This window comes from Paramisgurnus dabryanus, chromosome 10 (genome assembly GCF_030506205.2).
Source record: "Paramisgurnus dabryanus chromosome 10, PD_genome_1.1, whole genome shotgun sequence".
Taxonomy (NCBI): Eukaryota; Metazoa; Chordata; class Actinopteri; order Cypriniformes; family Cobitidae; genus Paramisgurnus; species Paramisgurnus dabryanus.
In genome coordinates this window covers 4,675,912-4,961,285 of record NC_133346.1, presented here as the reverse complement: position 1 = coordinate 4,961,285, position 285,374 = coordinate 4,675,912, and the positions used below count along the sequence as shown (strand labels likewise).

Genomic DNA, 285,374 nt, shown 5'->3' with positions numbered 1-285,374 from the left:
TCTATGGCATCACAGTGAAGAACCTTTTAAGCACCTTTACATTAAAAAGTTGTGTAAAATTGATACATTAATTATCTGGCGGAGAAGTAAAATAGATATGTTTTATCTGGGGTATCAGGAGGAGACAATCTTACAAATAAAATCTTTTTTTACAGCGATGCCATAAAGAATCATTTTGGTTCCACTTCCAGTTTCTAAAAGAACCATTTCAGCACCTTTATCCACTACAAAAACATCATCTGAACTATGTTTACAACAAAAAAGATTCTTAGAAATTGATCATTAGAAATTGATAAGTAAAATAACTGACAGGCAGGTTAATGTCCTTGAAGCACATGGGAAACTAATATTTAATCATATGTTATCATATCTGATCATAATATATCATCAGTAGGTAGTTAGAAATTGACAAGTAAAATAATTGACAGGCAGGTTAATGTCCTGAAGCCCATGGGAAACTAATATTTAATCATATGTTATCTTTTCTGATTACAATATATCATCAGTAGGCCCTTCTCTTCTGTTCTGCAAGCAGGTCATAACTGTTCAATCATTCATCTCATTTCAGTGAGCAAATAATGAAGAGGTGTGGTCGTGAACTAGGAACTGTAACACGATTCAGTCCACACAGGACTACACCCACTGAAGCTGGCAGAAACAAAAGTCCGAGACAGTCTCACATAGGCTACCTTGCGCGTCCACTAACTCATCGTGTGAACGAGTGTTGATCTCGTGAATCCAGCCACTCAGCAGGTAAGAAAAATAAACTTACAGTTATACATCTTTCGCGCTTTGATCAACCGCGCTTCCGTAACGAAACTCTGCAGCAACTTATTTGCCAATGAAACAGATTTTACACTTTACGAGACGTAAAGCACAGCAAAAGTTAACATGTATTATGTTTAAACAGGTTACAGTTAGTTTCTTTGAAAGTTTTAAGGAGTGTCCAACTTTGTTTCGCTGCGGACACAGGTCGATGTATGACATCAACGTACCGCGAGAGAACTAGCTCGGAGCCTAGCCTTCGAATCGCTCTCGCGGTGTTTTGATGTCACAGACGTTCGATCTGCGCAGTACTGTAGACAAATACACATTTTTTATTTCACTTTTATTTTGGTTCCAAAGTTATTACGTAAGAACTCACTCATATGAGTTTGTGAACATGACATATAATCTTTTGTTTTAAAGAAGACACAATGAGCCAGAAAGTGTTTTGCATGGCAAACAAACTAGACCGCGCTGTTTTGCAAATACCCCGCATTTAGTTGAGCTTCCATCTGTATGAAGTGAACAAACATTATATGCTTAATATTAAAAAGAGCCTAATCTTTTTAACATGAAAATGTAAAATATATACATTTATAGTATAAACACTAGGCAAATATAGGACATATGTTGTATGTGAATGATAAATTATTAAAAGACCTCCATATGGGACCATGTCAATGTAAGAATACTATGAAATGCAACACTAAGCAAAAGGCTTGTAATTACCAGTTAAGCCCATTCTCCTAAATGAGCTCAATTGTAAAATGGTAACCATTTTGCTAATGGCATTATTTATTTAACGGTGTCTTGCCCTGTTATTAGGTCAAGCGCTGTCCTACTTGTATTTCAGTAAAACAATGCATCGATTCATTTAAAACAAAATGTAACGGGGAAACATCGGACCATGTCTGATTACCACCTTTTAGGTTGACTTTTCTGTTGCAGTGGTGCCGCAACATTTGTGTGTGTAAATGTCATTGCATTATATACTAAATATAAAAAAAAAAACATTTTTTAATGTTTGTAGTTTTTACAGGAAACCATTAACGTGACCCTAGGTTATTGCAGGAGAGCCACATATAATATGATTTTTTTCTTTCTTCAGCATTTACATCTCTCCATCACCTGATCCTTTATTACGATGGCAGCGGTAAGATCTTTATTTTCATTGGAAAGAGTTTGGTTAGACAATGTCAAAATATGTCTGATATTATATCTCCCATGTGGTCAATTCAGAAACTTCTTTATTTTACTACTTATAATTTTCATGAGCTATCATCCATCCAACATACTGACAGAATATGCAAACAACTAGCAAATGCAAGGGCAATTTAATTGTATCCGTTTACATTGACTTCAGTAAAGCTGGTTTATTCCTCATTTTCCTAAAGTTGTTTATCTATTTTTTGCTGTAGTTGGGTAACCGTGGAACTGTGACCGAGGCATCAGGCTTCAATGCAGATGAAGATGCCCAGAAAATTTATAATTCAATGAAGGGAGCTGGTGAGTAATTAAACATAATTATTAACACTACTTAAACCAAAATAAAAAATATTTATTGGCGGATATCTGGATGCAAACCCCAGCTTATTTTTTTTGTTTGCCTAATGGCATAGCAATAGCAGCCCAACCCATAAACCTCACATCCTTGCATAAGATTTCTGCCCCTTTTGAATAAATGACAACCATGGGATCTTCAGTGATGTGCGGTGCTATTTAAATGACTTCTAAACCCTTCCTATTTAAATGTCTTGGCATTCAGACCACACTAGATCGCATCTGCATTTTAACTGACATGTGTGAGTCAGCTGGACTTTTCCAATACAAATTAGAGGTTGACATTGGTGCATCAGAAAATGTCTTTGCTCATCATAGGGAAACCTATAAGCAGCCTATAAGTGCTACAGCTTTACTAGTGTAATGAACTTCAGCTTATACATGTCTGAAATGCAGATGTGGTACTATTAAGCGCTGACTTGCACGAAGGGTGGTATGAGTCAACTCCATGTGATTTTGGTTTAGGTGTAATTGTACACATGCCATTTAATGAATGAAACTTGCATGCTATTGTGTAATCAAGCATGTGATTTTCTTCTTAAAGGGACAGTTCACCCAAAAATGTTCTTAAAGGGACAGTTCACCCAAAAATGACAATCATCTGTCATCATTTTCTTGCTCTTGCGTTGTTACAAACCTCTATTAATATCTTTGTTCTGCTGAACACAAAGGAAGATATTTTGTATGGAAATCAATGGTGCTTTTGTTTCCTGCTTCATTGCAAATATTTTCCTTTGTGTTCAGCAGAACAAAGAAAGTAATAGTGGTTTGTAACAACATGAACGAGTAAATAATGACAGATTTTTTCATTTTTGGGTGAACTATCTTTTTAAATGCATGTTGTCTAATATTTACCTTTAAAAGATTTAAAGGAAAATTTGTTTTCACATTACCATACAGTGAAATCATACAGTGACTAGAGTCACAAAAAATGCAAAAATATAAACATAATTTGTAAGCTATTTTTCTGAATTCTGTAATGTATTCTTAAGTCATACAATACATCGGTATTCAATACTATACAAGTATATAAAGTATTATAATCTATTTAGGAGGACAATAAAATTGCAATAAGATCATATTTTACCCCATATACTGTATGTTTAATAATTTTTCACATATTCTGTACTTTCTTATTTTTTCATGTAAAGCTGCAACAATGCAACGTTGTAAAAAAGCGTTATATAAATAAATTTGACTTGACATTTGCATGAGAAACTTGAACTTCGGTCGTATGGCTTTAGAAGACATATGGACCGCATGTTCACAGTGTATACTTTGCATGCATTCAATTTAGCAATAGGGATGCACCGAAACTACATTTCTTTACGATACCGATATTTTATTACCCATACCAATAGATGCTGCTTTTTACATTTTTTTTCCCAAATGTTTATATCATGAAATTTGCAAAGTGCAAAGCATACAAACTGTAATTGTCATTGTCACCCAATTCAAAATAATCACAGCATGAGTTTTAATGGATTTTTCTGTCTGTATTGATTGATAAGATATAATCTGCCCTTATCATCAACTGTTTTTAAACAATCGGCCAATGTCCGATAGTAGGAAAACAGGCTTTGATCTGCTAATACCACTTATATATCAGTGCATCCCTAATAGTAATTATTTTATCCAAAAAATGAATTTCTTTCAGGCACCAACGAGGCGACTATCATTGAGATTGTGGCTCATCGCACTATTGCGCAAAGGCAGAAAATCAAGGAGGCTTTCAAACGTACCATTGGAAAGGTAACATACAATTTAACATCTCATTATTAACAGCTCAGTAATCTCATGTTGGAAAATAGGGAAGCCTGTATGTTCTTATCTTTGCGCAAGTTTCTAAAGGTTGGCAACTATCAGGTTTATGTACTTAAAACATGTGGTTCACAAACGAGATTAGATAACATTGTTGACAACTCTGTATATTGACAGTTATGGACAAAGCAGAGCATGTTTCACCGATAACAGATGCCGTCGACCAGCTCCAATCATTAACCTGTCATGTAAATGCACACAATGAGGGACAGATAGTTTGGAGGTCTTATCTCATAGACTTCCCTACTGTTATCATAAACTAGGACGTGTTAAAGGAAGCTGTGCTTTGTGTATCTGGCAAGCAGCATTGATTTTATTATGTTTCCCTTTGGGTCACAGTCTATTAATCCGTAAACCATCTTTATACAGTAACATAGTAACCATAAGCCATGTAAATGAGACTAGACTGCCAATAAAAGTCACGGTCGGGTCTTGCCTGCATGCATGGAAAGTTTATCGACTCCAATGCTGTGTGAGAAAAAATGAGTCATTGTGGAGAGTCAAGGTCTGGCCAGCACACATGACGGTCTGTAAATTGCAGGCCTCACCCAACTCTCTCTGTACAGTTATATCTGAATTTAGAGCATTTTAACAAATCACTGATGTCAAAATGGAAGACAATTCTTCATTTCTAAATTTGTATTTGAGAAATGTTTTCATGTACAGTGCTTCACAAATTTATAAGAGCACCTGTCTGTTTTTCTCCAAGATCGTCCAGCATTGTGAAGTGCTTTAATATGGACTCTATCCTTTTCGAAAAGTTCATGATGTTTCGCCATATTAAAGAGGAGTAAATAATGTCAAAATTAATTTAGACTTTTATACCCAAATTTAAGGCAACACATGCAACTATCTCAGAAGAGAGTGTAACATTCAACCATTAAAACGTATTTCTCTATTATATTTTAATTTAGATGCCCAATTAGGGATGCTAAACAATTAATCGCGATTAATCGTTAGCAGAATAAAAGTTTTTGTTTACATCACATATGTGTGTAAACTGTGTATAATAAATATGTATATATATAAATATGAACACATTCATGTATAATTTTAAGAAAAAAAAATGTATATATTAATTATTTATATTTATATATAATATAAATTATACATAAATATACAAATGTATATACACATGTAAACATTTCTAAAACATATACATGCATGTGTGTACATTTATTTATACAAATTTATTATACACAGTTCACACACATATATGATGTAAACAAAAACTTTTATTCTGCTAACGATTAATCGCGATTAATTGTTTAGCATCCCTATGCCCAATATAATAAATATACTTTATAATAAAGTGTTTTACTATTTTTTCTGCCTTAAACTCTGCGGACCCTGTACCAGGTCCAAAATGACGTATTATGACTTTATATAAAATATTCCTTTAATATTTAAAGGTCATATATTTCATAGTTTTCAAATATGACAAACATGGGCAAGTCTTATATCAAAAGCTCTCACTCTCAGGAATAAGGTTGAATAATGAAGTAAGAAATTGTCTTTTGTAAACGTACGTGAAACTTGAGCCTGAGCTGCCTCAGATAGCACAAATATTGCATTTATTCCACTGTATGTGGTTATGGGGACAATTCAAATGTTTTTAGGTGAAAATTGAATACAAAAAGGGTGTTATTTCTCCCTTCAGTTTAAATAGAATAACTTTTGCACAGATTATGATAGAGAAAAAATTAATTTTCCCTATTTAAGCTGACATGTAAACTATCTGCAGGTTGCTGGAGCACTCAGGGCCAGAGTTATACACTTTCAAATACATACTTTAGAAAAAAATATCAAATAGCGCCTTTTTTTGTGTTTATTAGAGCACTGACAACGCATGCAACCATGTTTAGCACTTTCAACAGTGTTTCATGTAATTTGAAAGGGGTTCCTGTAAAATATGACCAAACTTTTGTATGTACACCTCTGCATGTGGGTATGGAGAGCTTTTAAAATTGGGTAGGCCAAATCCAGTCGGAAATCCCCAAAATTGTAAATTCAAAATTTGTGGATAACAACAATATATTTTAGCATGTAAATACTATTATGACTAAAGAGCTTATACATACTACTGATGCATTAACCATTGCAGAAACATAAAAGATGATTTCTATACTTTTAGTTTAGGGCAGCTGTGGTACAAACTTTACATTGGGTGCTAATAAATTAGCACTGTAAGTTAAATTTTTAAAAAGCTCAAACTCTTATCCTCATGAATGTTTTTTCTTTTAGGATCTGCTCGATGAATTGAAGTCAGAGCTCACTGGAAACTTTGAGAAGGTTGTGGTTGGTCTGATGATGCCTGCGCCAGTGTACGATGCCTATGAACTGAGAAATGCCATCAAGGTTAGTGAGGACAAGCTTTTTAGCTTGAAATGGGTTTGATTCCCTCAGATCACACATGCACACTTAGGACAGATGTGTTATTTTGGAACAAAGCCTTTAGTTTGTCGCTCTAAACTAACACTGGTTGTTAAATGGATTAACACATCCATTCTAAGAGTGTAGTGATAAACTGCTAACCTTGAATGCACTATGAGTGACTTCGGATAAATTATGCACGTAGGGGTGTTAAAGCACAATCTTTTACCTTTCCAGAGATTAAATTGAAAATGAAGTATCCCATTTTTTTACCACTAATAACAGTAATTACTAAAATAATAGTTTTTGTAGAAAATTGCTGCCCTAGGGTTATTAAACAGATGGTTTCTGACACACGTTTGCTCTTAGGTTTTTATGCCCTGAAAGCTTACTTTGTGTATTATTAGCCTAAGGACCATTATTTCGTTATGCTGGAGTGATTCTTCTTTGTCTTTAGGGTGCAGGAACAGAAGAAGCGTGTCTTATTGACATCTTGGCTTCCAGAAGCAATTCTGAGATTAAAGAAATCATCGCTACTTACAAGAAAGGTACATGCTGCAAAAAATCAGGGCCCGTATACTTAAAGCTTCTTAGGGCGCACTCACACTGTCCAAACCAAATTGCGCTCGGGCGCGTTTGACCCCCAAAGCCTGGTTTGTTTGACTAGTGTGATCGCTCTGTTCCGCGCCCGGGCGCGGATTGGTTATTCGCGCCACGGCCGGGTTGCAGAGGTGGGCCGGAGCGCGGTTCACTTGGGCTCAGGCGCGGAAGGCTGTGGTGTGAGCGCAATCGCGCCTGAGCGCGATTCAAAAGGTGAAGACGTCAGCTGCGCGACCACTCACCTTCATCTGCCTCCGTAAAAACCTTTTGATCCGCGCAGCGGGGTTACGTGAATGTCTGAGCTGCGCACGTGAAAGATGAACTAAGCAATATGATGACATGTGAGAGGGCTGTCTGTAATCGCGCACTAAACGACTCCGAATGAAAAACACAGACTTATCATTACGGTGGGTTCCAGTGTTAAGAGAGAGCTTTACTTCCTGCTTTTTTCAAAACAATCGCATCTTAATGACGAAAGCGCGCCCGGACTCGGATCGATAAGAAAGAGATTATAAGTACAGTGTGAGTGCGTGCATCTGGGGGAGTAGGGAGGGGTGACAATCGCGCTGGGGCTTGGCTTGGTTTGGTTTGGTTTGGTTTGGATAATGTGAGTGCGTCCTTAGAATCAGAAAGCAACTCTGAGCAGGGAAAATACAAACACTTTTATTTTAGTGATGAGATAAGGCTGAACCACGTTGCTATGACAAACTGTGATTGGTTGGTTGTCCAAGAAAGAAGGAAAGAGTTTTTTTAAGTATAGGGTATATATACTTTTTCTCTCTTTTTTCGCGTTTTGTTACCTTTCCCTGTTGGAAAGAAACCCTTAAGCCTCATTAAAGTCCTTGTCGATACTCCAAACAATTTTAAGGGTTCAGAGATGCTTTCTGAATTACTTTTCTCTTTCATTTTAAGGGAAAACAGCCACATATCTAAGAAGTTTTTCATGAAAACGGGCCTGGGATTCTTCTTGTTTTCCATTATAAATATCAACATATAAAAAAACACCATTTACTTTGGAAGAAAAATTATTTAATGTATTGTCTTTGGAGCTGGTCTTTTACATATTTTTTATATATATTGCGAGTATAAATCTGGAAATTTAAATTTTTTTTTTTTGTTCAAAAACATAACAATAACCCCTTAGGTTTGCCATTAGGGTAAGAAAAAATCATGCAATACTTAATTTGGGATATAATTCTGAATTATTGTTATTATTCTTTTTATTATTACACAACTTTGCTACTGTAGTATATTTGTTAATGGCATTTAGATATGCATTAAATATGCTAAAAATACTTATCAGAGACATGTTTTGATGTGTTAAAGGGCATAACAAGTGTAATAAAGAAGTGCAATACAGTATAAGCTGATTTTTTGAAGGAACAGCACTTGTGCATAGTTAAACATTGTCTAAATATACACTTCTTATTTTTTCCCTCATATTTGCTGATAACATCATTACAGATTATGACAAAAGTCTTGAGGACGACGTCTGCGGAGACACTTCTGGAATGTTCCAGAGGGTCTTGGTCTCATTACTTTCGGTAAATAAACAAAAAATGTCTCTTTAGTTTAACCTATTTCCTCTCTCCTATTATTTGCGGCCCTGTCTTTGAAATCCAGGTTAAAATCACAAAGTCTAATAATGAGGTTACGAGCATTTCAGTCTTTGACATGATCTTACTCCGTCAATATTAAAGATATTAAGGTTATATACTTTCACAGTATGCTCTCTATGTAGGGTGATTTAATGTACAAAACAGTAAATTACAAGAAATTACTTTAGCTGTTTTTTTTTTACAAGACAGGTTCACAAATGTAAAGATGTGTTTCTTGCTGCTAATGTTTGCTATGCAAACCTTTGCCACCCGCACCATCCGGCCTCTGCAGGTGTTTCCCTCCCCATAGTTGAGCCTCTGAGATTTGATCTGTTTTTTATCTGCTTTGTTTATAGGCTGGCCGTGACGAAAGCTTAAAGGTGGATGATGCCCTGGTTGCCCAGGATGCAAAGGTGAGGATTTCTGTCATGGGCGTGGTTTTAATTTTGAGATGATTTTGGTGGATGTATGTACAGTAGTCGATCCTACGTGCAGTTTAGCAACTTGTTCTAACTAGTTTTGACAGGCAGAAAGCGTCCAAATAGTTTTAGTGTGATTTTGAATGTTATTATTTATTATTTCAGCATTTTAACACAAAAAAAGTGTTTTAAGTATATGCCTTTTATAAAGCATTTATTTTTACTGCTTATCATGAATGTAACTTAATATGATTAGTTTATCATTAATGTAACTTTTTGTTTATTTTTATATTTTCAGTTGATATTTTGTATACAGTTGGGTCCAAAAGTCTGAGACTATAAGTGAAAATATTTCTATTACAAATAATTCCAATTATATCATTAACATAACGTTTATGGAGAAAAGTAATAAGTTGTATTCAAATCCCAAAATATATTAACACCGTCTTTATCCCCTTTTTTGTTTTTTAAGAGATAGTTTACCCAAAAATGAAAATTCTGTCATCATTTAGAAAGAAATTATGAGGAATGTTACCAAACTGATCAAAGGCTCCATTGACCACTATAGTACTTTTTTCCTACTATGGAGGTCAATGGGGCCTCTGATCAGTTTAGTAACATTATTCAAAATATCTTCCCGAGTGTTCATGAGAACACAGAAATGAATACAGGTTTGTAACAACATGAGATTGAGTAAATGATGACATAATTTTCATTTTTGGGTAAACTTTCCCTTTAAAGACAGTATGTACTTTAGCTTGCATAGACAGATTTTTGTAGATAATACACAACGATCCATGTTATTCCAATGTGATTTCAAAATGTGTGCTTATACAAAGGAAATAACATGGTTAATGAAAGTAATTTGCTTACATTTGATTGAGATATTATTTATAAATATACAGTAAATATTCCTATAATAATTTGAATATTATCTGTTTTGTTTTTTTACATTTTCACTAAAATCTCGAAACTTTTTAATTTTCTCCAGATTTAAATGAAGAAATTATGAATGTGGTCTCAGCTGTTTATGAATTATTAACAGTATATAGAAAGATATTTGTTTATTTTATTATTCATTAACCAACAGGACATCTTTGAGGCAGGCGAGGCACGCTGGGGAACAGATGAAGTCAAGTTTCTCACTGTGCTTTGCGTGAGGAGCAGAAATCATCTCATTCAAGGTATCTGTGACCCATTTGCGATGTTAAAACAAAGCCCCTTTATCCCAGTCATGTGTTACTGTATCAGCACATTACATTAGGAAAAAACAGCTTAGGGTGAAAAATGACTTGAACAATGTATTATAGACTCAATATCTCCACCTTGTGGTGACTGGATGTAAATTATTATTTTTTGTTTAAAAGCTCAAACATGCATTTTAGTCTGGGGCTAGGATACGCCCTGTCTGAGAGACCACACCATAAAGTTTTATTTTGTAAATACATGCAAGCATTCCGATATATTATAACATCTGATAACTAGCAGAAGAAAACAACTCGCTAACAAAATGATCCGAAACAATACAGTACAGTTCTTATTTCCTTCTTGTGGTGGTGACTGAATGTAAATGTTTTAACTAGGGCATACTACGAATAGTTAAAGTAGGTTATTAGTGGATATAAAATGCAAAATAAGTTTTAATTTCCGGCATGCAATGCGGTTAGGTCAAACATTTGTAGCATACTGCTGTTTGAATATGTTGCAAATTTTTCTCACACACTTTTTTTTACAAATTTATAGTACACAAGCATTTCTAAATGTACACTTACTCTGTTTTTAGTGTTTAAAGATTATCAGAAGATTTCAGGACGGGACATTGAAGACAGCATAAAGCGAGAGATGTCTGGGTCCCTGGAGGATGTCTTTTTGGCAATAGGTAAGCATATATGCTTTTTAATCCAGGTTATTTAAATGCTCTACCCTTCATTAAGTGTGCATTAGCCTAATCACATATAACACTTGGTTGTGTGCTTTACAGTGAAATGCCTGAAAAACAAGCCTGCATTTTTTGCTGAAAGACTCTACAAGTCAATGAAGGTAAAACGGTGTTCCTGTAGCGTAGATGGTATAGCATTTTGCAAACAGCACAAAGATCACACTGCAAATAATTTTTTCAAGAAAAAAGTATCTTAGTATTTTTTGTCTTGTTTTCAGTAAAAATATCTAAAAAAATTCTTAAAATAAGATGTTTTTTCTTGATGAGCAAAACAACCCAAGAAAATAAGTCTAGTTTTTAGAACAAAAATAATAAATTTAAGTGATGTTGTGCATAAAAATCTGCTAATGGGTAAGCAAATATTTCTTGAATTTTTCTTGAATTTAGTGTTTAAGAACTTTTTTTGCTTGTTTTATACTCAAAATCACTTAAATTTGATATTTTTGGTCTAAAAACTAAACTTATTTTCTTTGGTCGTTTTGCTTTATCAAGAAAAAGCATCTTAATTTAAGAATGTTTAGATATTTTTACTGAAAACAAGACAAAAATACTAGGATACTTTTTTTCTTGAAAATAATGTTTGATCCCCAGGAACATGCATATCAAAATAAAAAAAGTATTAAAATAAATGCACTAAATGCACTTTGAATAAAATAAATAAGCACTTGAACTCATTTAATTTGTATTTTGGCTTCCCGCAGGGTTTAGGTACCACAGACAGCGTGTTGATCAGGATCATGGTGTCTCGCGCAGAGATTGACATGCTGGACATTAAGGCCGAGTTTCTTAGGATGTATGGAAAAACCCTGCAGTCCTTTATAAAGGTGACATCATAATTGTATTAATTTCTTAACGCTTGCAGCATCCATGGTTATATTTGTGGTGTGAACTGGTTAATCTATAAACTAGTTAATCGATGCACAAGTTAATCTAGATACCAGAGTAAATGGATAACATGCAAACTTCACACAGAAAGACTTCTTGACCCTGCGAAGGCTCGAACCGGAGACCTTCTTGCTGTGAGGCAACAGCGCTTGCAAACTTTCATTTGACAGAGGACATTGAACTAAATGTTAAAATTAGATTTAAAAAATTAATCTAATTAATTAGAGGCTTTGTAATGAATTAATCGAAATTAATCACATTTTAATCACATATAAAAATTTGACCTGAGAACATTGAGAAGTTTTTTTTCACATGGATTTTTAGTATACCATGAATAATGACTGAATGCATAAGCTTAAGCAACAAAATATTGTTTATTTTTGTTCAACCAAGTCGTTGTACTCTGAGTCGGGCTAACGTCCACGCTAGCTGCTATATGTTTTGCATTGAGATGATACTTGAGGCTCGATGTGCTGCGGTGATATGTAAATTCCTTGTTGCATAGCTTACACACAACCATGCTCTTATCGACGCTTCCATCCGTTCGTTTTTATTAAAAAAATTACCATCCACGGGGCCAACCAAAGCGATCTCATCAGCTTCTTCGTTCATGTTCACTGTGGATTGTTGTTGTCTGAAGTCATGAACGCTAGTTGGTGCTCCAGTATAATCGGTCCGCCGAAACTCATCCAATGAAAAATGTTACGCGTGAAAAATAAGTGTGATTAAAATGCGTTATAAATGTATAACGCGTTATTTTTTGTGTAATTAATTAATCTTAATTAACGCGTTAAATTCACGGCCCTAGTTAAAAGCTTTTAGCAACATATTTTACAAATACTTTGAAATAGGAATGCATAACGATTAATCGCGATTAATCTATAGCAGAATAAAAGTGTGAACTGTGTATAATAATTATGTATATATAAATATGCACACATGCATGTATGAAGTCATGAACGCTAGTTGGTGCTCCAGTATAATCGGTCCGCCGAAACTCATCCAATGAAAAATGTTACGCGTGAAAAATAAGTGTGATTAAAATGCGTTAAAAATGTATAACGCGTTATTTTTTGTGTAATTAATTAATCTTAATTAACGGGTTAAATTCACGGCCCTAGTTAAAAGCTTTTAGCAACATATTTTACAAATACTTTGAAATAGGAATGCATAACGATTAATCGCGATTAATCTATAGCAGAATAAAAGTGTGAACTGTGTATAATAATTATGTATATATAAATATGCACACATGCATGTATACTTTTAAGAAAAATAATTATATTTATATATTAAGTATTTATATATAATATAAATTATACATAAATATACAAATGTATATACACATGTAAACATTTCTTAAATATATGTGCATGTGTGTGCAGTTCACACAAATATATGATCTAAACAAAAACTTTTATTCTGCTATAAATTAATCGCGATTAATCGTTATGCATCCCTATTTTAATCGTTATGCATCCCTATCCCTAAATATTTTTAATTCTTTAATCCATGACCAATTTTTATTTGTAAATATCTACAGTACTTCATCTAGGTTTCGTTTGTATGATTGTTAATACGGTTATATATAAAAAATCCTTCCAATATAACTGAATGGAAGCAATTTTTAATTTTATATATATATATATATATATATATATATATATATATATATATATATATATATATATTTTTTTTTTTTGCCAGTTTTTGCCTTTATTTAACACTGAGTTCTAGAGAGGACAGGAAAGTACAGGGAGGAGAGAAGGGTATGGGATCGGCAAATGACCACGTGCCGGGAATCGAACTTGGGTCGCCGAAAGTGCAAAAACATCACATGTCGGAGCGCTGCCCACTACACCATCGGCTCCGACATAATGTCTGAAGATTTTATTAAAAATAAAATTATTATCGAAGCTCCTGGTGTAGTGAGCAGTGCCCCAAACAGACGTGCTTTCGGCGACCCAAGTTCGGTCCGTTCCACCTGCACTTTCCTTCGCTACTGTATATTGTCTGTCAATTAAAGGGGTCATAACATAAAAATGTTAGCATTGCCACTTTGTAGGTTTGAGCAAAAATGTGTCGTTTTGGGTGTGTTTTTTAAAATGCAAATGAGCGGATGAAGTGCAAACACTGATCACAATGATGGTGGTTTGTTGTAATTCAAACTCAATTGTGCTGTCAAGTCCTTCTTTTCTCTCTCTTTCTCTCTGCACTAAATAGCAGTGCAGTGGTTGGATAGTGCAGATTAAGGGGGCGGTATTATTCTAATAAGATATCCTTATGACATCATAATGAAATCCAAATTTCAAGGACCTATTTTTGCTCACACCTACAAAGTGGCAATGCTAACATTTTCATGCCATGGCCCCTTTAAAGTTGAAAAAGTACTGTGATCAGTACTAATGTTTATATGTTTTTGGTTTGATTTGTAGGGGGACACATCGGGCGATTACCGTAAGATCCTGTTGGAGCTGTGCGGTGGGGAAAAGTAGGGAGCTGCGAAGCGCTTACTGAAGGCCAACAGCATTTCAAACACATTCCCTGTTATAAACGACAATTAAAACCTAATAGTAATGTTCTGTTTGTTTATTGCCTTTTAAATGTATGAGTCATTTATAAATTGGCATGTTGAAGTTTATAATAATAAAAAGGCCCATGTTGAGTCTATTGACGTTTTAGTGTCTCATTGAAAATCTCTAAGCTGATTGAGGTCCATTTGTTTGATTACTCACAATAGAATTTGTTGAATGTACAATATGTTTTTTGAGGTTTGATTATAGTAATTGCTTATGGCTGTGAGCAGAGTAGTCTCTGGTTTCAAAAGCTAGTTGTCTAAATATAAAGTAGCACACTATTAGAAACTTGTCCTTTATGAAAATGATGGAAAAACTGCCATATACAGAACCGAGTTATGCTGCACTTAAACCACTAAGTGGCGTCGTGCTCATACTGCACAGAAACACTTTTGCACTCTCTATAAACGCAGTACAAAACAGGCCAGCTTTCTGTATTTTTCTCTGCATTGGGAAGAAAATGAGAGATGGTGTAATAGTCAGAAAGTGTTTGGCTAATTTTGCACTGCTAAAGTGTGTAAGTAGTTTTAAAGGGACAGTTCACCCAAAAATTTAAATTCTGTCATTGTTTAATTTCTTTCATGTTGTTAGAAACCTGTAAACATTTCTTTGTTCTGATGAACACAAAGGAAGATATTTTGAGGGATGTTTGTAACCAAACCGCTCAGATGCCCCATTGACTTCCATAGTAGGAAAAAAGAATACTATGGAAGTGAATGGAGCTCATGATCGGTTTGGGTACAAACATTCCTCAAAAATTCTTCCAAGAACATCAATACATGCTCTGTCAACTCCAGACTTGGCCCTGTTCAATTTAAGATTATCCGTCGACTCCTTTATACAAAAACAAAGTTATAAAGAATTTTTCCAGATGTTTCCGCACTTTGTGATAAATGCCAGACTGACGTAGCCACCCCCCTACATAGTTATATTCTTGGTCCTAAGTTAACCCCTTTTTGGACTGATGTTTTAGAAATGCTGTCCGATATTTTCTATAATGTCTTCCTGATTCACTTCTGGTGGTATATCTGCTAAGGTCATATTACTTCAAAAAGGTCAAGAACAGTTACTTTCCTTACTCAGAGATAAAGTTAGAAGTGACCAAACACATCAACGTTTTTCCTATTTAAGACGAGTAGTTATACGAGGAAGTTTGGTGGTACAAAATAAAACGTAGCGCTTTTCTAAGCGGATTTAAAAGAGGAACTATATTGTATGGCGTAATAGCACTTTTGGGAGTACTTCGACTCGCCTGAAAAGTCCGCTCCCCTTCTTACTCTCATAATGGGAGAGGGAGGGTGTTACTGTGCCGAGTCGAAGTACTCCCAAAAGTGCTATTACGCCATAAAATATAGTTACTCTTTTAAATCCGCTTAGAAAAGCGCTATGTTTTATTTTGTACCACCAAACTTGCTCGTATAACTACTCGTCTTAAATAGGAAAAACGTTGATGTGTTTGGTCACTTCTAACTTTATCTCTAAATGGCAGCATTGAATGAATGGGGCTAAGCTAAATGCTATCGTAGCGTCGCAGCGCGCTCCAGCGCTTACGTGCACACACACAGATGATAGAGGGATGATTCAACAGTTCTTAGTTAAGGTAATAACATATTTTAATATTGAAAATGAGTAGACTATTCCTTTAAGGCTCGCACTCCGTCCGCTTTAAATAAAGTAGTGCCATTGTATTGCTTTTATTTAAATGAATTATCATATTTATTTAAATTCATTTTTAAAAGAGAGAGACAGAGAACTAAAAGAGAAGAACCCGAGGGAGAGAGAGAGATGCGTGCGCGAGTTACCTGTGGCTGTGTGCGTCTCTTCTTTAAAGTCCATCCTCTCGTTGCTTAAGCATATAGCTAACTTAATGATTCTTTAATTGATTTATTAAAATAATTTATGAATGACAGCCAACACTGACAGTGACAAGGCAATCTTTATTTGAACTAATAATTTATTTAAATGAATTATGTAAAGTGTGAAATAAAACCGACGTCTCTAACCACTATTACTATATAAGGACACATTAGATTTATTGAAATGGATTATATTAAATGAAAACAAAAATCAAACAGTTGGAAATTTCGAAGCGATGTTTTAAAAGAGATAGACAGAGAACTGAAAGAGAAGGACGAGAGAGAGACTCACTGTAAAGAGAGATGCTCTCTCGCTCTCTCTCTCTCTCTCGCCCCTCTCTCGCTCTCTCTGCAAGTGTAACTGTGTTACTATGGTTACCAATGTTTATAGTAGCGGATTAATTTCTAACTTTAATCAAACTGACTGGAACTACCTGTGCGTTAAACGGTTTTAATGCACACCTTCCAGCTAATCAGAATCGAGTATTTAAACAGACCATGGTATAAAGTGTTTTAAGGAACACTGCAAAAAATTATTTTCAAGAAACAAAATCTTAGTATTTTTGTCTTGTTTTCAGTAAAAATATCAAAACATTCTTAAATTAAGATGCTTTTTCTTGATGAGCAAAACGACCCAAGAAAATAAGTCTGGTTTTTTAGACCAAAAATATCAAATCTAAGTGAATTTGTGCATAAAACAAGCGAAAAATCTGCCAATGGGGTAAGCAAAAAAATCTTGAACATTTTTCTTAAACACTAAATTCAAGAAAAATGTGCTTACCCCATTGGCAGATTTTTTTTGCTTGTTTTATGCACAAAATCACTTAAATTTGGGTCGTTTTGCTCATCAAGAAAATGCATCTTAATTTTATATTTTTTTTATATTTTTTACTGAAAACGAGACAAAAATACAAGACATTTTTTTCTTAAAAACAATTTTTTGCAGTGAAGGCAGGATATCTGGAGCTACAAAAATGTTAGGTATGTGGAAAATAATGTGTTTTTCCTTTTTGAACACATTGCATTATACCAAATACACAAAAACATTGTTTAAAGCAATAAAATATGTGCTTTTTAAACACAAAAACATATTTGTGTCAGAACAAGAATGTTTATATGGTCTGGAACAATATTTTTGGGTGAAATATCCCTTAAACATAACATATGGACAATTCCAGCATTATGGATGTGACTTTTGCAGTTAAGACTTGTAATATAATTTCTCAGAGAATGCATTTATTAACAAAATATTACTTTTAAAGGTCTTGGTCTCATCTCGCAATCGACTTTCGCTCTCGTCTCGGTCTCAGATGAGGAGGACTCTGAATTTTATTTCAAGACCGGTCAAGACCAAAACTGATGCCATATCACAAAATTATTTTTTATCATTCCTGGTTTTTACGGTGCCAATTAATTATTATAATTTTTTTTAATCAACTTTTCTCATGGTATATACGTACACACACATACGAGAAGTGCCTAATCATATGCATATTCCACATTTTATTATAAGTGTTTTAATGCAGTGACTTGCACTGGTCTTTTTCTTGACTTGGTCTCTGCGTGTCTTGGTCTTGGTCTTGACCCTTAAAAGTCTTGGTCTTGTCTAGGTCTCGGCCTGTCTTGGTCATGACTTGGTCTCAGTTTAGGTGGTCTTGAAAAATATCAACCTATGCTCATGTTTTCTTTATTTTAGATGAGGGAAACATTGAACAAAAATTACAAGTTTTTGGGAGACATCATAGTTCTGTGAATTAAAATGCTTTATCCGTATTTTGTTTGAGCAGCTTACAGCATTCTGGAAATGCTGAAATGAATGTTACACATCGGTGATGACAGAAAGCACTTTCAGTCTAACAATGGCCTACAGCATAAATACGCATCACTGGAGGCCATGAAGTTTTTTTTTTTGCCATAGTTATGTCTTTTTTCCTCATGCTTGTCAATTTGTTTGAAAGTTTATACTATTTTTATTCACATTAAAAAGGGAGCCTGACAAACAGAACCATAAAACATCTCTGTCTCCTTTCCCCTAAGGCCAGAGATTGTCAATGTCAACATGACCTGCCTATGAGACATTACACAAGCTAAAAGCATGGGGTAAACAGCAAACGCTGTTTCCCGAAATCTCTCAACACACTATCGTTGCAAGTTGGTATCGTGTGCATTTATCGCAAACAAAACCAAATCGAATGCATCAGCACAGGAAACAAGCTGGTTTCAGGAAGAGATCGTACAAAGTGAGATTCTGCCTTTACTGTGGTTTAATAAAGGTCAACTCACACGGAAATAAATCCATCAAGCTTTGAAACACTCAAGATGTAGTAAACTATTACCATACATCACACATTTACAATAATTGTAAAGACCTATTTACTAAACATTTCCCTAGCTGTCACTAAGGTGGCATCCAAAAAGTACACCTTTGCACCTAAACAGTTTATGTTAGTACCTCAGAGGTACATATTGGTGCCAAAAATGCTTTTAGCACCTCAATACATGTTGGCACCAATGTATGCATATATGTAACTAAATGGTACATATTAAGACTATTTTAAAGGGCACTGCCCCATCTTGGGCCCATTTTTTCTGATTGTGTAAATCTGCTTTTTATAAAGCTAAAAGTGAGCTCTTATACACAACACGTCTCTTTATAGTGCATTAAAAAAATACACACCCAACTCATCCGGCTAGAAAATATCTCAATGATATTTAAATTGCTGATAGAGATGCATCTTATTTTTTGCTTCCAAATTTCATTTGGTCTGGAGATATAAGTCATATCTTTATCTTTTGCTGTCATATCCATGTTTAATCCTGGTTACATAAGAAATACAAGTTAGTCTTTAACAAAGACCAGAAGATGAGCTCAGGTTCAAGTTGACTAAAACCACAGGAAGTTGATATGGGAAGCTGTAAGGTGCCCACCACAGACCACATTATATCCTGCGTCTATCTGAACACTCTGTTCTGTTCTCATATACTTATAAGCGTGGGAAAGTACAATCAATCAAACGGTGCACAAAGGAATCAAAGCACAAAGGCACGATAATGAAAGATAGGAGTCTGTGACATAAAGGTGGTGCAACGGGTATAAATCACAAAAGATGATTTGAGAGAGAGGAAGTCACTTACGGGTAAGCTTGCTAAAATGACTTTATTACATCATAAAGGTGCCTACTGTATTGATAACACATTAAGCATATAATGACATTTCCTAAAGTGTACGCAGTAGTATTTTTGTTAAGTTACATCACAGCAGACTGTATGAATTTGTGACCTTAAAACAACTTAATATATGCAAAACAATACACAAAATGCTCCTTAGCTATCACTGGGGTGCATGGTACCCTTTTAAAAAGTAGGGATGAGCGAGGTTATGACAATAACACAGGGCCGAGCAATCTGTGCTCTTGGTCTTTTTCTTTTCCGGTCAGAAGATGATCTCCGTTGATTTTGCAAAAAATTTTTATATGTTTGGTTAAGTTATTGAGTAAAGAATGTTTTGGAGGCATGAAAGTAAATTTCTTCATCTTATGTTTTATTCCGGTTTGGGTGTGTAAGTCAACAAATCCAACCTTATATTATTTTAATCACTGTCTTGTTACCTAAAACATGACACCAAACATGTCAACAACTCCTAGTAACTGATATTTGGGATAGAAAACATTTTTACGTAGTGTTACAACTAAGCCTCAGGTATACAATGATAATGAAATTAAAACAATGTAAATACTATAAATCAAAATGATAACTGTTAAATCTATTTATATGCATTGATGCATAATACAAGGATAGATGAAGAATCACGGATGGATAGATATCCACACATTCATCTATTATAGGCAGATATATATCCACCCTTAGTATAGTAGACAGAATTTTATTGAATTATTTGTGTTTATTACAGGTGTTACAACAAACCCTCTGTTTGTTATTATTAACCCCACCTATGGGGTAAGTTGTATGTTTGCACTCCTGTCACTTTTGGGTGTAATTGTACGATATGTGTTTGTTGATTATATAAAAAAATTATTAATCTAACAAAAAATCTTTCTAAAAAATTTCAAGATAGAGCCAAAGTCAAAAAGCGTTAGGTTGTGCCCCGCTCTCCCCTATCTTTTGCACCTAAACAGTTATATATTGATCATTTATTGATGTATATTGGTGTAACGTACTTATATCTGTACTTAAATGACACACATTATGACTTTTTTAAAGGGTACTACCACAGTGACAGATTGGGGCCAACTATTTTGTCTGACAGTGCACATTGTTTCAAAGGAGGTTTTATAGACTACAGCTGTGAAGAATTAAGGTGTTTTGATGAACAAGTGTAAGCGTTACTCATATTCACGTGTTTTAAGTTAGTAAAAACATACAAAAGATGATATAATACAATGACAAACACTTCTCCTGCCCACCAACAGCTCCTCCTCCTACTATGTGAAAATAAAGTCTTGCTCGGCCAGTTGCTTCAAAGTCTTCCCTGAATGACATCTCAAATTTGGAAATGTACTTTCCGTCCATGTTGCTCCTTTCGAGGACATTGATCAGGCATGCAAAGAATTACTGAACTCTCTCGCTGCAGTTTCAGATTGACCCCGACCTGGGATTTTCCACAAAGCATGAGCACCTGCGGCTTCCCGGCGTCCAGTGCACACCCCGTGCTTGTGTTTGCTCTTGCGCTGGTGATCTTCCTCACAGTGATGGGAAACCTGCTGGTCATCGTGGCCATCGCTCGCACACCTCAGCTGCACACCACCACTAACGTCTTCATCGTTTCTATGGCCTGTGCAGACCTCATCATGGGTTGTGTGGTCCAGCCCTTGGGCGTCAGCATGGTGGTAACCAAGAAATGGCTTTTGGGAACAACGGTTTGCGACCTGTGGACATCTGTGGACGTTTTCTGCGTCACAGCGAGCATCGAGACGCTTTGCGCCATCGCCGTGGAGCGTTACGTCGCGGTGACGCAGCCCCTCAAGCATCAGGTTCTTCTGAACAAACGTAGGGCGGGCTACATCGTGTGCTTGGTGTGGATGGTGTCGTCTCTAATTTCCTTCGTACCAATCATGAACCATAATTCTCGTGCATTGAACAATAACACAAGGATACGTTATGAGGACCCATATTGCTGTGATGTCATTACGGACCCAACCTATGCCATCTGCTCCTCGGTAGTGTCGTTTTACGTGCCCCTGGTTATCATGGTCTTCGTGTATGGGAAGGTGTTTGCCATTGCGACCAGACAGCTGAAGCAAATCGATAAGGACAGACAGCGCTTTCTCAGCGAATGTGTGGACGACTCTGATAAACAGAATAAAAGCGAAGAGTCTTCTGAAAGTCCACCTCCTGTGGAAATAAAAAGTCGGAGATACAGCCGCAATCCGATGAGGCACCTTGTTCTGGAACATAAGGCGCTCAAGACACTGGGGATTATAATGGGCATCTTCATCCTTTGCTGGCTACCCTTCTTCCTCTTCAACATCATCAGAGTCTTCGAACCTGAGGTTCCACCATGGGACGTGTTCATCTTTTTGAACTGGATGGGATACGCAAACTCAGGCCTGAACCCGATCATCTACTGCCACAGTCCAGAGTACCGTACAGCCTTTCGAAATCTTCTGAGAGGCAAAAAAATCAAACCGTTGAATCTCAACGGCATTCAAAAACACCTACAGACGTTGACCACGTACATCCAGACCAGCAGCTCTGTGAGAAAGGATTGCTTAGGTCATGAAAACCCAGCTGTGGAACAGAACGGAAACACGTGTGCCAGTTTAAAAGACAACGTGTTTGAGGCTATAGATGCTGATCAAGAAACATTTCAAACCTGACATGGATCAGTGCGAAGGTAAGAGGAAATTTTTTTAAATTTTAAAACAATGAAAGTCAGATTTAAAAATAAAGAAACCGAACCACAATTTAGGGAGGCGCTGTGACCCATGTGACTGCCACATTTGGGTTGTATTCAGGTCCAAGTACTCACAAGACACCCAAGTTTGAATGTGATTCAATTCATCTTATGTGCACTTAGAGGATTTTGCTGAAAAATCATTGTGGCGTTTAACGGATTCTGCCAAAATAATATTTCTGAATGGCCTGAGGCCGGGATTAAGCAGATTTGAAGCAAAGGTATTTGACGAACGTATAATACGTGCCGAGAGCATTTGATTGATATCATCATCTCATTTTTGATGAACGAAAGGCATTTTGTGGCTTTTGCATTTGAGTTCTTTATACACTGTCAGAAAAAAGTACAAAATTGTACCTTTTTTGTCACTGGGGTGGTACCCTGAAATGTTCCTTTTTGTACCTTTATGGTTATACAAAACACTGAAATTGGGTCAAATTATACCCTAAGGACCTATTGTGTGCCTTTAAGGAGTAAATGAACTTGCTTTTCCAAACGTATAACGGCAGAAAACAGGGTTCAGGGTACAAAAAATTCATCCATTCTTCTCAGAAGTAATCCACACGGCTCCAATGGGTTAATAAAGGTCTTTTGCAGGTTACTAATGTGATTTTGTAAAATAAATCCATATTTTAAACTTTATAAACTATATACGGTAACAATGCTATCTTGGACTTGTGTGATTCATGAGAGTGAACGCTCACTACGATAAAACGCTCTCCTGAATCGCGTCCAAAATCACATCGATTACCCGCAGAAAACCCTTATTAACCCTTGGAGGATGGATGAACTTTTTGGGGTTTAAAATCAGAAGTTGTTCCCTGTTTTTTACCATTATAAAGCTTGGAAAGATAACTCCAAATGTGTTCATCTGAAAGATGAGGAAATATGTATCTTGGATTGCTTAAGAGTAGCCTAAATCATAGGGGAATTTTGATATTTGTCTGGAGTATTCCTTAAAGGTAATATACCCAAAAAGGTAAACATTGTATTATGTTTTGTATACCTATGAAGTTATAAAACGAAACCTTAAGGTACCGCCCCAGCTATAAAAACTGTACTTTTTTCTGATAGTGTATACTGTATGGTTTTATTGTCTGGAGAGATTCCCATGCAAAACCGCAATCTAAACTTCTCATTTCCCTTTTTGAACACAACCAACCATTAACTTCATCTTGAATGAACAAACTAAAAAAAACTCTTGTTTAAGGAAATAAGACCTATGTATCTCTAAAAACCAACATGGTCACATTCAATCTGCTTTGAATTCAGATGCAGAAAACATTAGCTTTAGGAAACAAAACCAGCAGGTCTTTTGTGCAGCTGAATCACACTATGACACAATGTTTCTGGAGTGCAGGGTGATGATTATGCAAACTAGAACTTAAACTCACCTCCCTATTCCAGCAGGTAACCCGAGAGCCAACCTTGACAATTAAGCACTCAAAATATTACAACAGGCCTTCATTATCTCAAGAGTTTCTCCACTTTGCATTTCATTTGGGTCTTGATTGAGGTGAAAATAATCAGTGTGAGATTAAAACCTCTTGTGTGGTGTATAAAAATTGCAAAGTGCCCTGTGTGCCACAGATTCCAGATTAATATCATGCAGAAAGCTGCCACAAACCCAAGCTTGAATTGGACAAAATATTTTACACTGCTGCTAAAAAAATTTGTCTTGTTAATTAAAGTGCTATTTCTTAATGAGCTAAACAAAGAAAAAAAGGCTAGTTTTTAGACAAAAAAAAAATACAATTTAAGTGAATGAGTGCTTAAAACCAGCAAAAATATCTGCCAATGGGGTGAGAATTTTTTTTCTTGAATTAACTTATTTAAAGATTTGTTTTCTCACCCCATTAGCAAATATTTTTGCTTGTTTTAAGCATTCATTCACTTAAATTTTATATTTTTGTTTAAAAAACTAGACTTATTGTCTTAGGTAATTTTGCTCGTCAAAAAAATCTTCATTTAAGAATTTTCTGATATTTTTACTGAAAACAAGACAAAAATACTAAGAAAGTCATTTTTGCAGTGCACTGCGAAAAATGACTTTCAAGATAAATTTTACTTAGTATTTTTGTCTTGTTTTCAGTTAAAATATCAAGCAAAAAAATCTGCCAATGGCGTAAGCAAATTTCTCTTGAATTTAGTGTTTTAAAAAAGTTCCAAATTTTTAGCTTACCCCATTGGCAGTTTCTTTGCTTGTTTTATGCACAAAATCACTTAAATTTGATATTTTGGTCTAAGAACTAGACTTATTTTCTTGAGTCGTTTTGCTCATTAAGAAAAAGCATCTTAATTTAAGAATTTTTAGATATTTTTACTGAAAACAAGACAAAAATACTGAGTAAAATTTTTGACTTTCTTTCTTAGTATTTTTCTCTTGTTTTAAGCACAAATATTAAAAAATTCTCAAGTCAAGATGCATTTTCTTTATGAGCAAATAACCTAAGAAAATAAGTCTAGTTTTAAGACAAAAAATATCAAATTTAAGTGAATTTGTAGATTAAACGAGCAAAAAAATCTGCCAATGGGGTAAGCAAAAAAAATCTTGAACTTTTTTCTTAAACACTCAATTCAAGAAAAGTATTTGCTTACAACATTGGCAGATTTTTTTGCTTGTTTTATCCACAAATCCACTTAAATTTGATACATTTTGTCTAAAAACTAGATTTATTTTCTTGGGTCATTTTGCTCATCAAGAAAAAACATCTTAATTTAAGAATTTTTAGATATTTTTACTGAAAACAAGACAAAAATACTAAGTAAAATTTTTCTTGAAAGTCATTTTTTGCAGTGTGTTAAGTAATGTCAGATACTCAGAACTGATTATTACACTGCAAAAAATTACTTTCTTACTTAGTATTTTTCTCTTGTTTTAAGCACAAATATAAAAAAATTATCACGTCAAGATGCATTTTCTTTATGAGCAAATAACCTAAGAAATTAAGTCTAGTTTTAAGACAAAAATTATCAAATTTAAGTGAATTTGTGGATTAAACAAGCAAAAAAATCTGCCAATGGGGTAAGCAAAAAATCTTGAACTTTTTTCTTAAACACTAAATTTAAGAAAAATTCAAGAAACATTTGCTTACCCCTTTGGCAGATTTTTTTGCTTGTTTTATCCACAAATTCACTTAAATTTTATACATTTGTCTAAAAACTAGATTTATTTTCTTGGGTCATTTTGCTAATAAAAAAAAAAAATCTTGATTTAAGAATTTTATGATATTTGTACTGAAAACAAGACCAAAATACTAAGTGAGAAAGTCATTTTTTAAAGTGTAGTTTTAAATCAATTCAGTGTCTGAAATATGCTTGGGGATCTTTTTTTAGCGTAATAAGCACAGAGATCTATCAGTTTATTTTTGGTAGTGCGACACCAAGAGTCCCTGAGCTCATCCTGATGACGAGGAGCGTACTGGATACTCTTTAAAACCTTATTTCCAAGCTCATGTTAGTATGCTTTTATCTAAATCTTTGACCATTCCAAGTTAAACAAACTGGATATTTGCCTTTTTTGGGGTAAGAAGGTAAGAAGTTATTTGTCAGGGTGTTGCAAGGGATGCTTGTCTACTGTCCCAAGCCAAAAACTGTGCATTGGGTCTCTCCTTCAGTGCAGGTTTCTGTTTCATCCAAATCATACGTCTTTATAAATTCAATTATATAAGTAACAGCACATCTTCACTCAACGTGCCAAAGGATTTCAAATGTAAACGTATTTACTTGCAACTATCAGCAATAACTTTACGAACCTTAACAAACGCATGCAATCAATTATTACAAAGGGATAATAAATGACATGCAGATTATTATTGGCCTGGTCTTCATCATCTTCTGTTGGAAGGGATTAGATAACATTCATGCATCCAGCAGAAAATTATGATTAAACGGGACAGCTTAAAACACCACAGAAACAAACACATCTGAGAAATGTTATACGCAAATCCCTGTGATGTCAGTTATTTTGCACATGAGCAGAAAAGTAATGTTTTTCTTGTAAACAAAACACTGTACATACAGATTGTTCTTTCAAAAGTCTAATGAGTTCCTAATTATTTTTTTCCCACAGGGTGGCTGATGATGGGAAACAGCTCCCATGTTTATCAACGGATCTTAACTGTACCCTAACATACGAGTGTTTTTCAGGGGACCAAAGTGAAACCAGCATTCGATTCGGGCTATGTGCAGAGTCGAGAAACAAACCAGATTGTTCAAGAGAACAGAAGTAAAGAAGAACAACAGGAATTGTGTTCGTTCTTCCCATCATAGCACTGCGTTTACCTTCAGTCTTAGATCATCGCTGCAACTTTCATTGTCATGGAGAAAACCTTTTCCACAGACTGAAATAAAAAATAGAGTCAAAGAAGGAATAAATGTATACACTTTAATATATTTATACAAAAATGTATGTTACACATTTTCAGACCTTTATTCACTGCGTAGAGTCATCTTAATCCAGCACAATGTTGAAGCTGATGGGCTATGAGAAGAAACAGTACATTAAGTCAATAAAAACACACAATCAAACTTATTTTTACTTGCTGGCTGTATTTTCACTTTTTTGTAACTTCAATGTAATGTCATCGCAAAGGACATGATTCATTTTAATTGGTCTGTTCTGGATGTCACCATCATTGTCATGTCGAATGCACAGAGTCGACCAGACTATAAAACGCATTAGTTTGATGAAACTCGACTGCACAGTTATTCAAATGATGAGAGATGCGTCATTAGCGGCAGTCTCTTAAAGGTCACAACATCATGTGATGATTCTGGTCCTCTGATGGCTGTTGCTTTATTAAATCTTTGTATTTCTGAAATAAGAATTTATAAATCATATCAAAGTTTGAAATTATATAAAAGCTGGATTTGAATCAATCAAAACATTTAATTGACTCAAATAAAGTTTGACCCTGTCTGTAAAAGTTATCAGCCGCCACTTGGAATATAGGTCTTCAATTTAAAAGAGAAAATACTCAGCAATGGTGTTGAATGATAAATTTGCACCTGGTTTGTCTTAAAGCACATATAAACAACAACAACAAAAGTAAGTATTGATACAAGCATTAGCAAACAGATTTCAGTGAATCTTCAATGAATATGCACATAAATAAATGCAAGAAAGGAAACAACCAGATTTTCCTGAATAAACATTTACATTTTGATGAATGCTGTTGACATAAGAAAAGCCAAAACCAAGCATTAATCAAAAGCAAGGCATCAAGACATATGCTACTACTAACATCATAGATTAGCAGCATACCTGACATGACTGCGGTTAAATAGGCCAAGGGTTATATAAAGGCAAAATAAAAACAGCATAACAGATAAATCCATTTAATTCCTGTCCAAAATGCAATGAACAGCCACAGAAATGGCAACTACATGTATTAATTATTCGTTTAGAAAATTTGATATCAACTTACACAAAAAATATCATGTTTACAGTCACAGTAGTTCAAATGTTTTTTTTTTTTCAATTTTGTTTTAAAGCTGCAAAGTTATATTTATATTATATTTCCCCTACAATTCACCCTGATCAAGAAAATTACAAATCATTATTATAAGCTTACCATTGTGAATCAAAGGAGACAGATTTTGTGAATTTACTCAACAATGTAGTAGCGTACACTATAAAAAACATAATTTTGTCAAATCAACATTATATTTTATGCTACTTTTAACTTTTAAAATTAAGTTAAACAATTTCAACTTGTTTTTATAAGTTATGTGAACTATTCACAGGTCAAAACTTAAAACTCAAAAAAATCAAGTTGCTTTAACTTCATTCTGCAATTTTTTTTACAATTTTGTTAGCAGTTTGCAGTTTAGCTACCTGATGCAACTATAGTGCAATTTCCCAAATACTGCTTATAAATTCGACATAAAACAAAGTCTTAGAGATCTTCTGCATTTCTTTGTCTCCTTTCAACATTTGCAGATAGAGTACAGAGTCTTGTTTTTTAAAAGACTTTTCTGGAAACTGTACATGTGCTTTGCTCTCTCATACTCTCTCTCTCACACACACTCTCTCTCTCTTTCTTTGTATAAATTTTTATATTCTGTATGTAGTCGAGAGCTGAAAGCCTGTATGTTTTTGATTGCCTATAGAGAACAACCAGCCTGGCCATTCAGGCAAAATGTTCCCTCATCAGCACATATAATGGCTCCTTTAATTCACCGACTCCTAATCTCTGATGCAAGGACGCGTAGGGTTGCCTGCACCCACATACAGAAGTACCAGGTATTTTTTAAAGAAAATAACATGTAGCCATTTTTACAGAGACAAAATAACAAATGGATCAGACGATGAATAGTCTAAGAGAAAAAATGAGGACAAATTAATACCATGTACAAATTATAATCATCATCGTTGTTTTTCTTTGCATGAAACAAAAGATAAAAAGATGAAATATAAAGTTTCACCACGAAGCCCATGTAAATCAATAATTTCCACATGTAAGTTTAATAAATTCATGGTATATTAATGCCCCCTTCAGGTTGTAATACTACTGATCAGCTGTCTTAACTTTATTCTGATTGGTCAATCATAAAATTATGCCTGCATCTCAATTTGTCTATGCCCTATGTGTGTTTTTTTATGAGAAATATGCACTGAAAAAATGCAACATGAAGTTAAAACAAAAGTCAATGTCAAAAGTTTGAAAGTCAATTCATACTTTTAAGTTTTGACTTGTGAAAAATTTACCTTATTTAACTTATAAAATCAAGTTGCCCTAAGACCAAAATGGGTATTGGTTTTATGGACAACTTTTATGAATGATTTTAATCCACTTCAAACGTTGACTATGTTGATTTGACCAATATGCTGCATTTTTTTTTTTTTTTTTGCAGTGCAGCAATCAATTTTACTTTTAAAGACGTCTAATAGCTATCCAAACACAGCCCGGACATCTAGGCTAATACAAGGCAAAATTAAGCTGTCAATGAAAATTTAATAGATGTCTAAATAAAATAAATAAAACCAAACACCTTGTAATCTCTGTTTACTTTGCTTACATGATGGAATATCATACATCTCACAATTTATTTTGGCAAAACGACACGTAACCAAATTCATATTCATTTTGGCTAGAAGTGCGTTATTCATAGCCAGACTATATTTGGTCATTAGTTAACCTAGATGGTGAAATGACGACAATTGCTTGCTGGGAACAATGCTAACTGATCAACACAAGCCAGTGATCAACAGTCTATCAGATTGATGCTGATTTGCATCATTGAAAGCGGATGAGACCTGCCACATTTGCACCACTTCACAGGGAGCATAATGTGTTATCATGGGCAAAAACAATCAACACACCATGTCCCCATCTCAAATTTTATGTCTGCTGGATTTTGTGGTTCATAAAAGTAGGCTACGTAAACACACACCTACATCAATTTGACCATTATGCTGCTTGACAGTGAAAGTAGTATGGCTTTAATAAACATTACATATTCCTGAGCTCATCCTGGTCTCAAAGTAATAGCACAATATTAGCTTGCAGTGTGAATATTTGTTATCCAGAGGACATTGCTCCAATTCTCATGTGCACCACGATTTAATGAAACGGTAGACGATGCAGGATTATGTTGTCAATATTTCTCCAACATATTAAACTTTCATAAACTCCAATGAATAATAACATGAAAACGGAGAACAAATCTGTATTGTCTACATAAGAAATTATTTCCTGGATGTACCAGCCTCGTCCATTAACATCTTCCATTCCTGTCACAAACAGCTTAAAGTACAATCATCTATGAGTCAGAACCAGAAAGCGACTGATCCTAGAACATTTTGCCATTCACGAGCACTTACTGAACTCTGATGTATGTTAAATACTGAAATAAAAAGGAATCTAAAAGCGTGCACGAACGCACGTACACCCCACTAATGCTCATTATGACATGTAGATCTTGTCAAGCACATGGGTGTGTTGGATTTCATGCACACCACTATGGTACTAAGACAGCAAAAATCCACCCTCACAGATGAAACCCTCCAAAGAAACGCTCAATGATGAATCTCTTTCTATTGTACATTCTTTTCGAGCATGATTCATAACACGTACGCTTAATAAAACTCATGTGCTATTCAGAAACGAGACAGTCACCACATTCATTTCATTCAAGAATGCCATCATTTCCCATAGCAACGTGCAAATGGCTCTTCACAGGTTATTATTAAAATGATTTTCCGTAATCCCTGGAGATGTTTTTTAAACACATTTTTATTAGACTCATTTAATATTTTCTATATCCTGTAATCCTAGAAAGACCTTTAATTCAATTCTCCAATGTTAAGAGAAAAGCTGGGATACAGAGAACAAATCTCAGAATAAAAGAAATGCAGATGCATCTGGGAGAAGTATATGAACAATAAAACAAAATATAAACAAAAACAAATGATACTTGCTAGGTGAACCTGCTTTTGTGCACGTACACGCTCAAAGTGAAGATATCTGAAAGCTCTGGTATGGCCAAAAAAAGAGCTAAATTGATGGGGCTTGTAATGACGGGAAATGAAAAAGTACACTTTAACAGAAAGACACAATTTCTAATGTTCAAAATGATACACCCCACTTCAAAATCTACAAAAACAGAAAATAATACGTCATGTTTCACAGGGAAAAATAGGTGCTTATACGAAGCAGAATATTCACATCTGCTGTTACCAGACAGGCAGTTGTTTAACAGCAGAACTGCAATTGCCTTCATCGAATGAAAGCCACTGGAACTGGATCAAATAAATCTTAATTAAAGGGCGCAGTCAAATTTATTCAATAACAATGATAAATGTCAATTAGTTTATTCTCTCAAATATTTGTAAGGCGGAAAAGTCACCCACCTCCCCGGGCTCCCTGGTATATCAGCCCAGAATGTCTATCATACTGTAAAAGGTGAAATATAACAGCTAAAGCATATGCAAGTCTGCCTATGTGAATTAAAAGGAGATGATATCATATTGTTGTAAATGAGGGGCAAGCAGAAGCTCCTTATGCAAATACAATGGCAACTGTATAAGGGACACATATAGCGTAGCACTGCAGGGAAGAAGCATGACTATTATGGAAATACATCTCGACATATTGCATTACTGTAAATGAAACTTAATCAACCCTAACCAGAGGTATATAGAGTATTACTGGACAGCCTGTCCTTCACTGGGAGCAGGTTTGAAAAGCATAATTTAAATATTTGCAACTTGTATTATTCATTTGAAAAAGGAAATAGACAAAAGCCATAACGACAATTTCTTAAACATAGAAAAAAATCAGTAAGCACAGCAGTGACAAATATTATGGTAACTGCATAACAGTGACAAATATGCAAAAATATTAATAGCATGTGTGTGTCATATAAACAAATCATAAAAGAGACCATGAATCAGAATAAGAATCAAGAGAACGTAATAGGCAATTTGGTACAAAGATACATGTCTTAAATAAAATAATACTACGCCTAACATAAAATGGAAAATGTGCCTCTGTTGTGAATGTGATAAAAGCAGTAAGAGGGTTGTTGATGATTCAGACTCACTTGCAAATGTAAATGCTCGTCCCTTGCATTATTCTGACAATGTGCAGAACAATTTGCTAGTAATTAAATTTACAATAACAAGACTCGCTGATGATGTCATGACCATAATGATTCCCCCTCAAGACAAAAGTTTCGATATGCAAAAAGCCAATTAAATAGCCAACTGTAATGCACAGGGCTATTAAAAGTTTTTTCTTATCAGTTGTTTTGTTTATGTGTTTCAATATTTGTGACCCTGTAAAACCCACCCAACGTTATTGTTTGTAAACATTCTGTGAAAATATAACTTTGAGATCTTTAATATTGGCTGTGTAAGGTCATGCATGCCAATAATTGGTTCATTATAACAAATGGGCTAATGTTTGGTGATTTTTATGCTACTTAAGTTAACCTCGGGCAATGAAAGTAATATTATCTAAAACTATTTAGTACAAAATTAGGGACAATAAATTGCCTTGATATGACCTCTAGGCCGCTATGTTTTTCAAATGTCTTGGGAGACACTCAAAGACACCCAAAAATTGCTTGACCAGATATCTTTCCTGTGTATATATTATATTTACATTTTAATAAAGCAAGAATTTTTCGCGTTTGAGTCTAATCTAATAAACGTGCAGGCACACAAGCATTGGTTACTGAATCTTAAGCTAACGGCGCCGCCATATTAGTGAGGGAAAAACTTCCTCTAAAAAGTGAATTAGCGAAACAAAATGTTTTTGTACTTCACGTAGCTAGATCGTAAACCTAAATGGGTTGAGAAATATAAATGTTATTATGCTTTCATCCGGAAAAATCCCTAGCTCCTCGCCGAAATGTGTTCCTGCCCTGCCCAATATGGCGGCGCGGCTGACACGCGGCAACCGACCAAAGTTTTTTTTACGTCTACAAGCATGTAGATGGACACAATTTGGACCAGCTGAACTCAAACTTTGATTTCTTTTTAAACAACGTCAACAAACCTTTCCATCTCAAAAAAAACATAGAGTTAACTTCAAACTCACAGTTTCCTATTTATCCAGTATTAGTCAATTTAAAAACAAAAGTGAAATAGATAAAAAAAAAACGCTCTTTGTAAACTGACCTCACATCAACCCTATCGACACATGACGGGACTATGAAAGATGAAGTACCAGGATGAGATGAATTGCAGCGCATGCCCCTCATATTCTTTACAAAACAAGGTGACAGTAGCTCGAGTGTGGACGTGAGCGAGGGACAATGGTGAAACTACAGCACATTCAGTCTCGCACTGATTTGTGCGGTTGTTTTGCTTGTTTTTCACAGAGAGGAAAGCGAGCGCAATGCTGCCCGTGCGCGCTCCCGACGGGCTGTGTGGAGAGGAGACGGCGGCGCGCGCACCTCGCACAGTGCATCGAGCATTTGGACTTAGAAGCAGGAATATTTCTCTGAGGTAAAAAGCTGTTTTACTTTATCTGCAAAATATGTATAAAAAAAATTCTGCAAGTTTTGTAGTGTTTGTTTTGCAGCAAAATGTTACATTACAAAAAATACTTCTGAGTAATTGCGATACTGATATTTTGTTGTCACATGTTTTATATGTTGCATTTAAAATTGTTAACATTATCTTTTCCATTGTTTCTTACTGACATAAATCGTTTCTTTTAATGCTTCTTTTAATGTTCAATGTAATGAGAAAACCCAGGCTAATAGCGCGCTTAATGGCGCGAATAAATAGTTAGTGGTTATAAATTGTTTTAATTCATGGGACTTAACGGGCTTGGAGATCCTCAATTGCTTCTTGATGCCAAGAGTTTATTGTACGTGTCCACACATATATTAAAATTCAAAACATATCCTGAGTAAATGAAAACGTGGCAATTATATCATGTATGGATATTTATGAATACTATAGTACAGTGCATATATGTTTTGAAACATAATCAAATGTTAATAAATGTATATTTAACTTATAAATGTCTTATTTCTACCTCAAACAGACTTAGGGGAGTTAAAGTTCATTCATTCATTCATTCATTCATTCATTCATTCATTCATTCATTCAGATATGGCTAAGGAGCAAGAACTTGCATTATTTACATTAAATGTTATTAAGGGTCACATCAAAGTGATAAAGGCATCTATGCTTTACAAGGTAAAGGAAAATAGATTACATAAAAAAAGAGATTTTATTAAATGAAAATACATGCTTTATTGAATAAAGAAATACAATAAACATCAGTCATTAATGTTCTTATCTGTAGAATTATATATATATATATATATATGTATATATATATATATATATATATATATATATATATATATATATATATATATATATATATATATACACACATATATATATACACACATATATATATATATATATATATATATATATATATATATATATATATATATATATATATATATATATATATATATATAGTTTGTACATTTTCTACCATATATATATATATATATATATATATAATATTTATAATTAGTAATATGTTGCTAATAAGTTGACATTTTTGCAGCATTTTCGTCAAATCAACATAATTTGTTATGGTCAACTTATCACAGGTCAAAACTTAAAATTTCTTAATAATTTCTTGCGAATGTTCTTAATATTTTGAGTTTTTGCCAAACTCAGATTTCAGTTTTTAAAATAGTTGTATCTCTGCTTAATTTTGTCATATCCTAGCAAACCATACATTAATGGAAAGCTTATTCAATTTTAAAAAAGACCCTTCAGGCTGGTTTTGTGGTCCAGGGTCACATATGTGAAATTGGTGCATTTGAGAAACTTGCACTATGCAACTTGGATTGTGAATGGAGAAGTTTGTTTATCAGCCCTATACTGTGTTGTTGGTCCAGAGGTTAATTTACCATGACGGGTAGATAGTGGATAGATTTATGGTGTTGTAGGACTCAGCCGGAGCATAAAGAACATAATTACTCCATCACATCACTGTATAGATCTTTAAGGCTACGCTATAGCCACTAAAACTGTTTTGCAATGCAATTAAGTTAATTTAAATTAGACATATGGCTCAAAAATACATAAATCCCATCCTCTAGGAGGTATAAAGTGAGTGAGGTCTTAAGAAAGTTGAGTGAAGAATTAATGATGAATATTTAATAAATCTGCTATAAATAATTGTACTGTACTTTCTTATAAATTTGTCAGATCAGTCATTTTTTAATTAATTCCAAAAATTGTTAAAATTCACAAAGTTCTGAAGGAAATTTCACCTTAGAAAGTCCATTTTATGAACAAACTGTGAAATTATACATTTTTAAAATCAAACTTACAAAGATTACAATACAAATTCCAATTGACAAAATGCGAAATGACTGTCAGGTTGAATGCAAATGTCATTTTTAACATCATTTAAGTGCAGCTACATTCACATCCTGCCATTCATCACTTCCTTCCTCTAAAAGTGAAGGACCATTAACTAAAGAATGGTACATGCTGCTGTGTTTTAAAATGCTTGCATGCTGCAATAAGATGGTTTAAACGTTTCAACAGTACAAAACAGTATTAAGTGCAGGTCACTTACATGTAGAAAAGGGAAAAAACATTTGAATTCAAAATATATACTTAAGGGATACTTACGCAGGTTTTTTAGAGAGTATTTAGACTTAAATTTGCTTACCTATTAAACAGAAATTATGTATAAACTCATTTCTCAGTCCCCTTTAAGATAAAAAAATGTAAGTAAACTGTGCAAGCTTTATAAATACGAATATTTGTGCTACCATATAAGTCTAAGGTGACATTGGAGTAAAAAAAACTAAAGTTTAGTTCATGTGCTCACGTGAAACTTCTGCGTGCTCACGTGGAACTTTCATGTGCTCACGTGAAACCTTCATGTGCAGATTTTTTTTTTAAAGTTACGTTTTGCATGCCCTCGCGAAAGTTTCACGTGCGCACGCGATAGTTTCACGTGCGCACGCGGTAGTTTCACGTGCGCACGCGGTAGTTTCACGTGCGCACGCAAAACTAAACTTTATTTAATTTTTGCTCATGTCTTCTTAGGGGCTCTGTATTTTTGGACCGTGGTATTGATAGTTTTTCAATAAAAATAAAAATAATAATAAATAAGCTGTCAATTATAATGCAAGTTAAAGTCGGCTATCAAACACTAATGTAGTCTCCATCCAGGAAGTCAGTTGTTTAGTAACAATCTTGTGGTTTTTCCAGCAGGGGGAGACTTTGGAGAAGTTGCATCTAGAGAATGGAGAGTTCTGGTTGGCTGGGTGAAACCGAGCCTCCTGAAGGCCACGTCTACGAAGTGATGGTGGTCCAAAACACCACGGCCCCTCACAATCACCCATTTGCAGACGTAGCTCTGCTGCAGACCTTCAAACCACTCATAATACCCTGCTACGTTCTCGTGGTGCTGGTGGGCGTCTTCGGCAACTACCTTCTGATCTACGTCATCTGCCGCACGAGAAAGATGCATAACGTCACCAACTTCTTCATCGGCAACCTGGCCTTTTCGGACATGCTGATGTGCGTGACCTGCGTCCCCTTTACGCTGGCCTACGCCTTCAGTCCACACGGCTGGCGGTTCGGGCGTTTCATGTGCTACCTGGTGTACCTGATCCAGCCGGTCACCGTATACGTGTCGGTTTTCACTCTAACGGCCATCGCCGTGGACAGGTGAGCATAACCATCCAACTTTGCTAATGATCTCTCGAGTGGCTCATCAGATGCTGTGCTTATACACGCCAGCCTAGTGTGGTTAAAGTGGCACTGGTCACTTGAGATGAAAAGACCCTCTGGAGCTCAGAATATAAATAGAAATGTTGTTCTTTTGATAAAGGTCCACGGATGTCTGCTTTGTGCGAGCGTTTGTTTTATATTGGAGGATTTTGAAGGTCATTAAAGGTATGATGAGGAAGGTGAGGGTGTTAGTTAAAGAAAAGTGTCACTGTTGACATCATTTCCTATAGTGCTTTGATGTTTGCTAACAATAGCAGTCCGACTGATTTCTTGCATTTGCATCTCACTGAATTTCACAAAGCCATAGATGTGAATGGAAACTTTTTCTTAACCAACATTTTTCACATATAAGAAGGTTAGAAGTCATGTCAGGGATCTAGATGTGTTTTTTACTCCTTATTTCAAATTGTTAAAGTAGGGTGACCATACGTGCCATTCTTCCCGGACGCATCCCGTCCAGGATTTCGGTGCGTCTTCCGGAAGTCGTATTTGTTGACCGCATACTGTACGCCATTCAGTTAAAAACATAAGATATACAATCGTCGTTTCATTCTTACCTTAAAATGTAACGGTTGCTTTTCTGTAATAATTATAATAATCCTCAATGACGTATGCGGTCGACAAATACGACTTCCGGAAGACGAACACAAAATCCTGGACGGGATGCGTCCGGGAAGAATGGCACGTATGGTCCCCTAAAGGCCAGGAAATCTTAGAAGTGCATAGCGTACAAACGGCAATTCTGCTGTCATTGTTGCCCAATTCAATCCCACAACGTAAGTTTTGATGCGTTTTTCTGACGCTTTTTTGCCAGGATATAATGTGCCTGATCATTAGGTGTTTTTAAAAAATAAGCTGATGTCCGACAGTGAAAAAACATGCTTTTATCTGACTGCCTATACCGATTATAGTCAGATAAACTGATGCATCCTTGGTTATTTTATTTTAAAACTTTAAAACAAAAATAAAGTTATTAAGAAACACAATAAGGAACCATGCAAATGACAATGGGGTATTTGTGGGTGAAAATGTGTAAAAAAAACTTTTGTTTTCAAAAAGCTTTTATTTGCTTTATGCTAAATTAATATTTGTCCTTTGATGTTAGGTTAAAATGTGGCGCTGATGTGTTGTCATGAGAGACATTCATCTGTGTTTGATGTCTGAAAATCTGCAGAATTTCACAGAAATATGAAAGTTGGCTTTGATTTATGTTATCAGTGCCCAGGTATAATAACAACCGTCAACCGCCCAAGTATATCTGGCATCAAATTTTGTTCTTCTGTGATAATGACACTCTTTGATAATGACATTTTGCATGCAACCACGTTGTGTCTCTCAAGGAGTTTGTTGTGTGTTCGTGTGCTTTCTGTTTCTCGAAGAATTCCAATACTAGCTCCAGAATTGGGTGTTTGTCTGTAACATGTATCCTTCCTTGTTTCTGAATTTGAGCTGAGTTGTATGCATTAGAGGTCTTCACTGAGTCACGTAAGATTCTGGGTCTATATTTTAAATGGTCAGAAGGAGTTGGGTCAGTTTGAGTTTAATTACTCCGGGTGCCAGGCCTGAACCCGAGTCGATCGGAGAACGGCCGTGATCAGAGTCAGTCAGCTATAACGGCCCTTGTGAATTTTAAAGTGCGCCTCCGGCGATAACAACTGGCACTTTTGAAAGTCATGACCACGCGCTGCACTTTCTTTCTAGCTTTTTTATAATATTATTATTGATGAACCATCTTTCATCTTTCTAAACTGTTTGCTCAGAGAGCACAAAGACGCTGCAAAAAATGACTTTCTTACTTTTTTGTCTTGTTTTCAGTAAAAATAACAGATTTTTTTAATTTAGATATATTTTCTTGATGACCTAAGAAAATAAGTTTAGTTTTTAGACAAAAGATTTAAACTTTAAGTAAATTAGTGCTTAAAACAAGCAAAAAATTATTGAAAGAAGTTTTTCATAAACACTTAATTCAAGAACATTTTTCTTAATCCATTGATAGATTTTTTTGCTTGTTTTAAGCACATTTGCATACATTTTAGATTTTTTGTCTTAAAACTACACTTATTTTGGTCATTTTGTCCATCAAGAAAAGACACCTAATTTAAGAATTTTTCGATATTTTTACTGATAACAAGACAAAATACTAAGTAAGAAAGTCATTTTTTGCAGTGTGCACTGCAAAAAATTATTTCCAAGAAAAAAATTATTAGTATTTTTGTCTTGTTTTCGGTAAAAATATCTAAAAATTCTTAAATTAAGATGCTTTTTCTTGATGAGCAAAATGACCCAAGAAAATAAGTCTAGTTTTTAGACCAAAAATATCAAATTTAAGTGATTTTGTGCATAAAACAAGCAAAAAAAATCTGTCAATGGGGTAAGCAAATTTTTCTTGAATTTTTCTTGAATTTAGTGTTTTAGATTTTTTTTGCTTGTTTTATGCATTTGATATTTTTGGTCTAAAAACTAGACTTATTTGCTTGGGTCGTTTTGCTCATCAAGAAAAAGAATCTTAATTTAAGAATTTTTTGATATTTTTACTGAAAACAAGACAAAAATACTAAGAATTTTTTTCTTGAAAATAATTTTTTGCAGTGTGGTAGCAATGTCAAGCCCACACTGCAAAAAATGACTTTCGTACTTAGCATTTTTGTCTTGTTTTAAGCACAAATATCTAAAAATTCTCAAGTCAAGATGCATTTTCTTAATGATTAAAATAACCCAAGAAAAAAAGTCTAGTTTTAAGACAAAAAATAACAAATTTAAGTGAATTTGTGCATAAAACAAGCAAAAAAAAATCTGTCAATGAGGTAAGCAAAAAATCTTGAAAATTTTTCTTAAACTCTAAATTCAAGAAAAATTCAAGAAAATGTTTTTTCTTGTTTTATTCACAAATTCACTTACATTTGATACATTTTGTCTAAAGAATTTTTAGATATTTGTACTGAAAACAAGACAAAAATGCTAAGTACGAAAGTCATTTTTTGCAATGTAAAGTATTTTTGTGGTGCTTCGACAAAGCGTGCCAGCTTTTTCATGAAATAAATATAAATGTTCTAGAAATCAAAGTATTGTGTACTGTCACACATTACTAGTTTTTTTTTTGTCACACGTATAGTAAACCATCTTGTGTCAGTGGGTAATGATTGCCTTTTTTCAACTGGAAACACTGGTTATAATAAGTATAGCACTGGATCATGTGAACTGTCAGAACTGTCATCTCCATGATGATGCCATAGAAGAACCATTTTGGTTCTCCAAAGAACCTTACAGTCAGCTTACAGTTCTTACAAAAGAACCATTTCTTTGTGCATGCATCACTAACAGATGGCAAATTCTCCCATTTCTGCAGGTACTATGCCACGGTGCACCCTTTGAAGAAGCGCATCTCAATGCAGGCTTGTGCCTATGTGCTGTCTGGCATCTGGCTGCTGTCTTGCGTGCTGGTAGCACCCGCCGTGGCCCACACCTATCACGTAGAGTTCAGAGAGGAAGGCCTTACCATCTGTGAGGAGTTTTGGTTGGGCCAGGAGACCCAGCGACTGATCTACGCCTACAGCACACTGCTCCTCACCTACATCCTCCCTCTGTCCGCCGTCTGCGTCTCTTACCTGTGCATCTCCGTCAAGCTACGCAACTGCGTGGCCCCCGGACACCGCACGCGAGATCAGGCCGAAGCCCAGCGTGCTCGCAAGCGCAAGATCTTCAGGCTGGTGGCTCTGGTAGTGGCGGCGTTTGGAGTCTGCTGGCTGCCCATCCACGTGTTCAACGTGCTGCGCGACATCGATATCCACCTCATCGACAAGCGTCACTTCTTGGTGATCCAGCTGTTGTGCCACCTGTGCGCAATGAGTTCGTCCTGCTGCAACCCATTCCTGTACGCTTGGCTGCACGACCGTTTTCGATCCGAACTGCGCAAGATGTTCACCTGTCATCGTCGCATCGGCATATCTGCCAACCAATGCGCGACAGCCAGCGTGGTACTGTGAACTTTAGAGAGAAGCATTTAATATTTATGAAGGATCCACAAAATGTAAATAATGGATGGATTCAAGCTTACACAAATATGTGGCACATTATCATTATTATGAAGTTATTCACAAGCATTTTTCCTGTATATCTCAATGAAAATCATACTTTTTGCTCATGGGCACAGACATTTTGGCAGCAAAATACTATACGGCATCAACCAGAAGGGGCTTTCTAGCTAGTGCTAACTCCCATGGGCTGTGCTCAGTACTTCCTAATGGTAGGAAGTAATATATGTTAAGAAAATAAGGTTAGATTTACTTTAGGTTGATTGAAGTGGATGTTTAAGCTGTGACCCTGGACCACAAAACCAATCAAAAGAAAGTTTTAAAAAATTGAAGTTTTTGCATAATCTGAATAAATAAGCTTTCCATTGATGTATGGTTTGTTAGGATAGATACATATTTGAAAATCTGGAATCTGAGGGTGCAAAATATCCAAATATTGATAAAATCACCTTTAAAGTTGTTCAAAAAAAGTCTTTAGCAACACATATTACTAATGATAAATCTTTTTTTTAGGAAATTTACAAAATATTTTAATGGAACATGATCTTTAGTTCCTAATCATTTTTATCATAAAAAAATATCGATAATTGACCCATACAACACTGAAAAAATGATTCATTCAATTTACTTAATTTTTTAAGGTAAGTGGTTGCAATCAATTTATTTAAGCTACATTTAAACAAAAGGTTTTTTTTTTAATGTAGCTTAAATAAATTGATTGCGACCACTTACCTTAAAGAAATTGAGTAAATTGAATGAAAAAGTTTTTCAGTGAATGTATTGTTGGCTATTGCTACAAATATACCTGTGCAATTTTTGACTTTTGGTTTTGTGGTCCAATGCTTTTTCATTCTCAAACTTCTTTATTCTTTTGACATAAATCACCTGACATAATTTCATGGACGACAGCAATATGAATGTGCAATGCAATATTATAATCACTGAAATATGATCAAAAAGTGTGCGATGTAGAAAGCGAAGAGGACATTACAAGACTTGAAAATGTGCAGACACTGAAATTGTACGGACTCAGACTCATCTGGGCTTTAAAGAGAACATTTAATCTCATCAAAAAAAGGGAAAGATATCGCAAAGATCTATTTAAACTGCTGCATGCTATTTAACAAAAAATAAAGTCTGTTATGACATGGTGTGTTTTCTATTTTGTAACTTATGTTTACAGTTTAGCATTAAAGAGCACCTATTTCATTGCTAAAAAACAATGTTATTTTGTGTATTTGGTATAATACAATGTGTTCGGTGGTCTACTAATACACAATTACACACCAAAGGAAATCTAAAATTGTGAATCGGACCATTGATGCTCTTTAAATTTACTCACACCTATGGTGTGTGTATTAGTACGTTAATGATATGCAAAAAGTACAAATTCCAAAGTAAACAATGACGCGAGTTATAATTTCCAACGTAAATCTCTTTTCTTGGACTACAACAAATACAACAATTGTAGGCAAGAGTTAACCTCCTCGGCCTGTTGATGTGGACACGGTGGTCATTATCATAATAGTCAAATGTTAATTTTTTTTACCAATGAATGAAGTTCCCTTCTGCAAAGTCTAAGGTTTGCTTTTAGGTGATACTTTATGATGTAATGACATTCATACATTGCAAGTGTAAGATACAGCAGACATTATATTTGAAGAAAGATTTATTCAAAGCAGGTTCGGATAAAAACACGACAGAAAAATAAGCTCTCATTATTGGGACGTTAAATTGGATTGTCAATGTCACATACCTGCTGAACAACCTTGCAATGTGTTTCAATAGCTTCAAGTAACGACCGAAATGAAAAGGGTGCATACTAATGATGACATCACAATGTTAGGGACTTGGTGTTATGAAAATCGAAGCTTGGGAAATAAACACAAGAACAATGTGAACAGGAAAACAAATGCAAATAAAATATATCTACACTGGGAATTTAGTTGCAGCAGTTGAGACAAATAAAATGTGACAATCGATTTGAGTAATGCATGCTTTTAAACCTCAGGATCAAACTAAGAAAATAAATAACTGCCTGAAAAACTTTTTTAATAGTAAATCTAAATCACATATCCAACTTTAAATAACTTGTTTTAATAAAAAAATATATATATATTAGTAAAAAAAAGATCTGAATCAAATACAACGGGTGTTTATTAACATATTAACAAAACTTGTGTGAATGCATTAAGTGCCATAACCCTTTTTAATGGTCTTCAAAAAAAATTAAAGTCATCAACAACATACAGCTTTAGTTTGCCATTTATACATAGCTACGCCTCCTTCAGCTCCTTCTGAGCCTTTAAATACAGTTTAATCTCATCCTTTGAGCGAATGTAAGATTCGATCTCGCTGTCGGATATGTCCTCATCTCCAGTCACTTCCAGCTGCGGCACGTCCTCCCTCTGCCGTTTGCGACTCTTCACACAGGGAGGTAAAAACAAGTGCCTTTTACCCCAGTGGGTTGCTGGAAGTTCACAGTCCGAGTTCTCTTTCCCGGGAAAAATCTCGCACTCAACCTTCACCTGATCAGAGCTTACGTGCCCGGGATCCGTAACCGGGTTTGAATCAGTTTTAAGTTTTCCTGATGGCTCAGTGCAGAGGTCTTGTGTAGTTTGGGCCTCCGAGAGCTCATTTTGCAGCTGTTGCTCGTAGTGCCAAACCGCCCTCAGGAGGAGCGCCTGACGATTCTTCAAGATGTCGTCCACCAGCTTGGCCACAGTGCTGGGCTCCACACTCTCCCCCCTTAGCCAGGGCAGCTCTCGCCCCAATTTGCACAACACGTCCCGGAGTTCGTTCACCCGCTTCAGGACCGTCTCTTTGCTTCTGCGCCATGACTGTTCGGGCGCTTTTCCAATCTTGCAGAACACGTTGAAAGCGTATTTCATGCGGGCCTATGAAAGATTCATAAACAGGAATATTAAATGATTCTTCTGGTGATATAAACCCTTGATGTGTCCTTCTCATGTGTCCCAAAATGGATTCATGTCATCACATCACGTTATTTTTGGACATCTTCAGTTGAACCACAAACATGATAATAAAGATGTGTCCATGATAAGTCAAGATGAGCAATATCCCAATATTGAGGGGTTTATTAGGCACCTTGTGATGCATAGTTTAGTTAATGATGCAATTTATTAGGGATTATTACAGACTGTAAATGCATACACTGCAAAAAATTATTTTCAAGAAAAAAAATTCTTAGTATTTTTGTCTTGTTTTCAGTAAAAATATCTAAACATTCTTAAATTAAGATGCTTTTTCTTCATGAGCAAAACGACCCAAGAAAATAAGTCTAGTTTTTAGACCAAAAATATCAAATTTAAGTGATTTTGTGCATAAAACAAGCAAAAAAAATCTGCCAATGGGGTAAGCAAATTTGTCTCGAAATTTTCTTGAATTTATTGTTTAAGAAAAATGTTCAAGATGTTTTTGCTTACCCCATTGGCAGATTTTTTTTACACAAAATCACTTAAATTTGATATTTTTGGTCTAAAAACTAGGCTTATTTTCTTGGGCCGTTTTGCTCATCAGGAAAAAGCATCTTAAATTTAAGAATTTTTTAATATTTTTACTGAAAACAAGACAAAAATACTAAGATTTTTGTTCTTGAAAATTATTTTTTGCAGTGTAAAATGGAAAGTGTTCCTGTAGCTTAGTACAGCATTGCTTAAGCAGCACAAAAAAGTTGTGGGTTCAATTTTAGGGAACACGTAATATGAGAAAATCTATCACTTGTAACGCACTGCAAGTTGCTTTGGATATAAGCATCTGCCACCTGCATGAATGTAAATTTTTAAGTATTTATTCATATAAATATTCATACTGTGAATAAAGATCACATGCATGTCGCTCATTCCTGCACATTTGTTTATTACCACAAATGTAAGCGTGCTTATCTAATTAAAAATGCTAACTTGTCAGTCAAGACATCAAGGCAAATCCAAGTTTACATAACATCCTGTTTAATGCAATGTCTCCATCTGATCAAAAGTATAAAATGCTGTATGATGGAGTGGAGGGAGCTCAGTTAATTCATTTAAGTTGTTTTCATTTTTTATCAACTGATTTTATCTGATTTGGCAAATAAACATTGGAGTTATTAAATTAGCTATTTCTAAAGCTAACCTGAATTACTTCAAGATCATCAGATGTGACATAATGGGGCTTTGGAAATCATTTTCAAAACTGCATTGTCTTTAAAATGCATTCACAATGCCAGTGATTAGACATGGAGTCATTGTTATACCGCTTAAAATATATTATAGTATATCAATTATATATACATATCATGAAAATCTGACTTTATCTGACCATGTTTAAGTGCTATAATTGGGTCCCCAGTGCTTCTATCAACCTAGAAAATGTGATAAAGATCAACCCGGTAACTTAGTTTTGGTAAACCATTCTCTGCAAGCATGTGAAAAATAGGTCATTAAATTTGGCTCCCATTGTGATGTCAGAAGGGGATAATACCACCCCTTGATCTGCACGATCCAACCACGACACTGCCATTTAGTGCAGAGATCAGCTCATTTGAATTTAAAAGGAAACACCCAAAAACGTGCTCACACATACAAAGTGGCAATTTTAACATGCTATAATAAATTATCTATATGGTTTTTTGAGCTAAAACTTTACATGCGTACTCTGGGGACACCAAAGATTTATTTTACATCTTAAAAAAGTATTATGAAATATCCCCTTTAAAATTGATAAGTTGGCATGTCCTTTGCCATTTATAACTCCAATAATTATTTGTTATTTACATTATATTATTTAGTTTTGTTTAGGATATTATTTTCTATTATTATGTTATGATGTTTTTTACTTTAGGATGTTTAGAATTTACCATGCAGCTGGTTCACAGAAAGTTATAAAACATTTAAAAACTTCAATGTAAAATCTATTAATCAACCATTATGATTTTATAATGATCAAACATGATCAATGATATACAGTGGTGGCAAAAATTATAAAAACACCAGACAGATCTGAAAATATTGACATTTTTTGCCTCCAAAACATTATTTATAAACAGCACAACAAATATCACTTTTAACTTAATATTTGGTATGATGGCTCTAGTCTATGGATTATAGAGCATAATGATAACTTTGTAGATAAAGTGGTGGCCATCATACAGGGATTTAGGTCATTTTCCTTACTGGCCCCCTCAAAGTCCGGACTTCAACCTCATCGAGCAAATTTAGCGTGAGATAAGTTTTTTTGTAAAGAACATTCTGTAAAAATATAACCTTGATATCTGTAATATTGACTGAGTAAGGTCATGTCTAAGACTGAAATCAAACTTTGATATTCCTAATCTCATAATTAGAGTTCAAAAATGTCCTGTTTAACAAATTATTATCAACGGCCATGTCACTTACCATAGGCTTTAGAGACTGCCAGGCCACGTACACTGCTGCCATAAGGAGGGGCAGAGGTTGCCGTCCAGTCACTATCCAGACTTCTGCAGCCAATTCAATTAATGCAGATGTTCTGTCCACCAATCGCTGGGGAGTTTCAGCGAACACCTCATCCACCTGTGTAGGACCCAGCTTGAACCTAAAAAATCCAGGGATGTCATGTTAAAACAAGTTAACTCTTACTAATACGCAATTTAACAAAACACAAGCATGGAACACAAAAAGAGATGTTTGGGAGAATATTCACACTTAATGCACATTTTTGCTTATTGTATAAAAATATGCAATGAAAGTGAATGGTGACCAATGGTCTCTGTTAAACAATCTGCATTGTGACAAGACAAGGATGAGTAATTATTAATGACAAAATGTTGAGACCAAATGAGACATACTCGTAACAGAAGCTTTCCACCAGATCTATGATGCCTTTGGTTGGGGCTTCGATGTTCAGACTCTTGGTAAATTCTTGATAAACTGCACCCAGTAAATTTGTGGTCGCCCCTAATAGGTTGCTAATGGTTCCCATAGCAACAGGCCAGTTGCTCTGCCTACAGACGAACAGTATGCAGCATCCTCCCAAGATCTCCTTCTTCTCCAAGGTCACATGAAGGAAGTTGGAGTGGTTGTAAGCACGCTCAAAGAGACTAACCGCTTCAGATTCCATGTCTCTGGATAATCTCAGAATACGACAAAGGGCACGGACACGCGAGAAGCCTAAGAAAGAAAAAACATTTCCATTTTATCCAAAGTGATTCAGCACATGCATTCCCAGAGTATTGAACCCATGACATGGGTGTTGGTAGCACCAGGCTGGGCAACTGGAGAATTAATACATACTAAGCAAGGTTACTAGTAAACATGTCAACTTCTTGTCTTTACCTGCTATTAGATTTCTGCATGGAGTCTTAATCGCCTCCGTGGTAGCATGAAAGGGCACAGCTAAACAAAAGAGGAAAAAAGCAGATTTGAAATGCGAAACGATGCGAGTTAGGATGAGGCGAAACTGATATGCATTGTGACGGGTTACCTCTACTCTGGGTCTCATCGCTAAGTGTGGTGGTCAGATGTCCCTCTTCAATCACAGACCCACAGTCCTCACATACCCATTGTATCTGAGAGTACAGGTCATCCTGTATAACATTAGATGAGCCACACTCCTTACAGCTGCTCGGCATATCTATAAAAACAACCACACACAAACAGCAATCCACCATCAGGTCCTTGAATGATTTAACAGCGGATAGTGGCGCATAATAAACAGCTTGGTCAATACAAACCAAACGAGAAACTGAATGTATCATTCAGCTTCTCGAGGTCTCACCGTGAGATGCATTTTAAACAGTTTAAAAGAGTTGTGGGCTCTTATTGGCTGCTTTTCTACATTATTCAGTTTACATCAAAAAATTTTTTAGTTTTGTAATGAAAGAAAACAACGCGTTCCATCAACTATATGTCTGCAAAAACTAATTTAAAGCACGTAACGGTAAATATCTGTACTATCACTATCTATACAGCAAGTGTCCACATAAATAAAAAACTGCTTGTTGTTATTAAAAAGTTGGAGATTCTGCGGACTTACTAGTGGCGCTTGCTGTCAATTAGTCGAAAGAAAGTTGTTAATTTTGCGTTATTTCTGCACCAACGGATGAAAGTAGCTCGTGCTCATCTCTCCTCACGTCAACCATACGTTTGTTTATAAAGCGGTGCCGGTTGCGCTTTCTGATGACGTCATCGCTTCAGATGCGAACAAGGCTGGCAATAAAAGTTTTGTGATGGAAAAATACAAAATTAAAGAATAAAATATAATGATATAGTTACAATAAAATTGTTTTAAACATTGTACAGTTTAAAAATAAAATGTTAAACAATAAAAATACGCATACAAATGGTGAGCTGCTACTTGATTTGCCATTGTTGTATTTTTTATAGACTTGGTGTCTCGAAATAAAAATATTCTTCTTTGAATAAATAAAAATGAAAATTGTACTCGCAGGAATAGTTGTTTGTAGCAGGAATTAAATGTATAATTATAATTTATGCCTTGTAAACCTAATGTTGTAAATCTAAGGCAGTGGTCTCCAACAGGTTGCCCGCCAAAGCGCACTATAGCCTCAATTTTAATATTTATTTATTATATATTTTTTTATATTAGCTTGGCTCTTTTATGTATGTTAAACTTTTTAGCAAAATAAAATCAACAAGTAAAACAAAAAGTTTTGGAGATCCTTGATCTAAGGATTTATAAAATAAAAGAAACTATGGATCTTAGTAGAAACAACCTTGTAAAAAACAGCATAATGAGTTTATTTATTGACTAGACCATTTTACAGCCCACGAATTCAAATAGCCTGCGCGCGCATTTTGGCAACGGAAGTGGTTTTATTTCCCATTGGTTCTAACGTGTTAGCAACTCGGTCTCAAAGTTTATCAAAACGGTTTCCCAGCATCAAAATGTCTGGTTGTTGCGTTTGGTTCCACTAATATAATATATATATGTATCTGGCCACTTTATATTTGTCCATCTGCTAACGTCTTTTATCCACTCCACTATAGTACACGGATCTGGTAGCTGTTTTAAAAAAAATTAATTAAGTCAACTTTATAACATAACTTTTTCTATCTGTGTTGCTTCACTGCTGATTCTTGCCATGTTTTTTATCCTTGCAATACATAACTTACCCTTTGGCCTTGGGTGAGACCATGAAGATGGTTGTCTACTTATCAAAATCTATTATATGTACATACTGATAAAATGTATTTCCATAGCCTAATCATTAAAACATAACATGTGTTTTCTGTATTTATTTATTCTTCACGCCATTCCAGCATCTGTGGCTATATTCATGGCAAGAACTGGTTAATCCATACTTAAGTGGGTCCACACAAGTTAATGGACTTGTAAACCACAGTAAACCCATGCGGACACAGCGAAAACATGCAAACTTCACACAGGTGGCCACCTGAACTACCCGGGGTAACCTGTGTTTTAACATATGCAGAGACACAATAACATAATGCTGCAATTTGCAACGCCACATCAGTGAAACTCTTTATTTCAAAGACAGAGAATAATAAATCCTTTAGGTTATATGAAACAGACATGGATGGTGAGGATGATAATCAAATTATATTTACAGATGAAAACCATTTTTAAGGACAATTAGTCGAAAGTCCTTTTAAAGTGCTTCATCAGAGTTCAACATAATGAACATTAGCGTATCAATACAATGTTTGGTCACAATGATAATATAGCTCTGATAAAAAAATACTTTGCATAGAGAAAGTGCTATGTTTAAGTGATGGCTTTTAGCACAAAACATAGACCAAATCAAAAACTTCCTGAAAGAAATTATATATCATACACATATATAGTGCAGCGTAGTACAAAAAACAGTCACTATGGTCTTTTTAAACCAGAGGGAAGTCACATCAACTCATCAATATATACTGTGAGACATCATAAATCAGAAATACATCAACCTGATCTTCAGCTTAGTAGTGTAAGCCACTGGCTTTAGTGTAATGCCTTTGCTCAGAGAACCAACATGTTTTTACTGTCACCCCATATTTGTGATTACAGCATGGCTATACACAAGCCAAAAACTTTAAACAGATTTCTTCATTAAACTCAATGACATTAAGATGCTGGGATTCTCCTCAATGACACGGACGAGAAGATTGTCTATATACTGCTCCAGTTCCATGATCTTAGTGTCTTTCTGAGAAAGCTGGTCCTTCTGCCTTTCCAATAAGTTCACGAGTTCCTCATGGGTGAGCTGGGAGTAGGATCCTGTCCCTTTAGCATCTGGGGCCTAAAGAAAAGTCAAGTCGTTTCTTAATGATTTTATACAATGACAAAAAATATGCATGCACAAACATGCGAAGAATACTAACAAATGTTTACATGATCTATTATAGTCTTCTCATTTTAGGTAACGCCTTCATGTTTTATTCTTACGAACATGAAAATCACACAACGATGCATGGGTATTTCTTTTTCCATGCATTTTAAAAGGATATGGTTTGTGTAGGAGGACAATAACAAAAAACTAAATGAATAAATCTCACATTACCTTCATAGAGACCTGCGCTCCCTCAGCAATTTTAGCAGATGCGAAATTGTCTTTGAAATCTGGCTGGTTGTCAATGGTGCTCAAGGGTTTAACTGCATGGGCCCTGAAAAGACAAGGAGAGATTTTAAGACCTCAAGACAGACCTACGATTGCAGGGGTGGAATACATAACAGTCCATCGGAGGATTTTTGCATCATTTTGACAAATCAATTTTTTTAAAGAAAGGCAGACGCACACTTCCCTTAGGGGATTTTTGGGCAGCAATGAAACACTGGAGGGAATTGTTGTAATATATATGGAAAAATGAAAACCTTTTAGGCAGTTATTTCTAAAAGTTAAACTGCTGGTGTACGTGTAATACAAGTTTAAATCACTGAAAGCCTTTTATTCCAGACAAAACGTCACATGACTGAGTAATTCAAAACATTGAGTAACATTGTATTGCATTCCTGATGATTACTCAATGGAACCAAATGTTAAAAACCTGAAACGTTGAGTTACCTCAGCTTATTTTGATAGTTTGGTTGTTCTATTTGACAAAGTTGCAATTGTACTTGCTGACAAGTCCCAACCTTTATAACTGTGTTTAGCAATTTTAGAAATGTATAACTTCGTTCCTACAGTCTGTTGACAACTAAACAAGTAATAATAACTACTAAATCCATTGATGGAAACGCATTAGCCACAATATGTAGTTTTTTAATACCAGAGGTCGCTATATAGTTGCATGCATTCGGCATTTCCACGTTTGTGCTCTCGTGTAGTCATTGTTTTTACAACTGTGAACTGAGATAAGCGCAGATATTAAGTCACCAAAAGGGTGACAAGGAACAAGCCATTTTTTAAAACAGGAACTTCTCTGGATTTACTGATTGTTGGGAACTCTTGGGATAATTTAATAACACAACTTCATTAAATATAATTAAACGGTTTAAGTGTTACTTTGGATATTTTATTATAAAAAGCTTACATATTGTGGCTTTGAATATTTTCATTACTTCAAAAACTCACTACACGTAATACTCATTTCAAGCTGTGGAGGCCGCCATCATTTTTTGCACAAATGCACTTTGGGTCGATGATGTGTAACAATAATCACAAAATATTACTACACTCACCTAAAGGATTATTAGGAACACCTGTTCAATTTCTCATTAATGCAATTATCTGATCAACCAATCACATGACAGTTGCTTCAATGCATAGGGGTATGGTCCTGGTCACGACAATATCCTGAACTCCAAACTGAAAGTGAGAATGGGAAAGGTGATTTAAGCAATTTTGAGCCTGGCATGGTTGTTGGTGCCAGACGGACCGGTCTGAGTATTTCAAAATCTGCGCAGTTACTGGGATTTTCTAGGGTTTACAAAGAAAAACATCCAGTATGCAGCAGTCCTGTCGGCAAAAAATGCCTTGTTGATGCTAGAGGTCAGAGGAGAATGGGCCGACTGATTTAAGCTGATAGAAGAGCAACTTTGACTAAAATAACCACTCGTTACAACAGAGGTATGCAGCAAAGCATTTATGAAGCCACAACACGCACAACCTTGAGGCGAATGGGCTACAACACCAGAAGACCCCACCAGGTACCACTCATCTCCATCACAAATAGGAAAAAGAGGCTACAATTTGCACAGGCTCACCAAAATTGGACAGTTGAAGACTGTAAAAATTTTGCCTGGTCTGATGAGTCTCGATTTCTGTTGAGACATTCAGATTTGGCGTAAACAGAATGAGAACATTCCAGAGATCCATCATGCCTTGTTACCACTGTGCAGGCTGGTGGTGGTGGTGTAATGGTGTGGGGGATGTTTTCTTGGCACACTTTAGGCCCCTTAGTGCCAACTGGGCATCATTTAAATTCCACAGCCTACCTGAGCATTGTTTCTGACCATGTCCATCTCTTTATGACCACCATGTACCCATCCTCTGATGGCCACTTCCAGCAAGATAATACACCATGTCACAAAGCTCGAATCATTTCAAATTGGTTTCTTGAACATGACAATGAGTTCACTGTACTTAATGGCCCCCACAGTCACCAGATCTCAACCCAATAGAGCATCTTTGGGATGTGGTGGAACGGAAACTTCGTGCCTTGGATGTGCATCCCACAAATCTCCATCAACTGCAAGATGCTATCCTATCAATATGGGCCAACATTTCTAAAGAACGCTTTCAGCACCTTGTTGAATCAATGTCATGTAGAATTAATGCAGTTCTGAAGGCAGAAGGGGGTCAAACACTGTAGTAGTATGGTGTTCCTAACAATCGTTTAGGTGAGTGTATAGTAAATACTATTTTATCTACTATAGTTTTTCATGTGATATGTTTTACTCCCCTTCCCACTTTCTTACCTCTCAGATCGTCTTTTTGATCATGTGTTTTTTGCATTATCATTTATGATACTCTTCAGTCTGAAAGCTGCATTTTCCAGATTTTGGACCTTGTTTATTGCAACCTTTTGACATTATGCATTGTGATGTAAACAAAAATGGCGGCCTCCATGTAAAAATATTTTTTCAAAGTTAAAATTAAAACTACGACATTTGTGCTGTTTTTAATTTCACATATATATAGCCAATCCCTGTGTGTGTTTATACTCGGGGTATTCTTTAAGGTACTCTATGTCTGCGGTTCTGGAAGTTCTGGGATATAGCTCACCTGCTGGGTTTGAATCCCAAGTCACCTGTTCTCTTTGGTTCACCTGCATTATTCAGCTCAGCAACTGGCTGAGCATCAGTAGGAGACTCTTTTGCTTGTACCAAAGTCTTGTTCACTGACCCCAAACCTGCGGATTTCTGTTCACCAGCCAACGCTAATTTAGCAGGAGGCAAAGGAGCCCGACTTTTCTTTTTGGAAACTTCCAACATGCCAGCACCTTCCAGCGACACATTTTCTGTATACCGCGAATCATTTGCACTCCATGAATCTTCTGGTCCACTTTCTCGTGAAGAAAGGCTTTCAGCGAAGGCAAAATGCACAGGTTTTGAAACGGGCTCCTTAGATACAAGAAGATCATAATGGTTGCCACCTGACTGGTTTAAAGACTCATCTAGTTGATCCAAGGTTGACCGGTCTTTGTTCAGTACTTCACTCCTGTTCTTGGAGAAATCTGGTGGTAAAGGTGCTGGTCTCTTTTCTTGTCGTAAACTAAAGACATCAGGTTCTTCACTGTCTTCAGGTGTTTTTTTCAAAGTTTGTGTGGCTCCAGAAATTGATGCATTTGCAAGGAATCTTGGAAGTTCTGGTTTTCCCAACTGTGTCTTGGTTTGGGGAGGTATCGGCGCACGCAGTTTCTTCTCTATACTTTCAGTGCTATCTCCAGGATTGAAGATGTTTTCTGTGTTGCCAGAGTCATCCAAGAACGGGTTGGTATTTGGCACCGTTGCTTGTGAAAAGAAGGTTCCAGAAAGAGAAGAACTAAAGAAGCAGGATAATGAAACGGAAATTAAAGTTGATCAAACACATCTGCTAAATATCTACTCTAAAAGGTGTTGGTAAGCACATTGCAGATACTTTAAAGTCCACATAAAAACAAAATGGAGTCCCATTTATGGTACTTTCTCGCTACATTTTCCTTACATCAAGTTTGTTGCTCAAATATAATTAATAACCTTAAATAACGTTGAGGGTCTCGAATAAAAAACTTGCCAACTTTTAAAAGCTGCCCTGGCTATCTATAAATCTTACTGTCAGGTCTCATGTCTCCTCCACATTTTACACCAATACCACAAAGTCTAAATGCATGAGTCAGAGAGAAAGATCTGCTGGATCGGCTTTTTGTAGGAAAACACATTTCCTCGGCTTCCTCTGTCATATACCAGAGTGAACTTAACACAATGAGGGTTAAAGACTTTGTGAATAACAGTCAGCATTATTACAGCTTAACAGTAATAAACAGATAAGACCATGACAGGAAAGACTGTTTATTATTATCTGGATATGTCGCTATGTTAAAGGTTATTTCATTTAGCAGTTGTGATGATCATCTTCAGAAAGTATGATAGAAAAAGAGAAAAGTACGCAAGTATGCCACATACTCCAGCAGTGTTGGAAAACCTTTGACACGTACAAACACGAGCTCATCCTTACCCACACACATATTTTAAGATCCTGTATATTTGCCATCAGGACAGTGTTAATGGGATGATCATGATGGAGTGTTATGAACCTAATGCACAATCAGACGTACATTTTACTGGGAAAGCTATTTTGAATGGTTCAGAATGATTCAGAATATCCAAGTGAAATTATTAAAGTTAAGTACTATGCAAGCATTAGCGTTATGAAGGACATAATAAGCTGCAGGGAAGTAGTTAGAGTAAGCCGTGAGTCTCTGCGAAGCTCCAAACATCATGAAAGAGGATTGTTTTTGTCTGGTAATGAGAACGCTAAAATGCTTACAAGTGGATGATATTGCTGTCAAGTACCCAAAGAGTGCCTACCCGTACGGAAATTAACCAGTTAAACAAAAAATGTGTTTACTATACATACACTGTCAGAGGAAATGGTCAAAAATGACCCGTAGCTGTCACTGGGGCAGTGCCCTTTAAAAAGGTCCTAATATGTACCTCTGAGGTACTAATATGACTTTTTAGGTGCAAAGGTGTACTACTGCTTTAGTGACAACTAGGGACCATTTTTTTTCTCTGAATGTGTAGTAATACCATGGTTTTGCAAATTGAGAGTCAATACGCCAAAAATTATGGTTATTTGCATAAAGGTATATTTTATGTAATGAACCTTTGTTTATTGAGACATAAATTGACTGTCATTGACCCAAACAGGCATGACACATTAGTTAAAGGAATATTCCACTTTCATTAAAAAAATCCTGATAATTTACACAAACCCCAAGTCATCCAAGATTATGTCTTTCTTTGTTTAGTCGAGAAGAAATAAATATTTTTGAGGAATACATTCCAGGATTTTTCTCAATTTAATAAAATTTCTTGGACCCCAACAAGTTTCACTGCAGCTTCAAAGGGCTCCAAATGATCCCAAATGAGGCACAAGGGTCTTATCTAGCGAAACGATCGTCATTTTCGTCAAGAAAAATAATAAGCACTTTTAAACCACAACTTCTCGTCTTGCACTAGCCGTGTGAGGCGCAAGCGCAACCTTACGTACTCACGTCAAAAGGTCACGCGTCACGTGTAAAACGCATATATGCTGACCATTTTAAACAATAAACTGACACAAAGACATTCATTTGTATTTTTCCACATACAACAATGTCAGAATGGTCCTTGTTCTCCATACTTGTAAACACTTGAGCGGTAGTTTCGCATCATGCGTGACCTTTCGACCTGATTACGCAATACGTAAGGTCGCACTGGCGCATCACAAGGCTAGTGCAAGACAAGAAGTTGTGGTTTAAATAAAAAAAATTTGTCAACAATTACAATTGTTTTGCTAGTTAAAGCAACACTATGTAGTTTTTTTTACCTTTAAATAATGTCTCTAAAATTATTTCAGTGATAGAACAACTTTTAACTGGACAAATTGTACTGTTGCTGCAACCTGAGCAGCCTCCTAGCTGCTACAAGCACACTCTGAAAGCGGCGGTGGAGGGTAGAGCACACTGCGCCGCCCTTCCCCCTGCTTGCAGAAGAGTGTCTGATACCTGGCACTGTTGCGCTTTTCAACCACATGGGGGAGCTGTAAGTCATTTTTACATGGAAACTACATAGTGTTGCTTTAAGACCATTATGCCTCGGTTGGGATCGTTTAGAGCCGTTCGAAGCTGCGTTGAAACTGTTGAGGTTTCATAAAGTCTATTGAATAGGCTTTATGCCCAGCTGCACTACTTCCTGAACTTCAGCCAGCTCCTTGTTTCCTGTCTGCCATTATTGGACAAACTTATTAATCCAGGTGTGCCTGACCTCAGTAGTCACAACAACAAAAATCAGACACACCTGGATTAATCAGTTTGTCCAATAATGGCAGACAGGAAACAAGGAGCTGGCTGAAGTTCAGGAAGTAGTGCAGCTGGGCATAAAGCCTATTGAGAAAAATCCTAAAATGTTTTCTTAAAAAAAAAAAAAAAAAAAACTTAATTTCTTCTCGACTGAACAAAGAAAGACATTTTGGATGAGATGGGGGTGAGTAAATTATCGGGATTTTTAAATGAAAGTGGAGTATTCCTTTAATGAAAAAAATAATAATGTTATCATTCTAGCTATTGATCACAACAAGCACAAAGTCACTTTTCCAGTCCCCTGGTTTTTACAGCTCTCCATGATGTGCTAGGTACATTGCCCATTATACAAATGAAAGGTTTAGCAATTTTATTTTAATGATTTCTCAATATTACGATCTCACCACCTTTACTGCTGCATATCAAACATTCAATATTTTCCTTTTGGCTGTAATTTCACACTCAGAGACAAATGACTGTTATTAAATGCCTGGTTGGTTCAGTGTGTCTTTATAAGCAATGTCAATGAGTCACATTCATCACAAGCATACGAACCTCCTGAAACCAATACGCTTTATTACATTTAATCTATGAAAAATGGTTGTGAGGCTCAATGTAAATGAAGGTGTGTGTGTATATATATTTAGGTGAGCTACTGACCTTGGCCTGACCGCAGATACTTTGGCTGATGCTTTTGACTGCTCGAACGGACTGGTGGAGATTTCATCCAATAAGAGGGACTCTTCCAAGGGATTGGCAAATTGTGAGGGAATCGTGTCAGCTTTCTCCGTTTTTGTCCCCGTATTCATTCGAGCACTCCTTGGTTTCACGTCAGGCCGCCTCTCGATGGCGTTCATCTGTTCTTTTTCTTTCTTCTGTTTTTCCATTTCATCTTTTTCTTGTCTGATTCTCTCTTGCTCTGCTTTCAACTTTCTCTCTTCTTCTCTTCTCATCCTTTCCTTTAATGCCTTTTCCGTTTTCTCAAGCTCCATCTTTTCTTTTTCCAGCCGTACCCTTTCTCGCTCTTTCAGTTCTTTTTCTTCTGTCATTCTTCTCTCTTCTTCCTCCTTCCTTTTCCTGTTTTCCTCTGCTTCCATTTTTTCCTTCCGGAGTCTTTCCTCTTCTTCAGCATGTCGTCTTTCTGCCTCAATCCTTTTGGTGTCTTCATCTTTCTTCATGCTTTCCGTCTCAAGCTTTGTTCTCCCCTCTTCCTCCATTTTTCTCCTCCTCTCCTCCTTGATCCTCTTTTCTTCCTCCTCCCGCCTAACTTTTTCCTGCTCTCGCTTTATTTTGGCCATTTCCTCCTCCTCTTCAATTCTTCTCTGTTCCTCCCTCTCAATCCGTTTCCTCTCCTCTTCCCTTTCTATTCTTTTCCTCTCCTCCTCTCTCTCAATCCGTTTCCTCTCCTCCTCCAGTTTCTCTAGCCTCTCCTCCTCCTCCTCCTCTCTCTCAATCCGTTTCCTCTCCTCCTCCCTCTCAATCCGTTTCCTCTCCTCCTCTCTCTCAATCCGTTTCCTCTCCTCCTCCAGTTTCTCTAGCCTCCTCTTCTCCTCCTCTCTCTCAATCCGTTTCCTTTCCTTCTCTCTCTCAATCCTTTTCTTCTCCTCCTCCATTTTCTCTAGCCTCCTCTCCTTCTCCTCCTCCTCTCTCTCAATCAGTTTCCTCTCCTCCTCCCTCTCAATCCGTTTCTTCGCCTCCTCCCTCTCAATCCTTTTCCTCTCCTCCTCCATTTTCTCTAGCCTCCTCTTCTCCTCCTCTCTCTCAACGCGTTTCCTCTCCTCCTCTCTCTCAATCCATTTCCTCTCTTCTTCTCTTTCAAACCTCTTCCTCTCCTCCTCCTTTCTCATTTCTTCTCTCCTGAACTGCTCTCTCTCTTCCTCTTCAATCCGTCTCCTCTTTTCCTCCTCCAGCCGTTTCTTTGCCTCCTGTTCCCTTTTCATCTGTTCCTCTTGTCTTCTTTGCATCTCTTCCATGGCATTATCCTCCGGTTCCGTTTCCACGGAGGTGGTGGAGATCTTCCTGTCGTGACCTCGCCGTAGATCCTCCATGGATCCGTGGCCGGAGCTGTTGAGACTGAAGGTGGAACCGGCCCGGGACTCTCTGGTCTCTTCTGCGTAGACGTGACTGCCGTTGACGCACAGATTGCTCTGCGTCAAGCCCTGTCCTAAGGAGCCGGCGCCTTGGGAAACTTTACTGTCTGAACTTCCATTGCGCTTGTGCTTAAATAATTTGAATTTCTTCTTGCCTTGAACAAAAAAAAGGACACAAAATTATTGCAGTACTGAAACTTTTAAAGTATTAAATAGGATTGCAGTAGTATACATTTTTAGATTGATAACAATAACTATTTTTAGTTTATGGCAAATAACTGATGTGAATCTAATTATTTATTATTGATTTGATAAAATATTATTGAATAATGCATTTTTTATTTTAATTCCAAAATAAATGTACAGTAAAATAGACCATATCAGTTTCCATAATATTAAACGATACAGACATTAAAATGATAGAAACAGATGATGATGTAATACCTTCAGAAGAGTCAACGTTTAAGCCAGACGACCTGCTCAAACTGATGGCTGAATCTTTTTCAGGAAGTGTGGGAAGTGTGGACATGGATTGAGACATGTTACGTTGCAAAACCTTCGGTGCAAAGAGGGATTTCAGTTTGCTCTTCTTTTTGATTCCGGGTGTGGCGTCAGCCTCCTCCTCTCCCTCGCTGTCAGTCACTATCTGGCCAACCGAAGGCACGATGGCGGAGGCAGAATCCGACATACCGTCCTTCTTTTTTCCTTTCAGCTTGTCTTTTATCTTGCCGAGTCGTGACCGTGACTTGTCAATCCCGGAGAGGTCGAACATGCTGGCCGTCATGTTGTTCTTCATGAACTGGATGTCTAGAAGCACCTCACCCCTGTCTTTGTCGGGTTTTCCCGTCTTGCCCATCAGTTTGAACCATCTGTTGAAGAAAATAGCAAAGTTTGTTTAGTTTCAAGGATTTTCATTTCCTGCAGCAACTCCCTCATCAAAGAAGAGAGCTAGCAGCAAGATTGACATTAAAGATATGACGTTTCACAGAAAGGGATTGTGCTGTCTTGTAGTTGCACTGTAAAAATAAATTCTTCAATAATTTTCTTAAATAAATTTTTTTTTAGTTACTGTATAATCTTATTTTTGGATATTATTATTATTATACGTTTCTTTTTTATTAACAGAGGAGCTTAAAACCAGCCATGTAGTAAAATATTCTGCTGCTGCAGTCATCAACTCGGCGCAACGCTGCGGCGCAACGCTGCGGCGCAACGCTGCGGCGCAACGCTGCGGCGCAACGCTGCGGCGCAACGCTGCGGCGCAACGCTGCGGCGCAACGCTGCGGCGCAACGCTGCGGCGCAACGCTGCGGCGCAACGCTGCGGCGCAACGCTGCGGCGCAACGCTGCGGCGCAACGCTGCGGCGCAACGCTGCGGCGCAACGCTACGGCATAAATTACAAAATTATGTGTAAAGTTGCGTAACATAATGTTGGTGTAAAGTTAGTGTAAACAAATACATGTACATGTTCCACACAAAATAACACAAAACAACAAAACACAGTACCTAAATTATATTATTTAGTAACTAAATAAGAGTAAAATACTCTAGCCTTTTCACAATCATTCAGTTCCAAAGAAGCAGAGAATAAATAACTACATAATACTATTGCCGTACAGCTGCTTTATTGGTTTTCGAGTTTAGCTGAAGTTTTTATTACTCAGACCAAACATGCAGACACAGGCAAAAATGAGCGAATCCCAAAGTCCATGTAAATACTTTCACGTGATTGTTCACATTCCTGAACAGCCATAAACTAGAAAGGCACACAGTGGTTCAATAACAGAGACGGTTTTGTCATAACTCCAGGATAGCAGTGAAGGACGATGATAACAAGGTTATCTTTCTCTCTTTAGAGAGACATTTGTCGAACATACAAGTCCTTCTGAAACCAAAAACACCTAAAGCTATGTAATAAAAGGCCATTTTAGCTATGAAGAAAGACTCATTTTCCTTGAAAATGTTTTATGGGAACGAATGACTATAGCTTTTGAGCTACATGCCTGTAGGAACAAAACACAACTCATTACAAAAACAAAGAGGAACACCACAAGGTCTGTACAACACAAGGTTTGCGTAATTACATGCAGGCTTCATTTTATAAAAAATAAATGAACACGCAGTTACATACAGCCGTGAGAATACAAAAAAAACTATTTCACAAACACTTCAAAATGCCAGACAGCAAACAACACACGGCTGGCAGATTAAGGTCAAATGTAGAGTTTGAAAGGAAAATGAAATTCCCTAAAACTCAACAACACTTCAAATGCTTCTTCAAAACAGAGCGCTTATCATTGCTGTGTGCAGCCATGAAAAGTATTGTGACATATTCTGCCTGACATTTCTCTTATTTTCTATTATAAGCTGTCCAGATGGCAGCAAGTGAATATGCACAAATGTACCTCACACTTCAGACACTATACGGCCTCGTTTCAATACAAAAACCGATATGTATGTTTTATTCTCCAAACAGCTTCCTCGCCATCATCAGCACCTGCTGCTTTAGTCCTACGGTAACAAAATGAGTACTTTACTGTTCACTGAGTAAATAAAGCAACATTAATACCATGGAGAAAATGACGGGTGTGTTTGGCTAAACAGAAAATGACTCAAGAGCTAAAAATAACAACTCACTCTGGGATTATTACTGTAAACGATCCCTGCCGCCCCTACTACTCATTACACCGTAACATTAACCCTGTTTCTTAGCACCATTGACAAACCATTGTACATCCGCGTCAGAGAAAAACTTATTCGTGCTTATTCATAGTCTGGTGACATGCTCATGCATTTGTTTTGACTTGTTGCAAACTGTTTGCTTAAAATAATCTTTCAAGGTTGAGTTTGGATTTATTTACCTACACACTTACCTAGTATAGAGTGCATATTTTAATTTAAGTGGGACAAATCTGACTTTTTCCACATTTAAGTGCTATAATTGGAATCCCAATGCGTCTTTCAACCTAGAAAATGTGAAAAAGATCAACCCAGTAACTTAGTTTTGGTAAACCAATCTCTGCAAGCATGTGATAAAATAGGTAATTGAAATTTGGCTCCCCTTGTGATGTCAGAAGGGGACCTTATTATAATAATACCGCCCCTTAATCTGCACTATCCAACCACGGCACTGCCATTTAGTGCAGAGAGAGAAAAAAATTACTGACAGCACAGATCATCGTTTGCATATCATCAGCTCATTTGCATTTAAAAGGAAACACCCAAAAATGTGCACATTTTTGCTCAGAAGTACAAAGTGGCAATTTTAACATGTAATAATATATTATATATATGGTATTTTGAGCTAAAACTTCACATATGTACTCTGGGTACATCAAAGATTTATTTTACATCTTAAAAAATTCTTGTGAAATGTCCACTTTAAAAAGTTGATTTACTGTTTTTTTTCTTCATAATTTCTGTGAAAAATAACATTGAATACTGACAGAGTAGGGTCATGTTAAAGATTTTGCCTTGCCTTGCCTATTTAATTAAAAAATATATATATTTCTCCCTTTTTAGGCCTGAAAATATATTTTTAAACATAATTCGGTGCATAAAACTGAAGGGACTAAAGTTTAGGGCGTTTAAAGAAGTGTAAAGACATGAGCTACAACAAACAAACCCATAAATAGCAGAAGTTGTTAAACCACATTTCCTTAATGCGAATTACATGCGCGCATTTAACACCACTTTTGTTAATAAAAGGTCATCAGCACCTCACGCCCATACGAACACATTGTTGCAAATGCAATAAGGTCCTGGTGTGATGTCATTCAGTTAATTCCCCATAAGCCACGGCTATAAGAAAGAATAATTAGAGAAGTTGTTTGACAGAAGTTACAACACCTCCACAGGGCGTTGCCTGTGTGTTTGAGAAGTAAAAATATATTAAACACAGTTTTAGACAAACGCATCAGCTGTGACCGGAAGTGGAGGCAGTGTTAGATGAATCACCATTGGATCATTTATTGTTTCACTTCCTGTGTGTGCCAGTACACTGATAAGACTGTTGTGTGACAGGACCGTCTTATCAAAGGCCAGCGCATAGGCCGCGTTCATTTGCTCCGAGGTGATAGTGTTTCACTTCACTGGTGCTTTTAAGATATTCAACAAATCCGGTTTAATCCTCTGGAGAGGTTTTGAAGAAGTGGCATTAAAACAACTATTAGTTTAGCCCTTTGGCACATTATCTGCTACACAATGTTGCATTCCAAACCGTTTGTTTGATTTGTTCTAAAATATATCAGAACAAGTTAATGAACTCATATTTGGCCACTTATTACTCGCGTACCCATTTTATGGTGCTAAACTTCTGCAAGAGGGTACAACAAGTCTGCCAGAACAACAATTACCGATAATACACTGCAAAATCCTCAGCCAATGAGATGAAAGTCTGTATTGGTTTTATTAATCTGTTACTTTTATGCAACAATTTTATGTTGGCTGAACAAATAAGTTTTAAGTAAAGCTGACAAGACACACTTTTTTGTTGAATGAACTAGATTAAATTAAGTTCACATTGTTAAATAGATTATTTTTTTTTTAATTTTTCACAACATAAAAGAATAAAGTAAAAATTTTTTGAGTGTGTAGAAAGTTTAAACTATGCAAATTTGGTAATATGCAGGGGTGCACATAACTTTTTCCTCAAAGGAGTACCTGGAGATGTTGCTTGGTACTAGGGGTGTCCTCGACTAAGGATTTACATATTCGAATCAGAATTTTCGAATCTTTCCATAGTCGACCGATAGTCGAATCATATCTATGTTTGTATGCATGGGTTGGGAGGGGGCCAGACCAGGTACAAATTGGTAACTTTTATTTTCTTTCACAAGCAGCACACATAAACAACTTTCTGATGAAGTGACCAAAACTGTCTTTCAAGTGATGAACGAAGACAAAACTGACGATGCATTTATATATTTATTTTTTTAAGGTAAAATATATAAGGCAACATTTGTTTATTTATTCCTCATAACATTTTAAAGCCACGATCTACAGAACATCACACAAAAATACATTTTGATAACTAAACCTAAAAAAATAACAAAGGTAATTCTGCCTTGGAAACCTCGGCTAATTCAGTGTTTTTATTTATTTTGGAGATATAGCGCGTCAAAGCAGTCATGACCAAAAAAAAAACCCGACAAATGAGAAATGACAAATAATTTGTGATTGTGACTGTAAATGATAAAAACTAATCTTTATTTACAAATTATTAAACGTTAATTTATAACATGAAAAACACTGAAATTAATGATTTTATAGAAACTACGCGTTATTATTTAGCACAGAAATACCTGCTTGCTTGCTCTGACTTTGATCATCTCTGTATTCACTTTAGATACAGAAAAACCGGATGATATTATTTATTTCAGGAATCTCTTTGCTATCATTTAAAAGTGAACACCAACCATAATATTAAATCACAAGAAAGACATTCGTGTCAGGCAGAAATAGGTTCGGTGCAGATAGTTTCCGTTTCATCACCGAAATTTAAAAAAACGGCTTACTTGTTATGTAGTTTAACTTTTGACAAGATAACCAAAATGTATGATAAATACATTTTAAAAACTTATACCCGTCGAAAAACATCCGTTTTTTAAGGTTTAGTTTGATGAACTCCTAAATATGAGACGCAGAGCACCTAGCCCGGTCGGCTAAATTACATGCGCAAGCATGGCCAGCACGCAATAGCGCAACATTGATACAACGAAAAGCTATCCAAAATGTATAGACTTAAATTAGATCAAAATTTATGTTTATAATAGATACATTTTTTAAATAAAATAAGGTCAGAAGTAATAAAGTGCAGAACAAATATGCAAAATGCCTCAAGTGCACAGAAATGTAGAAACAAAGAGGCAATGGTTTATTAACGAAGAAACCTCCGTGTAGCCCGGTCACAGGGTTGTTGGATTTATTAAGGCATTTTAAAAATATTTATTGAAAGCTGTTACTTCACATATTATTTGCAGCATTATCATAATATGCTGTATATTAATATATTGTGAGAAAGCTGTTATATGTGAAATCAGATAATGTGTGCACCCATATACGGCCAAAATTGAATGATCCTCATTTCATAACACATCTGCGACGATTCGACTGTAAGATTGGTAGTCGAATCAGGCTTCTCCTATCGATGCATCGAATCTTCGACTATTCGGGGTCACCCCTACTTGGTACTAAACTAAAATGTTGGCAACTATGAATATCCGATCTGTCTGCTTACATTGCGGACCAAATGCATGTATCAGATTTATATTCGAATATTTATATATGAATGAATCCTGAAATCTATGCATTTTTTCCTGTTTACACGTCCGTAGGTCATATGCGATCTGTGACACTTGAGACAAAAAATCAGAAATTAAGTCACTTCAAACAGGCGAAGTAATGTTGAAGTTTTATGTTTTGTTACAGAAATAAAGCTATATAATCTTGTAAAATTACTTTGTCTGTGTCTATTGCATATTGCGACATTTTACATCCTATGTGGTTTAAGCTGTTCCGGGTAAGTATGTCTACCTTGACTTGTTTTGCCAAGTGTTTAGTGTAAACACTGATATCTGATATACGAGTTGCTTTTAAAAGTTGATTTAAGCAGGTCATCAAAATGGATACAGGCAACAAATGAATGTGAATCAAGATTTGCAGTTTAACTTGTTTAACAGTTTAACTTAGTTTGCCTTCGAGACGCCTCTTTTGGTGATGATCATACAAGTGTTTTGTCTTTATTTTCAAAATTATCACTATCGGTCTAAACATTTCTCAGATGATAGCCGAACTTCGAAAGCCAATTTCACACAAATGGTACATTCTATGCAAAAAGAATTTTCACCAAAACATCTACACCAAAGCTGCCATACCAATGATTATCAGTTAGAAAACAATGATACTTCTCAGTTGCAGTCAAATGACATCTAGCAAATATTAATCCCCCCCATGCACAAAAAGAGCAGAAACCTCTGTATTTGCCTTTAGTATCTTTTAGGCACATCCACTAAAATGCTACCATGGTGCATGAGTGTATGAGACTAAGAGTGACATAAATGTGTTTTCTTGACCTTTGAAGTTGGAAACGGCTGTCAAGCTTTGACCAAGTTATGAAACAGTAGAAAGAAACACTGAGCTATCAGAAGCTTCGTGACACCGTCACAACCTGTCAGAACTCAAACAGACCTTAAAGAAATGAATGAAGACATTCAATCTAACAAAATACAGATTTTAACCATTAAACAGAATGTAAATTTGGGTATAAACAGGTGTGCACATAACATGGTAGTGCGACACAGTATGGATTTTGTACATACAGTGGGGAATATTATTTGACACATCAGCATTTTTATCCGTAAGAGGATTTCTAAGTGGGCTATAGACACAAAATTTCCACCAAATGTAGCCATCAAGCCAAATGAATTCATACAAAGAAATCAGAACATTTAAGTATACAAGTTGAGTCATAATAAATAAAGTGAAATGACACAGGGAATAAGTATTGAACACACGCCTTTGTTGGTGATTACAGCTTCTAGACACCTCTTGTATGGAGAGACTAGTTGTCTGCATTGCTCAGGAGTGATTCTGGCCCATTCTTCCACCCAAATGGTCTTTAAATCTTGAAGGTTCCTTGGGCCTCTTTTATTAACTTTGAAGAATGCTGATGTGTCAAATACTTATTTTCCCCACTGTACATGAACAATGGTAATACAATAGTACCTCTGGAAGCAAATACCATGGTTTGTAAATATCCTTGCACATTCATGGTATAACCACCAAACAATGTTACTTTACAATAGCAACACAATCCTGGAATGGTTTTTTTACAGACTTACAAAGTGACAAAGCATTTTATGATACAAAACAAGTGTGACAACACAATAAAGATTGACATTCTTACACACACACCCTGAGAGATCAACCTTCACATCTCCAAGACCAGAGATCTGGTTACTAACATAATCTAGGTCTACTTTCATATGAGAATCAGCTTACTCTTAGCAAGCACTGTTTGTTTCCAGCGGCTCTAAACCAGGACAACAACACAGCCCACGTGATCAGGGGACAAGATATGACTTTGTATCATGCATTTGTTATTGCACCAGACATCCATCATATGGTCGCAAGAAATGTCTCATCTGAACCCAACAAAATGTGATGATGTACGATCTCAGCTGCTTTGTTAATTAAAATACTGCTTCTATCCCAAGTCACCTGAACTAAAGTTTTGGATCAAAACAACTGTTGGGCAAATAGCCAATGGGGCTGCGTCTGTGCATGAGATTGAATTAGATCTCGTAGTAAAAATGAGCAGGAGGGCTGTAATTAAAAGATCTGAGCATTAGCATGCAAACAATGCAGTCATTCAGGGTGCAGGTGTAGCAAACACAAACTCTTCAAAACAGAACTTGAAGACTGGTAACAAATTTGTTGGTCAAGTTGGTTTCTGTGGAAGTCACATTTATACACGTTACAATGACGACTAGAGGAGAACTGATTTATTAATGAGCTCGCTGCATAATGCACAGCATGCGACTCAATATATAGTAGACCAAGACGACTAACCATCTTAGTTAAACAGATTTTCCCTTGGGCCTTGCCAACCTACTGCATGAACAGATACTCTGAACAAATAAAACCAAAAGGGCATTTTAGTTTATTCAGTGAATCTTATTATATTAAATACGCACAACAAGCAAGCTTTATACTCCCAGTACAGCATACAGTGGCTGACTCATTCATGAAGCTCTGCTATGTCTCAAAACTTGCCAAGGTCTGGTTTACTATTACCAAGCGCATTGGTCAAATTTAAAAGCCAGCTCATTATTTCCACATCAGGAAGGCTTGATGCCATCTTGCACAAGTGTCCTTGAGAAATAGCCTACCAAACACTGGTAACAGACTGAGAAATGTTTAACGTACCTGAGAAGGACTTAGTTTTGAAATTTTGTTTTGCAAAGAAACCTCACATGACTGAAGAAAGTATACACACAAAGTATGGGGACCCTTAAGCCATACACATATTGTAGTCATGGTATATAACTACAGTATATAAAAAATATAGGTGGCGTCTTCCCTTTTCTGCCTCTTCCCTTTTTTGGGATGTTTACTTCATCATTTTTAGGATGATATCAGCTTATAGTGTAACCATAGTAGTTCATCAACTATGGACATAACTATAAACAATATATCTATACATACAAACATAACATTATCTAATTTAATTTATTATAATGCAATAGCATGCACACTTAAAGGTATAGTTCACCAAAAAATTATAATTCTGTCATGAGCCCCATTCAATTCCAAAGTATTATTTTTCCTACTATGGAAGTGAATGGGGCTCATGATCGATTTGGTTACAAACATTCCTCAAAATATCTTCCTTCGTGTTCATCAGAACAAAGAAATGTATACAGGTTTGTAACAATATGAGGGTGAGAAAATGATGAAAGAATTTTCGTTTTTTTGTGAACTATCCCTTTAACTGCCCAAATAAAAAGGGGACCCATATTTATATTTTCTATGAGAATAGGCCTTGTGGGTATTATTAGCCAAGAAATAAGTATTAAATTATTACACATCAATTTTTATAGCCTATAAACGTATGTGTGTGTATTTACACATCACACAAAAATTGCTGGGTTACTTTATACAATTCTACTTTAACCTTTAAAATGTACATATTTAACCCATGGATTACACATACATACTGTGTAAAGTCACGTGCACTTACTCAGTTTTATTACGTGATTTGTTGTCGTAGAGGTCCAGCAGGTTAACGATCGCCAGCCCGAGCACTTTATCAGCCCCTATCAGCGCCCGGTGCATGACGCTCACCTGTAAGGTGCATCGGTCCACGTTACCGGGGTGAAAAAGCGGCAGGTCAAAGGCGGCCTCCTCTTTCCACACCGGCGCGACGCTCTTCTCGGACACCGACGTTGAAAACTTTTCTTTGGCCACCTGCATGATGGCGTACGCGTCGTTCGTGCCATTTTTCCCCTTGATCCGTAAACCCCTCGCCTGGAGTACCGTTACCTGAACGCTGGTGGGATACCACTGCTGGCTTTGCTCTGATAAAGACATTTCAGGACGAATCCAACAGAATTCTGTTGGGACTCACGCTGAACAAGACGCGCAAGTCGCGCTGTCACACGAAGTTACAACGTTAAAAAGTCCGTTACTGTTGCGCTGGAAAAGTTTCACCTTGTCCAGTAAAGCAAGCAACAAGTGCGCGTCATCACAGATGCCACGCCCACAGGTCGTTTTACTTGTAGGACCGGGCATGTGGGCGTGGCGTTGGCGTGACGCAACGAAAACCAGTTGTATTAACTAATTATGATGAACTTTACTTATTTTTCTTCTTAAATCTATAAACATGATAATAATTAAAACAATTTTATTGTTTTATATGTTTGGTTTCGACAATTATGGACAAAACTTGTGAATTATGTATTATTTATCACCATAAATGTGAATTTCTTTAGATCCTTGCAGTATATCTTTATTTTATATACAATTTTATGTATTCTTTTTTGTAACTTTATTGTGTTGGGTCATTTTTTATTCATAACTCAAAAATGCATCTGTCCCAATGTCAAGAGTTTTTTAAACCATTAAACCAAATTTAGTATTGTTCCAACGTTGTGTTTGTATAGTTTATATATATATAGATGACGAACTGACTTTGGCATTTGGACACAGTAATATTCCTTTCTCGTATAGACAGGTATAATTATAATGGCTAGGTGTAGACATATGAGAACGTACAAGTCTGTGATAACAATTATAATAAATTGTTAGGCTGGCATCACAATGAATAGAATAAGTGGAGGGTCTTGTAATTCAGCTTTTAATTGTTTGAAAAAGCTTAACCCAAAAGCGTTTTTGAAAAGATAGCATTGAAAAAGTCATTTTTAGACTTGTAAAATTAAGGCAAGCTACTAAAACAATTTCTTCAACCAGATAATTATTTTTATTACCACACCTATACTTCAAAGCAAAGAATGATCATGTTTTTTTTTTGCCCTCTCACAATCACAAGGCACTATATATAGTACCCAAAAACAATGACACCATCATAAATTAGTAATAAATCTTTAAACTTTTAATCATAGATGTGGTGTCACAGCCATCTTCATGCATGCATTGTCACCATGGTGTGCTTGTATTGTTCCTGAAACCCGTCGATCAAGGCTTTCATATTTTAGCATGGGAGTGGAAGTCAACAGGGCACATCCCTTTATAAACTCTCTTTCAATGTGTCCCTTTATGTCATGAATGTAGGTTAGGCTAAGGTGAACTGATGCCACAACAGAAAAGAGGGCAACAGAACATAAATGGAAAAGTTAAGCAACTGTGGCTATATGCAATTATGGCTGCATACATCACCAAGTCTTATTTCAAAATATTAACAATCATAAAGTTGACTATTATTCTTAGTTAATCGTAAATTGTTGTAATTGTTGTGATAACGTATGCAGCCAGCAGCTTTGAGTTAAGGGCCTGCAGGTAGTCAATATATAACATATTAGTAGCCTAAATTATAGGAAAGTACTGCCCCCTTATGGTGAACTTGAGTAATTAAATGCACATACTGGAATAGATTTATGCTGAAATCTGCATATTGTGACACATAAGATTTAGCTTATCCAGCAGAGCAATTTAATCCTCTCCAGTTCATTTCACATGCGTTTCAACTTTGTGGTTACCATCATTTATCAAAATCTTTATTTTTAATAACCTTAACTACATGATGGTGAGTAAACGATGAATGTTCTTCATTTATTTCCCTTGGTGAAGAAGGGATTCATTTTATTCATATTTAACTGAATCACAAGAGGGCAGCAAATACTTAAAAAGCTTAAACATGAACAATTTTCTTGTGCATGAAATAAATTGGTTGTAGGGAATCAATGCAAGCTTGTTGTAGTTACAGATCTTTTTATGTTATTTTGGATATAAATATGCATCAATTTTATTTATTCTTTGCAGTTTTTTTGAGTTAAAATTGGATCATGGCTTTTGGAAGTACGATCTCTTAAAAGCTTGAGAATTTAGTAACCTTTCTGTACTTCTGTGGATTGGACTGTAGTTTCTTTCCTGTGAGACTCTTAAAAAGCAGATACAAATCCTGAAGTAAGAACAATGGGAAACATGTGTGTGATGTCCTTTGAAGGCATCACAGGGTCTGGTCCATCCTCTTGGTACTGACCTATTGTTTTCTATGTTGGCTTTGGAAATGATACCAGGATGTTTGAAGTTATATTCTCACAGTTTATGTGCATACAACTTCAAAAAAGTTGGTTTCATTTCAGCAAGCCTGTGGGGTCAAAATTACAGCAGTAGTTTACCCAAACTATCTTCACTCACTGTTGTTTTCTCCTTCAATGTCTTTCTTTGTTTTTAAGAACCCTAATGCAGATTTTTTTTAAGTGTTGTTCTAGTTTTCTGGTTAGGGTGGGCATGGCTAGTGTTGCCTGTTCAAGTTTTAAAAGGACCCAAAAGGGTTAAAAAAATAACTCCACTTGATTTGTGTCGTATATTTTTACAGTCCTGAAGGCATACAAAAGGGTTTGGTGGGAAACAAACTAAAATATAATGCATTATTTAATTAAAGTCGTCTCTATTTCACTGGGTTCCCACACCTTAGCTAACTTCAAATTCAAGGACCTTTCAAGGACTTTCCAGGTCTAATACCCTCAAATTCAAGGACTAAATGTGGGGACACATTTCAAGTGAGAGCAAGGGTACATCGTGTTATCTTTTAAGATATATTGTTACAGTTCCCTTTAGAGGGAACTCACGCTGAGTCACTGCGGTGACACTTTGGGGACGCCTCCAGAGGTAAGTGCGTCTGAATGTGGATGTCAAATTCAACCTATCTGCAATATTGCCAAAGATGGCATTACAGAGACGTAGGAAGTATGGCAAGGGAGAAGCAGCATCTCGTTCCCTTCTCAGGGAACAACAGTTACATACGTAACCCGAGACGTTTTCATGTGTGAAACACAACTATGCAAAAAAGCATTTTGGTATGAATCAACATTCGCATACAGAAGATATAAGCATTTAAAGCGAACAGTTTAGCACGTATAGAATTTTTATGATATTATTCGACACTATACAGGGAATAACATGGATTTTTTCCAGAAAACGGCATAAAATAGATTCAAGCACTTTCAATGACCTGTATCCATGTGTGTAGATTTTCAAAAACTTCCCAGGGCCTTGAATCCCCCCCCCCCAGATTCACAAACTTTCACGAATTTCAAGGACGCGTGGAAACCCTGATTTCAGTAAACAATCTCTATGTCTGAACTATTTTCATAGGTGTGATTGGCAAAGGACAAAAAAGCAGGAAAATATATGGCACACCTACCATGACGTGGCGACATATATACGCATGCACTCACGCACACGCACACACACACACACACACACACACACACACACACACACACACACACACTATAAAATGAAATACAGTTGAAATATAATTTGAGCTCAAAATTGATTGATCTGAGTGGCCAATCGTCAATCTGCGTGGGCAAGTGCCACCCTGACCATTATGTAGCCTTGCCACTGTTTCAGACTGAACAAAATCAGTCACTTTGTGCATTTAAAGGTAAATATATCAGTGTGGTGCATTTTAAGAGTAAAAATAAGTAACTAGATCTATGAGGATTTTTATGTTTTTGTAAATAAATGTGTGCCCTTTTAGTAAAATCTTTGGTTGCAAATGGTAATAATAATAAGGCACACAAGCCACATACACAACTTGATAAATGAGATTTGTCATTGGTCAAAACATGTTTATTGTTTATAGAATAATTAGTGGGGGCATTTAATACAGATTAATTATTGATTACAACACGCTGAATTTAAAGTGGATACTGTAACACTAAAGTTATTCAAATGTTGTGACTTTCTGGAAAGGCAGTCAAGTGCATTTGTCTTTTGCATAGTTCTTTTGGCACAGTTGAGCTACGCGTTTCACACACACAGACGCACGCACACGGGCAAACCAGATCCATGAATGGATGGAATTGTTTGTCATTATATTATTCTGTAATCGCAAGATTCACAAACCATTAAGAGGAGCAAATACAGGCGTGTGTTCGTCAGGATGACGTTGGATCTGATTCGTGTATATGCGTGCGTTAACGTAAGTGATTACAGAATAATAATGCAAGCAAACGTTTTGACACAAACGCAACTTTATATTGATATTGCGAGACAGCATTTCACCTCGACGAGAAATCTGATATTTACATTACTGGCGTAGCTTGATTTGAAACGGACAGTTTTGTCAAAGCAGCAAACACCTGGCAGGTTCTCTTAATTTTGCTGTTTGTCTCTGCCTATTCCTTCTATCCAAGCCCAGCGCCACTGATTTAAGTCCTTTATATATAAGGTCGTCTTACCTAGGCTAGGCTTCATTTACTTAATCTTCATCCTGCTGACAACTTGTTGTGACTTTTCCGCAGCCGCGCGGCATCTGCAGCTGGATCTCAGCCACACATCACAGACCCCTCCCCATTCTACCTCTGATTGGCTAGTTTGTTAGTTTGGTTGAGAGTGAAAGATGTGTTTCTCTCATTCTATTTGTAGGCGAACGCATGATTTTTTTTTAATTCGCAGCCAACACCACACGCCGGTGATCCGACTGCAAGCTTTTTGGTGAGCTCTGCTTTCGATCGTGACAAATAAATAAACTACTTGCGGAGTGATATGAGGTCATTTATAACGGTGCCTTGCAACCCCCCCCCCCCCCCACATACACACAAAAAAATTGGATTTGCATGATTCACGAAAGCCTCATTTTCAGGTCGGAAAAGCCGGAATTCCGGATTTATCCGGAAGAATCACACCCCTGTATTTTTTAAGATGTTTAAAGTGTCTTCAGGACACTTAAAACACATGTTGAGTGGAGTTATTTATATAACACCTTTGGGTCCTTTTGAAGCTTGACTGTCTCAGGCACCATCCACACCCATAGTAACCAGAAAACTAACAACGTTTAAAAAAAATCTGGGTTTTGAAGAACAAAGAAAGACATTGGGGGTTCAACAAACACGATCGTAAGTAAATAAAGACAAAGTTTTCATTATTGAGTGAACTATCCATCCCTTTAACTTACGAGCAAAGGACTAGTCAGTTAAGTGCATGAATGATTAACTGGTTTCTCAAACAAACATATACAGCCAGAATGCACTGTAAGTCGCTCTGGATAAAAACAACGACATAATAGTTAAATCTCAACACACATTTTTGGTTTTGAGGCTACTTTTTATGATCCACAACAATTGTGACCATTAATCTCCAGAATAAGAGAGATTATTAACAAAAAAACCTATAGCTTCAATATTGAAAATATTAGACGCCCCAATATTCAGCATTCACATAAAGGGATTTAAGAAACAACTTAAAAAGAACAATGACGGTTTATTAAAAAAAACACAGCACATATGAGAGGCTGCCATGAGAATGTGAACGCTGAGCAGCTAAACACTTAACACATGATTCTTCAGACTAACAATACTAAAGCTCTACGCACATAGGGTCCTCTTTTACTTCCAATTTTTTTATAAGCTTAAATAAATCACTTCAAACCCCTCCAATCTTTCTCCTCAGGGGAATCATGCATTACAGTAAAAGAGCACAAATATTCAAAACGGTAACAGACTGTGAAGAAAGCGAAAACCAAAAGTACGTCATGTGTAACTGTCACTCCAAACTGAAATGGGTCTTGGATTTAATGCCACTGAGATGATCGTGCAATAACGCAAAAAGCTCCTGAGGCGCAGCGGTGAGCCGAGGATCTGGCAACACACTTCGTCCCGCCGGCTCATGCTTCTTTAGTTCTGTTATACAGTTCGGTTTAGGAAGCCAGTGTAGGGACTGCAGAGGTTTCGTCTCTCAGTGCGAGCGCTGATTTAAAGTCAAGTGTGCAGCTGAGATCCTTTCAGGAGCTGCTGCCATCTTCACCATTGCCCACCAAAACCTTACTGTAAAGTTTCTGTTGCTCCTCTTTATAAACTTCTTTGACTTTCCCTCGTTTCAGACCACCATCCCTGAAACAAAACACACAAAATATTTAGGCCAAATGGTATTTCAACTTTAAAAAAAAATAGTATTAAGTAAATTGTGTTCTTGAAGACTTAAAGGATTAGTAAATTTTCCTAAAAAAATCCAGATAATTTACTCCATGTCATCCAAAATGTTGATGTCTGTCTTTGTTCAGTCGAGAAGAAATTATGTTTTTTGAGGAAAACAATCCAGGATTTTTCTAATTTTAACGGACTTTAATGGACCCCAACACTTAACAGTTTTAATGTAGTTTAAAATTGCAGTTTTAAAGGACTCTAAACGATCCCAAACGAGGCATAAGGGTCTTATCTAGGGAAACGATTGTTATTTTTTGCAAGAAAAATAAAAAATATGCACTTTTAAACCACAACTTCTCATCTTCCTCCAGCTGTGTGAAGAGCCAGCGCGACCTCACGTACTTGCGTAATGACATCGATAGGTCATGTGTTATATATATTAAACGCACATTTGCAGAGCATTTTAAACAATAAACTGACATAGAGACATGAATTAGTATCATTCGACATACAACAACGTCGGAACGGTTATCTTGCGTCACACTTGTAAACACTGGGGCGTAGTTTCGATACGTCATCCGTGACCTCTTGACGTGATGACATATTACGTGAGGTCGCGCTGTTGCGTCACAGGACTGGAGGAAGACGAGCAGTTGTGGTTTAAAAGTGCATATTTTTTATTTTCTTGCCAAAAAAGACAATCGTTTTGTTAGATATGACCCTTATGCCTCGTTTGGGATCGTTTAGAGTCCTTTAAGGTAGGTTTCACATTTGGTGCGATTGCCTGGTACGAACCATAGTTCGAGTGCTCCCCCCTCCCCATGCCCCCCATGGACTGTGTTCACATATTATTTTTGAATCCGAACCGCGGTACGCTTGCATCATCAAGCTGCAGCCGGCGCGTTCTCATGTTGCTTGGCAACCGCTGTAAATGAGAAGATGACAAGCGTGATTGACGAACTGCAAGCAGAGAGATGATTTCTGAATGCCTCCGCAAAAATTGACGTCGGCGGACAGCCCGTTGTCATCGAAACGACTTTAGTATGTTTGGGGCAGACAGACGCAAGTGCGTTTCTGTATTATTTCTTTGAAAACAAAAACGGTTTAAAGGTTTAAAAAAATAAGAAAAAAAGTCAAGCAAGCATTTTATGCATTTTGTTGTCAAGGTAAGTGCACGCACACAAACAAACACGTCTGTTTTGGTGGGACATTCCATATAATACGTAATTTACAGCGGTTCACTTCCGCGATTTGGTATGATTGCGCTCACATCAGCAGCGAACCGTTCTGGAGTTCACATGAACCGGACCCCAGACCACCCTTTTTAAGCGGACTCGAGTACGTTTCGCGGGTGCGCACCCGAGTTCGGAAGACAGCGTTCACATCATCCAAATGTACCGCACTCTGATGTCAATCGAACCCGGGTGCGCACCAAAAGTGCTAATGTGAAAACGCCCTAAAACTGCAATTATAAACTGCATTAAAACTGTTAAGTGTTGGGGTCCATTAAAATGAGAAAAATCCTAGAATGTTTTCCTTAAAAAACGTAATTTCTTCTTGACTGAACAAAGAAATCCAACATTTTGGATGACATCCAGATAATTTACTCACCACCATTTAAAAAAAAAAATGGACTAATCCTTTAAGCTCTATCACTGCTGTGTGTTTTTACAGGACCTCACCATAACAAGTCTGCCAGGCCTCCCTTTCTAGCAATAGCAGCTTTTACCCTGTTGGCAAACTGCACTGCGTCCTCCCCTTCCTAAATATACGAAAATAAGACATTAGGATTTCAGGTTTGATTCATATGATGATGATTATTATTATTATTATTATTATATGATTTTATTAACCAATGCTACCAAATGGAACAGCACAAATCATTCGCTGTTTTCACAACACTCCCTCAGGCCAATTTAATGGTGTCTGAATGACAAGGATGTCACTTTTGGCGACAAAAATGTAGAAACTAATTAAGGGACAACTTTAAGTTTAATAAAAATAAAACTTAACAACTAACCATGCGGCTCATTGGTGGAAGGTACCAGACGCTGCACACAATGCCCCAGCTGCTCATCATGTGAAGAAGATAGTTCACCATCCCAAACTTACTGCTGTTCCAGAACGCATCACCAAACCTTGGGTCATACTGCCCAAACATCAAAATCAGATGATCAAATTAGCCAATCACAGCAAATACATCCCAAACTGACAATATTTGAAGAGGAAAATTTTTTTTTTTATACTTTTTTTTACCTTTATGGCCACAGGGTAAACCGTGCAGCCGACCTCAAAGCTTCCCTTCTTAAACATCATGACTGACGTGTTGTTAATGCAGGTTCCTTAGGAAACAACAAACATCTTATTTTTTTCTGGATATATCATAACTCAACCATGAATTTGGCAAAACCTCTGCTTTTAACACTGACCCTCTGGGAATATGAGGATAGGGAGCTTGCTTTTGTCGGCGACATGGTCACTTAACCTAAAAAAAAGATACGAGGTCAAAATGCAAACATATCACAGTCGCTACCATCAATAAAACACCAGAAATGCTTATAGCAACCAGCAGGATGCATGCGATGTACATGCCTACCGTTTAGCTACTAAATGTCTGTCTTTGACTTCAGACCTCTCGAACCAAATATGCGGACAGGCCTTCACCATCGCCCTCTGAATGACTCCCATGAGACCACCGTGAACCTGACCCACCTGATGCACACAGACACAAACAGATCTAATACATATTTCACCATAAACATCAATACAAAATCACAATAAAACATCACGCTACCATAGCATAGCATCCATCACTGGCCAGAATGATAACGTCGATAGGAGACGTGTGATTTGCCACGCAGATTCCTCCATTTTTCGGTTTATTCTCTCTAGAAAGTAAACAAATTTAGTGTAGAATGGCATTATTTAGAGAATAATGATGGTTACGCAGCAAGGTTTACAGCAGGTGTTTGTGTGCAAATACCTGTCGTGGTAGGTGATGATGGCAGTTAGGGCTCGCACACATATGCGGTAACACATCAAATTAACCTTATCACTCAGATAACTCTTCAACCTGCCATTAGAGAACACAAATCACTTCACTAAAAACAAACAGGCTACTTTTAAATGTTATTACTTACTAAAAAAAAGCCCAACCAAGGTCTCTCGGATATCTCAAATTATGCTATAAGATTTGTGCATAACATTTTAAAGAGTATCAAGAGGCATACCTTCCATTTGGTAACAAGCCAACAATTGACGTCAGAACCACAAGTAAGCCGACACCAGTGAAAGCAAGCGTGACCCTGTAAGGAGCCAAGGATTAAAAGCTGAACAAAATCTAATCATGATACATCTCAGCTAAACAACTGAACTGTAGTATATCTGTAAAAGATTAAACAGCTTATGCAAATGAATGTAAATTATAAGCAAAGCAACATAAAGTAATGCATGTGCTTCTTTGACAGTATTTTTTAAATAATATCCAAGTCTATAGTTTGCAATGTATGGTACATTGCAATGGTTTTAAGTGTCCATTATCCTTAAGCACCCTAGCAAATTATTAGGACCCTAATCTGGAAGTGTTTGTACAGCTGCGCCCATCGTCTTACCTGAGTGGCAGCAGAAACCCATAACGGATGAGCACCCCAACCCCCCAGAGCACCGTGAGTCTGGTGCTGATGTGTTGTAAGTTGTAGTTGCTGCGGGTCAGCAGGTTCCAGGACTCCAGCTCCTCTGCAGAGAAGCGCTTGGTCACCTCGTCGTCCACGATGCTCTCCACGCCTTTCCGGCAGAAATAGAAGATGTCAGACATGTCAAACTCGGGCTCTGGGCCTCCACCACCGCGCCTGATTTCCTGAATCTCCTGCTCGAGGGACACTGGCTCTTTAGCGATGATGCCTGAGAGGGAAAAAGAAAGAGAAAAACTCAATTTCTTTGATGCTTGAGAGGTGATGTTGCTGGTAACTCATGTGATTGATCTTTTTAAGTGACTAACCATTGCTGTTGGGTTTGTAGAGATGCTGATTCTTCTCTTTCGCTCCTCTCTCCATCCTTAAGGTCGCCCACTGAAAGCAGAAGTGGAATTTATTGAGAAACTGTAACTTTATAGGCGATGCCACAGTGATATCATAATATTTGAGCATTGTAAAATCACAGTAAAATTTCTTAGCATAAATACTATAATGCAAATAAACAGAAATAGAGCAATAGGCCTAAAGAAATAGTTTCCTGTTGGTGTGTAGATCAGTGGTAGAGCATTGCGTCAGCAATGCAAAAGTTAATGGGTTCATCAGTATGCCTTGTAATGTACTGTAAAGGGGCGTACACACCAAACGCCAATTCAACAACTTAAGTAGATTACATACAAGGTCAATGCAAAGACACGAACAGACGCAAACTGGCATGGGGCGATGCAAATGATGGAAAATGGGGCAACGCAATTGCCGTGAAAACACAAGATATTTAAACGCGACTTTGTGCAACTTGAAAATATTCAACGCAAATGAAAAATTTGCATGACATGAAGTTAAATCCCACGAGTAATCTAGAGCGAGGAACACAATGCTTCGCGTTTGGTGTGTATGCAGCATAAATCACTTTGGATAAATGCATATATGTAAATAATCTGCTGAAATTATGACTACCCAACACCTAAGTGCTTCGTCACTTCAGTTTTTCTTCTTGTGGAGTGGTTGGACATACGCTGATTTACTTTAGCCAATGGTGCGGAGCGCACTGAAAAACTATGTCAGATGAACCTTTAAAACCTGCCTGATGGCCAACTGCTGGCTTGGTGTGAACCTAGCTTAACAGAGACAACTACCCTAGTCAACATTTGAAGTGGATAAAAAATGTTCAGAGTTATCCTAAGACAAGAGGTGTTGTTCAAGTTTTAAAGACAACTTTTATAAAAGGTTTTGATGTTGACATGTAAGCCATCGGTTAATCTGAGCCATGTAAACATTCAAAGTATCTTTTTAAACCAAGTTATCTCGTGGCTATAATTTGTTTGAAATCGCATTACGTGACATATCCCATCAATGTCAGGCTGATCCGAGTCCCCGAGAGGACATCTAATGTACCCTGTGGAAAAGGCAAAGCGAGAACAGCCATTGGGAGCAAATTCCACCGAGACACAAACAACAGTACGGAAAACACTGCCGTTGATCCGTGATCCTCACTGGGATCTGGTGCACAGCCAGAGTCTCCGAAATATAAATTATATTCACACATAGTTCAATAAGCTTTATAAAGAAGTGAACTATCAGTACTGATGTCCTTTTTGGATGCGTCTTGTTTTAAAGCATTTATTTTCATTCATTTGGTTAACCCATTTTGCAATGCATTTGTAGAAACATTAAACAGGTGTTTTTAAAAACATTTTGAAGTGAACATTTTAATCTATAATGACATTACTTTCACTACAAATCTTATTTATAAAACACAGACTCACTGTAGTATTGTGCATCTGCGTAATGTAGTTAGGTATATTATATAACCTAACTACATTATCAGTGGTGTATAAAGACCTTTAAAATTAACTGTATTGTTTTTATTACCTTTCAATGAGCCGTTTTTATCTACATACAACGCATGTCCACCCAAGCCACCATTTCGCACCACCATGTTTCTACGGTAGGCCTATATGGACAAACTGATCTATATAGCGTGTTTTGTTTTGTCACTGTCATCTCAGATGATGACGTGTTTGTCCTGTGATGGCTACCTTAGCTTTTCTATGCGTTTCGAAATGGAGGGGTGTACTGTAAACTGGGCAATTGGTTGCAATTCACAATCTCACTGCTAGATGTCGTTAAAAATCTATGCAGTGGACCTTTAAGTAACTTTGGATAATAAATGATTAAAGGTAAATATATCTGTGCACTAAACATTTTACTAAGCTGCTCTTCTCTATGAATTTCCCTTTGGGAATCATTACAGTGGATTTGCCCAAGCAAAAAGAGCAGCCGAACGCAGCGTGTAAAGCCGGCCGTGTGCTCTGCGAAAGTAAAAAATGACTCTCCCGAAGGCACTGATGATGCTCTGACTCAGAGGGATAGAGATGCTGCGGTCAGGAGGGGCGAACAGTTGAGCTGCTGTCAGATTGGATCAAATTCTACTCTTCTGGGTCACATGACTGTATATTCTGGAAGAGTTAGTCACTGGAAAATAGCCATCTGGAGTTTCCCTGGGAGTTTGCAGAGGGTCGGGATAAGAATGACTCCAATGGTCCAGATGAATGAGAGATGACGGAAACCGTATGAAATCATCAAATACAGGTCCCTTTCATGACAGTGAGGTCTGAGATCTAAAATTTATTTAGGTTGCTTGAGTGAATCGAAAGCAAGTAGCAAAACACAAAGCTGTCAAGGAGCCAAAAGCTCCCGTGAATGACCGTACTGATACGTGGAGTTAAAGCAGTTTTAAACACACCTTTAAAGTTTAAACCTGATATTCAAGTTCGATTATTTATAGTGACTGAGGTGTCACAAATAAACAATTTGATTGACAGCAAATTCAAACTCACCTCAAAAAGCTTCAGTAGTGACTTCATATAGAGTCTTCGGATCCCGAAGGAAACCCCTAGGATGGCTGGAACGATGATGAAGACTAACAGAAGAGTAAACCAAAGCGTAAAGGAGATGCCCAGGAGCATACAGATCAAGCCGTCGAATGGGAAGAGGTAGGACTCCATCTTGACCGTGATCCTGCAGGTGCGTACGAATTCAAAGAGTGTAACAAGACTACCTAAATATAACCTGGACTCTACAGAGCCTCAGTTTCAGAAGCCTACGCTGAAACAGTGCCTTCATGGGCACATGAAAAATAAGCATTTATGCCAGGAATAATGTGAAAGAGCCATCGAGTTAACACTTTATAATGTTACTGAGTGTAAACAAGACATGGTAGGAAATTTAAATTTCTGAGTTTATAGTGTCTCAATTTCCAATCAGTCCTGGCACTTCTGATGAAACAATGTTTAAGCTTCTGAAGCAACTGCAGTGCACATGATCCCAGGCCATCTCTGATACATCTAGAAAGAGAAGAAAGATACAAAACACATCCAGATCCCATCAACTGTGAGTGAACATCAATAATTTGCATCAAATATTACTCGCTTAATGAATAGATGAATTGACACGTGCTTTTGCAATGTTGGAGCGAACGTCTACTCTAAACCATAATATTATATATAGTTACGTCAATAACATGGTCATCAAATAACGCGAAAGAACATACAATTGCCCCATTGAGCACCAGCTACACAGCTAAATGTCCTAAATATTACACAATAAATGCAGTACTTCAACCTAGCTTTTAAAATAAATAAAGAAATATCATAAACGAGTCAGAAATTGAAAATATTTAGTTTGCAGGAGACCGTATTTGCTATTTAAATGTAACAAGTTCAATGAAAGAAGGGTAATGTGCTAATCAACCATTTCATTTAAAGACGTAATTTAAGCGTAAATCGTCGTTATGTGTATAAAATCCGGTGTCTACACTCACATATTCCCCGCCGACGACGTTTGAATGCTAACCTTTCATGTCCGAAAACCATATTTTTTATATTTAGCCATCGTAAGAGCAGCTGTTGTTGTTATTCAACAAGTTTAGAGAATCGGCAGCGCGACACTCCTTTCGCGACATCCGCTTCCGGTGGGCTCGGCTGCTTCGCCATTGGCTAAGGAGCGTAAGTTCCGCCTCCTTTTCCACGTGTTTTCACGGCGGTGCCTGATCAGCTAAAGTTGGTCTTTTTTAATAGTGATTTTTTTTTAAATCAATTTTCTATATTTTTTGCAAATCAGCATAATAACTTTTATTATTATTCATATAAAAACTATTTACAATTTAACGAATTTATTAACGAATTGTCCAAGGCTTAAAAAAAAACAAAGCGAACGAGGTAATTTTATTGTATTTATTGTAATTATTTATTGTAAATAAACATGGGAATAAACAACCACATATGCTACCCTCGTTTTTATTTTAAGTTGTATTGTTTTGTAAGGACGTTTTCCTCTAAGTGTCTGATAAAAGGAAAATGCATACATACTGTACCTGTCTGACTGCAAAACCAACTGTGACCAGACGCTGGTGCTGAAACCCTACAGATGAATATATACAGGTAAAATAACCCGGTACAATGGCTGTGTAACCTGCTCAATATTTTGTAAATAAAAATTAACATACAGCAGTGTGTAGAAAAAAGATAAACGAAATGATTTTAATGCCCTCTCAGGTTAGATTAAACCATCAAAATATAAGGTGTATGGTACAAAAGAGAACAAGGAACTAATGGACAAAATAATTAGACAAAAAGGCATACCACAGCAAATTAGAGAACATATGTATTTAAATATAAAAATATGCATAGATAAATAAAAAACTTACAATACATTGACTAAAATTTTATCTGTTATCACTTTTGGCCACTACTGCATATTTATAAGGTATAATATTGATTACTGACATTTAAATTAAATAAATGTTAATATTTATGTACCAATATAATCAAAATCTGTGTTTGTGATATTGTAATGATGCTTGAATGAAGATAAAAGCAAGAAGTTTTTTAGTTAGACAACACCGTTTTTAATGAAATCTGCAATGTACAAAAAGTTGTTTTGGCATGCAAAAAATAACTCAGGTTAGACAAATTTCAATTCACACAAAAGGATATAAAAAAAACCTAGTGCCCACATCCTTCATATCTCTCTCTTTCTCTCTCTCTCTCTCTCTCTTACACACACACGCACACACTCAAAGAGAAATAAAAAATACGCTCATTTGACTGTTAACTTACTCAAGCATTTTAAATACAGCACATGACAAAACTACACAAAACCAAAAGTATGCAAGTATGCTACTTGTCTCAACTCGAGTGTGTTAACTTTTTGCATCAGTAATAGCTTTCATGCAGGACAGTGTGCAAACAAGGGCAATTAAATACTCTTAATAAATATTCATTTTTATGGCAAGAGTCTCCCTTAAAATATGTCCACACGTATTTAATTGTACGGCAGTGCATAGGTCCGATATATTGTACAATATATAGCATATGATCAATAGCAAAGTTTTTCCAGCATTTCCCAGTTATAACTTTCATTGTGCATTAATATATAAAATAAAATCTTTGTGAGAAATAATTTTATATTTCATAGACCACTATAAAACAGCCAGAGTCTCGTAAAGGGAAACTATACACTCTCACAATGATATTTTACAATTGTTAAATATGAAAGAGCAATGTTATTGCAATATCTGTATCACTTTACTTTTATTAAGTAGATGTGACTAAGAGAGAATAAAAAACATAAACTGGATATATTGATGTTTTTAAACTGAGAAGATCAATCAGTGTTTCGACTGCAAGCCAAATGTTGCTATTTAAGCACTGATATTAGGTCAGTTTTGCATAAGACCCCATTGTGATTATTCTGCTAACTGTGTTATTCAAATAGAGATCAGAGATCACAGCATCCGAGTTATCCCAATCCTGCTGTTGAGGTCAAAGTTCATCTTCCAGAAGTTCCTCTTGTGAAGCTTCTTTTGTTCCATCCTATATTTTTTTCAGAAAGCAGGAAGTCCAGTTTTTGCTGTCCATCCACATTTGTCTAGCGAGACATCATTCGCACAAATTCTAAGATAAGAAAGATCAAATGTTGTTTTAGCTGGTTTGGCTTCAGGCCACATATACTACATCTGACATTGTATCAGATTTGTGCATTTTTACTTGATTAGTTTTGTTCATGGTTACTAAGGATCAGACATTTGATACAACATGTCCATATTGCCTAAGGCCTAATTTGGCAAGCTTCTTTGTGGCTAACATTACTCTACATTTAACTATGCATGGCATCATCCATGCAACATGACGTTACATGCCGATGAGTGCTACTGCTTTTTAACTTTAGAAAAAAATACATGTACTGTTGACCTCAGTTGAGTCAAAGCATGAGCTCAAAATACAGCAAGAGGACGTTTGACTGTCACACCCACAGCCATCACAGTGTTCCCCGGGAATAATCGAGGGAGCTATTTTTGTCCTTCCCGTTTTATGCTCTTTTTTGTGCATGGTTAATCTCAGAGGTGAAATAATCTCTTGGTTAAGAGATAATCTGGTTGACAGCTCTTTTAACGTTATAGTGATGAGATTCAATAACAACTGAACTGTGCGATGAAGCGGCATAAAACTCATGTGCTGAAGCAACACAAAGGGATGTACAAGGATCAAAATAAATCCCAAAAGGAGAGTTTGGAGTTTCTTGCACCATAATCATTTCTCTCAGACCATTACATCTTTTTCACACGAACAATAAATGTATTGCTGCGGTCGAAGAGTGGATGTATTTTCGGGTGTAGAGGATGTTTCCACTCCTTAAAATTCTTTAGTGTTAGGCTTTACGGCTAATCATATCTTCTTAAAACAGTGTACATATTGTAAAAACAAAAATGGTGTAAGACAAATAATTTAAAAGTATTTTTTGTTACTGATCCTTTAAGAATTATAATTTTATTTAGTCTAATTTTGATTTATTTTGTCATCTATCAGGCTAAATTTTCTGAATATGTATATGCACTGCAAAAAAATGATTTTCAAGAAAAACATTTCTTAGTATTTTGTCTTGTTTTCAGTAAAAATATCTAAAAAGTCTTAAATTAAGATGTTTTAACAAAAAGAAAATAAGTATAGTTTTCAGACCAAAAATTTTAGTGATTTTGTGCATAAAACAAGCAAAAAAAAATCTGCCAATGGGGTAAGCAAAAAAATCTAGAAAATTTTTCTTAAACACTCCAAACAAAAAAATTCAAGAAAATTCAAGAAAAATTTGCTTACCCCATTGGCAGATTGTTTTGCTTGTTTTATGCACAAAATCACTTAAATTTGATATTTTTGGTCCAAAAACTACACTGTAAAAAAATTCCGTAGAAATTGCAGCTGGGTTGCCGGTAATTTACCGTAGATTTACATTTATGTTATTTACTGGCAAGAGTTTGTTCAAAGTTAAATGAACATTAAACATTTACAAGTCTTTGTCTTTACAGAGTAAAACTAAAAAAACAGCATCAAGCAAAACATTCTGGGAAACAAAATCTGAAGCAAAAAACAGAAAAAGGTTGATGATGATTTCTGGTTCCTAGAATGCTTTGCATGAGGCTGTTATTGTATAGTTTTATTCTGTAAAGATAAAGACTTGTTAATATTTAAAATTTATTTAACTTTGAACAGTAAATAACATAAATGTAAATCTACGGTAAATTACCGGCAACCCAGCTGCAATAACATTGTAATTTCTACGGATTTTTTTTACAGTGTAGACTTATTTTCCTGGGTTGTTTTGCTCATCAAGAAAAAGCATCTTAATTTAAGAATTTTTAGATACGTTTACTGAAAACAAGACAAAAATACAAAGAAAATATTTTCTTGAAAATAATTTTTTGCAGTGTGTGAATGCACCGGTTGACTAAAGGGCATTTTGAATACTACTGTATGTCTATGGTGTGCCATTTTTATTCCAAATGAGTAAGCTATGTCTCCTTAAAGTACTTTTTAGATGATACATAAATACATTTGATTACTAAATAATATCAAAAATATTGGATGTAACAAGACTGAGCACTGCGATGCTCAAAATGGCCGATCTGGCGATTGAAGTCTCGCCTTACAGTTTAAAGAACCAAGATGTTTAAGCGCAATTTGAGCTTAAGACACAAAAGTTATGTTTTGTGATTTTAAAAGTTATATTTTGTGATTTTAGAGATAGTGGCGCAACTTCCTATCTAATCCAACCTTGATGACTTTGAACCAGTCATAATGGCGTTTCCCCCAGATGGCATGAATTGATTCATTACATGCTTGTTTGCCCACCAGTACAGTGACAGCACCACTAGGGTTAAATTAGAATTACTAATGAGTGCCAAATCAACACACCTTCAAAGTCAACATGTCCGTCTCCATTCAAATCAATGTCTCGAAGAATGTCCTCTAAATCTCTGTGGCCCACCTGCAGGTGAAAGAATCAATAGGAGGATGAAAGAAAGACTTGATGACATCAACAAAGCTTTCAGATGCCCAATGCATAGTCAGTAACATCACCTGCTGCCCAAGCAGTTTCTTCATGGCCTCCCTTAGTTCTGCCGTGCTGATCTGGCCGTCTCCGTTGGTATCAAACTGAGAGTCAGTGAGTAAAATAATTGTGTTAGCAGAGGTTTCAAATGTTGGTTGTATTTATAGTAAACTGAACTCTGAGCATCATATTGCCACTTTTCTTGCTTCAGTGTATAGGCCATTGTTGGTATAAATCACGTGAAAGGACCTTAACTGTGTAGCTATTGGATTAATGCATGTTGCTGCCATAATAATGGGCCATTTTTGTGATTTTTTTCATGATTTTTCTTGTTATGTGAATGTTGACTAATGACTTATTTACATTATTCAGTAGAGCAGTGTTTCCCAACCCTGGTCCTCGAGGACCCCCTCCCAGAAGTTTTTAGATGTCTCCTTATTTAACACACCTGATTTAACTTATCAGCTTGTTGGGAAGACATGTTTACCATTTTGAAAGGAGGCTGATAAGTTGAACCAGGTGTTTTAAATAAGGAGACATCTAAAACTTTCTGGTATGGGGTCCTCGAGGACCAGGATTGGGAAGCACTGCAGTAGATCATGACTTGGCAACCCTCACCTCTTTGAATGCGTCTCTCAGCTCTTTCACTCCGATCATATCTGCCGTCTCAGCCAAAAGTTTTGGTCCCATCAGCTCCACAAAATCTTCAAAGTCCACATGTCCTCCCACTGTAAGGTATAAGACATTAGTCTATGTTACAAAACCTAGTGAGCTGTCTACATAGAAGACATGTTGATTTTAAAGTCCAAGTAAAGTACGATATTAAATGTGTTTTCAGTTTGTGACACCACACAGACAAATTTGAATGATAAAAAACCCAAATAAATAAAATCAAAATCTTTGAAAAACAGTCAGGATTTTTGTCCTCAAATGCTGGGATATGACAGCTGTTGGCGCTGAAACCACGCCCACTCACAGGAAGCTGCCATCTCTCTCAACTTTCAAATACCGCCGTGATTTCAGCAACCAGCCACCTCAGCTTTAACCACATCCCACCTCTTTACTCATTTTCAGTTATACTCGAGTGATGTGCAGTGACGCCCTGCCAAGATGGCGACGACAGGCATTCCCTACTATTGGCTTCAAAAAAGCTCTTCACAAACCTATGTGTGATGTCACAGACACTATGTCCATATTTTTTACAGTCTATGTTCTAAATGTAAATATAAGGACCTTTTTAAATTGTACTGCCCCAGTTATAGATTGGACTTTTTTTCTGACAGTGTATAACATTGTTAGCTTAGGTAATACCAAACTCAAAAATCAATTCTATAAGGTTGAGTCTTATTGAGGCTGTTTACACTTGGCATTAACATGCGTTTTCATCGATCGGATCACAAGTGGACGAGAGAGACACATTACGTTTACACCTGGTATTTAAATCCGTCTCTTTTGTCCACTTTCGACTGCATCTGTCCTGAATACTGTGAGGGGGTGGTCTGTGAGACGGTGGGCGAGTCTCTCTGCTGTCATTCAAACCCGAGCGGGAGTAATTATGAGTTTATATGGACGCAAACTAATATTATGTCGGAGTCCACTGCTTGTTTAGCAAGTATACATGCTGCATAGTGTTTTGTACGTTTATATGTTGGAGCTTTCTCTGAATTTTCAGCGCAATTGATGAAATAGGATCGCGCAACTTTCACACGCTTTCAAAACGAAACTACGGAGATCAGCCGCTTTAGTTGTATCAATGAAAGGCTAAAAATAGCGCTGTTCACCGTATGTTTACGCCAGAAGTCAAAAAAGACGTAAAACTTGTGTTTAATACCTCAGATTAGATAAATGGGCGGAAAGAAGGCGGTCGCTTGTGTGTCTGTTCGAACGCATTCAATCACATATGCGTTCCGCAACTCCAAAGCGATCCGATCGAAAGTGGTTTCGACTACCTCTGGATGTGGTTGAAAGTGGTCGAAAGTGGACGAGCTCAAAACGTTTTGAACACCGTTTACACCTGGCATTAACGTCGTCCACTTGTGATCCGATCGACGAAAACGCATGTTAATGCCAAGTGTAAACAGCCTCTTTGAGTCACTATGTAGACCCTTTCAAATCATTCACTTATATGGTTCCATTTTAGTTAAAGCAACACTATGTAGTTTTTTTACCTTTAAATAATGTCTCTAAAATTATTTCAGTGATAGAACAACTTTTAACTGGACAAACTGTACTGTTGCTGCAACCTGAGCAACCTCCTAGCTGCTACAAGCACACTCTGAAAGTGGAAGAGGAGGGTAGAGCACACAGCCCTGCCCCTTCCCCTGCCTGCAGAAGAGTGTCTGATACCAGGCTCTGTTGCGCTTTTCGACCACATGGGGGAGCTGTAAGTCATTTTTACATGGAAACTACATAGTGTTGCTTTAAATGTGTAGATAGTAGACAGATCTGACTTTAAAGATGTTGAAATCATAGACTTCTCACAGAAGCATTGGTTGTTGCTCACAATTCATATTTATCTGTTGGCTCAGTTCAATGAGTTCCATCTCGGTAGGCATGTATCCCATAGTTCTCATGCAGTTCCCCAGGTCCTTGCAGCCAATAAAGCCATCTTTGTCTTTATCAAACTCTTTGAAGGCTTCTCGTAACTCTGTGAAGATGAAAAGCAAGATGGGATGATAGAGAAAGAGTGGAGAAAATTGAAAGATTTTTTATAACTGTTTCACACGTGGACTCTGCTTTAAACACTTATAAATGAAATTGTCTGCCAAATGCATAAATGCAACATCAGTCTAATCACAAACTGTAAATCTATTTATAAGCATAGCAAAGTGGAAGAGATCATCTTTATTTTTAAGTCCTAGACCCAACAATACATGTAATTCAATTAGGTCTGATGGTGGGTAAAAATCGCTAAAATGGAAACAGAAGAGCAGTGATAAAGCTTTAAGGCCGCGGTATACTTTTTTTCCGCGTCCGCGTCCAGCTCGCGCGCGCACGCGTCCGCGCAGCTTTTCGAGTATACTCCCCGCGGCTACACGCGGATGGCGGCGTTCGACACTATACGCAATACAAATGATTTCTTATTCAAATTATTAGTCTAACAGGCTGTCAGGGCAGCACTGATTTGGCGACATTTACAGTACATTAAAACATTATGGTAGGTGAAGAAAAGTAACTCATCCACCATTGCAAACACAGTTTAGAACAAACAACAAGACAACAAAGAACAGGAATCAAACAAACATGCTGCAGAGCTTTCTGTTCTTTGAAGAAGTAAAAGTTAAAGAAGATAAACCATAGTGTGTGTGCAAATGCTGTCTGTTTCCTTTGTATAATTGTTTGTAGTGGAATGCACTGTCTAAATATTTTCACGCGCATGCGCTGTTGTACGCGGACTGTACGCGCACTGTCCGCACTGTCCGCGCGGTCTCAAATTTTGGGCTGCACGCGGACGGTCCGCGCGGCCGGCCGCGGACCCTCTCGATGACGAAAATGACGTCATGCGGACGGCGCGCATACGCGGACGTCCCTAGTATACTTTCGGCTTTAGTCTATCCACCTTATTTAACAATACTTACCATCCATTTCCTCTGGTCTCAGCTCTCTGTTCTGCAAAAAATACAGAAACAAAATAATCAAAAACAAGTAACCACCAATGTTGTTTATTTTGCTGATGTCATTAGAGTTTGTTTTCCTCCACCCACAAACACAGTCAATGAATTCAATGCACCATATTGACCTCGAGAAAGGAAGCAAGCTGTTACAACATTAGCAATAGATCTGTATTACAATGACTCATGTAAACCCATACACTCAATTAGTCTCTAAAGGATGTAGATGTAATTAAATTTGATCTTCTCATTTGAATTAAGTCATTAGGAGCAGCACACACAAACTGAGGATTGATCTCTCACAACCAGCTCAACCTGTTTCTTTGATCCCAGAATTCCCCACACATCCCTAAACGCGAGCGTGCATCTCTGAACAATCTCCGATGTTCTGCGGAAGAATTCGGTCATGTGATCCTGAGCCAAACCTCCCTGCTGAGGCTTATAAATGCAGATTCACGCAATTGTGTACCAACCCAAATCACGTAGCGCTGTGTGCTTTATGACCAACAATGTCTTGTTTGAATAGAACAGACCTGCTCAAGGTTAAAATTTATATGGATATGTCCTATAAACACCATACTGTCAGGTCCCCAGCTGTCAATGGGGTGGTACCCTTTCAAAAGCACCCTGTTGCATGTAAAGAGTGCATATTAGTAGCCGTACATTGCAAAAATATTTGTTTGTTAACTTAAAAACGAAGTTACCTGGTTGCCCTAAAAATATTAGTGATTTGTTGTGTCAACTAATATTTTTAAGTTGAATTAACTCAATTTTGAAATGTCCTCATACGAGATGTTTGTAGGATCAAACGTGTTTACATGCATACATGTGCGTGTGTCCAGACTTACGTACAGCCTGACGGCTCTCAGCGAAGCCCTTGCGGAGAAAGATGCACGCAGGCCCCAGAACATTGTGCATGTAAGTGGAGTTCTGTGCCAAAGCCGCCAGGGTCTCTCCAGATGTGACCCTCTCATCACATGACTGTACTGCTTTGTAGCTGCGCTTGCGGTCCTGAACACAGCCACCGTGTTCCCACAGCGGTCATGGTTGGAGAGGGAGCATGGGGTAAAGACACAATTAGAAACTGCAAGGATCGTCCGTCAAACATGCAGTATTGGTTGGGATTTGTGTCTTGTCAGTCATGTCAACAGTCAGGGCAAATGGTTGGTTCAAAACTCATCGAAACCTGAACGATCTCAAGAAAAGTCGTGTCACGCAAAATTTAATCAATTTATTCGTGTCCATGGCATGAAATTCAGCTTTTTTATGTGCCTTGAGCACAAATGTATTTTTTGTGTCATTTTATGTATTGTTTTCTCATTTATTTTTCCTATTTTTTTAATTATTGTCGCTTGGGGTTAGATTTGGGGTTTGGGTTAGAATGTACTTTTATGTATTGGTTACATGTTTTTCTTCCGCTTTTAAAACTATCCTCGCCTGGAGTTGGGGTTAGGATGTCTAAAAATGTAACAGAAATTGATTCTAACCCCAACCCCAAGTGACAATGGTAAGTAAATAGGGAAAAAAACAATGAGAAAACAATACATACAATTATGCGAAAAAGAAAGTTGTGTCATGGACAAGAAAAGCTATTTATAGAAATTCATCACAAAAAAGACACTCGTGCTCAAGGCATGGAAAAAAGCTGAATTTCGTGCCATGGACACAAATAAACGGATCAAATTTTGCGTTACTTAAACATGACTTTCCGTGAGATCAGTCTGAACTTGAATCAGATTAGAAAACACTAAAGCTAAGCTAAAGCACAATTTGTCAGGCTAATATAAATTCTTAATGTGATTTATGTTTCTAAATCTATGTTTTTCCTGGAAAAACATTTTCATAAACCAGATTTTGTGGCTAAGAGGCTTGTATTGTTTACATGTTTACTCTCACCCATTTTCGTAAGCTGAACTGAATTCAATCCCACTACAAAAAAATACAGATATGTACCCTTAATCCGATTTAAATTTACATGTACACTCCAAACAAAACGTATGCGCATGCATACAATAAGGGTTGCCAGATCTGCATAACAAAACCAGCACAATGGGTATTCAAAACCGCTATTTGTGTTAATTAATGCATGGGACTTCATGGGGGGGACCCTTGGGGGTCCTCCAAATATTGTTTGAATTCTAAATAATTTGTGGGAAAATTAAATTGTGCATCAAAATAAAAAGGAAAACTTAGAATAACGTTCCCAGTTTAAAACTAATTTAGTAAAAATTAAAATGTTATATAGTATGTTATAGCAGTATTTTAACATCTTTGTAATGTAAGTTTCATAACAAAATATTTAATTGCATTTGATAAATGCAGTACTGGGGGGGTCCATGTGCCTCCTCTCTATCCATTAAGGGTCCTCTGAATTAAAGCATTTGATCTTGTGATCAAACAGTTAAAAATTTTAGTGTAAATGATGACTATTATTCATTTTTTGTTTATGTTAGCTCATAATGCAAACTTATCTATACAATATTTCTACATTTAAAGTAAAAGAATGAATGATATAAAATAATTGTTCATTGTTATTTCATGGTAACTATTGTTTTAGTCATGTTAACATATAAAACCTTTTGAAAAGTGTTATTCATCCTTTCCCTCTCATATTTTCATGGTAAGATGCTACTGTACATTCAACTTCGAATAGCAAAATTGCACCATTAAGACGATGATCATTTGACAGTATCATGACTTACAAAGGATGTGGATACAGGACTACATGTCCTACTTCGGAATCTCGGCGTGCCAGATTTTCCCTTCTATTCTCTCTTCCCTCGCAGCAACTGACAGAACCTTTAAGATCAGATATCACTCAAACTGAATAATTCATTCGTTTTTTACACTCGCGGCACGCTGCCGCGGTGTCATCGCGTTTGATTGCTGCCGTAAAAGAACGCTGGGCTTAAAATGTTTTAGGAAGCAAATCCAAGTGGTTCTCTCCCTACGGCTTCATCCCTGTCGTATTTGTACAAATGAAACTCGTCGATCATCAGGATGTACGGAAGATAGGAGAAATGATACGACAGCAGATCTTCCAGTAACCAAGAAGGGAAGTGTGCTTGGACGAGCTTTTTTTGGGACGAGAACAAAAACCAGTCGACCAGCACAATATAATGACCAATTAGCCCATGGAGGTGAAGAGCATACACAACAACATACAGACACACACACACACACACACACACACACACACACACATATACACGCACACAGAATAATTAAAGTAAGGCCCATGGGTTAATTAAAGTAGGGAACGACGTCATCTCATAAATCTAAATAAAGAAACATCTCAACTCTCTTGACGCTTGTTTGAAAACGGTTATGAAACTACAAACCAACCATAAACATTTATATTCGTTTGCAGCGATCAACTATGAGGTTCACATTCTTTTAAAAATGAATGCACCATTTCAATTTCTTTTACATTGATTCAGATCTTGATCAATGTTCATGAACAATGGTTGCATCTGAAATTGCCTACTTTCATACCATACTATATAAGCGAAAATCAGGTTTCTTTCAATGAGGCGTTTCTAAATCTGCTTGTCATAAACAAATGAGTACCATCCACGCCAGTAACTGACGAGAGAAGGATGACGTGAACTTCACTGCTTCGTTATCATTGGTAGTCGCTCACGAAATTCGCTCGACATTTGCATAAAGTTAAGTTATGCTCATGCGGTCGCCAACGGTCACTTTAGCTCGTGCCGCCTGAAGTTGCCCGGTTTCCATTGAAATGAATGAGATCGGGTTGCCGATACTGCTTGTCGCTGTCTGTCTGAATGGGGCATTAGTGTTTTAATTTCAATCTTTTATAACTCCAACTTTATTAAGAAGCTCATAAAATATAAATCTCCATTTCACCCAAAATGTCACTTATACCTTTCTTGTTCTCACGCATCGATTTCAAAGTACTACTGTCAAGAGTTTTAAGTGTGACACGATGGACACTTAAAGGAGGGGGGGGGGGGGTAAAGCTATTAAATGCATTCTTTTGGCTTATTAACACTAGCTTTGTCCCAATTCGAAGGCTGGATCATTCGAAGGACGCGTGCTCCGAGGGTTCGAAGGCCGCTTTCTTTGTGAAGTCCAAGAAAAGAACTGAAATCAGACGGTCTAGCCTTCGGAGGAGTTGCTTCAACTGCTGTACGCACCCACCCATTTCTGACTTATTAAAATAAATATGGAACCAGAAAAATATGTATTTTATTTGACAAAATTTGACACGTTGAGGTACATTAAACTAACCAACAGTTTATTAAATTAATCAACATTAGTAATATGCCCAAAATACCAAGAATAATTAATACAAAACATAACTTATCAGTGGCGGCTCGTGACTGCTCACCTGAGGGGCGCAAATTCAAAATATGTGTTCGAAGTGTCATGTGTGTTGCTCGTGTTTTCAAAATATAGGTGTGTTCGACATCGGCTGTGGGTGGGTGTAACCGATCGACGAGATTAGCCGGGTGCAGGCGGGGAGGAGCTGAAAACGGAGACGTGAAGTCGGACGCGCTGTGGTTCCCGTAGTTTGCGGCATTTACGTCAAGCATGGCTGATCACGTGCGGTTGCTTGCTTAATAGCATTAAACATGATTTGTAAGATGTAAACTACATAAAAAGTGAATTATACTGTTTTGAATGTCTGTGTATGAGCATGAGTGGAACTGAAGAGGCTTACAGCATCTGTTTTTACAAGAATAAAGTTCAACATAAGCATATATTATTTAAATACCAATGTAGTGGGGTCTTAGTTTTTTATCCATTTTATTTTGATGAAGATGACACAATATAATATCGTGACTACATGAAAAGAGCTTTAACTGTTATAATAATACAGATTTGTGAGCATTTGTGGAACTGAGGGCGAGCAAATAAACTCGAAATACACGTGATTGTTGTTGATGTGCTGAATCCGACCAATCGTGAAACAGCTGTGTCGTCATAACAGCCCGTGCAGCTCCTCTTCGCGAACTGCGCTGGCTAACTCAGGCGGCTGATCTCGAACCGCTCTCGCGGTACTTAAAAACCATATGACACAGTCACGTGCCTGCAGCGCCAGCTTAAGTCGGACAAAATTACTAACCGGAATGCACTGCTTCAAGTCAGCCGCCGATCGGTCTGCGCAGCGCCGCATGAAGTCGAACACACCTATCGTGTTTGTTGCATCATGTGAACCATTCATCGCGTGTTTTGTCAAAATAAGTGCCTGCTGCACAAGCGTCCAAACCAAAACAACACAAAATAAATGCAAGACCTTAACAGTAAACTCTGATTACGTATGAGATTATGCGAGTATCTGGCAAACGCAAGCATCTCTTTTATCATAAACCCTTTTGCAGGCGCATCTGCACTTATTCTGACAAGACACGTGATGCACATAGGATCACTCGACACGCAGAACACATATTTTGAAATTATGAACCGGCTACATACAAGTTGTGACGAACTTCGCCCTCGGAAAAGGTCACTGTAACGGCCGCCACTGTAACTTATAACACTACAATACTGACTTTTTCTGCTAAATACACACTTTTATTTAACGAAGGTTTTAAATTTTTATTTAAAAGTATCCAGCCTTTATATTCAGTCATTAAAGACGCGCAATGAATCTCGGGATAGCCTAGGTTGTGAAGCATCCATTCGTTCTATCCTTCGTAGCCCGGAGAAAGAAGGCCGCATTCTGAGGTCGCATTTTAAGTAGCCTTCGAATTGGGACGGCCTTACTAGGGTTCAGTCGCGCTGCTGTGATGCACTCGATCTTAGAATGCAGCCTTCAGAGTTCGCAGCCTTCGAATTGGGACAGAGCTAGTGTTAGGTTTGGATTCCTCATGATAAACATAGGCAAAGTGTCAAAAAAGCAGTTGGACGTATGACGTAATATTTTTGTGACGAATGCACTTCGCCAGGGTTCGTACAGGTTTCGGAAAGTTTATTTGGAACCTGAAAGATTCATATGTAACAATCTTGCTTGTTTTGTGTGTGTTGCGTTTTTGTGACTTGCTCTGCCTGCAGTACGCCCCGAGGGGGTCGGGTTTATTCGGAAAGAATCTGTAAAGCTGGTCTGTCCCTTATAAATCTGATAAAACTAAAGACTCTTGGGATATATAAAGGATGTAATACTATTCTATAGGTACTCAAGATTAATATGAGATAAGCAGAAACAGCATGTGTTATGTGAGCTTCAACTATCCCCGTGAGGCCACGTGAGCTGAGGACCCACCAAGAAGTGAATAGAAGAAAAATACTGAAAAACCGGGCAGCTAGAAATATAGCAAGAAATATTTCTTGAGATTTAATTGTATTTGTTAAAAAAGGCATACGTGATGTATTTATACTGCACCCACGCATATTATACATACGTATACTGTTCTTCATTTATTTTAGTATGTTCTGTCTTAGTATGCGATTTGGGACACAGTGAATGAGTGTTCTTCATTATTTTCTCATTGTCCCTACACAAGATGAATGTTTATGAGAGATGAATGCAAATATTTGACAAGTTAGTAACTCAACCTACTACATTTTTCCGTGTTGAATATCACATTTCTCTCTGCAATACATCAGATTATGGAAGTAAAATGGGTTATAAACGCTGCAAAGATTTCATGTTGGCTTGTCTCGTATTATCAAAGCATCCGACCCTCATGGCTTGTTCTCCATTATATCTCCACTTTTCCCTATCTTCCGTTCATCCTATCCTGTCTTACCACATGCCAGCAAAGTAATCTGTATCCAGCTGGTATTAAAGATTGAGGACACGAGCAAATACTATCAATGGCTGTCTAATTTGGCTTTATGAGCTGGAGATCATTAAATGCAAAGTCTGATCTTCCATCGTGGTACAGTTGGCCAAACCAGTGCATTCTTAAACCTGCTCGTATGGTGCATGCATTTATTTATCTGAGTGCAAACACGTGCAGTGCATCTGCCCTCTATTTACACATGACCTTCACGCTCCATCTGTTGCCAGGGTTGCCAACTCGTATATTCTTCTTCCAAAGAAACCTGTGCCATTGTGCACACCAGCAGAGAAGCAGGTGCCCAGTGTCTGATATTTCTAATTATAACTCATCTTTATGCATTCACGTATGAAATGCACTTTATTTAAAAATAAAGGTGTCAAAATGGTTCTTTGGAGTGTTGCAATTTGAAAAACCATTTAGCTTTGTATAGTCTGCAAGATCTTTTACCACTACAAAAACTTTTTGTGCAGGTTCTGTTAATGTTAAGGGTTCATTATGGTACCATACACTCTTAAAGGTGCAGTGTGTAATTTTTACAACAATCTCTTGATATAAATGCAAAATAATTTACAAAACTATATTATCAGGGGTGTTTAAAGACCTTTAATAATGAACCCTTTTGTTTATATTACCTTAAAATGAGACATTTTTATCTACATACTGAGGGTCCCCTTACATGGAAGTCGCCATTTTGTGCGGCCATGTTTCTACAGAAGCCCTTAATGGACAAATTTTTTTACGAAGCTGTCTCCGAAAATGGCATGTTTGTCTGGTGGCGGCTACCGTAGCTTCTCTATGCATTTTAAAAGCAAGAGGTGAGCAGTTAACTGAGCCATTGGTTGCAATTCGCAACCTCATCATTAGATGCCACTAAAATTTACACACTGCACCTTTAAAGGGACACTCCACTTTTTTTGAAAATATGCTAATTTTCCAGCTCCCCTAGAGTTAAACATCTGATTTTTACCGTTTTGGAATCCATTCAGCCGATCTCCGGTTCTGGCGCTAGCACTTTTAGCATAGCTTAATAGCATATCCATTGAATCTGATTAGACCACTAGCATCGCACTTAAAATGAACCAAAGAGTTTCGATATTAGAAAATCGCAGCTTTTAATTTTCAGCCGGTCTAAGAACACGATGTAACTACAGAAGAATCACGTTTTAAATAGGAACAATATCAAAACTCTTTGGTTATTTTTTGCGCGATGCTAATGGTCTAATCAGATTCCAAAGGATTCCAAAACGGTAAGAATCAAATGTTTAACTCTAGGGGAGCTGGAAAATGAGCATTTTTTAAAAAAAAGTGGAGTGTCCCTTTAAAAAAAAGGTGTTTAACAATGCCATAGAAGAAACTTTTCTGTCTAAATGGTTCTTCCTTGCTAAAAACCAGCATGGCCCATCATGGGAATTATGCTGGTCTATGCTGGTGGTCACCAGCATACCAGCAATAAAACACAACACATGCTGGTCCTGCTGTTATGACCAGCATGGGATGCTGGTGCTAATGCTGGTTTGGTGCTGGTTTAGCTGGTGTCCACTAGCAAACCAGCACAAAAACACAACATATGCTGGTCTTGCTGGTTTGCTGGTTTTTTCAGCAGGGTTTAAAGCACCTTTAACATCTGAGGAACCTTTTCTGGAGCACAAAATGTTCTGTACGGTGGGAGAAAAGGTTCTTTAGATTATAAAAATGTATAAAGATATGGTTTATTAAAAAAAACCTTTGACTAAATGGTTCTTTGAGGAACCAAAAAAAGGCATCGCAGTGAAGAACCGTTTAAGCACCTCTTATTCTTATTTTTTAGAATGTACATCCCATGACTTATACACAACTTTGAGAAGTTTTGGGAGACCGCAATCTAAAGACGGACTTAATATACTATAATACTTAATAAACTTTTTTGCTGCGTAATGTGATTTTAAGGTGGTTCTAATGCTTGTAATGCAGCATGAGCTTGCATATCATTAAACATATAATGAATTTGCTAACAGGTCCAGCAATACTTTCAAGGTCGAAGATGGCACAGCAACCAATGCCCAAAATTCCAAGATACCTTCCCAAAGCATTGCGACTTTCTAGACTTGTGCTGGCAGGCTGCAGATCGGCTCCGCTGCGTTACGGCTCCGCACTCCGCCGTCCGCCAATTCCCACCAGTTCCGAATTTGTTGCAGAGCGACTGCGTGCTGAAGTGACAAGGACCCATGAGGTCTCGCAAATTTACGTGATGATCGCGCGATATCTAGTTCTGTCCCCGCCCATTATGACGTTAAATTATGACGTTTTGCTGGACCAGCCCAGATCATGACACGAGATCTCGCGAATTCAGGTATGATCACGCGATATAGTCATGGCTCCGCCCTGAGTAGCTGTCCGGCATCCATCAAAAATAGAAACTCTGCGTATTTGTTCCGGAGGGCTGCGGATGGCCAGAGCTGTGACGGATTCGGGCCGCAGTCAGTGGAAATACACACATTGACTTGAATGGAAACCGATTGACTCTGCCGCCGTTCCGCATCGGATCCGCAGCCGGTGGAAATCCAGCGTTAAAGGAATAGTTTACCCCAAAATGAAAATTCTGTGATCATTTCTCTCATGTGGTTACCAAACCGATTATGAGCCTCATTCACTTCTATAGTAAGAATAAAGAATACTATGGTAGTGAATGGGGCTCATGAATGGGTTTGGTTACAAACATTCCTCCAAATATCTTCCTTCGTGTTCATTAGAAAAAATACATTTATACAGATTTGTAACAACATGAGAGTGAGTCAATTATGACCAAATTTGAATTTTTGGGTGAACTATCCCTTTAAGTATTTAACATATCATTAAAGTTTCTTAGTTTAGGTGTTTTCTAACAAATATCACACTAATGTGATATTATATAAAATATAAAACACGATTGTCAGTCAGTCCCGTGTCTATTCCCTAAAATGATCATGATGATAGCCCTGTACAATAGTATGCTCAATATAATTCAAATGATTATGAATTTTAGTCAAACTCATCTCAGTCCAAGTCTGGGTCCACACATGCATGCACTAACAGGGTTATTAAGTTTACAGCTAGCAAAAAGCGCATCTTACCTTCTTAGAGAAATTCTTGAGTGGCGATTTAACACAGTTGCCCATCATAAAGTCCCTTGTGCTAAATTTGCGACTGTAAAAGTCAGAGCGGCCGCATGCACGTGTGTGTAGCGCTGCATGCGTGTGTGTGCATCCACATGTCTCCATGCATGGATTACAGCTGGTGAGATGAGGTCTGCAGGCTTATCTTCTAGGAAAGATGGATGGGTTTGGGGGAGAAAGTAGATGATCCAGGGGTGATGATGCAGGAAGTCAAGGTGACATGCGGGGAGGAGAGAAAGAAAAAGTGGAAAGAGGGATTCGAATAAAGAGGCATATGAAGGGCTGCTGTAAGAGAAAAGCCAAGATTGCTGGTTCACTTGCTTTCTCTCTCTCTCTCTCTGTCTCTCACCCTCCCTTTATTTCCCCCCATCCCTCCCAATTCACTCTCGTTTTACTCATTACCTCTCACTCTCTCTCTCTCTCTCTTTCTCTCTCAGCTGCTCAGTTTTCAAACCGTCCATCCAAACAAGGCAAAAACAGACAAAGAGGCTCGTGCAGACGAGCATATCACCTTCCCTCGAGCAAGATGCTAGAGACATTAATCCGCACACGCATGCCGGAGCGTTTGCGCACACAGTCGACTGCACACATACGGTTGTGGGGCTGTTGAGCTAAAAATATCACATGAACACACATGCTTGGTTTACAGTCATGTCGACTAGATACTGTATGATGGGCAGTGTTGAAATCAAGATGGCTAAAGCACTAAAGGTGCCTGTGCAAAGGTGAGATGGGGACACACCGGGTTTGGATTCCCTAGGGATGCCAAATCGCAACTCAATGTCCGGTCACTGCAGGATGTACGGGGAAAACAAGAAGGCCTTGCCAGAATTCACCTGCTGAGCTGACACTCGTCCACAATGTCTGTTTGATAAATCAACACCATTATTTTTACTTACATTTTTTACTGGAAAGAAAAATTACTTTTTATGGGATCTCTTTAATATCTTATATGTGACCCTGGACCATAAAACCAGTCATAGGACGCACTGGTATTTGTAGCAATAGCCAACAATACATTGTATGGGTCAAAATTAAAAATGTTTATGCCAAAAGTCATGCTCCATGAAGATATTTTGTAAATTGCCCATTGTAAATATATAAAAATTTATTTATCATTAGTAATATGTGTGTTGCTATTGACTTCATTTGTACAACTTTAAAGGCGATTTCTCAATATTCAGATTTTTTTCCACCCTCAGATTCCAGATTATAAAATCTGAAAAATATTGTGCTATCCTAACAAACCATACATCAATGCAAAGCTTATTTATTCAGCTTTCTGACAATGCATACACTGTAAAAAAAATCCGTAGAAATTGCAGCTGGGTTGCCGGTAATTTACCGTAGATTTAACTTTGTTATTTACTGGCAACATTTTGTTCAAAGTTAAATTAACATTTAACATTTACAAGTCTTTGTCTTTACAGAGTAAAACTAAAAAAAACAGCATCAAGCAAAACGCTCTGGGAAACAAAATCTGAAGCAAAAAACAGAAAAAGGTTGATGATGATTTCTGGTTCCCAGAATGCTTTGCATGAGGCTGTTATTGTATAGTTTTATTCTTCAAAGATAAAGACTTGTTAATATTTAAAATTTATTTAACTTTGAACAAACTCTTGCCAGTAAATAACATAAATGTAAATCTACGGTAAATTGCCGGCAACCCAGCTGCAATAACATTGTAATTTCTACGGAATGTTTTTACAGTTTACATATCAATTTAAAAAAATATTCTTATGGTTTGGTGGTCCAGGGTCACACATGTTTTTATTGTACACTAATAAGACTTCATGAAAAATTTCTGTCTGTGAAATCCAGGCTGAAGTCTCATAATCTAATTTTAAAATTTGAAGCATTAAAGTTTAAACTGCAAAGGTCATAGGTTATACCTTGAATTCAGTCATCTTGGATAAAAAAAGTCTGACAAATGTGTAAATGTTAAAGGTGTAAAAGAGCAACCTTCTGAGTCTGTCAATATCTATGTTATTGTTGCAAAGGGACGGAACGTTTTCAGTAAATTTACGGAAACTTTTCATGGGAAACATAATCTGGGGAATTTTGGAAATATTCCAAATTGGAAACTTAAAAAAGGAATGTATGGAAATGTACAGGAATTTACGGGAATTATTTGTCATAAGCACATATGCATGCATGCATACAAATTTGAAAGAATCCTTATTACACTCATCAAGCCGAGAAAAGTTTCCAGCCTTGAAATTCCTGGAATTTTGCAACCCTAGTTATCAAACATTTAACTTTCCTTTCATAATTCTCTGCTGATATTTTTGGGCTACTTATGCATGCTCTCTCTCTCTCTCTCTCTCTCTCTCTCTCTCTCTCTCTCTCTCTCTCTCTCTCTCTCTCTCTCTCTCTCTCTCTCTCTCTCTTTCTCTCCTCTCTCTGTTGGTGACAATGATTCACCCCAATGAAGTCGTCCTCTGCACCGGAGGCTCATTGTGAACTTCAGAACACATCAGAAATCAGAACGAGGCGCCGTCCTTTTTCATAATGTCTACAAGCACTAGTAGCACACATGCGCATATCACACGCTCACATGTGGCCGTGCATGCTCATACAGGCTGCATTGTAGCGGTGTGATGCAAACACATACCTTATAACCATTCATGCATGAATATGCACAAATCACCTGTGTAAGATTTTGGTTATCTTTCCATTACTGTCATGCCTACGGGACTGTTCTGGGTTAAATAAACAGCTAGGTGTCTGTGGTTCATCAGAACCCGATTATCTGGTCTAACAGTATCAGTATGTTTATGATATGTCATTGAGCATATTTTTCATTTAGCAGAGCTGCGCACGTTGAGGTGTTGATCTGAGTGATCGGAGAATCTTTAGGTTGTGACAGTTTCCATGTCATCTTGATAACTTACACTATTATTGTATTACTGAATTAAGGTCGTCTCCATCCTGTCAACAACAAGCTTTCTTCCAAGCTCCGCCCTCAGGACTTTCAGCCAACCTGAAGGCGTAATATTATTGACATTACGAGAAATGATACCAAGTATTATGCCAGATTCTTTATTTTTGTGGTTCATACAGTTCAGAGCCTAAGGCTGTTACAGACTATGATCTCAATGCATTCCTGTAGCTCAGTTGGTCATTGCAAGCGATGCAAAACTTTGGGTTTAATTCTCAGGAAACACACATACTAAGTTGGTTTGGATGCATGTGCAAGGTGCATAAATGTAAATGTAAAAATGTAAGAAGTTACAGATAAACAGTTGCTTACCACATGACCTCATTAGATTGCATGGGAGTGGATTCAGTTCATTTTTAATTATGGGCTACATGAATGTGAGTAAATCTAATGACTGATCTTTTTTTGGGTTTACTATTTATTCCACTTCTAAAGCACATGAAATGCATTTTCTTATCCACTTGATAGACGATTATAAGTGACTTACAGTGTGTTTAAGGCATGCATTATATCAGCATGTATATACTGTATTTTCTGGAAATGCATTTCACACAAATGGATAATTCTTACACCAGGGTTAATATAAACTTCGTATTTTTAATGAAGATGTCAGGTCTGAGATAATCCTGTTGGACACGGCCAGAGGCGACCGGTTAAAGTAGAGCATGAACATGTAGAGATGTTCACATCCGTTTCTATTGCACTGCCACTATTTGAGCTTTCTACATCTTTTATAATGTTCCTATAGCGACGCCAAGGTCATGGGAAACGCATGAATTGATCAAACGTATAGGGCATTATAGGCACTGCAAATACCTTGGGATAAAAGTGTCTGCTAAATGTAAATGCACACACTGTTTGACAACTATAACGAAAATAAATGGGTTATGAACCCTGCTGAAATAATAAATGGAAACTATCACAGACATTTTAACTGGTTTCCATTAAAATACCAATAGGAACCATTAGCTTTTACCTTTTAAATTCCTTTTTGTAGTGTGTTTTGGGACATATTCCAGTAGAAATAAACATTTCCCTTAAAATATTAATTCGCCGCCTTGCATAAAAAATAAAGTAACTCTTCGGAAGTGTTGTTCTTTACCCCGTGTGCACCTTTCACTTCTCTCTGGTTTCACTTTGGCTTTCTCTCCGTTCGACCCTTCACACTCACCTGCTGTTCCTGAGCGTCAAGTGCTCGGCTCAGGTAGCAGCAGGCGTCTCCAATAGCACTGTGTTTTGTTGCTAAATACACACGGACACGTCTCGCTAAAGTCAATCAAAAATGACCCTGTTTACTTCCTTAAAGGTGCATTGTGTAACTTTTAGTACACTGTAAAAAACACTTATTTTTTTGTTGAATCAACTCGGTTTTACAAGTCATTTCAACTTACTTTTATTTAGCTTGACTAGAGATGAGTTGTTATAACTACAGGTGAGTTGTTATAACTTATAAAATTAAGTTAACTCATCTCTGTTGACATGATTTGTAAATCTGAGTTGATTTAACAAAAAATGTTAAGGCAGAAAAGTATTTTTTACAGTGTAGGATCTCTTGACAGAAATGCAATATAATATGCATACTATATTATCAGTGGTGTATAAAGACCTTACATAAAGAACTGTGCCGTTTTTTTGTCTAAATACAACGCAGGTCCCCTTACATAGTCGCCGTCATGTTTGTACAGTAGCCCTAAATGAACAAACAGACCGCATTTCATCTCTACATTGTGTTTGTCCTGTGGCGGCTATCGTATGCGTTTCAAAATTAAGGGGTGAGCTGTGGTTCTGGCTAGAGGGGAGACAGCTACGGCAAAATCTTGCAAGGTATTAAGTTAAGTTTGGGGAAAGGATTAGGATGAAAAACGCAGATAGAATACAGCTACGTCCTAAATCCTGAGTTTAGGATTAGGTTTAGGGGTAGGATTATGATGAAAAACAGTGCTTATTTGGCGAGATTAGGCTGTAGCTGTATCCCTTCTAGGCACAACCGTGAGCTGTGGCCTGAGCTGTTGGTTGCAATTTGTAATCTCACCGCTGGATGCTGCTAAAAAAAACACGCTGCTCTTTTAATGCCTGTTTTTAGTGTAAAAAAATTAGAAAAATGTCTTTGTAATCTTTTATTACAATCTACAAACTTGTCCCACCGTCTTTTGCCAGTGACATCACCAAGTCCTTTTATGCATCAGGCCCACCCCAGATGCCTTTTATTGATTGAGGTAAAACATGAAAATTTTAATATGAACTAAAATTTTCTTATTCATTCTAACCACGATTAACTAATTAACTAATAAGCAAGGAATAATTGACGACGGGCCATTAAAATATAAGAAAATGATGGTAATGCAGCACGACGCAAAGAGGAGGTTGTGCCTTTTTTAATTCAAAGGATCGGAGTCAATTATTCTGCTTATACCATGGTACCACAGACATTGCTCTGTTTAAGACATTTGACAAGTTAGGTGTATGGTTATCGAAAAATAATGCATACCCATGGAACATTTCTCAACCAATCAGAATACAGCATTCAAAAAGCCCGTGGTATAATGTAAAAGTTAATAAATATCTTCCTGTAATTTTATTCATTAGGCCTATATGACCCAGTATTTTTTTGTGATTTCTTGTTTTCAACATAATCATCCTACATAGAACATTCTGTGCTTATATAACCTTTAATATTGTCTGAGTAAGACCATGTCAATGAAGCGATCAATCACTGAGCGATAACATTTTCCCAGATGTGCCGAGAAAGGAATTTCAAGGTTCTGTCTTCCTCTACTTTCCACCGACTGCGAAAGGCTTCAAAATCCTGCATTTCCTCTCCCCAGCAATCCACGGGCGAATAAAAAACCCATTTGCTTCTATAAATAGCACGGGACTTTGAGAGGTATTGAATCAGAAAATGACGTTGAATTTACGATTACGACAGAGCTTGTATTGCTTATTCACATATCCTCACTTGCTCATCGCCTTTACTGGCCTCGTCTGCTTTCCGCTCTCCCTCACGTTCTCATTCTCCCCCCCTCAGACCCTTGCAAGGTCGGCCTGACCCAAGTGGGCTAGAGGAGGGGCAGAATGTTCCGGAAAAGCCAAAAGAATGAGCCATAAAAGCAAAGCTAAAATGGTACTGCATCACCTGCCTGAATGTTGCGTCTTTCTTACATAACACACCATGATCTGTTATACTTCATACCTCTTCCTATATATCCTCTGTTTCCAGAAGGATGCAAGGTTGGAGAGTCAACAAAGACTAACAGACCATCATTTTGAGGAATAACCCCAGTATATAAGCTTTAGCCCTACGCTACTGACCTCAGATTAGCTCGGGTTTACTCGAGACGTGCAGTAGGGCTGTGACGGTCATTATATAACCGTGAGACCGACAGTTATAGTTGAACACCGTCATTAGAACTGTATAACCGGCAAAACCGTGTTATTAAAATATTTTAAAAAAATATATCATAAAGAATGTTTAAATACTAATTAAAAACAATTGTTAACAGTCTGTGTTATACGCCCCACCATGTTCTCACGCAGTGAAAAATACAGAGCGGAGCAGACACTGACAACGCGCTGACATACAGGACAGACCAGGTTACTTTTCGGTTACTCTTGAGATTAAACATATTAAACAAAGTCTCACCTTTCAAATCATCTCTTCCTTCTAGTTAATTTTTAGCATCAAATAAACATGAATGACCATAAGAAGGAATGTTGTTTTAACCGCGGAAAGGCGTCAGTACACTCCGCTTTTCAAGTACAAATCCTCCCATGCTAATCTACTAACTCTCCTGAAAGCACATTCACTGCTTGTCTTGCTGTTAATTTTAAATAAACGTAGAGCAAGTAGCTAATCAGTGTCTTGTTTATTCAAACGGCGTTTACTTCGCAAGCGTGAGCCCTGAACACTGCGTACTGTATGTGGAGAGCGTTTGTCGCGCGAGGCCCATTGTCGGCTGCGTTTGCAGCGCATACTGTGCAGTTTAATAACAGTATAAAAATCTGAAGTTCATATTACTTTACTTTAAATGCATTTATGAGCAAAACCTCTTCAAGACGCTTTTTAATCCACATTCTGGTCCATGTAATGACAGATATAGACACAATTAAATCTGTTTCTCTGAAGATTATCAAAATAGATGAGAGAGGATTCATTTATGCTGAGCAGAGAGTGACAGCGCAGTCTTCTGTCAACAGTGTTTTTTTTTTAAATATTTCATTGCTTTCTGTTAAATTGCATAAAGTCATTACTGTTTAAAACACCTGGCATCACATTCATGATTTTATGGTAAAATTACACTTTCGCGTCAATCCACAAGCATTTAAACGAGCAAAACGCCCCCCACAGACGGTTATGTTATGAACCGTCACATTTGACTCACGTCACAACCGTCATCACCAATTCTGAAACCGGCACACCCCTAACGTGCAGCCCCTGCTGGCAGATGAAGGGCATCTATCTAAAATCTCCTCATCACACTCTTCTTCCTCTCATTCACTGTCAAACAAAAATGGTCAAAAAAGGTGTTAATGGCGCAGTACCTTTTAAAAGCTCCTAATATTAACTATTTAACTTAGTACAGATATGTATACATTTCGTACCAGTATGTACCTCTGAGGTACTAATATGAACTCTTTACATGTAGGTGCAACGGTGCTTCACTGTAATTCACTGTGAAAATGTTAATGCAACAGTGGTTATTTTGATATACGCAGCACATTTAATGGCATAATTCATTGTTGTTAAAGATAAACCAGGTCAAGTTATGTCAGGGATGGGATATTAATCTCTTCAGCCTCGAGAGATGGTGTAAGACTGGGAGCAGATGGAAGGACTTCTGCGACACACAGCGGCTAAAAGCAATGTCACAAGGAAATCGACAGAAAAAGATGCAGACACAAAATAGCTTTGAATGATGCAAAGCTTAATAATAAAATGTCAGAAAATTAAGTGAACGAATTCTGAGAACTAATGGACCACATAACCAGTCATAAGTCGCATGTGTATATTTAATAGCCAATAATACATTGTATGGGTCAAAATTATACATTTTAAGATCATGTTAATAAAGATATTTTATACATTTCCTAGCGTAAATATATATAAAAAAATGTATTAATCATTAGTTAAATGTGTTGCTAAGGACTTCATTTTGACAACTTTAAAGGTGATTTTCTCAATAGACGGTTTCATCGGACGCACGTGCGGTGACGCAATTACGCGTCTGGTCCGAACTTTACTTCCGGTGTCTGTTAAGTTGCTAAAACTGAACTCTTAAACAAATACCTCGTCATAAATAACAAATGTTTTGGTTTCCTAGGTAATCTATGTGTTGTTTATTTTGCTTTTTATATAAATAAACTACTTCTAAATTACTTTGTTATTTATTCTTATAGCGGAGTTTACCGGAAGTTATGTGTTGACCACAAAAGCCGCTTGTTTGTGTTGTTACTGCTGAAACTGTCTATATTTAGATTTTTTTAGATAGCCAAATATTAAGTCCTTTCCAAAAAAAACATACATCAAAATGCTTATTTATTCAGTTTTCAGATTATGTCTAAACCTAAATTTTAAAAAAAATTACTCTTATGACTGGTTTTGTGGTCCAGGGTCACAACTGGAGTACAATGCAAAAATCCAATCTTTAAAGAATTTCCATGTTAAAGGGTATAATTAAATATTTTTATAATATAACAAAATCCAATCTTTAAAGAATTTCCATGTTAAAGGGTATAATTAAATATTTTTATAATATAACAATATCTTAGTATTTTGCATTCATTTAAAAAAAAACAGCATGATAATATATTACAGAAATGTACCAAAATCTATTATACAATAAAAATGTATATAATGTAAATTAAAAAAGGTTTTAAGTTTATATTTGTTATTGCAAAATTAAAAGTAAGCAATGTAAGCCTATTTTAGAGCTGAGTATTATTAAATCTTGCAAACCGTTTCTACACTCCTAGACATAAGCTGTCACTGGGGTTGTACTCTTTCAAAAAGTACAACTTTGTTCCTAAAAACTTCATATTAGTACGTAAAAAAGGTGCATATATTAGTGCCAAAGGTATACATGTATCTGTACCTAAATGGTACATATTAGGAGATTTTAAAGGGTACAGCGACCCCAGTGACAGCTTTTGTCCCTTTGTTTCTGAAAAATGTATTTAGCATCAAAAGGGTTCTGCTATTGTCACAACCCAAAAACTCAAATAGCTTTTAAGATCCATTGTGTAGTGCAGGACTACCAGCTTGATCTCAGGAGAATTCGTATTTTACAAAGTTAATCATGCAAAAAAGTACAATTCTCATAAAAAAACATCAACGAAACCCAACTTCTATCCCCACACCTAATCCCAACCTCACATTGGTCAAGGCAAATCGTACAAAAACTTATGAATGTGGTTGTATGAATCAATACGAATTAGCCAACTCGTAAAATATGTACAAATTTTTGTGAGATAGCATTGCGACTACAGAGATAAAGTCCAATGCACTGAACCAATTCAGCATGAAATAAGTAGTTTGCGTAGATTGAACTCAATGTAATTACATTTTACGCATTGGGATTACAGCAGGCAATCTATTCATTTCTTCAGTGCGACTGAATCCATGACTTTTGGGTTGCTTATGCAGTGCTCTACCAACTACAGAAACAGTCAGAAAACCCTTATTAAGTATTTCATTTATTTTTTTTAAATACTGATTTATATGTAAAATGACACTTATCCATCAATTAAACACAAATGATTTTAAAACTCATATGGATAGCAGATGTTTTCAGATAAACAGATCAATCTCAGCAGTAACACGCTACGCTTGAATCCTCTCTACTGTTTCAAACCCCACGTGTCAGGTATCTAATGGATTTGAGTTTTTTTTTCACTACAGCACAAAAAGACAGCTCTCCTCTTTTCTCTAATCAGGTCTTGAGCTGCTATATTTAGCGCCTGCTGGCGTAGAATAATTTCTGTAGGGATTGCACGCGGGATGCGATGTTACATAAGGAAATATGAAACCCAGCATTTGAGGAATATCAATACACTGAGGAGAAAATAGACATGTCTGCACTATAAATAAAGCAATGTTTCTGCTCGCGTAAGATGGAGGGTTTTCGCATTGTTTGTGTCACGTCTGAACATCCCTTCAAGAAATGTGCTGCTTTCCAGTTTCTTGCACAGGTCTACATTGAAGAGTTGTGGCAAAATGTCTATGTGACATTTACAAGCCGGAGACTAATGATGTCTGGAAGGTTCATAAAACCCAGCCAAAGTACAAAAAAAAAAACAATACTCTATGACAAGAATAATGTAAGTTTAACTTAATAATGACTGATTGAACTGACATTCATTTTTATACATTTAATAAAAAAAAACTGCAAATGTGAGTTATAGCTATGCACCCTTTGGGGACATAATAAGCAAAAGCATTACCTAAACCTATGGAGACTGATAAAACCTTCCGGTAAAAACATCCTTAAAGGCAAAAATGATTCATGAATTAGAAAAATATGACAAATTCTCCCTCTGAGAGAATCATTCAAGGTGAAAATGATTCATAATTTTTATTTTTCATAAAAGTTGCACACTCGCAAAGCTTTATTCAAAAGCTACCTCACTGATAATAAGGATTCAAGGTCTTTGACTAATAAATAAAGATTTTCAAAATAAACCTTGTTATTTAATGAATATTTGCAGCTAGGAAAGGAAGTGTGTGGGATGTTTTCTATTCTTTTCTTTACATGGATCTGCCAGAACAGGTGTGTGAAAGGTGCTTATTTTTTGCTTTCAATCCTGCTAAAAGTCTTCTTTTAGGTGTCAATCTCTAATCTGTAATTGAAAATAAAACAGATATGGTATCTACTCAATTTTATATAAATGCAGTGGCGGCCGGTGACTTCTTTTTTCGAGGGCGCTCGATGCAAGGTCGTCACAACATGTATGTAGCCCGTCATGTGTGTGTTCCTTTTTTCAAAATATGTGTTCTGAGCGTCGAGTGATCCTATGTGCATCACGTGTCTTGTCAAAATAAGTGCCTGCTGCAGACGCGTCTAAAGCGTTTGCCAGATACTCGCATAATCTCATGCGTAATCAGAGTTTACTGTTAAAGGAATAGTCTACTCATTTTCAATATTAAACTATGTTATTACCTTAACTAAGAAGAGTTGATACATCCCTCTATCATCTTAGTGCGTGCACGTAAGCACTGAGGCGCTCTGCGACACTTCGATAGCATTTAGCTTAGCCCCATTCATTCAATGGTATCAAACAGAGATAAAGTTAGAAGTGACCAAACACATCAACGTTTTTCCTATTTAAGGCGAGTAGTTATACGAGCAAGTTTGGTGGTACAAAATAAAACGTAGCGCTTTTCTAAGCGGATTTAAAAGAGGAACTATATTTTATGGCGGAATAGCATTTTTGGGAGTACTTCGACTCGCCTGAAAAATCCGCTCCCCTTCTCCCTCTCATAATGGAAGAGGGAGGGTGTTACTGCGCCGAGTCGAAGTACTCCCAAAAGTGCTGTTCCCCCATACAATATAGTTCCTCTTTTAAATCCGCTTAGAAAAGCGCTACGTTTTATTTTGTACCACCAAACTTGCTCGTATAACTACTCATCTTAAATAGGAAAAACGTTGATGTGTTTGGTCACTTCTTTTTTTTTTTTTTTTTTTTTTTATATTTTATTTATAACCGTTTTTCATATAAACATAAAACAGATGAAAGAATATGGAATGTATACAAAGACATACTATACACAAAGAAAAACAAAAAACAAAAAAAAGGAGAACCACCCCCCACCCCCCACAAACAGGCACCAGATATAATAAACACCTTAAACAAAGACATACGTAATCAAACAAAACAGAGTGAAAAAATACATCCAATTACATTAATGCTCAAACAAATTCAATTCTTAAAAAGATACCCGAGGAAGGGACCCCAGATTTTTTCAAATTTTTTAGAAGCATCGACCCTGGAAAAGCGTATCTTTTCAAGCTTAAGTGTTTGGTCACTTCTAACTTTATCTCTGTTTGATACCATTGAATGAATGGGGCTAAGCTAAATGCTATTGAAGTGTCGCAGCGCGCCCCAGCGCTTACGTGCACGCACACAGATGATAGAGGGATGTATCAACTCTTCTTAGTTAAGGTAATAACATAGTTTAATATTGAAAATGAGTAGACTTTTCATTTAAGGGAGTGTCTTGCGTGTATTTTGTGAACGTAAGCGTCTCTTTTATCATAAATGGTTTTGACGCATAAAACAAATGATGCACCCCTCGGATGAGCCGCACTGTATAAATGTGACCCTGAACAACAAAACCAGGCATATGGCACACGGGTATATTTGTAGCAAAAGTCAAAAATACTTTGTATGGGTCAAAATAATTTATTTTTCTTTTATGCCAAAAATCAGGGTAAAGATCATGCTCCATGAAGAATTTCTGTAGAAATTACAGTATTATTGGCAGCTGTTTGCCAGTAACTTACTGTAGATGTAAATGTATGTTATTTACTGGCAACAGTTTGTTCAAAGTTAAATGAATATTAAACATTAACAAGACTTTATCTTTAAAGAATAAAACTAAAATAATTCCATCATGCAAAGCATTCTGGGAACTAAAATCTGAAGGAAAAAACATTTCTGGTTTCCAGAATGCTTTGCATGTGGCTGTTATTTCATAGTTTTATTCTGTAAAGACAAAGACCTGTAAATCTTTAATGTTCATTTAACTTTAAACAATCTTTTGCCAGTAAATAACATACATTTAAATCTACAATAAGTTACTTGCAAACAGCTGCATAACTACAGCAAATTTTTTACTCTAAGTAAATATCCTACGGTAAATATATCAAAACTTTTTTTTGTGCACGGGACTTTATTTGGACAACTTTGCATTTTTTTGCACCCTCAGATTCCAGATTTTCATATAGTGGTATCTTGGCCAAATATTGTCCTAACAACCATACATCAATGGAAAGCTTATATATTTAGATGATGTATAAATCTCAATAAAAAAATTGACCCCTTATGGGTCACAAATGTGTTTCTGTAGAGTAATACAGTGAAAAATACAGTGTAATATACTGTCAAAAACTGAATTTGAAGGTTAATATTTTCCTGCAAGGATATAAAGTGAAGACCGTGATAAAATTCCACTTCTTTAAGGAAAATATGAACATCTTAGGTTATCTATCGCATTGTAACCAACCACAGTGTTTCAAATTGTCAAAATGATGTAAAATCAACCACAATTTGACCCCTCATTATCTCTGAATCGACAGTCTGCCTGAGTCTGACACTGAAGAACCTGTTCACTTTCTTCATCAAAGCCCTGATGCATAATTCAGTTTTATCATCAAAAGCTGACCACTGAGAGATCATATCCCCAAAGACGTGTGCTCTCCAGTTACCTTTTCAGTAGGTCCTTTATGCACAAAAAGTTTGGCAAGTATTATACATCATGATGCATAAATAATGAGGCAGTTTTAGGTTGTTTCATTTAATAGCTTGAATACTTGAGAACATTTACTACGAATGAATCATTTATCTGACACATTTAATCAAAGTGACTTTTATTACACTCATTACAAAAATCCCTTAACAGGATTTAAATAAAATAAAGATGCTTGACGATGCCATAAGAACAGAAAGGTTCTTCAGATGTTTGAGGTTCTTTACGGGACCAATTAGCCGAAGTTGGTTCTTATGTCTCATAAGAGTGTATTTCTATTTATTTCTATTAACAACCTGTTAAGGGTCCACTTACTTAAAAATGTGAGTTTAAGCAAAGCATGACCTCTACTTTGTAGTTTGATTGTGTTTAAAAGACAGCTGGTCCCAAATCATGTCTTCAATCAGGAAAGTTACAAAGGTGTAAGTCACTTTAGAAAAATGCAACAATTCAGATAAATGACTAATTAGTAGTTAACACGTCCTACCTGTCCAAACACGGATTTGATTATAGGATGGAGGTCTGCATCAAGGGCGCCGCTGTACGCGCTCCCCCTCGCTCGCGCGCTGTCTGACTGAAGTGGTCCTGATGTTGCAGCTGGATGATTGGATGAGAGACTTTGATTCGAGCCGGTCCGATGTTTGTCCTTGGATTCGAAGAACAACGCAGCTTCATCTGAGCGAGATGGAGTCGGTGAAGGCGTCCTGGATTTCCCGTGGACCGGGAGGTCAATCGTATGGTGCCTTGAAGGTTTGCGATGTTCTTTGCTGTGCCGATCCGGTCCACCATGCTGATAATATCCATCCTGGATCTGATTCTGGATCCTCTCTCCTCTCCTTCCACCTCCACCTTCGTTTCGGGTTTGTTTTGGTTGGCACAGGGGTCTCCGGGCGGTGGCATCGCACGCTTCGGTCCAACATGAATCCTCGATGTGGCGATGGTCAGCGCGGTTCCCGGGTTTCCGGTGCTTCGGTGGTGCCGTGGTTTTGATTAGTGATGTGGTGGATTCGCTTTTTGGAAACGAGGAACTCATGTTGTCCTCTCCAAAATCGCAAAACTCACAAAGTTTTGAAGTCGCGCGGCTAATCGGAGGCTGAATATATTTGCACAGGTGGAAATCGCGCGCTTTAAAGTCTTTGGGGCGCGCGCTAAAGCATCACACAGGTTGGGTCCCTCGTGACGCGGGATGTTAACGACCCCATTGAATGCGCTCTATCAAAATTCAACAATGATAGGAGAATCTCTCTCTCTCTCTCTCTCTCTCTCTCTCTCTCTCTCTCTCTCTCTCTCTCTCTCTCTCTCTCTCTCTCTCTCTCTCTCTCTCTCTCTCTCTCTCTCTCTCTCTCCTTACCCAAAACTAAAAGTTACATCAAAGTGCCTCAAAATTTCACAAAGCAGTTGAAGAATATATATAAAGGATGTCCCCACATAATAAAATACGTTAGTATACTTAAATTTTTACTATAGTAAAATGTATTGTAGCATTAGCAGTAGTACTCTGTACTGCAAATATTTTGTAGTGTTAATGATAATTGATATACTGCATACTTTAATAGTTAAGGTTTTAAAACACTATAGTAGCCAATCAAGAAACTTAAGTGTAGTAAATAGTATAGACTACGGTTTTTTCATGTTGGTAAAAATATCCATGTAGAAATAGGTGAACTGAAAAAACCTGTTTGTATTTTAATCATAAAGATTTAAAAAATAGTATAAAACCATAAACATCCACAGAAATCTTTGAAATTGCATGGTTAAAAATTTAAGATGCATTTTGTGACAACATGGCCCATTGCTTTGCATATGCATTTAACTGACTATAAAAAAAGAAATAAAGATTTTAATCACACTTTCAAATTGCATTATGACTTTCATATTAAGCTTTGGGCACTACTAAAACACCAATATTAGTGGGAGATGTTCTTCAAACCAAAAAATAAAGTCCAGAAAACTTCAAGTCACTCTTTAAGTGACAACTTGAAATCTCTATGATTGGTGTACGCACAAAACAGCTTACCACAGTTCTTTTTGACAGACATGCGGTGCGGTCAAACAAAATTTTTGATGGACATTGCAGTCAAAATGAATGAGACCAGTCTTCATCAGACATCTTTCAAGCTGTTTTCAATGGCGCTGATGTAAGTCAGGACAGAACCGTGCATACATAATAGACATAATGGACACTGATTGGCTAAAAGGAAGCGAGATGTTTCTTGGTCAAACGGGACCATCTTGAAATCCCATCTGGTTGTTTGCGTTCATTCGGTCCTGGAGCAGCTGCATAGAGAGTGAAAACGCTTATGTGCGTTATGTCACTATATGAACTCAATTAAAAGAGTTAACATTCCCAAAGTGTGTGTGTATGTGATTGAAATGATTTGCTCCGCACAATCTCCAGAGAGTTTCAACTGACATCTGTGTCTCCATCTCACTCGCTCCAGGGAAACATGCAATCTTTCGCTTCACCTCACCATCTTCTGCCCAGACTGCATCCCATACTTTCTTCCACTTTGATTGACATGTCTCCTCTGATCTCACCTTACTTTAACACTGCTCAATGCATAACACACTAATCCAGGTTTGAGTTCTTTTTGAGTCCTCTCTCAACTTTTTAACAGAAATGACAATATTTTGTATTTTTAAGAGATATGCCCTCCTCTCGCTCTGCACCAGGGGACATTAAAGCCCCAGGGTTCAGTCTGGCCCATTTGCATTCATGGGAGTGAAGGAGAAAGTATGTTCCTCACACTCCAATAAACAGGAAAACAGGCATCGCTTCATAAACTAAATGATCAAAAAATTACCTGAACATGCAGGTGCTTGATGCACTGTTAGAAAAAAAATTTAAAATATGTACCCCAGCTGGGGCGGTCCTAATATGTATACAGATATGTATGCATTTCAGTCTTTAATCTTGCATATATGACCTGCATGTATATGACGGTAGGCAGCTCTGGCAAGCCCGTAGTGATGCAAGATTGTAGTTTTTAGTGCAAGTGCTTTCCTTTCAACTTCCCACAGCATCATACAACCCAAAACAATTTCCACTCAGTCACATTTAGTTTAATATTCCAATCAGCCTTTCTCATCTTACGATCTGTGATGTCTCAATTTCCTCAGCTCAGATCTTTTTTCAGATATTGGCTTTTAAAATACCTGTATGTTTACTTCCATCTAAGCATTCTTGAGAAACCACTTAAGGGCTTTAACCTGAGACATTATACCCTATAGTCAGGCTGACCTCAGTTGTATTTGTGTTTCCTTTTAGGTGAGGTGTCACTAGTCAACTTTCTGACCGCGTCTCGCCCTCCTGGTTAATTCTCATCTATTGGCACCATTTGCTGCATCTGAAACATTCATCAGATGGGTTAATAATTTATCAGGTGCCAGCCTGAGGCTCAGGAGGTTTTGATGGTTTGAACGCTGTACACTTTTGGATTTGCATAAACACAGCAGCGCCACAAAAAGTTCAGCCAAATATGAAGACATCATTAGCCAAATAGCCTCATAGAGGGCCAACTTAATGCTTGAGTAATTACTTTTATAAACCAATGGGTGCATTTTAGTATAAAACATTCATGCCATCGTCATAATTATATAAATAATTTATATACACACAGTATTTTGCAAAAGTCTTAGGGCACCACCATCTTATTGTTTTAGCAAAGTCTACATGACCATGCATATTTATTTTTCAACCAATAGGGGCATTAGATTAGAATTAAAATGTATAAATAAATAAAATGTATTAATTCATTAATTTCTTGTTAAAATATATATAGATATTTAAGCAGAGCTGAGCTCAGATGCTTTGCTTGTGAATTCTTCTGTCAACTTCTGCTCGTCGCATTGAGATTGCAGTTCATTTTATAATACTTGTTGTTTACTTCTTGTTGTTTTCTTTATTCTGTATCCCAACCCCGTAGGCTGACTCAATGAAATGAAGATTCTTTTGGAAACCATTCACGCCTGAGTGGAGACGAGAGATGTGCACTTATGTGTTTTTTTAATTTGACTGATTCCCTCCGGCACATTTAAACCTTACGCCAGAAAACTTCACTGAACATCACATGCATGTGCTACCTTATGAGATGAACGTGACTTTAGAAGATGCGAATGAATACATTAGTGCATGTCTATTTAAAGATAATAAAAATGACATAACAAATGCAACAACAAAAAATGCATAATGTGTTCTGAAGGAACGTGAGGTGGGGGTTTTGTATGACGGGGGACCAAATAATTAAAAAGTCTATTTATGGAAACACAAAGACCTTTGTCTTCCAGCCAGTATTTTCACTTCTGAAACCTCCCTGTGGATTCACATTTTCAATTAATCCATTTGGATTTAATGCGATAGCTGTAAGATCCAAATGAGTTAAAGGGTTCACAGAAAAATAAAAATTCTGTCTTCTTTTACTCATCTTCAGGTTGTTCCAAACCTGTATTAATTAATTTGTTCTTCTGAAGATATAACCAAACAGATTTGGGGCACCATTCACGTCCAAAGTATTCTTTGTCCTACTGTGGAGGTCAATAGTGGCCCAGATCTGCCTTGTTACAAACATTCTTCAAAATATCTTTATTTATGTTCAGCATAACAAAGAAATTAATACAGGTTTGTAACAACCTAACAGATTTTTTACTTTTTTAAGTGAACTATCCCTTTAACTAACCCTGCATAATTTGGCCTCAAAAATGACCTTTCTGAAATCAATAATTAAGTTATTTTTTTGTGCTAATTTGGTGGTAATGTTTCTAGGCTTAGTGATTCAGAAAATCATTTAACAGAAAATATAAAACAACTCAGGCAATGCATTGAACATCATGAATGAATGTGAGTTTGGAGCAGATGGGTTCTTTCTCATATGAAAAGTTTTACCTGAGGGCGGACTCTCAGATGAAGGTGAGGTCGATTTATTTACAGCGAGGATGAACTAGGCCATGTTGCTTTTTAAAGAGCACATGTGGTACATACGGCTTGACCTGTGTGTGTCTGTGTGAGTCTGAAGGAGAACAAGAAAAACAAGGGATGGAGAGGAGAGAGATATCAGATTTTCATCAATCCCATATCAGTGTGTTAAACAGGCATCAGTTTACACTCAGGCTATTAAGGAGCAAATTCTCTCATGGTTAAAACATTAGAGCAAATGATGTTACTTGAAATCTGATACCATTGACCGGCTAGTGGACCTCTGTTCGGCTGATTCACCTGCTTCATAAAAAAGAATTAACATTTGTTTAGGTACAAAAAGCATATTTATTTACTCATTTCTTGTTTTTTTTTATTTTATATATTGATTGGCTTGCTGTATACAGTTCTTTGGTTTATTTAAAGGTGTAGCGTAGGATTTTCTCAAATTTTAGAAAAGAACCGCCTTCTCCACTTTTTTAAAAAAATGCAATTGCGCAACACTCCTGATTGACAACTATGAGGACCAATGGTCTTGATGATCCACCCGGAAAAAGAAATTCCTCCGCAATACCTTTAAGTATTGCCCTATACACTCACCTAAAGGATTATTAGAAACACCATACTAATACTGTGTTTGACCCCCTTTATCCTTCAGAACTGCCTTAATTCTACATAGCATTGATTCAACAAGGTGCTGAAAGAATTCTTTAAAAATGTTGGCCCATATTGATAGGATAGCATCTTGCAGTTGATGGAGATTTGTGGGATGCACATCCATGGCACGATGCTCCCGTTTCACCACATCCCAAAGATGCAATATTTGGTTGAGATCTGGTGACTGTGGAGGCCATTTTAGTACAGTAAACTCATTGTCATGTTTAAGAAACCAATTTGAAATGATTCGAGCTTTGTGACATGGTGCATTATCCTGCTGGAAGTAGCAATCAGAGGATGGGTACATGGTGGTTATAAAGGGATGGACATGGTCAGAAACAATGCTCAGGTAGGCCGTGGCATTTAAAAGATGCCCAATTGGCACTAAGGGGCCTAAAGTGTGCCAAGAAAACATCCCCCACACCATTACACCACCACCACCAGGCTGCACAGTGGTAATTTACGCCAAATTCTGACTCTACCATCTGAATGACTTAACAGAAATCGAGACTCATCAGACCAGGCAACATTTTTACAGTCTTCAACTGTCCAATTTTGTTGAGCTTGTGCCAATTTTAGCCTCTTTTTCCTATTTGTAGTGGAGATGAGTGGTACCCGGTGGGGTCTTCTGCTGTTGTAGCCCATCCGCCTGAAGGTTGTGCGTGTTGTGGCTTCACAAATGCTTTGCTGCATACCTCGGTTGTAACGAGTGGTTATTTCAGTCAAAGTTGCTCATCTTTCAGCTTGAATCAGTCGACTCATTCTCCTCTGACCTCTAGCATCAACAAGGCATTTTTGCCCACAGGACTGCCGCATACTGGATGTTTTTCTCTTTTCACACCATTCTTTGTAAACCCTATGGTTGTGTGTGGAAGTCCCCGTAACTGAGCAGGCTCGTCTGGCACCAACAACCATGCCATGCTCAAAATGGCTTAAATCACCGTTCTTTCCCATTCTGACATTCAGTTTGGAGTTCAGGAGATTGTCTTGACCAGGACCACACCCCTAAGTGCATTGAAGCAACTGCCATGTGATTGGTTGATTAGATAATTGCATTAATGGAAATTGAACAGGTGTTCTTAATAATCCTTTAGGTGAGTGTATGTGTCAGAAATTTCTGATGTGAACTTAATGGCTACAGTTTTGATAATGATGATTGTAAATGAACATGGCTGCACTTGTTTAATTTTAACAGTATGAAGTCACTCATTTGTTTATGTCAAATATTGATTGGACAGAATTCACATTTACACCTTTTTGTAAAAAACGTTACACACATTGTGATATTGAATAAATTATATACAGTACAGTACAAATAACAAAACTAGAAAATTTCACTGTATAATCACTGTATAAAAAATCAGATGTCCCAGTCTGTCAGGCAGATTTGTATCCACATCAAAAAATACATCTTTCCTCGCAACATATAGTTAATAATCACTCTGTCTTATACAGTGATCAAACACTTCACACATTCATTCCCCTTCAGCTATTTATTTCCACATTTATACAACTCTACAAAAATAACTAATTTCTAAATGTTTGTAAGACTATTTAACAGAAACCAGTATAATGTATTTTGATAAAAATTACACAAGCAATTGAAAATGTAGCAAACAGCAGACAATTGTACATAATCATCTGCATGATTGTATCAAAGCATTTGCAATTTGTCCAAAACAATGAGAATTTGCTTTTATGTTGTGCACAACTGACTTTAAAATTAATTTCTGATCTGAGAAATGATCCAGAGCAACTGAGAAAAACATGAATAGTGTATTTTAAAAGTCCTTGCATCTGGCTCACTACTGTCCTCTACTGTTATTAAATGGAGGTGTTTCATTGTGTCCATTGATTCCTCAAGATGCTGCTTACTAGATTATAAAGTTTCTTTATTAGACTGTATATCTGTGCCAAAGAGGATGTTTTCTGGCAGCTCAAAATTATTTCAGGATCACTTTCAGATTTAATGAACAGACGCATAAAGTTAAATTCCAGCCCCTCCAGCTCTCTTTCATTCTCACTGAGCTATGAGATTGTCTGACATGAGATGTGTCAGGGCTTGCGTTTGGTTTATAACATCAAACATGGATTGGTTCGTGTGCTATTCCTTCCTGTACAAACTAATCAATGATTAATGTAAACCCTGTAATGCTTGATTTAAAAAACAACAACTAGGTTTTCCCAGATATCCAAGGACAGTTGTATCAGACTGATAGATCAAAGCAAACCAAACCATGCAGTTGAAAACACAATTAGACTATGCAACTGTTAAATTTTGGGGAAATCGCTGGTTGCGAAATATTTAATCCTTGTAAAAATCGGTAGTTAGTTTGATTTGGCAGCAGATCTTGGTTTCACTTTGCAAAAATAACTTATCACTTCATCAGAACTGGCTATGCAGAAAATCACTCATCATCAGACGACACTCCATCATGTTTCGCATTCTAATAAACTTCGCCAAAATTTGCAAAACTGTTTTTGGGGGCTTTCCAGGTGTCACTGTAAATGAAATATCGGCCAATAATCAGCATCGGTTGATAATTTATTTTTTTTGTTTAAAAACAGCCAATAGTCATAAGACTATAGAGAACAAGAAAATGCAATGAATTTGAGCTCTGTATGTAGAAAATGTAAAGAAAAATAGTTTAATGTCCAATATTAATGGTCATTATATGAATGAATAACATTCAGAAAATGGAATCTTCAGAATTTAGTTATGAAAAGTTAATATAACCAGCAAACTATCGGTATCGTCATTGGTATTGGCAGATATTAATCTGAATAATCGGCTATCGGTATCAATGGAAAATTTGAATATCGGTGCGTATATTTACATATTCGATGAATGTGTTGTGTATAAGTAACATATAATTGAAAACTAGCCTGTTCATAAAGAACACACTTTACCTTATAAAGCATTTTAAGTAAGCAAATAGCAAGTAAGCAAATTCATTAAAATGTCACAGTTATCTTGCCTTTCTTATATGAGATTAAACAGTAAGCTCATGCAGTTGCTCTTTTTGAGAAATGCTAAAACATGTTGGGAAGTTTGTGTGACCTTTAATAATCAGGGAATGTTGGGAAAGCAGCTGTTGGTTGCTTGACAGAGGATGTCAAGTTCGCATGTTCTTCTTCTCAACATTAACCTTACATGTCATTGACTCTTTAATGACAAAAAGCACAAATCCTTCAATGCACTTTTAATGTATTTGAACTTTTATTGTACTTTAATGATCACCATTTCCTGATAAAATCTGACCCAACAAACATTACATAACATAAAAAATGTATGTTTCAGTTAAAAATAAGTAAAAAATACTGTGCATTTTATAAAATAAATATAGTGCAGATAATTTTCTCTCAAAAGAATATATAATGAAATACAATGCTTTACATAAACGTTCCTCAAAAGTCCTCTGAAAAATGTGAAAATCAAGAGATTTTAGCAAAACTCTCAATTTTCTCTCAATTTAATCACATTATCTAATAGAAGTTTGACATATTGACAGTAATTCAAAAAATTTTATTTAAGTTAAGTTGATATTTTAGAAAAATATGCGGAAACGATTCTTTTTCCAGGTAACCCAAAATTGCAAGCTTACAATCATTATTCTAGGTTTTTAAACATTTCACATAACTACAGACTTTAGAGTATAGTATATAAATTATGATGTTAAAGTAATTTAAGATGATGTATCGTTGCTGTTTAATCTAATTTATTTATTTTCAGGTTTATAACAGAGCAGTTTTAAATACAATTCAGGTTACACGTGTAATTAAGTAGGCTAGTCATTATTATTTAACGTTAAACATTATTATTAAACGGATAGTTCTAATTCTTTAAATTCTGATTGGATAATCCGTGTTTTAGCTGTCCTGTAATATTTGCATAATTAATGAGCTAAAATGCTTGGTAATCATCCTTGAAACATCCTAGATTTGTGTTATTTGACAGGAAATGTATTATTTGATAGAAGTTTATGAATCTTAATAATAATTTAAAGGTCTATAAAATGATGTTATTCCATTTCTAGTGGGTTTGTTGCGGCGCGTGCTCGTGGCTTACCGCGCTAATGATCTAACACCTCACCTTTTCTCTGTACATACGTGTATTGAAAGTCAAGTAAGCGTATAAAAGGCATTCACTTCACTTGTATATTTCAGTGTAAAAAACACTTTCACTCTGCCGCGCGACTTCTCCGCCCATCGCACTCAGCTTGTCTCTCAGGCGCGCGTCCGTTTCATTCTACCTGAACGCGCTGAACGCACACAGCATGGCTAAATCTCAGTCCAGACGCTGCTGTCTGTGCATACTCGCTTTTGTGTTTATTGCTGTTGTTATCTGCATCTGCATCCTTCTGGCCACCAAACAAAGATGCGACGAGTTTACCCATGCTGCCGTTTCTGCGGACTCGAAGATGTGCTCTGATATCGGCAGGTAAGATTTTAAATGATCATCTTAATGTTTTACATACAGTATGTGTGGTGCATTAAGCATATGCTTTTAAAGTCTAACTGAATAAAAGTATTTAATGCCATACAGTTAAAGTACAGATCAAATACATATTTTATTTTTGTGATGGAGATGTGCTTTGTTTTGGCTTAACTTTTAACTAAAGATAGTTATAGCTATGCTATAAGGATTTCATATAATGGGCAACAATGAATTTGTTGGAGATAATCAGTTTAAGAGATTAGATAGGCTACTAATACAGCCTTGTCCAGATCCTGCACAGGTGTAGACTTGACCATGACAAATAAAACTTTATTTTGAATCCAAGAACTCACATGCGAATCTGATCTTAAATACGTTTTGATCTGAAGACTTGAAAAAGCGTATTCATAAATGCTTAAAAAATTAGTTTTGTAAACAAATATGTCTCTGCCTTAAGTCATAAACATTACAAGTATGCCTTGCATAACCAGGAAACAGTTTTGATTTTGTCCTGGACACACAATGTTTCGGTTAAATTCTGTGAAGACTCGAACCCTGGCTGAGTTTTTTTTCCTTTTGAATACCACTAAATAATCCATCAAGAACCAAACCACTGCCGGCTGCCAAGCTTGCCAATCCAAAATGACAAGGTTTCAAAACAAGACAAACCAGCTGCACAAAGCCCCACAGAGATGTCAAGCTCTTGGCACATTTTCTGTGTTTTCATCCACGTTTCCTGATTTTGTGCCAAGCTTACAGAGCATTTCCTTGTCTCGATGTGTGAAGTCTTTATGACCACATTTCAAAGAACTTTGCTTTGGTATTGTGTCTGCATGGGGTCATGCTTCGACCTACGCTACAAGGATACAGAGGAGGTTAGTTACAGTTGCTTGGCATATCCCGTATGAGAGAGGCAATTAATGGAATGAAGGGGGCATTTGAGAGTCGAATTCCCACGAGCTGTTGAAGAATACAGCATTTAAATGTAAAATAAAAAGGGATATTATTTAGTCTCAGTCACTCAAGTCTAATACACTGGCATGACCTGTGTGGGTCATAAACGGTAACAAACAAAGCATCTGTTCTGTGTCTGAAAGAAATAAGGACTCTGGGATGACTCCTGATGTTTTCTTAGAAAAAAGCTGTACTTTTATCTGTGTCCAACTTTCAAGAGATTGGTTTTCACGACTAACAGTGAAGTCATCACATCATGGCATCATCTTTTTGGAGTAACATGAAGGTAAATTTCTTGCTTAAAGGCACAATGATAAAGTTTCTTCTATACTGATCTATACTTCTATATAAATATCTATACTGATATTCATACAGTAGTTCCACAAACTATATACTGATATTTTATGATGTTTAAAATGCTGTCATATTTAAAAGCAAGCCTAAAATAAGTTAAATAAATGCAAATCTTCTCTCTGCTAATGCAGAGGATTCAGAATCTGTCCCATTTACTATAAATCTATAACCAGATATCCATCTATGCAGTGAGACAAATAAAAACAATTTTTAAGCCATAGTCGCTTAGAGTTTGGGTTAGAATTGTTGGTTTTTTAAGCCGTAGGAGGACACAGGAACATGTCTATGTACTTATAGAGATGTTACTTATACAGTTCAATTTATAATCCACTTGCACATGTTGCATATGAGAAACAATTTAGAAGAAATCATTCAATTTCCAATAAAGGCTTTTAGGTTTTACTCTTTACGGGACATGCTTGACTCAGTGTTGTGAAAGGACCATTACACTTGAATCTCCAAATCAAATCCAGATTGAACTCAGAACACATAACAGTAGATAATAGACTGACTAAGCGTCCGTTAAAATGCTTTTAAAGACTACGCATTAATGATACATAATAACACATCATCATCATGTGATTAATGTACAAGACTGTATCACATTACAGTAATAACATCACCTTTTGTTACATGCTATCTTATTTTTCAGATGTTCTGTCTTTCTTGTCTTCCTTCGCTGACTTTGAAAGATCTTATTTCGAGATCTTATATCAGACATCTGATCTCATCCGTTATCAAAAAAAAAACTTTTCAGGCTGCTGCATACGCAGACACTGGTCTTGACTCATGCGGTGACAGAGAGCACAAACACACCAGAAAAAAATGTAATGACTGCGCAGGATTTGCTCTGTTGTGAGCTGTCGAACTTGAGTTCATTGAGCTTTGGGGTATTACGATAAATCTGGTTCAGACTTGCCTCAAGGGTCTCATTTGTCAAACACATAGAAAACACACTGACACAAACACATAGCAAAAAACTTCAGGAAATGTCAGACATATCTCAAAGCTCTGTGTTATTCAGGATATCTGTGCGGTCTTTAAATGTTCAACCATATAGGACAGTCAGGGTTCTCCAACCTTTTTATAAGCAAGGGCTACCACAATGGATAAAACAATCTGGAGGGCTACTTTTTTGAAATTACAACTTTTTTGATTTTATTTTACTTGTTGATAAAAGAGTCAAAGCTAATATTATAAATATTGTCATGACTACTGGGTGATCGATGGCTGTGTGATCTGTGTGTGTGTGTGTTGTTTACCTGTGGTGCCGGTTCCTCGTGTGTTCACTAACTCCGCCCCCTTGTTTTGGTAATTGTTCACCGGTGGTGTCTCGTTTACCTTTTCCTTTATATTGCACGTAGTCCTGTCCTTTGTTGCGCGCTCATTGTTTTATCACAGTCCTGCTGCCTGCCTTGTCTTGTCAGTCGCTCTCTGTCTTCTCCTTTGTTACCCCAGGTTTGGTTTCGGCGTTCGGGGACACGTCTTCACCCGGACCGCTCGCTTGTGGAGCATTGGATTATACTGACTTTGTTTGTCTCTCGATACAGCTGGTTCGCTTCGTTTCTAGGCGGTATACCAGCTGTCTCCCTCTCTCCGGTTTGCGTCATCACCCGTGAGTGGAGTTCACCCATTTTACCTTGTGGATTATATTGACTCTAACGACTGTTGTTTCTCGGAACCGCTGGTTCGCTTCGTTTTTAGGCGGTGACCAGTGGTTTCCGGGTGGTCCTTCTACATCTGGATTACACAGTAGTGTTTCCTTCGGAGTGAGTCAACGGGTGTACGCCGTGTGTGGATCTACCAGTGACTTGCTCTCCTGTTTTCTATTTTTTTCTAAATAAACTATTTAACTTGCACTTGACTCTGAGTCCGTTTCCTGACAGATGAGCGCGCCAAAAATGGAGTCAGCAAGTTTAGAGAGTCTGGAGGTGCAGACCGCCCTTCACCAGCAGGGGGCGGCCATCGACCAACATTCGTCGTTATTGTCTGCTGCTGCCAGAGATTTCAGCATCCTGTCTGAGCAACTGAAAGAGCTCAGCAATCGCTTGGACCAAGTGACTCCTCGCCATGAAGCCTCAACCTCATCCGGAGGAGCCGCTTCATTTGAACGGGAGCCACACACGGCTACACCCCCCACCTACAATGGCGATCCCAACACCTGCAGACCCTTTTTACAGCAGTGCTCTCTCGTCTTCGCGCTCCAGCCCCGTTGATTTTCTTCATCCACTTCCAAGGTGGCCTATGTCCTGACTTTACTCACTGGAAGGGCGAGAGACTGGGGTATGGCCGCCTGGGGGGCTAAAGCTCCTTTTACTTTTTCATTTGAGGCTCTCGAGGAGGAGATGTTAAAACTGTTTGACCGCTCACTCAAGGGAGACATGGCAGCGGCTGAGTTGGTGAGATTACGGCAACGTAATGACTCTGTGACAGATTTTGCCATACGATTCAAGACGCTCGCTATTTGCTGCAACTGGAATGACGCGGCATTAAGAGCACAGTTCCTCGAGGGTCTCACGCCAGGTATTCAAGACGAGATTGCACTGAGGGAGCCACCCACGTCCCTGGAAGCTGCCATCGATCTGGCTCTGAGGGTCGAGTCTCGCCATCGGCAGAAAGATCTGCGTCGCTCATTTCGCCAGCTGATGTCAGAACCAGGGGAGATCGCTTCAGAGACGCCCTCCGAGGAGCCTATGCAGCTGGGCAAGTTCCGGATTTCTGCTGGAGAGAGAAATCGTCGGCTGTCTAATGGCCTCTGTTTGTATTGTGGCAAGCCGGGGCATCTGGCAGCTACATGTCCGGTAAAAAGCTCACGCCCGCCGATGAACCTGGGAGTCTCGGTGGGCGCATCGTCATTTAAACCTCCCGTTAACAGCACTACTCTACCTGTCATTATTAACTCTTTCCCGTCACAGGCGTTGCTGGATTCCGGTGCGGAGGCGTGTCTTTTGGATGCTGGGTTGGCCAAGTCCTGGGGTATTCCATTCATCCCTCTCTCCTCTCCTTTGTCTGCCTGGACATTGAAGGGCCAGCATATGGCTGTGATCACGCACCGCACACCCCCTGTGAGTTTGTTTGTTTCTGGCAATCATCGTGAGGAAATTGAATTTTACATCCTAGAGGATTCACAATCGCCAGTCATTTTAGGTCATGACTGGCTATCCAAACATAATCCTCACGTTGATTGGCAGAACAATGTTGTGTTATCTTGGAAGTCTTCGTGTTATGTTTCTTGTCTTGGTCCTGCTCCTTCTCTTGTCTCTTGTTCTGTCTCGCAGGTTCCGGCTATCGATCTCTCAGGGGTCCCGACGGAGTACTCGGATCTGTATCAGGTTTTCAGTAAGTCCCGGGCTACTTCCCTGCCTCCTCATCGGTCGTATGATTGCGAGATCAAACTACTTCCCAACACTTCTCCGCCTAAGGGTCGTATATTTTCCCTAGCTAAACCAGAAAGAGAGGCTATGGATAAATACATTAATGACGCTCTTAAAGCCGGTCTCATTCGCCGCTCCTCGTCTCCAGCTGGTGCTGGATTTTTCTTTGTAAAGAAGAAAGACGGGTCTCTTCGTCCGTGCATTGATTATCGAGGGCTGAATGACATTACTGTTAAGAATAAGTACCCCTTGCCATTAATGTCATCAGCATTCGAGTTATTACAGGGAGCGCGCGTATTTACCAAGCTAGATCTGCGCAACGCTTATCACTTGGTACGTATTAGAGAGGGCGATGAGTGGAAGACAGCCTTTAACACACCCTCAGGACACTGGGAATATTCCGTTCTGCCGTTCGGTCTTTGTAACGCTCCAGCTGTCTTCCAGACCATGGTCAATGAAGTGCTGGGTGACATGATTAACAGATTTGTCTTTGTGTATCTCGATGACATTCTCATCTTTTCTCCCTCCATGCAGATACACACTCAGCACGTTCGCATGGTTTTACAACGGCTATTAGAGAATCAGCTATTCGTTAAGGCGGAGAAGTGCGAGTTCCACAGAAAGTCGGTTTCGTTTCTGGGTTTTGTCATTGCCGAGGGAGAAATTCGTCCCGATCCCGCTAAGGTTAAAACGGTTGCCGATTGGCCAGTACCCGACACTCGGAAGGAGCTTCAGCGATTTCTGGGGTTCGCCAATTTTTATCGGCGTTTCATCAGAAATTTTGGTCAGATCGCTAAGCCTCTCACTGCTCTCACTTCACCTAATGTATGTTTCCGTTGGAATAGAGAGGCTCAGGAGGCCTTTGATGTGTTAAAATCCCGGTTCATCTCTGCGCCTGTCCTCTCTATTCCCGATCCGGCTAAACAATTTATAGTGGAAGTGGATGCATCTGATGTCGGGGTAGGCGCCGTTTTATCACAGCGATCGTCTATTGATGGGAAAGTACATCCGTGTGCTTTTTTCTCTCACCGGTTAAACCCAGCAGAACGTAATTACGACATAGGGAATCGGGAGCTGTTGGCGGTTAGACTCGCTTTGGGTGAATGGCGTCACTGGTTGGAGGGAACCTCGGAGCCCTTTCTGGTCTGGACGGATCATAAGAATCTTGAATATATCCGTTCGGCCAGAAGACTAACATCTAGGCAGGCTCGTTGGGCACTTTTCTTTGATCGTTTCAACTTCACCCTCTCGTACCGGCCTGGCTCGAAAAATACCAAACCTGATGCTCTCTCCCGTCTGTTCGAAAAGTCCGATTCGGAGAGGACGGAGACCATTCTCCCGGAGGGGAGGGTGGTCGGCGCCCTTGTATGGGGAATCGAACAGCGGGTGAGAGAGGCCGGCCGGGAGGGGGAAGTTCCGGAGGGGTGTCCAGCGGGTCGCCTATGGGTTCCTGAGCGGTTACGTTCCGATGTCATCCGGTGGGGTCACGAATCCAAATTTGTCGGCCATCCAGGTATTCGGAGAACGTTGGCTGCCGTCCGTCAGCGTTTTTGGTGGCCTTCTATGTCCATTGACGTCAGACAGTTTGTACTAGCCTGTTCGGTTTGTGCTCGTAATAAAGCATCTAATTTACCACCCGCTGGTCTGCTTAAATCTTTGCCCGTGCCCTCCCGCCCCTGGTCTCATATAGCCCTTGATTTTGTCACCGGCTTACCCGCATCTAATGGTAACACTGTTGTTCTAACTGTGGTGGATCGTTTTTCGAAGGCGGTTCATTTCATTCCCCTGCCCAAGCTACCTTCTGCAAAAGAGATGGCTCAGGTTTTGATTAATCACGTTTTTCGGTTACATGGTATTCCGACTGACGTAGTGTCAGATAGGGGTCCTCAGTTCATCTCTCGTTTTTGGCAGGAGTTTTGTAGACAAATTGGCTCCACGGCCAGCTTGTCTTCTGGTTATCACCCGCAGACCAATGGGCAATGCGAACGGGCTAATCAGGATCTCGGTAGAACGCTCCGCTGTCTGTCGTCACAATATCCGAATTCCTGGTGCGATCAGCTCCCGTGGGTTGAGTATTCTCATAATTCTCTTCCCGTTACGTCTACCAATTTGTCCCCGTTTGAACTTTCCATCGGTTATCAACCTCCCCTGTTTCCATCACAGGAGCCCGAGGCAGCGGTTCCGTCTGCGTTAGCTTTCGTACGCAGGTGCAGACGCACCTGGAGGAGAGCTAAGACACTATTATTATCTAACTCCAGACGAACCAAAGCTGCAGCTGATCGTCATCGGCGACCTCCACCCCGTTACGTTTGTGGTCAAAAGGTATGGCTTTCTACCAAGGATCTGTCTCTCCGTGAGCCTTCTCGTAAGCTGGCTCCGAGATTCATTGGGCCATACAGTATTTCTAAGGTCATTAATCCGGTGACGATAAAGCTTAAGTTACCCCTTTCTCTTGGTCGGGTTCACCCTGTTTTTCATGTATCCAAGGTTAAACCTGTGATGTTTGCTCGCTATAACCCCCCTGTCTCTGCCCCTAACCCCCCCGCCCCTCGTCTAGTGGATGGTGCCCCTGTCTACACTGTTAAGAGGTTACTAGACTCCCGCCGCAGGGGCAGAGGATTTCAGTATTTAGTGGATTGGGAAGGATACGGTCCTGATGAGAGGAGCTGGGTTCCGGGTCGGGATTTGCTGGATCCTGGGCTGATCGAGGACCTCCGTCGGCGACAGGGTGAGTCCCCCGGTCCGTCTGGTGCCGGTCGTGGAGGGGGGGCTACTGTCATGACTACTGGGTGATCGATGGCTGTGTGATCTGTGTGTGTGTGTGTTGTTTACCTGTGGTGCCGGTTCCTCGTGTGTTCACTAACTCCGCCCCCTTGTTTCGGTAATTGTTCACCGGTGGTGTCTCGTTTACCTTTTCCTTTATATTGCACGTAGTCCTGTCCTTTGTTGCGCGCTCATTGTTTTATCACAGTCCTGCTGCCTGCCTTGTCTTGTCAGTCGCTCTCTGTCTTCTCCTTTGTTACCCCAGGTTTGGTTTCGGCGTTCGGGGACGCGTCTTCACCCGGACCGCTCGCTTGTGGAGCATTGGATTATACTGACTTTGTTTGTCTCTCGATACAGCTGGTTCGCTTCGTTTCTAGGCGGTATACCAGCTGTCTCCCTCTCTCCGGTTTGCGTCATCACCCGTGAGTGGAGTTCACCCATTTTACCTTGTGGATTATATTGACTCTAACGACTGTTGTTTCTCGGAACCGCTGGTTCGCTTCGTTTTTAGGCGGTGACCAGTGGTTTCCGGGTGGTCCTTCTACATCTGGATTACACAGTAGTGTTTCCTTCGGAGTGAGTCAACGGGTGTACGCCGTGTGTGGATCTACCAGTGACTTGCTCTCCTGTTTTCTATTTTTTTCTAAATAAACTATTTAACTTGCACTTGACTCTGAGTCCGTTTCCTGACAAATATGTAATAAATAAATATTAAAATTAAGTTTATTAATAGATTGTGCTTTGGCGGACAACTCCCACGCTCTGTGTGGGCACCATGTTGGAGACCACTGATATAAGACATACATAAGCATATACACTCACCTAAAGGATTATTAGGAACACCTGTTCAATTTCTCATTAATGCAATTATCTAATCAACCAATAACATGGCAGTTGCTTCAATGCATTTAGGGGTGTAGTTTTGGTCAAGACAATCTCCTGAACTCCAAACTGAATGTCAGAATGGAAAAGAAAGGTGATTTAAGCAATTTTGAGCGCGGCATGGTTGTTGGTGCCAGACAGGCCGGTCTAAGTATTTCACAGTCTGATCAGTTACTGGGATTTTCACGCACAACCATTTCTAGGGTTTACAAAGAAAGGTGTGAAAAGGGTAAAACACCCAGTATGCAACAGTCCTGTGCGCAAAAAATGCCTTGTTGATGCTAGAGGTCAGAGGAGAATGGGCCGACTGATTCAAGCTGATAGAAGAGCAACTTTGACTGAAATAACCACTCGTTACAACCGAGGTATGCAGCAAAGCATTTGTGAAGCCACAACACGCACAACCTTTAGGCGGATGGGCTAAAACAGCAGAAGACCCCAATGGGTACCATTCATCTCCACTACAAATAAGTAAAAGAGGCTACAATTTGCACAGCTCACCAAAATTGGACAGTTGAAGACTGGAAAAATGTTGCCTGGTCTGATGAGTCTCGATTTTTTGTTGTTTAATAGTCAGACTATTAAAATAACTGAAACCGGAAGTAAAGTTCGGACCAGACGCGTCACCGCATGTGCGTTCAATGAAACGGTCTATACTGTATTTGTCCAGTATCATAATGAAAACGCATCAAAACTTTTCACAGTGGGAATTCTCACCTTCAGGCAGTGAGAATAAAGGAAAAAACACAGATTACTTGGCCCTGTTTAACGTAATGTAATGTATAAGGTTTTTTGTTACAATTAACCATGCTTTGGCTTTTCACCTTTATATATTCTGTTTACAGGGATATGCTGCTTCAAGGAGGCTCAGCAGTCGATGCGGCCATTGCTGCTCTTCTCTGTACTGGATTGGTTAACCCACAGAGCATGGGTTTGGGAGGGGGGGCCATCTTTACCATTATGGACAAAACCGGTATGTGGTTTTACTGGGCTCTCCTGATTTTGCCAAGTGGTTGATGTCCTCAACATTTCAATCAACCAATCAGATTTCAGAAATAAGTTTACAGTTTGTTTTAAGTTTAAGCTTACAACCGGTTTTTTATTTAAAAAAATGTTGTCCTTGGGTCAACACAATATGTTGCCCTGAGGACATCTCTCACTTGGCAAAATCAGTTCGAGCGGTTTTACTGTAGCAGCCTTCTGAATAGAATATATATTGAAAACACATGTTTAACATTTACTGTAAGAAAAAAATGTCACTGGTGCAGATTTTGCTACCAATATGTACCTCTGTGGTGCGTCAGTCAAATATTTGCTTCCTCATCCAATCAAAACTTTTTGGCTTGTTTACTGAGGAGCGGCAGATATAGGCTATTTGCATATTTATACATTTGCATTAATTAGCTTACTTCTTATGCTCTCATGTTCATTCAGTTCAGACCATTATAATCTGTTCTTATTCTACAGCATTTTTGCTTGCTTGGTTTCTCTTGTGGTTTCGTGGAGAACTCGTTTGACATGATAGTTTATATTCTGAAGCATTTGGCAAAACCCCAGAACATGAGCTTTACTGGTTCCCACTGAAAATATCTTCTTTCTTTTTAAGGCAAGGTGCAAGTCATCAGCTCACGAGAGACGGTCCCAAAACGTTTCAGAGCGGATTTTCTGAAGGACTGTCCGAAGTCTATGACCTTTATCACTGGTAAATGAAATCAGGGTACATTGCCCTTCAGGGATTTGGTATGACCAAACCTTAAATGATTTATTATTCCTATATATGGTATTTTGGGTTTCATTTGGGTTACATTTCTAATAGTACTACAGGGTATTATTTTCATGGAATAAAATGCGAGCAAGATATAGAAAGTACAAAATGACATTGTGCGTAGGAGAGGGGAATTTTCATTTGGGGGGTATGTACTGTATACAATGGACCTGCTTTGCTTGTTTTATTTTCTTGAATTCACTTCCTTGGGTAGGCTCGGATGTCAAACTGTACTTATTCTACTGCCAGATATATTTGACAAGAATGCATACCTAGTTTGTAAAAACAAACTATTGTGTAGTTGTTTCCCATGCTATTCATGCATAAGATTGCATCTATTTATAATTCATTTGTATTTATTTTTTTTAATGATATGAAAGAGATTGGTTTCTTTCCAAAGTCAATACGTTATGTAAGAGCTAAAAAACATGTTTACTTCATGGTTTTATTTAATAAGCTTCCAAAGAAAGCTTTCAAATCAGAAATAAATGCTCCTATATAGGCCATTTCACACTGATTCCATCAGACGCACCTGTTGGCAGATTTTGGATCAAAGTAAATGAGACTCCAGAATGTTTGGTTTTGTTGGAGTTGTTTGTTGTTGGACCAGTGTGAATTGGCCTTTTTCAGCTGAGTGGTAGATTATTGCATTTGCAGCGCATGGATTCACATTTTGGACCGGTTTGAACCCAGAGATACGTTTTTCTTAACAGTAACCGCACAGGGGTGCATTTCCCGAACTCTGTGAACTGAACTGATTTTGTCAGATGAGAGAGACATGCTAAATGTGTCTCCAAAGTTAAGAAACCACTTATATAGTTGATGATGTCACATGGGAGTACTAATTAATCTGTTCAAATCGATTTAAAGTCACGTTATTCCATAATGCACATTGCGTCGGAAGACAGATTTTGTTATTTCTGTTGTTTTATTTCAAGATATTTAATTCATGCGCAAGTTTCCACTTACGTCACTCTCCTAGTGATTCCCCAGGGTCCTAAAGTCCCCAGGGTCCTAAATCGTCTGTAGAAATGCGCACTTTACAAAAACAATGCTTTATTTCTGTTTACAAACTAAAAGACATAAAATGGACTTTGTCTATATTTAGCAAGACGGATATTAAATGCACTTCATGTTGCTTGCTTATTTTACATTTCACAAAGCCTTTTAAAGATGTCAAATAAATCTTTGGTGTCCCAGATTGCGTATGTGAAGTGCATCTCAAAATACCACAGAGATAATTTATTATAAAATGTTTAAATGTGCCACTTTGTATGTTTGTCCTTTAAAATGCAAATGAGATGATCTCTGCACTAAATGGCAGTGCGTGGTTGTATTGTACAGATTAAGGGGCGGTATCCCCTTCTGACATCACTAGGGGAGTCAAATTTCAATTATCTATTTTTTCACATGCTTGCAGAGAATGGTTTACCAAAACTAAGTTACTGGGTTGATCTTTATCACATTTTCTAGGTTGATAGAAGCACCGGGGACCCAATTATAGCACTTATACATGGAAAAACTCAGATTTTCATGATATGTTTTCTTTAAATAACAAAGAACTGTGCTTCTAACCACAGCTCGACAGCTGTAGTTATAACCACACAAGTTTGTGATGCAATTTGCGAATGTCCGCTGGAACGATGGTTTTGGGAAAGACTTGAATCATTGAACTGTGGTGAAACAACAGAATTTGCGACTGTGATGCTTTTGGGAAACGCACTTCAGATTGTTCCCATATAAAAGCAAAACACTATGGAAGTCAATGGGTACCATTAACTGTGTGCTTATTATCATTTATCAAAATCATTTCTTCTGTGTTCAATAGAAAAAAGAAACTCATACAGGTTTCAAACCATGTAAGTGTTGGATAAATACATTTTTATTTCAGTATGTTCCTTGAAATATCTCATTATTTGTCTCATAGGAAGTCAATGGATAGGTGTACCAGGAGAACTGCGTGGTTATGAATATGCACACAAGCTGTATGGACAGCTGCCCTGGGACAAACTCTTTGAGCCCACCATCAAGCTGGCACGAGAGGGCATCCGTATGCCAGAATACCTCGGCAAATTTCTGCAGGCTGATATGGTGAAACGATTGATTCAAAACAGTGGACTCTGGTACTTTATCTTCTCAATCAGACACATTAATAACAGACTGCTTTTTACTTGATGACTGACAACTCAATGGGATAGTTTATTTAAAGACACATGTATGATAAACCTTGTAGAGCAATCCGGATGACTGATGCCAAAGAAGTAGGTTATTATTTTGCCTCGGGCAAACCACAGGAAAACAAGAGCTCTGTCATTGTTGTGAAAGATACATAAGAGATCATGAACTTTGATATCATTTCTCCTGTTTTTTAGCTTTTAAACAAATACATAAAGGGTCATCTGTACAGTATCATTACTACATTTTACACTTTAACGCTTTCTAAAGAGAGCATAAAGAGTCCGGGTCAAACCACAATGTGAAAAAAATGCATTACATTTTTATAAAATATTTGTTGCATTTTTTATATTGTAATTTATTTGTAGATTTATTTATTTTTATATTTACTATTAATAATAATATTTATCCCCATTAACTGTATAAAAAAATCTAAAATGTCTAAAAATAATATATATTCGGTACATTTCATAATTTTTTCTTCGCCATTCTTGTGAAGCTGTTTTGAAGCAATGATGAATGTGACTTGACTTGAAAAAAACTAAAATTTTAATAGTCCTCCAAAAGACTTATGGCATAATAATAATGACATATTTTCCTTTCGTTTGAATATTGCATATTCACTTCTGCTATTCATACGGTTGGTTTATGTCAATGAAAAGCTGTACTGCATGTTTCTCTTACCCCGAAGTTATTTTTCTAGCTAATTCGTCTATACATGTTTTGTAGTGATTTGTTCTGTCACAAGAACAAGACTGTTTTTGGCCCAGGAGATGTCTTGAGGTTCCCTAAGCTGGCGGAAAGCATGGAAATTATCGCCAAAAATGGAGCTGATGCCTTCTACTCGGGACAAATTGCCAAGGATTTAATCGACGATGTAAAAGCTGCAGGTGCTTAATGTCTGCATGCAAACAATTTACAGTTACAACAGATTATTTTTGGCAGCTCTGTTTGTTTATACACAATACATTTGTTTTTAAGGCGGAACATTATCACTAGAAGATCTGAAAGATTTCGAGGTCAGAGTAACCGACGCGTGGTCTGTCCAGCTGGGGGAATACAAGATGCACTTCCCTCCTCCACCAGCAGGAGGCGCAATACTCAGCTTTATCCTTCAGCTGATGCTCGGTAGGTCTGCTGGAAGGCTTAAATCAAAATTAACTAAGTATGAATAACTGAAACAGCTGTTACGCATTAATATTTAGTATCCGTTTGTTTGTCCTAAGGGTTCGGGCTCTCGCCAGCCTCCATCGAGGGAGACCAGAAATTCGTGACTCTTCATCGCTACCTCGAGGCGGCCAAATTTGCACACGGACAAAAGCGCAACTTTGGAGACCCATACTTCACCTCCAGAGATGTAAGGCGCCTGAAGCATTAGCAGTGATGTGTTTCTTCTGTTCTTTCGTGGTTAATGTAAACATTACACAACGCCAAAGTTTTCCCTTTGTTGGCTGCTGTTATGTTGACTATTTTTGGCTTTGCAAAGCATATATCCGGGGGCAGTCGTAGGGTTGAGTAAGGGGTCATATATGTCATTTCTTCCGAAGGCCACACAAATGCCAGTGATTCATTTTCTAAATATAAACAACAAGAGATTAAGAATAATAATAAACTATTTCACATCTGGCATAACAAGATAAGGACAGACTAAATTATGTTTGATTGTGCGTAAATGCTTGTTTTAAAATTGTGACAAAGACGTTTTAGTTGTTTAGAGTTTTAAAACTTGATATGGCATCTTTAAAATGTGCAAGTAGCTAAAATGTATTCCTGATGCTGGCCTGGTAGAGCATTATTAGCAACGCAAAGGTCATGGTTTCGATCCATAGACTTATATGGACATGTCCGTGACGTCACCCATTGGAGCCTGACGTCACCATCTTTGCAGCGGATAACCGAAAATGGGTAAACAGGAAAAAAAAAAAAAAAAATTTGGGTAAACAGGTGGGATCCCAGCAAACACAGAACGTTCCCCTAACGTTAGTTTTAGGTTATTTTTGGGGAACTAAATAATAATGTTCTGGGAACGTTATTTTTAGGTTTTATTTTTTCAACCATAAAATAACGTTCCCATAACGTTGCAGGGTGGTTATATTAAAATAATCTAAAAATAACTTATACAGAACGTTCTCTAATGGTTATTTTTTGGTTATTTTTGTTACCATAAAATAACGTTCCCATGACATTGCATGGTGGTTATTTTTAAATAACCTAAAAAAAATGTATACAGAACGTTCTCTAATGGTTATTTTTGGGGGGTTTTCTGTTACCATAAAATAACGTTCCCATAACAATGCAGGGTGGCTATTTTTAAATAACCTAAAAATAACTTATAAAGAACGTTCTCTAATGTTTATTTTTTTGGGTTATTTTTGTAACCATAAAATAACGTTTTTTCATAACGTTGCAGGTTGATTATTTTTAAATAACCTAAAAATAACTTATACAGAACGTTCTAGGTTTTATTTTTTGCAACCATAAAATAACGTTCCCATAACGTTGCAGGGTGGTCATTTTAAAATAACCTAAAAATTACTTTCGTATACAGAACGTTCTCTAATGGTTATTTTTTTTGGGTTTTCTGTTACCATAAAATAACGTTCCCATAACGTTGCAGGGTGGCTATTTTTAAATAACCTAAAAATAACTTATACAGAACGTTCTCTAATGTTTATTTTTTTGGTTATTTTTGTAACCATAAAATAACGTTCCCATAACGTTGCAGGGTGGTCATTTTAAAATAACCTAAAAATAACTTTCGTATACAGAACGTTCTCTAATGGTTATTTTTTTGTTTTTTTGTAACCATAAAATAACGTTCCCATAACGTTGCAGGGTGGTTATTTTGAAAATAACCTAAAAATAACGTTCTATTTCAGTAAAGAAAACTTTCCTGGCTAACCAAAAACAAACCTTAAAAAAATAACGTTATGGCAACCAAAAAGGAAAAAGTTTTGAAACCACACGCAGCTAGCTCGATCTTGCAACAGCAGCGGCAGTTCACCTGTCACTCAAGTGGCCACGCCCTTAATTATGCAGAAATGTAAGGTGTAACGGGTGTTGCTTTGATGAAAGCGAGTGAGAAGGAGAATCCATTTGCAAAAGGTGTTTATTAGAAAAATCCCAAAAAGGGCCAGCAAACATATCCATAAAGGGTGATCCAAAAACGTAATCCAAATCAGGCACAAGGTCAAGGCAGGCAGAGTTCAATCAAAAATCCAAGTAAACAGGCACGGGTCAAATACAGGCAGAATACAGATAACATAACAGATACAGAGTACAGGGAAACAGGTTGGTTGGGCTAAGCATTAATCAGCTAGGAACAGGTGAACAGGAAGTGACTTATATACAAAACAGACAGGAAGTGTGAACTGAAACATGGCATGATGAATATCAAAATAAAAGTCAGAACAGAGCAGAGTATCAAAATAAAAGTCCAAAATACAAAAATACACAGAACACAGAACAAAACCATTACAGAACCCCCCCTCTAAAGGGCGACTCCCGGAGCCCAACATACAGATAACAAAGTCCAAATGGAGGGTGGGCGGGCGGGCCAGGACCTCTTGGCAAGGCAGGGCAGTTCAGGAGAGGTCCTGGGTCATGAGGCCAGGATGGTCCAGGGTCGTGGGGCCAGCATGGTCCCGGATCATGGGGCCAGCATGGTCCCGGATCATGGGGCAGGTGTGGGCCCGGGTCATGGGGCAGGTGTGGGCCCGGGTCATGGGGCAGGTGTGGGCCCGGGTCATGGGGCAGGTGTGGGCCCGGGTCATGGGGCAGGTGTGGGCCCGGGTCATGGGGCAGGTGTGGGCCCGGGTCATGGGGCAGGTGTGGGCCCGGGTCATGGGGCAGGTGTGGGCCCGGGTCATGGGGCAGGTGTGGGCCCGGGTCATGGGGCAGGCTGGGACCTGGGTCATGGGGCAGGCTGGGACCTGGGTCATGGGGCAGGCTGGGACCTGGGTCATGGGGCAGGCTGGGACCTGGGTCATGGGGCAGGCTGGGACCTGGGTCATGGGGCAGGCTGGGACCTGGGTCATGGGGCAGGCTGGGACCTGGGTCATGGGGCAGGCTGGGACCTGGGTCATGGGGTAGGAATAGACCCAGATCACAAGGAAAGGGAGGATCAGAGTACACTTCGGCCTCCGCCTCGGTGTCCTCTGCCTCCCTCCTGTGTCCGGGTACTACCCCCCCCCAAAAAAAACTTGGAAGAGCTTCCACAGACCAGGGTGACGATATTCCAGATGGTGGAGCCGACGAATCAGACGAGCCAGGTGAGCCAAGTGAATCAGATGAACCAGATAAACCGGGTGAGTCAGACGGGACATGTGAATCAGGCAGGACAGCTGAATCAGATGAGTCAGACGGAACAGGTGAATCAGGCAGAACAGACGAATCTGATGAATCAGGTGGGTCAGACGAATCATGTGAATCAGGTGAGGCAGATGAATCAGATGGGACAGGTGAATCAGGTAAGCCAGATGAACCAGACGGGACAGACGAATCAGAGGAGTCGGGCAGATCGGAGGAGTCGGGCAGATCGGAGGAGTCGGGCAGATCGGAGGAGTCGGGCAGATCGGAGGAGTCGGGCAGATCGGAGGAGTCGGGCAGATCGGAGGAGTCGGGCAGATCGGAGGAGTCGGGCAGATCGGAGGAGTCGGGCAGATCGGAGGAGTCGGGCAGATCGAAGGAGTCGGGCAGATCGGAGGAGTCGGGCAGATCGGATGAGACGGGCAGCTCGGATGAGACGGGCAGCTCGGATGAGACGGGCAGCTCGGATGAGACGGGCAGCTCGGATGAGACGGGCAGATCAGAATCAGGGTCTTGAGGAACCTCGGGAACAAACAAACAGAAGGCAGACCAAACGCACCACAGGGCCATGGCAAATTCAAGAATGTCACAGTCAATGAGGCATACCTCTGTGGCGGTTGTTTCAGGTAGGGCGGCCATCTTGATGATAGGTTCAGGGTGAACAATAGCCCTCATCAGTGCAGGTGTGGTGGTGACGATGGCCCTCTCAATCACAGGTGCTGGGATGACAGTAGCTCTCTCAAAAACAGGTGCAGAAATTGTGGTTGCTCTCACATAGACAGGTGCAGGTGCAGAGATAGGCAGGGTGGCGGCCATTTTGGGATTAGGCAGGATGGCGGCCATTTTGTCAACAGGCATGGTGGCGGCCATTTTAGTAACAGGCATGGTGGCGGCCATTTTAGGAACAGACATAGACAAAACAGGCATAACAGGGCTTGGCGTGTTGTGAATATTCACTGGAGGTGCATCCCCAACACCCACAGTGAATGGTGAACCACACAACAAAAGAGCGTGATCGATATACATCTCAATGGTCCAGTGTGGTGTATGGAGCGGCATGGAACGGGCAATGTCTCGATCTAGTCCACAATAAAAAATGTCTTTCAGAAAAGAATCTTTGAAGTTTACCTGATATGATAGTTCACAGAAATCCTCTACATAGTTCTCAATGGGGCGGTGGTTCTGGCGGAGACAAACAAGTTGATCTGCTGGAGTCATGGTGCTGGTGGGAATTTTCAAACCTCTGCTGGATTCCGGTTTAGGCTGATTAACCTGTAACGGGTGTTGCTTTGATGAAAGCGAGTGAGAAGGAGAATCCATTTGCAAAAGGTGTTTATTAGAAAAATCCCAAAAAGGGCCAGCAAACATATCCATAAAGGGTGATCCAAAAACGTAATCCAAATCAGGCACAAGGTCAAGGCAGGCAGAGTTCAATCAAAAATCCAAGTAAACAGGCACGGGTCAAATACAGGCAGAATACAGATAACATAACAGATACAGAGTACAGGGAAACAGGTTGGTTGGGCTAAGCATTAATCAGCTAGGAACAGGTGAACAGGAAGTGACTTATATACAAAACAGACAGGAAGTGTGAACTGAAACATGGCATGATGAATATCAAAATAAAAGTCAGAACAGAGCAGAGTATCAAAATAAAAGTCCAAAATACAAAAATACACAGAACACAGAACAAAACCATTACATAAGGCTTAATATAATTTAAGCGGATGAGATACACAAAACACACGGCACAGGACCAACATGCAAGCGACCCTTTATTAAAAAAAGTGATTTTTGGGGAGCAGTTTTGCCTTTAGTTGACAGACAGTTAGTTAAGGAGAGGACAAGAAGGTACATGGTAGAGGGGGTACGCGACCGAGAAAAGCTCCCCCCTGCCAGATTATGCCCCCCTTCATTGAAACTGCTGCCTGATTTGATAATCCTAACCTCATACCTAATCTTTACCCAAACAAACCATAGTAGGAAATGAGAGGGGGCATAATATGCCAGGGGTGCTTTTTTAGGCATTTTACAATGAACTGGAAATGTAACAGTTTGTGAAAGCACACCTGTGCCATATGTCGAAGCACTGACATGGCTCTGACTAGCAAATCTTATTCTGCAGCTATGCATTTTCTTTGTGTCCTTTCAATGTAGATGACATACATAACAAACAAGATGTTCATAGACAGAATCAGGGCATTGATCGATGATGGCACCACGCACAACGCTTCCTACTACAACATCACCCCATCTGTGGACCGCTTTGGCACGACTCATGTTTCAGTGATAGCAGCAGATGGCACTGCTGTGTCAGTCACCAGCACCATCAACCAACTGTGAGGAAAAACTCAAGCAACTCCTGTTAACCATAATCTGTCTGATAACATATTTGTACATATTTGTACATATTTTTAATCATTGTTTTTCCAGGTTTGGATCATCTATTTATTCTCCTAAAACGGGTATCATCCTCAACAATGAACTAGCTGACTTCTGTGACAAAACTGATTCTATCATGCCAGGTAAAAATCTGTAACTATAAATAAATCTACTTTTTTATTTGTTTAAGCATTTAGCAGATGCTTTCAGCCAAGGCGAAACAGAGTGATTCGTCTTAGTGAGACAATACTATAAGTGCTATTAATACAAAGTTACTCTGATATAATATAAAATAGTCACCTTTACATTTAACACATTCTGACTTTCGTATTAACTTATCTCTGCAAGTTTTTTTTCTCCATAGATGAGCAGCCTCCTTCCCATATGGCTCCAGCCATCCTTCAGTCTTCATCTCAACAGAAGACACTTGTGATTGGTGGATCTGGAGGAAGTTTGATCACTTCAGCCATGGCCCTGGTCAGCTGAAGTTCACTTTTTTTCTACTGTATAGCTACTTTATCAGTTGGCAGGGCATCGTGTTAGCACCACGCACAAAGGTTATGGGTTTAATCCCAGCGAACACATGCACTGATAAAAAATTTATAGGTTGAATGCACAGTAAAGCATCTGCTTAATGCATAAAATGTAAATGCAATGTATGTATTGCCACCTATGCTGCAAACCATTTTGGGTTAAACCACTGATCTATATGACTGGATTGGGCATGATGCCACAATTGTGATGCCACCGCGCCACCATATTGGTATGCCCAAACATTCTATTAATTAATAAATAATCATGCTTTGTACCATATGTGCATGCAATAATTTGCTGATTACCTGGTGACAAGTTACCTAAACTTATTCAGAGAAATAACACTGACCGTGTTGCTTAATGTCAAAAAACTTTATTTATACAGAATACAGCAGACAGACTCACCTTAACGTTTTTCATAAATCCCTCATCCTGTCTGATTAAAACATAAACATTGCAAATAACACTAGAAGTAACAATTAATTTACGTATACATATCCTAAAAATTGATCTTGTGTGACTGATACGCTGTAAACCAGGTGAATTTATATCATGATTTTGAATGCAAGTCAATGACGCCCTCTGTCGGTTGGGCATACCAAGATGGCCGCTCGAACTTTGCGCTGGCTTCACCTCGCGCCGTTACGTTAAGTGTTCTATGCGCAATCTAGTAATTTATATAGATCAGTGGGATAAACACATTTTTCATCTAAATTTTGTTTAAAGGGATAGTTCACCCCAAAATGAAAATTCTGTCATCATTTACTTACCCATATGTTGTTACAAACCTGTGTAAATGACTCTGTTCTGCTAATCACAAATGAAGATATTTGCATATATTAATCAAGCAGGAAACAGAAGCACCATTGACTTCCATAGTAGGAAAAAATGCTATGGAAGTCAATGACGTTGTTTGGGTACAAACATTCGTTAATATCCTCCTTTGTGTTCAGCAGAACAAAGAAATTTGAACATGAGAAAATTTTCATTTTTGGGTGAATTATCCCATAAAAAAAGATTAAATATAAAATAATTTATAATTACTTACATTCTGGGTTATTTTTGATCTTGTGTGTATGTATGGCATCTAAAAATGTTAAAGGATTAGTCAATTTTCTTAAAAAAATCCAGATAATTTACTTACCACCATGTCATCCAAAATGTTGATGTCTTTTTTTGTTCAGTCGAGAAGAAATTATGTTTTTTGAGGAAAACATTCCAGGATTTTTCTCATTTTAATGGACTTTAATGGACCCCAACACTTAACAGTTTTAATGCAGTTTAAAATTGCAGTTTCAAAGGACTCTAAACGATCCCAAATGAGGCATAAGGGTCTTATCTAGTGAAACGATTGTCATTTTTGGCAAGAAAAATAAAAAATATGCACTTTCAAACCACAACTTCTCGTCTTTCTCCGGTCCTGTGACGCGCCAGCGCAACCTCACATAATACGTCATCACGTCAAGAGGTCACGGATGACTTATGCGAAACTACACCCCTTTTTTAAAGTTTTAAAGTTTATTGTTTAAAATGCTCCGCAAATGTGCGTTTCATATATGTAACCTTTACGTGACCTTTCGATGTCATTACGCAATTACGTGAGGTCACGCTGGTGCGTCACAGGACCGGAGGAAGACGAGAAGTTGTGTTTTAAAAGTGCATTTTATTTTTTTTGCCAGAAATTACAATTGTTTCTCTAGATAAGACCCTTATGCCTTGTTTGGGATCGTTTAAAGTCCTTTGAAACTGCAATTTTAAACTGCATTAAAACTGTTAAGTGTTGGGGTCCATTAAAATGAGAAAAATCCTGGAATGTTTTCCTCAAAAAACATAATTTCTTCCCGACTGAACAAAGAAAGACATCAACATTTTGGATGACATGGTGGTGAGTAAATTTTTTTAAGAAAATTGACTAATCCTTTAAGAAAACAAACAAACAGGAAAGCAAGTAAATACACTTGGCAGGAAAGCAAACTGTAATGTTTGCAACAGAAATTTGAGCCTCATGTTTTTCGTTAAAGCACTTACATAGCTGTCTTGGTACAAAAATGTTTATTTGAGCTCTAAAATGATGTAAATTCTCCTTTTGAGGACAGTAGTTGTGTTTGGTATTCATATATTCACTCTGGGATGCATTAGCTTTACTGTCTGTGATAGTCAAGAGCATGCAAGAGTTGCAGTACACAGACAATAGGTTGAAAATAACCCAGCATATTCCTCATAGACTCATTTTAATGAAAGTTTCTCTCTCCCCCCTCTCTCTTTTTCAGTCCATTATGAACCACCTGTGGTTTGGTATGAGTCTAAACGAATCTATTGCTGCCAAAATAGTATCTGTGAATTCTCTAAACACCATCAGCTTTGAGCGTGGATACGACAAGGTTAGTTCTTCAGTATTTAGACTTTTCTAGCCAAACGTTCATCACAAATACCAGTTACATAAACCCATGTTTTTACTGTGACCTGCATACTGATTGTAATTGCTCATTCCTTGCCCTTGTCTACTTTCAAAACACTGATTATAATCATCATGTGTAAGGTAATCAATTCAATTATTTAATTTTGCTACTCAGTCGGCTTTGGATGCAATGAAGGCTTTAGGACACAATGTGGTGCCCAATCCGTACTTCTTTAATGTGGTCAACGGCATCTCAAAAGATGGACAATGCATCAGCGCTGTGTCTGACGCCAGGAAGAACGGCAGGGCAGCGGGATATTGACCTATCGGCTGCTGATCTGGTGTCAGTTGTTGAAGCAGAAAGTCTTTGATCCCTTTAAGTGACACCTGTGCCAGGGTTGTGCATCCTTTTGAGGACGTTTTATAACACTGCAGTAAGATTTGAGAGTGTGATGTTTTTTATATTTTATATGTTGGGGCTAGTTGTCATATGGGAAAGGCTTAGTATCTAGCCTATAAGGTTTAAAAATCTAAAGTTCAATTTAATATTTGTGTATTTTTTCACTTTTGTTTGTGTTTTTGCTGTTTCAACTTGGCTTTAAAGACTGTAATAGGCTATTTTTTACTCCAGTAGTTTATAATTCCAGTATAATGCCCTATGCCATTATTGGAGCATGCTATCAGAAAAGGGCAACATTTTCAATATGAACTACATCTTTTTTGTGCAATAACAATAGAAATGGTCAGTAGGTGCCTATTGATATATATGTCCTCCTACCTTAGTGGTGGAGCATTGCGTAAGCAGCGCAAAAGGTCATGGTTTGAGTCCAGAGGACACACATACTGATAAAAAATGTATACTTTGCAATGTACTGTAAGTCTCTTTGGATAAAAGCCTTATGCGTAAATGCCAAATGCATAAATGTATAAAAAAGTCAGAGAAAATATGTTCTGTGACAACTAGCCCCGGTCTCTATACTTTGTTTTTAAACTTTGTTCAAAGAATTATGCAACACTGTATACTTTGACAGCTAATTTCATTGAATTAACGCTAAACGTACAATATTTTAAAAAGACAGATATCTCCCTACAAAATCCTTACTGTATACCGTTACTGTACATGTAGGGAGATGCTGTTTTATTCATGTCACAATGTGAATGTTACAAAGTGAATGTAACCGTACAATTACTAAATCATTGTAGCATATATTTTTTTACTTCATGTGTTCATATGCATTTTTTTTGTATTTTCATACCGATGTTTTTTATTTTTCTACTTTTTTATAGGCTGTGTGAATCTTTGTTGATGATTTATTTCTACTGTAATTGTTTTTTAAAGACATACATGTAGATATCTGTCACTATCAGTGTAATATGTTACCTAATCAGACATAACGTTAATGATGTCATGATGCACCAGGGGACCACCCAATAGCACATCACACTATCTCCATTAAATCGCACTTATAAGTGTATTTTCTTTTCTTATGTCACATTTTAATAAAACATTTTTAATGCCTTGGAAAGCAGTTGATCTTTTCATTGACCCATAAACTTTAATTAAGATGGTGGATTATTCTTGAAGTAATTTATATAACCCCTCTCTGTCCAACAGGCTCAAGTTGAAATGAGACTATGCATAAATCATGAAGACAGAAATGTGATTAAATGAAAACAGTTTTATGTGACTCCAGAGAGCCGAATGCAAAAGGCTTTCCCTCCAAGCGTATATGCATTATTAAAACATGCAAATGCTGCTGTTTCGCATACCTCCCATACTGTATACCCAAAGGAATACATTCACAATATGCCTATACGTTAATCCTGACAGTGTGAATAAGACTCTACTTATTTCACAATCACCATAAAGAACCACTTCACCTGATCATTTAGCACTTTTTTACAGTACGTAATCGCTTTGTGGGCCCCTGCTGCCATACAATTATTAACAGATGAATATGCAATCTTGAACTGTATAGTCTCAAACTGAGACTAAAAGTCTCGACAGTACTGGTGGTGCTGTTGTACCGACAGGAGCCATGTGACACGACTTTATTGTCAACCCCTATGGGAGATCTGAGAATCATAAGAACCTGACCTTTTCCAATAGCAGCATGAACCCAACAGCTCTTAAAACCACCTGATGGGTGAACTGAAAAGCACAAGAAAATGCTTAAATATCGGCAAACGAAGAGGCGAGGAGTGCGCTCAAACGATGTCTGCACTGGGTGATTCTCGTGAAATTAGACTTATAAGGTGTCATGAAACATTTTGATAAAAAAAGTTAATGCAAAGAGTATCAAAATAAGAAACATACAGTTACAAACATCTCTTCATGTACTATTTTGCACATGATTTCAAACGAATGTTGTTGTTTTTTCCACATTTAAGGGGAAAATTTTCATAACCGCAACGTGTCCATGACTGGATTTGGGTTCTTTGACATGGAAATATTTATAATTAAAAAATGAAAAGCTTCAGTGCATGTTATAATATAAACATTTACAGTAAAGAAACATGTGGTATTTGGGGATTATTGGTAAATGTAGAGACAATAATAAGGAATATAAATGTGTCCAAGAAAAAGTTTCTCATCCTCCGCAACAATTTTTCTATCATTTTTTAAGCCCTCAAGGAACTAACATTAAAAAAAAAAAAAATAGTTGGAAGGGACATAATTGACTGTGACACTCAAGATGGCTACTAGGTAAGCAGTTCTTATTTTTTCTCTTCAGATAAAAATTGAAATATTGTTTGTCACAAACAATAGTTGTACCTAGACAACTTTTTAGTTCTCATTACCGAAACATAAGTTTTTAAATGCATATATTTAATGTATTATCATGTTGGGGTAATGATAATTTATGAATGATAATCTAAAAAAAATTAATAATTTTATAGGAAATATGTTTTAAATCCTCTAAAAATAATGGTTATAGTAAGTTCTGACCTTAATCTTACATGTGCAAAAAAAAACGGATTTCGTCATTTAGATTTTGCCTGTTTTGTGAGGTAGATAGCAAGTCTTATTACAATAATACTGCCCCATAATCTGCACTATCCAACCACAGCACTGACATTTAGTGCAGAGAGAAAGAGAGAGAGAAAAAAATGTCAAGTTTCAATTTCAGAAAAATCACCATTATGCATTTTAAAGGACACACCCAAAAACGGCAGATTTTTGCACCTACAAAGTGGCAATTTTAACATGCTATAATAAATAATCTGTTGGGTATTTTGATTTAAAACTTAACGTTTGCAATCTAGGTACATCAAAGTCTTATTTTACATCTTTATAAAAATCTCATAATATGACCCCTTTAACATGTGTTTTTGTCCATCTCCTGGAAATGTAAGCATAAATGATGCTGATGTTCAGCTGTTGTGTCCCTGGTAGGGCGTCATACTCGTGGGACATTAAAATGAGTATTTAAACTTTAGCATGATTAAAACTTGCTCCCCTGAGAAGCTTCAGCTTAGTCCTGTAAAAGCTTCACTGGCCTGGATGCAAATCTTAGTGTGGATAAAAGACCAGCTTTAAACTTAACAATCACTTGTCAAATAAATTTATTTTTAGAAATAAATAGCCTACCACTCCATGGTAACATGATATGGATCTTAAATTCAGGACGAGGTGATTTAATCAAAAGATTAAACGGTTTTCTTTGTGCGTGTATTTGTCAGCCAGTATTTGAAATTGAATTTTCACTGAATGCAGAACGAGCAAGGATCAATGTTAAGAGAAAAATGGTGGTGGAGTCATGAATGGAGATTTTGATCTGCCAGAGGCGACTCTGAGGCTTGTTGGATCTCTAATGAAGGCACTGGGTTGTTTCCGAGCAGCTCTGGGGAAAATGTCCTTAGGTATTAAGTCTTTTGCCTGAAGCTGGACTGGAAATCCGGATCGATGAGTCGGATGCAGTGTTCAGTACCCAGCCGCGTAGCCTCCCTTGCGTGGGTCTGACTTGGCACGAAGTCCATCACTATATCGCACTATAGCCTGAACCACAGAGACCGTGGACTTTAACACTTCTGTAAAGTGGTTCTTCTGCGCAAGACCCTCCAACACTGCCTGTATGTTAAGATTAAGTAAGTTGTGATGAATCAAACCACAAATGTATGGAGAACTAAAGACCATGAAGAAAACTATCATTTGACGTCTACATACAATGCTCAACCCACCTTGTTAAAGTCAGGCTCTCCCTGTGTGGTGTTAGGACTGAGCTGATTGTGAATCCTCGGCTCCACTACTGATTTTTCAAGGTCGTAATCAAAAAACAAGGAGTTTAGGATCACCTGCACGAAGGACACCCGCTATGCGTGAGTCAATAGAGTCAAACAATAATACAGAGAAATAATGGAGTATCTTTATCACCTGGGCTACTGCCGTAGTGATCCTTGTTCCACCAGAGCCTCCGACCACCATCTTAACTTTGTTGTTTTTATCCAGCAGTATGGCAGGACACATAGAAGACATCGGTCTTTTATCTAAGCAAAAGCATGACACTATTAATTAAACACATCATTATAATATCCTCCAAGGTTCATGGGTATTAGTTATAGTTCAAAATGGTTTACACTGCATTCACATTATACATTTAGAGCCCTATTTTAACAATCTAAGCCCAGGCCTAAAGCGCACGGCGCACAGTCTAAAAGGGTGTGTCCGAATCCACTATTGCTAGTTTAAAATGGTGTTTGCGCCTGGCACACAGTCTAAAAGGCTAGTTCCTATATCTTTTTCCTACACTGTAAAAAATCCAACTTTAAAATGTTCATTCAACAAAGAACATTAAGTAACTTGAACAAAGATTTCTTTGTTGAAGGGCGTCAGTTGATTATTTTGTGTTCACTGAATGAAAAGAGCATAATCATTCAGCTAACAAATATTATTTTGTTGACTGGACTTAGATGTAAAAGTTTTTGTCCAATTCGTTCACCCAACTTGCCAAACTGAGTAATCTGAACAAGCAATAAAAAAAAAAACAATGGTCGGAATGGTTCCCAGCATGCATTGTGACATGTTCACTTCTTTGGTTAATATTTACTAAAAAAGATGACTGGTTTAATGTTTGCTGGCTTTATTTATGTTGTTATGTTGTTAATGTTAGTTATATGTTGTATTTAGAGTAATGTTTAAAGATTTATGTTTATTCATCGTTACCATGATTGAGAAGTGTGTGTTCAGTGTAGAGGGCAGCACAATGAGTTAGCGTACATCATTGTTGCCTCACAGCAAAAAGGTCTCTGGTTTAAGTCAGACAAAGACTTTGTTTATGAGACCTTTCTGTGTACACTCCCACAGTCCAAAACATGTAGATTAGTTAAATTTGGATATACTAAATTACTCTTTACCCAACTTAGTCACTAGTTGAGTAAACATAGAAATTTGCTTATTACCTAATCAGTTTAAGTTGGTTCAACTTGGTGACATTACTCCGTAAATTGAGTTAGGTGAACTACTTCATCCAAGAGTTGAGTAAACTCAAAAAGCTGTGCAGCAAGTTGCCTTGAAAATTTAAGTTAAGTCAACTTTTTATTTTTTACAGTGTACTAATGCGCTCTTTAAATAACAAAAGCAATATTGCGCCATTGACTTTAGACCAGGTTTTAGTTGGTCAATGGCGTAGTTTATTTTAGTTGCCTCAAAACAGCAACACGCCAGCAATGCACCTGAACACACCTTGTTTTTAGACCAGAACGCCCATATTGGCGCAAATGCATTTGCTATTTAAACAACGTGACAAAGATAACTGAGCTGGGCCTGGCCTGGTGTATGATAAGGCCATTTGGGTGGTTTTTTTTGGGTAATGAACCCATGGCCCTTATGTTGCTATGGCAATGCGTTACCAGTTGAGCTACAGGAACACTCAGGGATCTAATGTTGTGCACTAAATGATGGTGGCAATTTACAAATGCAAACATATACCATAAATTTTATCATATTTACTCACTTGGTACAATAAAGTTATTGGGAGAAGGAGGAACTCCAAAATTGTTAGTAATCAGAGGAGAGCTGAAGTCATCCATCTCATTGTTGAGTATAATCCCTGTTGAATCTGACATGAACTTAGAGCCAAAGCTGGAAAAACATAAAGGTAAAGGTGGGTTTTTTTTTTACTTTGCAAACACAGTATTTAAATTGTAGTAAGTAAAACATTTGGTAGGGATTATGCAACAATAACGCTAAAAAGTCCAAACTTACGAAAATTACTATGTTTTTTTTTGTGGTATTGATTACTATCACCAAAACCATGGTTTTACTACAGTAAGCATGGTGTAACTACGGTTTTTGAAAACCATGGTTGTCAAAACCATGGTTATTTTGTGGTAAAACCATGGTTAATAGGCTTAATGCCTTCCATTATTGGAGAAACTGATTAATCCAGGTGTGTCTGATTATTGTTGTTGTGACTACTGAGGTCAGGAACACCTGGATTAATCAGTTTGTCCAATAATGGCAGACAGGAAACAAGGAGCTGGCTGAAGTTCAGGAAGTAGTGCAGCCGGGCATAAAGCCTATTTTCTTACGAGTGTTAATAAGGTCACGTGACTAACTTGTTATAGAGGCGTCAAAAACTATTTGAATTTTTATTTTATTTATTTATTTATTGAAAAATGTATCTTATCTCAAGTCGTGTTTCTAACAGTCTAATCAATAAATTAAGAATTTATTTAAAATTGTTGCTGATATTTCACTTCCGGTTTATTCGACACGCCGGAAATGCAAAGCACCTACTCCGCATGCGCACACGTTGGCAGGTACTTCGCATTGTTCTGTAAGTTAACTACTGTCTTTGGTGCGTTGTCTGTGTGGGCTGTTACTGCATATAAAAAGATATGCAATGCATAATAACACGAGGGACTTTAAAAGGTAAATGCTTACTATAGATTAATGGTGCTGGTGGCGGAGACAGCGGCTCCATCCTCCGCCACCACCGACAGATGCGCCGTGCCGTGATTGTCCGGAATAAAATACTCGGGTTCGTAGTAGCCCTCCTGCTGTGTTGTGTCATCTGTGATCTTTTGTCGGATCATGTCAGCGTAATCCTTTGAGGTGATGTTCTGGATGAACTGATAGTGATGATGTGGAGGTGAAAATCAGATCATTACCACGGCACAATAATAAACTACAGCTTGAAAGAACATCTGATCAAAAGGATGGCATTCAACAGCACTGTATCTCTGTGATTAGTGTTGCACACAGTGTGTGTCAGTTTCTGTAAAGGCTTTGATCATGACTGGTGTATCAGAGGTTTGCCACTAATATATCCCAATTAATTTGTTACAAGCAGGATAGCGGATGAAAATAATGTACGATTTCTGATATGGTCTTCTAAGTATTTCTGCATTCAAAAAAATAATGCATTAGCAACTTTTTGCAATGCATTGATATTTTAAGACCTTAAACATTACTGTTAAACAGTTCAAATACTTATGTACTTTGCATGGTCCTTTTTAATGAACGTGCTACATTCCAAATCTTAAGCAAAATGTTTTGTCCTAGAAACAAACCAAAATTAATGCTAAGGTTGAGGGGAAGATTTGCATTTGTGTAATTTTGGTTTGTTGCCCATGTGCCTTTGGAAGATGCAATGCATGAGTTGCATGAACTACTTTTTCTGTCATTTTAAAGCTTGACAGCATCCATCCCTGTTTTGTTGTATGTAAAAAAGCACCGTTAACGTGCCTCCTGTTGTGTTTTACAGGTACGGACCTAGAGTTGACCCAACTTACATCAGAGATGTTGAGAAAATTTCGATCACCCAGAATAGACCTTTTGGCATATGCGAATCGGAAGGCCTCCACTATACGGTGATAGGTGAGGATTTTCTTATCTGTGGTGGAGACGCTGTCTGGGCTAAAGTTAAAACCTGGATGAGAGAAAGAGTTTGGTTTATTTATTGCATTTTATTTATCAAAAGCCCTAGCTTATGTCATTCCAATTACCTCTTATAATTTGATTACTTTTATCCTAAAGTGACCAGGAGTTTTAAAAACTGTATAAATCTACTATAAACCATTTCATTGATATTAAACATATAATATTATAATAAACATAAGCTCACCAATTTTACTCTTTCACAATTCTAACCATTACAGAGTCTGGCAATGTAACCTTGCAAATATTACTTTAATTTTGGCTAAATATGAGTTGAATTTCAGTCTGTGACTCTTACATAGCAGTAATACTGATGATGATAATACATGAATCCTATTAACCTATTTTTACGGTCTTTCATTGTATAAAACAGAGCAATGTGAATATTCAGAAACAAAACAGCTTTGAATTTGTGGGTGAATAAATTATTGTCATTTCTGTGTAAACAGCTTTGTTTTAAAAGTAAAACCGACCCAGTTCTAGACTAAAAAACTTCTCGCATTGTTTCAGGCGCTTTATCCAGACACGTCTGTTCGAAACAATTATCGGTGATCCTGCATGGAAAGGTTTCATAACGGCTGAATACATTTAAAAAAAAAAACAAGTGCTAACAGTGTTTATTGACAACCTTGCTCTGGCTGTCAGCAGCTTAATGACTAAGTATCTCATCAGTAAAGCCACAGAGTGGGTGTCTGACCGAGACACAGAGCCATGAGACTCCAGCTCGCCGTTACGAAGCAAAGCTGATGAATCTCAGATGACAGTCTGCTTCGCTGTATCCCCTGCTGGTTGAACCCTAAGGAAAGGGTGGAAACACACTGGCTGTGTGGATTTTTCCATGCTTGGTTTGTGTCCAATTAGTAGCAAACAGCCCACGTTAATGTTGATGTGGGAGACGGGGAGAGTCGGCACAGTCGAATGAAAGGTGGAGGGATTTTAATAGCTCATACAGTAGGAAAACTTGAAGTTCACTGCTGACTAATGGTCATTCTTTAATCAGAAACCAACAAAATGTTATTTTCTCTCAGGCAAAATCTTAACAGTTTATTAAGTACAAAGTCCTTTAATGTGATTAAGTGTATTTTTAACTACATGTTACTTCTTGATTGAACAATGCTTGCAATTTTTAGTGATTTAAGTTTTTTTTTCAGTTAATAATATTATTTATTTATTTATTTATTTATAGCATGGCACTGTTTAACACATATGTAAATCTATGAAAAATTGTTCAGTGTTCAGGATAGATTTGGCTAATCCCTTGAAAAACAAACATGATGTGTAGTAAAACTGAAATTAATATTAAAATATGGCTATTTAGGAAACAATGTTAGATTTTACTTTTTGTGGTTCTAATACAAATTAACTAAATTTGAAACTAGGTGACATAGAATGATTGAACGGGGTATTTATCCTTGTTCTGTGATGTGACATGTAGACAAATATTTTTTTGTTCGGGTCTGTAATGCCTTAGAAGCTTCCAAAAAACCTCTCTCAGATAGCTCTATTAGGGTGGGGGATTTTAAACAAGTGGTTTTGCACCTATTTGGCTCCCCCTACTGGTTTAACTTGCAATCTCATTACTGATTGGCTGACTTTGCTGCCACTCAAAAAATGTAGCCAATTATTTTAAAGTAGAGGGGCAGTGAGATGCCTGTGATGTCATAAGCATCAGTTTTTCAGATTGGGCTGTTTTCTGGCTGACATTTCTAAAAGAGGAATTTTTATGAGACTGAGATGTTTAGCATGTCTAGCACTTTTTGTATGTTTGTGAATGCAGGTAGACTACCATTATTCAACAAAGACAAGGTAAAAATGGTTTTTCATTCTCTGTCCCCTTAAAAAACATGGTAATACTTTACAATAAGGTAGTATTTGTTAACAATTAGTTAATGAATAAAGCATTAGTTAACATGAACTAACAATGAACAACACTTCTACAGCATTTATTAATCTTTGTTCATGTTCATTTTGGCATTTACTAATACATTTTTAAAATTAGGCCTTGCAACTTAAAGTACACAAATAAATCTATTGGCATTAACTAACATTAACAACAATTAATACATGCTGAAAACCTATATTTGCAAATTGCAATGCTATCTCACAAGAATTGGTACATATTTTACCAGTTGGCTAATATATAATAATTCATACAACCACATTCGTAAGTTTTGGTACGATTTGCCTTGACCCCTGTGTAGGGATGCACGATATATCGGTTGACATATCTTGTCGGCCGATAACTGCTTATTTTTAATATTATCGTTATCGGTCTGATAGCAAAAATAGGCCGATAAATAAAGCCGATAAATAATGGATTATTTCGGCTTGTTGAACCACTTCATTTGCTCATTGCTGGACATGTGGAGTTTTAATTGGTGCTTTCTGTGATGTAGCACGAAGATGACACGTGTTGCGGGCGACTTAATAAGAGTATGCTAGTATAGCGCGAAGACAAGATGTCCGCGGTCTGGGAGTTTTTCGTCGTGAAAAAGGAAGACATCAAACTTGCAATTAGCAACAGCTGCAAATGTGAGATAATGCGAGGGGGAAGTAAATCAAAAAACTTCAATACTACTTATCTAATAAATTATCAGAAGTTTCGCCATCCCGAAATATATAAAGACTATCAGACGAAAATCACTGCCAAACAAACACCGTTACACACTACCAAAGAGCCAGTACAACAAACACTTGACAGTACGAGGAAATTTAGCAAAGACAGTACTAAAGCAAAAGCGATCACATGCAAAGTAATGGAAATGAAAATTCCAAAGGGTTTAAAATAAAACCAGATATCCACTGTATTTGTTTGTCTTTTGTCTTTGCAATCATGCTCAGAAAATAAATATATGTATATTTATTGGCCTATATATCGGTTATCGGCCCCCAAATACAAAGACTTATCGGTATCGGGCATAAATTCCATATCGGTGCATCCCTACCCCTGTGACATTGGGGTTAGGGGTGCGGTTAGGTTTCGTTGTTGTTTATTCAATTTTGCAAGATTAACTTTGTATGAATTGATACGAATTAGCCAACTCGTAAAATATGTACGATTTCTTGTGAGATCAGGCTGAAATTGCACATTTTTTGTTCATAGTTAATGCATTTATTATGTTTACTAATATCCCCTCTTGGTAAAGAAGACATGTATGTTAATTCAAATAAAAAAAACTATGAGCCTAAATATTAAGTTGACACATTAAAATGATTAAATGAAATGATATTCAAAACTAAAAATGAAGTAAAATAATTTTAACCTGAATAGGAATATTATTGTAAAACAAATTAAAATAAATCATAAAATGACAAAAGCTTGTACCAAAGTTGCACATTTTTTAACTACACTTAAAATGCTGAGTTATTCTCAGCCCAGCTTTGGGTCAGAAAGGGACCCAGTCATTGGGTTAAATTAACCCAGAAAATGTTAATATTTGACCCAACAATGGGTTAAAACCATGCACCCAACATTTTGGGTTGAAACAACCCAGCATAGGTTAAATTACAACCTCACATGTTGGGTTTGTCCCTTTTAAACCCAATGCTGGGTTAAAAACAACCCAGCATTTTAAGAGTGTAAAACATGAAAAATTAAAAATTAAATAATTTCTAATATATGACTGTAATAAAACTAAAATAACACTGCTACAAATACCATAGTAAAAATTTCTGAGGGATACTTGTACCATGTTCTTACCGCTCAGGATGTTGAGTATTAAAGTGAGGACGGGTCCGCTGGCAGGAGCGTTGGGAGTCACCATTGCGTATTCTCCTATGTTAACAGTAGGTGGGTTCTCATCAAGCAAAGGCTTGTAATTTCTCAGGTCCTCCAGGGTTATAATCCCCTCTACAACACACACAACATGATCCTAAGCATTTTAACAAGATCAGACCTGGTGAGTTATTGATTTACTCATTATTAAACAATTGTGTGTCATTCTTCAACACCTCTACATGGGGTGAACTATTGATGGCACTGCAGGATTTAGTGAGATGTAGAATATTTAGGAATCAATGAACCACAGCTTCTTTCCGCCTCAACAGAAGCTTAACAGCAAAATGGCACTTTTTAACACTGATGGGCAGTCAAGTATATCTAACATGTAATGAAATACATTACTGTACACCGCATGCCAAATTTACATTTATTATTCTTTTTTCCACAATGAATTTAAGTGCATTCTAGGTATAAATTTTTATCAGTTTTTGTGGTTCTTGGAAAATTGAACCTTTGACTTTGTGAGCTGATAACTTAATTGCTCTACAAGTTGACCATTGTATTTTTAAACCTAGGATTGTTAAAATGAATTGTGTTTTGGAGGAACAAGTCCTACATAGATAAGTTTCACCTCATTTGCATTTTATTAAGTCAGTTTTCAAGTTCTCGGTGTGAAGTAATAAAACAGAACCTGCAGCTTGGATATCCCTCACGAGGTTCTCGGCCAGCGGGCCGCTGTAAAACGCATCTGGCCCATTCTCGGCTATGTGCTCGTAAGTGTCAGCCAGTTTGGCAAAGATGATTGTGTCGTTTTCCCGAAGGATGTTGCCGGTGGAATCACAAAACACAGAACTACGAAACCAAGAGAGCAAAATAATGAATAACATTATTGATGCATATACACTGCCAAAAGGGTCTTAAAGGGCCCATATTATGCAAAAGAATTTTTTAAAAGGTATTTGGACATAAATGTGTGTTAGCAGTGGGTGAACAAAACCACTCAACCCAGTCTCATTAGATATGCTTTTTTGATTCTTTTGTTAATGTGATGTCACACAAACAAAGCCACGCCCACAGCCACTGACTGACTGGTTAACTTTCCCAAAAGCTTTTCTAAATGTGTTTGTTAGCACTAATGCCGCTATAGATAATATTGTCTCAGACTGTATTTACAGGAATCTGATCTATATTTAACTGAAAGCAGTAGTTCATTTGCATTTAAAGGTACACACATGAAAACAGCACTTCTGCACAAAAAAAGGCATTTAAATAGTATGTAAGTTATTATGAGCTGAAACTTCACAGACACATTCTAAGCACACCTTATTAAATCTTTAACTTTTTAAGTTTGATGAAATCAGTGTTGCAACTTCCCATTTTAAATTTTGACCAGTAATAAGTTAAAAAGTTTGTTGAGATCACTAATTGCTCATTTATGTCACTAACCCCCCAATTGCAAGTATGAAGCTACAATGACCATGTACAATAAAAAAAATACTTGGTGTTCATTTAAATTTTAAAATGAGAATAATTAAATATCAATTTATGCCTACCATAATGTTTTGTCATTCATGATAGTTTTTTTGTTTGAATTAATGGCACCGGCCAAAGCGTTGCCAACACGAAAGCCGTTTCGTGCCAGTTGTATGCTTGGTAAGAACAGTTCTCTCCATGGAAGCTTGCCGTGGCGTTTGTATGCCATTTCATACCCCCGAATCTCCCCTGGGACAGCAATGGACAAACCACCTGTGGATAAGAGTGAAAATGTAACTAAAAAAATTAAATTTTCGTGCTGCCTTAATTCAACCTAAAAAAGTTGAATTAACTCAAAATTTAAGGTAGTACGAACACTTACTTTTTAAAGTTAAACAACATATCTTTCTTTATACTATATAAAAATGCAAATGTGTATTATATTACTGTAACTACACGAAATAGGTGAATTTTCCTTTTTGGCATCTGCCAAAAAAATGATAATTTTTAAATGCATGCCAGTTATTTGATCATGCATACATTGTTGTCACATAACCATATGCATCTCAGCTGAGTTTCCAAGCTCTTCCTACCCAGTACAACATTAACCCTATGAAAAACACGTTCAGCTGCGAGTTATTGATTGTTGAGATTGCGTTTATAGTTTTTGATGCTTATCATGCTTTCCAGTACATCACAAGGCCACTCAGGGTGTAAATCCCATTTTATAAATAATTTCCCCAGTTTCTGTCATGTAGTTAATAGATACCTTTCTGGGAAAGGTCTGTACTATTTCCAAACATGTCTCTGGTTGCGTTCGCAGGGGCCGTCTCACGTGCATCGATGGTTTCGACTTTTCCTGTAAAAAAATAAACACTAACGTAACCTCTCAATACACTGTAGATCTATATATAGTAATCTTATGCTCACAGATACTGCAGGCTGAAAACCATGTGGATGGTTGATGTGAGCTAATACCTGTTTTGGGGTCATAAATAGTGAAAAAGAGCCCTCCACCGATGCCCATGCTGTGAGCATTCATCAAACCAACGCATAACAGAGCAGCAATGGCAGAATCTACAGCAGATCCTCCTTTTTTAAGAATGTCCCTGCAAACAAACCCCAAAGTTTGATCATTTCAAGTACCAAAAACAAGCTTGATAAGAAACCGTACATACAGCTTTAAAAAGCAGAGGTTTAATAGAGTAATTGGATTTTATAAAAAAAAATGCTTACATTTAAAAAGTGTCATGCTTTCTATTTCATCTGACCTATTCATTCAGCCAAATTCATTCATAATAAAAATATTAACTTGAATTAATCTGTGGAATTTTTCAGGCTACCTTTTTTAAGTGGTCCTTCAAGTTCCTCATCAGGTTATTCACATTGGTATAATTAATGCATTATTTACATTTAGTCATTTAGCAGACGCTTTTGTCCAAAGCGACTTACAAGTGAGGTAAACAATAGAAGCAATTATGGCAACATAAGACAGCAATACATAAGTGCACTGGAAATAGTCTCATCAAGTCCAACACAATATACATAGCCAAGGGTATGTTAGTAGTTTTTTTTTTTTTTTTTTTTTTTTTTTTTTAGATAAAGAGGAAGGTAGATAGAGAAAGAGATAAAGAGAAGGGTAAATAAAGATAGTAAATCTGTAATTAGGAAGTTAGGTAATGGTGGAAGAGATGGGTTTTTAGCCGAGTCTTAAAGACAGCTACAGTGTCAGCAGATCGTGTCACGACCGGCAGATCATTCCGCATTATATGATCTTCAAGTTACGTTTCTCAGACTTTGGCTATACAAAATGACCTCAAACCTGCCGATTTCCGAGCACGGCCCAGCATCCGCCGCTACCGCTGCTTTGAAGTAACCGTTACCAGACGCCTTGGCCCGCAGACTGAAGAAAACAGCCAAAAACGTGGCAACCGCTGCTAGGAGCAGCATCGCAAGCCCAGCGACAGTAGACTTCTGTACCATTTTCCTGCAATAAATTGATGTTAATTTCTGCATTTGAAAGATTATCTGCACCTATAAAACTTTTAGTTCTGACTGTAGAGTAAGAGTTTGACCAGCTAGCGTCCTTTTCTGAGACTTGATGTAATGAGTTTTTGAGTTTTACCAATCTGGATTGTTTAGGAACAAGAAATTGTTTAAAAACAGAACAAGGACAACTTGAACCATGGAGAAAATATACTGTGCACGTTACTGATAAGATACTGTACATAAAACGCATCCGTTTCCTATCTTGGATGACTTAACCAAAACCCCATCTGCATGTGAAATAAAGGCTAGCATAATCTCAATCATTGATTTCAATGTTTGACATGACCTTAATCTGTCAATATTAAAGATAGCATATTTTCACACTATGTTCTTTACATTATCTAGGATGATTTTATGTAGAAAACCTTATGTAGTTAATCACAAAGACGACTAGCTGGGTTTTTACAGACTGCGTCACATATTAACTCTATACTGATGTTGCAATCAATTATTGTATAATATAAGTTGTGCATTATTCAGGTGCACTTTCACCTTTCATTACATAATGCAACACATCATACGTACACTGTAAAAAAAATCAGTAGAAATTACAATGTTATTGCAGCTGGGTTGCCGGTAATTTACCGTAGATTTACATTTATGTGATTTACTGGCAAGAGTTTGTTCAAAGTTAAATACATTTTAAATATTAACAAGTCTTTATCTTTACAGAATAAAACTATACAATAACAGCCTCATGCAAAGCATTCTGGGAACCAGAAATCATCATCAACCTTTTTCTGTTTTTTACTTCAGATTTTGTTTCCCAGAATGTTTTGCTTGATGCTGTTTTTTACTCTGTAAAGACAAAGACTTGTAAATGTTTAATGTTCATTTAACTTTGAACAAAATGTTGCCAGTAAAAAACATACATTTAAATCTATGGTAAGTTACCGGCAACCCAGCTGCAATTTCTACGGAATTTTTTTACAGTGTAGTGCCATACAGGATACAGATATGAGATTGTATTTAAAAATACAATTATTAACATCATTGCTACATATATCTAGTGAGGGCATATTTGTTATGATAATGCATTCAGAAAGCATATCATCTGTTATGTGCTTGTTATGGTTCCTCTGAGGAAGATTGCGGCTATTCAAATATGTAAAATGTTTTCGTTTGTACAAAACAGTCAGAATTGTGCTATTAAAAAAAAATGCTGAATCCTGAATTCCTTATTGGACTATTGTTGCTTATAGCTTTCCCATTTACATGTAAATCAGCTCGTAATTATGTCTCATTTAAGGTAATAAAACAACGGCATGTAAATATTTAAAATGTACCCCGACTATTTACTGTAATTCTACATTTTATGTATACTTTATGCAAAAAGCAGCAAGACTTCTGCATCTTTGAGAACTTTGAATCAAAAGCCTTGCATAAAGTAAAATCCTTCTCAGAAAAAGGCACCTTATAGCTTCAAAGCCGTGCTACTGTCCACATTAAATCCTGTCAGACTGCTGTGTGTGGGAATGAATCAAGGCGCATCTCTGTACAACCTGCAGTGCCTGCAGCCAACAAAATTAAACCCACCACACAAGAGACTAGAATATTCTCTCTCTCTCTTTCTTTCTTTCTCACACACACATAGAGAGAGAAATTGTGTTATGTCCTCCCACAAAAGAGTTCAGTGTTTGTGTTCCACCATAAAAAAACTGTTTTCTTATACGCTTCACAACACACAAAGGAAGCCGGAAACTATTTCCAACACAATCATTTCTTTCTGTTTCTGTTTGTAGAAATATACTGTATGATGTTTCAATTCATTTCATGGCAGGTCAGTTTAATGTACATTGAGAATTTTGGATTATGTAAGTTTCACCTACCTGTGTATGTTTACAGGCCTCTATATAAGATCTGCTTTCTGTCCGCAGTCTCGTCTGACCGAACCAACGCTGTAACACCTCTAGCTCTCAATGTCTAACTATCAGGTCCATCAAACTTTAACTGCACTCGACAACAAATCACCTCACAATATCCTGCAGAATTGTTTTATTGCCGTTGGTGTGAGGATCAAAGGTTGTGCCATAATTAGTTTTACTAATAGGTAGATTTACAACACAACAAAATGTGGATGTTTTAGTTACGTTATAACTTCTATTATACACATTTTATCCTATAATGGTCAATCCACTGCTCGTGTTGTTCTCCATTACAGTTTGCTTAGTCATCGTGAAAGAATAACAATTAGACATTTGGCTGATCTGACATGCCCTCTCAGTGCATTCACTTAACATAACTCATGAATACCAATGAATGGTTAATGAATTTGAGCCCCAGTGTTGTCTGGGTAATTGAGGTCTGTGTTTGTGTGCTGACCATGATCACATTTGCTGTCACAAACATGTTATAATCATCAGATTCACTATTGAAAATATGTGAGGTTAGGGCTAGGGTGAAAATTTAAATATTCTCATTGCCTCCCATATGAAAATTATGTTGAAAAATGTTTGGTTATTTGTATTTACCACGGTTTTTGGCATTTCTTATTTTTATTATTTATTTATTTAATCAGGGACATTGCACATTACAGGGTTCCCACGGTCCTTGAAATCCTTAAATTTTATGAATCTGGGGGGAAAAAATTCAAGGCCCTGGGAAGTTTTTGAAAATATACATACATAGATACAGGCAGAGGTGTAAAAAGTACTCAAAAATGTTACTCAAGTGAAAGTACAAGTACTTTGTGTAAATTTTACTCAATTAAAAGTAAAAGTATCTGGCAAGAATCATACTTGAGTAAAAGTAAAAAAGTACAACATTAAAATTTTACTTGAGTATTAAAAAAGTAAAAGTATCAGGAAGAATGAAAACTATAGATTCTTGTTTAAGCTTTTAATCTCTAAAAACATGAAGTGAATTAACCACATACAAGGTTTTATGCTGCCTTACAACTGTTTGTATTTAAAAAAAGCACATGAAATCTGTTTTTTTCTTTTCCGTTTCAGGCTATATACAGAGATGGTTTGAAATACTTTTCAAATCACATTTCCAGAAATACATTTAAGTCTGACTGCTTTGATCGCATTTTTGTAGCTTTTAGTTTACGTCATGTTGTCGCATCACGTAAAATGTAAACACGATTGTTGTGCCAGTATGACGTCATTGCCATAGAAACAGTGCAGATAATCAGGAAAATGGCAAAACACTACAGTACGCACAGATTGGATCTAAACAGTTGTGATACACAATGTGGACAGTAAGTCTGTCCAATCAGACATGCACCAAAATCAGATCTGGCTTGACAGTGTGAACAAGGTCTTCATAGAGAGGCTGCAAATAGCAGGGAACGTGAGCAGAGACTTCCTGGTGTCTGAAACTCAGGTCAGATATCCATCCAACCTTTCCCGGGCCAACATATGGCCAACCCATCCCAGATTTTCCCTTGGCCTTAGCTTGGGCGCCTTAAGTCCGGGGCATTTGCCCTTCCCTTACTCTACCCGAGAGGGCCTTTCCAACGGGGCAACCCACGAGTCTCTAGCTGTTTCCCCGGCCGAGACACTGCAGTCCTTTCCTCGATTTTACCTTAAGTCCCCTTGGGTATAAGCATCCCAAAGGCATCCAAGCTACGGCCGTTGGAATGACCGCTGTATTTCAGCCGGAAAGGGTTAGAGAGTCAGGGTTGGCTCGTTGGAAAGGCCCTCTCATGTAGGATAAGCGATGCCAAGGGCGAATGCCTCGGACTTAAGGCGACCGAGCTACGGACGTTTGAAATTCAGAAGATCATCGGCCGCAGAAACGGTTAGAGAGTCGGTGATTGGCTCGTTGGAAAGGCCCTCTCGGGTAGGATAAGGGACCCGAAGGGCGAACGTCCGGACTTAAGGTGCCTGAGCTACAGCCGTATGAATTTCAGGGAGTGGCACGCTGTATCTCGGCCAAGGAAAATATATAACATTTAAATTAAACTGGCCGTCAGCACAATTCAATTGGTTTGGTAAGAGTAAGGGAAAATAGAATAAAGTGATCTCTAAAAAATAAGTACTTTTTGACTGTAAATAAAATTGTAAGGAGAAAAAGTACTTTTTTTTCTTAAAAAATGTAATTAAGTAAAAGTAAAAGTAATGATTTTAAATTGTACTCAAGTAAAGTAAAAATACCCCAAAATAATACTTAAGTACAGTAATCAAGTAAAAATACTCAAGTACTTTACACCTCTGGATACAGGTCATTGAAAGTGCTTGAATCTATTTTATTTAAGAAGTTTTCTGGGGGAAAAAATCAATATTATTCCCTGTGTAGTGTAGGATAATATCATAGAATTTCTAGCCTTTTAAGCACACATGCTAAACTGTTCGCTTTAAATGCTTATATCCTCTGTATGCGAATGATGATTCATACCAAAATGCTTTTTTGCATAGTTGTGTTTGACACATGAAAACGTCTCGGGTTACATCTGTAACTGTTGTTCCCTGAGAAGGGAACGAGACACTGCGTCTCCCTTGCCATACTTCCTGCATCCCTGTAACGCCGTCTTTGGCAATATTTCAGATAGCGAAATACTTCCTGGCTCCCGCATCACCCTGTCTTTGTCATTAAGCCTCACCATTGGTTGAATTTGTTATACACATTCAGATGTACTGGAGGCATCCCCAAAGTGTCACCGCAGTGATGCAGCGCGAGTTCCCTCAAAAGGGAACAGTAACAATGTATCTTAAAAGGTAACAGAATGTAACCTTACTCTTACTTGATATGTGTCCCCACATTAAGTCCTTGAATTTGAGGGTATTGGACCTGGAAAGTCCTTGAAAGGTCCTTGAATTTGAAGTTAACTAAGGTGTGGTAACCCTGACATTAATAATACATAAATATGTAAAATGCGCCAGATTTTGCCAAAATTGGCAAATTTTTAACCTTAGTCCCTTTTGGCAGGTTGATGTTAAGGACAGAAAGAAAATATGAACAAAGAATATTGATAAATCACATATTTATTGGTATTTGGTAAAATCATGCAAGCACGGTTTAACTATGGTTTTTGTTGCAAAATCATGCTTATTTGGTAAAAACAATGGTTTAACTAATAATCATGGGTTTTCGGTTTTAACTGTTAGGTCTGCATGAAATATTAATATTATGCATGTAACATTATCATTGTCTGCATATGCAAAAAGGCAAATATACCATTGTACTAAATGTTTGCCATATTTATGCACCATAGCATGTAAGTTGTATTCAATTCACGTTTGGGTAAAATAACCCAACCGGTGGTTTAAAGTGCACACTTTTTTCTTAAATCTTTATTTAGACTGCATCTTACAACGAAGACAAAAACCAAGGTGCTATGTTCAATAATACCAAAGTAAATTCATGCACTCGTACAATGTCTGGGTTATTTTTGACCCATAATGAGAAAATATTGCACAGAGCACACCGCGGGGATAAAATTGACCCAATGCTGGGTTGTTTTAACCCAAGTGCTGGGTTATTTTACTCCACGGTAGCACAACAACAACCCACCTTTGGGTCATTTTAAACCCAGGATGGGGTCATTTTAACAGAGCTTTGTTCTGTGCAATATTTACTCATTATGGGTCAAAAATATCCCATACAGTTTTAGAGTGTGGATTTCTTAAGTGACAATGTAAAATTGTAAATGGTATGAAAATGGTATTCATTGTGGTACATATCAAATTATCCAGTCACACAATTACGTGCAGTATTTACGTAAGAGCCAGTGAGAGTTTTAATTTAGTTTTTATAAATATATTTATTTGTATAAATATAGATACAATACAATCACAATACACCCAGGATACGTGCCAAACGGGGTTTCTGCGGGTTTCCCATGTTTTCAGTGGGTGGAGCTTTGAGAAGCTGGGTGGAGCTGCAAGGATTGTGTGTTATTAAACACATGTGGGAATCGGGCGCTCTGATTGGACGGGAGATCGTATGTGGGCGTGACCTATGGAGAATTCTGCAAGAACACAAACACAGCCCACAGGAGCGAGAGAAACACAGAGAAAGTAACCTATACATCTGTATAAGCGCTGCATTTAAATAGCTTTGTTCTGTATCGATCTAGATGACAAATTAAACACGCAAAACCCGATGAGATGCAATTATGCTCGTGCACTCTGTAAATAATAATAATATTGAGATGATATTGCGTCTTGTGTTATTTCTCCTGTGTGCGCGTGCTTGATGCAACAGCGTTACGTTGTTCAGCTTGATACTGATATAGAGACGTAAGAAAAGTGAGACATGGGATCGAAGCTGACCAGGCAGGGTAGTTTGGACAGCCAGTCGACTTTCTTTCGGAGGGGACACCAGCATCACGAGCGCTCCGAAGACGCGGAGAAGATGAGCAGAAGAAGAGGAAGAGGAGAGTTGTTGTTCAGTTCAATGATGCTCAGATCGGACAAGCTGCCCGGGATGCTGCGCAGATCCAGAAGTCCCAGTCCGTATGTGCGGAGAGTGGCTTGGGTTCGGGAGATCCAAACCCAGCTGAAAGAGCAAAAGGTGGAACAAGCCATCGACGTGTTGAAACTGCTTAGAAAGGTACAAAAACATCATTTTGGTTTTTAACAAGTATTGCTGCATTACTCACGTTGTCACAATATACGTTTATGCTTGTTAGCTACTTTTCTATGAATATATAATTAGTGCACGCCTAGTGAAAATTGGGAGTTTTTCTGAACTGATTTTCATTTTGTTTACTGAGAAAAATACTTTTTTGGCAGTCTTTTAATTTTAGGGAGTCTCCACAGATGCCAGCAGTCATAAAGTAATTTGCCAAGATACCAGCCTGCAGTCATAGTATTAAATTTAACATCATATTCTTTATCATCTATTACTGTAAAAAAGCAGCATGAAGTTGAAACAACTTGGCTTTGCAAATGAATTTAACAAACTATTTTAAGTTTTGACCTGTAAATAGTTGACATAAAACAACACTGTATAAAATTAGCTGTAATTTATGCAGCTGGCCACTAATTTACTGTAGATTTAAATTGATGTTATTTACTGGCAACAGTTTATTTAAAGTTACATGAAGATTAAGTAAGGACTAATTGATGAGGGGCCATTGAATTATACGAAAATAATGCACACCCGCGTCGTGCCGTTACATCATGGGTGTGCATTATTTTCAAATAAGTCAATTATTCCTCTTATACATATACACTGTAAAAAAAATCCGTAGAAATTGCAGCTGGGTTGCCGGTAATTTACCGTAGATTTAAATTTATGTTATTTACTGGCAACATTTTGTTCAAAGTTAAATGAACATTCAACATTTACAAGTCTTTGTCTTTACAGAGTAAAACTAAAAAAACAGCATCAAGCAAAACACTCTGGGAAACAAAATCTGAAGCAAAAAACAGAAAAAGGTTGATGATGATTTCTGGTTCCCAGAATGCTTTGCATGAGGCTGTTATTGTATAGTTTTATTCTGTAAAGATAAAGACTTGTTAATATTTAAAATTTATTTAACTTTGGACAAACTCTTGCCAGTAAATAACATAAATGTAAATCTACGGTAAATTACCGGCAACCCAGCTGCAATAACATTGTAATTTCTACTGATTTTTTTTACAGTGTACAACGGTTATGACAAACATTGCTCTGGTGCCTATTTTTAAGACATTTGACAAGTTAGGTGTGCGGTTATCAGAAATGAATGCATACCCACAGAACATTTCTCGGCCAATCAGAACACAGCATTCAACAGACCCGTGGTATAAACATTACCAAGTCTTTGCTTTTACAGAATAAAACTATAAAATAACAGCCTAATGCAACGCATTCGGGGAACCAGAAATCCTCATTAACCTTTTTCTGTTTTTTTGTTTCCCAGAATGCTTTGCACGAGGCTGTTATTGTAGTTTTATTCTGTAAAGATATAAACATTAAACAAAGACTTTGAACAAACTGTTGCCAATAAATAACATTTCAATCTACAGTAAGTTACTGGCAAACAGCTGCCAATAATATTGTAATTTCTACAGAAATTTTTTACAGTCAGGTTGAAATTGTTTAACTAATTTTTTTAAGTTAAAGTAGCATAAAAATATATGTTGATTTGACAAAAATGCTGCATTTTCTTCCAGTGTATTTAAAGTTGATACATAAGGAATAATTAACGTTGAGTCGTTGAATTATTTATAAATAATGCCAACCTACAACATGAAGCGGGGTGTGCATTATTTTCAAATAATTCAAAGGACCGGAGTCAATTACCCTGCTTATACCACAGTTATAACAGACTTTGGTGGTTATTTAATTTTAAGACATTTGACAGGTAATATGGGCGTATATCCAAAAATAATGCATACCCATGAAATATTTCTCAACCAATCAGAATAAAGCATTCAAAGCCCTGTATTACATCAACATTTATTTCTTTATTCATATATCACAAGTGGCCATAATAGAAAAAAGTGATTTATTACTCCAACACCTGTTGTCCGTGGTATCTTCCTTTACTGTTTTAAGTAGACTGACCCAGAAACGTCACAGATTTACAGAAGCAGTTCATAAAGAGCTTATATCAACAGATTATTTAGAGAAAATCTGCCCGGCCCCTTCACTGTATAAAAAATGCTTAAATTATGTAACCGCGGTCTCACTGGGTCAGTACCCTTTAAAAAGGTATGTATAAATATGATATTAATATGTACTTCTGAGGTACTAATATGCACTCTTTATGTCCAAATCTGTAGTTTGTAGAAAACCTTACTTTCCCACCCTGCTGAAAAATCCAGCATCAAACCAGCATGTGAATTATGCTGGTTTAGCTGGTGGTCATCAGCATACCAGCACCAAAAGAACATAATTATGCTGTGTCTTCTATGACCAGCATGGGATGCTGGTACTAATGCTGGTTTAGCTGGTGCGAATGCTGGTTTGGTGCTGGTGCTAATGCTGGTGCTGGATTGGTGCTGGTTTAGCTGGTGTTCACTAGCAAACCAGCACCAAAACACAACATATGCTGGTCTTGCAGGTATGCTGTTTTTTTTCAGCAGGGCGGTGACTGTTTGGGTACATATTTTGATCATTTTTCTGACATTTTTTAAACAGCTTTGTCCCTGAGGTCTTAAGGTGTAATGCTTATTGCATCTGATGACTGACAGTTCCCTCTGTGAGTCCATGTTCATCCTAATGAGGAACCTGATGAACTCAGATTGATGCACATCGTAATTATTCAAATGAAAACATCACAACATGTCTATGTTTACAAAAGAATGAATACTTATCATATACTTTACCAAGGATTTTGCATCGCTGTGTGGTTGCTAGATGTTTGTTTGCTTTACTAACCCAGTATTGTGTCTTAGTAGCAGGGCAATGGTTTTGGGTTTAATCCCAGGAAACACAAACTAGATATTCCCATCCCAAAATGGCTCTTAAAGATAAGATCTGTTGGATTTTTTTATGTTTTATCACCTGCTAGTAATTGGTACAGTAAGTCCACTCATAATAGCTATCCATGATAAACCACAAGATTTGAGGCAACTTATTTATGTCGACATGAAACTGGTGCAGGATGACCCATGCACCCATATATCATTTTAAGAGTTAGGGGTTTTGTTAACTTAGGCAGTAGTAACAATAACACTTGTTGTATGTATGCATGATGAGTTAGGTATCTTATTGAGGAATCGTACTTGTTTTCTATTTAATTAATTCAAAAATAGCTTTAAAAATGTAGTGAGTCTATGCATGACGTATTCGGTTTGATTTTGCAGACTAGTGTATGTCCAGTCCTGTCAGGATATGATACTTCATCACATGAATGCCCAGCCGCTCGAAAAGCTTTTCAAACATGGAGTCGTCTCACCCACACCGACCCTGACAGCTCTTAACACCCAGCTGGAGATGAGAAGGGTCATGGCAGGGCGATTCTCTCGTCTTACACCACAAGATGCTGAAAGAAAATGAATTTCTGTGAATCGCAAAAGCAGCTTTTACGTTTAGGGAAGAAAGGATGTTAATCAACAGGGGTTGAACTGCTTCCTTTAGCCCGAGAGAAAAAGCGAAAAGATTAAACAAAGCAGCATTGCTTATCTCTATTGTAGCTCTTCTATGAAAGTAATTCATTTTCTGCTGTTGATTCGCATTGAGCAAAGGCAACCCGGCTTACAAGCTCTGCTGAGCACACGCTGTGGATGTCAATGCTTTGAAGATTATGGTTGTATAATATCAGTCAATTTAAAATGTTGTCTGTTTGATTGCACTTTTATCTTTATTACCCCAGATATATCTTCTGTTGCCAGAAACAAATTCTAGCTCTGAACCACCCACGAGGAAGGGACAGTATGACTCCTATTTAAAAAACTGTGTTTGATTTGTTTTCAATGTGTACATTAAAAATAATGGTGATTCACGATGACACAGAGAATAACCATTTTTGGCCAAATGGTCCCTAAAAAACCATTAACATCCGAAGAACCTTTCAGTTTTACAAAAGAATCTTTGTAGTGACAAAAGATCAATTAGATTTTATAAAAGTATGCAAGAAATGGTTCTTCTAAGAACCTTTGACCTCCTTCTGTGAGGAACCAATAAAAGTTCTTCTGTTGGAGCCAGTGTATGGGGCAGTGCTCCGAAATATGATGCAGATGTACTTTCGGCGACCCAAGTTCGTATCCTCAAGGTCCTTTGTCGATCCTGTACTCTTCTGTCATACTGACCTTCTGATAAAGGCAAAAATGGCCCAAAAACATAACTTAAAAAATATATATAGTTCTTCTATGAAGAACCTTTTCAAGCACCTTTATGGATTTATCTTTCCACAGCGTTCTGCCATTTTATACTTCAAATGAGTTGTCAGCTTGTTAAGCTTCCAAACTTAGTAGTAAAATCCCTGAGATAAACCCCAGCCCAAAACCAAAAGGAGTGTGGGAAAAACTGATGAGAGGTTTTCCTTGAAATTAGCACAACATTCCTCAGCCTGCATCAGTTTCTACGGAATCTGTTTTAGGATTGACTCATGGGAAGTTGTAAACCCTTAAAAATAAAGGTCCTACGTAAGGCTCTTCACCAAGAACCATCTTCGGTTCCCGAAGAACTTACCTTTTATTAGGGAGCTTGTACACCAAAGCATTTAAACACAGCTGAAAACGGCAGGCAGACGCCGACTGTAGGCGCTTGAAAGCTTTTTTAAGCTGAGCGCTTTGTTTGCTATAATACTTCTGCTTTGTTTATCAGTTGTTGAACGATGCGTCGGTTTGTTGTTGTGATATTTGTCCCACCCCTCCTCCACTGTGATTGAACGGCCAATTAAGAAGTGACATTGACGAGCTGAGCGTTTCACCCAAAGTTGAAAATTTTTTAACTCTTGACCGATCATGGAAAAACCGCCAAGTGCCGGTGCTCAGCGCGGACACAGCCTGCCTGCTGCTGGCTTTTTTAAACGGCGCTGCACTTCCATTTGAAACAATTGAACACATACGCCAGCCATCAGCATAAACGCTTTGGTGTGCACGCTACCTTAAATTCTAAAGAACCTTTAAGGGCGCACTCACATTATCCAAACCAAACCCCCAGAAGCACGCAGTCACACTGTACTTTTATCGATCCGATAATGTGAACGAAGTGAACCGCGCTCCAGCCCACCTCTGCAAGCCAGCCAGGGCGCGATTAACCAAACCGCGCCTGAGTGTGGTACAGAGCGATCACACTAGTCAAACGATCCAGGCTTTGGGGCTTAAACGTGCCCGAGCGCGCTTTGGTTTGGATATGACACAACACTACATCAGAAATGGTCCCTAGCTGTCACTGGGGCAGTACCCTTTCAACAAGTACACCTTTGCACCTAAAAAGTTCATATTAGTTCCTCAGAGAGGTACATAATGGTATCAAAGACTGCATATTGGTACAAAATATATGTATATCTGTTCTTAAATGGTACATATTAGGACCTTTTTATATAGGGTATTTTTTCTGACAGTGTACAAAGAAATAGTAAGGTACTTCAGATATTAAAGGTCTCTTATGGAAGCATAAAGCCAAAAATGTTTTTCTTTTATAGCATCATGAAGCACCTTTATTTTTTAAAGTGTAAGACCTCTTACAATGTTGACATTTGCAACTGAAGCGAAAATATTTCTCTCCAATTCCCTTAGCATTTGCTTTGTTGTACAAATTGTGCAGGCCAGTAGATTATACAGGAACATTATCCCCTGGAAACTTCTCATGATTCAGCGACGTGAGTTTCTTTACTAGTTGTCAGCCACAGCGTTCAGTAGAGGAAAAACAAGGCCCGTATAAGATAAGCCTGGCTAATAAGCTGTCATTGTGTCAGTACACGCTTTCTCTGCCTTACGTAAAGAAGCTGGACTTAAAGGTTACCAGTGCTAGATCAACAACCCACTCGGCTGTTTTAATAGAAGTAAACATGATGTGGAGATTACTTTATCTCTACGGATTCATGTCATTCCATAACAACCTCACGTAATCTCCCGAATGGAGATTAAGGATGAAAGGATTAAGTTGTTGAATACCACGGTGACCTTTAAGGGTCCTACTTGAATTTGTAATCTTACATGCTTAACCATCCCTTTCTCTCTGTATCTTCTTTCTATCTCAACAGGACTTGGGTCTTGAGGGAACATCTCTTAATGAGATCCTCTACAAAAATGCCGCCTTCCTCAACCTGGTGGATCCGATATCCCACGAGCTCCTTCTCAATTTGGCCCGGGACATGCAGTGTCCGAAACGGGTAAGCCATCGCCGCTAATAAACGTAGACGAGTGTACACACAAACCTATGATGCGGGTAGTTAAAGGTCCGAGATGTGTGCTGAAGAGTTTGACTTGATATCAGCCACAGCTGTCAGCATTATCTCCCGGTCTCTGCGAGAGCTTGGCCCAAAACCTGCTCACATGTTCATTACTCAGAATCCAGATATGTAGAGCATTTATTTTTAGCTAGTGGTGAGAAGCTTGGCGGCCAATTGTACAGCCTCTGTAAGACCCCGGGCAGCTGTCACCCCATGGCTGGTTCTGGATGTGAGGAACTCGTACATCAACCGTGGCCTAAATTAGTTTGCAAAGCATAAGGCATGCGGAAAAAAGATAATGACCATTATTTTTATAGAGAGAGCCATCAGTGATGTTTTCATTCGATGTTGACGTTCTGCAGTTCAGTTTGGACTTAATTGGATGGAAAGGCCAGCAAGAGTTTTCATTAATAGAACCACTTGAATGGACAGAAGTTTGTCTATTTCTTCAATAGATGTTTAAACCATTTTTTGTATGTGTGAAGTTCATCCACGTTTCAGAGTATAGATGCAGAGAAAAACATCCATATTCAATAAATATACCAATAAAGGGCCTGATTTACTAACAATATGCGCAAACCATAATTTTGTCGTTAAATAACGACTGTTGGGATTCTGTTAAGCACATGCAGTGGATAATTATCGCTGAAAAAGTGCAGTCCAGTTAGTTTCGCAACTTTCAGACCCAAAATTTATGGGAGGAGAGTATTTAAATGATTCACGCAATGCCATTTACTAATGTTTACGCGTGTGATATTACTAGTATTTGCGCCATTACTTAATGCAAAAAAAACTTTTGTGCTCGAAATGACTACAATTGTTGCTGATAGGAGGAGGCATCACAGAGATCAGAGAGCACATGGTACAAGTTGGAAGATTTTTTCCACACGTTACAGTTTTTTGGAATACCAGAGAAACACATTATTCAAAAATGTCGTTTGCCAAGCCATGTTATTTTTATTTGCTGGATGAAATAAAAAATAAAACAGTACACTGTAAAAAATTCCGTAGAAATTACAATGTTATTGCAGCTGGGTTGCCGGTAATTTCCCGTAGATTTACATTTATGTTATTTACTGGCAAGAGTTTGTTCAAAGTTAAATAAATTTTAAATATTAACAAGTCTTTATCTTTACAGAATAAAACTACACAATAACACCCTCATGCAAAGCATTCTGGGAACCAGAAATCATCATCAACCTTTTTCTGTTTTTTGCTTCAGATTTTGTTTCCCAGAATGTTTTGCTTGATGCTGTTTTTTTAGTTTTACTCTGTAAAGACAAAGACTTGTAAATGTTTAAAGTTCATTTAACTTTGAACAAAATGTTGCCAGTAAAAAACAAAAATTTAAATCTACTAGGGGTGTGCATTGGCACTGCCCTCACAATTCAATTCAATTACGATTCACCAGGTAACGATTCAATTCAATTCGATTCTACGATGCATTGCAATGGTAGACAGGAATTTGGTTCCCCGACAGGAATTCACAATAGAAACGAGACGTCGGGCTAGCGATTTTGCAAGCCCTGCCCGAGATGAGAATTTTACACACAGCGTAAGTCTTGTTCCCCATTAACTTCATAGAATCCGAAATGTGCCCATATGTCCACTTTCCATGGAAAAGGGTGCGTTTTTATTTACCCGTCTATCACGGTCATCTCCAGAAAATAAACAGTGACATAATCGATTATGGCATTTGCTGCATCGATGCTGAATCGTGCATGTGCGCATTGCGATGCATTGCCGAATCGATTATTGTTGACACCCCTAAAATCTACGGTAGGTTACTGGCAACGCAGCTGCAATTTCTACTGAATTTTTTTACAGTGTAGGAGAAGTCACACAATACCAGGTGTTGTAAACCTTCATGTTTTTGTCCTCCGGGTCTTATGGCTTCGTTTGCTGGGATTTCACATCCCGCATTTTCAGCTTGATGTCTGTGGTGCTGAACTCAAGCGAATCAGGCGTTAGTAGATCACCCGCACCTCATCAGCTCTGCTTATTTGCGATCCTGAACTAATTTGTGTGGCTCTTAGAGATTGCATTGTCATTATGGAAATGAGCTGTTGCGCATGTGGTATTTATTTTGCGAATTTGAAGTAAAACCTTCAAATATTACCACTCCCATCTGCGCTTTTTTGGAATTGCGCTCTCACGCTAATTTGCCCCATTTAGTAAATCTGGCCCCTAATCTCTTACAGGTATATAATAAACATGGTACAATACCATCTAATGAACTCGGTGTCCCAGGAGTCTGCTGACGTTAGTTATTCAATTGAGCAGTTTTTTATGATAACCGTCATGGGAAATATGGCGAGGCATTTTAATGAGCTTTTGTTTGTATATTTTTCCATTGACGTTTCCTTTCATTAAATTGTGACAGTTGTGTATTAAACAGATCAATCAGCAATCGGACATTAACCGAAGTCGACAATTGCACTCTGTGCGTATCGAACGGCCAGCGTCTTTATTACAGGAGTTCAATAAAAAATTAAATGTAAGAAGTCCAGTAATTGCTGTCACTCACTGCTACCAGTGGGCAGATTTGTATGCGACAGAGATGAAATAAACGTCTTTGTTTGTCTTAATAACAATCAAGAGACGTCTCAATGAAACCAGTGATGTAACAATAGCTAGTTTGTGTCATTTCATCTGAATAAGGATTATAAACAAGATGAGATGAGCATATAGGCTCGAGTCAATGCCCGTCTTTGTGTATTGCTTCCCTGGTCTAGTTGTTGTGCTTGAGCCCTAATTAGATTTACTCCTCTCCGGCCAATCTGTTTAAAGAGGAAGAGTCGAGCTGAAGCCTTTTTTGATGCAGAAATTGTTAAGGGAAAGCATTGAGATCATATTAAACCAAGCTTTTTAGCCCATAGTCATTAAATCACATTTAATAAAGACACACATTAAGAAAGTATGAATGTTGCTCTGTGAAGCTCAGTTGCATCACTTTAAATGAAGAAATGAAATTATATGATATCAAATGACATTTTAATGTTTTTTCTGCTTGGCCCTCGCCCATGTTTGAGTGATGAATAGAAAGATTATTACGATTATTTAAATGTACCGTAACGTGCCAGTAAATCAAACGTATAAGTGTTTTTTATATCCGGCTTTAAAACATGCATGATTACTGGATGAGCCACATTCAAAGCCATTGTAACGTAGCCAATGCAAACACATTGTTAATGATTTTAATTCTTATTACACTAGCTCAGAGTCGTATAATAACAGAGTTACGAAACGCTTTGATCTCGCCGCCGTGCGGTCACGTGATTCATGTAACGTTCTGCAGTTCCAAACCAAGCAGGGCTGTCAAATCTGTTTGCATAGGTTTTCAGCTATTTTAGATAAATATTAGCTTGTAATGTGAATTGATCACTATACTTACTATGTTTATAACGGTTTTTTACTAGGGAGTGATGTAAATATAGTAAAACAGTTAATAAAGATAAACAGTTAATTGTGGCCCAAAGATAACTGTGGTTATCTATACCAACTACAGCAACACAGTTTATCTTTTATTTTTGTAGCAAAATATGGCTATATAAATGGCTATCAATCTGCTAAAAACATAATTCCTACACTTTTACTATATTAAAATCACAAAAAAGATCGCCAACGCGGTTATTTGTAACAGTGAAGCATAACAGAAACACACTAAATTCATATTTTAAATTCACATTAAATGTTAATATAATCATACATGATTTTCGAGGATACATCACTCGTATTACTTACCAAACACAATGAAACACATAGCAGCATTGTAAGCAGTGTGACTTTCTTATAAGGCATTTAGCTTGTCGCTGTTGCCCCCTAGTGTTACTCGTAATATATAAATAAGATAAGTATAAAGTAGATGGCCACCAGTAATAACATATTAAACCATTAAATCTATATTATTCACACATTATACACAACTCATTAAAATATAAATTTTTTACTAGTTATTATTAACGATAATCATTACCTACAGCAGAGTTCATAAAATATCACTGTTGACTATATTAATGAAATGTCCGAAAATGTAAAGAGAAACGGTAATTTCATCGATTTACCAGCAGGTGCCATTGAAATGAATGGGCTTCAGTGCTGCGTTTGGAACTATGCGTCACTACCGGTCACTACATGAAACGCTGTTACTTCCGCATTCCATTCTTACAACGGACGTCTATGTGAGTGTCGTAACTCTATTATTATACGACTCTGCACTAGCTCATTTCAAGACCATTAAGATTTTTTGTGTTGTGGCATTATATTACAATTAGCACCAAATTCTCATTATTGAAATGCGTGTGTGTAGAGCTGTCATTATTCTCAATAGCGATTCTCATTAGATTCTCATTACTGTAATACAGTCATTTTTTACTTTATTCAGCATATCTTAAAGCCATTATACTGTAAATGTATTTGTTCTGCTTAACAGTAGTCTAAATGAATCAAGAAATGGGCTGTTTAAGTTTCCAACAAATGCAAATAATCTCAAAATGAATTTTGTATCTCTGTATGTTGATCTTAGAAAACTCTGGTTTCCCCAACACTGCTTAACTGTTGTAAATTTACTGTAAGGTCAAGCATCACAGTGCTTTTACAACAGCTAAAGACTTACTGCCAGGTCAATAAAAATTACAGTCACTTACTCTTTAAGGAACTCTTTAAATAGCACCAGACTTTTTACGCATTCTTGGAAGTTCCTTTGGGTTTCCCTGTGAGTGAGCATAAGACCCTTGATTGGCTCTTTATTTAGTCTCCTGTCTCTCACAATAGCACTTCATCAAGCATCTTCTGGCTTTTGCAGGATTCTGATGCTCTCAAGTCCTCTGAGAAGATCTGCAGACAGCTCATCTATCACCTGACCCCACACTCCAAGTGGACCAAACAGAACGTGCCCAGGAGAAAGTCTCAGGCCTGGTAAGGGTTCTCGATCTGTCCACCTCTGCTCCCTTATTAGTACACACCTCCATTGTGAGGATGACAGCTGACATAGGAGCTTGGAAATCTTTGGGTAAAATAAAGTCAAGGATTGGTAATCCTATACATGAATATCGGCTGACGTCACTCTGGTCGAAAAAGAACTAGAAGCTATGCCTTCAATATGTTACTTTGCTCGAAGTATCGCCTGTGTCTCTACACGTGAACTCGAGCATTGAGAACATTATTTGTGAACACAGAGTTTACTTAAAAGAAGGTTTTGAACAACTGACTTTGGTTAATTTGGCGTCCGCTTGCCGCCATCTTCCCAGTCAAGATGTATCGATCTCCAAATGCGACATTTGGAGGGAGGAGAGTAAAGATTGATATCTCCTAAAGCATAGTTCCATATAAATGCACGGATAATTTGTTGTTTTGTCGCAAGTGAAAAACAATTTTGACCTTCTAGTTGAAAAAGGAGCCTCATATGAGATTCATTCATTCGCATTATTTACATCTGGCAGAGATGACTAGCGGACACCATTACAGTCAAAGTCAGTTGTACCAAACCTTTCTTTTTGCTCGCGCTCATGTGTAGAGATCCAGGTGATACTTCGAGCAAAGTTTCATGTTGTGTCGCGCCTTCTTATGTTGTAAAATAGTGGTATTTCAGAGGTAGCAGCGGACAGCGGCTGGAAGAACGCATCAGGGATCGAGTAGGCATCACACCCTAACAAAGATATATTTTTTATTGTAGCGTTTCTTTTCATGACAGTCGAGGTGGGACATGTTGTCTTTTGTAGCTCTTTACTGTATCCGTAAGAATCATAGACAGTAAAAGATAAAAAAATCCGTAAATCGTAGCAAGCTAGCCAATGCTTGTCAGTAGCCTACTGGTACTCGGTAGGTCCTCAAGATGGCGGCATGACGGTAAAGGTCACATGACTGATTTCCATCGATAAGATGTCTTACTTTTTCCCCGCCATTGCCAAGTTAACTCGTCAAATAAGAGAAAAGTTTCTCTGCCAATGACGAGTTTTTCCGGCAATTTGAAATAGCTCTATTATCCACCAGGTGGCGCTCTTTCACAACTTAAAAAACCCGGAAGTATCGCTCTAGGGCAAACAGCTGTATGTCCGTGTAAGTTTTGAGGATCGCTCTGAATCTGATCTCTATCAAAAGTCCTTCACAAAAATGGAATTATCTCAGCTTTTGGCTCAAAATTTGGTGTTTTTGAAGAACCCTACCAATATTTGAGAGGTGATAAAAACTAATGAATGTAGGATGAAACTTTTTTAAAGCAGAGGGTTTGTTCTTTCATTTGATATATTGTATGTTTATATATTTTACAAAGAAAACGGCATTAAACTTTTGTGAAAATCATGGAAAATGCTGGTGCTGGCTGGCAACTTTAAAAAAAAAACGCTGGCAGGGTAAGAGTTAAATTTAGTTTAACTAAGTTCGGAGGAGCATGGTCATGTAATCCAACCAATCAGCTCAAAGAGGTCTCTATATAGACGGTTTCAGCAGTAACAACAAAAACAAGCGGCTATCGTGGTCAACACGTAACTTCCGGTAAACTCCGCTAAGAATAAATAACAACAAAGTACTTTAAACGTAATTTATTTATATAACAAGCAAAATAACCAACACGTAGATTACCTAGGAAACCAAAACATTTGTTATTTTCGACGAGGTATTTGTTCAAGAGTTCAGTTTAGCAACTAGTCAGACCATTAAACAAACAGAAACCGGAAGTAAAGTTCGGACCAGACGTGAATCGTGTCACCGCACGTGCGTCCGATGAAACCATCTATATAGCATTCCTCGTCTCTGTCCCGTGACAGTTTTTGCAGCATGCCTCCTCCACCCCATCGCTTCACTCTCGTATGGTATATCTATCCCAGTTAAGGACGAAGGAGTACTCTTGGTTTGGGCCAATATTCCGAATATTCATTTTTTAAAACAAAAAGTTGTTCTTTATGGAATCATTCAGGCAAAAAAGGATGTAATTGTGAAGCACCTTTATTTTTAAGAGTGCATTGCGTTTTTTTCTCCTTCCACTAAGACTGACATTTCCCATCATGTAAAAGTACGGATGTTGTTGCTGCCCTACAGGCACCTGTCAGAAAATAATAAAATATGCTACAGAATCATATCGCTATAATTCCTGGAACCTTTTTTTCGTGTTTTTGCCTCTGTAGTCTCCATCTGTCAAATCTGGACAGGTAAAACTCAATAAACATTTCTCTTAGATGAATTCCTCCTTCAGATGTCATGACTTTCACCAAAGAGACTGTAAAAAACAGGGAATGTCTTTCTTCGTGGGTGCCGGGCAGGTATACAGAGAAAGTCATTATCACGGGGAAAGTCTTTGTAATGATATCCATGTTGGCTCCCCATCCCTGAGCAATTAACCCAGTTTGAGAGATTTCGACAGCTGCAATTTAGTTCCTCCGCTCCTGGTTTCATCACAAGCGTATCTCCAAACAAGCCCAAACAATAACAAGGCGCCATGTTATTTGTGAACCTCTACACTTTAAATCTTTGTTATGAAAGCCTAATGTGGCAAAATACCCTTCAGCGCTTCTCTTGACACCTTCAGCGGTGATCCTGGGGAAAAGATTGAATGCTTTACTTTAGCAGAACATAACGCCTGAAAGAATAGACTATTATGGAGTGTAAATATATTGTCAGCCTGACTGTTGTTCCATTATAGGGAGCAAGAGAAAAGATGGATTTACTGTGGTGCTGATGCTGTGAGCTTCTAAAGATGTCTCGCTATCAGGGTCCTTTTAACCACATTGATTTTCTCTCTTCGCACCTCTGCCAGAAAAAAATGCTTTGTTTTATAAATGGAGGCTCGGTGGCTGGAGGGAAAGTAAGAAAGACAAAGAGCATATGAGAGAAAGCAAGAAAAAGCACATTGTATTGAATATTCTGTTTGTAACAGTTAAAGTAAACTTAGCCTTCTTTGACAAAACCACACATATGGGGTCACATTTTATCAAAAAAAGGAAATTACATTTTTGATGATGAAAATTAAGCTATTAGAAAAAAAGAGTTTGCTTGTTTCTAGCTCAATAGAGCACTGAGTTAGCAACACAAAGGTCATGGGTTTGAACCCAGGACACATACAGGCTAAATGTTAATATTGTATAAATTAAATGCACTGTACAAATAAAGCTTTTGCAAAATGCATTAATCTAAAAGTCATGACAATTAACAAATTTTTTAAGTATTTTTGTGCCAACTTTTTGTTAATGCAATTGCCATGATTAAATTCAGTGGTGATTCTCATTAAATTATTTTACTATAAAGTTTTTTAGGATGATAATTGAGAATAAGGGTGGGCTCCTCCAAAACTTTTTAAATTCCGTATATATTTTTTAAAATGTATTACATGTTATAAATATTAATTAAATGTGTTTTATTTAATAAAATATTAAAATATAATTTTAAATGTATGTTTCAATTTAAAAAATATACACTCACCTAAAGGATTATTAGGAACACCTGTTCAATTTCACATTAATGCAATTATCTAATCAAACAATCACATGGCAGTTGCTTCAATGCACTTAGGGGTGTGGTCCTGGTCAAGACAATCTCCTGAACTCCAAACTGAATGTCAGAATGGGAAAGAAAGGTGATTTAGGCAATTTTGAGCGTGGCATGGTTGTGGGTGCCAGACAGGCCGATCTGAGTATTTCACAATCTGCTCAGTTACTGGGATTTTCACACACAACCATTTCTAGGGTTTACAAAGAATGGTGTAAAAAGAAAAAAACATCCAGTATGCGGCAGTCCAAAAAATGCCTTGTTGTTGCTAGAGGTCAGAGGAGAAAGGGCCGACTGATTCAAGCTGATAGAAGAGCAACTTTGACTGAAATAGCCACTCGTTACAACCGAGGTATGCAGCAAAGCATTTGTGAAGCCACAACACGCACAACCTTGAGGCGGATGGGCTACAACAGCAGAAGACCCCAGCGGGTACCACTCATCTTCACTACAAATAGGAAAAAGAGGTTACAATTTGCACGAGCTCACCAAAATTGGACAGTTGAAGACTGTAAAAATGTTGCCTGGTCTGATGAGTCTCGATTTCTGTTGAGACATTCAGATGGTAGAGTCAGAATCTTGTCGTAAACAGAATCAGAACATGGATCCATCATGCCTTGTTACCACTGTGCAGCCTGGTGGTGGTGGTGTAATGGTGTGGGGATGTTTTCTTGGCACACTTTAGGCCCCTTAGTGCCAATTGGGCATATTTTAAATGCCACAGCCTACCTGAGCATTGTTTCTGACCATGTCCATCCCTTTATGACCACCATGTACCCATCCTCTGATGGCTACTTCCAGCAGGATAATGCACCATGTCACAAAGCTCGAATCATTTCAAATTGGTTTCTTGAACATGACAATGAGTTCACTGTACTAAAATGGCCCCCACAGTCACCAGATCTCTACCCAATAGAGCATCTTTGGGATGTGGTGGAACGGGAGCTTCGTGCCCTGGATGTGCATCCCACAAATCTCCATTAACTGCAAGATGCTATCCTATCAATATGGGCCAACATTTCTAAAGAATGCTTTCAGCACCTTGTTGAATCAATGCCACCTAGAATTAAGGCAGTTCTGAAGGCGAAAGGCGGTCAAACACAGTAAAAGTATGGTGTTCCTAATAATCGTTTAGGTGAGTGTATATTAAAGTATTTTAATATTTATTTATTTTCATTTTGGGTTAAAATATGACGATTTGTTGATGACAAATCATAGCCCTGTTTTTCCAAAGGCAAGCACCACTAACATTTTCGTCTCAATGCAAAATTCAGAAATGAGTTTTGGAGGTCTGCATGTTGCGCACATCTCCACGTGAGAAGCCTGCGCTCTTTGACAGTTTTTAAATCTCGTTTCTAGGCTAATCACTCACACATTTAAAAAAAAATAAACGCTTCTAAAAGCCCCTCATGCGATAACACGAGACGGTGCAACAGCAGTTGTTATTTCATCAAGCGGATCTCCTGCGAGGCAACCGATAGCATCTCGCCCATACTGCCTCCGTAACGAAATCAAATGATGAATCTGTTTAATAAAGTAGTCAGCAGGGCTGCAGATGAAACAGCGACAACTCTCTGTGTAATTATCCCCTTTTGTATCGAGGTCTCGGTTTTGGGGGTCGCCTGCGATGCGTTTCCTGTGAAACGTTCGAGGTTGTGCTGAGAGCGGCGAGGAGTTGATATTTGTCACATAACATCTTCCTCATACTGCTGAGCGTGTTTGGCTCCCCGCATGGCTGTTAAATATACATCGGCTATCATTGCCCAAAACATGATGGCATGATGAGAGTCTGACCCACATGTGGTCCTGTGGATGTTTTCAGTGGCTTGTAAAAAACGAGTTTTCGAAGGATCTTTATTTGTAGTAAGCACATGTTAATTTGAGACTGTGTAGCCCATATTTTAGGAAATATGAACCTTCTGCAACTATAGGCACAATGCCCCTCTTACATCTGTTATTTTAGTCCAGGCAAACTAACTCATTTTGGAGCAAAAAATAGAAGTAATTGTAAAAGAATTTTTTTCAGCATAGATCATTTCTATGAGGTGTCCAGAACAACATACTAAAAGTCCTAAGAAATCCTAGTTGAGGAAATATGTTAATTTCTCATCAATCCGAAATGTGTGCCAATAAGGCCAGACTACAATACACCCCATTGGGGCTATTTTTTTCCTTTACTCCTATCAAAATGAAACTTTACACAATGAAAGTACCCATGAAAAGTAAATTTTTTTGTATTACAAGTTGCTTTGAAAATTAAATTTAATATGCATATGAGCTATACACTAATCGAATATGCCCAAAATACACCCAAAAGTAACTTTTTGGTATTACAAGTTTCTTTTGAAATGAATTTGAATATCCACATGAGCTTTACACTTATTTAATATGTCCTAATTTGCATAGGCAGAAACATCATTCATATGTTTGATAAATATATCAGCCCAATGTTCATCCAATCATCCTGCTGCTTTTAGACTGGCCTCTAACCTGAAAACTGCCTGGCTTGGTAAGTCCTGCCAGCTGTATAACCCCCACCGGTATAATCTTCAGGGTCACGGAGTAACACAAGCCTGAACAGAAGGGGAGAGTTGTGTTTTTTGTGTGTGTTTTTGTTATTACATTTTTTTATGTTTTTTATCCAGCCTGGATCCTCAACCCCTTCTCTGTGGCTTTTGGTTCGGGCACCCCCATATCATTTCCTGGTTTGTTCTTTACTTGGTTCTTCCACTCTGGGTTATATTCATCTGATAAAATTGCCTCACTAAAGCAATCTGAATTGCAGCACTAGCAAAATCTTTACAATTTAAATGCATGTTAAGCTAAAAAATAGATCAATACAGTAAATTTATTAACAAAACACAAGAAAGACTGATTCCTTTTTTCTTAAGGTCACTAGTATAACAGCATAAATGTACCTGAGGTTTCCTTGCAGCATTGATATGGGTAAAAAAAATTGCATTACAAAATACATTCATTACAATGCAGTGCAATTGGCCATTTATTTTGTTGGGGCACTATTATGAGTCAGTGCTGAAACAATTTATATAAAATCCTCTTATGTTTCAGAATTTAAATGACATTTTTATTAAGAATGTGTAATTGATTGTTTTCCATACTTACATTTTAATTAGGGAACGAAAACCTATACCATATTATAGATTTTTATTTAAAAGCAACTAAATGATTTCAGACTTTTTCCATTCAAGATGACACATCGAGCTCTTCAAACAATCCAACCACAATCATTTTGAGGCTGTAATTCTACATCTCGTCTATTTGGCATAGGAAAGGGATGGCACTGAAAAAAGTAAAGAATGACACGAGCTTTCTCAAACAAGCTAAGGTGTTTAGCCAGTCACAGGAAAATGTGGGAAAAGGCATCATCATTGCAGGTGAAAAAGCTCTAGTATCACTGTATGGGGGCAAAAGGATGATTCACTGGACATGCTGAGATAACAGGCAATTCTTTATTAAAGTAACTCAGAACTCATCTCCAGTGGAAGCTCAATCTCTTCCTCCAACGTCAGCAGCTGCAAAGTTCCATAGTCGTTGGGTCTTTTACCAAATGATGAAGTGGAAAGGGGGAAGTGAACCTATGGACCCAAAACCTTGGGGGTGCCATGTTTTGGATGGGAGATTAATGCCAATAATGACTGATCAGCCAAGCAGCGTAACGAGCCAACACCATGTCAATTTTTTCCCAGGCTGGGAGGACCAGCTTAAACCAGCTACTGCCACCTTAAATCAGCAAAAACCAGTTACCAGCTTATGCTGGTCTTAGCCGAATTTTTGTTAATCACTGCTGTGACTAAACCAATACGCATAGGTCTAAAAGGTACCAAATTGTGAAAAGCGCTATATAAATAAAATTGAATCGAAAAAAATTAAATACATAAATAAGATGCTCACTTACATTTTAGGCTATAGCGTTACATTATAACCACATTATACTTTATAGCGGCATTTTCCGGGCTTCAGATCTGGATGGCATGATGCACACAGCAGCTCTAAACTTCAGCTCAATCATTACATTTGCAGAAAAATTGATCCATACCATTTAAAATCATGTTTACTTACTGCTGCACTTTTGGAGTTGATAGTTACGTCCACTGTAGTTGCAAGAAAGACTGCAGCACAAAGAGATGCACATGCAAAAAACATGGACCCCCTTGCACTAACATTTGTGGAAAATGTTGTGGTAATAGCTGTACAAACTCACAGTTGCCTGATTTATCAGATGAATATGACCCAGAGGGGAAGAACTAAGCAAAGAACAAACCAGGAACTGATATAGGAGGTGCCAGAACCATGAGCCACAGAGAAGGGGTCGAGGATCCAGGCTGGATTTAAAAAAAGATGTAAAAACAAAATCACCAAAAAACAAAAACACGAAAAAGGCCTCCCCTTCTGTTGCTACTTTGTTGTGGTGGGGAGGCTTGTGTTCCTCCGTGACCCTGAAGATTATACCGGTGGGGGTTATACAGCTGGCAGGAACTACCAAGCCAGGCAGTTTTCAGGTTAGAGGCCAGTCTAAAAGCAGCAGGATGATTGGATGAACATTGGGCCGATATATTTATCATATGAATGATGTTTCTGCCTATGCAAATTAGGACATATTAAATAAGTGTAAAGCTCATGTGGATATTCAAATTCATTTCAAAAGAAACTTGTAATACCAAAAAGTTACTTTTGGGTGTATTTTGGGCATATTCGATTAGTGTATAGCTCATTTGCATATTAAATTTAATTTTCAAAGCAACTTGTAATACAAAAAAATTTACTTTTCATGGGTACTTTCATTGTGTAAAGTTTCATTTTGATAGGAGTAAAGGAAAAAATAGCCCCATTGGGTTGTACTGTAGTATGGCCTTATTGACACACATTTCGGATTGATGAGAAATTAACATATTTCCTCAACTAGGATTTCTTAGGACTTTTAGTATGTTGTTCTGGACACCTCATAGAAATGATCTATGGTGAAAAAAATTCTTTTACAATTAGTCTGTCGTAAAACGCTATTTTGCCTGGACTATTTAGTTTCACTTATATGATTTGTGATCAAGTTGAGTTTTAGTCAAAACCAGGAATTGCATGAGGTAGAGTACATGCTAAGTGAAGAAATCATTTTCATTTTTAGGGTGAACTGTCCCTTTGGACCCCTCTCTCATGTATCTGGTCTTTAATCTACCCTCTTATGTTTTTCATTCCTACTTCTTGACCTCCTTGCAGGCTGTGTTTAAATGTGTCTGACCTACATATCGTGTGAACGGGCGGCCTCCCGGAGGGCTGACAGCAGAAGGGTCATCCACAAGTCTCACTCCTTTTTTAGATGCTACACATCGATGCACACAAACATTTTGGTTCCCTAAAGAACCTTACAATCAAAAAAAATTTCCACTAAAGTGCTAAAAGTTCTTTATGGAACCATACAGCCAAAACCGATTCTTCTATGGCATAGCACCTTTATTTGGAGTGTTGTTCCTCCAAACCGGACCTTGCGTAACGTTCAATCTTAAATTATCTTTCATAAATCTGATGTTTTTTTTTACTTTGCCTCGATGTGGTAAAGAGCTGCGCGTCATGCCTCAATGCTTGACTTAATCCCATCAGATAAGCAGTTCTGTGAACTGGTGTTAGATAAGCATCTCTAAAGCTTATCTGCGTATAATCACCAGTATCACATGGGGAAATCACGGTACAGTACATGTCGCTAGCTGTAAACAACAGGTGTAAGATTATATCTAACCATTGTTTTTAAGAGAAGTTATATTCTGTAGATGCTTTTATCCAAAGTGTTTCACAAAAGCTATATAGTTTATCAGTACCTGCGTTCTTTGAATCCAGAACCTTTTGCACTGCTAATGTATCATGTATTACCATCATAAGGGTAATTTTTTTGAAATTGAGATTTATATATCATCTGAAAGCTGAGTAAATAAGTTATCCATTGATGTGGTTTGTTATGATAGGACAATATTTGAAGAGTTTGGTTCCAAAACGCAATAAACCCTAATTTGGATAAAAATGTATTTTCGAAATCAAGAAAGTGACAAGATGAAAACCACTATTTTCTGTTACAAACTTTCACGTAGCATCTTTAGGTTATAATTACATAAAAAATTTAAATCCATAATTTGATTTTCAAAGATTTTTTATAAAAACTGATCAGATTATTTTTTCCGCAAAATGCAATAAAGCAATTAAGCATAAGTTTTTTTTTAAATGCTATAAATCTATTGAATTAATATAAAAATGTACATTCATCTTTGCCATGTTATATTCATTTAGTTAACTAGTTAAAAAAATAAACATTAACGGCATTAACCTAAACACTTACTTTGTCATATTAAGAACACTGTCATTGCTGCTGTCATCCTTGGGATGTCATCGCTGAAATTTTTTGGTCCTGCTTGATTTTCATTGACTAAGAGTAAAATAATGGAAAGTTTTTCATAAGATCCCCTGGGTCAATGTGTTAGCATGACAGAAGCTTGATGCTGTCGTAGGGGAAAACGAGCAACAGCTGGCATTTTTCCTTCGCCCAAGTGCCTCTCATGTAAATTATTTGAATTTGATGACTTACGTTTCTTCCCCGCCACAGTCTTATTAATGCCATCAAAATTACTATTTTGTTTTTGTTTGTTTGTTGATCACAAAGTACAAAATAGATGAGGAAAACTAGGATTCTGTGTGTATTTAAAGCGCCGCCATTGTTGTTTACAATGCGTGGAATGGTGCGCTGTGATTGGTTGAGCGGATGTATTGCATTTTGCAGAGAAGGAGGACTGGCGTTTGTCGCGCTTTGGAAAAAGGTAGAAAAGATGACAGAATAACACAACAGATATCAGATTTTGCGTTAAATTAAGAATTTACTTTTTAATACTGACCTGATACAATACTGATTTTGGCGGTAACTATTTTTTTTTAATGCCATTTATCGCGTTTGGGAACCAAAATCTTAATTTGGCCGAAAAACAACTATTTGAAAATCTGGAATCTGAGGGTGCAAAAAATCTAAATATTGAAAAAAATGCCTTTAAACTTGTCCAAATGAAGTCCTTAGCAACACATATTACTAATAATATATAATTTTTTTATAAATTTTCAGTAGAATCTAAGTTCACAAAATATCTTTACTTAATATCCTAATGATTTTTGGAATAACAAATTTGTAATTTTTGTAGCCTATGGCTACAAATATATCTGTCCATGATCAAATATATTCTTATACTGAAATGCAAAAGTTTTTAATATTTAATGCAAAAAGTGTATTTTTACATCATTGCAATATTTGTTGGACTACCTTAAATGTATGTTGATTTATTTTTTTAATTTATCAGATTTTTCACATACTGAAAAAAAATGCGTACAATAAATCTCTTTAGGTTAAAGCGTCACCAAATGCATAATTGTCAGTTAATTTTGCTCCACTAGAACCACTATTTAAAAAAAGTAGCATAGTACAGTCCTAAAACAAACCTTGCATCATCATATTTTATGGTAAGGCATGGATAGGGGGCAATCGTGGCTTAGTTTGTTTTTCATGTACATGAACGTACATGCACAGTCGAATGCATAACAGACGTTCAACTCATGCGAATTTTCGTAAGGATAGCTTAATGGTTAGAGAGTCAGGTTTGTAACCCTAGAGTTGCCAGTGGATACTAACACCAGGCATACAATTCCTGTGTCCTTCTTTAAAGATGCATTTTCCCTCCATAACCTTGATTGGCATTACATCACATCTCTTATTTGTCTGCGAGCAAGCAACTTGGCAAAACAACTGCTAAATATGCAGACACATAAATTCCCAGAGTGCTGAGGTATTAGGGTCGAGCAGACAGTCGGCACCAATCGACTATACAGTAGATCTTACACCAGCTATCAGCCGTGGGGTAGACCTTTCGAAAGCAATACATTTTATTGCCATTTTTGCAGCTGTAACTCTGCTGGCAGGGATCCTGCTATGCTACTGTTGTAATCCATCATTTCTTTGGGGGCGACCCTCTCCAATAATTCAAGTCAAAACCATATATAGACAGAAAGTAGAGACAGACATTGGACTCATACTAACAAACACGTACGCATAGCTAGAATGTTGCATTAGCACTGAACTGGTTTTGGTTTATGGAAAACACTGCGCTGAAATGCCAGGAGAGCTTTGAAGTCTTTTTTAAAGCGTATTCACAGATACGAGAAAACAGGGCTCCCAATCAGCAGGAGTATCACACTGTCACACACATCATGTGCTGTTATTGTCATTATAATTACTGCTTTTATCAAAGGTAACTCTGTCAATGGCTGTGAATATAACAGCACTACAATGTTGTGAGCTTCTACAAAAGGGTAACGCATATGCTTTATGATCTGAATTAAATTGCTTGTTTTGAAAGCTGTTTTTTATTTGGCCATAATTAGATGAATCTTAAATTTTGCTTACTACGTTTTTAAAGATGTTTAGGCCACGTTTACATGACAGAGATGTAGTACAAAACAGAAAAGTGTTTTCTTTTGCGTTTTTGAAAAAAATTCAACATTTTGCCGTCAAAAAGATCCGCGAAGACGACTAATAGTGCTGCATTATGCGTGCCAGTAGATGGCGATGTTACTTTGTAAAGAAACACTAAACGCTTGCCGTCATACACATTCTTCTACAGAGCGGTAAATACAATCAATCAAGATGGCAAAAGCATCAAGCAGTTTTGTTTAGATGGACATTGAGGTAGTAAACTTTGTTGGAAAAGCGTTAATAAACTCAGTATCTTGAGCATCACAAACACAGTCCTGTAGGCCACCATTGATATTTTGGTTATACTCGTGCATGCCTATAGACTCAATGAACGCCATCACATGATGTCACAGTTTTCACAGATTCACATTTACGTAGTTTGCACAGAGGCGGCGGCGTTATCAAAACTTAAACTTTTAAACCGTTTTTTAAAAGTTTGCGTTTTTAGGACCCAGAAACACTGTTGTCAAGTAAACTTCATGAAAACTTTCCCATTTACGGTTGAAATCAAGTGGTGTAATTGGTCCCTAACATTGCTGGGTAAAACATCGTTTTACAAACATTATCTCAAGGGTCAGTCGGAACATGAGAAACAAAAATTTGACTTAGATGTCCAATCAGAAGAGACATGTTACACTGCATCTTAAATTCATCTAAAAACATGTTGCACTGCCATTATTTCCTATAGAGCACATGTCAGACTGTCAGTATAGGACTGTACAGGCCTTCGAAACTGCCATGTTGTTAGGGCTTAGTGAAAACTTACACAGAAATCAGCTGAAGAGACAAAGTTAAGTTTCATGGAGAGTCGTGGCGGGGGAGCAAAGCCGCCTGGCCTTTGTAAGTATGCGGATTTGCATTGACAAGTTTTTGAAAGGTTTTACCCATAAGTCAGTGTATGTGAAGATAGAGGAAAGCATACACTTTGGTTGAGCACAAATTCTGTTGAAGCTTAGCACGTAAATGCCAGATTTGCTTAGTCAACCGATGTTACAGATCTTAAGCAGATGAAACCATGTGTCTGGTGGTACTGGAGACATGAAATGTGTAATAAAGAACATGGCATAGGCCTGGCAACTTCCTTTGTTTGTTTTTGTGGCTTTTTCATTGTAGCCTCTCACTGATCTTGCGGTTGCTCTTAATAGGTCATGAAAGCTCTTGGTAAAAACATGTCAATATCCCAAAGGGCAGCGTGGATGTATGAGGCAATTAGAGCCGGTAGATCTCTCATTAAGTGTGGTCTTCAGCTCCTCCGTGGATTTTAGAAAATTCCTCACCTAATTTAATCATTCGATGCATTGATCGCCTTTGTCAGCTGACCTTATATTTGACTCCAGAAACCACTTTCTTTGTCTGCGATATGACGTACATCTGAATCTTTGTTATGTGGGTCTGAAATGATACATAGCAGGAATGAAAAATAACAAGGTTCAAAACTAATGGATACTCACAAAAATTGAGCAGAATTCAAGGCAACTTTTTATATAATTAGAATATCATCAAAAAGTTGATTAATTTCACTAATTCCATTCAAAAAGTGAAACTTGAATATTATATTCATTCATAACACACAGACTGATATATTTCAAATGTTTATTTCTTTTAATTTTGATGATTATAACTGACAACTAAGGAAAATCCCAAATTCGGTATCTCAGAAAATTACTAAAGACCAATACAAAGAAAGGATTTTTATAAATCATGGCCAATTGAAAAGTATGAACATGAAAAGTATGAGGATGTACAGCACTCAATACTTAGTTGGGGCTCCTTTTGCTTGAATTACTGCAGAAATGTGGCCTGGCATGGAGTCGATGAGTCTCTTGCACTGCTCAGGTGTTATGAGAGACAAGGTTGCATGGATAGTGACCTTCAGCTCTTAGGCATTGTTGGGTCTGGCATAGGCTTTCACATCTTTCTCTTTACAATACCCTATAGATTTTCTATTGGGTTAAGGTCAGGCGAGTTTGCTGGCCAATTAAGAACAGGGATACTATTGTCCTTAAACCAGGTACTGGTAGCTTTGGCACTGTGTGCCGGTGCCAAGTCCTGTTGGAAAATAAATTCTGCATCTTCATAAAGTTGGTCAGCAGCAGGAAGCATGAAGTGCTCTAAAACTTCCTGGTATATGGCAGCGTTGACTTTGGACCTCTGAAAACACTGTGGACCAACACCAGCAGATGACATGGCACCCCAAACCATCACTGACTGTGAAAACTTTACACTGGACCTCAAGCAACGGATTGTGTGCCTCTCCTCTCTTTCTTTAGACTCTGGGACCCTGATTTCCAAAGGAAATGCAAAATTTACTTTCATCAGAGAACATAGCAGGAGTCCAGTATTTTTTTGTCTTTAGCTCAGGCGAGACGCTGTCTGTTGTTCAAGAGTGGCTTGACAAAAGAAATGCGACAGCTAAAACCCGTGTCTTGCATATGTCTGTGCATAGTGGTTTTTGAAATACTGACTCCAGCTGCAGTCCACTCTTTGTGATGTCCCCCACATTTTTGAATAGGTTTTGTTTCACAATCCTCTCCAGGGTGCAGTTTTCCCCATTGCTTGTACACTTTTTTCTACCACTTCTTTTCCTTCCTTTTGCCTCTCTATTAATGTGCTTGGACACAGAGATCTGTGAACAGTCAGCCTCTTTTGCAATTACCTTTTGTGTCTTGACCTCCTTGTGCAAGGCATCAATGGTCGTCTTTTGGACAACTGTCAGGTCAGCAGTCTTCCCCATGATTGTGTAGCCTACAGAATAAGACTGAGAGACAATTATCTGATTAGAGTGTGGCACCAGGGGTCTTCAATATTGAACCTTTTCACAATATTCCAATTTTCTGAGATACTGAATTTGGTATTTTTTTCTTTTTGTCAGTTATAATCATCAAAAATAAACATTTGAAACATATGTAATGAATTAATATAATATACCAGTTTCACTTTTTGAATGGAATTAGTGAAATAAATCAACTTTTTGATGATATTCTAATTATATGACCAGCACCTGAATAGTTGTGTTGTTATAGTACCACCAATAGGGGTCACTAAAGCCTACCAATGTTGTTAACACACTGAAGGAATGTTGACCCCCATGCTGTTAAATTTTTCATTGGTTATCAACATGGTAATCACTTAGTGATAGTCCCCTGCCATTGAAAGAGTCCCCTTTGTTACTTTCAATGGCAGGGGACAAACCCACTCGGTTTGTTTAAATTAAACATATTTGACCCTACTATGGGTTAAAACCAACCCAGAATTTGTTTCAGTGTATTAGTGCCTGAACCATAGTACATGTTTTCTTTGTGAAGTAGTCTAATTTGTTTCTGATCCGAGTATGTGTCATCATCCATAACAGACAACCTAAAAGAACAGACAATGTTTCTTAGTTAAAGGGTATTCAGATCTCCAGTCTAAACCTGGCCCGCCAGACTGGCGCTGATGCTTTACTTCGCAGATAGGCAAGTGATTCTGAGCTGCAGTCCGTTAAGCCCCCACCCCACCAGCTCACAACACTCCTTCCCATAACTACGACACTGACACACAGCAAGTGTTTTGGAAAAGGGCTGATCTGTGGGGTTTGTGTGGCTGGACCTCTGCTCCCATGCAAAAAAGTGGGTGCAGTGCCAGGGAGCTCCTGTAGGAAACCCTTAATCCAATCAGTCGAGCGCAGACTCAGAACAATACTGCACATGGCAAAGGAAGTCCAAATCTTGCAGTCACAGCACATGCTCCTCTGAATGTAATCCTATCGTGCCAAGCAGAGAAACAGATGGACTTTCCCCACTGCAGAGGGGCAGGGTGCTACAAGGTGATTGAAGGAGGGAGCTGCATTGCTGTTCAGTAGCAATAGCAAGTGCCCTGGAGGCATTTGTCATCCATAAGAGCCTTTTAAATAATACCCATATAGAATATATTACACACATTCTTTTAAAACGAATACATTCTGAATCGCTTTGAATTAAAACGTTTGCTAAATGTGTAAATGTCAGTGTAATGTAAAGGATTGGTCTGTGAGCAGGCTGTAAAAATGCTTGTGATTATTTATTTGGAGATTAATTTTCTGGTTTGAGCCTATCACGGTGTCCTATTTAAAGAGATAGAGAGATGTAAGTATGAAGTAATACATTCTTAGTGTGACGGCTAACTGCCGAGATTCAAGGAACTGAATCTATTCGAAGTGACTCCATAGTCCCAATCACTAATTTTAGGAACTGAGTCTTGACTGTGTGTGCCTGTAAAAGCCAATACCCACCTAGTATTACTATCTCATAGCAAATCATGCACTTCCAGGAATCGAACCCCACGTGGCAGGCGAGAATTCTACCACTGAACCACCAATGCTTGGAATGCATGCTTTTTAAGGCTGCGTCAGTGGAGAGGCGTATAAACGGAGGTCGGAGCCAGCTGCAAATGGGTGGGTTAGCAGCAAGTGGGTGGAGCTTTAGCAGCAAGTGGGCTGTACAAACTTCCAGAGGATTCACCACCGTCCCATTTAAAGTGTAACTCCTCCTACTTGCACATTTCTGAAATCCCTCCTACTTGCGGCATAATCTCCTCCCACTTGCGGCATAAGATCCTCCCACCTGCAGTCTCCGGGCTGCAGTGATATATACTTGCATCAGTGGGTTTTGATGTTACCTTATAGCAATCTTATAGCCTTAAGAGAAGTGTAGATGCATTGCGCATGGCAGGCGAGAATTCTACCACTGAACCACCAATGCTTGGGATGCATGTTTTTTACCACTGCGTCAGTGGGTTTTGATTTTTCCTTATAGCGATCTTGAAATTTGTGGCTTTAAAAAAGTGTAGATGCATTAGCCGGGAATCGAACCCGGGCCTCCCGCGTGGCAGGCGAGAATTCTACCACTGAACCACCAATGCTTGGGATGCATGTTCTTTAAGGCTGCGTCAGCGGTTTTTGATTTTTCCTTATAGCGATCTTGAAATTTGTGGCTTTAAAAAAGTGTAGATGCATTGGCCGGGAATCGAACCCGGGCCTCCCGCGTGGCAGGCGAGAATTCTACCACTGAACCACCAATGCTTGGGATGCATGTTCTTTAAGGCTGCGTCAGCGGTTTTTGATTTTTCCTTATAGCGATCTTGAAATTTGTGGCTTTAAAAAAGTGTAGATGCATTGGCCGGGAATCGAACCCGGGCCTCCCGCGTGGCAGGCGAGAATTCTACCACTGAACCACCAATGCTTGGGATGCATGTTTTTTAAGGCTGCGTCAGCGGTTTTTGATTTTTCCTTATAGCGATCTTGAAATTTGTGGCTTTAAAAAAAGTGCAGATGCATTGGCCGGGAATCGAACCCGGGCCTCCCGCGTGGCAGGCGAGAATTCTACCACTGAACCACCAATGCTTGGGATGCATGATTTTTAAGGCTGCGTCAGTGGTTTTTGAATTTTCCTTATAGCGATCTTGAAATATGTAGCTTTAAAATAGTGTAGATGCATTGGCCGGGAATCGAACCCGGGCCTCCCGCGTGGTAGGCAAGAATTCTACCACTTTTTGATTTTTCCTTATAGCAATCTTGAAATTTGTAGCTTTAAAAAAGTGTAGATGCATTGGCCGGGAATCGAACCCGGGCCTCCCGCGTGGCAGGCAAGAATTCTACCACTTTTTGATTTTTCCTTATAGCAATCTTGAAATTTGTAGCTTTAAAAAAGTGTAGATGCATTGGCCGGGAATCGAACCCGGGTCTCCCGCGTGGCAGGCGAGAATTCTACCACTGAACCACCAATGCTTGGGATGCATGTTTTTCAAGGCTGCGTCAGTGGTTTTTGATATTTCCTCATAGCAATCTTGAAATATGTAGCCTTTATAAAAGTGTAGATGCATTGGCTGGGAATCAAACCCAGGCCTCCCGCGTGGCAGGCGAGAATTCTACCACTTTTTGATTTTTCCATATAGCAATCTTGAAATTTGTAGCTTTAAAAAAGTGTAGATGCATTGGCCGGGAATCGAACCTGGGCCTCCCGCGTGGCAGGCGAGAATTCTACCACTGAACCACCAATGCTTGGGATGCATGCTTTTTGAGGCTGCGTCAGCGGTTTTTGATTTTTCCATATAGCAATCTTGAAATTTGTGGCTTTAAAAAAGTGTAGATGCATTGGCCGGGAATCGAACTCGGGCCTCCCGCGTGGCAGGCGAGAATTCTACCACTGAACCACCAATGCTTGGGATGCATGTTTTTTAAGGCTGCGTCAGTGGTTTTTGATTTTTCCTTATAGCAATCTTGAAATATGTAGCCTTTATAAAAGTGTAGATGCATTGGCCGGGAATCAAACCCGGGCCTCCCGCGTGGCAGGCGAGAATTCTACCACTTTTTGATTTTTTCTTATAGCAATCTTGAAATTTGTAGCTTTAAAAAAGTGTAGATGCATTGGCCGGGAATCGAACCCGGGCCTCCCGCGTGGCAGGCGAGAATTCTACCACTGAACCACCAATGCTTGGGATGCATGTTTTTTAAGGCTGCGTCAGCGGTTTTTGATTTTTCCTTATAGCGATCTTGAAATTTGTGGCTTTAAAAAAAGTGCAGATGCATTGGCCGGGAATCGAACCCGGGCCTCCCGCGTGGCAGGCGAGAATTCTACCACTGAACCACCAATGCTTGGGATGCATGTTTTTTAAGGCTGCGTCAGCGGTTTTTGATTTTTCCTTATAGCAATCTTGAAATATGTAGCCTTTATAAAGTGTAGATGCATTGGCCGGGAATCGAACCCGGGCCTCCCGCGTGGCAGGCGAGAATTCTACCACTGAACCACCAATGCTTGGGATGCATGTTTTTTAAGGCTGCATCAGTGGTTTTTGATTTTTCCTTATAGCAATCTTGAAATATGTAGCCTTTATAAAAGTGTAGATGCATTGGCCGGGAATCGAACCCGGGCCTCCCGCGTGGCAGGCGAGAATTCTACCACTGAACCACCAATGCTTGGGATGCATGTTTTATAAGGCTGCGTCAGTGGTTTTTGATGCTTCCTTATAACAATCTTGAGATTTGTAGCCTTAAAAAAAGTGTAGACGCATTGGCCGGGAATCGAATCCGGGCCTCCCGCTTGGCAGGCGAGAATTCTACCACTGAACCACCAATGCTTGCAATGCACAATTTTGTCGCTGCGTACATTGCTTGCATAGCTCCAATGCATGCATAATCTTTTTTCTGCTTGGTCTGTTTTTTGGGGGGGTTTTGTGTGCTTTCTTATAGCAATCTTAAAGTATAGGGATATAGGGGTGGTGTCCCTGACAGGTATTAGCTTAAGCCAGGATAAGGTCTTAGTTTATTTAGGATATATAGCTAATTTTAACCAATATGCCTTACTAAAAACATTACTGGCTTGCATTTTTAGGAAAAACAAAGGGCACTGATATATTTAAAGATATGTCAGTGCAAGTTGTTTTCAGTTCGGACAGCTCTTATATTTATTTTAGTGTAGGATTAGTCTAATCCCGGTCCGGGAAACTGCCCCCATAAACAGGTCATTTAATGTTGAATTCAAATAATGTTTTTTTGTTTCTTTTCACAGCCTTAAAACTACACTGACAAAGAAATTAGCCAATGATACAGTGGATTTGTCTGGTATCGCTCTCTCTGGCCGTGATTTGCATCGTGTGGCATATTACCTTCAGAACAACGGTTCATCAGTGACAGCAGTGGACCTCAGCTTCACAGAGCTCTTGGACGAAAGCCTGCGACTTCTTTTACCATTTTTAGGGGTGCTACCCAAACTCTCCACACTTGCCGTCAACGGTAACCGATTGACTGTAGCTATTCTTAAAGATCTGATAGAGATGGTCAAGGACCCCAAGAGGTTTCCCAGTTTGGCCTGGGTGGACCTAGGCAACAATGTGGACATCTTTACTGTGCCCCAGCCATTGTTGGTCGCTCTACGCCGACGATTTGGATTGAGGAGCAGCCTGCCTACCATTTATGAGTACAGTGAAGGCCACAGCAGTAGCTACTACCTAGAGACATCTACTGAAGAAATAAGTGTGTTTGAGGAGAAAGAACAGGATGAAGACGACGCAATGGATGATCATTTGGTTCAGGAGACCTGGAATGTAGAGGAGAAGAATGAGACCATTACGTTGCATTTCTGTGAAAGATGATGGGACGTAGTTCCTAACTCTTCTTATCATCCTAGTTTTCACAAACTAAACCACTCCAATTTCACAAATCCTTGAAGGAGCAATGTGCTAATAAACAGAATGACCTTGTAAAATCAAGAGTCAAGAGGAGAATGGTAGACGAGAATGGATGAAATAAAACTCTTTCACTCCAATGTCTCAAACACACAATTCACATGCCTGACTTTGTTCTTAATCTTAATGCTATAACAAGCAGAGTCTGTCCCATTTTCCTCCAATGTTGCAATCCAACCATGAAGAGAGTCAAACAGGACAAAAACTTTCAAATGTTTAGCCCTTGGAACATTTCACATATAAGGCGTTAACTACGACCCGTGAACCCGAACCATTTTTGCCCCCCACATCGGCAGCTCCTGGGCCTCTGATGTAAAACTTTAAAGTTGACAGATATGGCCAAATGATTGCCTCTAGGACGGCTTTCATCCAGGGTCGATTTGCCTCAATTAGAGAGGAGCTGAGAGCAGATAGAGGTGAGAGATGAGAATTAAAGGGCTGAAATGTGTGTGCGTGTATGATCGTATGTATGTGTGTGTATGTTGTTATATAGAAGCTTATGAGCTCATTAGATAGCAGACACATGGACAGCCAAGAGACTAGCAACGCTAGACATCCAATGTGATTATTTTTTTAATAAATCTCACACAGTTTGCAATGAGAAATGACATTCTTGATAAAATAAAGACACCTGGCACTATTCAGTGCACACGTACCATGTATCATATGTGTTCAAATTTTTACAGAGATGTTTATGTCACAAACAACAGAATCTAATGTTTCACAATGCTGTGTGTATATGTGTGTGCGAATACATGAGTGCTTTACAGTACATGTGACCTTTTTATGCTGCCCTTTGCTCCACAGGTGGTACCTACGTGGTTTCCTTTACAGACAGTCTGTCTGGGTTGCACTTTACATGGTAGGCTTTTCCTGTGGCTGGTCATCTCCAGTATTTGACCTTTCAGGCTTAGTAGATTCCTGTTTATGACTCCAGCATCCAGCATGTGTGACTTTTGGCTTAAAGCACCTATAGAGGATTTCTTCGGCATTAACTATTTTATATATACATATATCAACTACATGATTGTTCTTCTATGTAAAATAAACTTTATTTGTTAAACAAAACCTGAGCACTGTCTGTGTATTTGAAAATTACATTTTTATGGGACTGCTGTTAGAAGACAGAAGATGAAGACAGAAAAATGTGGAATCTGATGGTAAGAAGAGAATGAGTGTTGCGTTTTGTTTCAATATTTTTGTGAAATCAATATTAAATGAGTCCTGGATTTCAGGTCTGGTGTCTCTTACGCTTTCCATTTCTCTGTGCTCAATGTTTCTCTGTGTCTCTGTTTAATGTTAGCAGACAGCACTTTCATAATGAGACTCTCTGTAAGTCATTTCAACAGCTGACAGATTTCACGGCCAACCCCTGATGTACTGCACCATCTATGGAGCTTTAATTCACTAATGTTGTTTTTTTAATTTATTCTTTTATATAATATATGCATATCTTATATTGCATTAAGATTGCTGTTAGTTGTATTTATAGCTCTGTTATACTATAAAATAAAAAACAAAATAATAAGTAGCTCATTTTGCTTTTCAAAAACACAAAACAACTCAAATACAGACAGAATTAAGTAATTGTTAAAGGTATCATTGCGCCATCTAGTGGTGATAACTGCAATGTGTCGTAATTTGAATCACCAAGTTGGTTTGGTTAACCTTAAAAAGCCAACCCTCTCTACAGCTCCCCCAAACTTCAAATAGTGACCGAAAGCAGCAGTGATGTTTTCTCAGACAGATCGAGTTTTATCGTCATCTTTAAAGTACACACGGAAGGATTTGAAGACTTTGTGTTTGTGTATGCGTGAGAGAGTTTGATTTGTTCCATGTGTTTGACTGTTCCATAACCTGTGAGGGGTATTGCTTAATGTTTTCTGTGTGCTCTGACTCTGAGATATGGTTTATGTTTCTGTGCTGGTTGTGTGGTCCTTTGAAGAGGTAAAACATCAATAGGATACACAAAATACTCAAAGGACCACAACATTCGCCGTTTATCAATTTGAAGGCTGCAGCCTTTGGAGGTCGCATTTTCAGGCTGCATACGACTTCAAGACTGTCTTATTTCAGAATATTAACAGTTATAAAGTTGACTATTATTCTTGGTTAATCGTAAATTGTTGTAATATGCTAATGACTTGCGAATGTAATGCTCAGTGAACTTAAATAAACCAGGTTTTTGATGACGTATACAGCCTGCATATGCGACCTCCGCAGGCTGCAGCCTTTGGATTCATACTGCAAAAATATAGGCTATAGTGTATGAAGAGTTTGGTTCCAAAATTTTTGCCAAAAAATATTTATTATTATTTTGACATGTTTTCATTGTGTTTTATTGTGCTACTTAGCTGTATTTTTAAGTTATGAAGGCTTAAAAACAAACCAGCAGTTTAATTTATATTAATTGGAATGCACAAAAAAACAAGTTTAACTGAGTTATCTTTTCATATTTTTAATGATTTATTTTTGGCTATTTTTGTATATTTTGAAGCATTAAAAATGTAGTTTGCCCTCCATATATTTCATGAAAATATATTCAGGTCGCATTTGAAGAAAAACTTTGTAACCTTACGTTTTTAAAAAGTAAACAAAAAGTTACATTTAACTTTATTTTTTAACTTTTTTAACAAACATATACTTTATAAAATTAACTTATAAATAGCATGTATTTTTAAATTTTTTGCCATATGTGATATAAAATTAGAAATATATTCACTTGGGCATTACTTTTTATTTAGCATATATTTAAAATATATTTTTGGCCAGAGAAATGTATTTTTTGCCATATGGGGATTGAAAAACTGCCTTGAATGACACCATGGGAATTCATCTGCATGCAGTCATAGTGTTCCTGGAAGACCAGAAAAGTTCTTGCAGATGTGTAATTTCCTGTAAAGTCTACACAATCTGTCATCATACTGCATTTGTGACCCTGTCTGTAAAATCCAGGAAAACGCTCATAACATATTTGTGGGATTAGGAGCATCAATGTTTGATTCAGTCATTGATTTCTCATACGGCAAAAATAAATTTCTTTGGCCAAAATATGTTTTAAATATATGCTAAAAAAACATTTTGTAGAAAGGAAAGCATAATTAGATCTATTTTTGAATTTGAAAATACATTTAATTTTAGTTTTAATATCATATATTAACATATAACGTTAATTCAAAATCTATTTCAGGGGCAACAAATACATTTCTAATATTACAACCTATATAGTAAAAATGTATTTTCCTTTTCAATATATAATTTTTTATGTATACAGTATAAGGAAGAAATATAAAAGTATGTATAAAATATAGCTTCAAGAAAGTTGAGATGCATTTGCCGGGAATCGAACCCGGACACCGAGAATCAGCTAAACGGCTAAACGCTTATCCATTCATTTCCAATAGTAGTGCTAAACCACTACGGATGCAATATACTTTTGGCCGCTACGCATTCTGGCGCTGTTGCGCAGTTTTATTTGGCGGAAGTTTCCAAAAAGTTTATTCTAGGTGAACTCCAGCGGAGGAGACAACAGCTTACCGTCGATTCTTCATTTATTTAAGGTAAGATATTGTTCTTTATTTTCATTCTACAACTACTGGATAAAGATATAGCCATATCGCCAGTTGTTAGCTTTGAAATGGTAATGTTATTTATCGCTGCTCCTTTTTTCTGTTCTCTCTCACACACACACACACACCTGCGAACGTGGACCTAAGGACCCATGCACACACACAAGACAGACAGCAGGTCTGCCCCCTCCCCAGGTTCACAGAGAAGATAAGGATCAAAAGATGTGTGAAAACCAATTGACCTTTTGAACTGTGAACTTCACAGGTCAGCAAAGTGAAACAGCAGCACATTTTCTTTATCAGGTCAGATCTTTTTTAGTCAGGTTATCAAATGTGATGTGATTACAGTTTTACGCACATTTTCTGAAAGCATGCCTCGTACTCTCAGAACTCTACACACAAATCAAAAAACACTCACACAATGGGCAAAACCCTTAATTCTCCTGCAAAATGAAACTTTACATTCAAAACAATGTTATTTCTTCTCAAAATGGTATTGTGTTTTCAAATGACACACACAAACCATCATATGAATATGAATAGACATTTATAAAAACCAGTTAAACACTGATCTGCTCTATGTAAAACACTATGATGAATGGAAAACACTTCTTCACCATTCATCATTAACGACTTAGGCCTTTTTTGGTTCAGTGTTACACTTACTACAGACAGATTTGTAAAATATTTGAGAATATTTTTTTATACTCCGTCAGAACACACACATACATGGTAACAAATATATTTTATTTTTCCCACAAAAACAATTTACACAGTCTACATCCCAACCGGGTATGCCTCATAAGTCTTGAAAAGTGAAGCCTCTGGCTCTTTGATCGCCCCCTGGTGGCTGGCTGCAGTCATAACCCCGCCCTCTCCATTCAAACAAATGGGACTCTGCTCTAAATAAAAAAAATATTTACACTTCCAATAAAAGTTTCTGAAAAAGAGTTTTAGTCCTTTTAAGCAGTTGTTATCACATTGATATATGTTCAAGTGTTAATTTTTGTGATAACTTTCATTTTAGCTAGTTATTTGATGCTATAGAAACGGGGCGTGTCGTTAAGATTGGTGTGGTTGAATTGGTCGCGCGAGCGTTTGGCCGGAAGTTTGATACCGCAGCTCCGCCTCTGGCTCCACGGACGATTCCTTCTGCGCGTGCCCTGGCTCCAAACTGATGTTTTTACGTAACATGGCGGCGACCATGGTCGGACATTTTTGGCTTCAATTCATTACAATGGAGGGAGGCGACGTCGTGTCGTCCATCTTTTTTTACAGTCTATGATCCCAACCAGCACCAAGTTGCACATACAGTGGTCCACATACAAAACAAAAGAAGAATGAACTGTATACAGTTACAGTAAAAAAAAAAACTTTCCTCTCTTCTGTTTCGGTCTCTGTTTGTGATCATTGTGTAATATCTGAAATTTAAAAATAAGCCTACAGTTATTTTTCTCTTTTATGGTACAGGTCAGGATGCACAAGAACGTGGTGTTCTTCCCAGGGAGAATCTGTGTCGTGTTCCGCAAGGGACCGCACAGATTTTTTCCTCCAGGAGCAGTCCGATGAAGCCAGGCGGATAAAGAACAACCCGACTCTTCAGGAGAAGTCTGTGCAACTGAAGGAGGAGCTTGTGTGGCAGAACGCTCTTGCTGTGGTGCGTCAGAGAGGAGGAGATGCCTCAGACAGGACGGAGGTGCTGGGAGACAACATCCTTCAATTTGGAAAGTACCAAGGGAAATCCTTTAGGTGGCTTTTGAAGAATGATGTAGGATACACAATGTATCAAATTCGGAACCTCCAGAAGGAGCAGGCCTCAGGTGTTTGTATGGCTGAAGGGGCATAAGAAGGACAGCCTACTATCACTATCACTCGGTAGGCATTATGTACAGGTACGGTGGGACTGAACCATGTACCTGGTGAATGCACCAAAGTCCCCATCTAGATCCCTGTCAGAGGTACCTCACAGCAAGAGAGATATCATTTCCACCAGGCCCAGTGGATCATCGGGACCCACGGCTCCTCTGAATTATTCCAGGTTCAGGGCTGGAGAGATGTTCGGCATGGAGTACACCAGGCTGCCGTCCAGTTCCTCTCGACTGGGACAAGCACAGAACCCAGAAGAGCGAGGAATCACCTGCCTCTGTGCGTCCAACCCCTGTGCACACACCGGCTCCAGATGCAGCATCCTCCTCCAGCTGGACTCCACCCCCTGGCATGGCATCCCCTGGACCAGCACCATCTCCTGGCCCGTCAGAGGACAACCAGGAGCCTCCAGCAGCGATTGGTGAGTTTACATACTGTTTTGGACAGATTTTTTTACAATAATGTCATTATGTACTGTTGCTCATGAACTGTTGTTTTATTGTTTTTCAGGTATCTCATATGCCCTGCCAGTGGGATCATTGCAGAGGATTGCCCGCACTGGACCCATTAAGAGGGGTGGACTGGTATTTGTGTTGGACCACACGCTGGACACCTCCCATGAAAGATGCCATCGACAGCTTGCTAAAGAAGCACCATGGCGAGAAGGATATGATGAAGGTTGTGGACCAAGAATATGCAGACATGGTCCATTGGTCTACTGCAGATCCAAACAGCCTACAGAACTGGTGTTCAAAGCCGTACTGGTGTTAAGAAGCTTTGCCAGTGCTTCACATAGAAGGATATGTGCAACCTGGTTGTGGGCACCCCAACACCAGTACGGCTTTGAACACCAGCCAGGAAAGGCTTCCGGAGACACAGCAGCTTTTGCATTCTATGACAGAGGACGGTGACACGGCTAGCGTCCCTTCTATGGACAGCCTAAGTCTCATTATGAGACTGATAACTCTTCCGTCCACCTTTTCTTTCAACGAGGTCCTGTGCGCTATTTCTACTGCTCGAAGAAGGTGCATCAGTGTTATGCTTCAGAGGGACTCTCTAACCCCAAAATGCCCTTTAAAGAATTCGCAGGGACAGAATTCTTTCAGAGGGAGCTGGACGCCACCAAGAAACGGGTGTCGGAGAAGATGGAGAAGAAGAAGAAAAGGCCAGACACCCTCTGCCAATTCTGCCACCTGGAGCAAAAATAAATTGGTGAAAATAAATATTTGAAAATATATTTATAAATAAATGTAAATATATAAATTTGCCGTATGGGTTTTTATTGATTTCAATCGTTGACATGGCCTTACTCATTTAATATTAAAGATATCATGGTTATATTTTCACACAAAGTTCTTAACATTATGTAGGATGATTGTATGCAGAAAACTGTAAAAATCACAAATTTGGCTACTTGAGCTGGGTTTTTCTTTTCAGCTGTTGATATCATGGAAAATGTCGCCGCCGTCTGGATAACCGTTGGAATTACTTCAAAAAATGTTGCTTGATAGTAAACAAACAAAAAATATGTGACAAAACCTGTTTTTTTTTTTTCGAGAAAATTATAAAATTATCTCTCAACAGCAAAAGTTGTAAAGTGTAATCTGATACATTTCCACAGGCTGGTTTATCACTCAGGTTACTTCAAATCTGTACTTGATTGCGAGATAAGCAAGTTTGGACAAACTAAACTGAGGAATTTATGCAATAATTCATAAGATAGCATCAGATTTCATTAGCTTCCCACTCATTTCTCATGTTTTTTTACTTTGGCAAGGAAGTCATGTATTTATTATTCACGCTGACTGATATACTTAGTTTTGGTTTATTTTACTGGGATCACATGCAATTATGTTGGTAATCAGATGTTTGAAATGAATAGCGACTTTGTGTGTTTTTATGTGAAAGTTCTTTTTATCATTTTTATGCATTCTTTAAGTGTATTATATATGCCTATTTGCCCTAGGGATTGGGGGTTTTACAGTGTGTTGAAGTCACTTAATTTTCTTTTCCTTTCCAGTGATTGCTCATTTGCATATCAAATCACATGTGCTCACATGTCATATGCTCTTCGATTACATATGGAAGTTCCTGATGCAGGTGAAATGCATCATTCCTCTGTAGCCCTGCCCACCTAGTATACATTTTATTATATCCAATATATCTAAAACTTTAAAAATACAGTAACTGAAGACAAATCTCCAGTGGGCATCTGGTGTTGAAAAGACATTAAATGGACATCAAACGTTGATGACAAAAACAGGTCAAATATGCAAATCAAACTGACATCAAAACAATTTGATGTAAATTAAACGTCATTACACACGTAGCCTTTATATACATTAGACCAGGGCGGCATTACACCAAAACTCTTAAACAGCTATAAAAGTTGTTCATTACTATTATTATATCTTGAATTAAAGTTTATGTATACTATATGCATAGTCAAAGTTTACTGAATACTAACAATTTAAATGAAAACAGGCTGTACTCTTCGTTATACATTATAAATCAGTTTTACTTTCCAGATGTATCATGCATGTATAGCCAGATTCATAAACTTACTAACAACAACCTGCAGTGATTCTAAATATGACTGTAATAAATCATACATGACCCCTTTATTTCCTGATCGGAAAATTAAAAGGTGATATTTTTTAAAACAAGGTAAGGATGAGTAAATAATGGAATGATTTTTACTTTAGGGCCTTATAACCTTTATCGTGACTATGAAACTGCTTCAATCACTTTATTCATCTCTTACCTGCCTCTGACACCTTCAGTCTTTCTAGCTTTCTCCACCGGTTTGCTCTCCTTTCCAGCATTTAAAAAATGTTATATATCCATCTATAAAAGCAAACAAGTCACTGAAGGTGGTTAATATTCTATCTGATATGTGTTTCATACACAAAATTTAAGTGCACTGGGTCTGTTACATGCGCCAGGTGTGTTTGTTTGTTTAAACTTAAAATGACAAATTTCTCAATGGCACATTCGACACAATCATATCATTCACAGCCAGTATTACTAGAAAAAGGCAAAAATATAGACATTGTATTGCAAAATGTGTCATTTATGACGGTAAACTAAAAACGCCACTGCTTCAGGCTGCAGCGCCATTTTGAATTATTAACGGGGGGGATAACTAATTAGCTCATTTAAGGCGGGAAATATTCTTATATTTTGCAGACATGGCTGCACTCACACAGGCTAGCAAACAAATTACAACATTAGCAAAAAAAATACCTTCTATGGGGTTCCACCCTGCATTTTTATGAAACAGTAATTTTGAGTTTGCAGCTGCTTCCGAGTGACCTGTAGCACAGGCGCTCGCGCTCTCCTCTTTAATCCACTGGTACGACGCATGCGCAGAACAGCACAACTAATTAAATGTCTCATAAACTCGTTATTCTTTTTCATCGGAATGTTCTGCATTTTGCGTTATTTTCATTATTATTTTCGAATAAATTGCTTTTACAAATAAATAAAACTTCAGAAAATTATATTTGATAGTTTGGTAGAAATATATTTTTAAAAGGTTCTAGAACCGCCCCTGCATAAATCCTAAAAAGGAGCATCGGTGTGGATTTATTTGGCCACTAGATGGCCTCGTTTCCCTATTTATTCGAATCTAATGCCAGAATTTAGTAATGCAAGTGAACTTGAAATTAAATCCTAAAATTGTTTAACCCTCATAAACTCCTATATACAAATATTTTAAATATAAGTATTTAAAGAAAATAACATATTAAACTATAGTTTTTATTGTTCCACCTAATTAAAAGATGAATTAGAAATAATATCTTCTGTATTTACAGCGTTTATTTATCAATCTTTAATAATCTATTAAATATATTTGGCTATACAAATACATTGTCTGTTTGAATTTAAATTGTGTGTTTTATGCGTTCCTATTTAAATTTTTATTGTATAATTTTAACAAGGAATACAATTATAGGACCGCTAAACATTGTGGTAAGTTAAGAAACAGTGGCAGAAAAATTAATCACTTTCCAGTTACTACAGACTGAACAGCAGCCAGCTCGGATTAAATAAATTATCAGTGTCATACAGCCGCTGCATCAAACTGAGGCCTGCGCACATGCTAAGACACACCCACTCACCGGGGAGAGGCAATCTGATTGGTTGCTATACATACCGTGGCTCTTGCTCTTCCATGATTGGTGAATTCTTGCTTTGCCATTACGTTATGCTCTTTCCACAAATACACAGGGATGACCGAAAGAGAAGACGTAATGGAGCGTTCACGAGCGTCTTTGCAATGAGCATCGTATTATCCAACAGTTTTTACCGACGGGAGTTGCAATGAAGGTATTGTTAAAATGTTGGCTGAAGAAATAATCGTCATGTGATTCCAGCGGGATTAATGCCAATTGCCGGCGACGCGATTCTGTTGCGTTTTAACTTTAATATTTGAAATCAGGAATATATTTTGATGTAACGTTATTTGATGTCTGATATGCAAAAAACAGAGTTCTTAAAAGTTGCAGCAGTTTGTTTTGGGTGAGTGTGCATCGTATGATGATGTCTGCAAATAGCAATAATGCTTGTCATGCTTTTCGTACGTTGCATTTGCAGTGTTTGCGCATGACTGATCGTTGTTTATGTAGTTTTTATGTTGATTGTAATTAGATACTATCCGTAAACTGTGTGGAATGAAATTGTCTAGTGGACGTTTGCTCATCATAACCCAGTTTATCGCAGCACTTCTCTAATGAGATTGGAGGATGTGGTCTGTCTGTGCCAGCAGCTGATATGAATGGACAAACAGCTCAGACACTCACGAGGAGCAGAAGTGATTTCCTCACAAAAACGTCATTTTATTACATGTTTTTGTGCGTTTATGATTGCGATGACGTCAGAATAGTGATGAAACGTATCGTAATGATTGGGTGAGCTCGTGTAAAAACACAGCTCAGAGATTCTCACTGTGTCAAAAGGGGTTCCCCCCATCAAAATGATCACAATTGAAGTAAATAACAGCATTTGTGACTATGACGTCAGAGTAGTGAATGAGTGGATATGGTTATGAAAATAATTGTGATTCTGGTTGTGAAAAATTGAGAATAGTCACGGACAGAAGTGATTTCCTCACGAAAACGACACAATTTAATTACATAAAATTGCGATGACGACAGAACATGGATAAAACCGATTGTGATAAATGTGTAGGCTAGTGTAAAAACACAACTCGAAGATAATTGTCAAAAGTCTTTTCCCCCCACAAATTTGCATCACAATTGACAGAATTATGACTGTGATTATGACGTCAGAGCAGTGGAAAATGACGTGAGAAGAATGGTTATAAAAATGATTGTGATTATTGGCCTAGGGTGATATAAATGCAAAAACAGCTCAGACGTCATTATGCAGGGACATAAGCACTACTTTTCACAGTGACACAAATAAATATGGCGTAGTGTTTAGAATGGCAGATTTGTGATTATGATCACTGTGTTTATCTAAGCTCTTGTGAATGCAAAAGCTGCTTAAAGAACATACAGGATTTCCCCCACTGAAACGTCACAATGTAATATGGGTATAACATCAGAGCTATTGTGATTCTGATTGTGATGATCGGCTAAGCTGATATAATTGGACAGGCTGCTCACAAGGGCATTGTTTTCCCTGACTATGACATTAGAACAGTGTATTACAAATATTGATTGTTACTTCTTATGATTATAATTTTCGTGAACACAAAATTGAGGTTAACTGGGTGAATTTGTCCCTGGATGAGAAATTATAATTTTTTTAATAATGTCAACTGGCTCACTTCAGGCAGTTTTCACCTTAATTCTTAATAGATCAGCATTGAGCGTCTGTGAATGAATGAGTGTAATTAGATGATGCTTATCTGCATATCTGTTCATTTAGGTTTATGAATAAGAGCTCTTCTGTCTGCCTTACCTGTGTTTTATGTAATGATGGGGTAGTGACACTTTTTATTTCCCCTGGGTAAAAAAAGCTCAAAGTAGATTTAGAAAGAAATGGCTGTTGTGGCTTTGCCGTTTTTGTGATATACCTGTATTCTACTATCCTTAAAGCAATACTCCAGCCAAATATCAAAATTACCCCATGATTTAGGTACGTCCAAGATGGCGTCATAATCGGAAGCTAGTTATTAATATTGAAATATGTTTTTACAAAATCGCATTGATTAACCACAGACAGCCTTTGTTAACCCCTTGGGGCCATGTAGATTACCTTTGTTAAGAATGGATGCACTTTTTGTGGGTGTTAAGTCAGAAGTTGTTCCCTGAACCCTGTTTTCTAGCATTATAAAGCTTGAAAGTTTGGAGTTCAGGGAGACTTTGCAAAGTAATCATTATAATGTAAACACAGGACTTCATAAATCTTATCTGAGTAAGTTTCAGATCTGTGGAGATGATTAGACATATGCTGTTTAATAATAAACCGGTGGGAAGATGAAGTGCTGTACCAGAAGATCATTATTAAAATGCCAGTCATTTTCTACTAAGAAGTCTGTCTGAAAAATCACAATACGGAAGATTACTAACATAAGATTTTTTACCATTTCAGCTAATAAAGGCATCAATCTTGTTACTTTACCTTTGTCTGAATAATAGTTTAAAAGCCATCTTGGTTTAGTTTCCAATGAGTTATACTAGTTTAAACCCATCTTGTTAGATTCCAGTGAGGTTCCTGTACCACTTCAAAAGTACAGTACTGTAAATCTTAAACTGAAAACTCTGTCATTATTGACTTACCCTTATGCTTTTACTTTTTCTGTGAAAAATACAAGAGGAGATTTTGAAAAATAGTCACACATGTCACAATTGCAGCCCATAAGTGACCACAAGCATCAACCTCCACAAAGCTCCATAAAGTAAACATATACAATAAAATTTTATTTGAAGTATCCCAACATGGTGAGTAAACAATGACAGAATTTTAAGTAGTGCAATCTTTCCTTTGAAGGTCTAGTGTGTAGATTTTTGCAGCATCTAGTGCTAAAGCTGTGAATTGCAACCAACAACTCAGTTCACACCAGGCTTGTTTGAAGCATCAAATTCGCGTCTACCACTTCTAGTTTGCCACTTAAAACATTTTGAGTTTACTCGCTTCATTAGCACGAGAAAGCCGCGCGTGAAATTCCAGTCATCGAGACATTCACGCGAAATTCGCGTCATGGGAGGGGCTTCTGCGACTCGTTTCCTGTCATCACATCACTACTAGAGCAAGCTCCTGATTGGTTAATGCGGTGCGTTTTTCCGCCAAAGTTCAAAATTTTCAACTCGCGCGTTTCCCCTGGCAACACTCAATTCGCACAAACTAGATGCGTGAATCAGGCGGAATCGCGGCTACCGCGCTGCGCTAAACGCCTCATTCACGCCGAGAGACCTCCATACGCGCTTCAATGCGTCTTCACATTAACATAACATTGAACTCAATCACACTTGACGCCTCTACCGCGGCTGGTGTGAACACAGCATTAGCCCTTCTTTTCGAAACGCATAGTGGTGCTACGGTAGCCACCACAGGACAAATAGGTCATCGTCTGAGAAAACTTAGTGACAAAACACACTTTAAAAATCATTTTGTCTATTTATGGCTATTGTAGAAATATGACAGCGACTTACATGTAAGGGGACCCGCGATGTATGTAGATAAAAACGGCTCATTCTAAGGTAAGAAAAACAATAGTTAATTTTCTAAGGTCTTCATATGCACTGATAATATAGACAGTTTCAGCAGTAAGAACATAAACAAACGCCTTTCGTGGAACAAACGTAACTTCCGGTAAACTCCGCAAAGAATCAATAACAACAAAGTCCTTTAAGAGTAGTTTATTTCTGATAACAAGCTAAATAAACAACACGTAGATTACCTTCATTCAAATCATAGCTAAAGTGTATCAAAAACTACAGTGAGCTAATGTTATTGTGTAAAATATATACTATACATGTATACAATGTCCTCTTCACATGCGGTGATCCATGATCGCCATCTCCCCTCGTCTTTAGGAAACTAAAACATTTGTTATTTTCAACAAGGTATTTGTTCCAGAGTTCAGTTTAGCAACTAGTCAGACCATTAAATGAACAAAGACCGGAAGTAAAGCTCAGCTTAAACAGGTAACACCGTCAACGCACGTGTGTCCAATGAAACCGTGTATAGTTTTGTATATTATATTGCATTTCTGTCAAGAGATCCTTCTAAAAGTTACACTATGCACCTTTTTTAGTTAAAAAAAATATGTTCATGCAACAACATTTTCAGTCCTGCTGGATTAACAACATCTGCTTGCGTATTTTGTTATGCACTCACATGTGAAGGCTCATTAGTCAGAATAATTATGCAACTCTGTCAATGGGGTGAGGGAAGAGAAGTCGGCAGTTCTGTTTTAACTTTATATTTGCAGGTGAATCTACAATAAATATGTTTTCCTGTAACTCAATGGGTGCGACATTGCGTTAGCTACAAGGTCATAGCTTTGATTCCCAGGGAACAAACATACTTATAAAAATATGTGTGCACTTTGGATAAAATGCAAAAATGTACTGAAATGTACATTTGCTTGTCTTGTAAATGAATTCAATTAATTGATACATAACGTTTGAGAAATGCAAACTCAAGTTGAACACGCTCCATAAAGTTATCATCTAATTCAGTTATCAGTCTCTGTATGTATTTTATTGTGAGCGCTAGACACATTTGTTTTAATTTAGCTGATGCCGGCACACAGACGCTCATCTCTCAGGTCTCTCCGGAGTACATCGGGCTTTAAAGAGAAGAGTTTACCGTAGTTATTCTCTTTCAAATGAGTCTCAGTGAATTAGATCGTGACTGAGCGAAGCTGTTATGCTTTGTTTGTCTTGATGCACACAACGCAACAGAGCTTTCTGAAAAAGCAAGAGTCAGAAACTACTACTGACTGAGACATCCATACTTCCAGACAGGCCAGATGTATGCACATACGTGATATATGACCCTGTCTGTCAAATTCAGGTTGAAGTCTCATAATCTATTTATGAGGAGCATCAAAGTTTGATTGATTTTAACCTTTGACATGACCTTACCGTCAATATTAAAGATTTTAAGGTATGCTGGTAAATAACTGCAATAATGTAAATTTGAGTGGAGGATGTCCTACAGATCTAATCCACTTCCTGTATCATTTAATCTCCTATATTTTTAATTCCTTTATCATTTGTTAACTATTAAATCTTAGCTGCTATTGGTACATTGAACATAAGCAAAAAAGGACATTCAACTGTGATTTGTTTGATTGATGTGCCTTCTCCATTGCTTGCGGGGCTTTAATTGAAGAGACAGGGGAAATCTGCGATACCGGCGCTCTGCCAAACTGAGACACGAGGAGCGACTTCACGCCCCGACCTTATGTTACACAACACGGCACTCACATTAATGAACTTGCATACTGTTCAAACATCCCGTATGCTGCCAGAGGGGCTTGATTTCAACCCAGGGTTGCTTATTAACAGCCAACATTGGTTATCATCTGATAAACATAGAAAATATGACTGACCCACCAAATAGATTTCAGTATGAAGGGTTGTTGATTTCAAACTGGCTTTCTTAAATACAGAATGATGAGACTGCTTTATTTTATTTGCTTTACCGGTATATTGCTGCCTTTATTGCTTTACCATTTTTTTTAAGGGACATATCATGCAAATCTGACTTTATCCACGTTTAAATGCTATAATTGGGTCCCCAGTGCTTCGATCAATCTAGAAAATGTGAAAAAGATCAACCCAGTAACTTAGTTTTGGTAAACCATTCTCTGCAAGCATGTGACAAAATAGGTCATTGAAATTTTTCTCCCCTTGTGATGTCAGAAGGGGATCTTATTATAATAATAGAGCCACTTAATCTGCACTAACCAACCACAGCACTGCTATTTAGTAAAGAGACAGAGAGAAAGAGAGCAAATTTTTTGCTCACACCTACAAAGAGGCAATTAAACATGCTATGATAAATTATCTATATGGTATTTTGAGCAAAACTTCACATATTTACTCTGGGGACACTGAAGATTTTTTTTACATCTTAAAAAATGTTGTGAAATGTACCCTTTAAAATATATAATTTACATAGAAATCAAGAGCCCTGCAAAAAATTATGGCATAGCCACTTCAGAGTCTTGATCTCAACATCATCAACTTAGTCTGGAATGGTCTGGGCGGAATATCATTATTTTTGAAAACCCCATGCTTAAAACCTTTGCACAGCATTGCTTATAATGCAGCATTCTTTCTTAAGTGTTATTGCTTTAAAGGTGCAGTGTGTAAAGTAGGGCTGGACCAGAAAATTTGAATATTCGAATATTCGTTCCGTGGGTTGACATTCGATTTTCAGTTTTGAGATTCGAATATATATATATAAATATTTTTCAGCGTTAAAGGACAAGTTCGGTATTTTAGACTTAAAGCCCTGTTTTCAGATTGTTTATGGTCAAATAGAATGGTTTTGACTGAAATTTCGACATTTTCGGCTGCCCTGAGAATTTTCGCTTGTTTGTGTTTCAGCTCAGACCTCTACAATGGCTTTATAGGTGCACTGGAACAATCCTTCCTAAAATGCATTAAACTTTCGTTTACAAAGACGAGAAACTCACCGAGTGGTCAGGGGTGTTCACTGATATGCTCACACAAAAATCGCGTTAAAAGATGCTTTCCAACAGCTGTTTTAGCATTCGTTGTTAACTTGTGGACCTATTTCCCCAAACGCCTCACACCCGTACATTCTTCCGCTTAGAGCTTGAATAATAAACACTCCAGCCCAGGAGGTGGCGCTAATCCGCCTTTGCCAATTGCAAGAATAGAAACAAAGTTCCCGGCGCGGAGTAATACCGTACCTCACAGGACGTCTAATACAGTCAATGGAGTTGGTAAAAACTACGATAAAACCTGTTGGAATGCGTCTTTTGGAGCGATTTTTGTGTGAGCATACCAGTGAACACCCCTGACCACTCGGTGAGTTTCACGTCTTTGTAAACGAAAGTTTAATGCATTTTAGGAAGGATTGTTCCAGTGCACCTATAAAGCCATTGTAGAGGTCTGAGCTGAAACACAAACAAGCGAAAATTCTCAGGGCAGCCGAAAATGTCGAAATTTCAGTCAAAACCATTCTATTTGACCATAAACAATCTGAAAACAGGGCTTTAAGTCTAAAATACCGAACTTGTCCTTTAATGCAGAGCTTTTGCCAAGCAGGAAGTGCGCTTCACGCTCCCGCTCTGTAGGTGGCGCAGAGAGACCAACATCCATAGTCAACAGCCATCAAACAGCACCAGTGGAAGAGATCGCCTCGAACGGAAAGCGCGCTTCCTGCTTTGGCATTCACACTATTAGTGTTGTAAATAACGTTCAGTTTCTTGCAAAAACTGATTGATTTGCTTCACAAGACGTCAATATGTCACACAGAGTTATGGGGGATTACTTTTGTATTGGATATATATGCTTTAGCTCTTAAAGTGTGCGGATCGGTTGACTTGCATGACGGAGCACTGGGGTTTCTGCAAAATATCTTCTTTATTGTTCTGCTGATGAAAAAAACATATTGATGGTGTAAGTGTTATAAATAAACTTGATTTTGAAAGTATGCTACCGTTTTATTACAGTTTGTTGAACTTCGTTCATTTATTTTCGTTGTTTTATTTAAATAGCCTACCCTACGTTGTCAGTAATTACTGTGCTGCTAATTTCTGATACGGGAATGTTTATTTGTTAGAAAAATGTTAGGCTACCTTATTAAAAGTATTGCTCTTGTGTTTTGTTTCACTAATGCTGTTCTCGCAGGACGCGTGACAGGCACGCCGCTTCCAGCTTGCGCTGTTCTGTAGTATTTTTAAAGTTTATTTCTTAAAGTTTATTCTAAACGTGTCACATGTCCATATTGCACGAAAAAAAGGCACTACACTCCCTTGAGTCCGCAGCAACACATCCGCCACATAATAAAACTGTAGATAAACAGACACACACACACACAGATTCCTGCCTTTATTAAAGAGAAAAATATGTTCAGCCCCTCCTTCCGAAGCTTCGAATATTCGATTTTATTTCTACTAGAGCTTCGAAGCTCAAAAAATGGTATTCGGAACAGCCCTAGTGTAAAGTTTAGCAGCATCTAGTGGTGAGGTTGCGAATTGCAACCAACGGCTCAGTCCACTGCTCACCCCTTGCTTTTAAAATGCATAGAGAAGCTACGGTAGCCGCCACCGAAAAAACATGTCATCGTCGGAGACAACTTAGTAAAAAAAGTTTGGCTTCTGTAGAAACATGGCAGTACAAAATGGCGACTTCCATGTAAGGGGACCCTCGATGTATGTAGATAAAAATGTTTTATTCTAAGGAAATAAAAACATAACGGTTCATTAAAAAAGGTCTTTATACACCCCTGATAATATAGTTTTGTATATCATTCTGCATTTCTGTTAAGAGATCCTTTTAAAAATTACACACTGCAACTTTAATGTATACACGCACATATGATTCGAAACACTAATATTTAAATGTATGTAGGTTCATGTGTTGATTTTATACAGCCATGCATACTACTGCTGCTTCTGTATTATGTAAGTGTCTTATACAGTAAAGCCTTAGGGTAAACCAAATGGCCTGCATGGCTGAACATGCTCTGTGCCAGCGTAAAGACAACAACAGATTTCAGCTAAAACTACAACACTGCAACACTCATACGGCCACATTATGCCGGTCCACATTCACCTCTATATCTCTCTCAGCCAGTCTTTCTCAGTTTTGCATCACAGGATGGATGTGTGATCTTTGCGGGCCATTGATTTTCTTGGTTTTAAACAGAAGATGCATTCTGTTACTCACACAACACCCCCCCCCCCCCCACACACACACACACACATACTCATGCAGTCTTCTGAGACAATACGCCATGTTGGGTCACAGGATGGTCTGCAGACAGTAGCCATGTTTAGTGTCAATAAATAATGTTTGTGTGCACTTATGGGGGTTTATTGATTGAAGCTTTTCTGCAAGGAAACAGTGACTGTTGTTTACAGTTGAGGTTTTAATATTTGCCCTACAACAACTGAACAGTTTTTCATTCTGGGGGAGGTAATGTCATTCAATATTCATGAGTGATCCTATGCATGTTTGGCTAGACATAAAAAATCTGATGTACAGACTGAAACATACAATTTCAATCCACCCACAGCTGTTTATGGTTTCCAATTAAAATTCTCAAATTCGTATGTTATCCATACCCTTTGCCTCTTAATCACCATCTGTGTTTACATTCGTTGAAGTCAAATGACGTCAGATTAAATTAATCAATAATTGTCATAATGATACGGAGCCCCTAAGGGGACATGGAGCAAAAATTAAGTAAAGTTTAGTTTCGCGTGCTCACGTGAAACTTTCGCGTGCTCACGTGAAACTTTCGCGTGCGCACGCAATAGTTTCACTTTATTTAATTTTTGCTCCATGTCCCCTTCGGGGCTCCGTAAGATTATGACAATAATCGATTAATTTTATTATCAATTAACTAATTTCCCGCCAACCTTTTTTTTTGTTGCCCGCCAGCTTTTCACAAAATGCTTTTAACTCTTTCCCCGCCATTGATGAGATATCTCGTCAATTAAGAGAAAACGCTTCCCCGCCAATGACGAGATTTTCTTCCGCAACTTTTTAAACCCGGAAGTATTGCCCTATGGCAAGCTGCTGCATGTCCGTGTCTGTTTTAAAGATCGCTCTGAATGGGATGAAAAGTCCTTCACAAAAATTGAATTATCTCTGCTTTTTGCTCAAAATGTGGTGTTTTTGCAGAAACCTACCCATATTCAAAAGCTGATTGCAAAAGAACCACTGAAGGTAGGTTGAAACGGTTTTTTTTTTGTTTGAAAGCAGAGGGTCTGTTCTTTCATTTGGTATATTGTATGTTTATATATTTAAAGAAAAACATTTTCTGGAAGGCATTAAACTTTGGTGAAAATCATGAAAAACGCTGACGCTGGCTGGCAACTTTTTTTTAAAACGCTGGCGGTAAAAGAGTTAAGGAAACTTTTATGCTATGAATATATAAACATACAATATATTTTAAATGAAAGAACAAACCCTCTGCTTTTAAACAAACAAACAAATAAACAAACAAAATGGAAAAAGTTTCATCCTATATTCATTTGTTATCTTTTTATCACCTCTCAAATATGGGTAGGTTTCTTAAAAAATACCAAATATTGAGAAAAAAGCTGAAATACTTGCATTTTTGTAAAGGAATTTTATTAGAGATCAGATTCAGAACGATGATCAAAACATTCACTGAGTTTAAATGTTTTATAACTTTACGTGAAGCAGCTGCATGGTAAATTTTAAACATTCAAAACTAAATAATATAATGCAAATCACAAATAATTATGGGATTTATATTTTTAGTAAAAAATCCAAAACGAATGGCTAAAGGACACCTTAACTTAGTGCTGTGTGAAAATTTGATAATTATAATTTTCTCGCTATAATACAAAAATTGTGCACATACATATGAATACAAATGGGATCATGGTCTGGCGGCAGTGTTATGGCACAGCCACCATAGTGAATGAAAAATTACTTAACCAGCATCTAAATTTACACCGTAAGTAAACGAAAGCTCTCAGAAATCTCACACCATTAGACCGTTGGAGAGTAAGAATACTCCGGCTAATGTAGGATCCCTCGTTGCATCCCTTTAGATTTTATGAGAGCATTGTTTGGTTTGAACATCCATTTAGCTGAAACCCAAGACCATCTGTTTAGCTCTCGCAGTCTGACGTCATTTCAAAACTGAGATGTGTGAAGGACATCATTTTGCCCTAACAACCATTTCTACTGTATCATATTCCTCACGCTGTCAAGGATTCACTTAGCCCGCCTAACTGCTTGATTTATTGCCGAACGCAGACAGAGTTCAAAAACATTAAACTCTGATTTAATATTCTGTGTTATAAGAACATGTTGAGTGGAGTTGTTTGCCTTCCTGTTTGGATGCAGAACAGTTGGGAGTTACATAAGCATATGTGCATGATTGCGTATGTGGATGAATAAATCTGCCCTTGGTGGGGAAAATGAATACTGGGCTTTTTGCTCCGTGTTATATTGAAAAATAAAATATAAACACTGGGAAAGGACTAATTGTTTGTCCAAATAATGTTAAATATGTAAAGTCGATGGTTGAACAAATCATAAAAACATTTATTTTTTCAATTGTTTTTATTTTCCATTACGTCACACCTTTGAAGTGACTTAAGATACACATATATAAATATATTTTCCCGTATACATGCTTTATATCCAAAAAATGTCATTTTTTCCAGGCAGGGGCCTCCTCCATGTGGGCATCATGTTGTGGGCTGTTAAATGAGGTGATGGGCACAGGGGCGGTCCGTACCCAACCTCCAGGCTTTGGAGCTGGAGCCGGTCCGTTCCGCTTCGCTCCCAGTGCTGGATATTCTACTTATCCCCCCACCAGCGCCACCTCAGGAAGCACAGGCTTGGTGTGCAAAGCTTGTGGACTCGCCTTCTCTGTGTTTCGACGAAAGGTAAGACCACTGACGTACTATCGAGTCAATGCCAAGTCTTTGCCCACTGTTAAAGGGGCCATGGCACAAGACTTTTTTAAGATGTCAAATAAATCTTTTGTGTCCCCAGAGCACATATGTGAAGTTTTAGCTCAAAATACCATATAAATAATTTATTATAGCATGTTTAAATTGCCGTTTTGGGTGTGTCCTTTAAAATGCAAATGAGCTGATGAAATTCAAACACTGATCACAATGATGGTGGTTTGTTGCAATTAAAACTCAATTGTGCTTTTCTCTGCACTAAATGGCAGTGCTGTGGTTGGATAGTGCAGATTAAAAGGTGGTATTATTATAATAAGAGCTCCTTATGACATCATAAGGAGAGCCACATTTCAACACCCTATTTTTTCATGTGCTTGTAGAGAATGGTTTACCAAAACTAAGTTGCTGGGTTGATCTTTTTCACATTTTCTAGGTTGATAGAAGCATTGGGAACCCAGTCACAGCACTTAAACATGGAAAAAGTCAGATTTTCATGCCATGGCCCCTTTAACGCAATGCTCCACCAATAGAGCTAAAGGACTTTTGTGAATCTTCATGCAGTTCAGTTGCTTAGAAAAGGACAGATGTGATGAAAGATCTCAGCGGTAACTTTTCCACAAAGTATCATGCTTTTGATATCATATCAGCGGTTTCACAGCTGTTTGCAGATGCTTGGACAGCGTGACAGACATGCACAGATATTTTGGTTTGAACTTTAGTAGAACGGATTTATTGTACAGTGGATTTATATACATGGTGGCATTTGATAGCAATCACTGGACCTACAGAGACGCCAAGTGTTTATCAGTGAGTTTCGAAAGAAATGATGCTTTATGGTAATGGCTTATGCAGCATGGATGGGAAGTTATTCTGCATCACTTCAAAAAAAGTCTTTGTGTCAGTAAAGCATTGCATTAGCAGCACAAAGGCCATGGATTTATGGGCATTTGTAAACCTAAGCATTTGGTTTTGTCACGGGTATCATTTTGGCATTATCATCGTCCTTACGTTTCCCATCTCTCTCTTTTTGCCCCTTCAGCACGTTTGCTTGGATTGTAAGAAGAGCTACTGCTCGCTGTGCTCCGTTCTGCAGGAGAACCTGCGGCGCTGTGCCACCTGCCACTTGCTGTGGGGCACGGCCTTCCAGCGGCCGCGGTTAATGCGACTCCGCGTCAAAGACCTGCGACAGTACCTCATGCTGCGAAACATCAACACGGACACATGCAGGGAGAAACAGGACCTGGTGGATCTCGTGCTTTGCCATTTGGGGGCCGAGCTGGAGATGGGTGAAGATGAGGAAGAGGAGGAAGAGGCAGAAGCGGACGTGGACAGTCTGAACTCTCTCCCGCGCTCCCTCTCCACCACGCCCGCCCCTGCGGTGCGATCCGCCTCCCAGCAGTCGGTACTTTCTGGAATCGCCTCTCAGGGAGATGCTCTTAGTCACAGCGATAGCTCAGGGACAACCAGCCAGGTGAGACTGTTGGGTCTGATTTCTTACACATTTACACTAGTGACGTTTCCCATGTTTCTGAAATAACTACAATCCCAGGCAGTGATAATTATTTGTTGCACTCGAGTAAAGAAAAATGCTTTTAAAATCATTGAAATGTGTTTATGCTACACTGTGAACCATGGTTGTGGCTAGAAGGGATACAGCAAATGCTGAAATATCTGTTTTTATACTAATCCTACACCCAAACCTAAACTCTACATCTCACTAGATTAAGGGGACATGCACACTAAGGTGGTTACACCGGTGTATGTTTTCAATTACTTCCAACGGAAGTGCCGCGCTTTTCAAAAATGCCAGCAGCTGGCAGGTTTTTCAGCGCTGAGCACCCAGAGTTGAAAAAGCTCGTCAATGTCACTTATCACTCCACCTTCCAATCACAGTTGAGGAGGGGCGGGACAGATTTCACAATCTGCCGGGCGTTTTTAGCCACGTTTAAATGCTTTGGCTGGCGTATGTTTTCAATTGTATTTATTTTTTCATTTAACCTTTATTTTACCAGATAGGCACGTTGAGAACAATTTCTCATTTAAAACGGCGACCTGGCCAAGATAAAGTGCAGAGTGCAAACAACAAATAGTTACACATAAATAACAAGACAAATTTACAAAAAAACAATACAATTTATAAACATTCATAAAACGACACCATTGCTTCCATTCGAAGCACCGCGCTTTTAAAAAACGCCAACAGCTGTTCTTTTTTTTTCGCGCTCAGCGATGAGTTCCCAAAATTGAAAAATTTTCAACTTTGGGTGAAACGCTTAGCTCTTCAATGTCACTTCTCACTCGGTCATCCAATCACAGTGAAGGAGGGGTGGGACAAATATCACAACACCAACTGGCGCATTGTTTAACGACTGATAAACAAAGCATAAGTATTATAGTAACCAAAGCGTGCTCAGCACCGAGTACCCAAAGTTGAACAATTTTCAACTTTGGGTGAAACGCTTAGCACGTCAATGTCACTTCTCACTCAGTCATCCAATCACAGTGAAGGAGGGGTGGGACAAATATCACAACACCAACTGGCGCATTGTTTAACGACTGATAAACAAAGCAGAAGTATCATATATTAACCAAAGCGTGCTCAGCACTGAGTTCCCAAAATTGAAAAATGTTCAACTTTGGGTGAAACGCTCAGCTCGTCAATGTCACTTCTCACTCGGCCATCCAATCACAGTGAAGGAGGGGTGGGATAAATATCACAAGACCAACTGGCGCATTGTTTAACGACTGATAAACAAAGCAGAAGTATCATAGTAACCAAAGCATCTGCTTGGCGTTTAAATGCTTTGGTGTACACGCCCCTTAGGTGTTTGCTGTATCCATTCTAGCCAAAACCTTCTTTGAACTGTTGACATGACAGGTGGAGAACTCTGGGTATACAGACCATTTGCTTTTAAGAACGTATGCTTTCAGAGCATCATGGTTTTGGTAATCTATAACACTTTATACCCTGATCTATAGATTGCTTTCTCTGGACAGCCATTAAGCTGCTTCTAGCCCTCAGTTACTGAACATTGAGCGACGCAGACGTGCTTTGACTCGATGTTACCTTGCGAATGCTGGAAACTGCTGTATCCCACGAGGCCGGCCGTGACGTTTAAGCTTTGCTTTATCTTACGTGCTGAGCGGGTTACGTAATGGTGGACCAGGTTGTTGGATAATTCCTTCAGGCACGACACAACAAAGTCTGTTGATGGAGATTAATCACATGGACATTTAAACAAAGCACATCACGAAGCGGTAGTATTAACCGTGTGAGCAGTTAGGTAACTTCACCCTGACATTTTTTATAGGACAAATGTGTGTGTGTGTTAGCCTAGCTTTCCTCAAGAGAACCTGGGTAAGCAGATTGACCCATTCATTATTGATAAACAGCCTTTACACGTCTGTATGTGGCCACGTGTGAGAATTCAGTTTGTGTGCGGAGTCTTCACATATCATTTATTCTTCAGGAAGAATGCAGGGCCATTAGCTAATTGTTTTGAATGCGGCATTAAAGAAAGAGATAGCATAGAGCATCGACTTATCCAGGAACGGGAACACTGTCTTCTTTTATGACGGTATCCGAGTAAAGAGAATAGTTTGAGATATCAATTGAAAGAAATCTGGATTGTCTTGATATTTCATGTACAGTTTGCAGAATTGAGAGAGTCTCATTGACAGAAACTGTAATAGGTGAACCCTTACAAAAATTAACGGTGTTTTTTGTGATAAAAGTGTAGCAACCATGGTATTTTGGTGTATTGATTACTATAAAAAAAACATGGTTTTACTACAGTAACCATGTTTTTTGGTTCTAACTGTAGTAAGACCATGGTTAATTTTCATAGGGGGAATGAATGTGATTGCATTAGATATAAAAAAATACAAAATATGATGTAATGTGGGACTTTTTTATTTTTATAAAGATATTGCAAGCACATTTTTAGGTAAATCATATTAAAAAGTTTGAAATTATAAAATCATTGTAATACTATTTAAATTAAGGCAATGAAGTCAGATACAGACTCAGAGTCTGGTAAGATGTTTTTAATGTATGTAATGAAGATAATGTAGACATTTATGGGGTGGTTTACCAGACAGGGATAAGACTAGTCCTAAATTTAAAAAAAAATGTAAGAGCTGTCCAAACTGAAAACAACTGGCACTGAAATATCTTAAAATACATCAGTGCCCTTATGTAATGTTTTTAGTGAGGCATGTTTGTTAAAACTAGTTATATTTCGTAATTAAACTAAGGGCTAATACTGACTTAAGCTAATCCCTGTCTGGGGAACCACCCCATAAGGTTGTATCTTTGGGGGCCATTTACACAACAACCAAAAACGGGACACTTTTATACATTTTTGGCTGTTTGTTTAGACAATGGCGTTTTAGGGTCCTGAAATCGCAACTTTTCGAAAACTTGTTTCAGTTTTTGAAAAAGTTTTTTCTGGCGTGATCTGTAAACTGTGACATCATGCACATGCGTATTACCTGTTAAGTCTACAGGTATGCATAACAACAATGGTGGACTACAACACTTGTGCTACACAAGATACTGAGTTTATTAACGCTTCAAAAAGTTAACAAAATATCACCGGCATCTTGATTGCTTATATTTATCGCTCTGTAAAACAATGCCTACAGTATGTGCACAGGTGCGTATTGTTTTTTTGCAAAGTAACATCACCAACTACTGGCCTGGCACTCTTAATACAGCGTTTGTAGTAATTTTCGTGTAAACGCTGATTGTTATAACAACTTTGTAAAATTATGCAAAGAAAAAGTTTTTTACTCAAACCTTGTTGTGTAAACATAGCCTTGGATATATTTATACTTGCTTTTTATCAAGTAGTACATGATAGTTTAGTACATAGCTTTAGAACAGCATTAACAAACTGTTTTCTGTGTGTTATTTGTAGGACCATGGAGATGCTGCGTCAGTTGCCCTTCTTAACCTGGAACCTCATGAAGAGATACTGGAGGTGTGTGAAGCTATAGCTGTATCCGAAATGATCCACTATTTGTCTCAAGTGTACACATTTTATCATATTTTACTGTAATGTTCTTCATAGTGCAACGCTTAACATGCTTTCACTAAATTTAAGAATGAAAGACAAATATTTTTGACATATATTCAAGTTTGTGTTGTGGACTGCAGTTGAGTGTTTTAACCCATCCATCCGCCTTGAACAGGAAAGTCCTGCGACGCAGAGACGGGCGCGTGCCTCTCTCTCAGATCTGGTCCACGAAACCGACATCGAAAGTCTGACGGTACGGCAACTGAAGGAGATCCTCGCACGAAACTTTGTCAATTATTCCGGCTGCTGCGAGAAATGGGAACTGATCGAGCGCGTCCATCGACTCTACAGAGAAAACGAACACAACAGAAGATCGAGTAAGAATCTGAAAATAATGATTACATCATTGTAACTTTTGGATATAAATTGAAGGATATACAGTATGGCTTTAAAGGGTACCCTGACTATAGACACATGTATGGTTTAATAAAATAAGAGTGGGATTGGATAAATGAATGTGAAATTGTAACAAATATTACACACGTTTTAATAAGTTTTGGAAAAAAATTTACTCAGAGGCTTCTATTTTGTTTACATCACAATGCATAATGCTCTTTTAACGCTACAACGATGTAAACATGATAAACTAGTCTTCAATCAGTAATTTTTTTAATTATGTAAAACAAAAGATGAGAGTTATAAATGCATTCAGACAGTAGGTGGCAGTATGTGGTCTTGACATCTGCGTGCCATTAAAAATACAAGAACATCAACGTCTTTTGTTCAGCACTTTCAGTATGAACCAGAGAGCAGGGTTCCCACGGGTCCTTGAAAGGTTAAGAATCTGCTAAAAAAATTCAAGAAATTCAAGAATTCAAAAAATTCAAGTCCTTGGGAAGTTTTTGAAAATATACATTCATAGATACAGGTAATTGAAAGTGTCTTGAATCTATTTTATGCAAGAAGTTTTCTGGAAAAAAAGGAACTGTAGTGTAGGATAATATAATTAAAGACTGTTTAAGCGCACGTGCTAAACTTTTCGCTTTAAATGCTTATATCTTCTGTATGCGAATGTTGATTCATACCAAAATGCTTTTTTGCATAGTTGTGTTTGACACATGAAAACGTCTCGGGTTACGTATGTAACTGTTGTTCCCTGAGAAGGGAACGAAACAATGTGTCTCCCTTTCCATACTTCCTGCGTCCCTGTAACTCCATCTTTGGCAATATTTCAGATAGCTATATTCTTCCTTGCTCCCGCATCACCCTGTCTTTGTCGTTAAGCCTCACCATTGGTTGAATTTGATATAGACATTCAGACGCACTTACCCTTGGAGGCGTCCCCAAAGTGTCACCGCAGTGACGCAGCACGAGTTCCCTCGAAAGGGAACTGTAACAATGTATATTTAAATTTGAACTCTGCCATTATTAAAACTATGTGTTCTCCCACATTAACATTTTGCATAATTAAAAAAGTAATAGGATACCGCAGAAGGCTGGCTAAGAAAAGATGAATAAATCTGGGATCTAACTGATATCAAAATGGCCACATATAAAATAATAGTATTTCTTATGTACTGTAGAATGGTTCATAAATCTTCTTTATTTACTGCATAAGATCACAGATATCTTTTGTTACTGTATAATTGGCACAGTAATGGGAAGGAAACTGTGTTCAGCTTTTATAGATGTTCAGTCTGAAAATAGCACAGCTGTCTGTCGTATAATCGGAAGAGTATACATCACCGTCTTAATTCCCAAAAAAGACAAAGAGCCTAAACATGCAAAACTTAAATCGAATAAAATCTGCTGTTGCTAATATGATTTACAAAGCATCTCTTGCTTCCCATAAAATTGTGTTTTTTTATTTTCTCTTTTTGTAGTGGAAAATGTTAGCAACAACCAAGCTGCAGGTAAGCAATACATATTTTATTATATAACATTTGAGAAATTAAAATCAACATTAACATTTGAGTTTAGTATGAAGTGTTAACTAGTAACACAGGCAGGGGTAAATATATAACCTTTCAATATTATGGATTACCATACCACATGAGCTATTTCACATTAGTAATTTTAAATAAATCCTGGATTATGGAACTCGTATAAAACAATTAACAATGAACATTACATTAACCCAGATTATGACTTTAAATAAATTCTCTTCATGGTAATAGCACTAACATACTGTTACTGTGTTTGCTAACCAAAGTCGTAGCCTATGCTCCTCCTATATGCAATGGAGGGATTGGAGGTAAGATTCAGTCTTTGTGTAATAGTGCTCCAATACCATTTCATTGCCATCATCTCATTACCATGAATGAAGGTGAAATGTGACTTTTCCCAATGCATGCTGGGAGTGATCGGTGTTTGATGCACTACGTGGTCCATGCGTGCATGATTACATTTTTGTCATGAAATATGCTCCTGTCATTATATATTTCATCACATTACTATAATTGCACCCTGCCAATATGAATTATATTAAAGATTAACACTTGGAAAAATCCCAAACTGATATGGAGGATTCATGATTAGAGCTGCTCATTCCTGCACAATATTTAAGTGCCTATTTGGAAAAGTACCAGATGTCTTTGTGGTTTGTTAGACAGTGTAAATGTGCACCGTTGACGATTTTGCTATTTTAGTAGCGCTTAGATGAAGCAGATCTCGGTGAAGACTGAATTAGTAAAGCTGAAAGCAAAGATGTTTCATTAAAAGGTTTGACCACTGATATTGACTTGTAAGAAAGACAATTTGTGTTAAAGAATGTTCAGGTACAAAAAGTTACAAAAGCTGTCACTGGGATGCTACCCATTAAAAAGGTCCTAATATGTACAATTTAGTTACAGATGTATACATTCGGTACCAATATGGACTCTTTAGTGTACAACCCCAGTGACAGCTTTTGTATATTTTTTCTGAGAGTGTAAGTAGACAAAAGAAGGCAACACTGTGTATGTTATAATATTTATTTAAAAAAAGTAGCTGCAAGCAGCACAGTCAAACAGGATATAATGCAGCTGTTGTGTATTGACTTGCAGATGGTGTTCAAGTGACCCAGTTGGGCGGCGTTGATGAGAATCTGTGTCGTATTTGTATGGATGCAGTAATAGACTGTGTCCTGCTGGAGTGCGGTCACATGGTCACCTGCACCAAGTGCGGCAAAAGGATGAACGAGTGCCCCATCTGCAGGCAGTACGTGGTGCGAGCGGTGCACGTCTTCAAATCTTAACACTGGCCTCGCTTCTACTCACTTTCAACACAATGATGGACGTACCAGTATGAGGCCATGACGGGACCGTGTGACTGCCCCTTAAGCTTCAAACTGAGTTAAAAGTCGTGGTAGCCGTTACTGCGCACATCTTTGCTATTTAGAGTGTGACCGTTATCTGCTGCCCACTTTTTTATTTGTTGACCCTTTTATGCTTATTTACATATTTACTAACCCAGGGAAAATGGATTTTAGAGGAATAAAGTATATATATGTTTAAAAAGCTTAAATGGTTTACATTCCTGTAAACGCAGAGAAATGTTTTATAGTATGTGCAATATTAGAAATCTTTACTTGTGCGTGTAGAGAAACCGATTGCCGTTAAGATGCATGTCGTCGTAACAATGAAGACCAATGCCGTGAAGGGGGAACATAGGTGCCAAAGTAGAAATGTGCAGAATGGCTTCTGGATTACGTTATGTGCTTTTACTAATAATTGTGTGATTTTTATTTGTTAAATCAGCTATTATCACAACACAATTTAGCATATGTGAAACAAATGACCAGCCAGCAGGGTAGTTATATAAAGCAATGGTGACTGTAAGTTTAAGAGAAACTGTATCGTATGTTTTTCCAGTCACTGAAATCCAGCATCTGCAGTTATGTAGCTTATTGAATAACCTTGGTTATTTTAATCTTGAATCAAACTTGTACCTGTAAAACATTAGGTGTGTGATTTAGTCTGCCTCCGTTATATTTTTTTAGCTAAAGGTGCACCATTTATGTTTGATTAACACTTATTTGTCCTTTTAGTATCCTAGACTTATATAGTAATATAAGTCTCAGGTGTGCCTAAAATTTTCAGCTTAAAATACGCCACAGATCATTTATTATAGCATTTCCAAAGTGTCCCTATTTGGGTGGGGGCAAAAATGGGATTTTCGTGTCTGTACCTTTAAATGCAAATGAGCTACTACTACTTATTTCCTTACCACAAGAAGCAGTGAGCGATTAAAGTGAAAGCAGATTTGATTCCTGTGAATACAGTCAATAGTATATTTCACTATTGAGATATGGCAAACAGCGTACTCGCTGAGGGCAGAAACTACGGTAATGCATGACTGTCAGTGAGTGGCTGTGGGCGGGGCTTTGTTTGTGTGACATCACATTAACAAGAGAATCAAAACAGCATGTCTATGAGACTGCTGTGGTTTAATGGGGATTAAAAAGGAGTGAGAGGATTTTTTTCATTGTAGGGTGGTTGTGTTCGCACATTTATTTTGCATAATAGGTGCCCTTTATATACCCATACTACAAAGAAAAAATTATTTATCAATGCCGTTAACAGAAATGTGCATATTTGTCATTGTCACCCATGATTGATTTATTTAGCAACCGAAGATATTTCATAACAAGGTGGTTACCACCTTAAACAGATTTTTAAACAGATTTGTCAAAGCGATTTTGTGCTCCGAAACATTTAAGTTAAGTGCACCTTTAATTGGTCATACAGCATTAAATAAACAAATTTTTACTGTTGATCAAGAAAACAAACCTGCTTTATTGTTCTTCATCTCAAGCAATACCATCAAAATCATCCTTTGGTGTGTTGTTAGAACAAAAAACGTGGACATTATTCAATTTCCACAAGCGGTGCTACATGGATTTACTTGTCACAGTCCTCCAATGTGTTTAGACCATTAGTGAAAACAGATTTTACTTAAGTTTTACTTAATTTTATCCCCCTCCTTTGTGAATATTCAAGTCTAGATATTTTTAAAATGATGAGAGGAAATGTGTTATATAATTAGTCTAGATGCATTTATGCTGTGAATTATGTAATCAAATGTATGTCTGTGGTATTTCCTAGACAAACAAATATAGTGTAATTATATGATTTTTATACAATATACAAAATATACATTCAATCTATGGATATATTTAACTTTTTTTACATTTGCTCCGCCCAGTTTTTCTAGAATGTAAACAGCATTGATTAAGTAGTTGGTTTAGTCTTGAAAAGACTTCAGTAGAATTGATTGCTTTTGTCACACCCATTCATTTAAATAATGATCAGATTTTTGTTAACCTTGTCCACATTTGTGTACCCAACACTGACACTGTGCATACATGTGTGTTTCTAATGCTGCTATCTCTAAAAGATGTCACTTACAGTAGGCAACTACTCTAGCTGAGCAGACAACATTACACTCTAAATTACATAAACTGAACGCTGCAGGATGTTTTGGGGTCTGGTCTTTGTATTTTGGAATGTTGAACTTTTTATTTTGGTAATTCAAAGATGATTTATGAACTTTAATAAAATATGGTACCTTGAATTAACAATTTTCTGTCCTATAATATTTTCGATGTTGTAAATACGTGTTCGACTACGCAGATCGACCTCCGTATGACATTAAAACACCGCGGGAGATATTTCAATAGCACAGCTCTCGCGGTACCTTGACGTCATATGACGAACCGTCTGCGCAGTGCTGCATGCTTCGAATGCGCCTTCTGGCTATTTAGTGAATAAGCGGGACGTGAGGTGATGACAGAACACCAGAGAGAGTTAATCATTAATATTACAGATAAATGGGAGTATAAACCTAATCATTTACATGATTGGTGTTCATTCTGGAGCACTTGTTCACAGAGGTAAGTTGTATGTAACGAGTATTTAGTTAAACGTTTTGACATGAGGTAAAGTGATAGGGCGGGAAAACGTTATTTCGACTTGGCTGATATGGATTTAAATGGTCTTATACATCTTACATTTTCCACTTACTTGTTTCTGTTTTGCTAATAGTTGCCATATGTATATCCTAAAAATGCTCAAATATGAACATTTATATTAAAGTTATAAATATACATATTTTAGTACCCAACCGTGGGTTAAAACAGCACACATCGCAGTGGGAATATAAGTTGTTTACAAAACACAAAGCAAATCTTAAACACTGGAAAAAATATCTGTATTTTTTAAGGTAAAACAGTGCAAATAAGTTTTTTTACCCCAGATATATACAAATGAAAGAAGCCAAGGTAAGTAAGAGTTGTATGAAAAGAGAATGTACCTGCAAGACAATTAGAAGACAACATATCTTAAATTAACATTACAAAATCATCTGAACAATTACCAACTAGAATAGATATGAACCTTAATTTCCTACTGCGTAGAAAAAAAATAAACTTTGTACTGACTGAATACTGTCAATAGTCTATACATATACACAAGTGCATGTAATACTGCACATAAGGGTGAAATCCATTCTGATACAAAAATTAATACTGCATGACGCTTAACGTTTGCATGGTAACAAAAAAACACATGCATCATAGATTTTTCTTTTTGGATAAAGAAAATAACAGTCCGTTTCGTCATTGCGACAATGAACAGTGTGACTATTAAAGTTTTTTTCTTTTTTTTATATAAAATGTTTGCAAAATGAGTAAATATTACTTTAAAGTCGGCACACTCTTCTCGCTGTGCCTTGTAAACTTAAAAACTGAACAAACCTCTGCCATAGTGGCACAACATAAACAAAAGGCTGAAATGGCCACATAAAACGAATACAGTTCTGTATCTGTAAGGTCAGGCATCTGCGAGTTCAGATATTTGCTTGGAGTGAGTTTCCATTATCACTTGCTGGTTTTCTTATAAGTGTCTGTAGGCTTCACACATCCTGTGTTGAAGAAAAGTGTAGAAAAGTAGGGGTTAAATTGTTAGTTCCCTGGGTTCCAAGACAGTGTGTACTGTCAGTGTCTTTGTTGACTAGCTCAGTTTGCTCAGTAGTTTCTCTTCGATCAGTCCAAACTGCACAATGACGGACATCTCCGCAATGAACTGTTCGCAACCCTCTTTGGTCACCTGTTTGCAGTAACGCAAGTCAATGTGACAAATGTTTCCGCAGCGTTTGAAGTAGGTCAGTGATTGGTCTGTAACTCTGTTACAAACTGTGGAAAAAAGAAAGAGAGAATTAAAGTTCATAACGGTAACTACTGAATTAGATTTGCCAGCTTTACCTGATTTAAAAGTTATTTCCTGACCCGTAGAAGTATAGTTAAAGCCATCGACTGTTTTCGCAAGATGCAATGCATCAAATTATGCAATAACAATACACAGATGGGTTGTTTTTCAGCTCAGTAACCTGTACCTCAAAAGGACTTATTCCAGGAATGTTACTAGGTCCAATCCCGATATTAATCCTGGGACGTGTTTGCCTTCATACAAAAGTCACTTTAGCTATTCTATTAACGTTTTTTGGGATCAACACACTGTGTGACACCCTCTTTTGCATTAGTATGGTTTGTATACCTGACAGTTTGACGTGTGTGAGAGAGTCTCTGGTTGTGGTGCCAGCTGCCGTAAGGATGTTGACGCTCTGGTCAGTGATGTGGTTACAGTAACTTAAATCCAGTCGAGACAGAGAGGGCATGTGTTTTATGATTAACTTCAGGGACGTGTCTGTGATATCCAGACCAACTAGACAAAGATCCTCAACGTTCCTCAATTTACTCCTACTGTCCACGTGACCTGAGAGACACACACATGCTCCTAAGTTTGTTTTTAAACAACATTACAAAAAGGCTATAAATTGACAAATGCACAAATCAGGGTCATACTCTAATGAAACAGGAGTTAAAATTACTAATTAATACCTGGTCTGTTGTCTGTTGGAGAGGAAAGTAAGTCTCTTATTTGGTTGTCCTTCAGTCCCTCAACCCACTGAACATCCAGAGTTCGTAGCAAAGGACAGCTGGACGTGCATAAAGCTGAAACAGCTGCCCATGAGCACCCTGCCAGTAAAAGAACCCTCAGACCTGCCAGAATCCAGCACAAAGGTGTCATGTAAGTAATGTACTTAGCATAAAAAGCGATTATCACATCACATAAACAACTACAGGAAGGGATTCAAGTTAAATATAGACAGACGATATAAACTGAGCATTGAGCAATAAATCCACCATTAGGCAGATCAGACGTATGTAAAAGTTTAGACGTACCAGGTAACCTGTTGATTAGCCAACTAAGCTGTTTTTTGGATATGTTGGTCCAGCTCAGGTCTAGAGAAATGGGCTGTCTGCGGATAATGCCACTCAGCATGAGGGGTGTGATGGACTTGCAGCGGTTTAGATCGATCTTGGTCCAGAGTCTTTTATCACAACACCTAAGAGATGAGGACAAATAATTAACCCTACTAAGGGTGGTACCAAGATAAGATTGTCACTACATTGAACTTGCTTAGCTGGTAGAGCATGGTGGCAGGAGGTGTAATAATATTACACACTGCCGAAAATAGTCCCCTTGGTAACTTTCAATAGACTTTGAAAGTTGGGTAACTTAATAAACTTTCGCCAGAATGAGAGTAAAGTTCCTAGCCATATCTGCCGAGAAAATGCAACTTTAAATTTTCCGTCGGTCTTAGTACACAATGTAACTACAGAAGAGTCAAGTTTTAAATAGGAAAAATATCAAAACTCTTTGGTTATTTTTAAGTGCGATGCTAATGGTCTAATCAGATTCAATGGATTGAATGGACTGAAGCCAGGCTAAAAGTGGTACCGCCAGACCCGGAGTTAAACCCAGACCTGGAGATCAGCTGAATGGATTCCAAAACGGTAAAAATAAAATCTTTAACTCTAGGTGAGCTGGAAAATTAGCTTATTTTCAAAAAAAATGGAGTGTCCCTTTAAATCCAGCTTTAAGTCTCATATTCTAATTATGAGATCAGAAGTTTGTTTTTATTCATTGATTTCAATCTTTGACATGTCTTACTCAGTTGATATCAAAGTTACATATTCACAGAAAGTTAATTTTTATTACGTAGAAAATCAGTAAATCGCAAAAAATGACGTCAGCTAGGTTTTCATAGGCAGGGTCGCAAACATCTTGCACAGAAAGCCTAACCTCTAAAAAGGATATTAGCTACTAAAAATGCCTAATTTAGTTGAAATTTAGATTTTTTGCCAATACACTGGAGTCAGTAGATGGAGCCAAATCCAGTCTAGTGGTTATATTTGTCAGGATAAGGATTTGGGTGTGGTTACGATCAAAAGCACAATACTAGACCAATAGAAACACAGCAGCCGGATCTAGAAACATCTACACTTTGTTTCGCTCTTGTTGCACAACCAATTAGTTGTACCAATCAGAATTAGTACAAATGTATCGGGTTCAGTTTATTATTTGCAGATTTAGCAGATGCTTTAAATCCAGAGCAACTTATTACAGTGGATTCAAGCTGTGCATTTTTTCCTTAGTATGTGTGTTCCCTGTGAATCGAACCCCATGACTTTTGCACTACTGATTAAATGCTCCACCCTAGAACGACATGCACGGTGTATTCACAAAAGCAATGCTCTCTTGCCCAATTCCAGAAAGACCTACCATCTATTCCAGGTCTTGCAGACCTGCATGCAGATGCACAGGTCTTGGTGCCTGAGGTGGGTGAATACTGCCATCCACACCTCTCTCCGCATTACGTGGTTGTTTCCATCATCCAGAGGCAGCCGGTCAGGCGGAGGACTAATTGGAGGGGGTCGAATCACATGACGCTCCATTTGAACACATTTCGGTGGAGAGCAACAAGGTGTCGGACGAATGAGAGGTGTTGGCGCGGTTCTAATCCAGTTCATTGGAGACTGCTCTCGCGGGGATCCGTTCAGTTCTCGTTTAGGCCTCAGCCAGTCTCTTAGATGGCTACTGCCATTATTCAATGGCTTTCTGTCCTCTCCATCACTACCCAGTTCCATCTTCACTGTGTGACCATTCTGATGGGCCAGCCGATCCTCTGTTTTTTGGATCTCCTGGTTAAGCTGTTTACTAAGTTCCTTACTCAGTTCTTTGTTGGGCAAGCGAGGTTTACGCTTTGCTTTCCGTTGACCCTTCACCTGCACGTCTCCACCCAAGTTGCTGCTGGGCCCTGCCCGTGGAGAACCACCGTGTGATTGGTCACTCTCTCGTACAGCAGAGGTCATGTGCAGATGGCTGGCCAAGGGTTTCACATTTTCTTCTTCGCTTTTCTTCTCCTTCTTTATCTCCTCTTCCTCCTCCCTTTCATCATCTCCATCCTCCTCCTCTGAGTGCACAAAACTGAAGGGTCTTCTTGCCATTGCTTGTGTGTTATCTTCATCATAGTCCACATCATCCTCTTTCTCTGTCTTGATCTGTCGCTGGACTTTAGAGGTTGACAGATCACCAGGCCTTGATCTCTTCTGTGGATTTAAAAGAGGGTCAAAATACATGCTTTGCAAAAATATTATTTGATCTCTTATCTGCTTTCATCTATTCAGTGTCTCGCTACCTTTTTCTTGATATTGGTTTCTGAATCTGAGTCCTTGTCAAAGAGTTTCCTCTTCTTGCGGAGTGGATTGTCCTCTAATTTGGGTTTCAATAGACTTTCTGAAGAGACGTCTAAGGAACGTTTCTTAAATATTTCCTCGGATTTGCAGGTAGCACTGTCCTCTCGTTCGGTCTTTGTGACAGGAGAAACAGTAGAGGTGTTGGATTCTGTCGACATGTTTGAGTCTAGCTCTTCCTTTATGTCCCGGTTCGTTCGCTGTTCTTTGAGCAGAGAGCCAGGAAGATTGGATGCGTACTTAAAACCCGGTCCTCTTTTTTGCTTTGTCACCAAAAGGTGGAAAGGAAAACAAATAGTAATTTAATATACAAATTAATAACAGTTAAAAAATTTTTGTGTGTGTGGTTAGGTAAGAATATGATGCTTACTTTCCCTGTCTTTCCGGCCTGATTGCATTTTGGACACTCCCAGCAGTTTGGCAACTCATCATTCACAACACCTTCGGCATCTTTCTCCTAGAAAAAATAAACAGGATTAGTTTCTTCCAAACACAAATAAACTGTATATCTAAAATTATAAAAAGAAATAATAGTAAGCAATAATATTGGCCCAACATCACACAAAATATATTGATACATGTGCATATCACAGTTTTCTGTTTGCCAATACTAAATCGATTCTCAACAATGCAATATCGATATATTTGTTTGAATCATACAAAATTCATGGCAGCTGTTTCATTTAGAGTTTACATCCCCACTACTGGATTACATTCTTCTTGGCTGTTTCTCAATATGCGTTTTTCAGAGTCCTTGTGTTCTCGCTCTACATCATCATTAGCCGTCTAAGTTTAATTCCAATTCTCAAGAACGCAAGTACAAAGGACGCATGAAAATACCCGGATGTGTTCTTGATATCAAGCATGCATTGAGTGCGCTGAAATAGCTTTACGCCCCAGAAGTCATTGCGGCAAAACACTGGCGGAGGTCAGGTGATCAACAGAAAGATCGCAAACATCTTAATTCTCACAAGTGCGTTCTGTGTTCTCGCGACCTTCTGAGTTCGTTCTTCCAAGGTCGCCTGATCTCCACGAGAACGCAAGTCCGTTCTTTGGTTCTTAGGATTGAGAAACAGCCCTTATCTCTGAACTTAAACACTGACAGGAAGTACTAGCATATGGGTGCGCCATATGGTGGTGTGTTCTCAATGACAGCTTTCCTAAAATTATATCCTATTATATTCGTAAATTAGAAAATATCCCAATATAATGACCCGTTGCACATCATCGCACCGTATTGCATCATATTGTGGTGTGCACCCCTGTATTGTGATACGCATCATATTGTTAGATTCTTGCCAATACACAGCCCAACTACAGATGTCATTATCATTGAGACATTACACTTTCATTTTACTTATTAGATCAGTTGGGAAACCAACCTTCAAACATGCTGGATGCAGGATCTCATTGCAGATGGAGCACTCCATGAGCATCATGTTGGCCTTCTCTTCCTCATTCTCTACTGTGTCTTCTTTCCCGGCCTCACCGCACACAGAACACACTGCGGTGTGAGGAAGAACGGGCTGCAAAACACATACAGGCCAGTGATGACAATGCCCAGAGATACAGTTTGGCAAAAAAGCTCAACATACAGACTGACCGCTATGCACTGTCTCATGATGCAGGACTGCTTCATGCGGCCTGGTCCTCCGAACTTCTTCATATCTTTGCAGAAATGGCACTCCCCACATTCTTTGCGTGTGCAGGCCTCACATCTCCGGCAGCGTGTACGTCTACGCCGGGCACTTGATGAACTGCGACTAACCGAGAGCTTTACTCCTCCAGCTGTCGGTCCGGATGGAGACGAGACCATCTTGGATTTTGGCCGATTCGGCGGCCGTGGCTGAAATGCACAGAAGACCGGAATGCTTTCAATGGCATGGCCTTAATTTACAGGAGTCATGACCAAATTTAACAAAATTGTTTAATAGATTTACACAGTTATGCAATTGGCATATGCTTTTATCAAAAGTGACGTACAGTGCATTACAAGGTATACATATATATGAACCTGTGTGTTCCCTGTGTTCGAACCCATGACCTTTTGCACTGCTGTAAAACTGAGCTATAAAAACTAAACATGGATATAATAAACACATCTGTGTTTTTTGGACTTGATGCAAAACAAAGACACAGTAAGTGAATGCAAAAAGTAATGAATATTTATCATGACTATCGACTTTTGGGTCCAATGTAGGACAGGCTATTCTGAGGGTGGGTTTATATGGCTAAGTGTTCGCTTATGCAAATTGTTTATATTCCCCTAGAGGCACTTTAGAGACAATAAAATGGAAGAATAACAGCACTGAACCTGAGAAAATATTTCTACAAGTCTGTAAAAACTGATAAAATCTGCCAACAATGTCAGTCAAGTAAAGCTAGGGGAAAAATCCCCACCATTATTCACTCTTGTGTCAATAAGAAAACAATAAGTCAGGATACAGATGCAGGAACATGCATTAAATAAGTATATGCGTTTCATTCCTGTGTATTTCTGATAAATGTGAACCGTTTCCTTAAAACTTAACTAAACACTTAATTTAACTTGTGTTATGTAATAGAGGAGGGACGAGGCTACGAAAAGGGATGTCAGAATAAGTTGAAGCACTTGTGTATTTGCCATTAAATCTCCCTGATTTGAAGCACCTTCCATTTTTGACTATTTTCGCCTTTTTGTTATTTTTGGCCATCAGACCAAAATGGCAACAGCAGATTTTTTTTTATGAATCATCAGCAAGCTCAAGGCTTTCACAGACACAATGACTCAATAAACAAACTCAATAAATAGTCAAGGGGAATGCCTCTTCATACAGTAATGTTGCAAATGTTCCCATTATATTAAGCACAAGGCTGATGATGATTAGGATTTGGTGTACACCATTATACTGATCACGCTTTCCTACCCTTTATGGGGCATCATGGGACGGTGGTCATTAATGCGAATGGATCCAGCCTCCGCCCTCTTTTTGTACCTCAAGTAATGGAGAGGGAAACGTATACAAATCTATTAGCCAGAGGGGGGAAAATGCAACCTGACCTCCTCAATTTGTATGCTCCTAAATGGATTTCTCAGCCCTTGAGAGTTAAGATTAGCCGTGATATTGAGTCAAAAGTCTTGTTTGCACTGAGCTTTGGAGATTATTCTTGCAGTAGAATTGATTTTTCCCTCTCGCTTATGTCCTGCAAGCACAGACGAATTGGAGCTGTAATGAAGAAAATGTCATGTTGCTGAAATTTTCCACATGTATCAGAAAGCAGAAACTGCCGTTTCACAACATGTGATTCATTATGAAACCCAAGTTTGGAGAAAAACAGAAGCGTAAACTTGAGCATGTGGTCAGCTGAGCGGGGATGTGGCCATCAGTGAGAAATATTTGCGACCCTCCCTGTGAGATCATAATCTGATTTTGAGATAAGGGACATCAAAGTTTGATTCAATCATTGAGTTCAATCTTTGACATGGTCTTACTCAGTCAATATTGAAGATATAAAGGTTATTTTTCACAAAAATCACAAAAAATTACTTTAGCTGGGTTTTCACAGGCAGGGTCGCATTTCAGCACTCTACTTTTTATTAATGCAAATATTTATTTATTTTTATATAAATAATATTTAATATTAAAGGAATAGTCTACCCTTTTGCCATATTAAACTATGTTATTAAATTATATTTCAATGCGTGCACTGTACAGCGCGTTGTGAATATGTTAGCATTTAGCCTAGCCCCATTCATTGCTATGGTACCAAAAAAAAAACTTTTATTTTGTGGCACCATACTTACTGGTATAACTCCTCATGTAACAGTCTTTAAATAGGGAAAACATGGAAGTGTTTGGTGGCTTCTAGGGCTGTCACTTTTCGTTCGAAAAACGATTGCACAATCGATCGGACCAACCAAAAAAAGTTTCGAAAACGAAAATAGGCAATCGATTTTAACCAAATATGTACACTATTAATTTTAAAAGAATTAAACAGTTAAAAATATAGATGTAACAAAACTCACAAACAAGCAGAAAAAGAAAATAAAGAATTCCGAAAGTGCAGTAGGTGTGCGAAAGCTAGACAGAAAATACCCAGCAATTTTACGCACCTATAGTTTCACGCTTTCAATCGCTGCAAAGAAAATGGAGGACAACGTCAATAAACCTGTGCAACACGAGAGAGCGTCGAAATTGTGACCTTACAGGAGATGATGAGTTATGACAAGGAGCCACCCTTGCGAGCTGACAGCGACCCGCTTTTGTGATGGAAGATTGGCACGGTCGGAGTGCGTCTTCTCAACAGATGGACATATAGTGAATGAAAAACGCTCTGCTCTTGACCCCTAAAATGTTGATCGACTTGTTTTCCTGACCAATAATTTGTAATGGCCCTAGCCTTTTTGCGCATTTCATTATGCCTGCCTAGTGCCGCCTAAGTGTCGGTTACGTTTAATAAAAAAATACACAGCATGTTCTCAACTTCAAGTAAGTCTATTTAAAGTTTCATTTTTGAACAGTTGTTTGAAATGGATCGAATCATTATTTAAAATAATTTTTGAATTGCCTAAATCATAAAAGCAGCCGGTTGAAGCCTGCAGTAATGTTTTTCATTTATGGCAGCAGTCCACTCTGCATATATTTTTAGAGAATGTTGCACTACTGTTGCTGTTTTTTATTCTGCACGAAACTTAATGACAATGAATAAGAAATATTGCTGACTTGTGCGTTTCAGGCGCTCTCTTTACATTTGTCTGTTATTTGGCGTTGAAAATGGAAACGTCTTTTTAGACATGGACAATCGATTTTACAATCGATTCAATAAACACTTATATATAAAAAAATCGAAAATGATTTTTTTCACAAAAGTGACAGCCCTAGTGGCTTCCCTGATTGGTACCATAGGAATGAATGGGTCTAGGCTAAATGCTAACACATTCACGACGCGCTGTACAGTGCAAGCATTGAAAATAGATAGATATGTATTAATTCGTCTAAGTTGAGGTAATAACATAGTTTAATATGCCAAAAGGGTAGACTATTCCTTTAATATTTTTATATTGTAAATACTAGTTCTTTAGGGAAAGAGACATTTTAAATACTCATCGTTGAACCAGATTATATGTGAGAGCATGAAATTCCAGAATATCTGGAACTACGGGGTTATTACAGAAGAACCCACAGCCAAAAGGCCCATGATAAACACAACATCTAACATAAATACCAGCTCAATATTTAACCTTATTCAACAAATTTAGAACAGGACACATCTACAAAAAAAGAGGAAATAACAAAATGCACTTAAGGTATTTTTATTTCTTTTTGTATTCAGCAGAAAGGGGAAGCTCATTGACATCCTACAACACAATCTTCACGCAACTGATTTAATCATTAGTGTAAAACCACTGATGATAACTATCCATATCAACAGATAGGATTACTGAGACATTTTAAGAGAAGTTATGGGATTTCATGTTTGTGGTCTGGTTTGGTATGTGTGAAAGCGTTAAACATACCCAAACATAATAACTGTGACACTTTTTAGCGCTACCATCATTAAATCAAATCACGCTTTGACCAAACGGTCTGAATTACTATGAATATTCTGCATGTTTCTACAAAACAACAGCTCAATCTCACACCCAGTGACACAGACAATAGCACAACAACCTTAAATTGGCAGGGTGTGAAGATAAACTTGCTATTTAGGCCTAACACTTAACTCACAAAACTGGATCAGGCAGATTTCAGCAAAATCAATCCTTTTCACCAATGTTAAGAATATAACACACAAACAAAAACACATCCAAAGGTTGCAGGGCCAGTCCCAAACAGAGGTGACTAAACAAATGGAGATTATTTGATAAGATATCACAGTCCTGCTCAATTGCAACTCCAAAAAGTGTCTTATCTAAACAGCACTGTACAGAATATAACGTAATTCAAGGTGATTTGAGATGACCTCTGTATAGGTGAGCACCTCAAAACTATTCAAGACCAGGTATGCTAATATCAGACATTCATTTAGCCTTAAGAGTTTAACAGTAAATCCAATCTGATCCAGGATCAATAAACAACTACATTTTAATGCATAGTATAGGTCCAAGATTAAATATGTTGACAACAGAAACATGTCTGGACTGTTTGTACTCAGGTTAGTTTTTTAGTCCCGCTCCTCCCCCTTTCGCTCATCTTGTAGGACTGGCTCAAAAGAGGCCCTTGTTGGGCTGTGGCCAAAAAGTTAAAAATATCCTGGAAATTGAGATTGAGTCAAATAACACAATGATCTATACAAATCTTTGGATCGGTAAACAAGCTATGAAACTAAAAATATGTAAATAAAGTGTATGTACTAGGTTACAAAAACAGCTGGGATGCATTTTGGATTAATTAACAGTAGCATCCTTTCAGCGTTTGGCTGAAATTAATCTGAATGTTTTGAATAAAAAAACAACACTTCCATGGAAGAGTCACACAGGCGCATCCGTGGAAACCGACATATGCAAAGTACTCCGAGATCTGTCACGCCTTTCAAACACTCAAGTAGTATCACTTAAGAAACAGCTTGTTATAAAATGCATCTGTAGCAGTACATTACGTATAAACAAGCACTATTTCTTCTGCCGTCACTGGATTTCACTTTCATCTGTAGCTGTAACGTCTGAAAGTCCCTAAAACATTGTCAACATCACGTCATGCTACTTTAGCTTCGGTTTCAAAAACCTGTTGTGACAGTAATGACAAGTTCAGTGAGAACAAACCACATGTGAGGTTTGACTTCTCTACTATAACCAGGAAATGTCAAGCTAAACTAAACACACGCCAAACTGAGTAAAGTTAAAATGAAATGATCACTCGAAAGTTAGCCAAACATTTCTGACAGCTCTGACTCATCACGTGGACTTACTCCAGTTACACATGCAAATACACACAGTTCGGTTTCACAGTTTGTGATGCCCTGTGGTCCAGAACAATTTGCTAACCTGTTCAGCCTCCGAGCTCTCATAATCCTCCTCGTCTGTAAACGGCGACATGGTCATGGCTTTTAGAGTCCGCTCAACGCTGGGCTAACTGACATGGCTGCAGCTCCAGTTTGCTACTGGCTGCGAGACGGCACAGCCCTCCCTCTGTTTCAAAGCCTTCCGAGCACAAAGCCTAGAGCAAGAAACGCTCATGAATATGAAACGGGGGCGGGTCGAAAAGCTTTAGAGCCAATGGCTGTATAAGAATCATTAATATGCACTGAGTCGACCAATGAGGAAAGAGCATGTAGAATAGGAGTGCTGCATGTTCAAACAGGGTCATGAGACAAGGAAGAGAGGCCAGTTGGGGCAGTATAGGGCCAGATGGTATTTGATCACAAAGGACACACACAATGGAGCAGAAAATTCAGCAGCTGGGCTTTTAACAGTGGAGAGAGTTTTAATGCTTTGAAGAGGGGGTGTACAAAAGCCGACATCGAATGATGTGTCCCGGTGATTAGAAAAATAAACTAAGTCCATAAGCCTACATCAGTGTGTGATTGGTTTGGTCTAATTTTCATGCACTTTCCTTCCTTCATTCGTCATGCCACTTCATGCTATATTATTTCTATTTCCTTTCACTACTAGAAATGCATCATATGTTCTCAGAATACACCTTTTATTATATTGGTAGCACAACAGCACAATTGTCCTCGGTACTTAACACTTTGTTCAAACTTGAAATCAACGATTAATAAGAAGAGAAAGAAAAGAATAGAGACAAGTCTGGACAGAAACAAACCGTGCAAGAAGCCAAACATTTTGCTTCATTTTTGCATTGGATTTGAGCATATACAACCTGTGAGTTTGCAATATGCAAATCATAATTACGAAAAACAATCTTAAAGAAGCCGGTTCTTCCACATACTTAATCTAATTGCTTTTTTCAAGAATAAGCATTCTTACCTTGCCCGTCTTTTTTGGCCAGCATACAATAGGAGAACCAGTGATGGCCAGCTTCGGATTGTCATCTGCATGTTCCTTCAAGACAACCTGTTTAAAACATAAGGATTTCATTTTTAACCTCCTAAGACCTGGTGTTTCCACATATGTGGACCTCACATTTTTTGTTGTTTGCACCATAATACTTAATTCTGTGTAACTGGAACCTGTTGTACACAAACGTGGAGAACTACACTGCTTTATTTTCTAAGAAAAATATTTGGTAATTATATTTATTGGTTCTTCCTAACCCCAAGTAGCTGGAAGAAATCTAAAATGCAAGCCAAACCAAAGCTCGGGTCTTAGGAGATTAAAGGTGCATTGTGTAACTTTAAGGAAGAATCTCTTGACAAAAATGCAATATAATATGCATAACTATATGCATACAAAATAGTGATGTAAGATCGATTTCTGGTTTCTCTGACTCGTCTCGAACTTGTTCCTTCAAATACTCGTTCTTGACTCGGACCACAGTGGGAGGAGAAGGACTAGTAATTTCAGACCGAGTCCTCGAGACTAATGCATTTTTAATGCATTTTAATGTTAATTTATGACATCTCATGGTGCAATGCAAAGATACTGCCATCAGAGTCGTTTATTTATCTCTAGAAAAATAGGCAGATGATGATGCATGTGGTAGTGATTTTTTTTAATGATAGTAAAAGCATAGTCCATATTAAGACGTTAAGACTGCTCCTCTAAACAATTCCCAATCTAGCTTAGTCTGTAGACCTAACTGTTGATTATTAACTGGGGTGATATTAAATCATGAATATGAAAACTGGCATGTTTTATGGTCTTGGTCTCAACTCGGTCACGACTCAGACTTGCTTCCTCAAAGACTCGGTCTTGACTCGGACTAGACTGTATTTGAAAACCAACGGACTCGGTCTCGACCCTTCAAAGACTCAGTCTAGACTCGGACTCCGCAAAGGCGGTCTCGTTCCTATCACAAAATGAACTGTAATGTTTTTATTACCTTAGAATGAGCAGTTTCATCTACATACACCCAGGTCCCCTTGCACAGAAGTGGCCATTTTGCGCCACCATTTTTCTACAGTAGCCCTAAATGGCCAAACTTTTCTACAAAGCGCATTCTGTCACTAAGTTGTCTCAGACTGTGACATTTTTGTCCTGTGGCAGCTACTGTAGCTTCGCTATGCATTTTAAAAAAGAGAGGGGTGAGCTCTGGACTGACCCGTTGGTTGCAATTCATAGACTTACCACTAGATGCTGCTAAAAATCTACACGCTGGCCCTTTAAATGGAAAACAACGTACAAACATTGTTCTCAGAAGAAGGAGATAACTGAATGGATGGTAAAATATGCAAAAAACTATTATGTGGCCATAGAATAATAGTATGATACGTTAAGGCTAAAAAACTTTTTTTTAAGCGTACGCAGGTGTACCAGCCTAGTCGAACACAGAGCAAGGTATACTAAATGTACTTCCACACAGGTCTTTGACGCATGTGCATTACGACAAATTGCATTACCTCTCCTGTCCTACACACTACATGCGCAACCTGTTACAAAAATCGGACGGTGTGCATTCAGTACACAGGTACTATTCTAATGACGAAATTTTCGTCATGCTCACTGTATGCTAACATTCCTGTATCCGTGTACATGTAGTACACCCAGGTGAATGAAGTATACCCAGGTCTTTACAAGGAGAAATGGCAAAGTGGCATAAACTGGTGATACCTTGTCGGATCTGAACCTACAACCTTTCAGCTACAGGCCTATTCCCTTAACCATTTCACTCAGAAGGTAATGGAATCAGATACATTCATTGTTAGTTTATTACTAAAGGATTCCTGGACTACTGGATGAAAAGATAAAAAGAAGTGTAAAGTAAATGAGGACCTTAACATCATCCAGCAGGGCTTGTGGGTCATCAATGCCCTCTGGAACACAACGCTTCGTCTCTGGCAGGGATTCCAGCTTCTCCACCAGGGCTTTGAGTCCGGTCAGCTCAAACTCTGTTAAGTGGGTCCATTTGCCAGAGTGCTCAATCCCGGGTGAGCCAGATGGAGTTTTGGGACACTCTGAAAGGAGGGACTTTAAGCTGTCTTCAGAATCATTGGCCTGAGTGGGTTTGAAGGTCTGACAGGGAAGAGATGCAGATGGCCGAGTTGTCCCCTCTGTCTTCTCTAACTGTGTCTCACATGAGTCCTGACCCATATCCAGCCTGGGGGTTGAGACCGGTTCCTCCATTACAAGCTTAGGTTCCGCTGTTATAGGATATAAGGAAAACAAACAACAATGCGTTATTTCTACTGCATATATCTTATGAAACAAGTGCAATGTGATTATCCTAACCAGAGGCAAACAAGAGCTCACCAGTTTGAACAGACTCCCGTCGGAAGTCCGAGCTAAGGTGCGAACGTCTGGTCAAACAGTGCACGTACCTCTCCAGCACATACCAGCACATCTCATAAAAGAAAGGGTAGCGGAATTTGGAGTGCACCTGAAATACATTTACAAAGTATTCCTCATGTTAATACACAAATATTACCCACAGGCCTATATAAAAACCTAATATAATATAAACTCAGTTAAAACTGCACAAGAAAGAGCTCTCACGGTATGAGAAAACGACAACATGATTAAGATGCTTCTCATGCTCATAGCTTTCCATTCTGGTTCTTCTCCCGGGAGGAAACTCACATTCTCAGAGTTATGGAGGGCTTCTGCTCTCATTCCCTCATACTTTCTTCAGCCAGGGCTAAATTTAGAGCGCTGCAATAATGTGCCCCCAAAAAAACACAGTTGATGCCACAATCTGTCTTTTCTCTGACTGCTCTGTCTAGCAAATATAAAAATAGCCCAGACCACCATTTCTAAGCTCTGCAGCAGATGTGGAAGTGTCTTGGCTTGAGAAAGACGGTTACTAGCTTGTTGCTTTGAAGCATCATCACAAAGTAGAAGTGTCCTGTGCCGTACCCAACACTGCCTATTACCTGTCTGTAATTATCCAGTCAGAGGCGAGATGACAGATCCCTTTTTCTGCAAATCTTAGTTTGGTTTAGACCGAGCCTTTGAAGGCAAATTTTGTCATCTGAATAGTCAGCACTATCTCATGGAAATTCGTACGTATTTCACGAGGTGGCTTTTTCGTACGACCACATTCGTACATTTTTTATGACTTTGTTTTTGCCCCTGTGATGTTGGGGTTAGAGGTGGGGTTTTGTTATTGATTTTTTTTTACAATAATTGTATGTTTTTGTGCGATTCACTTCATACGAATTAGCCAACAGAAAAAATACGCACAAATGTTTGTGGGATTAGGTTAGAATAGTATGCGTATCTTGTCAGTAAAGCCGGCTGGGCCATATTGCATACATATCACAGGTGATACGTCCGTGATAATTATTGCAAAATTGTCTCGATTGTCAGTGAACAGTAAATGCTGCTCCATCTGAAAGCAGGTGATGGCGATTTACTACTTATGTAAGGAACGGACTTTACTGACGAGATGCACATGACAATCACATGCGATTTATTGTGCAGCCCTAGCGCATACTGTATGCGCACCGGCAGATTTTTTTAACCGGATTTTCGATCGTGCATGCGAGTTCAGGATTATGTAGTACGTTGGCCAGGAGAGGCAATGTGCATGCATTAGGGTTGTGCCGATAGACGATAGTATTGTGTATCGATGATCGCCAGACATATCGGCAATAGCAGGCTTTTATGATGATAGTTGGCGATGGTTATTAGTATTATCATCATCGTTTCACATTAACATGCGCATTTTGTGCTTTTCCTCGCATGAGAGGGTTTGTGGGCTTCACTTTGCACGAAAGAGTTTGTTGAGACGCGCAATCAGCGGAGGCTTGCGTTGCGGACCAAAGCGTGACTATGCAGGTTTGCTCGAACCTGAATGCGCGCGGCGTGGACTCCTTCTAGCACCTGAACTTGTAATGCACATGATTCTGACTCTTCCTTGCACAGGAGCTTGTAATTCGCGCGGCTCTGACATTTTGGCACGAGAGGTTGACACGCAGGGGTTTAAAACCAGGGAGTGTGTTGTCCCCGCTCCCTGGCACACATAAAATTTCAGAGCGCCTGTGCTTTAATGACGCGCTCGGATTAATGGCATCAGTTTTAAGAAGGTTGCGGTCATGACAGTGTTGCCCTTGCTTCATTTTTGTCCACCAATCAAGTGACGTGTCATAAATGAGTAAAATAAGGAACAAATAAATAAATGAGTAAACTACTGCCCCACCCTCCAATACTATCGTGTATCGGCGATCTCACAGGCTGACGATAGGACGATCTCAATATGGGACATATCGCCCAACACTAGCATGCATCGAACACTTGTGTATGTGTACGAGTCAAATGAAGTATACTTTTGACTGTGCCGGTATGGGGAAAAAAACGAAGTATACTTAGTCCTTGAGATATGCTACTGAAACTTTGCTGGATGTTAGAGGTGTAATAAACATTGTCTTTACTATATGAGCCTTTAAACTGATATATTAAGCAACAAGCCATTAGAGGCTGTGTAATACGGAGTCTTGATAAAAACATAAAACAAGTTTTCAAGTTTATCTATGCTCAAAATTCCCAGCAGCTTCAGCACTTCTTCACTTTTTATCAAATAAGTGCTTTACCTTTGTCCTGTTCTCAATTTCATAGACAGTGAGTTGCATGGGAATGTTAAAACTGTGCAGAATATTCCCGCCGAACACCAGCGTATCCTCTGGCGTGTAGACAGCATGGATCCAACCTGCATGCACACAAACACATACAAATGTTTGAATGCCTAATTTAAAGACAGGAAGACGTGGACAAAGATTTCTGTCGGCAACTCTACTTCCTTAAGGTGCCCTTGGGGAAAAACTAACCCTTTTGCAAAAAATACAGTTAAACCCAAACAAAAAGAATGGATTGCCAAAAACTCATCAGGATCTCTCAAGGATCCTCTCAGTGCTTACCTGAAGGGATGAAGAACGTGTAGCCCTGTTCCAGCTCTATTCGCTGACAGCCATCAGCACGGTCACCCAGGAAAATATCGCTCTGTTTACCAGAAACCACCCAATCCTCATAAAGAGACAGATTGTGTAGATTTGGAGGAATCAGCCAGAAAACCTGAACATGAGAAAGGGGGACGCAGGTGTGATTCTAAATTGGGATATGATTTTTCTTCTTTAAAATTAATAATTCACAACCTCGTCACTATTAATATTTCCAATGTGATTTATTTATCGCCCTCGTTCAGGGGTAGCCAAATATAGTAAGGTGTTAACTAGTAAGAAAATATTTGAAGACTCTAAATGGAGATGATATTGGAGATGTTATACAATGTAAACATAAAAAATACAGCCAATTTGTGATATTTAGGAAAACAAAACCATTTTCACTAGTGATTATTGTATGTTTAAAATTTTGTTAATACAAGTTCAAACCCTTATTTTCGTGTTAAATTAAACAGGCAAAACTGGTTTATTTTGCTTTCACTAGTAAACAGATTACGTAACTCCTACAACCGTTCCTGCAAATTCCTGTATCATCCTTCGTTCTTGCAAATGCCAGTGCACTTGTTTAAACTTTCAGTGCAGATATTATCTGATACCCTCCAGCAAACACTCGCATCCACAAACACAAGCAGCATTATAGCTGACAAGGCAACCCCAGCTGCGATACAACTATGCAAACAGAGAAAGGATCATTTTCAGGTCCTCTGGACACCTGATCTCAAAAAACAATCCTGCCGCCTTCTGCACCCTTCAAACCTACAGTACAACCACCAGCTTTAATGCACGGCTAATGTCAAAAAAATAAGAGCAGGTCTTCTTTATTCAGTCAAACTCTTAAACCGTATTTTAATGAAAAAGCATGTGGTGCATGCAAAGCAAAACTTATCACATTATGCTATAATTGGCAAGGTATTGTGCAGTTGATAGTCTGCTCCTTTACCGTATGAGATTTTCTGATATGCCTTAGGTCCAGTGCAAGTCTGTGCAATTTTTCTTACTGTATCATTCACCAGGTGAAAACCCTCTATGACCATGATGGCTGGCTTCCCATAGCTCTCCAGCTCCCCAAAGTTATTGCAAGTAAATTTACTTTTTATACCATATCCAAATACTTTTAGAGACCCCACATATGAACAATATATGACATTAAATATAAATTATAATTGCATGACATTAAAGGGGACATTTCACAAGACTTTTTTTAAGATGTCTAATAAATCTTTGGTGTCCCCAGAGTACATATGTGAAGTTTTAGCTCAAAACACCATATAGATAATTTATTATAACAAGTTAAAATTTTCACTTTGTGGGTGTGAGCAAAAATGTGCGTTTTGGGAGTGTCATTTAACATGCAAATGAGCTGATCTCTGTACTAAATGGCAGTGGCGTGGTTGGATAGTGACATCACAAGGGGAACCAAATTTCAATTACCTATGTTTGTGGAGAATAGTTTACCAAAACTAAGTTACTGGGTTGATTCACATTTTCTAGGTTGATAAAAGCACTGAGGACCCAATTATAGCACTTAAACATGCAAAAGTCAGATTTAAATGTATTTGCATATGGTGAAAATATATGAAGCATTCAGATGTGTGTCAACGTTTTCTTATGTCTCTTATGTTTAGATTTAGTCAATTAACAGCAATGAAAAGGTAATTAGGCAGTAATTGAAATGCCTTGTTTTCAAAATGTCACTTCAGTAATTTCATTCGTTTTCAACCAATTTGACCATCTTTTTCTGCAAAACCCTCTAAGTGCATGCTTTTTGGACTTCTCCAAAAAGTCTCCAGTTACTCTTTACTGTCCTTTCTGAATAAAGGTAAAAGGCTCTTATATTTCGTCAGTATCATCGTCATCTTGTGCTGATAATTTTATGGGAATTTAACAATCAAGGCTTTTAAGTTGGTCAAACAGCATGTGCAATAGTAACAGTGTGCAAAGTTTAATAACTTCATAAAAAAAATCACAAGAACACTTGCCTTCCTTCCTTTGAAGACATGGTACCATACCGATGTGCCACCAAAGTCAATGTGGAAGTCAGTAAAACAGCCTTTTACGCTCATCAGACAATATCTATAGAGAGAAAGACAGTATAGGATTGATTCTCAACATCTGCAAAGATAAAGGAAAATGATTAATCCCCAATTTATTTGATCACTGAGATCAACCACAACAAATATAAGAATGTTATATTTCCTTCAAAACCATAGACAGTGGAATTTCCCCTTCTCTATCTACAGCATTATAAAATATGATGACTTAAAAACATGTTTTGGTATCATTTTAGATAAATCAACATGATTTTTTCCCCTTGTGTGAACAGAATATGAAACTCCAGTCATTCTTTCAGATAAAGCCGCCTCAGCACTAAGACAGAGATGGGAGCTATTTGCGGCTTATGCATTCGTCATCCACACTGTTTAGAAAGAAGCTAAATTAATCAAACCACAAACAGTCTCCCTGCCTGGTTGAAATTTGTCATACTGAAGAAGAAAGTGAAGGAATCGCTTAGCTCTAATGAGCAAGAGCCATCACTCACCACAGGCGTCTTTCTTTTGAGGAATTAACTAAAAATGATAAAAACATCAATCTCGAAACAAACCCAGATGGTTGAGGATTTGAGAAACGGCATTTCTATATTTGGAGTCTGGCCAAATTACGGATCTGTTGGGTAGACTTGACTGACAATCAAATTATTACCAAACACGCTTGCATGGGACCTCTCTCTACAGTATTTATAGAAAAATATGCTAGTTAAAGTTTCTACCATTGTAAGTGCTGGATGATGTCATTGATGATTACATCATATATACAAACAATCCATCCGATAACTGTGGTTAACAGAGTAGAAATAAGTCTACATGTACACCTTAACTATTCATTCTTAGTCATGAAAGATGAGCAGAACACCCCTATTGTTTGTAAAACTGTTCCCAGATACAATGTAATATCTCATGTGATTTAACTGGAATCATCCAGTTTTATTCAGAAATTTAGTCTGCTTGGGTTTCACGAACAAAGCACATACTGAATGTAGATGTAACACAAGGGTAATACATTGTAACCTGAATCCACAGGGGTAATATCCTATAACTGGATCACTTAGATGAGATGTTATGAATAAATAAGCAATAGGTACGTTGCATCTTGACCGATATGCTAACTGTGGTTTGATCCTTTTTATGAATGTAAACAAATTATTAAATGAATCACTCAACCATTAAAGACAAGATTTATATAAAAACACTGATATAATGTTCGATGATAATATTAATAATAAGTTAACTTGTATACAACACACATAAACATCATTATGTAGAATCAATAGTAAAGAATGACTAAATGTAGGCAAAAAAAATTTTTGACAGCAAACACAGATCTACAATGATGCACTAAAAAAGGCATGATGCAAATAAAATTAAACATTGATGTTTGCAAAGAAACTGAAGACTACATGCGTCCAGTCACATGAAAGTTAACCAAACTTTACCAAGCTGCTTTAAATCTTGAAAGGATCTCTAACGGATTGTTTAAATCACCTGTCCATAGTTTTCAGAAAAAAAAAGGGAAACATACCCGATAGCTTTTCAGTCCTTATTCGTCTTGGTACTAACATCTGCCCAAGTACCCCAGAAGAAAAGAACTATAATGACTTATAGCTCCAAATTCGTCTTTTGTAAAGAGCACCATGAATACGGAGTAGGGAGGAGTTAGTTGGATAGATGAGAGAGAGAGAGAGAGAGAGAGAGAGACAGAGAGAGAGAGAGAGAAAGAGAGAGAGAGAGAGATTTCATGTGCAGGAATGGAGTAATATTCCGATTGGCTCAAGAGAATTCATTGGGATACTGCAGCGGCCTGAAAAGATCCGCCCCTTTTCCGCATTAGATATCTGCTGCCTAGCAACCAGCTGGAGTCACAGCCAGCTGCAGGCAAAGAAATGCGCAGCATGCACTGAGGAGCGAAGCAAGGGACTTTGGGAAATAAACAGACCTCATCTTTGACTAATACAGTAAGTCCAAGAACAGATTCGATCAGTGAAAACAAAAAAGGTGAAGAAAGAAAATTTGAGCTGGCAATGTTGAAATAACATATGCTAAAAAAAATCACCTCTGAACTTTGGGATATTTCATCTCAGACATGACATTTGTGGCTTCTGTTTGTCTTTCCTTTAGATGCCGTGGCCACATGTTGTCTACCCAGTCCACCAAATCCACCTGAATTAAATACAAAGACAGACTATAGGTAACCAAAACCTTTGAAGACGTCCCCCAAATCGAGGCAAACAGTTGTAAATGGAGAGTGACTGAAGGTTTAATGCATACCATGCAAATATTGTTACAAGTGCCCAATATTGACTTTTTATCATGTTTTTAAATCATTTCTACGGTTTAATTTAAAGCATCAAACACAGAGCAAAGCTTCTACATTAACACTTACTCTCATACATCCTATAAGATTGATCATAAAGGAAAACGGTCATAACCAGTTTTTAATCATTTAAAGAGACGGTACATATTTAAATTTTTTGTCACATCAAACATTCACCAAAAAAATAGAAAATCTTATCAATTCAGTTTAGTGCTCCACATTTCTTACCACAGTGGGTCTCTTGATCAGATTCTCCAGTTTGGTGTGACTAAACTCCAGACTGATGACATTAAACAGCTTGTCACGTTCCTCCACAGGTGTCTCGTAGTAGCGCACAAACTGAGCCATGCTCATCTCAGAGCCTTTCTGCGTACTAACATCCATCACATCAACAGCCCGCCTACTGCCTAATGTCCATGCAGAAACAACACAACTTGTTAACAATAGAAATTATTATGCATGTTGTGTATTTGAATGTATAGTTCAAATCTGCCAAATGCATAAATGTAAATATTATGAAAAACATAAATCCCCGATTTGCACAAATGGTAAACTTTACTCAATTTACGTTTTTATCCAAAGCAACTTATATGGTGCAATCAATGTATACATTTTATATGCATGTGCACTTGGGATCGAACACATGACTTTGGCGGTGTTACAGCAATGCTCTACCAAGTGAGCTACAAGAGCATTTCTTTTAAGCACACAAATACACATGGCATGGCCTTTTTTATGTAATTACACAGTAACACCACAAGAGGTCGTTACAGACAAAGAATAGTGTGTCCAGATTATTGTTATTGTAAGGAGCTGCTGTTAACTTGTATAACAGGACAAGTTTTTCCTATAATGGCAATATAACTCTCTTTTTTATAGAGTCACAACATTTGCAAGTATCATACATAAATTCAGAACAGTAATACAAGTTCCTTGTTAATCTTAAAACTGTAAACTAAGATGGACTAAATATACAATTGTATTGCTGAAATCACTCCTATAAACCTTAAATATGCAAAGCTTGACATAAGTAAATGTAGCATACTTCTAAAGCATTATGCAAAGCCATGGCGTTATAGCAGGTACATGTTTAGCTTCATTGCATAGAAAGCAGAACTTATAACTGTTCATGCAAAACGCAGAGTGTAATTATGCTGTAAAGTAAAAGGGATGTACTTATGTTCATCAGGGATGAATAATAAAAAATAACAGTGAACAGGCCTATGATTTTCTACTGCAATCATGTATTTCATCATCTATAATTAATTAATTTCATAAATATTTGTAAAGACAGAAAGTCATAAACAAATTACAATGCATTTATTTTATGTAAATGTACACTTACCGACCAAACCCTTGATTTCACTTACAGTAAATTCAGGATCTGGCATTCTGCATCAGATGAAACAATTCAGATTAAGAATATAACTCAATTTATATCTATGTGACACAAACAGCCACACAAATTATATATCGTTTTACCTAATTCCTAGTCCATCTTTGGCCTTAAATATAAGTGGAGTTCGGAGTGCCTCTCTTTGAACATATTCATATGTAAAATCTGAGAATAGATAAAAAAAAGGCAAATAAGTTTGTGCATTTAAACAAATCCCTGCATTTTACATGGAGCAGTTAAGAGTTTCAGATATACATACAGAAGATAACTACTTGTACATTTTGTATAAATAGTCTTTAAAAGTTACTCATGTTGTAGTACTTATGCATGGTATACCACGATACTGTTTCAATATATTGACTGTTGACTTGATATTGCACAGATGTTGATCACACATTTGCTGATATACTCTAAAACAGTGTTTCTCAAACTTTTTTGGCATGCGGCCCTCCTGTGTACAGTGCATCCCTTCGTGGTCCCCAAGGAAAATTTATGACAAAGCATTCCAAAACTTAAAATTTTAATTAAACTAAATATATTAAATTATACAATGTGCACCACATGTTGGATAGTAGATTTATTTTTCTGAGGATTAATTACACAAAATTTATGATAAATTAATGTATTTTTTAAATGTTATTAATCTGGGGCCCCCCTGGCACCATCTCAGGGCCCCCAGTTTGAGAACCACTGAGCCTCTTCACAATTGCACATTGGTATAACTTTATGTAATAAATCATAATAATCACAAATGTTTATTACTCAATATTATAAAATATTTCTAACTTAATTATTTAGTAATAATTTAATAGAATATTCACATACCTTTTCCGTCCATATAGTGAACCAAATCACTGTTGTATAAATGACTCTCAAGTTTATCTTCCAAGTTGAAGCCCCTGATGTTTGTGATCTCCTCAACATCCGACAAATCCTCGTTTTCATCGTACATCCTCCTGCAGATTGAGCGCTAAACGCGGAGAAACACACATGTGGTGCAGATAAGATGTTGTTTTATATGAGATATAACGCTGACTCTGTTGTTAATATTAGTTGAATAAATGCTTTATTATTAATAGGCGCAGCCTCCATCATTAACAGTGAAGATATTAATTGTAGGCCTTAATCGCCCACGGCGTACAGTTGTTATATAATTAATGCCTGTCAAATCGGTTTGAACCGAGTTCAACTTCATAATACATATTAGAGATGTGTGTTATGGGGCAACAATGTGCCATGTTTCCCACGGTTACATTGTAGCGAGCGCATGCACGTGAAACATCGCTTTCTTTGTAATATGAAACATGTGTCCTTTCCTGTTTACCACAACATGAGCTAATGAATTTAACACATGAATCCATCGTACGCTTCTCTTAACACTCGTATCGCCTTAACCCCGCAGCGATCCGATTCAGGCCACTAAACACAATACAGATGGGTACGATATTGAAAGTCCGATATAAAACGAGTCTTTGAGAGGACAGGTTAAACTACACACCAGTTTGCGTCCCGATTCCGCGCACGCTTCCATATCGGTGTCTTTCGTCCGTTTTTATTCTCTCAGCGCTTTTTCTGGACCATATTTAACGCCCAAAGTTGAGCACACTTTCGTAGCTTGTATTGAAAACTAAACTAGGAACCATTTTTGTGTAGTGCAACGTGACGTCACGGTCAACAGAATCAAAACATTGCAGATACGTCACGACTCGGATGGTATTTATTAGGGTAAATTTGTCCGAGTATTTACTAGTAGATAATTTTTTTGAAAAATAGAGGACTTGATGGGGGAAATAGTTTTTGGGGCGGTCAGAAATCCCGTTTCGTTATCTTGTTTAGCACGCGCGATTCCGCACGCACGCGCTGCAGCTACTGACTGACTGGATTTGATGCGCGTGAGTGCAAATATTGTGTTGCAGTTAACATTTACCGTTGCTTGGCCCTTTAATTTTACACTCCCACGTTATAGTGTCGCAAAATGGACGTCCAGGAAACACATGTGCACTATAAATACAAATCGACTCATTTTTATTTCTATAAAATAATTTCAAGTTTGAAATTTTCAAATCAGACCAATGTCTGTGATTCATGAACATGCCTTTATAAAGCGCGTGTTCCACGTGCTCGAGATAATACAAGCGCGACCATTTAATTTTGTTTTTCTTTTAGAAATGTTATTCGTATTGCAACAGCTACAAAAACAATGTCGACGCTTTAAAATGACTTCCGAATAAGAAGGAGCAAACACTATCTTAAAAGTGTTCGTAGCAATAAAGCGAAGTTAACTATTTAAAAAAATAATTATAGTGTTTTATTTCTTAAAAAGTCCCATGCTGTTAAGTAAATCAATAAGATAAATTGTCCCTACCAAAGTAATTTTACATAATAAATTCAGTTTGATGGTCACAACCTGCTGGGAAATCAGTGTTGTGTTGTCGCGAAGAATTGTGGGTAATGCATGCATACACGATGATTCCAGTTTCACTCGGGCAAGCCAGCTGACAAGAGATCCTCAGTAACCCGAAGCAATGCCGCATTTCAGCTGAATCTCGTGAATCTATCACTCGGTTAGCTTTTCATAAACATTCGTCGGAGAATCATGAGTCGAAACGAGCACTCGTTACAGGCTCTGTCGTGGAGAAAGCTTTATCTGAGCCGAGCGAAACTCAAAGCCTCCAGTCGCACGTCGGCTCTTTTATCAGGTTTCGCAATGGTGAGTTCCAACTTACAGCTGTTGTGTAGGCTATTTACTCGGGTTGATGTCCAACAGGTCGCGTTTGGAGTATAATCTTAATGTTAGAAAGAATGCGCGTGCATGCGCATAACAACGCTGGGTGGCTTGATTGATTTTAGTTTGGTTTGCATAGTAATGGATTGAACTGGGAAGTCTTTCAAGTGCACAAGCGCACAAAACTGACATCCGCAGTTGTTTTGCTTGTACTTGAAGACTATAAACGACTGAGGGGTTATGACCGGATGTCAACCGGATGTATCAAACATCTTCTGCATTACTTTGCTGCCTATAATAAGTGCTATACACAGTACACTTAAAAGTGTGCATACTCTGTAGTAAATATGATAATGCTTAAAGTTTGTGCAACCAAATTTAATTGTGAGGAAACAAATTATACATAACTGACACATGTTTCACATTCTTTCTGGGAAAATAAATTGTCTCACCATTCTCTCTGCTATCTCCATCAACCTAAAGCTTTGATTTGCATAACTATTTGTAGTATTCAGTTATTGCAAACCATTGCGACATGCAAGTTTGCAATATGTCGATCATTTCACTATATCTTGAAGCTTTACTCTGGAGATACCCCTTTAAATCTCCAAGTTCTGCTATGTACTCTTAAATGGATAGTTCACCCAAAAAGTTTGTCATCATTTACTCAATCTCATGTTGTTACAACCTATAGTATAATTTCTTTGCTCTGCTGAATACAAAGATGTTTTGAGCAATGTTTGTTACCAAAACTTTTTCAGGCACCATTGACTTCCATAGTATTTTTCTTTCCTACTATGGAAGTCAATGGTGCTTCTGTTGTTGCTTTATTACAAATATCTTCCTTTGTGTTTAGCAAAACAAATTAATTATTACAGGTTTGTAACAACTTGAGGGTGAGTAAATTATGACAGAATTTTAATTTTTGAGTATTTCTTTAATTTTAGTATTTTCATGTTTCACAATGTTAGTTATAGTATGTACAATTAGTTGTGCCAGCTAGGAAATGTTTAAGAGAAAAACATACATTGATATTTAAAAAAAAAAAACACACTACTTTATAGTGTTAGGACAATATGTTGCAGAGGCCGATATTTGGATTTTTTTATCATTGACATCAGCCGATAAATCTTTTCAATCGGCCAGTAAATTTCTCTATTACTTAAATTTGATGTTTGTATTTGTGCTGCCTCTTGTTTAGTCGCGACTAATCGTTTGCAGAATAAAAGTTTTAGTTTACATAATATATGTGTGTGTGCTGTGTATAATAATTGTGTATATATAAATACACACACATGCATGTTTAATTTTAAGAAAAAATTAACGACACCACACTAGTTCAACACACTTATTCAAACAGTACTGTGAGATGTCAGAAACACATAAATTATGTCTTGTAAATGTGTTTTAAGTATCTCAAAAGGGTATATTTTAGGGCTGGGCATAGATTAATCTAGATTAATCTCATACAAAATAAATGTAATTTTTTGCAAAATATATGAGTATGTGCTGCTGTGTGTAAATATTATATATATATTTAAACACACACACACACATACATGCACATACATTTAAGAAATGTTTTATTTATATATAGTTTTTTTTATTTATATATAATATAGAATTTATAAAAATACAAATGAATGTATATACACATGTAAATGTTTCTTAAATACATACATGAATGCGTGTGTATTTATACATAATAATTACACACAGCACAAACTCATATTAGGCAAAAAATTACTTTTATTTTGTATGAGATTAATCTATGCCCAGCTCTAGTATATTTATAAATATTTATCTATCAGCATCGGGCATAAAAGAAAACCCATATCGATCGACCACCACTACTTTGTTTCTTTTAAGAAGTAGTCAACCCCAAAATAAACATAGTTTTATTTTGATAACTCATTTGATGTTATTCACTCTTTGGTTGGATCTTTTAAAGCATAGTTCAAGAATAATGAAATATGCTCTTATTTACTTTACTTCAGTCCATCCATATGTAGGAGTAGTTTTATCTTTAGTAGAGCAAAGATTGTTTTAAGCTGAAACCGTGCCATCACTTTAAGAGTCGAAAAGCAGATACAGGCAGCACAAAATAAATCCTTGTGGCTCCTAGAGATATATTAAGGTATATATAGCATATGTGCTGGTATCTGAGCCACGAGGATACATTTTGTCTTGCACGTCGTCTTGGATGGCACGAGGGAGAGTAAATTAACAGCACGTTCATTATTCTGTGAACTACCTCTTACATGTATGCATTTGGCAGATGCTTTTATCCAAAGCGACTTACAATGGTGCCTTACTAGGTATACTATTTTGAAACACCAGGGTTTGAACCCACAACCTTTTGCGCTGCTCATGCAATGCTCTACCACTGAACTATACAGGAGAAAAGGCTTGTAGTTTTGTACTGGTTTTTGTAACTAATTATTTTGCACTAGTTGCGCATGTGCATCAAAGTGACACAACCAGATTTTGCTTTACCTTTGCTGCTTCTTGTTTAACAGGTGGCCATGGTAGAAGTACAGCTTGATACCAATCACGACTATCCACCAGGACTGCTTATTTCTTTCAGCGCCTGCACCACTGTGCTGGTGGCCGTCCACCTGTTCGCCCTGATGGTGAGCACTTGCATCCTACCCAACATCGAAGCGGTCAGCAACGTGCACAACCTCAACTCGGTGATGGAATCGCCTCACGAGAGAATGCATCGCCACATCGAGCTGGCCTGGGCTTTTTCTACCGTCATTGGAACGTTGCTTTTCCTGGCCGAAGTGGTCTTGTTGTGCTGGGTCAAGTTTTTGCCCATTAAGCCGAAAAACCAGAAAAATGATACCATCTCCGCCGGGGTGGCTGCCGCGATCACGTCTACCTCCATCATGGTGCCTTTCGGATTGATTTTTATCGTTTTCGCTGTGCATTTCTACCGCTCGCTGGTCAGCCACAAGACTGACAGGCAGTTTCGAGAGTTGGAGGAGCTGGAGGACTTGCAAAATGAGCTGGACCATAGAGGAGATGCGTCTACCTTACAATCTCCAAGTTCCCTTTACCCTTAACTTTGAGTTTGGGAAAGAGCAACGGTTCATATGTAAAGTTTTAAAACAAGATATTGATCTATTTGTTGCATGTTGACTCCAAAGTGTCTAGATTTATATGTGTAAACTGTTTCGAAGAGCTCAGATGCAAAATGTGTCTTGACATGTTTTCTTGTAAATTAGTTTTTTTTTTTTATCAGACTCTTAATGGATTCTGCCAACAAACCGGTATTTCTGACCTGAGGCCTCATTCTGGGATTAAGCAAATTTGAAGTAAACATATTTAATGAACATATAACACCTGCTGAGAGCGTTCGGTTAATATCTTGATTTTATTTTTGACAAAGGTGGCGTTTAGTGGCCCTTTCATCTGAGCTCCACATTTATTTGAGCTTAGATTGAACTATGAAAGCATGCACTGCAAACTATTTTAGTCGTTTCTATTTAATTCCTTCTTTTTACACCACAGAGAGTCTTTTATTTTCAGTATGTCAGCTGTGCCAACTTTGTTTTTAGGCAAGCTACAGTCTTAACAGTGCAGCATGTCATTTTTGTACCACTGGATATCACCAGATCAGTTTGCAAAAAATTGAAACAAAAGTTACCACTAGTTGAACCAGCATTGCGTTATCACACAATAATGCTTATAGTTGTCTCTGCATATTATGATAGATAAGATGTTTACAAAAACACAGTTTTGGGTAAACCCCAAAGATCGTACAAGACTACTGCTAATATTTTTTTAACACTGATGAGAACTTAATATACATTTTGTGAATGTACAGGGGACACTTTCATTACTATCTGACCAAAACATTTTTTACGGCAGGTGTTTTGAATCAGGGCTTTGCTGAATAATGGCTCAAACCCAAAATATTGGTCTTACTATCACTCCCTTAGATCTTTTTCATAACCCCCTTAAACTGATAGAAATGAAGGCACTTTATACAATAGTATCATGTTTGTTTAACCTTTTCAGTACCATTTGAATGTCTTATTAAAGGGATCTTTATTCATTTTAAGATTTGAACCAAGCACTTAGTGTTTTCAGCATTGGTAAGATTGTATAATTGCATTGGGAAAGTGTTTAGCATAAGATGCTACAAGAAGTGATTGGCAACATTGCCTTTTAATGATCGTGTTGCCAATTACAGTTCAAATGTGAAATACTTATGTTTAAAATCTTGGTGAATTCTGACACACTTGTTGTAAGTGCACATCATATCCTGGGATTTTATTGGTCTCCATTAATTATATTTTGAGCAAAGTCTTAAATAAACTTCAACCATACTCCAACATATACACCATTTTGTTTATCTTTGTATTGTGAAAGTGAAATTGTAATTGAAGAGCTCAGATGCAAAACCCTCTGAGTGTGTCTGACATCTTTTTTTGTCAGACTCTTTATGGATTCTGCCACTGGTATTTCTAAAAGGCCTGAGGCCAGAATTAAAGGGATAGTTCACCCAAAAATGAAAATTCTGTCATTTTCTCATCCTCATGTTCTAAATCTGTATGAATTTCTTTTTTCTGATGAACACAAAATTAGATATTTTGATAAATCATGGTAAGCACACAGCTGATTGTAACCATTGACTTCCATAGTATGAAAAACAAATATGATGGAATTCATTAATTTATCAAAATATCTTTTTTTGTGTTCATCAGAAAAAAGAAACTCATACAGGTTTAAAACAAACATGAGGATGAGAAAATGATGGCAGAATTTTCATTTTTGGGTGAACTATCCTTTAGGCAGATTTGAAGTGACAGAAGTGGCATTTAGAGGCTTTTGCATCCAAGCTTCTCCATTGTAATTGATGCATAATGTACCAACAGCTATTTGTGCAAAAGGTTTTTAATATTAATGGAAAGGATAATAAACATCAAGAGTTTCCCTTCATTTCAGGACACAAAATACTGTCCTGTTACATACTGTCTAGCAGCCGTATAGCTTATGGAAAAGTGCCCGTTGTTGATTTTCCTTCATCCTCAGTGAGATTTGATTGTGCCTCCATCAGTACAGACTGTGCATCTATTAAGCAAACCTTAGAGATGAAAAAAATATATATTTACAAAGTGCTCCAGCATTTGCACTATGTAGCAAGCAATCATTAAAAAGACAACACTACTCCATCTAGACACTGCTGAACAACGGAATAATACTTGTGCCGCTCGCTTTTACAATAGTCAAAACCAATGAGGTTATATTTGCATTTTGTTGTACTGTTAAAATGTAAATCAGCTCATGCAAACTAGCATGCAAGTTACCTAGACATCCTGCATCAATGCATAGCATTTACCTTGGGAATCGGATACATAGTTGGATTAAGTGCTGTTTCTCTTCCAAAATCAGACAGTGTTCCAGATTTTGCAACGCCGTCGACCCAAAGGCCTTCGTACAGCTGACCTCTATCCAGATAGAAGAACTTGCCGTGGCCATTCTTCTTTCCATCCCGCCACGCGCCCTCGTAACGGTTTCCATTTGCTTCATCAAGAAAGGTAGAAATCCATGTTTTATACATTTAAATAAGAGGCTAAATGAATGCTATACAGTAATGAGAAATTGCATGAAAGTGTTTAATACCAAGCAGCAGTACACCCTGTCCATCATGCTTATCCTTCAGCCATTCGCCTTCATAGACTTCCCCATTTTCATACTGCATTCTTCCCCATCCAGCTCTCTGATCTTTACTCCAATGGCCTTCATAGAAAGCCAGTGGACTGTAGAAATACGTCCCAACACCCTTTAAATGAACAATATTGATTTTACATTCTGAATCTGGCCTTTATCTTACCAGAACTCTTTCAAACCTACCTCTTTCTTGTCATTTTGCCAGCCACCTGCATACACCCTCACATACTCTTTCTGCTCACGGTGAAACTTGGTGAGCACTCCGTACCCATGGCGCTTTCCAAAGCTCCACTCCCCATCATAGATTATTCCTGTTTTCTTCCAAACTTGCATTCCATTTCCTTATCAGAGTAAAAGCTATACTTGAGAACATTTGTTTAATGGATGAAACCGAACTCTTATTCTGCCAAGCCTGTCCTTGAGAGCACACTAAAGTGTAATTCACACCACCTTAAAGATCTAAATAACAAAGTCAATTAAATAAAGGCATGTGCACTAAAACTCCCAGGGGGAAGCAATATTTATCTCGAGGCTTCTTAAAATACATCGTCTACCAGTGTGAACCGCAAGGCCTGCAAAGTTTTTACGTTAATGCATTTGGCAGATGCTTTTATCTAAAGCCATTCATGATGGATTCTATACATCTTTACATTTTGTAATCAGTCAGGGTGTTATAAGTCTATACTTTACCATGTTTCTTATTGTCCAACCATTCGCCTCTGTACCGATCTCCATTGGCTGAATAGACTGTGTGGAGCAGTCCACATTTTTGGGCTTTTTTGTCCCATTGTTTTACAGGTGGTTCAGTAGTCCGGGGTTTCTTTAAAAAAGGCATGCTGCAAATAAAATAAAATAGTACATAATTAGCATCACAAAGAAAGCTACAAAACACCTTTGTTTTTTGTTTTTAACCAAAAAAGCAGGGTACTACTATGTTATGGACATGATGTGGAGTTATTGCATTTGATTTTTGGATTTTACACAGTATTTAATTAAGGCAGGAGCATAGTGAGAACAACAACATATTATGACTGACTAAAGTGCAACTAAAGTGTTTTGACAATATTCAACAGCCCCTTCCACTTAATTTTATGTTTATGCGGCGCCACAAGAACCGACATGAAAATGACGTCAAAGTACCGCGAGAGCGATCGAGAAAACGTACAGAGGAGTCTGCTTTCAAATCGCTCTCGCGGAACTTTGACGTCATCCACTTGTCGGTTTTTGCAGCGCCGCATGAAGCCATCTTTTTACCTTACACTTACACCTTGATTTTTTTTTCTAAACAAGATTTAATTATAACAATGCTTAAAGATACGATAGCCATCATTTCATGGATAACTAATAATAGGTAAATAATTAATAGAAAAATAAATACCACAGTATTACCTGATCCCATTTGTGACCAGCTCCACTGTCCTGACCACTACACTTTAAGCTCACCAGACGTCTGAGAGGAACAAAACTACCCACACGTTAATATTTTAACATTTAAAATATACATCTAACATTCCTCTTCAGTCCTCTCATGAGTATTCGTGTATATGGTAACCGCGCAACCACCCTCGACCAATCATATTAACGCTTGCAGGCGCTCCCTCTCGCTACGTGGCGATGTTGTTCACGGAATCTCATACTCGCTTCTGATTGGGGGATGGCGAACAAGAGGAGGTGGTTTAAATACCTGCAGCGCCCATTAGCGGTAGTGTGCGGCAGAGCAGCGGGAACGCAGACGGGTACAATGTCACTGGAGAGATGTCAAAGTGAATGGAAAGAAATAGAGCAAGAATATGAACAATTACAGGTTTGAACTGAACGAATGTGTGTTGTTTGCGTCTTTCGATAGCCAAGTGATTAACCACGTGTTAGTTCTAAATCGTAATGGGTTTGTTTATGATGTAGCTAACAGGCTATAGCCTTCTTTTGTTGCTGTACATGTGTACATTTCAGTCAGCAACAGTGCTTTAAATTATACTGAAAATAGTATTTGTGTAGCTTATGTGATTGAGATATGAATACGTACGTGTGGTTTTGGTGTGTTAGTTGAGCAGATCAGATAATGATTCAAGAGTTTTACTAGATAAACCAGGTTAGATGTTAACTAGAGTGGAGTTATTGCTCAACTGTTAAAAATGCAGTTCACTCGTATAATCGATCAGGGGCAGATTAATGATGAAGCTTAACGCATTTATTCATCTATAAAAGTACCACAGTGCTACTACAAATCTTCGGGCACCATTGCAATGCTTTATATTTTTGGATGAAGTACCATGTAAATGTCATGGTGCATGAATATGCTGTTATTTAGTTTAAAAGCACTATAACAGCATAACCATCATTGCATCATGGTATTCCTACAGTAACTTCATGCAAGGATTGACAGAAAAGTAACTGCATACCTGCCATGCATATTATTGGGAAAGATTGGTATATAGACCCACGCTTAAAATAACCCTAATGGTTCACATCATGCCTAAAATGCCCTTGCTAAAGTTGGTATGCGCCCCTTTAAAGTATATGCCCACCCTAACCCAAAGCCGACGTTAGGGGTGTGTGCTCTTGAAAGCGGACATATGTGCAGGGTTCCCACGAGTCCTTGAAAGTTTGTGAATCTGGGGGAAAAATTCAAGTCCCTGAGAAGTTTTTGAAAATATACATACATAGATACAGGTCATTGAAAGTGCTTGAATCTATTTTATGCAAGAAGTTTTCTGGAAAAAAATCCTTATTATTCCCTGTGTAGTGTAGGATAATATCATACAATTTCTAGACTTTTTAAGCACACGTGCTAAACTGTTCGCTTTAAATGCTTATATCTTCTGTATGCGTATGTTGATTCATACCAAAATGCTTTTTTGCATAGTTGTGTTTGACACATGAAAACGTCTCGGGTTACGTATGTAACTGTTGTTCCCTGATAAGGGAACGAGACGCTGCGTCTCCCTTGCCAAACTTCCTGCGTCCCTGTAACGCCGTCTTTGGCAATATTTCAGATAGCGATATACTTCCTGGCTCCTGCATCACCCTGTATTGTCGTTAAGCCTCACCATTGGTTGAATTTGATATACACATTCAGACGCACTTATCCCTGGAGGCGTCCCCAAAGTGTCACCGCAGTGACGCAGCGTGAGTTCCCTCGAAAGGGAACTGTAACAATGTATCTTAAAAGGTAACACGATGTAACCTTGCTCTCACTTGAAATGTCTCCCCACATTTAGTCCTTGAATTTGAGGGTATTGGACCTGGAAAGTCCTTGAAAGGCCCTTGAATTTGAAGTTTTTTTTTAAAGATGTAAAATATGAGCTGATAAAATGCAAACGCTGATCGCCATGATGGTGGTTTGTTGAATTTAAACTCAATTGTGTTGTCAATATTTTTTTGTCTCTTCTCTCTGCACTTAATGGCAGTGCCGTGGTTGGATAGTGCAGATTAAGGGGTGGTATTATTATAATAAGATCCACTTATGACATCACAAGGGGAGCCACATTTCAATTACGTATTTTGACATGCTTGCAGGGAATGTTTACCAAAACTAAGTTACTGGGTTGATCTTTATTACATTTTCTAAGTTGATGGAGGCACTGGGAACCCAATTATAGCCCTTAAACGTGAAAAAAGTCTGATTTTAGCTGTAGATAGTGGTTTCACAGATCATGTATTCGCTGATGTTGGGATTTTAAACTCATTTCATTCAAGTAAAAATAGCCAGACAGGCTATTCAAAAGAGACATAATGCAGGGAGGGACAAGATTTTGTCATTTGAATTGTTAGGATGACGCGGTTTTAAAATAACAGGTGTATAAAAATAACAGGGCTTGGTTGAAGAGGTGGAGCAATTTTTTACATTTGTAATGAACGCTATACACATGTATATTTAAAAACAGGTTTCTTTACATTCATTTTTCCTTTAGGAAACACACAAAGTCTACAGACAGAAGCTAGAGGAACTGACAAACCTCCAGGCATTATGCAACAATGCCATTGGCAAACAGAGAAAAGGTCTTAAAGAACTCAAGCAAAGTCTGCATAAGTATGTGCCACATTTTTCATGTTATCCAAAATCTTTGTTGTTTATCTTCATTGTTTTGTGCACGTTCACAACGATCTGATGCATCTATTTCCTCTTTCTTCTTTGTGTAGGTGTGCAAGTTCGCGGAGCGACAAAGAATCTGAAGATTTAAATGACCTACAAGTCCGAATTAAAGAGAGGCAAAATGTCTTTTTTGACATGGAGGCCTATTTGCCAAAGAAAAATGGGTCAGTTGTGATACTTCTCATTGTGTATTTTGAGAGATTTCCTCCTGTATTAAAATAGTTCTCATTTCTTTACAGGTTATACTTAAATTTGGTCCTGGGAAATGTGAACGTTACACTGCTCAGCAACCAAGCCAAGTAAGTCTGAAGTCGGTCATTTAAACAGCCAAGAAACTTTCCTGATATAATCGTACTGACTTTGTTTTTGAAACAGGTTCGCGTACAAAGATGAATATGAAAAGTTCAAACTTTATATGACTATAATACTATTGTTCGGTGCCGTCACATGCCTCTTCTTTCTCAACTATCGGTGAGTTTGGAGATATGTTATGTCAAGAATTAACATTCATACGGCTTTTGAACTGTAATATGGATATGTAATATTTCTTCACAGGGTTTTCGATGAGATCTTAAACTTTTTATTGGTTTGGTACTATTGCACATTGACAATAAGGGAAAGTATCTTGATGAGCAACGGCTCACGGTAAGTTTATCTACATTCATGCATTTAACAGATGCTTTATTTCGCAGTGCACACTTACATTTTCAGTTGCTAAACTTGGATGTTTCACTGATATTTTATTATTTTGCGGTTATGAAAATTGTGTGGCTAACAGTTTTCTGAAGTTGAGTTGCATTTCCTGCTTTCAAGTATTTTTTTTATATCACTTAGTGTTTAGTTTCCATTATCCTTCAAATTGAAATGGCGAATTGAAATTGAAACATGGCAATAAACTCTCATATATTGCAAAAAAGTTTTTATGCTCTGGTGAGGTGGTTTTTCAGGCAATTCGGAAAAAAAATAATATTGCAAAACTACAATGGAAACATTTAAAGGTCACATGATCATTCTTAAAATATGCCATGATATGTTTGGATGGAGGACAAGATGGAAGAGGTGTGTTCGACTTCTTCATGCAGCGTCACAAGAACTGATGTCATCCGCATGTCAGTATGCGCATCAGCGTATGAAGTCGAATACACCCAACGGCATGGTTTTTGTAATGACTTATCGCGAGACAACAAAATTATGTTTAAGTCGCATAACATCGTGTTATGCAATTGTGTTGCGTTAATGGAAGCACTGTCATTTCGCAATTGTTTTTTGTCGACGTTTAGAAAATACTGCAGAGTCTGCAGGTCTTTAATGGAAATGCAGCTATTGTCTCTTTGCTGTAATATATAAAATATATTTTTTTATTGGCTTGGGAAGTAGATATACCCATACACCCCGAAAAAAATTCTTTATATAGTTTGGTTTTGATTATTGCATTTTTATATTCCTGTAGAATCAAAGGCTGGTGGGTTTTACATCATTATGTCTCAACCTTTTTATCAGGAGTCATGTTGACATGGTAAGTAAGTAACAATTCTCATTCTAATCCATTCTAAAAATATTAAATTTAGTTTGTATTTGTTGTTTGACTTTTTTTCTTACTAGGCCAGAAGGTCTAATGTATCAGATGTTCAGAAGTCAGTTCTTGGCCTTCTCCATTTATCAAAGTATGTGGGCTTGTTTTAAGGAGAAAAAAGGAAAAAGGTGTCATCATTTACTCGCCCTCAAGTTGTTCCAAACCAGTGGCCGGACTTCTTTTTTGAGGGCGCACGATGCGAAGTTCGTCACAATGTATGTAGCCCGTCATGTGTGTGGTTCGTTATTTCAAAATATGCGTCCTGTACGTCGAGTTTCAAAATAAGTGCCTGATTCAGAGTCTAAAGGGTTTATGATAAAAGAGACGCTCGCGTTTGCCAGATCCTCGCATAATCAGAGTTTGCTGGTAAGGGAGTGTCTTGCGTGTATTTTGTGAACGTGAGCGTCTCTTTAATCGTAAACAGTTTTGTGACAACACGTGATGCACATGGTTCACATAACGCATATTTTGAAAACACGGCAACACGCATAACACATGTTTTGAATTTTCGCTCCTCGGAAAAGCAGTCACGAGCCGCCACTCATCCAGACCTGTATGAATTTATTTGTTCTGCTGAATAAAAATGAAGATATTTTGAAGAATTTAAAAAGTCCAACAGATGTGGGGCACCATTGACTTCTATAGTAGAAGTAAATGGTGCCCCAGATCTGTTTTTCAAAATATCTTCATTTGTATTCAGCAGAACAAATAAATTCATACAGGTTGGGAACAACTTGAGGGTGAGTAAATGATGACAGCATTTTATCTTTTCTTAATGTAATAAGAGTTGATCGATATATTGGCTCCTGTTAAGCAGTTTCTTGTTTATTTGGCAGGTTGTGTGCAGTTTCTTCAGTATTATTATCAGAGCGGTTGCTTGTATCGGTTACGAGCTCTGGGTGAAAGAAACCAGCTGGACCTTACAGTTGGTAAGTATTCAGATGCTCGACTTGAATCGAAAGAGTCACACTACAGATGATGAGTAGACTAAATTCAGATCTCGAATGTTTTAAATCGTTTGTTTCTTTTGCAGAAGGTTTTCAGTCGTGGATGTGGAGAGGACTCACGTTTATTCTTCCATTTCTATTTTTTGGCCATGTAAGTACCAGCGGTTATTTTGTTTTATCAAAATTAGACATTAATAAGAACCGGGGAATTGCATAAGTGCCTAGCTATTCATAAAGATACCCACTTAGCATATCCTAATAGGCAAAATATTCATGCATCTTATGCTATGTACACACCAAACATGGAGCAACGCGTTACTCGCTCTAGATTACCCGTGGGATTAAACTTCGTGTCATGCGAAAATTTTGCTCTCGTTGAATATTTTCAGGAGAATAGTGCGTGTTTTAGCGTTTTGTCATTCGTGTCGCTACACGAGAGGATGCGTCTGATCGCGTCTTTGCATTGACTTTGTATGTAATCTACTCACGCAAATTGTTGAACTCGCGTCTGGTGTGAACCCACAGTAAGACAGTAGCTCATGTGATGTTCACAATTGTCTGGATCTTCCCATCTATAAATAATTTTAAGTTTTATTTTCTCCCCTTCGGACAGTTTTGGCAGCTGTACAATGCTGTGACACTTTTTAAGCTTTCTGCCCATGAGGACTGCAGAGAATGGCAGGTAAGGCCATAAAGTATTTGACTAAGAAATGGATTATGTGTGTCACAAAATAAACCCCAAGGTGAACTTTAAATCTGCAATCTGTAACTTGTTTTGGTTAAAATGAAATCGGAATCTGTTATTGAGCATGCACATAAATCTGCAAGCTTGCACTGTTGTGTAAGATTTTGTGGGTAATGAAAGCTTGACTTCATTTTACTTCACCCCATATATTTAGTAATTTGCAAAAACTTTCAAAGTAACTTGCAATTTTGTTTTAAAACAGAGATGACGACTTACAGAAGTTACAGATTGCAGCTTTAAAAAAAATTATAATTTGTCTGCAGAATGCAGCGATTGACCAATCAGAATCAGCCGTGTGATAAGTAGGATTTGTTTTCCAGTTGGACAAAGAAGGAATGAAGATTTTTGCACATTTTATTGACCTCATTTCTTTTGTATTGCAGGTGTTCATGATGGCCTTGACGTTTCTCGTCTTGTTTCTTGGAAATTTTCTCACTACTCTGAAAGTGGTCCACCATAAAATCCAGAAGAACAAAGGCAAGGTCAAAACCAACTGATTGGAGGGCCAATTGCAGAACACACAGACCTCATGCAAAACGCACAAAACTGTTTTGTCTGGGTGTCCAGGAGCTGTTTTGAAAGGGGGGTCAAATGCTGCCACCTCCCAGAAACAACATCATCATCATCATCATCAGCTGCGATGGATGCTCAAGATAATGTCACGTCGCCCTTTCGTCTACTGTGTTATTTATGCAATATCAGCTATCAGAGGCGCTAACCACTAAAAACCATCGGAGTTGCAAACACTAAATCCTCAATACCAGAAGACTTCGATTCATTTTTATTTTGCTCCCGTGCATGTTTACAAAAGCCACATTTTAACTTTATGCAATGCAGCTGGAAGGTTGTAGTACATTGCGAGGATTTTTGCGTTACTGTTTTTAATAAAGCTAGATAGTCATTAACTTGCAACAGACCAAGACTTGCTCTCCGAGAAACATTTAAACTAAAGCATACTTCGTATTTTAATAAAAGGACGAGTGCGTTTCTGCACGTTTTGGCTTGTCGGTGAATCTATTGAGAAATCTTGGAACAAATCGTGGTCACGTGACGTGTTGTGACACCTTAAAAATATGGATTTGCATTTTAAATAATGGCAATAAAGCTCCATTAATGTTTCTGAGTCAATTTGGATAATTTCTGTTGCTTTGTAGTTTCCACCTATATTCAAAAGTGTAGATATTCAGCTGAATTAAAAATGATCAGGTTAAAACGCTGAATAACTTGCATAATGTGTTGTTGATTTTATTTTTATTTTTTTTAAGGATGCTGTTACAATTACATCTGCTGTGATAAGGTGAGCTGGTTCTTAATCGTGTATGATTGTGCTCACAAATGTAACGTGTACATTTACTGTCCATTGTAAGATGTCAAATGGGATTTATAGTTGCTTATGGCTTCATTGACGAAACCTTACTACATTATAACACAGCCGAGTAGTGAAAGAAGTAACTAAATTCTGCCTTAATGCTCTTAGTTATTGCCTGTTCACACCTGGTTTTAGTTCGTGACAAAATCATGGTTTTCTGAATTATTTTCTCCATCGACTGTATTTAAAAGAAAAAGCTGTACTTAAAGGGACAGTGATCCTATGTCATATTTGTTAACACTGTGTATGTTTTGTTATGTGTTAAAATCACTATGTGCACTTTTGGCTTGAATATAAATCAAAGAGCCTTGAACTGGAATAAAACATTTCTAGAAAATCAATCTGAATTTCCATTCACCGTCCACTGTTACAAGGCAAATAAAATCAATATGATGCAACCTGTGGCTGAGTGTTATTTATACAATCACCAGCAGAGGGCAGAAGGACTGGATTTCCTTGTTTAGGATTGAGTAGCTGATACAATAACTGTTTAAAGTGACAATTATGAGATATATAAATAACACAAATGTAATATTTTTCATTTATATAATTCACCATATGTGCATGCATATGCAAGTGTAAAATGTTGCGTAAATGACCACAAATTTTAAGTCAAAGAGACAGTTCAGTCTAGTAGTGTCACGCAACAACAAACCGAGGCTTCCGTTACTGCAGTCACATCCTGCTAAACAGGAGTTGTTGCACTAACCACAGTACAAACGTTATATTTTGACCAGGTTTGTTTTGCAGGAAAAGTAAAGATTCTTGGCAGTATCAAATTTGATGATTGTAACATTGAACATGAAACAAATGCACGATGGATACACACTAGAGCTGTCAAAGATTAATCGCGATTAATCGCATACAAAAAAGTTTGGTTTTGCATTTGGTGTGCACTTTGTGTGCAATTATTTTGTATATATAAATACACATACATGCATGTATTTAAAACATTTACATGTGTATACGTGAAGATATATAAAATAAATATAATTATAATAAAAATATATCTATATGCATGAATAAAATAAATAAATAAATTCTATTAAAAAAATGATATGTGTGTGTTTTTATATATACATAATAATTACACACAACACACACACAAATATATTATGCAAACACAAACTTTTATTGTGTATGCGATTAATCGCGATTAATCTTTTGTGGCCCTAACAAACACTAGATAGCCTAAAATATGGTTTCATTTGTTTATTTGTGCAATCTAAACACGGATTGGGACAGAAAATGGTTTACACTGTAGCTTACACACCAAAAATTTATTTTGCATAATTTATGTGTGTGCATTGTGTGTAATTAATTTGTATTTATAAATACACATGCATGTATCTACATGTGTATATATGAAGATATGTAAAATAAATATAATAATTTATATATATATATATATATATATATATATATATATATATATATAATGCATAAATAAAATAAATAAATAAATATTTATATGTGTTTGTTTTTATAAATACATAATAATAACACACAAATATATTATGCAAACACAAACATTTCTTTTGTATGCGATTAATCGCGATTAATCTTGTGTTGCCCTAATACACACACAAACACTATATAGCTTTAAATATGGTTTCACTTGTTTATTGGTGTAATCTAAACACGGATTGGGACAGAAAATGGTTTACACTGTAGCCTACACACAAAAAAACACTTTATTTGAACAGGTGAGTACTTTAAAAAGTGCTGGCCTATTTGTCAACCCACCGTTGACAAATAGGCCAGGAAAAGCAAAGACTCTTGGCAGTATTGAATTTGATGATTGTAACATTGAACATGAAACAAATGCACAATGGATACACACAAGAGCTGTCAAAAGATTAATCGTGATTAATCGCAAACAAAAAAGTTTGTTTTTGCATAATTTATGTGTGTGCATTGTGTGTAATTATTTTGTATTTATAAATACAAATGCATGTATCTACATGTGTATATATGAAGATATATAAAATAAATATAATAATTTATATATAAAATAAATATAATATATATATATATATATAAAATGCATAAATAAAATAAATAAATAAATATTTATATGTGTGTGTTTCATAATAATAACACACAACACACACAAATATATTATGCAAACACAAACATTTCTTTTGTATGCGATTAATCGCGATTAATCTTGTGCCGCCCTAATACACACACAAACACTATATAGCTTTAAATATGGTTTCACTTGTTTATTTGTGCAATCTAAACATTTGGTGGGACAGAAAATGGTTTACACTGTAGCCTACACAGAATAAAAATGCTTTTTTAACAGGTGAGTACTTTTAAAAAGTGCTGGCCTATTTGTTAACCCACTGTAGGGTAAAAAAAAAGGATAAACCCAGCCATTGGGTTTAAAAATATTAATATTTGAGGTTAAAACAACCCAACACAGGTCAAATTAAATTTCAAACGGTTGGGTTCATCGCTTTCTGGCCCAATGCTGGGCTGAAAATAATTTATAAATTGTTAAATGAAAAGAATAAAAATCCTTTGAAATGTGATCTACAAATTCATATTTCTAGAAAATAATGGAAACCAAGACAGCATTAACATAAAATGATCACAGTACTACCACGTACTATGGTAACACCATGGTATTCATACCATAGGTGTTCAATGTAAACACAATGTACATGAATATGGCATTCATTAAGTAGCATAGCGTAGATCTAAATTTTTGACACTTTAACTGTACCATGGTTCAACCACAGTAGGTTTTTGTGCAACTTTTACACAAACAGCAACTGTTGTGTATGAAAATCATGCAAATTGCACAACATTAACACATTACATCCCAGTGCACGATGTACAAGCAAGTGAACTTCAGTAGTTGTGTGCACTATCACAACAGACTACACCCTAAAAAAATGCCATTTTTTACACACCGTTCATGAGTCATAATGGATCAAACCCAGTCGTTGGGTTAAATTAAATTAACCCAGAAAGTGTTCATATTTGACCAAACAATGGATTAAAACAACCCAGCTTTGGTTAAATAACTTTTTTTGAGTGTAAATTGTTTGTGGACATCCCATAATCAGTCTGTGGTCTTTTCTGAAACAGCAGCAGCATTTACGTTAATTTTTCATCTCTTTGGATTCCCGTCTTTGGATTTTATCAGGTCGTATAGTCAAAAACATGCAAAGAAGGAAGTGGCTTAGTTCATTAAAATCCACGTGGTTCCCGCCGTCAGTCACTAAGCCGTGCATGTAAACCACATCCTTTCAGACGGCTCAGCCATTTTTTTTTCATTTGTTTTAAACATTCATTAAATATCACAAAAGTTAACATGTGTTTTATGCAGTGGTCACAGGATGCTGCAGCGTTTCCTCTTTTTTCGGGCGTGTCTTGCTTTGGCCCTGGCCGCTAACGCCCGCTTAGTGGCTTCTCTGAAAATGTCCTCTACGTTTTCTCTGTATTTAGCCGAACACTCCAGGTATACCTCAGCGTTCAGTTGCTTCTGGGTCTCTTCGCCCTGTTGAATGACAAATGAATGCAAGTCGATCATTTTGCAACAAAACCAAATGTGTAAATAAAGCTCTCTTTTGTGCATGTGTGTGCTGTAGTACCTGGATGTAGGTGATGGGAGCCATATCCAAGGCTTTGAGTTTTCTCATCTTCTCTTTATCCTTTCTGAGGTCCGTCTTGCATCCGATAAGGATAATAGGGGTGTCGCGGCAAAAATGATGGACCTCCGGGTACCACTGCCAGGGAGAGATAAAGCAGTTAAACACTGAATAGTCATCAAAACTATTACATTTTGGCCCTGAATTAATGCTCCTTTTCTTTGGCTCGCTGTTTGTTTTCAGTGACGAGCCATCGAAGTTGTGTGTAATGACCTCCTGTTCAGGTCAAAGTTTATCAGCTGGCCTGGGGGGAGATGTTTTTTCACTTTCACCGCAAACACAATCTTCTGTTTTGTTTTGGTTCAGTTTCTAGTAAAAGCATGGTTAATTTTCCTAAGGCCACTTTCTCTTAAATGTCGTTTCTAATGTTCTTAAGCAGAGATAAAATATACACAAGGGACTGATAAGTACTGACTTACAGTAAAAGTACTTAAAATGCTGTGTTTCTTACTAAGCGTTGTGTCAAACCTAGCCGTTGGGTTAAATAACCCAGAAAATGTGTATATTTGACCCAACAATGAGTTAAAACAACCCAGCTTTGGTTAAATTACAATCCAGCGGGTTGTGTTAGTCTCTTTTTGATCCAATGCTTGGTTTAAAAATAATTATATGTATATTATGTGAATTCTGGTTATTTAGCCCTGGAAAAAAAATTTATAAGAAATATTGTTCACATTTAAATCTAATTGTTTGTAGACATTAGTGTTTGAGCAAAGGTTAAGATATTGTTAAGATCAACAGTGTAAAACCATGCTTAAAGGTGCCAAAGAATGGAGTGAAATAATCTGTTAAAGGTGCAGTGTGTAAATTTTAGCGACATCTGGTGGTGAGGTTGCGAATTGCAACCAACAGTTCAGTCCACTGCTCACCCCTCACTTTTAAAACGCATAGAAAAGCTACAGTAGCTGCCACTGGAAAAACATGTCATTGACGTAGACAACTTAGCAAAAAAAGTTTATCCGTAAAGGGCTTCTGTAGAAACATGGCAGCACAAAATGGCGACTTCCACGTAAGGGGACCCTCGGTGTATGTAGATAAAAAGTCTCATTCTAAGGTAATAAAAACATAATGGGTTATTATAAAAAGGTCTTTATACACCACTGATAATATAGTTTTGGATATTATTTTGCATTTCTGTCAAGAAAAATTACACACTGCACCTTTAAATTGTTTTCTGATATCTACATAGAAGATATGTGACTTTATTAAGTGCAAAAATAATCCAGAAACGTTTACATGTCCATTTACAACTCTAGAATCTTATGCTACGTACACACCAAACGCGGGGCATCTCGTTACTCGCTCTAGATTACTAGCGCGATTTAACTTCGTGTCATGCGTTTGGGCAAATAGCGCGTGTTTTCGTGCCAAACGTGACGCCTCACGTGAGGACGCATCTGATCACATCTTTGCATTGACTTTGTATATAATCTACTCGCACAAATCGTTGAACTCGCGTCTGGAGTGAACCCACAGTAAGAATGAAAGAATGCTCTTATTATGAATCATGAATATTAATGTTGAGCTCTGCTCTGATTGGCTGTTTCTCAGAGCATCTCCTTTAGTAGCTCTGTGTGTGTAAACGGATCTTGGGCCCTATTTTAACGATCTGAAACGCAAGTGCGAAGCGCAAAGCGCAAGTGAGTTTGTGGGCGGATCTTGGGTGCTGTTGCTATTTTCCCGGCGGGAGAAATAACTCTTGCGCCAGGCGCAAATCAATAAGGGGTTGGTCTGAAGTAGGTTCATTATTCATAGGTGTGGTTTGGGCGTAACGTCAAATAAACCAATCAGAACGCTATCCAACATTCCCTTTAAACGCAAGTGCGCAAGTTCCATGGCGGGTTGCTATTATTATGACGGATTTACCAGGCGCACGCCAGGAGCGGTTCACAGCTGAGGAGACTGACGTTCTTGTAAGAGCAGTCAAAGACAGAGAAGTTGTTTTGTATGGGGATAGGAGAAACCCGCCCAAATCAGCGTAGGTTAAACAGGCGTGAGAGGAAATAGCCACAATTGTCTCATCAGCTGGCATCCCCATCGTTGCGCCAAGCGGGAATCCCAAGCTTGCCAGCATAAATCGTGCATGCCGTGTAACGGGAGGTGGATCTGCCTCTACACAGACACCAGCAGAGGACATCGTTGCGTCCACCCTCACCGCTGAAAGGGTTTGGGGGCTTTGAAATCGGACCCAAGAAACGCAAGCAAGGTCCAACCCCAAAGTAAACTTACAAATCAAGTTCATATACATTAAGGTTTCTTATGAAAACATTTAAATTATTATTTACATAAAATAAACGTAATACAGCCACACAACAAACTTATGAAAATATTTTAATCGTTGCATGAGAATTTTTTAACGCAGCCACACAATAAATAAAAACTATCACCACAATGCTCACCACTATGATTTCCCTTATCTCATGTGTTAATATTTTTTATTGTAACAATTTATGATTTACAAAAATAACTGTTGCATCTGTGTAGATTAGATAAGCAAAGTGTGTGCGCGTTGTGCACACTATACAATATTGTCAAGCATGCGCCCTTAAAATAGCATAATGAACAACGCGCAACGCGCCACTGACTTTAGACTATTTTTTTTTTGGTCAGTGGCGCAATTGTTTTTTGAAACTGCAAAATAGCATCAGGGATGGTTTGCGCCGGAACACGCCTCCTTTTTTGCGCTGAACCGCCCAGGGAGCACAAGTTCATTCCCTAGTTTGCCGACGTGCGTCTGTGGAGGGAAAAACCTGCTGTGCGCCGGTGCACAATACGAATGATACATGCGTCACTGACAAAGTCAATTGCGCTGGGTGCAAGATAGGGCCCCTTATGTTTGAGTCTGTATTAGACAAAGAATTTAAGAATTTAAGGAATAATCAATTGTTTGGAGATTGTTAATGGATGTTTCTGAGTCGTAAGTTTTTTTTTTTAAGTGTGGCCCTGTAAAACGTAGCTGTAACGTCAATAGTAGAACCTTAGCCTAAACGCTAGGCATACAGCGCTAACTCAGCAGCAGTAACAACTTTGTTTTTAGCATTGTAACAACATTATAATTAACGTGTATTTTAATGTTGGGGGTATACATCGCTACTGTAACGTCACAGTCAGTGTTATATTGAGATTGGCCTGTTTTTAAGCTGTCTTTTGCATGCATGAGGTTTACATAAGAAGGAGGAACCAATCGTGTTTGAGGAACTCTTATACAGAACTCTTATTATTCATCTATACAGTTTTTCATTCTATGGCACCTTTAATGCAGGCCTTTAGCCCTGTGCTGTTTTTAACCAATTCACCTTTATCGTGACATTGTCGAAAGATGTTGGATTAGTCACGTCGTAACAGATGATGACAAGGTTTACATCTTGATAGGAGAGAGGTCTCAATCGATCGTAGTCTTCTTGACCTGTAAATATGCACACAGCAGATTTGTATTAGAGGGAAACGATCTGTGGAAACTTAGCTGAAAATAGTACAGCATTATTTCGAGTGTTTCTATAGAGATGCTTCAGAAAAACACCTCAGATATTCGGTGCAGACTTCGACCACAGAGCGTTTTCTTATAAGTCCTATTTTATGAACAGAGTATTCAAAAAAACCACATCCTGACTTCAGCTTCCTGTTCCTGAGAGTCAAAGAGAGACTTGGGCAGCAGGGTGTCTCTGATAAGCAGTTGTGAAGCGGTAATATTTGTAGAAAGATATACAGATCTACTTCACAGAAATTAAAAAGAGGAAATCTGTAAGACTCGGTGCTTCTCAGAGGTCATAGACAGTAAATGAAAATGTAATTCGCTCAGTACGACATCATGACCACAATGTAGCTGTAGCCATAAAATGTCTGAATTATCACAGGGAAATAAAGTTTGACTCTTTCTGCTCTCTAAATAGATGCCATTGTAATCTGTTTTATGTCAACCTTAATATAAACCATGTAGTTTGACTGAATTATTTAAGTGTAAGCAAACAAAATATCAGAAAACAAACTAATTAAAAATATTTTCAATACATTTTCAGCATTCGTGGTTTTCAACTTGTTGCACCACATTCACAGACTGATTTTCATATTCACACTAAAAATGCTGGGTTGTTTCAACCCATGGTTTGGTCAAATATGGATAAACCCCACTGTCGGGTTCACCCAGAATTGAAATTTCATGTGACAAATATCAAAACGCCTCACATATTAGTTGAATGAACACTACATATTTTTTATGCATTTGGCAGATGCTTTTATCCAAAGTATGTGTGTTCCCTGGGTTCGAACCAATGACCTTTTGCACTGCTAATGCAATGCTCAAAAACTAAATATTAAATATTAATTTTTTTTAAAGATGAAACTATTTTTATTATTTACATTATGAACAAAGTCTCTTCTCAAAGATGTCAACTATGAACACGTAATAACCTCACACCCATTTTGTACTTAACATTCCTGCCTAAATATTCAATCAATGAACCTTAACACTAAATAAGATAATGGGCTGTTTGGAATCTTAAGGTGTGTCTCATGCCTTCAGATACTCACCTGCTGTATCGTAAAGGTTCAGCTGAATATCTTTACCTCCGTAAGACACAGTGGTGACATATTTGTCAAACACAGATGGTGCATATTTCTGTTGAATATAAACATGACATTAGAGCAGTACATGAATATGACAGATGATGATGGAAAGCGCAAAATTTTTTGGTTTCGGCAAACACACATTATAGTCACAATTTAGGCGTTGGCAGAAACTTTGTGATCTGAGACTGGAAAAGCTTGCTAAGGATGTTGTGTAAAAATGACGAACACATTTTGCAATATTTCCTTCTCTTAAAACTGTCAATGTATGTACCGGTAAAAACTATAATGTCAAGATGCTCAACAAATAAATACAATTGTATGTTGTTAAATTGCTTATTTGAACTTAAAGAAATAAAATCTTATTTTAATGTTACCGACAGCCACACTTTCACTGGAATTAAAATGCAATGAAAGTGAATGGTGACTGAGGTTGTGACTGTTGTCAGACCCCAACATTTGCCATTTTGTGCTCCACGAATAACTTATATTCGCATAAGTTTGACACAACAAATGTTTAAATAAATAAAAAATAAAAAATATTTTTGGATGTACTACCCCCCTTTAACCATCAAATGCCTACCTCTGGAAAGTCTCCTTTGGCATAGACCATGAGCAGTGATGTCTTTCCACAACCCCCATCTCCAACGATCACAATTTTAAGTTCATCCATATGAGTGCCATTGCCGGCTACAGTCCCGTTTTGTGTCATCTCCTTCAGTGAGGCCTCTGTGGCCGAGTCAGTTCCTCCGACAGGTGCCCACGTTCACAGAAGTGTTAAATAAATTCATTGGTAACAGTGTGAGCATATTGGGAGAGTAAAACTGTGTCAGGTAAGAATGCCGCTTTTCTGTGCTCACTTCCTCCTCCTCTTACTTACAATCATTTTTTTTTAAACCATGTGACTATGTTTTCAATAAACTAGATAAGCGTGTGTTTCCCTGTCTTCACATGTTGTCTATAGCATCACTAGGCGGAGTAAATAAAGGCTCGAGCACACCCTCAAGACAGTCATGAGTTTACTTTGGGCAAAGCTTAGGTACAATGAGTAAATCTTCATTTTTCACATTCTTTCGTCTCCAGAAGGTGGAGTGCACAGATGGAGACAGATGGATACGCTGGCTAGACTGTTGCTTTAAATAGTACATACTTGTATATGGCTATCACCTACAAAATATCATTGCATTTATTAATTTGCTTATGATCGAGACTCTGACAGTATAAGAGTAAGAATTTTATTTGTGGTTTTTTTTTTAACACAAGGTTTTAAGGTTGAGCTATATGGTAAATATAAGCTTGACATATCTGAATATCTGGTTTGGTAAGTGTATAATAACCTTTCTCTTTATTATTTTTTTTACCAATGAGATGCCACTACCCAATCTGATCATGTCCCACCTCCACTACAGCCAATGAGGAATTAGAAGAGGGTTGTTTGTCTCACCCAGACAGACCGGAGACATTAATGTCCCATCATATAAGTTGTTCCTAACAGATGGTAACTGATACAATCATCAACAGAGCCAGCAACAAAATAAATGAATTTTTAAAGGGGGGGGTCATTTATTATTAAAGTACCCATTCAGCACAGATAAACAGAGATGTGTGCCGATGGGCCCCTGTGGTCCCCTCATATCACCAGATGGTTATTTCATGAAGCCATGTATAATTGAAATGTAAATAAACAGTTTAAAACCCATTTAGTTTGGATTTGGCTTTATTGGTGGAAGATTACCATTGAACGACGATTGATGATCACATGCAAAAATGGATAAAATAATCAAATTAAACACAATGAGTATGCAAGTAAAGGAAGCTATTTATTAGGATAGGAAGATCTCTCTGTAACATACTTACCATTGAAAATTTTTTTTTTTTTAGAAAGCCATCATCTTATTCTTAATATAAATATTATAAATTAAATGAAATATTACTTAAATAATATCCCATCGTCTGGATCTTCATCTGTTCTTGGTTCCACTTTAAAGCACATTTAGCACACTACATAAAGACTCGTTCCCAGCCCATATACAAGCATTAAATTATATCCTCTAAATAAAATTGAAGACCTGGAAAGAAAAACATTATCTGAATGTCGAAATCTGGACGATGATCCACTCCAGCTGTCCAGCGCCCAGATGAAGCTCGCGTGGGGATTTGCTCTTTACGCACAAGTTGAGTAGCCTAACAACAAAATCTAAGCAAAAACACGGACTATGTGCTTCTTTATTCAGGTTTAAGCTGTAGCTCGGAAAAAGCTGACGTCCGCAGGTTACGAAGACAAAGAGGATTTTCCTCTGAACAGACGAGAGCCACAAAATGGCCTCGTGACCCGCTCGTGCGCTGTACTGGACGTCAGGAAACGGTGTGGTGAACACATTTCAGGTTTTTACTGTTATATTCTGACACCAGTGTTGCTTTTGGCTATGTGTCAGATTGACAAAGTCAACACAAACAGCGACGAAACACAAAAGCGAAACAATGTTACATTGGACGATTCTTGCGCAACGTTGATAAATTGGACCTGCAGTCGTCCCAAGCACACACAAAAGGGGGGACATCAAAGACAACGACCATCTGATGATGAGATGTTTGGGTAACTAATCGACACGCCTTTACACTTGTACTAATAGCCTATGCAAAATAACATTACCGCCAATTGTGCAAAACACGACAATTTGCACACAGCATGTGTTGCAAAAAAAGAATGTGACATTCACAAAAGATCTGAGATACCTATAGCGCCCCACAAAAACCCCAAAGTGTTCCTTTGTGCGCAATCCTGGTTTTATTTTCTCCTGCGTGCTTCACGTCAAATGATCCTCTGACGAATAAACTGCACCGAATGTTCTCGAAAGGGGGAAGACAGAGAACAGAGGGTTGAATATTCCTGTTGTGCTTGCTGATTGAAATACCACACAGTGCACAGAGTCTTTCTCCGACCTTAAATGGTTAGGTGGGTGCAGTTATATCCCGGACCCGTGGCATGCGTCCAAAGTCTCAGATTACTGCGTGTTTGTGCCACAGGGTTTCCAGCGCTTTGCACAGCGCGGACGTCGAGTGCGCTTTTACGCAGAAGATATTACTGCTCAGATAAGACAGTTTTATGCAATATCCTGCCTTCTCAAACATGAAAGCATTCTGCGTACTAAGCTTGTTTGTTTGTGAGCATGTCACATTTGTTAAAACGACCGACAACAACCTCGCCCATATATGGCGCAGCAGCCGTCCTCTCCACAATGATGTCCTTTGTGTGAAGAAGCCATTTTGAGAATGAGAACAGCAGAGAAGCCATTAAACTACACAGGCTGTTTCTGAGGGCTTTGGACATTGTTCAGCACAAAAAGGTGTCTGGAATATTGACATATTGAATATTTTTACACGTGTATCCATTTTGTTAACAATAAATCCCCAGTTAAACCAGAGCAGTAAAATTTGTGATAAGTTTTGTTTTAAATGTTACCTGTAAAAACAATGTTCCCAAGTATTTCTAATATACACAGAAGGTATAGAAACGATTACCTTCGGAATAAAAACGTGTGGATGGTATTTTCTCTCCTCTGAATGATGAAGAGCGAATGAATTTCTCTTGTCATCCTGTCTTCAGGAAGAGAAAGAGAGGGGGATTGTTTGCATATTGCAATATGTAAAAGTGCCTCAAGATTTTCAGAAGGTCCACACGTTAGTGACTGCGTAGTTGTGTCAAATGATGAATTATTTTGAAAAGCCAAGTCAGAAAATTGTTATTGTTGTTTTCTTCCTTTTAGGCGTCGCAACCCAACCCCCTTCTTTAAAACCAGTGTGAAAGGATCCGACGATGGGAATCAAAATGTTCCTCTTTCTTCTTCGGCGTATAGGCCTGATAAAATTATTGCAACAGAATGTTAAGGTAAATATCTCTGTTAGTGTATTAATGATCAATGTGTGTTTTAAGTTGTATTTGCATAGACTTTACATTTTTTCCAACATGTAACTATGTTGTTAAGAGACTAAATGCATTATGAAATGAATGCGTGCCCTTGGCGCAAGGTCAAATATACAGTGTTGCCTAACAGCATACACTTAATGAAATGTCAGTTAACTAAAGGATTTCCAGTCTAGAAATGCAAAATTCCCATTTTTTGTCTCGCCATAGGAGAAAAAAAACAAGGTGACTTCATTTTTTTTTGTTTTAACTAATGTGTAAAAATTGTGTCTCATTTGAAAAATAAAATTAGTACTGTTTAAAAAGTCAGGCAAAACAGGGGTGAGCATTAACACCCATAAACCCTAATCAATCATACCTGTGATTCAGCAATTTTGTAAAAGGCCAATCGTCCTTTCTCTCTATGGCCTGCCTTGTTTGCTGAAATGTGAGAAGCAGTCCATTTAAATTGATGTATGTACATATTAAAAAAACAAGCATGCAGCTAAATGTACTGAAGACAAAGGCTGACTCACAACTAATGACATTCATCTTCAGGGATCACTAAAAACGAAATAATCCAGTCAAATGACAATAAAGTTACAATAAAATACTTCAGTTTAATTAGCAATAAAACAGCTTTACCTGCAGCTAAATAAGCAAAGACAATAAAGATTAACTTACTTATGGATTAATGCAACCCAAACCCCTGAACAAGATAGGGCCTTAAAAGCAGTTGATAACTTTCATGTGATTTTTTTCTTTTCTTTTTAAACATTGTAGTTAGTCATACAAATCAAATAGTTTATTAAGTAGCATTTTACTAAATAATAAAATGCTGTTATATGGGTGTGCCATGACCTAGTTTGCTGGGACAAAGATGGTTTCCAGGAAGAGAAAAAAAGTTAAAAATATCAAAGGGATATCAATCCAACATTTTATCTTCCTTCTTCTCAGATCCTGTAAAGAGAAACACTGTAATGTATTAAATAGTCCATAAAAGGCTGATGAAATCAAGATTTAGATCCCTTTAGGAACAAAGGAAACCCATTTTGGCCATTGAGTTCCAATGTAGAAGAAAATGGCTGCGCCTGCATTCAGCCTTCTTTCTGCTCTCTCTAGGAAGAACTGAAGGCTGTGCTTCTAATAGTGAAATCTAACATGGTGCTTCAATCTGATTGGCCAGCGAGAGAACTGCTGTTAACCAGCCAATTGCCCAAGCACCGCAGAATATCAAACAATGTTCAAACCCTAGGAAACATTGAGACGTGTTACAACTATTCCTGCAATCATAAAACATTAGATATTTAAACAGAATTTTAGTAAAGCTTCAAACACTTGGTGAAGTCTCTTTAAAGCTTATTTAACAAACAAACGCTAAATGCGCAGCATATATTAAAACATATTCCTTAAAAATGTTTGAATGGACGCCATATTTTGTTTTAGTTATAAACTAAATCGTTTCGATTTCGGAGCGTGTCCTAATTCGGTTTAAACAACCTTCCCTGCGTTGGTCCTCCATGTCCATCTTGTATTTAACGTCCATGTAAATCTATCAAGCAGATTCGACGCGATTTACACCTTTGTTTTTTTGTTCAAAATTTAACAAATGGCTACTTTCCACTCAGGCGTCGCACTTAAATCCATGTCTGTGTATTAAAAACGTCCACGTGAAATGAGTTTTTTGGTATTGAAATGAAAAATAAGAATATGAACGTGCGTGACGAAAGTGCCGCCACGGCGGAAGGTTGTGATAGTGGTGTATTGTGGGAGAGACAGAAACCCCAGACTAGAGGCACACAATATGTGTTGGCTCGCAAAAAGGTGGCAGTATCTTTAAAATCATGTAATGTGGTTGGCGAAACGTTGAAGATCTAGCCGTTTTACGCAAAACTACTCGATCGGCCACAAAATGTCCAGACCTGGAGAAAGAATTAAGCTCAATGAAGATCACGGTAGAAGAGAGAGTTCAAGTAAGCCTTCTCTTTTTTTCTTCCTATGTAATGTCTGTTTCGGTGACTGGGCTTCGCTTCTAACCCCCCATTTTCTACAACGTACTATTTGTGTGCAATTATTAATTTTTGCGCCTTGTCAGTCTAACGAATTATATCTTCTGTTCTGTGCTCGCAGGTTTGGCGAACGGAATGGACAACAGCCATCCAGGCTGTAATTCGGGAGAGAAGCGACATTGGAGAAGTTATAAGTTGATTATTGACCCAGCGTTGAAAAAGGGACAGCACAAACTATATCGCTACGATGGGCACCACTTCAACGGGCCGGTAAGTGAAACCAGCCGTTACAGTGTTTCGCAAAACGGATACATTGGCACGCTGTTGGTGAACGTATTGTTGCGCTGAATGGATACAAAGTAACGCGCAGCAACAACTGACACAGGACATCAAAGAGTTCAACCACAGCCAAACTTTTACTACTGGCCACTCGTTTTAAATCTAACATGTTTTCCAATAACTCCAACTCGACCGGTGACTGAGCTTGAACTCGTTAGGTTGAGCAAACTTCCTCAAGTAAAGTGTTTAGAAATCATTACGTGTTGTTTTGTTTACAGAATCCCGGAATGTCACCAGTGGATATGGTTAGAGACCCGAGAATCGGTCGGCTTTGGACGAAGTACAAGGAGACTGATCTCCCGGTTCCTAAATTTAAGGTATT

At 37.7% G+C, this 285,374-nt stretch overlaps 18 protein-coding genes and 12 non-coding genes across 45 annotated transcripts in view; 10 read left to right on the top strand and 20 right to left on the bottom strand.

Annotated features, from left to right (window-relative positions):
- The first annotated feature begins 597 nt into the window (after positions 1-597).
- On the top strand, positions 598-14,630 carry anxa4 (annexin A4). The gene is made up of 13 exons (XM_065261540.1): positions 598-753; positions 1,874-1,918; positions 2,184-2,271; positions 3,983-4,077; positions 6,391-6,504; positions 6,977-7,067; positions 8,584-8,663; positions 9,074-9,130; positions 10,227-10,320; positions 10,920-11,015; positions 11,118-11,176; positions 11,777-11,899; positions 14,396-14,630. The coding sequence occupies exons 2-13, from the start codon at positions 1,910-1,912 to the stop codon at positions 14,453-14,455; spliced, it is 966 nt and encodes a 321-aa protein (XP_065117612.1). The 5' UTR covers positions 598-753; positions 1,874-1,909; the 3' UTR covers positions 14,456-14,630.
- Positions 14,631-19,393: 4,763 nt separating this feature from the next.
- Positions 19,394-26,820, top strand: adrb3b (adrenoceptor beta 3b). 2 transcript variants are annotated; one of them, XM_065261561.2, is made up of 4 exons: positions 19,394-19,529; positions 20,614-20,728; positions 20,823-22,246; positions 26,379-26,820. In XM_065261561.2, the coding sequence occupies exon 3, from the start codon at positions 20,952-20,954 to the stop codon at positions 22,227-22,229; it is 1,278 nt and encodes a 425-aa protein (XP_065117633.1). In that variant the 5' UTR covers positions 19,394-19,529; positions 20,614-20,728; positions 20,823-20,951; the 3' UTR covers positions 22,230-22,246; positions 26,379-26,820. The 2 variants fall into 2 exon arrangements, with proteins under 2 accessions (XP_065117633.1, XP_065117625.1); XM_065261553.2 differs by lacking the exon at positions 20,614-20,728.
- A 6,186-nt stretch (positions 26,821-33,006) lies between these two features.
- Positions 33,007-41,225, top strand: prlhr2b (prolactin releasing hormone receptor 2b). Its single transcript, XM_065257636.2, has 3 exons — positions 33,007-33,266; positions 36,030-36,491; positions 39,901-41,225. Exons 2-3 carry the CDS (start codon positions 36,064-36,066, stop codon positions 40,535-40,537), a joined length of 1,065 nt encoding a protein of 354 aa, XP_065113708.1. The 5' UTR covers positions 33,007-33,266; positions 36,030-36,063; the 3' UTR covers positions 40,538-41,225.
- Positions 41,226-42,278: 1,053 nt separating this feature from the next.
- Positions 42,279-47,750, bottom strand: brf2 (BRF2 general transcription factor IIIB subunit). Its single transcript, XM_065261571.2, has 6 exons — positions 47,600-47,750; positions 47,048-47,197; positions 46,900-46,959; positions 46,413-46,734; positions 45,982-46,159; positions 42,279-43,482 (listed from the first exon to the last, which is right to left on the bottom strand). The coding sequence occupies exons 2-6, from the start codon at positions 47,193-47,195 to the stop codon at positions 42,862-42,864; spliced, it is 1,329 nt and encodes a 442-aa protein (XP_065117643.1). The 5' UTR covers positions 47,196-47,197; positions 47,600-47,750; the 3' UTR covers positions 42,279-42,861.
- Positions 47,751-49,057: 1,307 nt separating this feature from the next.
- On the bottom strand, positions 49,058-68,365 carry rab11fip1b (RAB11 family interacting protein 1 (class I) b). 2 transcript variants are annotated; one of them, XM_065261582.2, is made up of 6 exons: positions 67,849-68,365; positions 58,551-58,975; positions 56,677-58,261; positions 52,758-53,516; positions 50,094-50,196; positions 49,058-49,832 (listed from the first exon to the last, which is right to left on the bottom strand). In XM_065261582.2, the coding sequence occupies exons 1-6, from the start codon at positions 68,196-68,198 to the stop codon at positions 49,626-49,628; spliced, it is 3,429 nt and encodes a 1,142-aa protein (XP_065117654.1). In that variant the 5' UTR covers positions 68,199-68,365; the 3' UTR covers positions 49,058-49,625. The 2 variants fall into 2 exon arrangements, with proteins under 2 accessions (XP_065117654.1, XP_065117662.1); XM_065261590.2 differs by lacking the exon at positions 52,758-53,516 and having other exon boundaries at positions 67,849-68,364.
- Positions 68,366-73,539: 5,174 nt separating this feature from the next.
- gpat4 (glycerol-3-phosphate acyltransferase 4) lies at positions 73,540-81,877 on the bottom strand. 2 transcript variants are annotated; one of them, XM_065261613.1, is made up of 13 exons: positions 81,766-81,877; positions 80,751-81,257; positions 78,219-78,288; positions 77,833-78,121; positions 77,452-77,526; positions 77,205-77,294; positions 77,016-77,109; positions 76,818-76,933; positions 76,651-76,706; positions 76,478-76,563; positions 76,242-76,370; positions 75,904-75,983; positions 73,540-74,188 (listed from the first exon to the last, which is right to left on the bottom strand). In XM_065261613.1, exons 2-13 carry the CDS (start codon positions 80,916-80,918, stop codon positions 74,080-74,082), a joined length of 1,362 nt encoding a protein of 453 aa, XP_065117685.1. In that variant the 5' UTR covers positions 80,919-81,257; positions 81,766-81,877; the 3' UTR covers positions 73,540-74,079. The 2 variants fall into 2 exon arrangements, with proteins under 2 accessions (XP_065117685.1, XP_065117677.1); XM_065261605.2 differs by having other exon boundaries at positions 81,734-81,870.
- Positions 81,878-82,732: 855 nt separating this feature from the next.
- On the bottom strand, positions 82,733-114,403 carry cabp1b (calcium binding protein 1b). Of its 3 annotated transcripts, none has more exons than XM_065261627.1 (8): positions 113,680-114,403; positions 90,759-90,917; positions 89,874-89,904; positions 88,799-88,942; positions 86,914-87,023; positions 86,325-86,399; positions 86,160-86,232; positions 82,733-83,867 (listed from the first exon to the last, which is right to left on the bottom strand). In XM_065261627.1, the coding sequence occupies exons 1-8, from the start codon at positions 114,223-114,225 to the stop codon at positions 83,842-83,844; spliced, it is 1,164 nt and encodes a 387-aa protein (XP_065117699.1). In that variant the 5' UTR covers positions 114,226-114,403; the 3' UTR covers positions 82,733-83,841. The 3 variants fall into 3 exon arrangements, with proteins under 3 accessions (XP_065117699.1, XP_065117706.1, XP_065117716.1); XM_065261644.2 differs by lacking the exon at positions 113,680-114,403 and adding an exon at positions 99,748-100,128 and having other exon boundaries at positions 82,758-83,867; XM_065261634.1 differs by lacking the exon at positions 90,759-90,917.
- Positions 114,404-122,922: 8,519 nt separating this feature from the next.
- ggt5b (gamma-glutamyltransferase 5b) lies at positions 122,923-146,614 on the top strand. Its single transcript, XM_065261667.2, has 12 exons — positions 122,923-123,202; positions 132,372-132,499; positions 133,133-133,228; positions 135,219-135,414; positions 136,196-136,356; positions 136,448-136,594; positions 136,693-136,823; positions 141,932-142,113; positions 142,208-142,299; positions 142,521-142,633; positions 144,961-145,071; positions 145,264-146,614. The coding sequence occupies exons 1-12, from the start codon at positions 123,039-123,041 to the stop codon at positions 145,408-145,410; spliced, it is 1,668 nt and encodes a 555-aa protein (XP_065117739.1). The 5' UTR covers positions 122,923-123,038; the 3' UTR covers positions 145,411-146,614.
- Positions 139,142-140,291, top strand: LOC141282880 (uncharacterized). The gene is made up of 2 exons (XM_073815957.1): positions 139,142-139,170; positions 139,271-140,291. The coding sequence occupies exons 1-2, from the start codon at positions 139,142-139,144 to the stop codon at positions 140,289-140,291; spliced, it is 1,050 nt and encodes a 349-aa protein (XP_073672058.1).
- Positions 146,615-148,135: 1,521 nt separating the features above from the next.
- ggt1b (gamma-glutamyltransferase 1b) lies at positions 148,136-162,158 on the bottom strand. The gene is made up of 13 exons (XM_065257647.2): positions 162,043-162,158; positions 159,987-160,151; positions 159,143-159,273; positions 158,934-159,023; positions 158,245-158,437; positions 157,383-157,543; positions 156,671-156,820; positions 152,826-152,962; positions 151,975-152,162; positions 151,043-151,170; positions 149,464-149,576; positions 149,271-149,384; positions 148,136-149,160 (listed from the first exon to the last, which is right to left on the bottom strand). The coding sequence occupies exons 2-13, from the start codon at positions 160,145-160,147 to the stop codon at positions 149,014-149,016; spliced, it is 1,713 nt and encodes a 570-aa protein (XP_065113719.1). The 5' UTR covers positions 160,148-160,151; positions 162,043-162,158; the 3' UTR covers positions 148,136-149,013.
- Positions 162,159-166,097: 3,939 nt separating this feature from the next.
- Positions 166,098-199,138, top strand: lrrc75bb (leucine rich repeat containing 75Bb). 2 transcript variants are annotated; one of them, XR_010530589.2, is made up of 5 exons: positions 166,098-166,711; positions 172,746-172,874; positions 177,739-177,851; positions 197,448-198,539; positions 198,931-199,138. XR_010530589.2 is itself a non-coding variant. In XM_065261677.2 (4 exons), exons 1-4 carry the CDS (start codon positions 166,415-166,417, stop codon positions 198,028-198,030), a joined length of 1,122 nt encoding a protein of 373 aa, XP_065117749.1. In that variant the 5' UTR covers positions 166,098-166,414; the 3' UTR covers positions 198,031-199,138. The 2 variants fall into 2 exon arrangements, 1 of the variants encoding a protein (XP_065117749.1); XM_065261677.2 differs by having other exon boundaries at positions 197,448-199,138.
- trnag-gcc (transfer RNA glycine (anticodon GCC)) lies at positions 194,732-194,802 on the bottom strand. The gene has a single exon. It is a non-coding gene; the product is annotated as a tRNA-Gly (tRNA).
- Positions 194,892-194,962, bottom strand: trnag-gcc (transfer RNA glycine (anticodon GCC)). The gene has a single exon. It is a non-coding gene; the product is annotated as a tRNA-Gly (tRNA).
- trnag-gcc (transfer RNA glycine (anticodon GCC)) lies at positions 195,052-195,122 on the bottom strand. Its single transcript has one exon. It is a non-coding gene; the product is annotated as a tRNA-Gly (tRNA).
- trnag-gcc (transfer RNA glycine (anticodon GCC)) lies at positions 195,213-195,283 on the bottom strand. The gene has a single exon. It is a non-coding gene; the product is annotated as a tRNA-Gly (tRNA).
- trnag-gcc (transfer RNA glycine (anticodon GCC)) lies at positions 195,597-195,667 on the bottom strand. Its single transcript has one exon. It is a non-coding gene; the product is annotated as a tRNA-Gly (tRNA).
- trnag-gcc (transfer RNA glycine (anticodon GCC)) lies at positions 195,870-195,940 on the bottom strand. Its single transcript has one exon. It is a non-coding gene; the product is annotated as a tRNA-Gly (tRNA).
- Positions 196,030-196,100, bottom strand: trnag-gcc (transfer RNA glycine (anticodon GCC)). Its single transcript has one exon. It is a non-coding gene; the product is annotated as a tRNA-Gly (tRNA).
- On the bottom strand, positions 196,303-196,373 carry trnag-gcc (transfer RNA glycine (anticodon GCC)). The gene has a single exon. It is a non-coding gene; the product is annotated as a tRNA-Gly (tRNA).
- On the bottom strand, positions 196,464-196,534 carry trnag-gcc (transfer RNA glycine (anticodon GCC)). Its single transcript has one exon. It is a non-coding gene; the product is annotated as a tRNA-Gly (tRNA).
- On the bottom strand, positions 196,624-196,694 carry trnag-gcc (transfer RNA glycine (anticodon GCC)). Its single transcript has one exon. It is a non-coding gene; the product is annotated as a tRNA-Gly (tRNA).
- Positions 196,785-196,855, bottom strand: trnag-gcc (transfer RNA glycine (anticodon GCC)). The gene has a single exon. It is a non-coding gene; the product is annotated as a tRNA-Gly (tRNA).
- Positions 196,946-197,016, bottom strand: trnag-gcc (transfer RNA glycine (anticodon GCC)). Its single transcript has one exon. It is a non-coding gene; the product is annotated as a tRNA-Gly (tRNA).
- An 8,612-nt stretch (positions 199,139-207,750) lies between the features above and the next one.
- On the top strand, positions 207,751-229,715 carry rnf34b (ring finger protein 34b). Of its 3 annotated transcripts, none has more exons than XR_010530604.1 (8): positions 207,751-207,890; positions 218,893-219,117; positions 220,181-220,612; positions 224,064-224,126; positions 224,338-224,539; positions 226,046-226,075; positions 226,375-226,883; positions 227,207-227,343. XR_010530604.1 is itself a non-coding variant. In XM_065261757.2 (8 exons), exons 1-8 carry the CDS (start codon positions 207,885-207,887, stop codon positions 227,395-227,397), a joined length of 1,191 nt encoding a protein of 396 aa, XP_065117829.1. In that variant the 5' UTR covers positions 207,751-207,884; the 3' UTR covers positions 227,398-229,715. The 3 variants fall into 3 exon arrangements, 2 of the variants coding, with proteins under 2 accessions (XP_065117829.1, XP_065117839.1); XM_065261757.2 differs by having other exon boundaries at positions 226,375-226,416; positions 227,207-229,715; XM_065261767.2 differs by lacking the exon at positions 226,375-226,883 and having other exon boundaries at positions 227,207-229,715.
- Positions 229,716-230,329: 614 nt separating this feature from the next.
- Positions 230,330-255,911, bottom strand: kdm2bb (lysine (K)-specific demethylase 2Bb). 5 transcript variants are annotated; one of them, XM_073816001.1, is made up of 21 exons: positions 255,804-255,911; positions 254,264-254,408; positions 253,525-253,603; positions 253,388-253,434; positions 252,271-252,449; positions 251,782-251,888; positions 249,654-249,747; positions 247,633-247,786; positions 247,309-247,424; positions 245,030-245,156; positions 244,553-244,920; positions 242,648-242,734; positions 236,342-236,584; positions 236,121-236,264; positions 235,109-235,195; positions 234,684-235,010; positions 233,768-234,594; positions 232,384-232,547; positions 232,039-232,200; positions 231,695-231,913; positions 230,330-231,333 (listed from the first exon to the last, which is right to left on the bottom strand). In XM_073816001.1, the coding sequence occupies exons 1-21, from the start codon at positions 255,897-255,899 to the stop codon at positions 231,152-231,154; spliced, it is 3,954 nt and encodes a 1,317-aa protein (XP_073672102.1). In that variant the 5' UTR covers positions 255,900-255,911; the 3' UTR covers positions 230,330-231,151. The 5 variants fall into 5 exon arrangements, with proteins under 5 accessions (XP_073672102.1, XP_065117786.1, XP_073672103.1 ...); XM_065261714.1 differs by having other exon boundaries at positions 234,684-235,001; XM_073816002.1 differs by lacking the exon at positions 255,804-255,911 and adding an exon at positions 254,937-255,435.
- Positions 255,912-256,016: 105 nt separating this feature from the next.
- Positions 256,017-260,508, top strand: orai1b (ORAI calcium release-activated calcium modulator 1b). The gene is made up of 2 exons (XM_065261815.1): positions 256,017-256,148; positions 258,683-260,508. The coding sequence occupies exons 1-2, from the start codon at positions 256,035-256,037 to the stop codon at positions 259,229-259,231; spliced, it is 663 nt and encodes a 220-aa protein (XP_065117887.1). The 5' UTR covers positions 256,017-256,034; the 3' UTR covers positions 259,232-260,508.
- Positions 259,415-264,123, bottom strand: morn3 (MORN repeat containing 3). Of its 2 annotated transcripts, none has more exons than XM_065261802.2 (6): positions 263,869-264,123; positions 262,536-262,681; positions 262,029-262,186; positions 261,798-261,957; positions 261,514-261,698; positions 259,415-261,258 (listed from the first exon to the last, which is right to left on the bottom strand). In XM_065261802.2, exons 2-6 carry the CDS (start codon positions 262,678-262,680, stop codon positions 261,166-261,168), a joined length of 741 nt encoding a protein of 246 aa, XP_065117874.1. In that variant the 5' UTR covers position 262,681; positions 263,869-264,123; the 3' UTR covers positions 259,415-261,165. The 2 variants fall into 2 exon arrangements, with proteins under 2 accessions (XP_065117874.1, XP_065117867.1); XM_065261795.2 differs by lacking the exon at positions 263,869-264,123 and adding an exon at positions 263,235-263,438.
- Positions 263,517-270,970, top strand: tmem120b (transmembrane protein 120B). The gene is made up of 12 exons (XM_065261783.1): positions 263,517-263,649; positions 265,757-265,875; positions 265,986-266,102; positions 266,178-266,237; positions 266,314-266,409; positions 266,494-266,583; positions 267,389-267,454; positions 267,541-267,602; positions 268,348-268,440; positions 268,545-268,609; positions 269,072-269,140; positions 269,587-270,970. Exons 1-12 carry the CDS (start codon positions 263,587-263,589, stop codon positions 269,698-269,700), a joined length of 1,014 nt encoding a protein of 337 aa, XP_065117855.1. The 5' UTR covers positions 263,517-263,586; the 3' UTR covers positions 269,701-270,970.
- Positions 270,971-272,179: 1,209 nt separating this feature from the next.
- rhof (ras homolog family member F) lies at positions 272,180-279,669 on the bottom strand. Its single transcript, XM_065261849.2, has 5 exons — positions 279,384-279,669; positions 278,765-278,852; positions 277,534-277,643; positions 274,181-274,315; positions 272,180-274,086 (listed from the first exon to the last, which is right to left on the bottom strand). Exons 1-5 carry the CDS (start codon positions 279,510-279,512, stop codon positions 273,919-273,921), a joined length of 630 nt encoding a protein of 209 aa, XP_065117921.1. The 5' UTR covers positions 279,513-279,669; the 3' UTR covers positions 272,180-273,918.
- Positions 279,670-282,006: 2,337 nt separating this feature from the next.
- Positions 282,007-285,374, top strand: part of setd1ba (SET domain containing 1B, histone lysine methyltransferase a) — a 16,456-nt gene continuing 13,088 nt past the window's right edge. For 2 of the 3 annotated variants that reach the window (XM_065261843.2, XM_065261827.2), the window contains exons 1-3: positions 284,384-284,677; positions 284,835-284,983; positions 285,271-285,369. In XM_065261843.2, coding sequence (XP_065117915.1) covers positions 284,617-284,677; positions 284,835-284,983; positions 285,271-285,369 — 309 coding nt within the window. In that variant the 5' untranslated portion in view covers positions 284,384-284,616. Of the gene's footprint in view, positions 282,148-282,567; positions 282,690-284,383; positions 284,678-284,834; positions 284,984-285,270; positions 285,370-285,374 lie in introns of those variants that run through there. The other variant, XM_065261836.1, reaches the window with a different exon arrangement.

Excerpts from the sequence above, each read along its gene's own strand:
- rnf34b (XM_065261757.2), top strand. Across the intron at positions 219,118-220,180 it reads TCTCTGTGTTTCGACGAAAG|CACGTTTGCTTGGATTGTAA; the intron begins GTAAGACCACTG and ends TTGCCCCTTCAG. Across the intron at positions 224,127-224,337 it reads CTCATGAAGAGATACTGGAG|GAAAGTCCTGCGACGCAGAG; the intron begins GTGTGTGAAGCT and ends CGCCTTGAACAG.
- brf2 (XM_065261571.2), bottom strand. The coding sequence starts at position 47,195 with ATGCCGAGCAGCTGTAAGGAGTGTGGCTCATCTAATGTTATACAGGAT. Across the intron at positions 46,960-47,047 it reads CGATGAGACCCAGAGTAGAG|CTGTGCCCTTTCATGCTACC; the intron begins GTAACCCGTCAC and ends TCTTTTGTTTAG. Across the intron at positions 46,735-46,899 it reads ATGCAGAAATCTAATAGCAG|GCTTCTCGCGTGTCCGTGCC; the intron begins GTAAAGACAAGA and ends TTTCTTTCTTAG.
- morn3 (XM_065261802.2), bottom strand. The coding sequence starts at position 262,680 with ATGCCTTTTTTAAAGAAACCCCGGACTACTGAACCACCTGTAAAACAA. Across the intron at positions 262,187-262,535 it reads GTTGGACAATAAGAAACATG|GAAATGGAATGCAAGTTTGG; the intron begins GTAAAGTATAGA and ends TACTCTGATAAG. Across the intron at positions 261,699-261,797 it reads ACAGGGTGTACTGCTGCTTG|CAAATGGAAACCGTTACGAG; the intron begins GTATTAAACACT and ends TTCTTGATGAAG.
- gpat4 (XM_065261613.1), bottom strand. The coding sequence starts at position 80,918 with ATGGAGTCCTACCTCTTCCCATTCGACGGCTTGATCTGTATGCTCCTG. Across the intron at positions 78,289-80,750 it reads CACTACTGAAGCTTTTTGAG|TGGGCGACCTTAAGGATGGA; the intron begins GTGAGTTTGAAT and ends TTCTGCTTTCAG. Across the intron at positions 76,934-77,015 it reads GTGATGGATGCTATGCTATG|GTGGGTCAGGTTCACGGTGG; the intron begins GTAGCGTGATGT and ends TGTGTGCATCAG.
- adrb3b (XM_065261553.2), top strand. The coding sequence starts at position 20,952 with ATGCAAAGAATTACTGAACTCTCTCGCTGCAGTTTCAGATTGACCCCG.
- orai1b (XM_065261815.1), top strand. The coding sequence starts at position 256,035 with ATGAGTCGAAACGAGCACTCGTTACAGGCTCTGTCGTGGAGAAAGCTT. Across the intron at positions 256,149-258,682 it reads TTTTATCAGGTTTCGCAATG|GTGGCCATGGTAGAAGTACA; the intron begins GTGAGTTCCAAC and ends CTTGTTTAACAG.
- tmem120b (XM_065261783.1), top strand. The coding sequence starts at position 263,587 with ATGTCACTGGAGAGATGTCAAAGTGAATGGAAAGAAATAGAGCAAGAA. Across the intron at positions 266,410-266,493 it reads CTCTTCTTTCTCAACTATCG|GGTTTTCGATGAGATCTTAA; the intron begins GTGAGTTTGGAG and ends ATTTCTTCACAG. Across the intron at positions 267,455-267,540 it reads TCAGGAGTCATGTTGACATG|GCCAGAAGGTCTAATGTATC; the intron begins GTAAGTAAGTAA and ends TTTTCTTACTAG.
- rab11fip1b (XM_065261582.2), bottom strand. The coding sequence starts at position 68,198 with ATGTCTTTATCAGAGCAAAGCCAGCAGTGGTATCCCACCAGCGTTCAG. Across the intron at positions 50,197-52,757 it reads TTGGGATTCAAACCCAGCAG|GGCCCATGCAGTTAAACCCT; the intron begins GTGAGCTATATC and ends TTGTCTTTTCAG. Across the intron at positions 49,833-50,093 it reads GAGCGCAGGTCTCTATGAAG|GCCCCAGATGCTAAAGGGAC; the intron begins GTAATGTGAGAT and ends ACTTTTCTTTAG.
- anxa4 (XM_065261540.1), top strand. Across the intron at positions 11,177-11,776 it reads GACTCTACAAGTCAATGAAG|GGTTTAGGTACCACAGACAG; the intron begins GTAAAACGGTGT and ends GGCTTCCCGCAG. Across the intron at positions 11,900-14,395 it reads CCCTGCAGTCCTTTATAAAG|GGGGACACATCGGGCGATTA; the intron begins GTGACATCATAA and ends TTTGATTTGTAG.
- rhof (XM_065261849.2), bottom strand. The coding sequence starts at position 279,512 with ATGACACAAAACGGGACTGTAGCCGGCAATGGCACTCATATGGATGAA. Across the intron at positions 278,853-279,383 it reads CCAAAGGAGACTTTCCAGAG|AAATATGCACCATCTGTGTT; the intron begins GTAGGCATTTGA and ends TATATTCAACAG. Across the intron at positions 274,087-274,180 it reads CTCCCATCACCTACATCCAG|GGCGAAGAGACCCAGAAGCA; the intron begins GTACTACAGCAC and ends GTCATTCAACAG.
- ggt1b (XM_065257647.2), bottom strand. The coding sequence starts at position 160,147 with ATGGTACAGAAGTCTACTGTCGCTGGGCTTGCGATGCTGCTCCTAGCA. Across the intron at positions 152,963-156,670 it reads AATACTCAACATCCTGAGCG|GTTTTAACTTTAGCCCAGAC; the intron begins GTAAGAACATGG and ends TCTCTCATCCAG. Across the intron at positions 151,171-151,974 it reads ACCAGCACCATTAATCTATA|CTTTGGCTCTAAGTTCATGT; the intron begins GTAAGCATTTAC and ends ATGTTTTTCCAG.
- ggt5b (XM_065261667.2), top strand. The coding sequence starts at position 123,039 with ATGGCTAAATCTCAGTCCAGACGCTGCTGTCTGTGCATACTCGCTTTT. Across the intron at positions 133,229-135,218 it reads GTCTATGACCTTTATCACTG|GAAGTCAATGGATAGGTGTA; the intron begins GTAAATGAAATC and ends TTTGTCTCATAG. Across the intron at positions 142,114-142,207 it reads ACCAGCACCATCAACCAACT|GTTTGGATCATCTATTTATT; the intron begins GTGAGGAAAAAC and ends TTGTTTTTCCAG.
- kdm2bb (XM_073816001.1), bottom strand. The coding sequence starts at position 255,899 with ATGCATGCATTACCCACAATTCTTCGCGACAACACAACACTGATTTCC. Across the intron at positions 245,157-247,308 it reads AAATTGAGAACAGGACAAAG|GTGCACTCCAAATTCCGCTA; the intron begins GTAAAGCACTTA and ends AATGTATTTCAG. Across the intron at positions 236,265-236,341 it reads TCATGAGACAGTGCATAGCG|CCCGTTCTTCCTCACACCGC; the intron begins GTCAGTCTGTAT and ends TGTGTTTTGCAG.
- lrrc75bb (XM_065261677.2), top strand. The coding sequence starts at position 166,415 with ATGGGATCGAAGCTGACCAGGCAGGGTAGTTTGGACAGCCAGTCGACT. Across the intron at positions 172,875-177,738 it reads ACATGCAGTGTCCGAAACGG|GATTCTGATGCTCTCAAGTC; the intron begins GTAAGCCATCGC and ends TGGCTTTTGCAG. Across the intron at positions 177,852-197,447 it reads AGGAGAAAGTCTCAGGCCTG|CCTTAAAACTACACTGACAA; the intron begins GTAAGGGTTCTC and ends TTCTTTTCACAG.
- LOC141282880 (XM_073815957.1), top strand. The coding sequence starts at position 139,142 with ATGGGGCAGGTGTGGGCCCGGGTCATGGG. Across the intron at positions 139,171-139,270 it reads GTGTGGGCCCGGGTCATGGG|GTGTGGGCCCGGGTCATGGG; the intron begins GCAGGTGTGGGC and ends GTCATGGGGCAG.
- cabp1b (XM_065261627.1), bottom strand. The coding sequence starts at position 114,225 with ATGAGTTCCTCGTTTCCAAAAAGCGAATCCACCACATCACTAATCAAA. Across the intron at positions 87,024-88,798 it reads CCAACAGATAAATATGAATT|TGGGAGGACATGTGGACTTT; the intron begins GTGAGCAACAAC and ends TATACCTTACAG. Across the intron at positions 86,400-86,913 it reads TGAGAGACGCATTCAAAGAG|TTTGATACCAACGGAGACGG; the intron begins GTGAGGGTTGCC and ends ACTGACTCTCAG.
- prlhr2b (XM_065257636.2), top strand. The coding sequence starts at position 36,064 with ATGGAGAGTTCTGGTTGGCTGGGTGAAACCGAGCCTCCTGAAGGCCAC. Across the intron at positions 36,492-39,900 it reads ACGGCCATCGCCGTGGACAG|GTACTATGCCACGGTGCACC; the intron begins GTGAGCATAACC and ends CCATTTCTGCAG.